Here is a 284,776-nt window from a genome sequence, read left to right on the forward strand (position 1 = left end):
GGCTGCAGTGCCGTGGGGCCACTGGGGGCCAGAGGGGCAGGAAACACCGCTGCCCTGCTGCTGCTGGATGGGAGCGCATAGAAACAGCCTCCAAATCCACTGTGCTGAGCTGCAGGGCTCAGCCCAAAGCACTTTGCTACCAGGGCTCCAAGCTGGGCACAGCGGGAGGGCCCCCACAGCGCCCGCTGGTTTGGTGCAGCGTGGCCGCATTTCGTTTTGGGGAGCAGAAACAAGGCATGAGCTCGGCACGCACGCTGTCCGGCAGGGTGCTGACGGCACCGCAGCTCCAGCTGCACCGTTACAGCAAAACCAGTCCCTTGGTGCCGGTCCCTTGGTGCCAGCTCACATTCACCAGGAGCAGCCAGCACCTCCACCCTGCCGGAGCCCACCGAGGGCACGCTCAGCTCACGTTCGGGTCAGGCTGGTGCATTTGCCCACGGGGCACTCACAAGCCCCTCTGCCACCCGTCCCTGGCCAGCCCCAGCACGGGCAGGTCACCGCCGGGAGGGACGACTGCGGCAAGAAGCCGCCGTGGAGCCACGTGCTCCTTCCCAGCAGCAATTCGGAGTCGGCTGTTCCAGCAGCACCACCTTTTCACTTTCCAGTTCAGCAGGCTCCTGTCTCGGCCCTGCTGCGCCCCGCTGCAGCCGCTTCCACCGCGGGTGGCGGAAACGCGCGGCCACCCCTGGGGTGCCCGGGGCTGCTGCTGCTCTGCGGGGGGTGATGGCAAAACCCCTGGGACGTGCCCTGGGGCTTCTCCACGGCCCTCTGCCAGCACGGGAGAGTGCAAGCAGCCAGACACGGTGCCAGGCTCATGGTGCCACCGTGCTCCGGGTGCCACCAGGCTCTGGGTGCCACCGTGCTCCGGGTGCCACCACGCTTGGGGTGCCACCATGCTCCAGGTGCCACCAGTCTCTTGGTGCCACCACGCTGGGGGTGCCACAGCCCGTGCTGCCCTCGCCCACCCCACGGGCAGCAGCCCCTCCCTCCCGCTGCCCCCCCGGGGTGCTGTCCCTGCGGCGAAGATGCTCGGGGCGGGGGAACCGGGGGGGGGCGCGGAGAGCCGGGGGTGGGCACGGCGATACCGGGGACGCGGGGACCGGGGCACGGAGGCGGCCCCGTCCCGTCGGGGGGCGGGCGGAGGCGCGGCGGGGGCGGGGGCGGCGGGGCCGGGCCGGGCAGCGGCGGCCCGCGGCGGAGCTGCCTCTCGCCATGGGCGGTGGGTGCCGGCCCCGGGCGCCCCCGGCCGGGCTGCGGCTTCTGCTCGCCCCCGCGCTGCTGCTCTGCGCCGCCGGAGCGCCGCGGCCGCCGACACCGGCACCGGTACGGGGCGGAGGGGGGGGAGCCCGATGCGGGACCGGGCGGGGCGGGGGGGCCGGGGGATGCGGGGGGACCCGGGGGGACCCGGCTGGGAGGGGGGAGCGGGGCCGGGATCCTGCAGGGGCCGGGGCCCCGGAGGGATGTTGGGGGGCGGGGGGGAGCGGGGCTGGGGGCGCTGCCCCCGGGAGGGGCACGGGGGGAGAGCTCGGGACCCCCCCGGATCCCCTCGGTGCTCCAGGCGCTGGCCGTGTCCGGGGGGGCCACGCGTGGGGTCCCGGGGCAGGATCGTGCCCACGTCCCGCTGGTGCCCGGCCCCGCGGGATCGGGACACGGGGGGGGGGAAGGAGCCGGGTCCCAGGGGTCTCCCCCGCCTCTGCTGTGCCCCCCGGGGCCACCGGCAGGGGCTGGAGTAGCCCCCGCGTGTCCGCGGCCGTGGGAGTCCCCAGGGCTGCAGCCCCTGGCTGCAGTGTGACGGCTCCAGTGCCCCCCGAGGCATCGCCGCGGCTGCTCGGGGGGCTCGGGGGCGTCAATGGCACCGCTGCTCGCGGCGTCGTGATCCACCTCCCTCCATGTGCTCCCCCGGAGCAGCTTCCTCCAGGTCCCCAGGGGGACACTGCCTCCGGTCCCTCTCCCGGGAGAGGATTTTCCTCCCTTCCATGGAGAAAAGCCCACCCCGGGTCCAGCTCAGGGAACTTCTTGGGTTTTGCAGCTCCCCGCTCAGCCAGCACAGGAACGTGGTTGGCATCCCTTGGCGGGGCTCCGGCTGTGTTTGGTGCTAGCGGTGTCGATGGTGGCCCCATCTCCATGGGCCGGGGCTGGGGGGGGCAGCAGGACATGGGTGCAGCAACCCAAAGGGAGCTGGCTGGGGCTGAGCGGGGCAGAGGGGGCTGCTGGAACAGGGCATGGCTTCCTTCCCCCTGCCCCTCACCCCCTCCCCGCAGCCATCCTGCTGGGACTTATCGGCATTGAGGCGGCTGTTCCTGCCCAGAAACAATGCCCCTAAGGTGGAGACTTCCCTCTTTCGGCAGCGTGTGCGTCCGAAACGGGAACATGAGCTGGGGGTTACGGCACTTCGAGGCATGGGAGCAAGTGCTGCGGGAGGAGGAACAGCACTCAGACCGACACGGGGCTGTGGCACCTCGCTGCGGGTCCCGTCGGAAGGGCTGAGCACGCTGGGTGCCACAGGATGGGCCCCAGGGAGCGGCTGGGGACACGCAGCCTGCAGCGGCTGGGACAGGCACACGCCGGGCTGGTGCAGCCATGGCCAGCCCCGGAGCTGCCGGCTGCAGGACGGGGCCAAAGCAGAGCTCACCAGGTGGGGAGAGAACCCGTAGCCGGGATGTACGCAAAAGGATGCTTCTCCTCCAAGCTTTAATTAGCAAGGGAGATACCTGATGGAGAAATTTGGGGAACTGTGCCGTGCCCCGAGGTGCTGCCAGCAGAGCAGATGGGCTGCGGGAGGCATGCAGCCGGAGGACCATGGCCTTAATCTTGTGCTCAGATCTGCTCTAGAAGACAGAATAACAGGATGCTGGGCTTTGCCTGCAGCCTCCTGCCCACTTGATGGTTGCTGCTCTGAGCACTTCTCAGCCCCTCGCAGGCTCCACCTTGCCTCAGAGCTCTGATGTTTGCTCCCCATAGAGGTTTTCCCAGGCTGTGAGCTGAGCCAGGCTGGTCCCGTGGTGTTTCTCCATTTGCACCCATGGATATTGCCCTTGGGATCTTGACTGCTGCCGTGCCCTCAGGGCTGTGCTTTTGTTCAAGAGCAAACATTCCATCAAAATAACCCCGCGGCCCCTCCAGCTGCTCCTCATCGGGGTCCCACGCCGTTCACTGCTGCTGCAGGGCCCCTGGATGTCACCACTGTGCCTGGGGTCCCACCACGGGGAGGGAGGTTGGGCTCGGACCCCGCGGGTGCCTTCGGCAGAGCCGATTTTGATTTGTGCCCATTTCCGCCACCTGCGGTCGGGTTTCCTGCCCCGTCCGCGGCGGCGCTCGTGGGGCTTCGGCTCCGCTGCATGGAGGGGACGACAGAGCACAGGCACAGAGAGGGGCCGCTGCTGTGGCATGGCCATGTGCCCCCCCCAGCGCCGGTGCCACTGCTGGAAGCAGCCCCCAGCGCCTGGCCGCAGGTGCGGGGAGGAGGAGCCGCCAGCCCCATGTGCGGCGCAGCTGTGGCCCTGGCAGGTTGCTGTCGCTGGCGGTGCGGCCAGAAGTGGTTGCAGATGACAATCTGGCTCCGTCGCGCGGGCTGGGAGCAGCTCATGGAAAACCCGAGGAAACCATCCCCAGTCAGAAAAACAAGCGTGTGAGCCGTTTGTTGTCTTCGCAGCCCGCAGCCACGGAGCCGTGCGCAAGACGGGAATGTCCCACCGGGCAAGCCCGGCTCCAGCCCGCACATGATTCACCCCACGTCGCTTTGGCTGCGGTTCGCAGAGCGGATGTCGTCCCCAAAATCTGGCATTTTTCAGCGGTGATCGCACGTGTTCACCGGCTCAGCCGTCACGGAGGGGGCCGCGATCCAGCGCGGGGGCCGGGAGCAGCTTTCCCCACACCTGGAGCCGTCCCGGCCGGATTCCTGCCTGGGGTGGAGAGAGGCCGGGAGCGCCACGGGGGGCGGCTGTCACGGGCTGGGACACGCCGCGTCCCCTCGCGCCCTTGTGGCTGGGACATGCCGCTCCCGCCCCACCTCCGGGCCCCCACGGCGCTGACACCGCTGTGACCCCGGCAGGAGGCAGCTGCCTGCGGGGCCCTGGCACGGAGCAGCCACCCGGCCCCACGGCCGTGGCACCCGCGGTGTTCCCGTGTCCCCCCGAGCTGGCCGGGGCAGGGAGCGGGGCCACTCCTGCAGAGGTTTGTGGTGGAGCCAAGCGCAGAGCTACTGGCGCGGGAACTGCTCGAGGGATGCTCTGGCTGCGCTGCAGCACGGTAAAAGTTTCCATGCTACAAAAAGCTGCAGGCGGGTGGTCTGAAGTTAATTTGTCCGAGATAAATAAGGACCTGCCCGCTGCCTCCCGTCTGGATGTGTAACGGAGGCTGGATACATGAAAAGAGCTGAGATGAAAGGGAGCCCGAAGGAAGGGCTGGGAGCTGAACTCTGCGAGCCGCCCCCCGTAGCGTGAGGGATTCGGGATCCCAGGGCTGAGAGCAGTCGTGAGAGCTGCTGGCCCCAGGCAGCCCCCCCCCGTCCTGGCCCCGAGCTGCCTGGGAAACTGGGAGACTTTGCAAAATTAGCTTGATTTTTCAAAGATGTTAATTTCTAGCTTCAATTTCCTATGGAAAATGTGCTGCGCGTTGTGCCTGCCCACCCCCCCGGCGTTAGAGCCTGGCTCCGGCCTCCAGCAGAACTTGGAGCCGACTGGGCAGAGCCCCGCAGCGCTGAGGATGCTGCGGCCACCCGCCGGTCACAGCTCCCGGAGCCTTCTGCTGGTGGCACCGGGGCAGAGCGCTGCGCCTGGGTGCCGCGGCTGTCCCCGCATGTCCCCACCACCCCTGTGCTCCATCCCTCCATCACACGCAGGGACTGTTTTATCCCACTGGGCTCTGTCTCCGGCAGCGAAATGTGGTTTTGCTCCTCTCCAGCTTTGTCGTCCCCCGTTTGGGGCAGGGAAAGCAGCAGATACCGGGGTGCCAGCGCCGCTGGAGCCACGTCCGTCCAAGCCCCGACCTCCTCCCACGCCGACGCCGCGCAGGGCGGCCGGAGAAGGTCCTGGCGGGGGGGCAGCGGCTCCAGGCCGCCCACGCGTCTGCAGGAGCCGGCCCCAGCTGCGGTGCCCGGGTGACACCGGGGGGGCACTGGCAGCTGCTGGGACCCCGGTGGATGCAGGCAGGGCAGGATGGGGCCCTTATCTGGCGGCTGCAGCTGGGGCGCGCGGGCAAGGAGGTGGCTGCGGAGGAAGCGGCAGGGCCAGGGCTGGAGCCGGGAGGAAGAAGCCCAGCGGTCAGCCCCTTCCACCCGTCCGTGGGGCCGGGCAAAGCAGCCGCTTGCCAAAGCAAACTCCAGCCCAGACAATTGCCATTAACAATGCTGACATTGTGTTTGTAGGGGTTTGCCAGCTCCTGGGCTCTCGGGGCACAGGAACCCCATGTGTGATGCTCTGGCAGCACCTTTCTGCCTTTATTTCTCAGCTGCGTTCGGGCAGCGGTGGCACCGTGGATGGCCGGTGACCTCTCGTCTCTCTCCCCGCAGTGAACCCGTGTTGCTATTACCCCTGCCAGCACCAAGGGGTGTGCGTGCGGGTTGGCCTGGAAGGCTACGAGTGTGACTGCACGCGGACAGGGTACTTCGGGGCTAACTGCACCTCGCGTAAGTCCCCCTCCCGGACTGTGTTAGCAGGGCGAACGCTGCAGCAGCCGGTACTGAGCGGTGCCCGGTTTGTCTCCCCCAGCCGAACTGTGGACGCGCCTCCACAACCTGCTGAAGCCCAGTCCCGCCTTCTACCACTTCGTCCTGACTCACTTCAGGTGGTTTTGGGACATCGTCAACAGCACTTCATTCAGGGACACGCTGATGAGGCTCGTGCTCACAGTGCGGGGGGCGATTCCCGGGAGGGGTTGGGACGGGTCCCCCGGGGCCGAGCAGGACTCCAGCACGCACCGCACGGGGGGGCAGTGGAGCTGCTGAGCATCTCCTGGTGGCACCAGTTTGGGGCCACCTCCCCACGAGCCGGCCCCAGGTACTTAGCACAGGGGCCCAGGGCTGTGGGGCCGCAGGCTGAGCCCCGCACGTACCGGGCTGGGAGCCAGCTGAGACACATGCTGCTCTCAGCACGTTGCGCTCCCCTTCCAGGGCTCTCAAATAGACAGGGAGCAGCTGGTGGAAATATGGAGCTGGCCCTTGTTACTTCTGTCCCTACATTTATCACTTTGCTTAAATATTTAGGTTCCAGCTCTTAGAGCTGTAGAACACATTCGCAAGCTCCGGCTGTTTTTCCCCATTTCTGCATGTTTTCATCTAATTCATCAGCAGGAATCCACTTAGTGCAGCATTACAACCCCCCTGCTCCTGCAGAGAACTGCAGCCCCTAAAAGGCCGGGTGTGTGGGGGGCACAGCAACAGCAGGATGCGGCCGGACTCTCTGCCCATCACCTCCTGGTTCCTGGGATGCCAGCGGGGTCTGGGTGCCGCCCCACGGCACTGACTGCTCTCTCCTTCCAGTTCGTGCCAATCTCATCCCCAGCCCCCCCACCTTTAACTCCAACTACGGCTACATCAGCTGGGAGGCCTACGCCAACGTCAGCTACTACACCCTCCTCCTCCGCCGTGCCGGATGACTGCCCCACGCCCATGGGACCAAAGGTACGTGCCCAGCACAGGACCGGCACCACGAGGCGATGAACACGTTGGGTTTGCAGAGCAGCACCGGGTCCGTACCTGGTGCAGCACCACCGCATCCCAGTGCCCGTGCCTTGCTGCGGGCTGGGCCCGCACGGCACCGCTGGCACCCGCCGGGGCACCGGCGTCACCCCCTCCTCCGCAGGGAAGCGGCAGCTCCCCGACGCCCAGTTCCTGGCGGAGAGGTTCCTGCTGCGGCACAAGTTTGAAGCCGATCCCCGGGGCACCAACCTGATGTTTGCCTTCTTCGCCCAGCATTTCACCCACCAGTTCTTCAAGACGTCCGGGAAGATGGGGCGCGGCTTCACCAAGGCGCTGGGGCACGGGGTGAGGGCTCGATGCAAGGGCGGCCGGCGCGAGCGAGGGGGGCTGGGGGTGGCACGGCTGGGCTGGCGCTCCCGTCACACCACCCGCTGTCTCGCGGTGGACCTGGGGCACTTGTACGGGGACAACCTGCAGCGGCAGCACCAGCTGCGGCTCTTCAGGGATGGGAAGCTCAAATTCCAGGTACCACGTGGCACGATGTGCCAAAACGCATCTCAGCCCTGGGCTCCAATGTTGTTTGAAGCCCACGTCCCTCTGGCAGCTGCCAGGACAGGGTGGTTTTCTCCCCTCCTCCCTTTCTGCCACCCCGTTCTTGTCTCCCTGAGGTGGTGGATGGAGAGGTTACCCCCCTCGGTCACCGAAGCGCCGGTCCACATGGTGTACCCGCCTGCCATCCCCAAGGAAAGCAGCTGGCGATGGGTCAGGAGGTGTTCGGGCTCCTGCCGGGGCTCTGCATGTACGCCACGCTCTGGCTGCGTGAGCACAACCGCGTCTGTGACATCCTGAAGCGGCACCCCACCTGGAGTGACGAGCAGCTCTTCCAGACGGCTCGGCTCATCCTCATCGGTGAGGGCTGGCGGCACTGTGGATCCTCGCGTCCCACCTCCCACGGTGACCTGGTGTTGTCGGGCTCTGCGGGAGCCAGCCTGGCTTTAAAGGCTGGAGGAGTTCCTCTGGCAGCCTTCTGGGGATCGTTGGCTTTAGTCCATCAGAAAAATTATTTTTGAGCAGTTTAGCCATCATTTTGTACTATTCCATTTTAATGTTCTGGGTTTTGGATGGAGGTGACTTTGTGTGAACTTACAGTAGACTTATGAAAGACCCACGATGCCACCACACTGTCTTTAAGCTCCAGATCGAGGTCAGCTTTCTATGAAACCATTTCGTTTTTGGCAAGCTGACCTTTCCCGGTGAAAAGATAAAGGACAGAAATTCCCAGCCAACAACAAGCCCAATGTCAGGCAGGTCCGGGCGGCAGAGGGTGCAGGGACGCAGGGACAGTCTGCTGCGGGGAGCCTTGCACAGCACATGAGTAACCGGGGCTGCCCCGAGCCATGGGGAAGCCAGGGCTCATCCGGGCCGGCTGGGGCTGGGGCTGCTCCTGCTGCCAGCTGACACCTCCTCCTCTCGCCTCCTGCCCAGGGGAGACCATCAAGATCGTCATTGAAGACTACGTCCACACCTCAGCGGTACTTCCTGAGCCTCAAGTTTGACCCCGAGCTGCTGTTCGGGAGGCAGTTCCAGTACCGGAATCGCATCGCGGTGGAGTTCAACCAGCTCTATCACTGGCACGGGCTGATGCCGGACTCCTTCGTCATCCAGGGGGAAGAGTACAGCTACGAGCAGTTTCTCTACAACACCTCCATGCTCCTGGACTATGGCGTGGAGGCCCTGGTGGAGTCCTTTTCCAAGCAGGCTGCGGGGATGGTAAGGTCCTGCTCTCCCCTCTCTGCAGCACGTCCCATGGGGGGCTGCGGGACCCCGGGCCCAAGGCATCGTCAGAGCACAGCCACAGCCCACCCATAACAAATGTCCGGTTGTGTGCAGCATTCGCAGCCTGTTCCCAAGGGCAGCACGTGGTGTGTGCGTTGAGAGCCCACCCCCCCTGAGCAGTGTAGCGAGGTTGGGTCTTGGCAGCCCCATTTGCTTGATCCTGGGACACTGGAATAGCATCAGGGTGACGCTGGCACCCTGCTGGGTGCAGCCAGGCTCCTCTGTGCCCCAGGCCGGCCGTGCAGCAGCCTGGGCACAGGAACAGCTCGTCTCACGCTGTTCTTTGCTGCCATCACATGGATGTTTTCTTCCAAGTGATTACATCAACGCTTCTGACTTGGGCAAAGCGACAAGGCTGACACGCAGCCCTGCTGCTCTTGGGTGTGCAGGCTCCCTCTGCGACCCCAGACCCTGCGATCCCTTCCCTCCTCCCCAGCCGGTGGGACGCTGCCATCCAGGCCTTCCTCCTGCAGGAGACAGGCTCCAGCCCGAGCTGTGCCACCACCAGTCTTTGGCACTGCCCCTGGCTCCCCCTCGCCCTGCTGCGGCCGCGCGCCGTGCCCAGGATGTGGGCACCTGGGAGCGTGGCAGGGCCGGAGGCTGGGCTGTGCCTCCGTGGAGGCCGGTGCCTCCCCGTGCCTCAGGTGAGCGTGCCCCTCCTTGTCTTCTCGCCCTCCAGATCGGCGGGGGGCAAACCATCAACGCCAACGTCCTGAAAGTGGCCGTCGGGGTCATCAAGGAGTCGCGGCAGCTGAGGCTGCAGCCCTTCAATGAGTATCGGAAGAGGTTTGGCATGAAGCCCTACACGTCCTTCCAGGAGCTAACAGGTATGAGCACCGTGCTGCCACCGGGGCTCTCCGGGCTTGGCTGCAGCAGCACGGAGGCTTTGCTGTCCTGAGCCGAGCTTGGGACCTGCTGGGCTCCTCCCCATCCCAGCCTCGCCTGGAGGTGAGCGGGGGCAGTGTGGTGCCTGCAGGTCTCCCTCCTACCACCCCCGTGCCGCATCGCAAGGCCGGACCCTTGCTGATACGTCTGGTGTTCACCTGGTGCAGGAGAGGAGGAGAAGGCGGCAGAGCTGGAGGAGCTCTATGGAGACATCGACGCGCTGGAGTTTTATCCGGGCTTGCTGCTTGAGAAACCCCAACCCAACGGCATTTTCGGAGAAAGCATGGTAGAGATCGGAGCTCCGTTTTCCCTGAAGGGGCTTCTCGGAAACCCCATCTGCTCCCCAGAGTACTGGAAACCCAGTACCTTTGGCGGAGCAACTGGCTTTGAGATAGTCAAGACAGCATCCCTGGAGAAGCTCGTGTGCCTCAATGTGAAGAGGTGCCCGTACGTGGCGTTCCAGGTGCCGGACGCTGTGGCAGGAGGCATGGCCAGCAGCAGCCGGGGCGGTGGGCCATCTACGGAACTCTAGCACCTCCACGGCCTGCGCAGGTAGGGTCTGTCCTCACACAGGTGCTGGGGAACAAGCCCCCCGCTCAGTGCTGAGTGTCCCCTTCGTCCCTGCAGGCAGCGGCAGGGCTGGGGTCCCCTGCCCACTCCGTGCCCAGCAGGAGCAGGACCGACGATCGTCTGCCCCGGGCAGGCTCCAGCTCAGCCCCACGCTGGCGGGGAGAGGCTGGTGCCCCCTCTGGGAAGAGCTCGAGAGCCCAGGGAGAAGAGCTGCCGTCGCCCGTGCTCAGCAGACCTCATCCTCTTCCCAGCCCCTGCCTTGTGCTAAGCCACGTTTGGGGCTCTCCAGGGACCCCCAGCGCCCTGGGGTGCTCCCAGCTCCTCTGCTCCTGCTCACCCTCAGCTCCCGCTGCTTCCCAGCACCAGCAGCCCTCTTCTGCAGGGGCATCCCCACTCGGACGGAGAGGGGCACGAAGCACAGGGAGCCCTCCCAGCCTTGTCTTCCACACATGGCAGCGAGGGAGGGATGGGGATGATGTGCTGCAGACGTCCGTCTGTCCTTCCTTCCTTTCTGGCCCAGCTCGGGCTGCGCTCTCACCTGGCTCTCCTGCAGCCTGCTCAGCACTGGCTCGGCCCAGCCCAGCCCAGCAGCCTCATTTGCCTGGCCTGGGACAAACAAAGTCCCAGTCACGCCGGTTGCAGCGGTGTGGCCGTGCCAGCTGCCCAGCCCCAGGTCTCGGTGGGACTCCCAGGCCCCTGTGCCCCAGCACTGCGCTGGCCCCGTCACGCACGGCTGGCCTGGGCTGGCCGGAGCCACGACAACGGCTGCTCCGAACATGCCACCTCTGTGCCAATCACCCGTTAAGGCTCTTGCACTCTATGCTCATTACACTGCCCTGCATTAATAGCTCAGTAAATGACGTCCCCCAAGGCACACAGAACCTGCTTGTCCCGCTCCACAGCTCGCAGATGTAAGCCATCGCCAACAGCGTGATGCGATCGCTGGAGGCCAGGGTCGCTGGCCTTGGTCCCAGTCAGATCCCAGAAAATGGACCTCTCGAATAAACAATATTAAAAGCCACTCTCATTTCCTCCAGCAAGTTTTCAAGCTCTCACTCGGCAGAGCCAGGCCAAGGCAGGGTGCCTGGGGCCAGCAGGAGCTGGGAGAGCAGACGTCTCAGCGGCGCTGGTGGAAGGTGAGTGCTCAGCCGGGCTGTCGATGCGGGCCATGCTCACCACAGCGTGCCCGTGTCACTGCCAACTGCGTGAGAAGAAACAAGCGGAGCTTCCCGGCTCCCTGTGCCTCGGCAGAGGCTGTGCTACAGCCTCCATGAAGGTTTTGGCCCCGCTGCTTCCCACCAGCCACCACTGCCCCACAAACCTGCGCTTTGCTGCTGGTAATGCAGAGCTTAAGCCCAGCACCGGGTATTTGTATCATGTGAAATCCACCCCTGAGGGCACAAGCAGCCACAGCTGCAGGTGAGGTGCAGGCTGCAGCTCCCTGCTGTGCTGCTGGAGCAGCTGGAGGGGCCCCGGCCCTGTGCTTCTGCTCTGTCCTGGTGAGCCCCTGCAATGGGGCTTGAGACAGCGGCACGCGGCCAATTCACCGGTGAAACCTCGCGGTACCGTCTGCTAGGTGGGACAGTGCTCCTGCTCTTGGGTGAGAAAACTTCCACAAAAAAAAAACAAAAACAAAACAAACAAACAAACAAAAAACAACAGAGAAGCTGTCCCACCATGTCCCTCAATCTAGAGGTCCTAGTCCCCTGCAGACCCCTGCTCTGCCACACTGCACACGCTGCTGCTGAGGAAGGCATCGGCATGCAGGACATGCCTAGGCACCAAAACGCCTGGGCACCAACGCGCCCAGCTCCCAGCAGCAGCTCGCTGCGTGCCGGTGACACTCACACACAGTGTGGTGGCTTTGTGCTCCGGGGGCTGCCAGCCCACCAGAGGGTCCCAGCCCTCGCTCAGGTGGCAATGCAGCACTCAAAACCAGAGCAAGCAGCACCCAGGACGGCTGCTGGCATCTCCCCCTAGGGGAACGCACCCCGCGAGCCACGCACCGTGTTCCCACGACACCTCCAAAGCACGCATGCGACTGCCCTCGCCGTGCAGAGCTCCAGCCTCGGAGCATCCTTCAGCATCTGGTTAGCAGCACAAGCTCGGCTCGTTTCAGTTAGACCACAAACATCCTGCTCTTGTTTGTAGCTATCGCAGCCTGCCAGCACGGCTTTGCTACCAGCTGATAAGCGCGCTGTGGCCCGGCAGGCACACAAGGATTGCTGCGTAGGTGTTCCCTGCCACCACGGAGGAACATCCTGCCAGAATAGTGCAGCTGAGGCAGCCCTGCCAAGCCTGACATAGCACAAACGACAGCAGCTTGCGGCTCTGGAATGCAGTGTTTAGCCTAGAGCATCCCAGCATCGCCCGGGGGGCTGCCCCACGCACCCAGGATCCAGCGTGGAGCCGGGGGCTGCTGGACACCCTGCTCCGACGGACTCCTTGTTCTGCTGCTCCCTGCTCTGCCTGCTCCTGGCCAGCCCAGAAGATGCCCTTAAACAAGCACCGTTTTTTAAACAAGCACCTTGGGGGAGCACAGCTGCAGCTCGCCCCGCGGGCCGATCTGGACAGGAGACCGCTGCTGCTGCGTACGTGCGGTGCGTGAAACGGCGGCGCGCACATCTGCCCGTGTTTGTGTGACCTTTGGAGCAGTGATTCACCGAGCACGACGACGACCGGAGTGGACGGTAGGAGGAGCTCAGCTGCCCGCAGCGCTGCTGCATGCAAAGGGGGCCGCAAGGTGCGAGCCGCGCACAGCCATCACCTGGGTGGGATCGGGGGCATCCAGCAGCGTTTTCACCCTCATCCGATGAGTTCTTCAGCCAGGCTGGGGCACTTCACCAGGCACCAGAGCAGGAATGTCTGCTTGGATTTTTCAAGAAAGGCACATTTTGAATGCTTTTTGTAAGATGTAAATCAGTGAGCATGTATCACTTTTTAGGTATGTTAAGATACTTATCCGTAACTTTATACTGAAGACAAAAAAGAATCAGCTATTTTTATAAAATCAGACTGATTTTCTTCAGTCTTGTCCTTCATTGTCGGGCACCCAGGTGAGCGCATGACCCAACATCTGAGTTAAGCTCCTTGGGGTGACAACCTGATCATCTGGCTCCGATAAAACACCAACGAACCTTACAGTACTAATTCACTTTTTGGTGTCCCTGCAAATAAACCCCCAGCGCTCCAAAAGGGATGCAATGTAGCTGCATGACCAGAAGAGACAGATGGAGACAAGCAAACGGACAGCCCGTCAGGGGAGCTGTGGTTTTTCACTCCACGGGTACACACAGGACTAAGCAGAGCTACACCAACAGGCAGGAAAAGCCAAAATCACCTTGGCCGTATCTGCATGTTTGTCCTAGGCTTGAGAAGCAACAGATAGAAAACGCGACGTAGAAAGGACAGACTGCAAACAGAGCACATAACAGCTCAGAAGGAAGAGTCTTGTTCACCGAATCCTCGCCATGCATTAACTTACTGTCATATTTCAGATACGCAGACTAGTGCAAATATCACAAACATTTAAAGGTAGTAAGTACCAACCTTGTTTTCCAGCACCAGTTGTTTTCTTTTCTAGCTCTCTTGCCCCACTGAAATAACGGATTTAAGAAAGCTTGCTTCCATTCGATGCTGATAGAATTGCATCCCAAAATGTTAAAACCTGAGCAGTGCCCGCACAAGCTCTGCCACGGCACGAGAAAGGCAACCAACCTCGGTCGCTTTGCAGTAACACCCCAGCCTCCCTCAACTTTTCACATTTATAGCTCAGACCGGTTTCATCAGATGCACTAATAAAAGGAACAGAATTGCTGGTGGCAGTAGCTGGGGCAGGGAACAACTGGCAGAGCTCAAGGGACATCACTCTCAGGCTGGTACCTGCCCAGCTTCGTAGCCCCGGGCTCTGCATTGCCCACCAGCCCTCCGGAAAGGCGCAGGGTCAGCAGTTCTCAGCTAGCAGGGAGAGCTGGGCAGATGAACTCTTTCCCAGCTTCTGCTGGTCCCTAGCAGCACGCAGAGGACTTTTGGCCCAGTCAAGATAAGGTGCATTGCTAGAGACAAAACATTCGAGTGTATAACCCAATTCAGACAACCCACGTCAGACACCGCAGCCAGCTTCTCTCTGCCACCTCCTGCACCAGAGCCATTCGTGGTACCAAAAACGCCATACACATTTCTGCCAGGAGCAATGTTTTGTGCTAGGGAAGTTGCTGTGCCAGAAAAGATAGATGAATATCTTTGACAAAATTAAAAAACATCCTTTATTCAAAACCAAACCATTTAGCAACGCATCAAAATAAATGGAGTTCTGATGGTGACAGAATGCAATAGTTTTGGGGGAAGGAGAGGCACCTGCACCAAACCAAAAACCTGACACTCCCAATGCCAAACTGGATGTTTCAGAACTGTTTTATTGTATGTAGGTGTTGGTACAATTTCATTTTAATTTCAGTCCTCTAAAGCATATAATACATAAACACATTCCGGTTTTAATCTGGTCAGGGCCTTATCTAAAAAATTAGATAAATAAAGAAGACTCCAACGTTTCAACTATAACATTTACAGACAGGAGTTGTAGTTTTGGGTTCTACTGAATGGACAGGACAGACACTAACAAACCAATAGCTAACCTATCCTAAAATTCATTTCACTTTGCCACGTTGCTTAGTGTGCATGAAGGATGCTGGGTTTTGGGCACACAATTACTGCTTGGTAGATTTGGGAGGACTTCGCTTCAAGAACGGGCAAAAGCACCAGCAGCAGTACCCAGCCCTGCCCGCAACGCTTCTCAGCAGCTCCAGCAGCCAACCTCTGACTCCTCCTCAGGTTTGTGTTGTCTGTGCTGCTGCTGAGAAGCAGCATCGTAACACATCTCTCTATCCCTCTCTCCCTTATGCTTATTGTATTCTCCAAGATTAGTGATTAATTGAATTCAGACTTCTTTCCCACACCTTTTTTTTTTTTTTCCCTTTTGCTATTGGCACCATAAAGCATCTGTCAAATAGCTGAGCACTGCAGATTAATAACCGAGTCCCCTTGCTGCAGGCCATCTGACACAGAGCAGCAGGAGAGGTTTTGATCCTATTACAGCTTTACTGACATAGGGATTAAAAAACAAAAACAAACAAAAAACACTTTGTACAAATAAAACTTCAACGCACCTCAAGCAGTCAGCTCTGCCCCCTCCAAATCATTTTATTATGATGCTAATATGCACCCTGTCTGTGCTACAGACTTCACTGAACCTCCTCCTAAATATAAATTACAGCTACTTCGGCTTTTTTCTTACATGTGCTGATACCCACACTCAATGATTTAATTTCATGTAACTTTCATGTTTTTTTTTCCGCAATTCTAAAAAGAAAAGACTCCCTTACCACATTTTAAAATTTGGGTTTCTGCCAGTTTCCTTAAAACAGCTACAATTTGTGCCAATTCAGTAATTTTAATTACAAATTACATATCTTCCTGCTCATAGTACTTTTAAAAATATAGTTCAAATAGATAGAATTGCCAACACTTATTTTTCTGTACTAAGATCTAGTCTTACTATGAACCAAGAGCTTACACAGACATATGCATTTCTTCCTGCTTTTCCGAAGTGCCTTACTTGCAAATTAAACTAAACAACAACAAAAATAAAAAAAAAAAAAAAAAAAAAAAAAAAAAACAAATTTAATCATTAAACATGGCATTACATTGGGTCATATATTCAGGTAACGATAGTCTACTTTCCTCACAATTAAAAATAACAAGCAAAATAAGGAACGCATGAGAAAGCAGAAGTGTTGTAACATCCAATTAAGTATGCAGAAGACACGTAATTCAGTAACAACTAAGTACAGAGTGCACACATTCAACATGCTCATTTGTACTAAGTACATTGTTTGAGTAACTCAGCCATAACCTGGCCAGGAAAGCCTTTGCGTTGCTCTGGAGGTTTTCATGCTTGCACTCACTCTAAATTGCTAATGGCTTCTAATGCTACTCAGGTTATCTCACAGCTACGTAGCGCTAGACTTGCTGGAGTCAGGGTGAACCGTAACGTACTAGAAACCCTGAAAATTACTTCCCCATATTACCTCTATATATGAAGTAAGTAGAGCACAAACAAAACAAACACTTTAATAAAATGTAACCACTAACAAATGGTAATGACAAAGCGCAATATACAGCTCTTGCATTCAGGAGCAATAATGCTCATGAAAAGACAAACGGGCTCAGCCAGTGCTGCACGGCTTTCACTCTGTGTCCAGAAGTAGGAGCCACCCTGTGTTCTGGGGGAGAGGAGAACTTTAAGAACAACATCACTGGGCAGCTGAAAGAGCTGTGATGTTTTTAGAGAGACCTTTCTTGTTTGTAACAAAAGACATGTGAAGAAATTACAGTCTCCACAAAGGTTTCAACCCCACCCCAAAAGATTTTGTCTGTTAGTGAACTCCACTGACGCGCTGTACGGAAAGCCATGCTCCTGAAGAGCTGCCGTCAGAGGAAGAACAGGACAGTGGCCATGGTTTTGATCCAGCCAAACCCTCTGTGCAGGAATGAGTCCCTGAGCTTCAGACAAGGGAATCAGCTGTGCTACTGAACGCCTATTTAGAGACCTGGTCTACCGGCTCAAGGGTGATTTCCCACATAGCCTTCCAGTCATCTGTCAGGTCCAGGGGTTATTAATATTCAAAATGCAGCTGAAGACCCAGCTTAAGCAGATAATATGAAGACAGACAGAAATGAACATCGGCAGTGATTTAACAATTTTAGAGATGTTCGAAATTCTGAGGCTATTCAAGTCCTAATTCTGCATTTTCCCAACAAAATTCTCCTTGATGCTATTCAGCACATACTTTGGAGCTCTTTATAAAAGGTCTCTTTCTCTTAAGAGGCAGAGCTTATTTTCTGCAGAAGTAACTACTATGAACTAATGGTAGGTATTTTAGAACCCAAGAATACATTAAGAGCTGTAACAGAAGGAAGATTTTCTCATTTAAGTCTTGGGTAAGGTCAAAGAAAGAAGAACCCTCTCCATCTGAAAAGTAATTTTCAGGATCAAGTCAGGAGCTGTTGTTATTTGCAATTGAGAAAAGAACAAAAATTTGATGCCAATTGTTAGAACAATGGTACTTCCAAGAAGGGTACTACAAATGGAAGATGGGACCTTGCACTGTTAATTTGCTGGCAGCAGTTCAACTCCAGGCTAATAAAAGATTTGAGCACTTAAAAACACGTTTGTCTTAGTGACTAGGTGCCCACTTTCTGATTGAATTGGTATTCACATATGCTGTATGTGAACTGGTATTCACATATGCTGTATGTCTCTCTGTAAGGAGACTGATTATAAACAACTGATCCAAGAACAAAATGTTTACAAAATCTAAGTGATTTGGAAAACAGAGATGACAATAGAATACATAATTTCCTAAATTTACTGAATTGTGTTAGAAATTCAGGTTTAGTAAAATACATTTGAACTGCATAAAAGCAAGACTGTTTTAGTGTGTACTTTACTGAATTAATTTAAGAAAATGTTAGGAATTCCTCGTATTATTTTAAACAAAATTTTAACAAGCAAAAGTCAAAGTGCATGGAGGGGAAGAATAATATACCCACACTAAGAAAGGAAGAAACCAGCCCCTAGCACAACAACATCCCACTGTACAACTACACCTACTGGCCCGTCGGTGTGTGTGGTTCAGTCTATTTCCAGATCACTGTCTTCACTGTAACATGCAGATGGATTATGTATAGAAGTCAGGAGCACTAGGTCTTTTCTGGAAGCAGACCACATTCCTGCAAAAAAGCCTCCAGGTCTACAGCAAAAAAATCTTCTCCAAGCTGGTCAGTGATTCGCACAAAATTGCCAATGAGCTCACCCGCCTTATAGATCAGCAAAGCCGGCAGAGCATTATTAGTAAAGCGGGTGCTGGCACCAATGAGCGAACTCTTTACTCTGCAAAATTTAACTGTTGGATACTCAGCAGCCAGGCAGATCATACAGCCATTCAGGGATTCACTGCCAGGGATATCATCTTCATAAATATGGATCATGATCAGTGTGCTTTTATGCTCTTTATCAACTGTGTCCAAAAATGCCTCTCCACTGGTAATCTCAAAAACCTTTTTAAATTGCTGCCCACTGTACAACTGCTGCCTCATCTCCTCCATCCGCTGCTTCCTGTATCGCTGTAAGAATTCCTCATCATCTTCATCGTTGTGAATCATGTTATATTCTTGTAATGTCATCTAAAAAATACATAGAAAGATAGAAGACAAAAATAAAAGGTCTACATCACTATGTGGGTCACTTACATAATTGATTTAAATCAAGAGGATTAATGTGGGTCGCTCATCTTTAATAATACCGAAGTGCAACCCACGAAGGCTCAAGCACCCTCTGTATTACGCTCCATTTTGATCTAATTAGAAACTGCATCCAGTGGGAACTGTGATTTCAGCCTTGGGTATTCCAGTTTCCACAGGCTGCACTAATAACACAAGTGGCTGCTCCATGCTCCCACTTTAATTCAGGTTAATGGCAGCTATGTGCTTTCACCAAGCTATGAGCACTGCTTTGGGTACTGTGCCTGACCTCAGTCTACGCTGTCAAACAGCTTCTTTCTCATCAGCTTTTTCAATTAGTTTTTCAGTAAACAACTTTTGCCAAAACAAATGCACTATCTTGTCTCTAGAACTGAAACTAACAAGATTTTATGCATTTTGTCTGTTCACCTGCTCTGTTAAACAAACCTACTGACCAGATAAGGATTCCTATCTGCTTCACGTACACAAACAATGAAACAAAAAATGTCAAACATTTAAATGGCATTTTAATTCCTTCGAGCCATGTTACCTTTCCATTGATTTTTTCCTGGAGCTCTTTCTGCTTCTGCTTATCAGCCTCTTCGTCTAAGTGAGATCTACAAGTCATAGATAACTTCTTTATGAGTCGTTCCATTTCTCTGCGCTGCTCCTGTCTCTGTTCTGTCTCCAGTTGTTTAAATCTTCGCCAGTCATTAATGACTCCTTTCGGACCTGAAATTAAATATGATGGCATTTACTACAAAATTACAAACATCATTCCGTAATGTGTAATACGATTACATCTCTCATTTAAAAGTACAGTAATACCATCCAAGTCAGCAGTAAAATAGTGGGCCTGTCATAAACTTTTTATACACTGTGCAAAATGCCGTAATGAAATGAAATAAAAGTAACTTACCATTTACATGTCCTTGAGTGTGTACCTGGGTGGTGGGTTTTCTTTTTTTTTTTTGGGTACATCTAGGAAGACTAAAGCTTATCTAACTAGGCTACTCTCATAATTGTCCCAAGGGTTATTTCAAAGATTAATATCTGGGCTCTTGAAATAGAATCACCAGCCCTCAAGAATTCAACTACTGTGTGACTTTTCATAAGAACAAAAACAATGTGATGGGAAATTATAATTAAGTTTGCCGATATTCCTGTACAGACGTACATTCTGTGATGTACAATAGTGTTAATTCTCACAGACTTCACCTTGCAATGTGCTACCACGCTGCTGGGGCCCTGTGGAAAGAAGTACTTTTTCAGGTCCTCTCTAAATATGCCAGTTTAGTACCATAATTCTTCCATTCTTCCTTCTCAGGTGATGGATAGGAACACACATAAGAAAGTTTTTTATTGTTCTTAGAAAACACACTGTGAAATACAGAGGGCCAATATATCACAAGAATGTAAAAATACCCTCTGGATCCCACCAATTGTCTGCAAAAATCAGTACTGTGCCTCTGACAGTGGCAGTACACAATGCTGCTTTAGGAGAGCCTGGCCACTTTCTGTTCCTCGCATACTTGTTCAGCACCTACATCTGTTACATCAGGACTGCTAGTGGTTAACAACTGCTGGCTTACAGGAAAGAAATTTATGGATTATCAGCCAAATTGTACAAATCTCTTTAGTCTGCAGAGACTAACTGTCCTAGATATAAAGCCAAAGCCTCTCAAAGGGGAAGGCAAATGCTAAAATAAAGAACCAGCTATTAACTAAGGTCGGACTATAACCAGGAAATGATCAATCTCTGACTCAAGTATACAGGAAAATAGAACTTTCATTACCGAAAAAAAACAAACACACAAAACTTCCAATAAGCAAAGTATTCACAAAACAGTTAGCTTGATATAACAATACCTGTGTTGACTGCGCTTCCATCGCTGCTAAGCTCTATTTCCCCAACACTTTCAGGAATGGAGCTCTCCCCTTCTTTATCTTCTTTCTCACTGTCTTCATCCTCACCCTCGCTACTGCTGTAATAATACTGGAGCTTCTCGCCAAGTAGCTTATCATCCAAAGTAGTCATTTTGTTCTAAAAAATAAATTAACAAAACAGACATTTCTCTTACTCAAACGTGCAGCACAAGAAACCCCTTGAAATGTGTAACAATAGTACTCTACTTTTTCAGAGCAGTTTTTTAGCCATGTAAGAAGGTAACAGCCCACTATCACAGTCTACAGAGCAGTCAGTCACAAGTTAATTCTTGGTCACAATTTCAAACGTATCTAAGTTAAAAACCTTTACGAACAAAGCTTTACTTTGAGGCTCACTACTAAAAAAAATGCTGTTATAAAAGCTGTTTCTGCACTACAGTGTACTTTAGTATATAACTAAATATTTTTACCCACGGAGAATGAATTTTCTAACCGTGATGTGGGAGTCTTATAAGCCCCAATCAGACAGCTCCATTAGGTTGATCCCCAGTTATTTACACTTCAATTTCCAATATTATGTGAATTATCTTAACAATGATTCCTCTGAGCTGAGAAATGTTCTATATAATTAATCAAATTCAAACGTTCTGACCTTTATTCCTTTCCAGTCTTTCAGGAACAAACTTCTAACAAAACCTGGAGGAGGAAATTTCAGATTGTATCAGTTCAAGTTGTTGAAGACAAACTCATGAAAACTTCTGCAGGCAGCCCATGCATTTAAACACCATAACGCATGCAAGGAAAAACGTTTAGAGGAAATACAACCGCTTTTTCTGTTAAAATAAACCCGTTACTGGAACAGGGAGCACATAGTTGCTAAGTACCGACACAAACCACGCAAACGCTCGGTGCTGACGGCTCCGACCTCGGATTTGAGCTGCAGGCTGCGGATCACGGCACCAACGGCGAGGTCTCCGCGGCTGCCATGGTCCCGCCGGTGCCGGCTCCTGTTGGCAGGGTCAGGGCCGGTGAGGCAACGGCCGCTACCTCGGAACCCTCCTGCCCCCCTCAGCGCCCCTCCACCGCAGCGCTGCTCGGCGGGGACCCGCCTGACGGGCCCGCTCCGTGGGGGCTGCGGGATTACCGCCGGGATTACCGGGGTGCCCGGATTACCGGGAGGCGGCCGCTGTCCCCGCCCCGCCCGGCGCCGCGCTCGTCCCCAGCAGCGATGCCGGGAGCGCCGCCCCGCCACCAGCGCCCAGCAGCCCGGGCCGGCCGCTGCCCCGCCTCCCGTCCCCACCCGGTCCCGGTCCCGGTCCCGGTCCCGGTCCCGGTCCCGGTCCCGGTCCCGGTCCGGCCCCGCCGTCCCCTCACCGCCAGCCGAGGCCGCTCCAGTGCGCGCGAGGCAGGCCGGGAAGGAGGCGGAGCAGGGGAAGCCACCACCTCTCCCCCCCCCGCAGGCCCAATGGACCTGCCCGGGCGCCACCACCCCGCGGGCAGGGACTGGGCCCGCCCGGGCGCTACCACCCGCGCGGCGGGGGGAGCCGGGCCCGCACCACCTCCTTTCCCCCCCCCCCTCCGCCCTTCCCCGGGTTGAGGCACGGAGGCGGTGAAGGTGGACAAATAATTTTTATTTGTGCATGCAAATACATGTCAATACTGCAAACTTCTTCCATCGATTCTCTCAAACACTGAAAACCATGATGCTCTACTCTGTGACCAGCCAAAGCTAAAACCTCTTCACTTCAGTGCTACAGCAAACACGCACAGAGCGCCCCGCCGGGCCCTGCCCTACTTCTAACACAAAGGGAAACAGTACAAGTCGGGAATAAAACCGAAATAAACGGAATAGAATTTACTCCCCCATATAACCCCATTTCATTTTACAGATTTTAAATTATAGTTTTAAATAGAAGCTGAGAATGCGCCATAAAAATGAGCATTAAATCCATCGTAGCGATGGTGCCTGCTTTATACATGATGGGTGTACACCATCTTTTATTTCATTTACATTTCAATCGAACAATAGATTTGCAAAGAAAATGTCTAATACAGACGTAAAAATATTCACACTAGAGCTTCACAATCGGTTGTACAATTGACAAACAGGCCTCTTTTCCCAAACTTTCCAGCTAAGCAAATTTATAAAATGTAATCAATGCAACAAGAAAAAAATTTCCTTAAAACTTCCAGGGAAAAGAATACGCAGTAAACAGTATAAATGCGGACAGCAGATGCTGCAAGCTAACCACAATACTTCTGAGTGGCTGTACAGTGGGTATGTGCAGTACAAATAAAAGCCACGTGTGTTGTATCACAACTACCGTATAATGTACTTGTTTGCCCAGCTAAGAAAATGCATGCATTTCCATGCCTTGGATTAACTGAGATCTACTCTGGATAAATTGATGGGCTATGTGCAAATGACCCTGGCTTTTGGCAGTAGTGAATGCAGGCTCTGTTTTATTTCAGCTTTTACAGCAACCTCTTGACTGATTAAAAGCTTCCACAAACCTACTCCTCAAATAACGGGGTGTAGCGCTACGGTTCGATACAGGGAATTTGGAATATTCACATTTGTTTTTATCCCATCATTGCCACTTCTTTTCCCTCGTTGTGCTCCCTTGCAAGCAAAGAGATACAGTGACGACTACTGCCAATTTTAGCTGTTCATTTATACTGGAAAATTGGGTCATTTAAAAAGCACATTTGTGTTCTGCTTGCAGAAGAGGTCCCTCAATTAGAGGGAATTTCCTAACAAAAGGGATTAAGCTACAACATAAAGAATGGACTTTTACATACTATAAGTCAATCGTTTCTCATTTTGTTACACTCTCAAATTCAGCATCTTCCTTTAGTAAGTCTAATAATAATGAAAAATCTGTTCACAAATATGATCAAGGAGCTGCTGGCATACAGTGTTTATGTACAGCAACAGTTACAACTTGACAACTTGTGCTTTAAGAAAGCAAACAAAAAACATGTTTGGAACTATTCTGAGTTTAGATAGTTATTTTTAAGTGTTCTTTCCTCAGCTGTTTATGACCACTGTGTATTATTTTGTACCTCATCCAGCCTAGTACACTATTATACAAGAACAGCATTCAGCTCTTGAGTACAGGATAAATTAAAATCTCAATCATGTTATCAAAGCACTAAAACCTCCCAAATTAGACTTATACAATGAGCAATGAAGAGCTTATTTAACATAATCAGCTGTATACAATCTTTCTTTTTTGAAATCAAGTGTCAAACTTTAGCGTCCCTGTACTAGACTACCAAGAACCAACGCCAGTTTGCTTTGCAAAGAGTCTAACCTTTCCTTTGAAGGGTCTAGTATACATTCTACAATGCAAAATCTGCATAAACACTAAGATTCATTTCTTGTCACCTGTTTACAGGAACAAAGTATCAGTAGCAGGGCGATCACTCTGCTATAATTATATGTTAAGAATGTACAGATAACTACTTTTCACACAAGCATTCTCCCAGCACAAGCATTAGTCTCTATTAAGACCTATGTGGGAAATGAGGCAAAACAAGGAATGAATCCAGGTAGTGAGGCAACACAATTAACTTAGATACTAATAACTCCTGTATCTCTTGCATGTGAAATCCCTGCTGTACTCCTAGCAGGGGTGGGGAAAAACAAACAAAACCAAAAATAATAAAAAATGCTTGTCCAAGCAAAGCAAAAGAGCCAATCTCTTTTCCCCAATCTGCTATGGGCCTTTTTTCTTTTTTTTTTTTTTTTTTTTTTTTTTTCTGACAGCAAAGGCCAAAACCTAAATGGGAATCACTGCTATTAATGCACGAAGATTAGTCACTATATCTCAGTGTCAGAAAATAAGCCCTTCCGTAGCCCAAAGGCACCTGATTTGCAACTAGACAAATGAATACATACTTGTTTATATAGGGTCAAGGGATGAAACTCCACCAAAGAAGAAAGCCAGAACTAGGTTCCCACCTGTAGCTTCTACTTGTCAGGGCACTGGAGGGCATAGTTTCATGGCAAAAATCACATAGTCAGTGTTAAAACTGCAAGACAAAAGCTGACATGCTATTTAAACCCCCAAGTAATTTTTTGCCTTTCATTCTCTATATTAAAAATTTGAGAAAATAACTAGCCTCAGTTAAGAACCAACTTTCCATATGAAGTGTACGGTCATCCTAGAGAAATACTATTATCATGGGACCTCCTGCTGCAGACAAGAGTATATAGATACATTTGTTCTTAAATATGCCAATATGGTTGGCAGGAATATGTTAGGCTTATGTAACTTCACTGGACAAACAGGCAAATGTGTGTAAGCAGCTTATCCCAATCCCCCTCCAGCAGAGCACAACCAAGTTTTTAAAATTGCAATTTTAAAATTAAAAAGTTAAGGTAAATACACAATCAATTTATGTAGTATATATTCACCCTCAGATCATGCTGAAGATGTTCTGTGGAGTTCTGGTGCACAGAGGGCTCTTTCCCTGAGGGCAAATAAGGACTTCTCAAACCTTTATATTTTCTCTATTTTTGTAACAAAATAGCAATTTAAAATTTAAAAATCTTTTAAAAAAATTACATCACCTTCAACATGGAAGATCTCACTGTTTAAATATCCATGAAAGAGACATACTTGTTTGCATATCTGTTTTGGAATTACATTGTACAGCAAATAATAGTATCTCAGAAGCATTTCAAAAGTAATATAAATTCATATTTACAGAATGGTCTTGGTATAAAATATACAACAATCATATTTGTGTCTAACATTCTAAGTTAAATTTAACATCAATAGGAAATAAGTTAAGGTGACAAAGGTGGTCTGGTTCTTGTATCCATTCACTTTGAGTTGCAAGTGAAACAAAGCATCAATCTAATCCTAGCTATGAGGTGGCACTGGCTATAGGAAGGTACAGCAACAGCCAGAGGACACTAGAAGACTACTTGACTGTTTTTCTACATACATTCCTTAACATTTGAGTATTAAATAGATGTGTAAGATCTTCCATACTGACACCAGAATATCAAAACTAACCCTTGGATTTTCAGGTATATTTACAACATAATTATTTCATGGACAGGTTCGTTAGGAGAGATATCAAACACCAATATTTACTTAGTCTAATCAGTAACCCTCAGGGAAATGCCAACCCCCACCCCCCAGAAACGTGCACAAAACAGTTATCAAAATCTTACCCGACCACATAGCTGTGATTTTGTAAAATAACAACTCAGACGACCAGTAACATGATCCTCTTTAAGCATTTTGCTAGCAGGAAAAGCCCTTACATGCAGTACACCTGGTGAAAGATCAGCTTGGCTTAAAATATTCCAGTACAATTTTCAGAGTAAACAACTTCACAGAAGTTAATAAAACATAAAAAAAAAAAGTAAAACTTGTCACAAAGAAAAGTAAGAGGACAAACAAGATAGTAATTATCAGGAGGGAGAGTCCTGCTTTCTTTTCCGAAAAAAAGTCAATTTTTAAGCTTCTTAAAAAAAATATGCCCAGGGCTCTAGTTTGTGTGTATTTATGAAAAACTCTTTTCAGCTGACATGTCTAACATGATTCTCAGTCACATCTTAACAGGGCATAAATTCATACACTGTTCCGTACTCTGAAGGTCAGATAATGCTATATTATTGTATTTTCAAGGTCTTTGAAAATAAGTTGCCACTGAATAAGCAAAAATTAAACCTGAATACAAAATAATGATTAACAACATTAAACAAAAGGTAATAACTGCCTTAAATTCCCAATATTTAGTTTAAATTAAAAACAAAACAGTACAAAAACAGCAATACCATCTTGTTAGTCAGTGCAAACACTACATACAGGGTTTTCAAAGGAAAGCCAAGAGCACCTGATACTTTTTGCCAAGTCATCTGGATTCTATAATCTGCAAGTTGAGAACTATTAATAAAAAAAAATGCTGTTACATTAGTGCATAACCTCTCAAAATGGTTGAAAATTGTTTCATGTATAACTTGGGGAGATCAATACCTAGTACATTAGCTGGAGGACTTAGGCACTTGGTTTACTTCTGGTGACTTTACTTGGACAAGTAGCCTGTGTATGTGTATCTACAGTACTAAAGCAGAAATTAGGTGGGGGGATGGAAACAAAAAGCTGCAGCAAAGCACTGCACCACAGACCTGCAAACAACGCAGCAGTGCAAAGCTAATGGTGTGTTAACCCTGTAAAAAGTCTCAAGTCCAAATCCCCACCTCTCAGTCTTCAAACAGGAAACAATACTCCATGCAAAGTTCCACAACTAAGGAAAAAGCAGCTGCAACAAGACACAAGTTCTTCTCTCATGAAACAAAATAGAGACGAATAAGTTAGTCTTCCTTTCACTAGATGTATCATTGTAGGATCCTGCTAGTTTAAATAACTGAGTTGTTAGTTTTCTACAGAAGCCATTTTAAACAAGAATGGCTCAGATACCGCACCGGATTGCTACAAACTCATAAAAAGCTGCTTTAAGCTTAAGTAAAACAATGTCCAAATTCCATTCATTTGTGGAAAGTGAACGCCTTACCCTAGTAAAGTAAGTTTTTTTTCTTCAGAATGCTAATGCGAGAGGGGCTTGAAGTATCAAAGAGTCCACAGGAAATGCATGACCCCAATATTATTTTTTTTAAAAAAAATATACATTATATAATATATATTATATATATAAAAAGCTAGTGTAAATGCTTCCATGGTGTGGTCACAAGCTGGAAAGATGAATGCCTTTCAGCTGTTAACCATCCTGCCATTTGCAACAGGCTTTAAAAAGTCATTTTTATCCTCAGACATAATGTGAGCAGTTTTCAAAATGAGGCTGCCAACACTGACTGATGTGCTGATGGGCAGGCAGCTTGCATTGCTAACAGATGTTGTGATCGGCTGACTGAAGCAAGAAGTTACGGGCAGGATTGTTTTCTGCTCCTCCCTGAGGAGAAAAATAAGTTACAAATATTAAACAAGTACATGCACAAGTATCCGGAACTGAATTTCTGTGCATTAAATAAATACTGACAAACTCAATTTTAGCAACAGGAATAACATCTTACTAGGGAAGGGTACGCTCAAGATGTTAAATGCAGTCTGCCTCATTTTCAAGGGCTGCATTATACATTAAAAACTAAAGAACATGTAAACCTAAAATAGTGTACTTTAAAAACTACCTCTCTATGGAGATTTGTGCAAACAGTCTGAAACTTAACCTTTTGAAATTTTTCAAAACTTCTGGCAACTATAAAAATACTTCTGCATTTTTTGCTTACTGAACATGTGAAAGGTATTTTTAACAGCTGTGACACGTTTCAGCATATATGATAACAACAATGCATACAAACAATGGTACCATCCTGTGACTTTCACATTTGTGACCTAACTTGATTTCTTAACAGGTTCTTCTCACTTCACCATGTATACACAATGCAGATGTCTACCCCAAGTCTGAGAAGGTATGTAGTTCATCCTTAAACAACCATACTTCATCTACTTTGATGCTGCTGTTTGTCTAATACTGGCAGACACTGCTGTTTTGTCTAACACTCACAGAATCACAAGGTCTTCACCTAAACTTTGTCTCTTCTGTTCCATAGATTCTTTCTGGTGCTGCTTTAGTGGATGCCCGTTCTCTACAGTTGTTCCATTGAGCAGCTGATCATCTTGAGAACTAATACCTAGCTGTATATCCAGAATCTCCTACAGGAGAAAAGGAGAAATGTCCATCAACACTGTTGCTAACAACTTTGAATTCTCCTATTATGTTCCACTACATTAAGCTGCTGGAAACTGGAGTGTCTTCATGTGACTTTTGATTCTTATTTCAGACTATTGGTACGTCTATCACATTTTAATATAGAAGCGCTCTTGTTTCATTTTTGCCTATCACTTCATCAGATATCTTTAACATAGCTTTTTTATCCTGTTTGTTTTTTATAGAAGTAATGTGATATAAACTGTGAATTCCTAAGAGGACTGAAATTCAAACAGAACTTTTTCAAGAAGCTCCCTAGCTGCAGGTATGACCTCCTCATCAGGCATTTCAGGAGTGCTTTGACCATCTCCATCATTTTCCAGCTATAAAGCTGACATAAGAGGCAGATTACAGAAGAGATCATAAAATCATATCTAGATTACATGCTGATCACTTGTTTGAAATTACAGCTAATCCCAGCAGTCTAGGCACCACATTCTGTTTATTAGAATTCACAAGGGACACACAATTGTTTGTCCTTACACAATTATTTTTGTAAGAAGGAAGGAAAATAGCTTCCAAATTCTTCAGTCCTTTTCAAACAAACAGCATCAAAAAGGAAAAAAAAATTAAAGATGAAAAAAAATAAAATGTGATCTTAAAAAATTAAAGATCACATTTAAATGTGATCTTCAATGTAAAACGTTCTTAAATTATAGCTTCAATGCTGGAAAGGAAGTGGAAAGGAATAGATTCCCCGCATGACTAATGCTATCAAAAGGTAAAGAGTAAAAAGCTGAAAGCTACCACAGAAAACAGTGAGCTGGCTTTTAACTTGGGTATTATTAACAGCCACGTATCTGAATGAGAAGTATGAGATCCCTAGTGTTAAAGTAAGACAAATGCTTGATATCAGTACAAAGAGTAAGACAAAAGGCTTTGCTATCAACATAATCTACTAGTGTACAAAAAATTGTTAATTTTTTTTTGAATAATTAATGAAAGGACCCAGCGACCTTTTTAGACACAGATTGTTAACTTACTTCTATTTGTTCACCCTGCCCATCGGGTTCATCTGTATCTAGGGCTGACAGCTCCAATTCAATGTCTCGATCTGGCTTTGCATCTGCACAGTCTTCAGTATAATCAGTCTAGAAAAGAATAAAATACTTTCTGTAAATATCAAGTTGGCTTTTCACTTGCTTCACACAACACTCAAATACTAAAGTGAAAACAGAAGGTGCATTTTTAGGACACAACATTTCTATGATACAAAAGAGCTAGTTAAACACAAAACTTCAGGTATAGGCAAGACAGAACACACAGCATAATCTGTTCACAAGGCACTGATATAGACAATGAATACCGAGTTGAAATTTCTGTAGTCCATTGACAGAAGTTTTAGATTTTTAACATGCACAAGTAGAACAAAGAGAAAGGATCACATGAAAATCAGTGGACACATTCTTCCCACTTTGTAAGTGGATGACTGGAGCAACAGCACAGCAGGTGTACCTACTTGATCTTGGGAAATAACTGGGTGTAATAACAATAGCAACTTAACTTGTACAGAACGAATTATAAATGTTTGGGAGCATTAGATTTGAGAGAGGGTGTTCATGTGTGCGTATGTACATATATACACAAAAAAAACACAAAGATTTGTTTAATCCCAATTACCCCTTGCTTTACCTCACCATTCCTCAAATCAATTTCCTTGCTTAAAAGATTTAAGGTAAGGCGACTGCCTTCATCTAGAGAATTCCACTTCTGCTGCATGGCTAGTGCATTCGCCTCTCTCTGAAGTAATAAGGAGTTACTTTTGGCCTACGAAAAGAAACATACCAGTTACCTACAAGTACAATTAGAACATGTTGTCAAACAGCAATATAAAATCAGCTTACAAAAAGAACAGCTCTCACTCCAGATGGATAATTGTGTGTTCCTTTGATGTCCTACATCTATTTTGCTCTGCATCTGCTGACATTTACCAAGTCCACTACTTTATCCCAAAAATGGTCTTATTGATGTCAATGGAACAGCTCATACTAGCTGTCCTTATGCACCCCAGGAAGCGTCGTGGTACTCATGTCTAGGAAACTCACTGATTATCTTGCTAATTGCACTGTTTTCTGTAGGTTATACCAAGAATAAATTGGTAAAAATAATTTTTTTTTAAAGCACATGGTATATCTGATCTTACCTGCTGTAATTCAATACTTAATAAATCTCCAGTGCTGGAATGCTTTCTGTGACCAGACAGATCTGTAACTATGAATCTGTCCCTTTAAGAGAAAGAAGGTAAAACTGGAAATTAAAAGCAAGTTTTCTAAATCAAAGGACACAAAAAAAAAAAACAGTATAAATCTCAGGTTTTTGGACAAACTACATGACTAAGGTAACAAGCTCTTCATCTTCATGGCAAGGGAGGAAAGGGGTATATTAACAGTACCCCAAAGCATCATATGAAGCAAACATCCTTATTGGTAAGAAGCGGCAAGAAAACTTGAATTAGTCAAGATCAGATTTGGACGTAGATTTTGGATAGCTTGGCAGTACCTGACTAATTCTTTGATTAGGTGTCTCAAGAGTAACACTGCTAGTAATCTTGTATTATTACCTGTATTTAGTATTAAAGACTACACAAGTTTTAACTTAGTTTTTCAAAGGCTTTATGATGGATAGAAAAAATCTGTTGCTTTAAAAATTAAGAGGGTCTATTAGTAATTATTTTTTTAAATTACATTCAGGGATATTAAACATTAGCCAGCTATAGAAAACACTTTTAACTGAGTATACCAAGGACAAGTCCATACCGTTCTGCGTAACGTGCTGATGAAGTGGAATCTGAGCCATACGAACTCCATCTCGAGTCAACAGCATTGACATAAGGGACATAATCTATAACAATTTAAAATATGTTTGCATTACCTTATCTTTATCTTTATATATATATATATCTATATATGTTCTTAAAAAGTAGGACATACAGGTATTTTAGTTCTTTACATCTTCATTGCTGTAATAAATATAAACAAGAAGAAATGCTCGTGATATATGCTATGTTGTCAATAGGAAGCCTGTACTTGTACCTGATACACTGATGGGCTTAGTTGCACTTCCTTGGGAAGCAGTGGCCTGAATAGGATCTGTTGTGTGATAACCTGTACGGGATGACCTGGAGATTGCACCCCACTTGGAAATGATCGGTCCATCGCTAAATGGGATTATAGGATCTTCTTCCTTTGCCCTTCTCTGAGTTTCAAATAAATGCACTCTCCTTTTAACATCCCCGCTGTCCAAATCCTATATATTTAAGGAACAGAAAGAGATACACAGACTTGTTTGAGGTCATTCATATGACTCGGTTGGCGAATGACTTTCTGACTACTGTTGCTGAATACAGTGATGAAAAACAGTTCCACTAGAGAGCCAAGATGGACCACGATGATTTCACTATTGCCTTTTAACAGCAAACTGACCATCAGAAAGCTATTGCCAGCATTAGAAGTATATTTTTTTCCAAGCTAGTATTTCCAGGCAGAAAATGTTCCACTATTGTTTTAAGTTCCTTCAGTACCATTCCCTGTACTAGGAGGAAGTATTAAAAAGACTTGAGAAATTATGATATTTGGTTCTATGTCCTACATAGGACATAAAGGTAACCTGCTATACTGTATAACAGAAATGCTCTAAAAAGCGCAAGCTCTTCTCTAAAAAGCATAAGCTCTCAGCCCTCCAAAAGTAAGCTGTGTGCCATGATTCATACTACATTTCTTTTTTTGTTTCCTGAAGTACTTCATTTTTTTCCCCCACTCATGGAAGTCAGATGATAAAAGTTGATAAAAGAGACAGGATTGAAAAGTCAAAATTTTTATCCCATCACTCTGATAATTAGAGAATGCATTTAAAAAAAATCAGTGAATCCTATCAATTTAGAGACCTTCTACTCAAAACATGTTGAATACAAATTTGATTTATAGAGATGTGTTATTAACATGGTTGTTTCAGATGTCTGAGAATTTTATTCCTGGCACTACATCCTGTCATAAACTCCTACATAAACACGTAGTTTGTTTACAAAACTGGGAAGAGGTACTCCAAACAATTTCAAATGGGCCAAGCTACTTCAAACTAAAATACTAAGAATAGAAGCTATCAATAAAAGAAAAAAAAGGCTTGTTTAATCAAACAGAAGACACTTCAGCATGTAAGTATCATTACACTAATGAGATAACATGCAGAAAACCCCTACCATTAACACGGCATTTGAATTGGCAATCACATCCTTGGGCTCTGAGTCGATAGCATTTATACAAGAGCCAATAGTGCCACAAGACCACGGTGAATAGTGAGAGAGATGGTCTTCCTCAAATTTAGTTCCACTCAAATCACTGACACTCTCTGAGAACTACAGAAAAGGGAATAAATAAGTAATAAATAAGAAAAACAGGGAATTCAGTCTTAAAATAAGAAAAGACATTTACTGCTATTTAATCATATTATCTCAAAAGTCAACCAAGGAGGTATATCCATGTTCAAGACTTGACTCAGGGACAGCATAACCCATTCAACAATCAAATTTTAAACCAGTGCAGCTGACAGCTGTCCAAGAAGGGTAGGCTTTCCCAGTACAAGTAACTGTCTGACCTGCCAAGATAAGAGGCTGAAATCAGTGTCACTATATTAGTAGCGGGTTTCTTCATGTGATTACCTACAGTAAGTTAATTCAGAGGAAGCCATGCATTTTTCTTTACTGTAGAAGCCAGTGGCAGATAGAAGTACGACTCAGAACACTCCAACCTGGATGAAGACCTAAATCCTGATATACCTTGAATACACCCATGAAGGACTTCAGTTATATCTACCTTACAAGACCTATTCTGAATAATTACAGTACAACGCCTCAAGTGTGAACAGTGAAACCAGTAATCTACAGCAAAGAGTGCTTGGTACAGTGGTTCTCAAAGAATTTCTTGGACGCATTTATGTTACATGTATAGAAAACAGCGAATGATTTTTATTTATTTTTTACCCCCCACACTCAAAGCACACAATTACTATTTGGTAGATTTCCATTCTTGCTTACAGAACTGTATCGCATAGGTACACAATATTCTACCAGTGTCTTTTGTCACTTTTAAAGGGTATATTTTCTCTGGGATTTGACAAGCATTTTTGCAGGTTGATTCAGTCTACTTGTCATGCCATAATGCCAATTTGGAATATGTTAAGGAAGGTCCTTAGTGGAAAACAACCATTGTTTCCTATGTGTGGAGAACAAAAAAAAAAAACAAACTCTGTGAAGTTTACAAAGCAAGTTCAATATAGTTATATTTCCTTTAATGAAAGGAAATTGAATTGACTTCTTCACTTTTTGAAGTTTTTCAGCAATCATGTTTAGCAGCAGCTTAATAACAAATTGAATGTATTCATTATTAGATACTACTCTCCTCTTGCTAAAAGAAGAAATTCATTTTCTGAACAACAGATGGCAGATGGAAAATCTTTACTAGAAATATTAAATGGCATCTTACAGAAACAAGAAGGGAAAATAAAGAAGTTCTTTGGCTTCCCACCTCTGTGCTGAAGTCTACACTGAAGAGAGGAGAAGGTGGTGTTGGAGAAGGTGTTGCCATATGAAGGGCTGACGACACAAGAGGAGTTTTCGGTGTGTGGTATTGTGCCCATTGCTCTGGCTTCCGTCTTAATTGCTCATCATAACCAGTCTTCAAGTGACCACAAGGCTCCTAGCAATAATAAAGATAGTTCTGTTCATTCTGCCATACTCTAACCGAAAGGTAAATACTTGCAGTAGACACACTTGGACAATGTATTCCCTTGGGACTGTAACTTTCCAGCAATATCACTAGAAGAATCCTGCAAGGATCTGGAGGAAACCCAAGTCCATGTACGGTAAATCAAATCTTAAAATATGTAATGAATTCAATCAATATGTAATGAATTCAATCAACTTGTACAGGAATTCCAGAGGCAGAATGGCTCTGGTCCTAATCCAGATTATAGTAATCTATTTCACAGGTTCATTTTATTCTGTTTATAAAACAGAACAAAAACTTTGTCCAGGTCTAATTTCTTATCTCTGTAACCTCAACTAAACAGAGGAGGCCTATGCTAATTATTTACCAACTCTTCAGTAATGACCTTTAGAATAAAGCCTTAATCCCTCCCTTTCTGGCTCTCACTTACCCTTGGTAAAGGCACAGTCCTCTGTTCATTTGGGGGTTGACAAGCCACAGAGTAATACCCATCCAAAGAGTTGTATCTCTCACGTAATGATGTCTGATAGACAGATGAGTGCATCACATCCATGGGAGGTAAAGAATTGCTCCTAATCATATCATCTCGTGGATACATCTGTGGGCGCCAGATGCGCCTGCTGTCATAAACTGGAGCATACATTCCAGAAGGGACAGGAGGAACTGGTCCATACGGCTGCGGAGGAGGAGGTTGGTAAGGAGAATTCAGTCGATCTCGAGGGGGAAATGTACTGTAATGATCGGCATATGGCACGGAAGCAGGTGGGAGGGAGGATTCTGGAACATTATTGGACCTCACAAAGCGAGGAACACAGGGAGCCACGCCAGCTGGTACTGTTGGAGGTGGTGGATAATATCCTTGAAAATTGGAAAAAGGTATATTTAATGTGACCACAAATGACCCATAATTTTACACCTTCTAAAACTGCAAATAGCATTAAGCAAAGCATTACACCTTTAGAGAATGAAGCGTCACATTTCTACAAACTCACTACTGACCCTATCATCTCTTTAGTGGAATATAATTTCATGTATGACAACCACATTTGCAGATGCAGTGCTGACCCTTTACTAACATGACCCACTCTGGAAAACCTACTTTCTCTGCCATTGCTCCCAGATATTATGGTTTAACTATCTATGTAACTAAAAAGTCAGCATTTTAAACACTTATTTATATACACAGTTAAAACAGCACCTCTAAAATAAAAGCTATACTGCTAAAAATAAATAATTTCAAAGGTTTCCAAGTAACCATTTCACACTTGGTTTACTCCTTTTCATTGGAGAGAGTTGTCTGAACACCTCTAACATTTGTTCTGATAGCTTGTGAATGACCCGATGCTAGAACAAAGTCTTAATAAACATGCATATGGCAACCTAAAAAGATTACTGAAACCTTTCAAAAACATCTGAGCAAATACAAAGAGGTAAGAGCGTCATAGTACATGAAAACACTGTTCTTCCCCATGACTCTGAATGACTAAAGCAGGAAAAAAAATCACTCCTAATAATACATGTAATCCCGCAGGGTATTTCTCTTGTTTATTAAACACTACTAGAAGCAAGCTATGCCTCTGGGTCTGAATCCCGGCTATAGATATCCTCCATGGATAAGGCACAAGGTGAGTGAGCCTAACTAAACCTGTTTAAATGCTAATAAGGAAAAAGTAGATGAGAGACCTTGAGGTTCAAGTTCTGGATTATCAAGGTACAAGTTGCATAATATACAGCACTCAAAAACAAGAATCACCAATACTGGAAGCAGACTACAGGTCCCTCCCATATTCAGCAGGGGAACAGTATTCTACTAAATGAAGATTCAGCTGATATGAAATTCACAAAACTGAAAGAAATCCACTAAAATGAAACCACAGTTATTTCTTAGCACACAACACGCAGGCTTATCTAGATGAGAATTCAGACCTACCGTCTCAGTGTGCATCTCACTCACCTGTCTGGGGGTACTGTGGAACTTCATACGACAACTGAGTCCTGGGATCTTGGAAATATTGAACGTTATCAGAATGTGGAGGGTAGACAGGTACTCTGGGAACAAACTGGCTGGATTTTGGAGGCACAGAGTTCACTTCTGTTCCAATATTGGGAGGACCAGCTGAGGTAGCTGCTGCCTGGCTTACAGGAGTCTTGGGTGGAGAACCAATTTTACTGAAAAAGGATTACCAAGGAATTGTTAAGCAGACCTTTACTTATTTCAGTTAATCATCTCTCTGTGTACACACTCCTATGGATAGTGAAAAGTTGGTTAAAGTCATTTCCTCTGGAATTTTAATCTAACACCCCAAACTGATGGTATTATCAAATCTCACTCTCTCATAAGAGAACTCAAAAGCATATATAGATGGTTCTGGTATATACTCATAAGCTTACGTACTACTTCTAAGCGTATTCTGGTAAAGACAAAGGCTTTGAAAAATTTAGAGGCTCAGTGTTTCATAGAGCAGTACCTAAGCATTTTTAAGGAAAAACCCAAAACCTGGAAGGTTTCCAGGGTTATAAAGGGATTTATTATAAAGGGATTTTTCTTGATTTAAGGAAAAAAAAACCACAAACTATTGCATGAATTCTTCTTGGTTCCAAGAAATAGCAGATTTTGAGTACCAGTTTTTTCGTTTTGTTTTTATGTAATAGCCCAATACTAAGTTATATACCAGTTGAGAACAACAGAATAAAAGATATAGGGAGAAATTTGCAAATTTGTATTACATAGAACTATTCAACAGCTAAAACAACTGATGCTGGCTCTGACAGCTTGAATCCAAATTATGTATGATGTCTGCACTGCAGTACAAGATCTTGCACAACTCTGCTGCCAGTGAGCACCACCAAAAACAGGAAGCCAGGACCAGAATTGTACCTATTATTTCTGATCACAAGCTTTCTTGCCTTGATAATCTAAAGACAAAATATTGTGTTTAGTTATTTTTATGAAAAAAATGTTACCAACTTTTCAGGTAGTGATTCTGTAGGGGATCCCGAAACATTCTGGCCATTGGCTCCAGTCTTCCCTCCCTTCTTGGTGTTCTCCAAAGCTCTCAAGGAGGTGTCTGCACAGCGAGGGATCAACTGGGGAACACCACTTTCTAGATTAGCTATTCCATTACTACTCGGCACCATCTTCCCTGTTGCTTCGGGGCTTCCTATGACAGAAATTACATTTCCTGTAGTGGTCGAGACAGTGCTATTTACGCCGACTTTATTTAGAAGGGGGAACGTTCTCACTGTTGCACTGATTTTTTTGTTCCTCAGGCGGTATCTACGAACAAACATATGCAAACACAGAAAAGACAGATGATTAAAGAAATGCTTATTGTGCAGTTTAATTTATTTGTGAAACTGACTAAAGAGAGGGATTGAGATAAACATTATAACCAAAATTTACAGGAGTTTACACTGGCATTTATTTTCAACAGTTCGGCCGAATCTGCAAGTAGAACATCAGCATTTTCCTTGTAACCAAAGACCACCTCCTCTTAGAAGATTCACTTCTGCAGTTCTCTGGAAGTGGATTTGCATGAGAACAGCTTCAAAAATGCATATGTTACATATTACCTAAATAACTCAATTTACTACTTAATTAAAATAAAATTAACATTCTCTCCCCTGTGGACAGTATAACCAATCCCTGACAGACTGAACCTACACTGTTTCATATAATAAAATTTTAATTTATATATATATATGTATATATAAAATGCAATTAGTTTCCAGGCATTGCTTTACTGCACCTTCAACTTCACATTGAAGTTGTCACTTCAAGAGATTCATGAACCCATTCAGAATGAATAAATGCATAGAAGAAACCATTTTCAAAGTTCTAAGGAAACTGCTTGTATTTAAATTGGGGAAAAAAAGAGTCTCCTATACTCACTTTTCAAGCTCTTCCTGAGAATGAGCAAAAGTACAGTTGGTTCCTCTTGGACATCCCCCTTGCTGTCGAAGGTCTCGGCACATACTTGTTTTATATTTGCTATTTGGTTGTGGCTTAAGAAACACAAATAAAAGACATTCCGCTTATACTCGAATAAACAGACAAAAATAGCATAAAAATACACACATTTAAGAAGTTTTAAAATTTTTCAGTGAGCTCTCCTGTATTCCATATTCAGAAATGCTAAGTTTTCAAAACCTGAATGCAGCAGATAACAGTACCACTGATTATTCCACAGAAAATGCCATAAATATTTCAAGTTAACCTTATTTTTTTCAAAGTTGCATCTTTCAAGAAGTGTAGATTAAGACATACCACACAATGGTCAAATATAGTTACCTGTGGAGTTTCATGTCCTTTTCTACTGTAATTCTGAATGAAATCCACTAATCCATGTACCACAGTCTTTACAGCCACCATTGCATTTTCCAGCTGCTCCCATGTTGGAGATGCTGCATCTAAAATTATTAAAAAGCAGGCTTGTCGCTCTGTCAATAATTCTAAGTGTATCATAAATGAGACAACTCTACCAAAACACTAAAGTACGATAGAATTCAGAGAATCCTGAAGAAGATTTTATGATACGCTACATTAATTAATAGGAATTTTGAAACTAGGAATGGAGGTTATCTTATATAATTTACTTTGCTAGATATGAAGAATGTGAAGAGATCTTAAAATAGGATTCATTTGCATACCTGGATTTGGATCTATGTTTGCCAGGAGCTCCAAATGAGGCCTGAGCCTGTTTAAGTTTGCAGGATCACCCGTGCGCTGCAAGACAATTGTCAATTCTTGTACACTCTTCGCAAAAGACTCTGGAGATTGGAGCTGAAAACAAAGTAAGGATTAGTGTGTTGCATCATACACCTGTGAACTACTAATTTTAAGAAAATTTTCATTAAATTGGTTCCTAAATGCAATAAGTAGTGTCTTCAGATAGTACATAGCAAATATCAGTGGAGAGAAATTTTATTTCTCAACTCAGAATCTGCCCTATGAAGCTTCATCATAAGACACAAAAAAACACTGTACTAGAAAACAAAATGTCTTTATATGAAGAATACACTATAGTGAGGAAAAGCCTTCGTTCTAGTTTTAACCAGTATTTGATATAACCAAAGACAAAAAAGTAACTGAAGCAGTTCTCGAATTTTTAGCATAACATTTAACAGTCAAATATAATACTACAAAGATACTAAAACCATCCTTTGACAAACCTTGTCGATAATGGATTGCATGTGTGATTTATGTGCCAAGTCACCATAAAGAAGGGAAGACCATTGTTCTGGTGATATTCGAAGTCCTGCTTCCATGGCAATGTGAACAATTTGGGCATCGTGCTCTCTCCGCAAAGCCTCGTAACTCCGAAACTCTTCTTTAAGTTGCATCAGAGAAGAATCTTCGTCCCTTTTAGTGACCTAATAAACAGTGATGTGTAAACACTCCTCCTTTAACAAAAAAATCTCTAAGACTATCAGAAAAAGAGCTACCCAGCACAAAACACGGAAGTATATTACTGCTGGATATTTACCTTATACTTTTTTTTTTTCCATTTGATTATCTGCTTAGCAGGGCACACAGGCAAAACAGCCAGCTTTTCAAGATTTTACAGGATCACTAGTAAAAAAAACTGTGATATCAACTCCACTACTTCCAACTTAGTAGCCAATCAGATTAGCTTAAGTCACAGAACACACAAATCAGTTATCTGATATGGTAATGTATTTAGTAGTTCTACCAGTAGCTGGTGCTGGCCAGCATTAGAAGATGACTTAAATAAACAAGAAAGACTCTAGAATTGACTTAAATGATACAAGGGAAGAAAAAATTTAAGATAGTGGCATTTAAGGAGTAGAATATTTACCTGAGAGGCCACTATAAGTATTAAGACAGTTGTCATAAAAGGCGGCAACAGATTTCATGATGTTTGTTTAGTGACATTAAGTATTAGATATTATGATAACCGTGATTCAAAAACAAACAAAAAATAAACAAAGCCAAAAGTGACAATATTTTACTTCTTCCTGAAGCAGGCTGGGAGTGTCATGGTTCATGCCTCTGCATTTAGGAGAGAATTTCCAGAGGAAGAACAGCAATTAGGAATGAGAGTGGTAATTCCAGAATTGATCCCAGCTAATTCCACATGTGACTCTTTGTTCCTTTAGCAGAGAACTTCAATTCTTAAACTACTTCATGTCAGTTTTATGCTATATATTCTACACTATTCAGATGTGTAGAAACTGAATTTATGTAACATTTTACAGATGAAAGATTAATCACAGGAAGGGTTCTTTGGAATTGCACTAGTTCACAGTAACAAACTTCAAATATTTTGAAGTTAATTGAGGTATTTTACCTTAAAGCATGATGCTCTATACAGTAGCTGCACAACGTGACCAATGCTTGTTTTAGAGGCCTGAGGAAATCTTGGTTCTAGCCTTTGCACAACAAAAAGTACCAGAACTTTCCTTGAGAGCGCAGAGCCATCTTCCAATGCCAGTAATACAAGTTTCAGTGCTTCTTCTTGCATAGCTTTAACACAAAAATATAAGATAGGAATAGAAATATGTTGCCAGAAAACAGTAAGGCTATCATATATTAACACCCTAAGTAGGAACATATGAATTATCTTGAACATAATTCGTTATTACTTTATTTCACTAATCATAAAAAAAGCTTTGTACACATTTTAAGAAATTTAGGAGTATTTAGAACCATTCTAAACACAGCAAATTTAAAGAGCTAAGACTGATTTTCAGTAATAAAAGCATAATTGGTGCACCTTTTATACTTTTCTCTACTGTGTAGTCTTGCAGCCTTTGTCATTTTGGACATCTCAACAACGCTACACCATAAAGCTGTATAGAATATGAGAATGGCACAGCAATGCTATCATCAATTATCAGAATCATGAGAGGATTACTTCCAGTTTAAACACAACCTCCTTCTCATCTCCGTGCTTACTTTTGCAGCATACTTTAAGAATTTGCTGTTTGTATTGAAGATAGAAACACCATCATCATAAAATTTAAAAATAAAGTATGCTGCAATTAAAGTTAGGCTGAATGTACTTACAGCTACTGGATGAACAAGACAACATTTGCAGTTTTCTATCAAATTCTGATTACAGGCAGCATTACAACTAATCTATGTTAGTTACACTGCATTACAGACTGTGCTGAAAGCATGTTTATTTACTCTTCTTTGCCGGGAGTTTTGAAATAATTCCTCACCATTTCAAAGAACAGTCAATAAGGCAGAAAAAAAACCAAACCTTTCAAGAAAGCAGATTCTCGTACTTGTAGTACTTTTTTTCCCCCTTTCTTCTTAGCTTAAAGTTGAAAACCAGAAGTAATTGCACTTTCAGCTGCACCGAAGAAACTTCCAAGGAATGTTTTTGCGTTAAGAAAGGGTACAGCTGAACATACGCTGTTGCAGATTCTGCAATTACCTTACCTGGCCCTAGAAACTGACATCCCCGTGCCCTGACAGCAGCCCAAAGGTTGGCAGAAAGCTGCTGAGGATTTTGGTGCTGCAAGATCAGTTCTGTAACAGTTCTCTCTCCCAGTGATCGAGCTGCCCTCATAGCTCGAACCCGACCCTCTTCCTCTACCAGTTGACAATTCACTAGTGTCACAAGCTTCCTTTGCATTGGACGGCTCAGTGCACTCTGATTCAAGCTAGCAACACCTACAAGGAAGGAAAGAAAAGGTAAACTACTGCTTTTTACCAGGCAAATTAATCTAAACAAGGCAAACAAATGTCTAATAGTATATGTATGTCTCTAGGACTTGAATGTAATCACAGGTATCTTCCTTTCTCTTGGGCAATTCTGGGTAACTCATTATCAAAAAGAATTTTAATTAGAGTCTTAAAATTGACGTCAAACCCCTCCTTTGAGGAAAGTTCTGCTTTAATACAAAGTTAGTACATGGAAATATTATTAAATAAGAGTATTTTGTAAACTTGAAATTAAGAACCAAGTGTCACAGGTGTGAATAAGCTTTTAAAGACATAGGGGAAATTTTATTATGAAAATGAGATAATTATCCCACTGAAGCCTAAAATCAGTGCTGAAAACATAATGCTGTTAAAAGTAAGCCAATCTGCTGCATCAAGATTCTGCTGTTCAGGAGAAACTCACCTTTTCCTCCACTTAATGGCTTTAAGTAGAGTGCCAAATCCTCAACACATTTCTTTGCTACTTCATAATGTTTGTTCTCTCCTACATTACTCAACTTTACAGTCTGATGATCAGGTACCTACGAAAACGCAAGGGAGAGGGTAGAAAAAATTATATATATCCATCTGACAAGCCTATGATGGTACCAACATCACTACCATTAATTACATAACACTGCAGATGTACGATGCTTTTTAGAGAAGACAGGACCCACCCGTGTTGTCTGGAATGTAATAAGGAATAACAGAAAGGACTAAAGACAAATATCATGGTAATGAAAGATTACTTTTGTTAGTACTTAACACATGAAGAACAAAGGTAGGATAAAAAAAAAAACAATAACCAAGGCCTCATGAGAATGTAGTTAACAGATAAATGAAGAACACAAGATTTGTGAGATGATCAGTGTAAAAGACCAGCATGATTTACTACAGACAGGGAAGTTATAATACAATTGGCAAGAATACAGTATGAAAAAGTCAAAAACAAAGTTAAAAAAATAATTTAAGCACAAAGGCACATAGACATACAAATAGCTTTGAAGTCTTCAAAGAGAACTAGCAAACTTAACTGGTGGAAAAACTCAAAGTGGATTAACAAGGTCAGACTATGAAAATAGAAGGAACATTAGTCACAATACAGTCAATTGTTTGAAAGACGTAGCAAGAAGTTAGGACACCAGGAAAACAAACGTTCTAAGATCAAGGCAGTGACTAGACACAAATTTAGAAACAAAAAAAAAAGAAAGGAACAGATGAATTTGAGAAACAAGAACACTGACATATAGTGTTATTACCAATAGTTGTGTCTAGGCATGTGATAAGGCATTAAAAAGCAAAGTAAAAAAGCGTCCTTACTGCATCACCTAGGTGTTATAACCAGCGTAAAATGAAAAAGCACATGAATCAGCATAAGGTGAACAGACTTATTTAGTCCCCATAAAGCACAGTACTGATTATATAATCGCTGTTTTGCCACTGCTACGAGACAGCACAGGGAACATTCCTGGCCTGATTAGCCAGTATCTGAAAATGCAACTGAAAAGCCATCATGCATATTTAAAAAAATTACACACACATTTCTGGAACTTGGTTGAACAGCTAGCTACTTCGAACATGTGACATGTAGAAATGAGACTCCTTGCAAGAAAATTTAGAATGAACGAGTGCAGTCTGCAGGCTTGCTTTTCTAGTGACAGATAATTGTTTATACCCTAATAGGCATTTTTCTCCAGTCACAGTTCAAGAGCCTTTTTACACCAGAAATCAGCTTACAACTAGAATAAGTTTTCGTTTCCTGAGAAACGGATGGTTCTGAAAATGGTGTGGTTCCTTTTAGGGTACACATGGACTTTAACATACCACAAAGTCAAAGCCTTGCCATTTCTCAGCCTAAAATGAGGGGAAAATATCAGCACATGTACTGCACGTAAATGCTAATAACATGGAGTGGCAAAACAAAAAGCTGCTTAAATCATACCTGGGCTCCAACTAACTGGAGGAGTGCAAAGTTTACAGGAAGCACATCGATGTCTGTATTGATGGCAGTCTGGTCGAAAGGACATGCCTTGCGATGAAGCTTGTTCAGGCAGGTCTTACAGACAGTGTGAGAGCAACCTAAGCTGATGGGTTTGTGCACATTCTCATCAAACTCGTTGTAGCAGATTGGGCAGGACAGAAATTCTGTCCACTGAGCTGCCTGCACAGGCATTGTGGAAGCTGGACACTTGTTTAGCAGGCTAGCAGACCATTATTTCACTGTACTACGTTTTGGCAGCTGTAAGTGAATAACAGATTATTTAAAACATGCCTTCTGATAATTTAGAATAATTTTTAATAAAAATACAATTTCAATATTTTACAGAATAAAACTGAATCCTTATGTCAAAAAAACAACTTTATTTTAATAACTCTACGAAAAAAGGCTCATGAACTGAATCAATGCAGACTACCAGAAATTAAATTTAAACATATTCACAATAAACGGCATTAAAGTTCTTCTCATGGGATTATATACACCGTTAGCGGAGGAAAAGGAAGACATTTATTGGCTCAGAAAGTGTGTAAGCATGAATAAATCCCATCTGAACTCAAATTTTCAAAACGCTAAAAACATTCCCTGATTATAGAATGGGCCTGGGGAGACGGCACAAAAAATGAGGGAGTATAAAACGTTACGTGTTTTCATCTGAAGTAGAGCAATCCCTTCCTTCTGAAGTTCTTATTCGGATTTAATCAGACACCAAACTAAATACTGCCTTTTACTTTTTTAAAGCAGCATTTTCTGTTTCTCTAAGGCATTTCTGTTGAGGATAAGAAGATACTAAAAGAGCAAGAGATTAGTTTTATGATTCTCTTACGCCATTTCCCCTTTTTTCCTGAGAACCCCTCCGAAGGGCTCTTCTGCCAGGTAAGACTTAGGTAACACTGAACTGCCGATATCGGTGTTCAGTGTCGCTTTTCACATCTCCACCTGACAACAACGCGACTCCACTTCAGTAAGCTTGAAAGTAAACACCCGATATACTGAAAATCCAGGCATTTTGGACAACACTTATGATAAAGCAAGCAACAACTTCAGTTGGCTTGTTATTAAGTCCTTCGTCTCAAAAATCAGCACTGTACTCTGTCTAGCAGTATCATGCAATTTTTTTACGTAAGCATATTCCAGAGAAAAAACAGACTTAGAGAAATTGTTCTGAAAGATACACAATTTTATATAACTTAAGTTCTACGGAAAAGATAACAGGCCTAAGAAGTTCATCGAAACCGCTCACACTGAAGCTTTCGGCACGAAGATTTACATTCACAGCTTCATCTATGAGCTGAGCAGCCCCACCCTTCCCTGCAATGTGCCGCGATGTTGACTTTCCATGCAACCCAGAGACCAGTTAGTTCACTCCAAGGCAATGAACAAGCCTACCCTAGCAGCTTGTTAGAAATGCAAATACACAAATGTTTTAATTACACGTTTAGAATTCTATTTTTCTTTTCCAATGATGGAAAAAGGGAAGCTGAGCTCTCCCCTCTGCATTTGAATTCAGTGACTTGTCACTGCGATCCCATTGTTGGCTGTGCTACAGTTTAATTAATGCTAAAGTATCGGACCATTGAAATAATTACCAGAACACCAAATAGACTTGATGTGTGGATGTATTTTATGTTAATTATGACCATCTGTTTAGAAATCCTATTTAGTACTACGAACATTCAGTGGCCTTTAAGTAACAGGATACTTGTACAGGATGTCCTTATCTCAGCGAGCTTTTCAATATTATGCAGAGATTTTCCCTCCCTAAATGAATTCCCATAGTAAACGTAAAACAAAAACTGAAAGTTGAACCTGTCCCTCCAAAGCCAGACTGCTGAGACAATGCTTGCAGCATCAGCCAGAATACTCACATCCACTGGACAAAATAGATTTTCATCCAGCTTCTACAAAAGCACAGTCAAAGCTCTTGCAGAGGTGAAAAAGGCACTCATCTTTAATCCGCCACTGCTACACATGTCTTTTAACCAAGGAAATGCAGAAGACAAGTAAATAATTGCAAAAACAAACAATGAGCCAACATGCCTGGAAAGATTTTTAATTCCTCCGTAAAGAATCCCACCATTTCCTCCAGCTTCCCGACCAAAACAGCAGGACGAGATGCACAGATTCGCAGTGCAACGCCTTGCAGTAAACACTGTCCTTAAATCTTTTTGCCAGCGTTACCAGAAGCATCAAGGTACTAACGCAACGTTACTGCTGACCTAGAACAATTCTCAGTGGCTTTCCAGGCAGCTGACTGCACAGCACAGGTAACAGCACGGCCTAGGCTACGTGGGGAAGTGTGCTGCCACCGTGACTCACAGAGGGAAAAGTTGAAGGAAAGGCCAGTACGCACGCAGCTCCACTGCTAACATGCTGTTGGGCACTGACAACCTCCTAATAAACAGTCTCTATTTCCACACCACTCATTAACTAACTCGAATGCAGGAATCCCGTCTCCGACACAGTAGCCACATTCAGTTTCCACAGATACTTCAGAGCCTTGCACAAACAGCCACCTCTCTATTTACAAGCTTCTACAATATAGCTGTTTGTTTTCCAGGCCAGCACACAGCTGAAACAAAACAGATTCTTTAAGAGAGCACCACTGATTTTTGAAGATCTGTCTCTGAGTATTTAATCATCATAAATGACAGATTCTTCTAAGCATGTGTTGACCTTCATATTTCTTGACAGGAAAAAGTCTAATTAAATCAGCCAACAGCTGGGGAAAGCTCTGAACTCTGAAAACTTCGAGCAGCCATAGACAGAGGAAGTCTCCATACTCTATTAAACATGCCAGATATCCTGCCATTCTTGCACTCCAGTGTGTTAAGAAAACAATCTCACATCTACTAATTATCATGTTGACTTCTACAAAAAGCATAAGCCACATGTTTAATTGACTCTTGCTCCTTGTCAAAAACAACGCATTTCAGGGATGTTCTCTTGAAGAACAAATTGCTCCAGTGCTCTACATTGAACAAAGACAAGGAAGGAAACACAATAAAGAAGGTGAATGAGAAATCAGTGGCATTGTTTTGTTTTAAAAAACTGAAAATATACACTGTAGAATTCACCTCGGTTTATCTATTCATTCTGTTAGATACACTATGTCAGCACACAACACCAGGCTTCTCTTCCCTGTCAAAGTTGAAGCACCCTGCAAAAAAGAAATGTCTGATACAGAAACTGGCCAAATATACAAGTAAAGATTTTGAAAAGAAATGGTAATTTTTACTTAAAATATATTTACATACTATCACTCCAATTAATGTTATACTATTACTATTAAGAGCAATCTCAGATGACAAATTGAAAAACACAAGTGCCTAAGTTCAAAGTTACATAATAAATAAAAACTATTACAGTTGAGTCATTTTGTTTGTAACACAATAACATCTTCCCATTGCAGTAAAGGTTGCAACGGAGCATAATAACAATCAGGAGAAAGTCAGTGATTAATCATTATTTTAGACAGGATGCTTGATGGAATTGAAAGCAGGGATGGGGGGAGCAGGTGCGAAGCCCCAAAGCTTTTCTCAAGCAGCGGTACAACTTTCAAATAATAGAAGTTCTAAGACTCGGATGTTATTTTACATTAACTTTTACCTACCTAATCCTAATCCCATGACACTCTTTGCAGCTAATCAAAGCCATCGTACCGACTCAACAACCTCTCGATACGGCCCCATAAGCAGCATGTAGGCCTGGCTTCCTAGGGAAGCCAAGCTTAGGTGACCGTACTTCTGTCAGCATCTTCCCCTCCCAAAGGAGCCTTGGGACCCCTGGGCAGTTTTCACATAAACACGACAGGGATGCTTCACATCTGAAATGCATTCACATTTCATAAAAGTCAATATCCAGAGACCGGTCCAAGTCCACACACATCTCAGGACAGGCGACGGCACCACGCGCAGCAGCTCTCTGCCTGCTCTTACTTGCCTGGCCTGCCAGCCAGAACCCAGCCCTTACCACCCCACGTTGCCCGCTACGGCGCAGGACCATTTGGAAGGCAGGGCTGGGACAACTCTGCGGGAATTCCAACGTTTGCCCTGTCGCAGAGCCACTGGCGACCTCTGGCTTTGTGAAGGCAGGGCGGATCTGCGGAGAACAGCGACAAACGCCTGGCGCTGAGAACAGGACTCAAACCGTGAGGACAGCGAGGCACCGCGCTGAGCAGCACGCTCTGGGCTAGCTAATTAGAAACTCCGATGCCAGCGCTTTATCTGGGAGTCTATCCATATCCAGGGCTGGGAGCCCTCACACCAGGAGCCATTCACGTCTCCACGGCAGATGTTAACGACCTCAGGAGGAGAAAGGGACACGCTTCAGGTAGCGGTGCTGGTGCCTTACATTTTAATTCACTGACTATGTTTCTCACCCACACAGAGATACAAACCCAATTCCTTTTAAATGCTTTTAACCCACATTTCCACCTTCCAAAAAAGCAGCCAAACACACGCCTCGAGACAGAGCAATTTCAGCCCCTCCACCTGAAGCTGTTCTTCACACCAAAGGACTCAAAGACAACTGCAGCCTAGGCTGCAGCTTCCCAAGCAGATGACTTGGATTTTCCTTCATTTTAAAGATTTTTTGTGCATTTTGACCAGCCAGCCATTGCACCAGATCGAAGTGTGGTTCTTTGAGCAAGGAAGAAAAGAGTCAGCGCCTCCTCCCCAGCTAGATGCCTCAACTCCTGGGCAGCGTGGTGAGCACACATCTCGTTCTACGACTGCTTTCCTTTCTTCAAACTCAACACGAGGCCGAGGTGCTCCCCAGCAAGGCCGCACACCGCCAGGGCAGGGCATTTACCAAAGCACAGGCTGTGCGAGTACCAGCCCTTGTAAGGGGAAGGTCGAAGGCTTGAACTCAGTTCCCCACAGCCCAGGCAAACGCCTCGGAAAGAAAAAAGAGCAGCAGCCTGGGAGCTGCCGGGCTTCTGACCAGCAGCCTGGGAGCACCACGTGAGGTCTGCCCTGGCCTGCCACTTCGGGTCCCCTGTGGGACACCCGCAACGGACGGTGCCGAAAGCAGATCTTGTGTGAGAATGGACAGGGCTGAATGGTGGAAAGTCTTCTCTACAGATGAAGGAAAATCTTAAAAAACTTATGGCGGCTCATTATATGGAGCTTTCGCAAACAAAGGCGGTACAGCCCACTGTGGATTTAATCCCAAATCTTAGACATAAATTGATTTTTAATCTCTAAATTAAATAGTCTTTGATATTGACTTGCTCTTAATGTTGACTGCAGAGATCATGGTATTTTTTTTTATTTTTATTTTTTTTAAAGATCTCCATTTTAACGTTCCATTTATGCAGATTGCTCACACTGCAAGGAGGCAACTTTTTCAAGCCTTCCTTCCCAAGTTAGGCAGTTCTGAAAGCATCCTGCTGGGGTCAAAAAATTAGAGTGCCCACATGATTAAGTTATTGGTATTATTCTCTGCAAAGGCTAGAATCTTTTGTTCGTTTCTCTTCAGCAGCCATCATCTACAGATCTACAAAACTAGCTTCATTAAAGGCTTAGAAAAGGGCTACCCTCGTAATAGCTTTGCACCATTCAGCAGTGGTGACTTGAAATTAAAATAAACCCTCTTGGCAGAGCAGACTTGCTTATTTCTACGTTCCATAATATCTGTCACAGGTAAATCTCTTCATATCACACCAGATTCTATATGAAGTAAAGTCTTTAACGACCATTGGAGATGGTATTTCAATCCCTTTTTTCCACTGAACATTAATGGTACTGGGAATATTACAGCCTAGCTTCAACTCCAGAAAAGTTATCATCAAGAGAAAACCTGGTGACATCTCTGAACCTGTAACTTCACCTAGACTACGTTTAGCTAAAATGCCCACCAGATGCTTCACTAGCCAGCTTAAGAAATTAAAACAGATTGCCTCGCCCTTCCTAAACACGTGGCTGAAGAATAATTCACAACAAACAGCAGCACAATTCACCAACAGAAACGTCGGTTCGCTGATACTCAGTGGTGGCCAAAGTTCACTCAGTTCCGATGTAAATCTCCCCACCCTGCTCAGCACTGGAATCAGCGTATCCCCACCGAGCCAACACCTGCTCGTTCCTGTTCAAGTGCTGCCAGCAGAAGTCCTGCTACTGGATTTTAAGTTTCCTACATACTTATGTAATGCCACCGTGGGGTTTTTGTGCTCTGTAGGTGTCACTGAGAGGAGAGCTTGCCTTTGCCACAAGCTTGATATGAATTCAGCTCCTGTAACAGTATCGCCTTTTCAGAACTAGCCGAAGGGCAAATAAAAAATTTTCTTTGCCACCAAAATTGGGTGAACTTGCACCAAACGCAGATTAAGGGAATCTGTTTCTAAGCAGATCCACATTGATGCAATTACTCCAGTAAGAGATACGCTGACGGATTCCTTATTCTTCACGAGTAATTTCAGAGAATGAGGACTCTCACATGTGGCTTAGTTCCTCAGATCTTTCAAATCCTTGGGGTGTTTGTTTTTTTAAACACCATCTCCATTGCAATGCTTCAACTATAAATTTACAAAAGAGAGGTTCCATGGTCTAACGTTTTTCAATTATAATTTTAATGAAATACTAATTCCTTTCTGAGACATTAGCAAAAAACAGAGGGTTTCCATAAGGGGCAGAAAGCCTTTTTAAATTTGTACAGAATGGTTTAATATTCCCATGGATATAAATTTTATTCCTTTCATCACGTCCAGCCAGTAAAGAGAGCCCACTTCTATTCATCCCACTAAGGGGATTACATTTTTTTGGGAGAAGCTTTGGTATCATACACCTGCCAAAATAAATGCTACTAGCTATTACCCTCCGGACACCGTAAATATTGTAAACCAGCAAAACCTTAAATAAAAGAAGATGAATATTCAATGCCATGACTTAAGTTCAGGATATCCCAAGAACTGTCGGTAAAATTGTTAGAATTTAATATTTATGAGAGAAATGGCCGTGACCTCAAACAAGACAGCAACGTGATTTAATAAGAAACCTTTTCTTGGGGAAAGCTTTGCCCACACTGCAGATATAAGAAAGAGTTCATTAAAAACGTACGCAGCCCTTGGGAAAGTGCTTAATTACAGAAATTGAGAATTTGGTGCTTCACGGGATAATACCTGTGCTAGCAATACACGCTTTAATTTCTAGAAATTCCACAGATGTTTAACACAGAGCAAAGGGCAAATAACAGCATTTTGATTCGGGAGATTTAAATTGTACGTTCTCACTGAAAATGAAAATTCTGCCACTACTACAAGCTCACACCCTTGTGAATCGGAGGCTTCTTTTAAACGTTCTTTTCAGCACTGTGACACGGCTGTGACGGGCACGAAGAGCAACTACAAGAGCTGCAATCAGAGCCACCTTTCCCCACAAAAACCCTCAGCGGGCGTTTAACAACAGCGAGGGGACGGAGGCCGATGCCGGAGCCCTGTCAGCGGGGCCGTGCCGTTACCTCACGGCAAGCAGGGGCCGGCCCCCCGAGCTGGCTGCCAGCCCCCGGCCCCCCCGGGGCCAGCCCCGCCGCTCCTGCCCGCGGTTATTTATTTATTTATTTATTTAAGGCTCCCGAATGGCGACGCGGGGCCGGGGCCTGCCTCCCACCGCGGCTCCTCCACCATTACCCGCAGCAAGGCGCCGCGGGGGCGGCTCCCGCTCCCCCCGGCACCTGAGGGCTCCGCGGGCCGCGCCGGGGCCGTTGCGGGCGGGCTCCGCCTCGCCCCGCTCCCCGAGGCCGCCGCCCGCGGGCCCGGCCCCAGCACCTGCCCCGGGCCCGGCCCCGCTCCGCAGCCGCCCCCAAATGGCCGCCGCCGCCTCACGGGGGGGGGGTGGGGGGCGGCCGTTGGGGCCCGGATTCCGCAGCGACGGGAACCGGGAAGGGGGGGGGGGGGGGGGGGGGGTGCGGGCGGGGCCCCGCCGGGTCACCGCGTCCCCCCCCCCCAGCCGCCGCCCCGGCCCGGCCCGGCCCGGCCCAGCCTAGGCGAAGCGGCCCCGCTCCTACCTGCGAGGCGCGGGCGGCGGCGGGGCCGGGAGCTGGGGGCCGGGCCGGCCTCTCAGACGCCATGGGGCGGGCAGCGCGGCGCGGCCCGGCGGAGGCAGCGGCGGGGGCCCCGGCGGCGCCGCCTCATCGCGCTGACAGCCGGGAGCGCCCCGCCCCCGCTCCGCCCCTCTCGCGAGAGCGCCGCGGCCCCACGTGACCGCGGAGGGGCGGGGGGGGCGGCACCACAGAGCGGCCGCCGGCAGCGCCTCCCGGCGGCGCGTCGCGAAATGGCGGCGCCGCTCCTCAGCGCCGTGTGCGCGGCTTCTGCGGCGCTGTGACGGGGACTGGCGGTTACAGGTACGGAGAGGGGCGGGAAAGGCCCTCCGTGTGAAGGCGGGCAGAAAATGTTTCCCTCACGACGCTCCCGGGACGCTGCAGGCACCTCACGGAACCTCCCTGGCCCCACACAACTGCCCCTCACGATCACACACAGCAGAGCAGCGGGGCAAAATCCTCACAGTCCTGCTCCCCGCAAAGGTGCGCCTCAAAAGTCGGCCTCTGTTTTCCCTTTGACGCAGGGAAATACCCTTCACACGCCTCTAAGAACACTTCGTCATTCCTTGTATTTTGTTGGTCTGATTACCAATGATAATCGTACGTCTGTCAAAAGTGAGTATACACAGCACAAATTTAAGCACAGTTGAACCAAATCTGTCCCATAACTGCACATTTATTGAACGGTAATGGCAGACCAGCATAAAAGGTTGGGGTGTGGGGGAGAAATAAACTTTTTCCTTGTTTTATGACCTCTCTCAAGGATGAAGAAGTTTATTTAAAATAAGATTGTAGACACAAAGGAAAAGCTACATACAAACCTGTACATATACCCAAGTTAATACCTGTAAATACAGGAAGGGTGAGTGCACAGTATTAGCATGCTTTTCAAGGTCAGGCTCGTAATTTTGATGCAGTTAAGAACCAGAAATTAATGGCATTCTGTGAAAAACAAGCAAACTCAATATTAATCACAAGGTCAAAAAGGCTGACAGTGACAGTCTAATGAATGCAAACAAAAGACATTGCTCAGAAATGCTTTTTTTCCCCAAAATGTGAGGCAGTTGCACCGTAAACAAGATGGCTTCCAAATCTCAGCATGACAATTACTGTAGATAAAAATCACCAAAATAAAACCAACGATCACCTTTTAACGTTAAGTAAGAACACGGATTTTGAAGGCGAGGCCTCATGCTCAAAGTACTTGATAAAATAGGTGACTTTAATCCAGTTACACAGCCACTTACCTTGGGTGCATCTTTTTTGTCTCTACTCATACAGACACCCAGGTAGGCAGACTTAGCATGCGTGTGACTTGACTTTCCAACGGATCAATACAATCGAATCACTCACAAGAAAACTTAAACAAGTTAAACTTTTTGTGAATTTTTGAAGGAATACCGCACTGGTGACTCACTCAGCTTCAGAACACAGTACTTGCCCATTTTGACTCCATGATATTGGAGGAACGCATACACACACATAAGGCCTACTATGAACTGGGACTTGCAAATATTACAGTCCAACTAATACGTACTTTAAGTGGTGAATAATGTCAAATTAAGAGATTAAAAAACACCTTGTGAAGCAAGTTCTTAAAATCTCCTCAATTAAAGTTTCTAATACATGATGACAATGCTAACGCTGGCATAGCTGATTGTTCCCATTACAGGTAGTACCAGGAAACTGCACCCAACCCCTCACATAACTGATAACTAAAACCCCAAACAACAACTGGTACAGTCACAGTAAAGTAAGTTAAACTTGTTAATCGACATGAAAAATTGTTGTTTTTTATTTTCAAAACAGCCAAGCTATGGAGCACAAGTGTCACACTTCTGGACTCATCAAGAACTTCACAGCAGCACTTCCGAAATTTGAAGGAAAGTGTACCCTCGTGATACAGACAAGATTAAGAACTACTGCTTTTTGCTAATTGGAGAGAATCTAATGTAAGTACCATTATCTTGTAATAGAAACTGAATTGACTCTTTATTCATATCACATTAAATGAAAGAAACATATACCAGTCAAAGACAGGTACTGGATAAAGATTCTGCATTACAGAGCTTTCAATACTTACAATGAAACTGAAATGACCTTTGACAAAGTACAAACACAGCTATCCAAACACACGCAGTTACTGTTTTACTGTATCACAGAACCAGAGTATATAAGACTTCTATGTCTATGTTGTTCAAGATATAAAAGAATTGTTTTTCAAAATGAACATAGCAAATGTTGTTATGTAACAGCATACAGTTTAAGTTTTCACATTAGTATATGTATCTAAGATCTGTAAAAGAAAAAAAGACAAATGTTGTAACACAGCAGATAGGACTAACTTAGTAAGTCAAATACAGGCACTAAACACTGGTATGACAGAAAAAATCATCAACCAAAAGTTTAGAACAATTCAGAACTCATTCATAAAACTGAATGCATGTCAGTCTAATGAGACTATCCAGTTTAAAAAAAAAATGAACTGCAAGGCAATACTTTTTTTCCCTATTTTACCAATTCCCTATTTGCAAAAGGCAACTTGAAAGCTTCCTTGATTTTGTTTGTTGTGTGTTCTTTCTTAAATATCACAGATTTGAGTATGAGAATGTACCTTTCTTCTGGTGAAAGATCCAGCAAAGTTTGGTCAAGTTAAGGAGATGATTTCACCATAAGCGACACATGAACAGGGTGGGAGCGACTGACTTGCTGAATAAGTACAAACATCTCCTTCCCTTAGCCATTATAGATCAGGAGCGCCACAGCTCAGGCTTCAGCTTATTGCAATGTCAGTAAGAGTTTGAAAATCGGCAGTGCCCACCCATGAAACAAGGGAGCACAAAACATGATTAGCTGCATAAAAATTAGATACTTCAGGGACACTAGAGGCATGAAACATTTTCCCCTATTTTATGGTTTACTTTCAAACAGTAAACGCATTTTGAACACTTACAGCGATAGCAGCCTCAATGCAACAGGCAAGATCGCTGTTCTCAGGACCTGTCTTTGCTCACCAGTCACATATGTGTCCTTCTCTCCATTATGTGGGAATCTGTTAAACATCTGGAGTTTCACTAGGTGGGAGCATTTGGTGTAACCCAGCTCCACAGCCATCCATCTATTCATCATAGTCTATTTTAATTTTTGTAATAGCACTCAGGTTTGTTTTTTTCGCTGCTGCTCCTCCCGTGAACAGACGTTAAGTGTTTTTAAGAGCAGACTTGTGTTTGAAGTCCATGTCACAACAATGGCACTTGTAGGGTCTGTCACCGCTGTGTATATTCAAGTGGTCCTGGAGGGTACTTTTGGCAGTAAACGTCTTCAAGCACACCATGCACTGGAAGGGGCGGATACCCATGTGCCCCCGGATGTGTCTGTTGAGATTCTTTTTTTGTGTAAACGTTTTACCACACTGCAAACACAAGAAGAGCTTGTGCATTTTTAGATGCCTAAGATAGTTCTCAAGATGCAGAAATCCCCTCGGACACTTTGGACATTGGTGCCGCCATGAATTACTGGAATCATCCAGACTTTGAAACCCATTCATCAGACTCGAAGTCCCTTCTGGGTTGTCATTGACAAAAGCCTGGAAGTGATTTCCTGACGTTTCGGTATTTCTGCTCTCAACCGTAGAATTTATCAAGGAGTGCTGAGTTTCTGGAAAGTATAAGTTTGTTTTAGAGGAGGTGCAAGGCTGAGGAAAGTGATCGTTTTCTACGCTAGGGACACTCACAGAGTCCATCCTGAAGATACAAATTTCGTCATCCTTATATCCTATTTCAACCGTTGATATTTCTGGGGTTTTTGTTTCCTTTCTTTCCGAGTCCAAGCTCTGTGCTGCAGGCTGCGAGACATCCCCATTTTCCTCTTTAATGGAGAATTCTAAATTAGCCGGGCTATCTTCTGAAACCTCGATTATTTCGCAATCTTTATCCAAAACATCGTCCCTACGTCTCAGCTCCGTGTCTGAAGAATGGCACCTCTCCGCAGCCTGGCTGCCGTTCTCCATGGAAGCGTCGATTTCCAAGTACTTCGACAGCGCCTCGGTGCACTTCTCCACGATGTGAACCATCTGGAGATAGCTGGCGGCGGTGAGGTACTTGAGGAGCTCCTTCTTCTTGACCTCCAGCGCGCCGGTGTAGCAGGAGAGCAGCAGCTTCCTGCCCACCTCGGCGCTCTGCAGGATGGTGATGCGCACCTGCCGCGACTGGTTGAGCAGGAACTGGTCGCGCATGAAGGTGGAGCAGGCGGCGAAGATCACCTTGTGGCCCTGGAACTCGGTGTCGTTGATGTAGATGGAGACGTCGCAGAAGAGGTTCTGCTGCCGCAGGAGGTTCATCTTCTGCAGCACCGCGTCGCCCTGCTGCTCGAACTGGAAGTGCAGCACCTCCGAGTCCGCAGCCATGGCGGCGCTCCCGGGGGGCCGCCGGCACCGGGGCCGCCTCTCTCCGACGGGACCGGGTCGGGCACGACCGGGCCGGGCTGAGCCGAGGCCTCGCAGCCCCACGGAACCGGCCGCCCCCCTCCGGCCGCGCCGCCCCGCTCCCCGCCCGCTCCCCGCCGCTCCCGGTGCTCCCGCGCGCGCCCGCCCGCCCGCCCGCCGGAACCGCCTCCCCCGGCCCCGCCCCGTCCGCCCGCCCTTTCCGGTACCGGTACCGGCGCCGGAAGCGTCCCCGCCCCGCCCCTCCCCTCCCCGGCGGACAAACGAGAGGCGGCGGAGGCAGAGTTAGCAGCACGTTTATTGCGGGACTTGGCACTGCTACGGCGGCGGCCGCGGGGCGCAGCGCCCGGTAGAGGTAGCGAGGCAGCGGCCCCCTCCCGCGGCCCCGGCCCGCCTGCTTTGGTAACGCCGCTGGGGACGAGCCTCCTGCCCGGTCCCTGAAGAGGTAGCTGATGCTCGGTCCGGCGGGGGCAGTCCCACAGCACGGCGTCGCTCGGCCTCCTCCGCCCTCGCCGAGTGACGAGCGCCGGCCGTTTTCCTCCTTTCTCCTCTCTGCGTAAGCGAGGCTTAACGCGACCTTAGATCCATTCACGGCTCGGTCCGCATCAAGTTTTGATTCTCCCTCCTCGCCTTCGCTCCTCCCAACGACTCCAGAACCAAAACCGGCCCCGCACCATTTTAAAGTTACTTCAACAGGAGTTCAGCGGCAGCTTTCCAAGTTTTGCCAAAAAGCTGGGGAAGAGAGACTGATGCTTCGATTATATCAGTTAGTAACTTGCAAAACACGTCCTCAGAACGAAAAATGACAGAAAGACTCATCCCTGATCTCTACAGGAGGCCGTGCAGCTGCCCCACGTTCAGCGGGGACGCGTGCTGCACGAGCTACCACCCCTCAGCAGGGCGGTGAGCCTCAGCCTCTGGTAAATCTAAGAGTTCTAAGAATTCTCTTCTATATCAAATAAATAAAATGCCAACATAAAAAATCCTATTATATTCGAGGAGTTATTAAAATATTTTTGTAATAGACCAGTTATTTTTAGGATATGCAGGAAGTTGTACAGCACATTAAGTTGTGAGACTATCCACTTACCAGCAAATAGTATTCTACACATTAACACACAGATTATAACTGCCATAGTCCTTGTCTGAATACGCAGCATCAGCAGCAACAACCACTGGATCTAGTCTTTCACTAACTGGAACATTGCAATGAAGACAACATTTTACATACATGGACAATTAAGTTCATTGTATTCTATAATCACACTGCCTCTGTATATTCCATTTATAATAATTTTCACTCCATTTTAATCTAATTCAGGGAAGAGGCAATAGCCAGATTTTGCTTTTCTAATACCTCTTCTGTACTCTTCACTCATCTGTTCCATATAGGGGCAAACCTTACATGAACTCTTACCATTGGCACATTTCACATTGTGCCATCAGCATGTTGCCTTCTTAATCTCTAGCGCTTCTGGAGCTACATCGCTGTCTCCTGAATAAATCTTTTGGTCTGCACCCTTTTGTGAGGCCAAAAGCACAGACATTTGTAAGAAGACACCTTTCATCCAACGGATCTGTCTTGCTTTCATTGAAGAAGCAGTCTTCTGCATTTCTGCTTTTTCCCATTTATTTCTGCCATGGTCTCACCAAATGACACAAGCAGCCTTTCAAATGAACAGCCAGCAGTCTCAGCCTTCTTAGAAGCTGGTATCGCCACAGCACAGGGTGGATGGAAAACCTGGATGTCCTGATCAAATCATTTTTTGTTTCTTAGGATAACCCCTTGTCTCTTCAAATCAACTTCAGGTCGCCCATGGCTACTTCCACAAGCTATGTCCTCCATGCAGTAGCATTACAGCTCAGTAACTCCATGAAGAAACTTCCCAGACAAAGTTCTCAATACTGTCCATTTTGCTGCCACTTTTCTTCTAGCATCTGCAGTTCTATTCCTTTCTCTGGCAGAAGACCATTTTCTTTATCGTATCCGTATCCATATATTGTTAGATACGTCACTAAATCCTTACAGTATGTTCACCTGGCCCTGCAAGTTCTTATTCTCCATTTCTATCTTCTTTTTGACATTAGAGCTGTAACTTATTTCCACGTAGTAGATAACGTTATAAAAATGTTACAACACCACAGAAGATTCTTCCTGAAGTCAGAATACAAGGGTCAGATGCGACTGTCACGGCCTGTTTTAGCTCAAAGTGATTCTGAAAGCAGGTTACTGAAAAGGAAAAACAGCTTTTCTTCCCATGCCTACCCATTTTCTGCCCCTGGAACCTGAACAATAATTCTTAAAAGTCTCAAATAGTTATATTTTAGGCCTAAACATATTTGCTACAACTTGAAAGACGTAATGCCCTGACTCCATTTCCATTGCTTACTTCATAGCTGTCCATGTAATAATAGTTAATGTAACAGTCAAGTACAGTAGTTTAAAAACTCAATTGCAAAAACTGATTCACAGAATCACCTTGCTTTGCTACTCGAAGGTATGTGGATTTCTGAAAACGTTCTGCAAGATAAACACTTTCTACTGTCCATCAGTGTAATGTCTGCACAAAGAAATCCTGGTTTCTACATACACGTATCTGAAGACCAAGACCAACTTTTGATAATTACGTACAAAACATTTTTTGCTCTAACATACCTTTGGTCATACCTGTTTAGCATTTTTAACCATACAGTAGCAGCCTCCCCCCACCCCTACCCCTCATTCAGACACACAGACAGTACTACTTTTAGGTAGGAAGCATCATCTCAGCCTCATGGCAAACCTTGAGGAAAAGAGCTGCATTGGAAGAAATACTTATTCCAAATACAAACAGCAGTTCTCCACCAAGGATCTGCCACTTGATTATTAGTCTATGCTACACTTCAACAGAATGAGTGCTTTTCTACTGGGAATGGTGTCCTTCAGATGAGAAATTAGTTTCTTTCAGCCCAATTGGGATGTGGATAATTCCACGGCACTTTTGAGAAGTAATACAGTATCATCCTAGAATCCCAATTAATATGCCATTCCCGCTACATTTGATGTTTAAGGCGGTATACAAGAGGTATTGCTGAGTACAGTCAATAGCTGATACACTAAACTACGGAAATTGTGCTACCTATACCTCATCGTAGGCTCTGTAAAACACTAATGGTCATGAACTATGTAGGTCACTTAAAAAAAAAAGTGTTCTTTGAGTATCCAAGAAATCAAAAAACTTCATGTTAATGTTCCTGTGGCAGGTACTTTTCTTTTTTTTTCTTTTTTTCTTTTTTTTAATTTAACTGACATGTGGCCCTTACTAGTTATTGAGGAGAGATATACAAGAACTAAGGAAAAAAAAAGGAAAAGCACAGAGTTACTATACATTGCAGCTTTTAAAAAACAGAGTATTTTCACAGTGTCAAAAAGCAGTATTTCTCCATTCCAACTTTGCTCTAAAACCAATTAGGAAAGTAGCAACTGTTGTGGTTATTTGAAGCAAAATTTATGGAAGATAGATAATAACTTCTAGTTCTGAAGTGCTTAGCTGGTCTCAGTACGTACAACGGTAAGTGCCCTTTAACGACCCTCGGTATGACGGCTTGTGAAATAGTCATACCAGCACTCCAGGTGCCGCGCTCACAGATTCCAGAGCTGCAACTTACTTCAAACAGTTCTATGCAACCATCAACTAACCCTGCCAAATCATTCAGGGTTTTACCTTTTCAAAACGCATGCCAACATTAAAAACCCTGAGAGCTTTTAAGATAGTGTTGATTGGCAGTAGTAGTTTCTTGAAATAGTGTAGGAAGGGCAAAAAAGTGACGCAAAAATACTTCATTTCAACTGTAGGGGTCTAGGGGTAAGATTGGTGAAAGATAATTTTAAGAGGTAAGTTTAAAACAAATTAGCACTATGTGGAGTGCTTTTTCAGTGATCCAGTGCTTTAAAAAATAATAACTGGGTTATCTCACAGACTTGTCCTCTTTGCTCTTTCCTCCATCTGCCCAGACACAGAGAAGCCTCTGACTGTACAGCAGATGGCTTACTTGCAGCCCACAGCAACAGTCTTTCAAAAGGTGTTAGTCTTGAGTCTCCTGATCAGAGAGAAATGAAACAATTAACCTCTTAATCCACAGTAGAGACACAGACAGAAACCTGAAGGAAGATTGTTATTCACAGAAGATATCAAGTAAGACTAAGAACGATGGCTGAAGACCTGCCAGTTTCTGCAATCCAACCCTCCATCCATCCATCTATCCATAGCCTTTCAGAGCAAACCACTAGTTTAGGTAAGAGCCCAAGCCAACTGTTTGCTCCTCTCAGTCATGATCCCCACAAAGGGCTGCTTTTAATTGCTTAATTGACGCAGGTGCTATCATTTCTTAAACTGAGCACAGCCTGAGGCAGCTTCCCTGCATCCAGTACCTGGCTTGCGTCAGCTTGCTGACAGACCTTACTGTCTGTAGCAGCGCTACATGTGAATGAATCGAAGTCCACTGTTATGTCTTGAACGTTTCTTTCATTGGCATTGTCAAAGCTATTTTTACCATGTAGCTGTTTAAGATGTTTCCTCAGAACGGGTTTATGCGCAAAAACCATGTCACAGTAGTTACATTTATGGGGCTTGTCCCCACTGTGCAGGTTGAGATGGTCCTGTAAGGAACATTTCTGAGAGAAGGTTTTCCCACAGATCTTACATTGGAACGGTTTGATGCCTGCATGCACCCTCATGTGCCGGTGGAGATTGCCTTTCTGAGTGAATGTCTTGCCACAGAGTAGACACATGAATAGTTTATGCATCTTTAAGTGATTAGCATAGTTTTCCAGATGCCGAAATACTCTCGTGCACTTTGGGCACTGATGGTGCCACTGGAGGCCTTTGTCTATACCTCGGTTGTTAGGCCCAAACATATCTTTAGAGGCCAGAATGATGTTATCGCTGCCGGCATACGAAAGGGCATAGTTGTGGAGGTGGTTTTGCTCTATCTCACTTGCTCTGTTTTCAACAGTGGAGTTGATTAGAAAGTGTTGAGGCTCTGAGGAATGCAAAGCAGTTTGTTCAGAAGAAATAAACTGGTTCTGATCCTTCTTGTTCCTAACTTCCGTTACCTCCCCAATGGACTCCACCTTGATGATCTGAATATCACTGTCCTCCATGTCCATACTGTCTTCTGAGGGCTGAATACAAGGTGAATCTTGCTGCAGAGAGTCTTCGTCTTCTGGATGTTCCTTCAGCTCAGAGGAGTCACTTTGCTGTTCACATTCCTTGCTCTCCAATGGCTGCTTCGGTTTGATGAACTTCCAGAGCGCCTGTGTGCAGCGTTCCACAATGTGGCTCATCTGCAGAAAGCTTGCAGCAGTTAAGTAGTTGACCAGTTCCATTTCGGGAAACTCCAGAATGCCACTGTAACAGGATAAAAGCAACTGCCTCCCCACTTCTGAACTTTGCAGTATAGAGATTTTTACATCTCTGGAGTCGTTTAATAAGAACTGATCTCTTAAAAAGGGAGAGCCAGCAGCAAATACAATTTTATGCCCATGAACTTCAACATCATCTATATGGACCACAACATCACAAAATTTGTTTTCTTCCCTCAGCTTGTTCATTTTCTGTAACATTGAATCTCCATAATTGTCAAACTTGAAGTGAAGAATGTCTGATCTTTCTGACATTTTGGCACACCTAAAGAAAAGCAGCAAGGAAAAAAAAACAAGTGAGAACTTTTTTAGTTTCTAGATTGCAAGTCAGAAGGTTCTAAAGTAAAGCGTGCTCAATGAGACATCATGTTTTGCCCTAGGTAAACAGTCAAGCATGTTAGACTTTAAAACTGAAAAAAAAATATCAGGTTTGCACGTTGCCTTGCAGTTATATTTTTTTTTTAATTTGATGCAGTCTGAATACGAAGTAGAAGTGATGACAGAAATCCTCTTGAGGCAGTATCTTAAAGAGTTAAGATGTTTTCCACACTCCTCGTATGGAATTTAAACGGAAACTCTGGAAGTATTTTTAGCAGCCTTAACTCTTTTTAAGTTTTGCTTCCACATTGCAACTCTTCAGAGATTTTGTCTTTACCAAATACAACAATGTTCCTTGAGCTTCTTTAGCTTGATTTACTTTTGCGCTAAGTAGCTTTCATAACACATTAATTCAAGGTGAGATAGAACCTGGAACCTGCCAGACAGAGAATTCCCTCTTAACTGTCTATCTACTACCTACTACTCCTAAGAGTTACAGTTCCTCTAAGACACTTCATGATTTTCAGGAGTATTGATATAGGATAAATTGTCTCACTGGAAGTAACTAACTCTGGCTAACCTGTCTTTTGGCAGAAAGGACTACACAAGCTTTTCAGTATCCGCAGCACTGGGTTGAAGTGACTGTTTTACATTGCCTTGGAAGTTTTTTTGAGGATTTTTTTTGGGGGGGGAGGACAGGGGGGTAAGTCTGATGTTTTTTAAGATTTAAGAAAAATTCTGCTGTATGACCCCTCATTATATAAATCACACCTTCTAGCCTCCCTGTTTTGAATACCTGGGGAATGTAGGAAGTCTTGTTCCTTGTCTTCTTCTTTGAAAGATCACTCCTCTAGGAAGTTTGTTCTTCTCTGATAGTATTTGGGAATGAAGAACAGTAATCTTCCATAAGACAAGTATCAATATTTTGTCTTTCAACAGTTCTCTTAAGAACCTATAAGGCTACACTGATTCTTGATGAAATTGTTAAATAATCCTGCCAGAGAACTGGGATTGCAGGAAGTGAAGAAATCACAGGAGACTAAACGATGCAAGGTTTGGTGAGATAAAATAACAAAACAAAGCAAAACTTACACCTCACCACTATTATGAACACCACATAAAGCTTGACAAGAAGCTTTGAAGTTTATAGATAAAAGCAGATGCTGCTCTCTTGGGGCATGAAATATTAGGTCAATGAACACAACAGGAAATGGAGTCATGCCTAGTGTAAATGAACGAATGAACAAGACGGGGTACCAAGAACATTTTTAGCAGTATTTGGTGACACTGTTGTCAGAGTTGTTTCAGTTTCCTGACCAGATATCATTCGGAGCCTTACTACGCGAATGCATCAAGTATATCTTCCAGTGCGTGACATACGAAAACCACAAAAGGATTTCAAGAGTTTTCAGAAACAAGGCACCGAGCGCTCAGAAACAGCGGCAGCACCGTTTGTAGCACAATTCTGTTAGATCTACAGAAGGTAAAGCCACAAGCCTCCTGGTCACCCTGTGGCCAGCGCTGCCTGCCTCATCTGCTTTGCAGGGCAAAAAGGCTGCAGCAAGCGTTTTCGGTGAATTTCAAGAAATACCAAACGACTTGTTTTCATTATTCTGTAGGAAGCAACGGAGTCTACAAGTGAGCCGGCCTCGGGTTATGCGGGACAAAGCAGTGGAAGCGCCGTTAAAGCACGGTGCCGTCACGCTGCTGGAGCACGGCCCTGCCAGCCCCTTCCCCCCGGTGCCCCCCCGGCGAGGGCCCGCTGCCCGCTCGGGGAGCCGCGCCCCGGGGAGCCGCGGCCGGGCCCGGACACGCGCAGATCCCGGGGCCCGGGGAACCGACGGCACAGCCCGACCCGGCCCGGGCCGAGCCGCAGGAGCTCGCCGGGGCAGCGGCCGGAGGGAAGGGGCCGGGGCCGGGGCCGGGGCCGGTACCTGGAGCGTCGGGCCGCGTCCCCCCGCTGGCACCCGCTGCCGCCGCCCCCGCCGCGGCCTCCGGCTACGGACCTAGAGAGGGGAGGAGGAGGAGAGCCGCCGTCAGCCGCCGCCCGCGGCCGGCACCGCGCCGCCCCAGCGCCGGGCCCGGCCGCGACCCCCGGGCGGCCCCGCGCCCCCCCGCGCTCCCGGCCGGGCCCGGCCGCCCGCGGGACGGCGGCGGGAGGGGAGGCGGCGGCGGCGGCGGGGCCGGGGGGGGCGGCGGCGGCGGGGGCGGCGGCCGCGCCCCGCTCCGGGCCCCCGCTCGGGGCCGCCCCCCGCGCGCCGCGCGCCCGCCGGGCCCGGGGCCGGGCCCCAGCGCTGCCCCCAGCGCCGCCCCCGCGGCTGCACCTACAGCTGCCGCCTGCCCCCGCCGCCGCGCCGCGGGCCCGCATTGTTCGGCCGCCGGAAGCGGCCCCGCGCCCCGCGCCCCCCGCACCCGGAAGCGCCTCGCGGGGCGCCCGCCCCTCGGCCCGGTCACGTGGGGCGCGGCAGCGGCGGCCCAGGCCCGGCACCGGGAGGCGGCGGCGGCGGCGGCGGCCGGGGTAGGTGGGGGCCGCGCCCCGCGCCCGCTCCGCCGGGCCGCCCCCTCCTCTCCCTCCCCATTCTCCCCCCTCCGGTACCGGCGCGCCCCCTCCCGCCCCTCCCCGCCGGGCCCCAGCCCCAGCCCCGCCGTGCGCGGGGCAGGGCCCGGGAGCCGCCCGGCAGCGGGTGGCGGCGGGGCCGTGCCCGGGGCTCCGGGGGTCCCCGCCCCGCTCCCGGAGCCGCCCCGACCTCGGCGTGCCCCGAGCCCCGCGTCCCGCTCCCGCCGCGCCGAGCGCCCCGGGGCCGCCTCCGGGGGGGGCGCGGTGGGGCCGGTGGGGCCGTTCGGCCTCCGCAGCGCCGAGCTCGGTGCGCGGGCCGCAATCTCGGAGCCTCGCTCGGGCTTCCCCGTGCTGGCCGCGGGTCCGTGCTCGGTTCGGCCCCCGCGGGTAAATCCCGGCCGCTCGGGTCCGCCCGGGGCGGAGGGGAGGGGAGGGGAGGGGTCACCGGCCGCACCGTGCGCGGCCACCCCGAAACGCGGGCTGCTGGCAACGGAGCGAAAACCGGGGCGGTGGAAGTAAAATCTGTGGTTGTCCCTCACCCGGCTTTGCCCGGTCAGTCGTTTGGGGAGAGGAGAGGGAGCTGAAGCACCGAGACGCCTGGGAGCAGCGAAGCAGCGCCTTTCTTCTGAAATAGGCGTTGGAGATCGGGTGCTGCTTGGCTGCGTTGGTGTGCAGGTAGAGCTCCATCGGCGCCCCCAAATCCACCCAGCTCACGGGGCTTTATTAAACCCGGCTGGGATTTGTAGCTGCTTTGTTAAAAAATGCAGAGCTGCACGGACTTCCCCGTTGCTGGTTAAATTACAGAAACACTTATTTTTTTTAAAGGTCTCTACCGAACGTTAAAAGGTCAAGGACTTGAGCAAACTTCGTTTTGTGTACACAGTAAATAAATTAACAAATTGAGCTTGGCGTAGGGCTTTCCTTTCGCTTTCCACATCCAAGCGCAGGCAGCTTCTGGCAGCACCTAACTCCTGTTCCAGCTCTTTCACAGAGTGTTTTTAAAGCGCTGTGTCTGCCCGGTCAGCATAACGCTGCGTTTCTCTTTGAATCCTGGCGAGAGGGGAACCATGGAAGTATGCGGAGTGTGATCTTCAGAGCGTGCCCGGCACCGGCTGCGCTGCCTCTCGCTCTGCCCCAGCCACCAGGCCGTCCGTGTGTCCCGCGTGTGCAGCCCCGCGCAGGCAGCCCCTGGATGTGCCCGATGCTGGCGAAGCGTCGGCCGCAGGGTGTGGATGTTGGGGTTAATTCATCCCAGCCACGTTCTTGTGACGGGCGAGCTGAGGCAGCGTCAGCATTTCTGTCACCAGCCACGGCTTCCCAGGGCCTGCAGCGTGTTCCTGGGGTTGCGAATTGGCCTGTAACAAGAGCCTGAAATGACAGTTTTCTCCTCTGAGCAAATAGTTCAAAGGAAGAGTAAAAGCAAAATGATTTTGGCACCAACTTTGAATCTGCTAAGGATTGTTAACAAAGGTTGCGTTAGCTTAACTCTTGTGTTTGTCCGATTCCTGGCTCTGCGTAAAATGCGGAGTGATTCCGCCAGCTTCCCCGCGATGGGTGTGCTCTGCTCTCGAGGAGTGGCGGTGACATCGGAGGCAGCGTTATCTGCAGATAAAAACCTCTTTCCGCCTGTCTCTTGAGGTTAGCGGGAACATCTGTGGCTGTCAGAGTCTTTTAAAATGAGCAGAAAGTTTAGTATTGCAGTTGCTATTTTGCTAATTAATTGCTCTCTTCAGTTATCCTAAATCTTGATTTTTCACACGCAGTGTTCCCCTGACTCTCTTGCTTCACTTGGAGCGCAAAAATACTTCTCGGTGCTTTTGAGAATGATTTGCCCGGGGAAGGAAAGGCTGTAGCTGTCTCCTTGAAAGAGCGGTGGGTAAAGATCAAACGTACGGTTATGCAGACTAATCATATGATACGTGAGAAGAAAAAGGTTGCTAGTGATTGATCTTCCTTGTATGATTTTTTTCCAGAGCTGCAGTAAAATCCAGGCTCTGTGCATATGCTCAAGAAAAGTCGAACCGCAGCTCCTTTCCCATGTCTGTCAGTGTGACACCAGTTTTGTTCTGAAAATTTCTTAGGCTGCTCAGACAGAAACATCTGGATGACTGCCTGCAGTGACAGCGTCGTGCTGTAGCATTTTCCACACTTTTTCACTCACTGTATTTATAAAGATAATAATTATGGCCTATTTGAATTGAGCGGGAGAAAAAATCACAGCTGTCAAAGGCTGTAAGGAGCTAGAAATCCTAAAGGATGCAGGCTTATTTGTCGTAAACCAGCTTTGGGGTGTGTACCTTAAAGCTTCTGAACTCTACAACAAATTCCACGTTTCACTCGCACGGAGTTGCTGCTGCTGCAAACTAGGAAAGTGAAGGCCGAGAAATAGAACCAGAAAAGACGTTATTTTTCAGTGAATGAATTTGTACTGAGTCAGTCACCTCAGTTTCTTGGCTGTAAGCTACCTCTTTTTTCGTGTTTTTTAATGTTACACTTACTGGGTTTTTATTTGTAGGGGGTAGAGGGTATAGGTTTGTTCTGCATGAGGAGATTTTTAGCTTTGTTGTTTCAGGCAGCTTCTTGAGTTAAAATCTTCTTCAGTAATTTAATTAACGTTACTGTATCATTCTTCTGTACCTGGTGCATTCATCAGCTGTGCTCTAACCGTGGGATTGCTAAAGGAGCTGCTGCTGACGGATAAAAGCCGAGAGGTTCGGAATGGGGAAAAAAAAATCACCTTTTGTCTCTAGCTTGCACACCCTTCTCACGCTTCTTCTCTCTCCTGCCCTGAACCGCCTCCCCAAATTGTTCTGCATTGTGTTCGCCTCTAAACTCGGTGCGGAGCGTGCTGTTGCCGTAAAGGTAACTGCTGCTCTGAGCAGCCAGGGAAGCTCACAGCTCCGGCATTGATTTTGCTGCTCTCCTGCCTTTCGGTGTGGCTCTGGACTTCCTAAATACTGGAAAACTGGCACTCCGTGGAGTGAAACCAGCTGCAGTTACGAGTGCTCGGCTCTCACGGTGGCGTTCAGGCCTCCGTGTCTCACAGCAATGTAAGATGGAAGGTTTTATCTTTTATATCCCGTTGGCTTGAAGCTCTTTTAAGTTCATTCCTAAGCACTTGCGAGGAGAATTTTGATCTCAAGTTGCAGGCCAGGTGGCAAATACTTGGGAAGAGGGTAGGAAAGTAAAGGATAAATGTCTTATAAATCTGCTGAACTACTGTTGAAATTTCATAGGTTTGTCTCCCCCTTGCTTGAGATCTTACACGGTGCAGGGCATCTTTGCTGTCCGTTTGCACGTTATCTTAAACAGTGAGAGTAAGGTGGGTTGCCTCAGCTGGTTGGTTGCTTTGGTGGCAAACGAGACTGCTGCTTAAAAGAGAGTTTGGTTCTTGGACGCGCGTTGTGTAACGAGAGCAAGCGCAGAGTGAGGGTGAGTTGTCCTGAGAACCAGAGTTTTAAGCAAAGCTGAAGGCAGTGGCCCAAGAGCCGGCCGTGGTGCCTGTCTCAGTTCGCAGCCGTTTCCAATGGTCTCTCACCTGGGGAGGGGCCGGGATACCCCTTTAATTAACGGGTGAGCAAAGAAGTTAATAAAAATTTGCCTCTTGGTATGCGTTTTACCCAGACATTCTGACTCCCACGGAGGTGTAAAGACACCTTCGGGCAAATACATTGCTGAGGTGTAGGTTTGTGTCCGGGCCTAAGCTGTGCTGAACTTGAAAGCTCCTGTTTTACTCGTTACTCGTTAAACTGCCAGCAGAGAAAGCTTCGGTTCGTCACGAGCTGCAGATAGCACTAATGAGCGCTGTCACTGTCCTTTGCTCTTCTTTTGATTCCAGAGGAGCCATAAGCCTGCTGCACGTAATTGCTCTGCTGCTGGTCTTTGATGCGCGCCCCAGTGTACCGGCGTGCTTTAATGAGCTCGTGGGCTTTGGGGTGTGGGTGCTGCCACCGTCGGTTTCCTGATTCGGGTAAAACAGTCCGTGCGGAAATCTGCCCGAAACAAAGTGCTATCAAGCACCAGGAGAAATAAAGTGCATGCAAAGCAAAGTACGGGATTATGCACGTTTGGGTTAACTTGAGGCAACGTTGTAGTATTTTTGGTATTTTAAGGCAGTGCTTTTGCAACTCCTCTGTTTGGGTGTCAATCTGATGAACCTCTGCTGCTGATTCCAGAGCGGTTGGGTAATCGAGCCTCGCCTGCTGGTACGTCGCTACGGGACAGAAGCTTCGTCCAGCAACCTACTACGTTCTCCCCTTTCCTGTGCTTTCTTATCTTGTGTAATCTCAGTAAGACTTTTGCTCAACGTGAGGTTGGCGAAGTTGGGCTAATCAGGACCTTCTGCTGTTGCAATTCTGCGTTGTGAAACCGCTGCGGGGCTTAGGCTAAGCCAGCTGTGCTCCAGGACCACGGGTGCTGTCTGTTTCCACCACACTACCACAAAAAGGAGTACACAAAAGCACAGCATAATTTTTCCTTAATTGAGGTTAATGCTGGTGAAAGGTGACAGATTGAAGGACTTTGGAAGTAGGTGAAATTAAGGCTTCAAGACAGGCACGCTGTGCCAAAATAAATTGCTGAATTGATCCTTGCCTGGGTGATCTTCAGCGCTGCTTGTGATCAAAGCCAGCTCTTCTACTCGTGCGTCTTAGTGTGGCAGACGAGTTTGCTCTGTTTGAATGAAAGCAGTAAAGCTGGGGTCATATTAAGTGTTTTAAGCTTATTTTTATTCTGTGTTTCAATACATTTGATTTTACCATCAGATAATCTGTGTATTATGTAGATGGTGCGGTAAGGAGCTTCTTGAGAACTGTTTTGATACTAACATTTTAAACAATACCAACTTAAAAATGAGAACTATGCCCTACCTTTAAGGTAGCTGCACGTAATATCAGAGACACACACAGTGCGTAAAACTTTTCAAACTGTCTATGTTTCTCAGCCAGTAACTTTCATGGAAAGCCAGCGCATCTTAAAATGTTTTTGAAAGGGATATGTGAACATCGTGCAATTGAAAAGGCAAGACAGTAATCACAGGTATGTTGTTACTCACAAACAACCCACATCCATTATTCATCTTACGCACTGCTTCAGATGTCCAGCCGAACGTTTTCAGGACCACGAAGTGACTCGATTGGGAAAGTAATCAGGTTAAAAATAACCCAGGGGAAAAAAAATGTTGTTGTCGTCCTGGCAGATTTTCAAGTCCTGTTGGTAGCTGTGGAGAAGGGTATTGACAGAAATAAAAGCAGGCTTTGCTATTTTCAGATGCATTGTTCTTGGTTCAGAGAGGAATGTGATGAGCCGTGCTTGTGGCTAGGCCAGGTGCCTTTGTTGTTTGGCTGCTCAGCTGGGAGCCAGGTTGGGACAGCGCTCCCCGAGTGGAAGGCCGAGCTTGAGGTTGAAAAGGCCTCTGGGTTTGGTCGTGCTCGGGAGTAAGCAAAGACCCAAGCCATCACGATAAGGGTGTAATTGGGTTTCTGGGAAATTTAATCAGCCGTTTTTATCACGGCAGTCTGTTTTGAGTCATGGATTCTGAGAACTGTGCTGTAGAGTTCAAGGTGTGCAGCTGAACTTCACCTTTTGTTCCTTTCTTCAGCTGCCTCTCAGTGCCAGTTCCAGCTTTTAAAATTCTCTTTTGGCTCTGATTCTCAGTACTGATCCAGCCTACGCTGTTCTTCCTGCTTCTTGGAATCTTTTATTGTTCCTTCCAGTACAGAAGATTCAGCACAGATTCACAGCATACCGTTCGGCCCAAGGTTCTAGAGCAGCCTCAGTGCAAAATGTCACGAGTTGGATCTAACTCTCTTTTCGGGGAGGGGTGTTGAATGTGACTGTATGTGCAGCGTGCTCCAGTAGCTACAGAAATACTTTGCAGGAAGATAGATGAAGGCAGACAAATTCTCTGAAGAAAGTAAATGGACTGAATAGTTCCGGCCCTAAGACAAGTCCTTTGTGAGCAGGTGTAGCAGGTGCTCCGAGGGCCTGGTTTGTGCTGTGTATAGAGTGGTGTCTGACACAATCATGAAATGCTGCAGAAAGGTTTATTAACGTCCCAGCTGTGAGCTGTGGAAACCAGTGATCTAATAGCAGTGTGCTTCTTAGCAAAATCAAAGCAGGACAATGAGTGTGCGCTGGCAGGAGAGTTGTAACGTGGTTATGCTGTCAGATGTGTTGCTTTTCTTTTCATTTTTTTAACTAGTCAGCAGGTTTCTGTAAAGAAACATTTGAGCATTTTAGCATGAAGTTTTATATAAGTATTTTTATGATTTTTGTTTTTCAGGAGTTTATAAAATATTTAATCTCATTCATGAGTCGAACTTCCTTTTTAAGTCATGGATGACAAGGCTTCTGTTGGAAAAATCAGTGTCTCATCAGACTCGGTATCCACTCTTAACAGTGAAGATTTTGTCTTGGTTTCCAGGCAAGGGGATGAAACACCATCTACAAATAATGGTAGTGATGATGAAAAAACAGGACTGAAGGTAAGAATCAGTAACCTGAGTTTGTTCTCTATTCTTCTAAACCTAACTAACCATAGAAGAGCTTAAAGAGGGACTTCTTTATTGTGGAAAACTTGACAGAAAGGAGAACTTATTCAAGAATTGATTTTGCCAGTAGTTTCTGCTTTACTTTTGCTGATGTGAAAGGTGATAATTAGGTTTTGAGTAAGAGCTTTCTCCATCACTACCTGTGGGTTTTTTTTTCCCACTTCGCTTAATCCTTCATGAAGTGCTTAGGATGAAAGAGACTGTCAAGAGCTTGGAACTGTGATTTCCTCACAGATTTCAGGTAGAAAGCAATATTAACATACACTTGATTTGAACGTATCTGTTAATTCAAAGTATATATTATAAAGTTTTCCCCAATGTGAAATGTTCTCTTTAAGAAACGTAGAAGTGTAGTTATAACTAACAACTTGGCATGAAACTGAGAATACAAACCTACGTGGGTAGGCTTGTGTGAACTGGAAGGGTATTGACATCTTCTCGCTTTTAAAAGTGCTGTTCTGGAAAGAGACCCTTGTTACTCTTTTTCCTTTTTTTGTCTACTTAAAGAAAATCTTTCATTCCAGTGTGTATTTGACCAGCCCTTAAGCAAAGTGACGCTAGTAAGGTGGTCGCTCAGAATTCTGTCTTTTTAACCTGTTCAAAACCAGAGGTTTCCTAGAGCGAGTCAAGTTGGTGTGTTCTTTGTGGGAGACGGAAAGACATTCCAGCACTGCAAGAAACTGAAACCTACGGTCACATCTATGTCTTCAAAATAATGTCTTCAAAGATGATAAGAAATTGCGTTCTGCTGGTAGACTGTATATTCCTCTTTTCGTTAGCAGTAGTTGGAACAGAGACTTTACTGAACATTTCTTGATGTCTGTGCTCATCTTGCTTTTACCTCCAATGGCCTTATTTGCTTTTTGTGCATTGATTTGAGCCCCACACAAGATGGGCCACTATAGGGTCTGTTTTCTTTAACATAAGACTTCCAGCTGAATCTGTGAGTTAAGTCTCAAGATCTTTTATTTAGTCTGGCAAAAATGTTCACTTATATTTTATTGCAGTTGCAGAAGATCATAGAAGGATAGTCTACAAAAGTTTGAAATTTTCTTGAACAATCAGCCTGATGTTCTGTAAAACCTGCTGGAAGACTGTAACCTCATGCTTATCTTTCTAGACTGTGCATGTACCAGCAGCTATAAGTACTTAAGAGTTCAGAATAGTCTCCACAGTGCTTCTTACCTCGAGAATGCTTATGTGGTAGTTGTGTGTGTTTCAGCTCCCGAAGTCAAAACGCATCATTTGAGACTCCAGGAGACAGACACGGTCTACCAGAGTTTTCATTTCATCTTGTTATTCCCAAAGAAGGTTTGGAAACATGAAATGCCTTAGTCTGCAACACTCCTTGCTCCACGAGGGAGCTGTTTGTATTGTTGGTCTAATGACTGCCTTGTTGTGGCTGTCCCGTTGTGTTAGTTTGACAGGACGTATCTTGTTTAGTACAATCAAAGACATTAAAGAGACTTGTATGTGAAACCATCTTCATTAAAGCACATGGATATTTGTGAAGAATATCCTTAATCAATTTCAGACTGACTCCTGAAACTTACTACTAAAATTTTCTTCATGTTTACTTTCAAAGCAGTTACAGAATGCTGGCTGCAGGCACGCTGTTCCTCTTGATGAGGAAAGGCCATTACCATTGCTGCCTCTGCTGATCAACAGCCGAGCAGGAAAGTTACGCTGTTCCCTGGCTTGGCACTGAATGTCACAGAGCTTCACAGGTCTTAAAGATAAGCTTCTTTATGAATTTGGTGCCAAGACTGAGCACAATCCCTGAACAGAGTGATTCACCTTGAGCCTTTCCATATTCCGCCGTTTGAGTGCGTGCTGTTTTGTTAGTGGCTGCAGTTGGCGTGGTTAGTGGAAACGTTACACCTGAGATAAGCAGGCAGTGCGCAGTGTAAGTTCTCTCATGCAGGAATTTTCCTGTTAACCTCATTTCTTCTGGTTAAGGTTGTAAAAACAATTACCATCAGAAATGGAAGGTCTTTTAGCTGGCCTTAAGGACATAAATTGTCTTCTGGTACTGTTCTACAAGAAAAGAGATACTGCCCGGAAAGCACGTTCTTGATATCTTTTTGGTTCTAGTTTGCTGATAACTATTCAGTAGACACTTTTACTGTATTATTGAACTGTTTGTGAATAGATAAATGGAGTTTTGAAGGTTGTCAGGTAAGTTAAAAGTACTGACGCAGTGATAGGTAAAAGTATTTCAGTGGTATATGGAAAATTAATGTGACTACAAAACAAGCATGAGGTTATGCATTTCATAGGGACAAACAGGGAGAAGAGTTCTTCAAGGAGAAGCAATTGCTTTGGTATGTAGAATAAGTTAAATTGTAGATGTCAAAACCCATTTGCCATGATGAGCCCACCAAGAAAAGCAGAAAATAAGTTGAGGTTTGTATTTGAGCTTTTGTCTTTTTTCTGCTGCTTTAGAAGAGCAGTTTGAGGATCCTAAAACATTTGCTAAATGCAGTCTGACGATGGTGCTAGAAGTTTAGGCTTGTGTTGGCTGAATGCAGTAGGCTGTCAGATTTGTAGATCAAATCTGAGCCTTTCATTGTGCATTCTTTGCTAAGCTATCGCTTTAAGTAATAGTGCTGTGGACTGAACTAATGCACAGTTTTATTCTTGGTCTTTCTCAAGTCCAGGCAGATAAATATTTCTTTTGAATAGTCATGTTTTTCTTCAGTTGGTCATAATTTGTACTTTTTCTTTGCCTTTTTTATACAGAGAAACATGATTCAACAATTACAGAACAGGCTTGTCACTGATATGTTTCCAGAAATATCATTTGCTAGCTGTCTCTGCTTTCCAGTATTATTTCTGTGTCTGCTTTTGCTTGCTGCGAGTGGGACTGAACTGGATTTACAAAAGCCTTGCTTCTGGAGCCCACTAACTCCTCGAGTTCTCTGACAGCAGAGGCCAGCAGCACACGAGTAAGGAGAAGGGAATAAACTACACTTCTAATAGATCCTTTGTGTTGTTGTGAAGGAAGTTTTGAAGGAGGCTGCATACTATTTAAAAGTTAAGTCAAACTAGTTTTCAGTGCTGTGAGAAATGGAGGAAACGCTGTCTAGGCTAAATGGTTTCTTTCTTCCGTCTCAAGCGGACCTACGTGAAGGCGTTTGTTAGATCCACTTGGTTTCTTCTCCCCTTCTGCCCTTGGTTCTGCTGCACTCTGTCCTGCCGCATCTTACCAGTTTTGGGGTTGCAGCAGAGCTTCAGACGGGTTTACACCTAACGTTCGTTTTCCCCGCGAGGTGGTGGTTGTTACGGCTGCGTAAGAGGCTCTGCTTCACTCGAAGTCGGCCGTACTTTGGATGTTAGGTCTCCTTTGGGCAGCTCCTTTGTTGCAACTGGCTGCTAAGCTGTGAGAACAGAAGGCCTCCAGTCCAGAAGTGTCACTGATGTTGCTTTTAGAGTTGTTTTTGGAAAGTAGTGCCTGGCTTGAGAAGGAGGGCTTTCTTGGAGGCATTTTGAGTTACTTTTTAAATGAGGATTTGGAGTTTTTAGAATATTTGCTAGATAGAGTCTCCTCAGTGGGCTGTGCTACTCTCTGCTGATGCGGTGGGCTTCACATGTATGTTGTTGTATTATTTTTGTCTACTTATCTATGTTTTTGTTAGAACAGTTAAATCTAGACTTACCTTGGATCTTAAAATATATGGAAGCAGGCAGTGATTTTGCTTGTCTTTACATAGCTTAAATATTAAATTGGATCCAAGCAGTGCCTCGGAGTCGAGTTTTGTTGCTTGTTGGTTACTTTGCATTTTAGGTAAATCTCCCCTAGCCCTTTCTTCTTTTTCCTGTGCCTGTTTACTGTCACAATGTAAGCAACCTGGACTCACGTTTTACCTGTCCCTGCTGCTTTCATGAACTTTTTAGATCATGTTTTATAGAGCAGTATCGAGGTATAGTTTTTTAATACAATTTGTTGTACCAAATACAGTAGGTCAGCATTCAGAGTTCTCTGTCTTGTAAGCCTGATGGAATGGAACGTTTTTCACCTGCGTTTTATGTTAAGGCCATTACAATATTTAATTCTCTTTGGATATAAATTCCCCACCATCCCTCCCCAAACTGTAGTCTGTTTAATCCTTGTGAACAAAAGCATGTGAGGAGCAGGTTTGTGCCAGAATTTTGAATTCCTGTTCCTTAGAATACCTGTCCTGTAAAATAGAAGTTACAGGCATTAATGGGGCTGGTGGAACTCTCTAATTGATTCGTTAGATTTTGTTGCAAGCCATATAAACAGGGTGCAGTAAACCAACATGTAGCATCTTCCATCATCGTCATCATCTTTCTGAGGAAAGCCTGCACAAACCTGAATAATGAACTTGGTACTTACAGAGATTATGTCTTTGACCACATGCTTGCGCAAGACTTTTTCATTGCTTCTGTGAGGAATCACAGAAAAGAATACTGACATTAGTGGGGGGGAATGTGAATCTGTATTTGTTACTAGCTACAGGTTACAGGTGCTTCTGTGTGTTTACAGCCGAGGAAAGCAGTTACTCTGTTCTACTCCTGGCAGGTGATCCCAGATAGCACGTCAATACGTTTTAATCCGTACTAGAAAGTTAGTTTCTGTTTGAGCATCAGCTTCAGGAGGATAAATGTTCATTTTTTTTAAAAGTGTTTATTTACTTATTTATTTATTGTTAAAATATGAGAACCTTGTCCATTGTTTCAGATACTTTCAAGATAATTTATTTTTCTATGATGAAATGCGAGTTTTGAGGCAGATGGAGTTTGCTTTAATACTGAGATTGTGTTATGGGTATATGGGTAGACGTCTGTTTGCCCTGCATTCTTCCTCCTGCTTTTAACCATTTCCTTTTTTTTTTTTTTTACTATCTTATATTAAAGAGAAAAGAAAGAATGCAAATTTTCTTTAATAAGGTTTGTCTTGCAGTCTTTTTAGGTAGTTGCACAATTTGGATTTTATTAGCTTGCACGTAGTGCCCTAAGTCAATAAGCTTAGGGAAACGTAAGGACATAGAAATGCGTATCTGCTCGTAGGGTGAGTTATGGTGCCAACAACAATAACCAGCAGCCAGCAGCTGAAGTGTTGGAATCAGGTGCGTTGCTCTGGATCCCATCTGGTAAAATACTTCCAGTAAACTCCATTTCCATGCTTGATTTCTAAACCGTGTAAAGCATCACTCACTTCCTATTAGTTGCAGAGGAATGGGCAAAGCATTTCCTTAGATCCAGTATCTGAGAGCTTCCTGAAATTAGAGGTTTACTGGGTGGGTGACAGAGCACTGGAACAGGCTGCCCAGGGATGTTGTGGAGTCTCCTTCTCTGGAGATACTCAAAACCCACCTGGATGCCATCCTGCACAACGTGCTCTGGGTGATCCTGCTCAGCAGGGGGGGTTGGACCAGATGATCTTCAGAGGTCCCTTCCAACCTTGGCCATTCTGTGATTCTGTGAAACTGCAGGAACGCAGTAACGCAGGGTCCTACTGCTGTGACTGGTGTCCTGCATTTATGTGACTTCGGTACGCAAGCTCTTAAAGAGCTCCTGTTCATTGAGACAGAAGTGTTTGCATCCTTCCAGTTGGATCGCTTGCTACAGTGCGTGCTTCTGACCAAGACTGCTTCTGGAAGACTGCTCAGAGCACAGGTCTCCGTGTCAGGTTGGAAGGGACCTCAGGAGGTCTCAGGTCCTGTTCAAAGCAGCATGCAGTGTGGTGTCAGACCAGGTTAGGTTGTCATGGCTGTCACCCAGTCAGGTCTTGAAAACTTCCAAGGATGGAGACTGCACAGCCTCTCTGGGTGACACGATTCGATGGGTTACTGTCCTCATGGTGAAGGAATGTTTCCTGCTATCCAGGTGGAACATCTTGCTGCTTATGCCACTTTCTCTCCTTCTCCTGCTGTGCAGCACTGTGAAGAGCCTGGTTCTCTCATCCCTTGCAGCTATGGAAGGCTGCTGTTGGGGACTCCCAAAGCCTTTTCTCCTTCAGGCTGAGCAAACCCAGCTCCCTCAGCCTCTCCTCGTAGAGCAAGTGCTCCCTGTCCAACCTGGTGGCCCTCTCTGGGATCTGCTGCAGCTCACGGGTATCTTTCTTGCACTGGGGAATCCAAAACTGGATGTGGCCTTCTAGACGTGGTCTTAGGAGAGCTGAGCAGAGGAGAGAGCCACATCCCTGTGTCTGCTGCCTATGCTGCTGTTAGTATAGCCCACTGTTGCTACAGCCTATGCTGATCTTCCATAAGGGACAGAACCTCGTATATCTGGAGCCTCTTTGGTCTTTTTGCACAAAGATTGAACATCTCTGCCCAGATGTGACTAGAGAACAATACAGTTGGATTGTCTTTGTCAACAGGAGGTAGTGCAGGAATTCCAGTTCTCTTTCTCTCTTCAGTGAACATGAATAGTTCCCTGCATATTGCCTACAAACTAAAAGAAAACAAAAACAAACCAACAAAAAAACCACAACACACCAACCAACCAAAAAAACCGAACAAAAACAGTAGCACTTAATATCTTCATCCTCTTTCTAGCTTAGGACCTAATTTTGCACCACCTGGGCTGCTGCACTCTTTCCTGTTGACTTCAGTGAGTGCAGGGTCAGGCTGCAGATGTGTGCTAGGAAATAAACCTACACTGCTCCTCAGCATGGTGGCATCATCCTGTTCCAGATTCTTCTCTTCCTGTGAAACCTTGCTATCTTCCCCATGAACCACGTTGCATATTAACTATATTTGGTCCTTCCTGGTACTATTCTGAGAATTGTAATAGACCAGTGAACTGTGGACTTCTCTAAGTTTCCTCTGCCATAAGCTAGTCTTCGTAGTACTAGAAAATTCCTGCTTTGAGCTCCCTTTGTTAGTTTGTTAAAGTGAGGGGGATAGAATCAGAACTGGTGAACATTTTCTCATTGCAATTTGTGTTTACGGTTGTAACTAGATGAAATTTGTTAACTGCTGTTTTGGTTGGTGGAGGCAGCCATATGAACGGCCACGTACCCAAAAGGTGGTTGTTGGTTTTTGTTTTTTTTTTTTTTCTTTTTCATTTGAACAGTCTTTTTTCTTGTGTGTGTGTCCCAACTCTGTTTGTGCTCTTAGATTGTGGGGAATGGAAGCGAACAGCAGCTGCAGAGGGAACTTGAGGACGTGCTGATGGATCCACCCATAGAAGATCAGTCAAGTGACCGGGACCATGGAGAAGAAATTAGGACTGATGGCGATGGGGAAGAACCCGTTGTCCTTGAAGCTTCAGCATCTTCTACCATTAACCCAGTGTCGGTGGCAGGACTCCAGAAACCAGAAATGAGTTTGCCGGTGAAACCATCCCAGGGAGGTTAGAAAAAAATGGGGAATGCCTGGTGGTATCTTCTGAACTAGCTTTATCTGGGGAAAGGAAGGAGGATTTAGGTACAGGTGTGTCCGTCTACCTTTCCCCATTTCTCCCACTATAATCACCACTATAGTGCAGGTTATGTGATGCAAGAGTTACCATATGCTGAAACATTGTCTCTTCTGAAAACACTTGCTGTACTGGCCTTGTGCAAAAATACTATGGTTATTTGTCTGGCTGTATAAAATACTAATTTGTTTAGTTTGTCTATGCATCTTATTGCTGTAGTGAAAATTGGTGCACTCATATTGAAAAGGTGTCTGAGTGAACTGATTATAGAGTTTGGGTAGCAATGTTAGCAATCAGTGACTTCCTTTCAGGCAGGTTTTGCTGTAGTATTTTGGCCTGACCTGACTTTTTATAATATGTTTCTTAGTCATTTTTTGCATGCAGTTAGTCAATCTCTGATAATTTACTGCTGTAAACCTAGTCTTGCTTCTTATGTTCAACTTTGTGTCTTACCCTAGACTGTGAGGATTTGAGCCCTTTTACACCTGTGACTGATGAGGACAGTGTGGTGTTTAGCAAGCTCACCTACTTAGGCTGTGCCTCTGTGAATGCTCCTCGGAGTGAAGTGGAAGCCCTCAGAATGATGTGCATCTTACGAAGCCAGTGCCAGATTTCTTTAGATGTGACTCTGTCAGTGCCTAATGTCTCTGAAGGAACAGTGAGGTACAAAGCTAATTCAAGCGTACTCTGACTTTGTGCATTTAATATTACTTTCTTTTAGCAAAAGAAACAATTTACCAATTTATCCGTGAGGAGTCATGAGCAACTTAGTATTTCTTTCAGTGGAAAAAGTGGATTTTAAAGAGATCTGTGGAAAGTGATGCTTTGATTTTGTTTCCTGAAGACATTTTTTTGCCCAAGAATCAGTATGGAATACTGTGATGATCCAGAGTGTCCCAAAAGCTACAGTGGGAGTGGTTATTGATGAACACTTTGGAAATAGCCTGAGAAGTATTTGGTTTGTAGGGCTGGAATATTGCTGGTACATTAGGCTTAACAGGGATGAGGCTGTCCACTGCTGTATATTAGTTATTTTATTCATGATGTACATTCTCCAGTAGCTATGAAATTGTTGAGGCTTGCAAGTTATTGGCTGGCTGAGCTAATTCTTCTAAAGGTGCAGGTTCTCTCTCTCTCTCTCTCTCTCTCTCCCTGCCCCCCAGACTTCTAGATTCTCAGACAAACACAGAAAGCGCAAATTATCCAATCTCTCTCTCTCTTTTAACAGACTTTTAGATCCTCAGACAAACACAGAAATCGCAAATTATCCAATCTATAAAATCCTTTTCTGTGTACGAGGGCATGATGGAACCCCTGAAAGTGATTGCTTTGCTTTCACTGAAAGCCACTACAATGCAGAACTCTTTAGGATTCATGTCTTCCGATGTGAAATCCAAGAGGCTGTAAGTTGAATCTTTTTGTCAAATAATTATTATGTAAACGTAAAAGTTGTTACTGAGATAGAGCAGAATTATGTCAGGCACTTCAGAAGTAATTCAATTCATGACTTTTTGTTTCTTTTATACCCCAAGTTAAGATAATTTTAGAAATCTTGGATATGAAATGAGAACACGTTTAATGGTTTATTCTTTAAAAAAAGTGTGGAAAAACAGTTAGATGCTAAAGCTGCCAGCATCTTTATTTCTCATTGTGTTATATAGTGAAAATTCAGGTAGGTTTTCAGCTGCTACATTCTGTACACCTGTATCTTTCTGAACTTTCTTCGGTGCTGTCTAAATGCAGGTGAGCCGAATACTGTACAGCTTTGCCACTGCCTTCCGTCGTTCCGCCAAACAAACTCCACTCTCAGCCATCGCCACCCCACAGACTCCAGACAGTGATATTTTCACCTTCTCTGTGTCACTGGAAATCAAGGAAGACGATGGCAAAGGTTATTTCAGGTATAGATTCTTCATTCATTTGAACCTGTTGCTACCTGCAAAGTGCTGTTTCTATTTTGTGTTCTTCTTTTGTCTTTAAAACCTTTTCTGTGCAATGTGTTTTAAGTTGCGTTCAGCTGAGTAGTCCAAGCCGAAATCATAGAATCATAGAATCATTCAGGTTGGAAAAGACCTCTAAGATCATCTAGTCCAACATTTGATCTTCCAGTGCTGCTCAGTAAAGGTAAATGTCTTGAATGACATGGCCTGTGTAGACGTGCTGTTATTTTTTATCCTAGGAAGAACCCAGCTTTCCTTATTTCCCCCTCACGTTTGCAATTTTTAGTTACATCATGCATTTTTAAGCTTAGGAAGGCCAAATTGGTCATCCTTATCCATTTCCCTGTGATTTCCTAGGGCTGATCTGCATATTAGTTATTGAAAGCAGAAAAGAAGGCAGAAATTAAATTTATTATAAAAAATCACCAATATTGATTCTCCTTAGTTTTGCTGTGATCCATGTATTTGAAATACTCACTTGTTTTGATCTGTAAAGTAGTGCTTCCTTGTCTGTATCAAAAAAGCTTTACGAACAAACGTTGCTTCTGTTTCTGAATGTTTTTGTTTTTTGATCTAGTTCTCAAAATACCATAAATCTTTTCCCAGGTAGGTTTGTTTGTTTCCTGATCCAGGTGCTATGGCAAGTGGTATAGGGTGAGGGTGTTAGAGCAGCTTTTCACATTGTTTTAGTTAGTGCCATTTTCGTGTGAAGTCTGCTAATGGATAACCTTGGTTTCTAAAAAGACTTTTTAATTTTTTTGCTACAAGTTTTTTTTCTGCTTTGCTTATACACAGTGCCCTTAGATGTTTTATGTAATCATTTATAGTGTTCTGTAATTGCTGAAGTGTCTTTATTACAGTACAACATGTCTGCCAAATACTCTGACTTGTTGAGAACATTGGCTCCTAGCCACAGCTTCAGCAATGTTTCTCCTCTTGGATTTGCATCCAGCTCATGCTTTATTTATTAAATAAATAAATAATTCACGTCTAATAATCCAATATTTATTCAGCACCTTCCATTGTAGACAATCCAAAAGACTGCTCATGTGCTAGTAACAGAAAAATGGTTTAGCTCAGAGCCTGAGTATGAAAGATACTGATGGTTCTTGGGCTTGGGCGCAGCAGCAGCAGCCGCCAGGGTGCGTGGCTGCAGCACACAGCGGTACTCTAGGTGATGTTCAGGCTCGCTGGCCTGGTACCAGTAACAGCGTAGTCACAGCTGTGCAGGTGGTGTAAGCCGTCCCTAGGATTTGGCACTTGCAGTGGTTTTCAGAAACCATGTTGCCAAGAGCTGCTTGAGTCATAGCCAGCTCAGGTATGCCAGCATGGACTGCACTGAACCTCAGCCTTTGCTGTGGAGAGATGCCTAAAGATCTCTTCAGCCACAACAATTCTGTTGCTTTAGGGGTGGAACAGGGCATTTGTTTAGAAGCTATGTACCTGTTCTACAGAAAATAAAGAGAAGTGACTTTTTGTCCTACCCACATTGGGTGTACTGTAAAGGTTTTAATTCAAGCTAGCTTTAGCTTTAATTCAGCTAGCTTTAGCTGTTTGACACTAATCCTTGTATGACCCTTCAAGTGCAGACCCATACTCGTGTGGAAAGTAAGAGAACTCTTTCACATAACTGGTCTGCTATCAGAGATGAGCCTGTCCTGGTTCATTTACCATCATTGCTCACCATGGGTCAATAGTAGTGGTGCATTTCTGTCGTACTGGGAACGTGAGCTCAGACTGCATGTAAGTGGCCGTAACTGGCTGTAAGTGTAAATCCACTGTCCTGCTCCAAGAATAAACTCCAGAGTACTCCAGTTAAAGGTAGTCTGCTGTTCCCTGGGTAAGCACCTGCTGTCAGAAAATAAACCCAAATTCTTTTGGAGTTGTTAAACTACGGGCGATACTGCATATCCCATTTTGCGGCTCTCAGGGGTCACAATGCTTAGCTTGAGAAGTCTGAACTAAAATAAAGAATATTTTTATGTCCAAGGGAAAAGTGAGCATGTGGGTGACTTGAAAGAAAGTCCAAACCCAACAGTCTCAATCTGTTGAGCGTTTACTGTGACTGTGCTGCTCAGTAGGGAATACAGATGCTAAGGTTTTACCATCAGTATTGGGACGGAAATATAATTCTAGGTTTGCCCACCACAGTGCACTATCACTGCTTTTGGTAGCATTTAGGAGAAGGTGATCTCTCTTGAAAAAGAGTACAAAAAATGGCCTAAAGATCATAACGTTCTCCTGACTTGTTGACTTATCAAGTGCCCCAGTGCTCACCTCCCTTGTGAAAGAAAGTGATGTGCTGCCGCTTGTAAGCAATTACTTAACAGATGATAATCCCATGTTATATGGGGAATCAATATTTGGAAACTTTTTTTAAATGTTGCTGGAGGTCTCACAAGAATAAGCCAAGCAATATAAAAAAATACAATTTTTATTTTGAAAGTGTCCTTGGTTTCACCTAATTGTGATAAAATACCAACACCTATTATGTGGCTATTGCTTCCAAGTAACTGTCAGCAGTGTGCAGGGAAGAAAGGTCTTAAGTGCTTTAGTGTAAGAAGCTGGCTTCACCGAGTGTGTGATGCTGTTTTTAATGCATAAAAGGAATACAGTTGAATGATGCTCTGAGAATTTTATTTTTTTTTTTCCTTTTCTGGTAAATAACAGCGCAGTTCCCAAAGACAAGGACAGGCAATGCTTTAAACTCCGCCAAGGAATTGATAAGAAGATAGTGATTTACGTCCAACAGACAACTAATAAGGAACTTGCTATTGAGAGGTAATTTTATTGATTTAAAGAAATATATCTTTAATTGATGTTTTGTGCTCTTTCTTCTGAGGCAGCAGCTTACTGCCTGTTCCATGAATACTCTGTTTATGTAATTTAATTCAACACCTCTGTGTTGAGCAGGATTGTGCAGATTTCATTGGTTTGTTCAGCACGTGTGTGGCAGGGCGCAATGCAGGTGCGGTGGAATCTGCATGGATCTGATTGTTGAGTCAGTGTCATATCTACTCTAGCCCATTCAAAAACTTTGTATAAAAATGTACTATTTCCATTTTAAATGGTCAATATGTCTAAAATGCAGAGGCTGTAATCAGTGACTGAATTATTTAAAGTATTTTGCTTTCCTTTTTTCTCAGTTGCATCTGAGAATATCTTGGTACGTACACTTTGAATCTGCTGCAGTGTGGAATTCTAGAACATGAAGCACCTGTGTAGGGAATGGAGAGTTCAGACTTCAAATCTTTTGCTGCTTGGAAATAAACTAGCAATTTTTGATTACTGCCAGAGTTTTGCGCTGCTCACAATACAGAGAAAAGATGCATCTTCTGCCAGACTCTACAGTCTGACACAAAATGTAGGAACTTCAGAAAGTGTGGTAAACCAGAGTGTGAAGTGGAATATCTCTGTGGGCCAAAGGTCTTTCCAAATTAAACCCGTAGAAGACAGGTCCATGCACTTCATGTAGAATTTCCTGATTCTTGTCTGTTAGAAGGTTAAATTGTATGCAAATATGTATCAAACCAGGACAAAACAACAACAAAAATAAAATAAGGGAAGAGAAATGGTGGCAGTGTTGCCCTACCTACAGGATAGGGATCATTAGCAGAGTCTGTTTGACAAACAGTTATCTTTGTTTGGAGGCAACTGCAGGCAGGATACAATCACACTGTAAATATGTTCATGAAATCTTTCTTGACATTTTCAATATTGGCTTAACATTGTTTTGGTGTACATGCTTGATACTACTCTCAAATGTCAAGAGTTGTTGACATTTGTTACTGCATTCATGGGCTGCTTGTGGTATATGACAGAATATTCAGATAAGGAATGCTAATGGTTTGTTTATAAGTAGTAATTTTTGCAGGTTAATTTTTTGTCTGGTTTTGCAGATGTTTTGGCCTCCTCCTGAGCCGTGGGAAAGATGTTCGGAGTGGTGACATGCACCTTTTAGATTTGGTAAGGATCTCTTATTAACAAAATTCTATAACTTTTATTACAATTGCTTGTGATCTCAGGATAGACAGAAAAGATTGAGCTTCTTAGGCAGACTTGTTGTTTTGGGTTGATGCTGTAGTGTATGCTCTTGAGTGTAGCCCTGTGAAACTGGGATGAATCACTACTGCTACAGAGTTATATGACATGACATAATGTTGGTCAAGGGAGTTGCCCAATTCTGCAGTCAGCCATGACTGTTCTTGTTTAGGGGCCTGGAATAAGAAACATGCAAGCATCCCCGTCTATGGCGGGGGGGGATTTAGATGATCTTTAAGGTCCCTTCCAACTGAGCCATTCCATGATACATTTTATTTTGGAAGTACTAAGTATTGAAGAGTTGTGCCTTGAACTTATAAAGTTTTACAGCATACTTACTGCTGTAAAAATCAAGGCCTAAGACCTTCACGTATAACTCTGAGAATTAGTGGGTGCTTTGTTATTACAACTCACTTTTTCATGTATAAAATGTTAGAAATTGTCTGACTTCACAAGTGTGTTGTAAAAACAAACTTGGTTAGTGTTTATGAAGTACATACTTGTTGCAGTAGTGACTACCCAAAATGATCCCATACTTAATGAGTAACTTTACTTTTTACCAGGCTTTGAGTTGCTCAGAAAATAAGGTTGATAGGAAGACAGATACACTGAACACTAAGGATAAAATACTGACTCGGTTCCTAATAGTTGAGCAACATGTTTTGTTTGCTGAATGAAGCTGGATCTCAAGATGTTTTAGAGTAAAATTTACTTTTTTATAAAATAGCTATTTAGGATAAAATAAAACACAGTTAGTTTATTAAAACATGATAGCGAAGCAGAGGGATGTTGATGTGAAACATCTGCCAAGTTTACAAGTTCAGTAGCTTGTAGGACAGTGTTCTGGTTTATTTTGTTCTTTTAAAAGCAATGAACTACATTCCTTAAGTGTGTGATTAAAGCTTTATGTGTTTAAATGCTTTGCCAGTCAGGCAGCTGTCATTCAGAGACTCATGATGCAAAATGAGGCCAGAATAACTGGATTGCCTTGGATTTTCCAGAAAAAAATTAAAAAGAAGTTTGAAAAGCTTTTATTTGTTTTTGATTTTTTTCCCCAAACAACAGCAGCAACAGGGGAAAAATAAAAAAAGAAAGAGCAAAACTGTGAAACTTGGGGAACTGGTGTACTTGCACCTACAGCTTGGTGAGCTTAAAGTTGCTGTCAAATAGCCACCTCCAAAATGAGCTATTGATCTTCAGGTGTCACTAGACAGATGTTCGTACTACATACACACAAAACAGTTATCAGTAGTTGGCCTTTTTGTGTCATCCGCAAAGGAGCAAAGACTCGATGGGAACTCTGCTCTTACCTTCAGAGATGATCTCTGTTACAGGACTACGTAAAATGGACTACACGTGCTTGCCCTTCTCTAGCTAGTGCAGGAGCTGTTTTATGCAGCTGAGACTCTTGTAATGTAGAGGTTGTTGTAACTTAAATAAAGTTGCATAAAATTCCTTGTTTACAGGAGTCCATGGGTAAAAGTTCTGATGGGAAATCATACGTGATCACTGGGAGCTGGAATCAAAAATCTCCACACTTCCAGTTTGTAAATGAAGAAACACCAAAAGGTATGAACCTTGCCAGATGTTATTCCTAGTTAGGGCAGATGACTTATCTAGGGAGCATTGGCTCAATTCTCCTTTCTTTTAAGATGAATCCTGCAAAAAAAACCTTTCTTCATAGTGTGTAATATACTCTCAGAAGCAAAATAGAAGGCTAGAAGAAAAGTCCTGTGTTTAGCAATAATCCCTTGTAAGAACAACTGTACCCCAAGAAGAGATCTGAAACAGATCTGTCATTGTTGTTAAGATGTCAGTTGACTGATCATCTTTTTAATCCTGTCACAGGTAGGTACCGATGGTTGGGGAAGTTCTTGGGAATTGACTGAGCAGAGTCATAAAAGTCAGCTGATTGGTACAGCTGGGTACAGTCTGCTGCTCGATGAGATGCCATCCTACCTAAAGGACATCATTTATTATTTAGCACCGGAAGAGATCTCATAAGTCTCTGGGTCCAGTTGCCTCCTTTTGGAGCATCATATTATATAGCCAATGTACTAAATCGCGCAGCTGAAGTGGTCTTAAACACTGTTTAGTACAGTGGGACTTAAGTAACTTATTTTCAAAAACAGGTAAAATGTAATTAGGCTAGGTGGCAAGAAATCTGCGCTGTGGCATTAATATACAAATCAAAACCTTGATACCCACAAACTTCCGATACATTTCAGTGGGATTTGAAAACCGAAAATATTTGTTCTCTTTAACGAGATCATTTTCTTGGCTTGAAGACTTAAGTATGCTTACTCCCTAGTGAGTAGTGTGCAGTCACTGTATTTTCCTGTTCCATCTTCTTTGAAACTTCTGGGTTTTGAAGATGTTAATCTACGCAAAAAAATAGAATTCTGAAAAAAAAGTTTACTCTGTACTTTCATGTTACTAGGAAAGAGATTACAGAGTACTTTGTTTGAAATATTTCTCTTAATACTAATGCTTTGGTTCTTCTCTCTAGATAAAGTACTTTTCATGACTACAGCTGTGGATTTGGTGATAACTGAGGTTCAGGAACCTGTTCGATTCATTCTGGAGACTAAAGTCAGAGTTTGCTCACCTAACGAGAGATTGTTTTGGCCCTTCAGCAAACGTAGCTCGACTGAAAATTTTTTCCTGAAATTGAAACAGGTAACGCTTTGAAAAACAATAATAATAATCTACAGTTAATCTGGGATTTTGCTGGGTTGATTTTCAAGGTTAATTGTGGTGCAGTCGATTATATTGTTTGGGAACTTGAGAGGTAAACTTACGGTGTAATGCTGAATAAATGCAAATGCATTAAAGATAAAGAATTGTATTTACTGGTGCCTGTTAGCAGATCAAAATTTCACTACGGTTGTTTCTCCCTGGGATTGGTAAAACCCTTACTAATATGATGTTTATATTTCAGCATTTTTCTCCTGAAATAGAGATGTAATAAATGGTCTAATAATAAAATGGTCTTCGTTTTTTAGAAAAACTAAAATCATCACACTAATTGTTGCTGGTTATCTAAACTTCCCCTAAAGAGCTGGGTGTCTTCATTTCAAAGCAAATTTTGACAGCTTTGATGAGGCTGTGCATGGGCTTATGGATTTTCCAGCCAAACCTCGAAAATAAAAGGAACAGAGGATTTATCTGCAGTTCAAGGCTGTGCCAAGAGTTGGTTGCGTTTGGGTTACATAGGGCAAACATGTAAAATAAAGGATTAAGGGGGGAAAAAAAGCTTTTAACATAATCCTGGTGACATACTATCTGATATGATGCTAAAATTATTTTATCATACAAACTAAACTTTTCTTTTTATGAGCAAACATCCACCTGAAATTAGGGGGGAAAAAGACATATGTGAAAGTCTCTTTTCCCACTTGTACGTGATTGAGAGCAGAGATTTCACACATACCCCAAGTTTCCCCTGGGGGGAAAAAAAAATCTGAGCAACCACAAAAAATCCCTAGAACTTGTTAAAAATTTTTACTGTTTCTTCCAACTTTTTTTTTAACCGTATCTACTAAAAAGGAAAGGATATTTCTGTCTATAATATTCATAATAACAATACAAGGCAATAACTTAGTCTCAAAATAAGTCTGGAAAGTTGAAGGTCCACATTACTAAAGAGATGATGTACTTGAAGTTCTCCTGCTTTAGAAATCACTGGTCTGAACTGAAAGTCCTGTTTAAAGGAATTGAAAGATAGAAGCAAACATCTGTGTGGGTGTATGTACTCTCTCAAAGTTTAATAATTCTGAGTGAATCTCAAAAAAGCAAGGTTGGAGTCCATCTGATTTCTTGATAAGTATTCTTTTTTTTAAAGATGTTTTGAATGAAATAAGATGCTTTTGTGAGCTTTTTTTTGTGTCTATGTGTGCACTTGTCATACAGTGCTAGCACATAGTGGCATTATTTCTTGGTAGTAACAAAGATGAGGTTTGCTAAGGATTCGTTTTTTGTGTATGTCCTATCTTTTATGTAAAATATGAATAAATATTTTGGAAACTTTCCTTCAAAATTTCCTTCAAAACGTAAGGTGGAAAAAATCTTTGTGATTGAGATAAGTCTTTTTACTTGGAACTTTTGTGAGGTGTAGCATGGAGATGTTGAGCTGATAAGGCTGCTGAACTATAAATATTTTACTACCTCCAGCAGACGCCTTCTCGGATTGGTAGTTTAAAGGAAGTTTATCTTACTTAGCTAATTCTGTATCTTTTGTCTCACCAAATTCACAGGCATTGTGACTTATCTTAGCTAATTCTCTTTTTTCCACAGGCACTGTCAGGCTGTCCAACTTCCAGTGTTTACTAATGGAAGATTATCAAAATTCATAGTGGAAGCAACAAATATAGAATGTACTGCCTGATAAGCCTGGAAGGGAAACCTGTTTCTATGGAGTCATGATTAGCCTATTAAAATACAGCTGTGTAGAATTGGCTTATCTTACTTTGGCAGTGTTTCTTTATTCGGAAATGGTGAAAGCAGAGGGATTTTATTTTCTCAGAGTACATTTAGTGATTTAGTCCTGTTTAGTTTTGATGCGTTTCTCTTCATTTTAAGTACTACAAGGGATAAAATTGAGCACAGGGAGCTTAATGATTATAAATCTTATCTTCCTCTTTTCTTCTCCTTTCCTTTTCTATTTTCTGTTTTATTACTTTATGACAAAAAAAATAAAATTCTTGGACTGCATCAAAAATTTGAAACAATTTCACAGAGAAAGACCTTCCTTTTGAAAGAAAGGAAGGTGTGAAACATTGAAAATTAAGGATGAAACAGGTCCGTGTAATAAACCTGGGGACCCACCAGTTTGTGTGCCTGTGTTGTCCACAGCAATACATATGCACAGATAGCTGACTTGGAGGCATTGCTAAGGACATCGTCACGTTGGGAAACTAAATGTGAACAATTCTTATTAGAATTCTCCCTTTGCTCCTGCCAGTATCCCCAGAAAGTTAGAAAAGAGAAATTAGACTGCATTTGAAAGGTATGAAAGTATGCTTAGGGTTTGTTACACAGCATTAGGGATGGGAACATTTACAGGCTGGCATGATATATTGAGGGTGCTGCAAGGATTGAATATTTTTCACTGCAGAATGTGATGAAAATTGTTTCTTTCTCAGCTCTCCTATTCTAAAAAGAGGAGGTAGAGCCTTATGAAGTAATATGGAGATTTGTATACCTTTTCTTGGTAAAAGGAAACTTCTTTTTTCCTAGATAAAGCAAAAGGACAGAAAGAATAACTCCGACACACTGTATGAAGTTGTGTGTCTAGAAAGTGAATCAGAGAGGGAGAGAAGAAAAACTACAGCAAGCCCTTCTCTTCGCCTGCCCGAGTCTGGGTCGCAGGGCTCGATGATTCCTTCTCCTCCAGAGGATGATGAAGAGGAAGGTAAGAAGTGGATTGCGTACTTTGTATACTTCTAAAGAAAGGGTAGCTTTTAAGTAATAGCTATGAAACTTGTTGAATACTTTCCAGTCAGACTCTGTCCTGCTGATAGTTTGTTGTTGTTGTTTTGTTTGTTTGTTTGTTTTTCTTGTTTAAATCTTGCTTTAATGCTGTGAGTATTCAGTAACCAGTACCCCTGCATTCCTGGATCGGCCTCTCCCCTGTCTGCCACTTCTGTGCTCTATCTGTGCTTTGCTCAGCACAGGCCTCACGAAGCCTCGTGTGTGATATATTTGGAACAATGTGAAAAGAAGCTGCTAAAAATTTGGGATTATCATGTAGCTTCTGCCCCTCCCTGAGCAGCTGTGAAAAGATTTGAGAGTGAAAATGAGAAGCTGATATTTAGAAATGTAAGCAAGCAGCATTTTTAGTGGAGAGAAAAATACAGACCTCTGTAATACATAAAACTCTATCAGGAGGTGCCTAGTCAGAACCTTAATGCATTTTCAATATATCTTTCTGGCTTCTTTATTTATTTTTTTATTCTCTTAAGCCAAAATATGGACTAGTTCTGAGTATATAAACATCTGGCTTTACAGCTTTGAGCTGAAATGCAGATGACTTTCTGCTTTTTTGCTTTTTCTGCTGACCTTCTGTGTGACCTTAGGTGAATTGTTTCACTTCTGTGCTTTACCTTCCCTTTATTAAAAAAAAAAAAAAAAAAAAAAAAAGGTTTGAAATTTAACTCCTTTTGCAAAGTATTATTCATAAGGATTCTCCAACCACTATGTGTTACCACAGTGGCATTCTTTTCAAGACCAGGAACATAGATATTTTGTTTGCAGAAGACAAAAGTTGCAGCATTGCAAGAGTTTGCTGACAATTTCAGGTGTCAGCTGAGTTACAGTCTTTTTTACTAAATCTATGCTATTTCCTCAATAATTCAAAACCAATATTGACTACTCTATTGATGAAATGTAGTTTTTGTGTGTGATACCTGCTATTAGCATTTTAAAATATCTGGGAGTACATCAGTTTAATATTGGTTTCAAAAAGAATTACTGCAATTATGCAAATCTGTGCACCCCCAACCCCCAATTGAAAATGTTTGGTTCAAAAAGCTGTTTACTTTAAGTCAGGGATGTTATCAAAAAGTACCAGGTTTCAAAGTAAAACTACAAAACAGTTAAAACAGCTTGTGGACTGTCATGGATCTGCAACAACAGGGCTGAGCCTGCAGCTGGTCAGTGGAACCATATTGCTTTTATTGTCTTTTTAGCTTTTTTATTATTTTAGTTTGTGTTTTTTGTTTGTTTTTTGTTTTTTATATATACAGAAAGTTGTGCTCTTTGAGAATTTTTGTAATCGTCCAAAAGTCTGGGATAGAATAATAGAAGTACTTGTATGGGAGAGGACCTGTGGAGGTCTCTAGTCCTGCCTCAGTGTGAATCCAGCTAGTTAGGTTGTTTAGGGCTGTCCTGTTGTATTTTGACAGCCTCCAATGATGGAGTTTCCACAGCCTCTCTGGGTCCTTGTGTCCAGGTGTTTGGACACCCTTGTGGTAATTTTTTACCTTATGTTTTAACCAGAATTTCACGTTAAAGCTTGTCTTCTGTGTTTTATCACATCTGTGCTCCTTTGAAAAGACTTCTGGCTTTTCTGGGTTGAGTGCACAAGCAGTGCATCCACAAACGAGGAATTCTTAGGAGAGCAATATTTGTATCTGCAGAGGTAGCATTACGGTTCTTGGTCTCATAGCATCTCCTTTATTCTGCTGGCAGACAACGATGAACCTCTCTTGAGTGGTTCTGGAGATGTTTCCAAAGAGTGTGCAGAAAAAATTCTTGAGACGTGGGGAGAGCTGCTGTCCAAATGGTAAGTTGCAAAATTGCATTCTGAAAATTAAAATTGTGAATATTCTCAGCCTGTTTGCTCCTTCTGCCTGGATTTTTTCGTATTTCCAGAAGCCGGTTAAGATTAGTATGGATTTAGTCCTCTTTTATCCCCAGAACACTCCATATTCTCCGGCTTTGTGTTTTCTGATTTCTTCAGAGTGTTTCAAGTATTTTCATTTTTGAGTGCATGTTTAAATACAGTACAGAAATTCACTTATGCTGCTTCTGTAGCTTCTTTGATCTCTTAAAATAAGTGTGTTACTTATATGTAAGCTTGACTAGAACTCTATGGAAGAAGAATCTAAACTAATAATATAAAGAAAATGCAGCTCTTTTGTCTTTATTTTGCATAGATCACTTCCATTCCTGTCTGTAATTCTGATGTAGTTCACAGCCATTTTTTCTGCAGCTGTCATATCTTAGTAACTGCAGCTTAAGAGTACAGGAGATTTGTACTTGGACAGAAGATGCTTTTCCTCCCTTCTCTGAAGTGAGATGGCTCCAGAGCCTGCCAAGAAGGAAGTATATGAGTTCTTCTATTTTTTCCTCCAAAATGCCAATTTACAAGGAGCACGTTTCTCAACAGTCAAGTTGCTAATGCAACACCTGCCTTCCCTTCGTGAAGGATCTTTTAGTCACCTTGAAGTAGCCTGAGCGGTTTTAAGAAAGTGATGCTAATTACTGAATTTTTTTTTTTTTTTTTTGGCAAAACAGGACAACAAGCACAACATTGGATTGAGCTCCAATGTGCTACCTTTCAGCTCTTGCTTTAGTTGTTGCCTTCTGCTTCCTAATGTTATTGAAGAGCAGGACAAGGAGTGTACAGCAACCAAAGGTCTTAACAGAGTATTAGATCTAAGGAGTAGGAGAGCAGAGATTAAATGAAGTCATGCACTTTATATGAGGGAAAATGACCTGGCTAAGAGGTCATATCAGCCTTTAATTTAAGGTTATCACAACGTGGTAATATTTCTTATTTTTGCTATTGCTTAGTGCTTATTTAAATAAGTGCTTTTGCTACCATTTGGTTTTGCACTACTGTGTTGCACTAATTTGATAGGAAAGGGCACGTCTGATGTGGACACCTTTGTAAGAAGGGGAAGGCTGTGCTAAAAAGATACATGATCCCTTTTTCTTCCCTTTCCTAGACTTGTAGGAACATTGTTAACAGATGAGCTCTATGCATCTGCTGCTATGGGAAAGTTTCTTTCAACTTGCATTTTCTGTAATTCTTCCAAGGGCTGAAAGATAATTAAGCCACCTGACTCCCATTGAAAATGTTTTGGCAGCTTTAAGAGGATATGAAGTGCTTCTTTGCTAATGCTGGCAACAACAGCTTTAATATGTGTTAAAGGGCTTTCCTTCTTAACCAACAATAAGCATTTGGAAGTAATGATCCTTGAGCTTTTAACATAAGAGGATTGAAAATCATAAAAATCAGAGTTCAGGTAGTTTCATGCTAGGTTTTTAAAATCCTATCATTAGATTTGTATAACAATTAAATGTGTTGGTATTTTGTGATTTCTTAATATCTGGCTTGTTTTATAACTGGTGAGTCAGTTTTTTTTATCTCAAAATAGTTTGGAAAAATCTAGTAGTGTGTGATCACAGCCTTATAGCTCATGGCTGTATTCATTAGAGCTACTGTTGTACTTATTTTGGTCTAAGATTAAGGTAAATCTTTCATTTAATAGGCCTTTGCAAACTGTTCTGTGATTTGAGTATTTTGTATAGTGAGTATTTGATATAAATATTCATATAAATAGGAAATATAAGTATGTAAATATAAATGTATATAAATATGAGTGTAACTATTATAGAAATATTATCTTGATTATAGTTGGTTTTGTTTAGAGAAAATAAAGTGAAGGTGGACTTTATGGTACGAGCTGATTTAAGTGTCCAGGATGGCTGGGCTCCAGGTTATTGTGTGGGAACACTGTAGACAGGAGGAAGGCAACAAGGATTCCCAGCACATGTAAAATTATCATCCACGTATGTTAGACTGTTAATAAAGATTGTTAAGCACGAGTTTATTAATAGAATGCAGTCAATGTTGACAAGTTCAGTTTTTGCCTGGCTTGTCTATCAGTCCTCTTAATCATTTTACAAAGCAGTTTTCTTTCAGTAACTGTAGAAAAAAGTATGATTTCTTTGATTTAAGGACTGTTTTTTGGGATTTTAATGTTTGAGCCACAAATGGACTGTTCAGCTTCACTTTCTGCATAAATTAAGTTTAGTTTTTACAACTTGCAGTGCTGTAATTTATGGGCTGTCAACCAGTTTCACTCAAAAAAAAAAATGTTTAGATGGGACTAGCTTGTGTAACAGTGAAAGCTGTTCAAATGTATGGATACAGTTAGAAAGCCCTGCAAGACTTTTTGATAGCTCTGCTACCAAAACAGGTTAGCTGGTCACACTCGGGCATAGAAGGACCAGAGCGCAGTACGTGCTTCTGCAAGCTCTTTCTGTTGTTTGTGTAGTTTGAGCTTGGGATTCACACAATGTGGTACTGTCCTCCAGTTGTAGTTTTTGCTGTGGACTTCTGTTTTCTTGAGTGTTTTATAGTTTATGCTTATATTGTATTTAAATTTAATAGGAATCAAGGAAAGAGTTTGCAGAGTGCTTCTCTAAATCTTTTTTTTAATAACTTTTCACTCTTCAGAAGAATTTCACTTACTCTTGACAATATGTTGAATATCTTGAGCTTCCTGTCATTTGTCATGTTAGGTGTTGCACATCAGTTGTTGTTCATGTACTCATTTATACGTACTTGGATAATAGTAACAAAGGTTTCCTTTACACCCAGGCACCTCAATCTGAGCGTCAGGCCAAAGACATTGTCAGCGCTGGTGAGAAGTGGTGTCCCTGAGGCCCTGAGAGGAGAAGTGTGGCAGCTGCTGGCAGGGTGTCATAACAACGATCACCTGGTGGAGAAGTACCGAATTCTCATCACAAAGGTAGAGTGCTATTTTATTTTCCATCTTCCTCCCCACCCCCATAAGTTAATGAATGGAAATACAGAGAATTCCAAGTATGTAACGTCTTGTTTAAAGGCTCATGAGTATATCTGAATATGTGTGAACTAGTGAGGATAATTCAATTCTCCTCCCAACAGCAACAAAAATAACAAGAAAAATTAGTTGTTACAATATTTGTAGAGCGCTTTCATTTCATAGTTTTGCTTCTGTTACACTTGGATTGGTTCTGAATTAGTTTGTCAGAAATTAATATTCTATTAATTGCATTCGTAATTGACAGATTCAGGAAGCTCATTTCCTTTGCTTGTTTGGATTTCCTGAAAGAAGGCTGAATTTTGTTCCGTTGTCTTAATGTTTATGTTAAAAATCCAGTGCTAGTTGAAATTGCAGGGTGGTTTTTTGTTTGTTTGGTTTGGTTTTTGTGTGTTTTTTGTTGTTTTTTTTTTAGATAGAAAAAGCAGAGCACTTTGGACATTTTGCATTAGCAGCAGTTTTTTAACTTATCTTGAATGCTGACCTCAATAATATAGGAAAAGAAAAAAAAACAGATACAGACATCATTCAGTGTTTCTCAGAGTTCTAGAGTAACAAGTGTGTCACAAAATGAAATCTCTCTTCCCTACCAATACGCTGATTTGGATTTGATCATTATCTTTATAGATAAGCTGTATTTTACTACTTTCATCAAATGTTCATGTCTAGAAGGACTATATTAGACATTGTTAATGATGCAGGCTTAGTATTAAAATAACAAACTAATTGTTCACCAGCTAAAAAAGCAAAACAACTGAATCAGTCTCTGTATATTTATGTTCTGATGGCACAGATTCATGGGGAGCAATTAAAGATCTTATTCTGAGGGTGAGAGGGCTTCTGAATTTAAACTTGGTTTCTGCTGGCATCCTGTAGGAAGGATCCTACATGATTCAAATGAATCACGTTAGATTAGCTAAAAATGTTCTGCCATAAATACTCACACACGCTTACTGAACGTAGGAGAAACTTGATGTGAATTCCTTAATATTGGTACCTGCACAGTAGAACTGTAACTGGTATCTGTGGTACGTAAATCATACAAATATTACGGAGGTTGAGTGCTCTTGCAAGGAGCATACCAGAGTTATTCTTGCTGTGTTGTTTTAATTGCCTATTGAGTAGGTGACCATGTCACTTGTTCCTGTTTCAATATTTTGGTATCAGAATGGAAAATGTGATCTCTGTAGCACAGTTGATGGCACGTACTGGTGCTATCTTTGTGATCTAAAAAGGAATTGTGTAACGATTTTTAAATCTGTGAAACCTTTCCACTCACATTTAGCAGACACAAAGGAAATAACCTGGATCTAATGTGTTGGAAGCATCTCTAGAGTCCAAGTGCAAGGGAGAGCAAAAGAACTGATCAGCAAAAGAACTGGCTATACTTGCAGTGGTCGTTCAGCATATAAACTAATTAAGGAATTAAAAAAAACGAGCACTGAATGTCTATTTTCAGACTCTGCTGCAGTCATATGATTTCTGTCGTATACTGTCGAGGACATGAGTTCAGGACCTGGGAAGATGATGCTTGCAGACCCATCGTATATAGTACACGCCAACAGTGTAATAATGCTGAATAGCATCTTGGCCTTATTTTTTTTGTTTTCATGCCTTTCATAGCTTATTTGATAATTTTGGAGTTCCGATGTGACTGGTTATTCTTACAGCTCTGAAAATAACAGCTCAGTTGTAGTCAAAATGCACCAATGCACAAGAAAGAATGTCCAAAAAAGAAAGTCATGAGTCATGTGAAGGCAAGGGTCTTTCTAATCTATTGTGTTGCTGGCCTCATAATGCTCCGTCATGTTTTGCATGTCACTAACGCTAATCCTGCTCGGGCAGGAGTGCCCTTATTTCTGTTAATGTCCACTGAAAATGTTCTATATGGAAATAACTGCTGTGGCGCAGAGTTGAAGCGTGACTTGATGCAAAACCTTTGCTCTTCAGTGCAGGCAGGAGGTGCAGTAAGCCAGTCTGAGCACTCCTAATCCCGTGCCCCTGCTCTCTTAATGTTGACCTCTATTTCTGTAGCTGCATTTGATTTCTGCCATGCTTTTCACGACCCCATGTGGCAGAATGGTCCCAAATTAATAAGGATCTGTGTTGACAGCTGCTTCAAAAGCTTCTGGCCTCTTTCAGTGATTTTTTTTTTCCTTTTTCTTGTGAGCAGGGTGTTGGATGCAGGCTCCCCAGTATTTCTTTTGATGTTTGATGCTTTCCAATGGAATTCTGGCCTCTGGTGCTTGGAGAACTGTTTTTAGCTTTCTTTTTGCAAATTAATTGCTGCAAGAATAATTTCTTGTTTACTACTGAAGTGTGACTACTGAATGATGAAAAGAGAAGTGTCTTGCGATGGGTTTCACCAGTGAAGGCTGTATCTAGTTCTCTTCTTGAATCTGACTTGTGCATAAAAGCCAGCATTGAAACCGGGCCTCAAGGTGCAGTGCTGCGTTCTAGTCGTGGTGACAACGTTTATTAATTATTTGTTCCACGTTTCTTTGATATGCACTAGTTGGGTTTGTACTCTATGCTTTTGTTATTGCAGAAGTGTTGCACCATTGTGGTATTTCAAATTACTTTTGAGAATTTGCACACCATCTGTGTGCAATAACAAAGCTTTTAGCAACTCCAGATTGCCATGCTCGTGATGGGGAGTGTGGATGAAAGCCAGCCCAATGAATTAAGGTCATGTCCCTACTGGGGACAGAAAGGAAACTCTAGGTAAAACGATCTAGACAATCCTTTGAGAGGCATCTGTTCCTGATAGGACTTTGGCAGTCCTGGTTATGGCTGTTAATCTTTAGGCTTTCAGCCATTGAACAGTAGGAGGGGAGAGATGGGGACTTGCTCCAGGTGTTACCGGGTACCTGAAGGAAAAATGCTTCGTGTTTTTGACAGTCATAGATGGATGGGGAGTGGTGCTGAATGGAAGACTTGTAAAGCTACCAGACAAGTTAAAAAAATAAATAAATCGTGATACAAAGCAAAATAGACATCACCTACTTTTCAGACAATGTTTTTAAAGAGGATTAATACAGCTACTGAATCTCTCAGATCAGTGGAAGTCTTTTAGTGGATAAGTACTCCATAATACCAAAATTTTAAAAACCTGACATTTACAATATTGAGGAGAAACTAAAAGCTTTTGGATATAGGTCTGTGTGGGAGGAAATAAGGTTGAAAGATTAAAATAATAATAATAAAAAAAAAGAAACAATGAACTGTTGAACCAGATAAATACACTACATTAAGAAAAATCCAACATGAGAGGGACATCTGGTGGCACAAATTTAAATAATAATAATAATAAAACAGTGGCAGAATGAGTATCCTGGGATGTTACCCTGCAATAACATTTCTGATAGAAAATCTAGGCCTAGTTAGAGATGAGTTTGTTCCAGTTTTTCTTAGAGCAGGACTCTCGCTATTCCCTTTCTCATCTTCCCCCTATTTTGTCTCCATGAGCAGAGGGTTATAGTACATGGAAGTTCTACCAAACGCACCCTGAGTCTTGGAGCAAATGATACGAATTTTTAAGGAAGAAATAGGTTGATGTGTCACTACCATTATTTGACTGAATTTGTTGTTTTATCAGTGGCATAAAATATAACAGTACTTTAGCTGTGGGTGACTAACATTTATTTTCCACGTGTATCACAGTCAGGTTTCCATGTGTTCATTTAAATTCAGAAGTATCCATTGAGTTTTCAGGAGTACAGAGAGCCACAACTGTGTGTGATCCGTCGAAATTAAACTTAATGTACATCTGTGAATCGCGGCTTAATAGAAGTATGACAGTCGTGGTGTTGGTGTGCCTGAACTTGTAGCTCGCTTTGATTAGTTTTGATCACGTGGTGATAAAAGTTTAATTATCTTTTAGAAGCAGTAGGTCTCCCAGGAGCTCTCGTTGTAACGTCATGGAGCAGTTGGCTTGGACTCTGGGCAGAGCTGTCACTGTTGAAGAACCAACAGGCTGTCAATTAAAGGGAAAAAACTCTGACATAGAAATACCTGTCAGCTATAAAGGAGTTAAGCTTGGACTTAATAAAATAGTAATAAAAATAAAACAGTGAAGACTCTTTGATTTGGTGGGACATCTTTTGTTTTGAAATTTGAGCAAGCAGATGTTGTTTTGGGCAGTCTCAGGATTTCCAATACCACCTTACTTTTATATCTGAGATATATTTAAGGTTCAATGTGTGCTGTTTTACTAAGGATGTTTATAATGTGCCTATTCATGCCTAAGGATCCAGAAATACTATGTGAATCAATTGGTATGTAAATCATTCCCTGCTTTGGAAAGATAGGAGATCATTTCTCCAGCAGTAATTCAATCAGAGCTTGTTTTTTGTACAACCACAATACACTTGCCTAAATTTAATTCAAAGTTTATGTTTCCTAGCTACAGTTCTAGTACTTAACTTTCCATGAGTAGAAATGCCATAAATTATAAGAGAAATGAAGGACAACAGTGAAGTGATCTTTGGGGGTTGGGGGGTGGAATAAGGTGCAAAAGTGAGATTTTGGTTTTCAGAGTTTTGCAGGAGACTGCCTGTAGATTTGCCAAGTCATGGTGTTGTCCAACCAATGTTTTTGACCAGTACAAATACATTGTAGAATGGTTTTTCTGCCTACAGGTCAACTGAAATCCCAAGCGCAGCAGTGTGATTGCCCTGAGACTCATCCCTTTGGCTAATTCCTTTCCCGTTAGAAATCCCACAGTGCAACAAACACTTGGCTTGCGTTAACCAAAACCTTGGGCTTGTTGGTACCGATGGAATTTGGTGTGTGGACTTGTACTGGCACACAACAGCTGCGTGCTTGCGTTTTTGGTGAAAGGACTTCAGTTGTCAAAGAGCCTCGTTCCAGTCCCTTACTGGCTGATGGGTTCAAAGCCCAGTTCCCGTAGGGACGGCCTGCCCGCATCGTGGCTGTGGCGCGGTCGGTCCGGTGTTGCAAAGTGAGCTTCGGCATCTTGCGGGGATGTGTTTTCCAGCACGCTGAGCGAGCAGAAGGCTCTTGGGTGTTTTCCTCTGGTTTTGCAGACAAGGTGCCCGTATCCTGTTGTGACACCTATGCCTGCGTGCGCAGAAGAGGTTTCTCTGCTTACATGTGCGTGACGCGTTAGCCTGTGGTGCGAATTCACGTGTAAGTGCTGTTGTGAATCCCTTGCACGCTTGCCCACGGGAATGCCCTCAGGTTTTCCAGTTTGTGTAGCTGCTTTGGGCACCGTCAGCGGTCGGTTTGGGATTTCTCGGGCACCGCCAGCGGTCGGACAGCCGGGCGTGCGGCTGTGAGGGTGCAGGAGCCCACCCGAGCTGGTGAGACGCACCGCCGGGCTCTCGTGTCCTCGCATTCAGGTGTCTCCTGAGCAACGCGGACCGCGGCAGGCAGGAAGACCCAGGGTGGGTTTCCTTTCTCCCCCCGAATGAGCGTTTGTTCCCCGGGGAAGAGCCTCAACGGAGCCCTGGGCGCTCGTTTCACGCCCGGGCTCGGGCTGCTCGCACCCGGCACGCAGCGAGGGGGGGGCGCGGAGCAGGGCAGGTGTCCGTCCGTCCGTCCGTCTGTCCGTCCATCCATCCATCCATTCATCAATCCGTCCGTCCGTCCGTCCATCCGTCTGTCTGCCCATCCACCCGTCCGCCCGTCTCGCAGCCGCGGGGGCGCGCAGGGCGAGGCTGCTCCGTGCGGGGGGGGGCCGGGGGGTTCCCGGGGGGGGGCTGCCGGGTCCCCGGCGGCGGCGCCGCGCCCTCGGCGCGCTCCTGGCCGCCGCCCTCCCCTTCCTGCCGCCCTCCCCTCCCCTCCTCTCCCTCCCTCCCGTCCCCTCCCCTCCCTCCCTCCCGGCTCCGCAGTGCCGGGCCCGAGCTCCGCCGCCGCGCTCGGCCGGGGCCGCGCCGGGGCTGGGTGGCGGCGCCAGGTGAGGGGCGGGGGGCGGCGGCGGAGGGGGGGGGGAGCGGTGTTGGGGGAGGGGGCCGGGGCGGCGGGCGGCGGCGGGGGGAGCCGGGAACAAAGCGGCGGGCAAGATGGAGCCAGGAGGGAGAGGGGCCGGGACCCCCGCCCCGCCGCGCATCCCGGGAACGGGAGCACCGGGGGCACCGGGGGGGGGCTGGGGCGGGCGGCGGGGAGCGCCCCGGGGGGGGCCGGGGGAGCAGGGCGGGGATGATGCTGTAAAACGCTTTCCCCTTCTCTTCTGTCAGCTGCGGGAGGAGTCCCGCCCGGGCCCGGGGAACGTCCCTCCTGCTACCCCCCGGCCCCGCAGCCCCCCCCTCCCCCCCCGGGGCCGGCAGAACCCCCCCGGTGCGGCTGCACGAAGTTGCTGCCATGCCCGCCGCCAGGTCCCGGTGCGCCGGCAGCGGCGGGGAGCCGGCTTCCGAGGGGGATTGTGCTGCAGACAATGCGCGGCGGCATCTGGAGCAGCCCCGGGGACTGGAGCTCCGCTTTTGACATTGCTGCACACACGGCACCAGCCGCAATGACAGCGGCTGCCTGGAGTGGCTGCAGGCAGCAGGCAGGAGCATGAAGTGAGGAGACCACTGCAGTGCTCAAGATGAACTCCTCCTTGGTTGGCAACCAGAGTGGCCGGCCCTTCTGCCTCCTGGCCATTAGCTATCTGGAGACCATCAATTTTTGCCTCCTGGAAGTGGTCGTTATCGTGTTCCTCATGGTGCTGATTATTTCGGGCAACATCATTGTGATATTTGTCTTTCACTGTGCACCTCTGCTGAACCACCACACCACCAGTTACTTCATACAGACCATGGCATATGCTGACCTCCTGGTGGGCGTGAGCTGTCTGGTGCCTTCTTTGTCTCTGCTGCACTATCCCATTGTTTTAAGTGAGTCCTTGGTTTGCCAAATCTTTGGTTACGTTGTGTCGGTGCTGAAGAGCGTCTCCATGGCCTCTTTGGCATGCATTAGTATTGACAGATACATCGCCATCACAAAGCCGCTGACCTACAACACGCTGGTTACTCCGTGGAGACTGCGGATCTGCATCCTGATAATCTGGCTGTACTCCTGCCTCGTCTTCTTACCCTCCTTCCACTGGGGAAAGCCTGGATATCACGGGGATGTGTTTCAGTGGTGTGCCAATTCCTGGAACACCGATCCTTATTTCACTCTCTTCATCGTGGTGATGCTCTACGCCCCGGCTGCTTTCACCGTCTGCTTCACGTACTTCAACATCTTCCGCATCTGCCAGCAGCACACCAAGGAGATCAACGAGAGGCGAGTGCGCTTCAGCTCTCAGGACGGGGAGACTGGGGAGGCCCAGCCCTGCCCGGACAAGCGCTATGCCATGGTTCTTTTCCGTATCACCAGTGTCTTCTACATTCTCTGGCTGCCCTACATCATCTATTTTCTGCTGGAGAGCTCCAATGTCTATAGTAACCGCGTTGCGTCCTTCTTGACCACTTGGCTTGCCATTAGCAACAGTTTCTGCAACTGTGTCATTTACAGTCTCTCCAACAGTGTCTTTCAGAAGGGGCTTAAGCGTCTCTCGGGGGCTATTTGTGCCTCTTGTGCTAGACAGAGGGTAGCTAAGGACTCCTCTACCTCTAGGAGCAAAAGATCTTCCAATGGATGTCATGTCTAAGACACCTATCAGCTTGACTGGGAAGTGCAGGGACAACTCTGTAAATTGCAAAAAATTGAATATGATTTTAAGATGTCCAGATTTGCAAAAAGGTTTCTGAGAAATGCTGCTGACATAGAAGAATCAGGAGCACATATCATTGTGATTTCACTTTTAAAAATTTATTGCTGTGGAGGCGGCCGTGGAGTTTCACCTCCATGTTCATTTTTAAGAATAAAGCTGTATCTTGACAGTTACCTCTCCAGCTGGTGTGACTGAATGGAGTGGGTGTCTGAGAGCTTCAGCAAAATGTAGTCTTTCTTACAGCTCTACTAGGTTCTTTGGAGATTCGTGCTTCACATGTAAATGATAGATCTGAAGTGGAAATGTCACGGTATATGGTGTATTACAGGGATTTTTTAATATATGCCAAAGTATATCGACACAATTTTCCAGCGTCGTAAGAGAAGGGGCCAAACAATTTGTTTTTCAGTGCTACCTAGACAGGATTTCTAGAACAGTAATGAACAATGTGAACATTTCAGCATGAACTTAAAGTCTTACTGAGCCATGGGTGCAGCAACCTGGTCTGGGCAGTCGTACGCGTAGGGGGAGCGATCCGGCTTCTGTGCCCCTTCCTCTGGTAGGCTGCCTGCGTGCGATCAGCGTGGCGTCTGCATTCTCCTATTTGTTGTGAAGTAGGAAGAAAAACTTGGATCAGACCAAATCTAGCAGTTAAATAAAATGTGTTTTGATAAGCTAAGAGAAAATACTTGTCGTTTTATGATAGCAGAGTTGTGGCAGTCACTCGAGGATGATGCCAACATGTGAAAATTATTCTCAAAACAGTGGAGAAATGCCACATTTTTGTGTGGAAATTTTCTCAAGAACAACTTTAAAAATAACATCCCCCCCCCTTTTTTTTTTTTAATCTAAATTCTTCTGATATTTTACATACTAGAACTTAAGGGGAAAGGAAAGAAAACAATTGTCTTCTAAACAGCTAAGGGAACTATGTTGTAAATTTAACTGTAGTATTTGAGTTATTCATAAGTGCACAGAGCTAAATCAGAGACATTTTTCTTTAGGCTGCAGGGGATTAAAGATGGTTCGAATATAGCAGGAGCTAAATCCTGTTGGCAAACGCATATTTAACTGGTCAAACAATGTACGGTATCTGAGAAACAGTCTCATTGACCACGACTTTTTCCAAGCTAGTTTAGGTGAGGTGTTTCTGAGTATTGTAATGCTGTTAGAATGCAGTGCGGCCCTCAATTGATGGGTTTTTCTAAAGAATATCTCTGTCTCTTTACTGATGCCATTTTGGAATAGGAAAGTATTTGTGAACCACGTTTTTCTGTAATAATGGATTACATCTGCATCACCTTTTGTAGCTCCAGCTCTGCGGCCCGGGGGGTCCCCGGCAGGCACAGCTCTGCTCTGCAGCTGGTGCTGCGCCCGCCCGCGGTCACCGCGTTGTGCTCCCGCACTGTGCTCGACTGCTGTGACCGGGGGGAATTCTTGGAGCTCTTGTATTAGAGTTGCTGTTGGTGGACGCTGTTAGCCATACAGAGAAAGGAAAAAAAAATAGGGGAAAAAAAAAAAAGGAAAATAAATTTCAGAGGAATATTTTAGAAGCAGGGTAATTCTTTTGGCCGAAGGGAAGACTCTGTGTATTTGTTAATTGGTTTCAGCTCTACTGTTGTCATTGACTGAGATGATCTGTTTTAAAGTGGTCTACCCTGCCCCTCCCGCAAGCATCTACATACCCTGCTCTGATGTGCTGCGTACGCCGGCCCCTGGTCTTCCATGCTGTGCCTGGAGGAGGGCACCAGGGCACTCCCGGCATGCCTGGTCCTGCTCAGCAGCAAGCGCTGATGCACGAGTCCCCCACAAGCACGGCACGTGTCCCGCTCCTGGGGAGACCCCGGCTGCTGCTGCTGAGTTTGGGTTGAGAGCTGCTGCTACAAACTGTGTCTAAGTCACGTTGTGGTCGGCATTCAGAGTATTTCATCCATCGCCCAAACCTCTCCAAATAAGCTTCCTCCTTCGTTCATCTGAAATCTTAGGGATGAAGGCTGCTTAAATCCTGATGCCTTCACGATGTTACTTGTGCTCTTCTGTATTAAGACAGCGTCTAGAGCGAGGGCGTTCGCCGTGGCCTTCCTGCAGACGTAGCAGAGGTGGTTCTTGCAGTTCTTGCAGTCTGACTTCTGGTTAGAGGCACCTGAATATGCCAGACAGCCGTGGGGGAGCAGAGCATAACGGTGTAGTGAGTCACTTGTAAACGGTGTAATAAGCTCGCGGCACACCAGCTGGCTAATTGTTCCTAGTGTTTTGTAGGTATTACGGCATGGGGGGGGCAATGTAAGCACTTGAGTCACCAATATCAAAGCATTTCCGTGTGGCATCTTTTGGAACAGCATCTCAGGTAAACTCCTCAGTAGCTTTTCTCTGACTCTTCACCTGAGCTAACGTTTCCACGTCTTTGAAGTGATGCAATCTCGCATTAAAATAACATTTGATTAAATTTAATAGAAGAAACTAATCTGCTAGGGCCTAAAACCGTAAAAATGGCAGTTCCAGGTTTAAGTGGGAGCTGGACTACAAATATCGTGGCTTTTATTTCAGTTTTTGTGGCATGAGTAAAAGATTTATGTAGGAGTATTGTATGTTACTTTTTGAGAAAGTTGGGAAGTTTAAAATAAATCAAGGGCTCTAAACGATGGCATGGAGATTTAACTTGAGTTGAAGCAGTTGCTACTTCAGCTGTAAGCCTAGAGCTGTAGTCAGTGCAGTGGTTGTTACGGATGTAGATGCATTTTTGCAGCTGTTGTTGCTTTTCAGCTAAAGTTCTAGTCAATATTCCTAACAGCTAGGCTTTTCTCAGTTGCCGTACTCATCTCAAAGTCTTCATCGGCTCAGGTGTTTTCCATAAGAGGTGAAAATCAGAACCTGAAGTCTGAGAGATGAAGGGCAGAGCTGCAGCCAGCTGATGTGGTCAGGTTCCGTCCGGTATGCCCAGAGGCACTTCTGAATGTTGCCTCAGTAGCCTCGTTCGTTTAGTTTCAGATATTTCTAATTTTGTCTGTGTTAATTTATCTTTTTTTTTTTTTTTTAATTTCCCCTGTCAATTAATTTAAGGTTGGTTGAGTTCAGTAGGTGATTAGATGTTTTAAATATTCATAACATTTGAGCCTGTTGTCTTCAGTGAAACTGCACGGGGGTGGATCTAGCTCACTGTGCCAGCTGTGGAAGAAATAATTGTGAAACATATTACCTTGTTTGCTCGGCATTCCATTCAACATCCTTTGCCATGGACTTAACGTGAGGCACTGTAGTCCTTTTCATCACAGTATGTGCTATGAATTGTTAGGCAGCTAACTTTCCAGTCGGATCGCTTTCATCGTTGTACATATGAAGCTAATCCTTTCTTGGCTCTATTTGTATCCGAGTGTGCCTAGTGATTTAGAAATTGGTATCAAGAGCATTGCATATATGAATGCCACAATAAAGAGAACATAGAAATCAAATTCCGTCTTCATAAAAATGGCATGTTGTAGTATAGTTAAACAAACTAATCTTGAAATTCCATCTCAGAGTCGACATTTATTTCTTATTAGGGTTATCTGCCTTACTTTCAAATTAAGCTGCTAGAAGGTTCAATTTACAGGATGGAATTCAGTGGCATTTTTTTAGTATAATGGGAAAGGATTTCTATATGCACAACTTCTCAGTGTGATTAATTTGCTTCATCTAGTACTCTTGATTAAAAAAAAAAAGTTTACTGGGTGCTGAGGCAGTGATGATATTGTCATTTTCCAGATAGGCTGGGTGAAGATCTGTGAAGTATTAATTTTATAATCTTGAATCAGGTGACAATATTTTTTTATTTGTGTGAAGCAAAAGTTTTGTTGCTGTCTGCCATTAGTTTTTAATATTAAATATTACTGGTTTCTACAGTCATTATTTGCTGTTAGGGATTTTTTACTTGTTTTTTTTTAAGCTGCTTATTAATCAGAAATTTGTTTCTCCTAGTTGCAATTCTGACGTAGCTCAGTGTCTGAGTGCCACAATTTTGAATATTTGTCATAAATCTACAGGAAGAAAGTGGTATAAAGTACTGAGGCACAGAGAATCTCAGGAGTAGTGCAAGGTTGCATGAAGGGTCTTTCATAGAGCAAAGACTTGAATGAGAATTCCCAAATTTTAGTTTTGCCCTGCATCTCTGTGGCAGCACCCCTTTCCCCTTCACATAAAGCTTTTACCTGTAAGAAGCTTGTCTGTTCTGAAAAAGACACTTCCAAAGCATATATATAAGGTCAGGTGGAAATATTCAGTGTGCGAAATTGATGAGTAGTTTTTTGTATTTGTTTTGTGGCATCACCAGCTACTCGATGCTAACAGCAGTATTGAATCTTCCTGAGCCAGGAAGCCTGGAAGTTTTCAGTCTGCTCTTATTCCACATCAGATTTTGAAGTTGATTAAGCTTCTACTCCTAATTCAGGTTGGTGCTTTAGGAAGTATTTTTCTTAGGAACTAATACTTGAGCATAGGAGCCTGCCTTTAGACATTACAAACAAAATGCCCAATTAAAATTTTTCTAGTGACTTTATTCATCTGTTGTAGGTAATTGTAATTCTCTATGAGGAGGCGGAGATTTTGGAAGTTTTATCTTGTTGTTCTAACACATCTTTAGTTCTGGGTACTTGAAGCACCTGCTAAACTTTGGCTGACCTGTTCCTTATTTTCATGTTATTTCCCTTACTGCCTTGGCATTGCAGGGTTACCACTTGGAAAGACATTTTCTGCAGATAAGCAAAGGCAGATGATTTGATACTAAAATTATATCAGTAAAATGCTTTTGGAAGAGGAAAAGTCTTCTAAATTAAAATCTAGTATGTGTAAAAACAGGTGCCGTTATATTTAGAGAAAGAAACTGAAAGCTGTTGGAAACAAACAAAAGAAGCCTGCAGGCCAGCAGTGTGTCTGCGCTGGTGGTATGATGTAAGTTGTGTTAGAACAATGGAGTATTTAACCTGGGTGTATCCCTTATGGCACACGTGTTAAAGATGGAGGTTACCCTTCTTGCTGGGCCGTGCTCCAGGGGCAGCTCGTGTAAGCCTTGGGTTCCCCGCGCCCGCAGCGCTCGGATCCCGTCCATACCAGTGCCAGGCCTGGGTTGCTCCAGCCATGGTCGGGGAGAAGGGGGCAGCTGAGGCAGGCCCATGCCGTGCTGGGTGACCGACGTGTTCTCCCCAGAGAGAAGGGGCCGATTTAGTTGGGTGGGCTTAGCCAGCTTCCCAGTTCCTTCCTGTGACACAGGGTTTTCTAGGTATGTGAGATGTCGGTTACACAGACAGCTATACTCATGGTTCTCTGCTCGTTATTGACTTCTGTTGCCTTCCAGTTTTTATCCCCATTCCCGTGCACAGCCTGTGCCTGCTCTCTGTGCAGGTAGTGGCTGTCGCAAGGAAATGTTTGCAGATCTCACCCGTAGAACATCTGCTTCTCTTGGGCTTTGGCACTCAGTGAAAATGTTACCCTAAGTCTTCTGTTCTCACGTCCTGCCCCAAGTTATTTGTTTACAACCTGTGGTGGGCTTGGGCAATCTGTCCGGTCAGAACGGATCCTCCACCTCGTGAATCTGCCCTTACTGGCATTGAGAAACCAAGTTGGCACTCGTCTTTGTTTTGGCCTGGGAACGTGAGGGGCGGCCTGGTGCCATGGAGCTGGGGGCGGCCTGGTGCCATGGAGCTGGTGGTGGCATGGGGCTGCTCCCTGGGCGCGGGGCTGTACGCAGGGGCTGTGTGTGCCGCGAGGATTGAAGAAATGCTGGGGGGCTGTGCGTTGGGTTAGGTTATATTTAGAATGGGGTTTTCGACAGAGGGGCGGGTTTGGAGGGCGGCCTGCGCTCCTCGTTGGGCTGCTTTCTCTGTGTGAACGTGTAAGACGAGGACAGTAGCTTTGGAATTCAAAGCCTAGGCTTCTCAGGTGTTGCTGGGGGTCCTTCGGTTAAAAGGTTACACAAATTCAAGCAGCCCCTCCTAAAGATGAACTCGGACAAGTCTTGCTGTGCATATGTGGGTCATCCTCAGGCGTCCTGAGGGTCGCGTGCTACAGGCAGCCAAAGGCGTGGCAAAACAAGTCGGCGCTTTTTGTCCAAATTGCGGGAAACAAAAGTTCTTTCAGGATTTCAACTGTAAATGAATCCTTGAAAATCAATAATTAGATTAGTAAAGGATGATGTTTTAATATGCTGGCAGGAATATAGAGGGATTTGTCAGGGGAAGCAAAAACAGACTTTGCACTAAAGTGGCTTAGGTATTGTTTATAGTGTTAGTGATATTTGTGTGCGTGAAAACTTTGGACAATTTTAATATAATGTAAGGCTTTGAGCTTTAGCTGACTAAAGTTGCTTGTTTTATGAAGTTACATTAGTACAACACTGTGAAGTATTTTTAAATATTAGCATTACTGGGTATTAAAAGTATTTCATAAAAACATTTTTTTAAAACATTTTCTGTAGATGCTGTCAAAGGAGTTGATGTTTAGTGTACAAAGAAATAAAACCCTGAGGGCTGTAAGGTACATGTGTGGTTCTGATCACCTCAGTTTTTGAGGGATTAGGGATTTCTTGGGATAAATTTTTGTTGTTAAAACCTACTAAAAATAATGGTGCAGTTAATCCTTTCAGCAACAGGAAGCAGCATTACCTCCAGCCATGCTTTTGAACTGTCTGAAAGGATTTGCCATCGCATTTATTGTCTTCATAGACTGATGTCTTTAGCAATGCTGTACAGCACAGTGTTTTGCAAGTTGCTATGCTGATAAATTTCTCTCCATGTGTAACCTTTGAAATCAAGTTTCTATTGTAATTCTAGCATGTAAACACTAGGTTCAATTTTGTATTCCTCTAATGAATGCAACAGGATGGAAATGAGTTTGCAATTGCTAATGATGAGCTTTCTTACTGTTCTTAATACTCGTGGGTATGTCTTTTACTTCAGGGAGTTCAAAATTGTATTAGTACCTTTTTTAATTGTTTTTTTTTTTTTTTTTTCCACATGCTGTTTACAATTAACCTGCAAGCATGGGAGGCTATGCATGCATGTGCTTCTAGGTTGCTTTGCTGAACAAAATGCAGTGGAGCGATCTTACTTTACGGATGCTCTCTTGTCCTTACATTCCACCTGTGTCTGCTCCTTCACAGTCACTGGGACAGCAGAAGCCACCGGTCAGATAATTTCAGTGTTCTGCAGGATGGGGCATCTGCCTGAGGGCTGTCACGAGGAGTTTTTCTGGGGGAGACGATCCAGCTCTGTACATGAGTAGTGTTACAACTGGTACTTTTCTTTTGAGCGTCGGTGAAAAGGCCAGGAATAGACAAAATCACACCTAAGAGTGTGTATGTGTGTTTGTAAGAAATTTGTGCACCTTTTTAATGCTGGAATTTTTTTATTTTTATTTTTTTATTAAAAGATGAGAAAGAGGTGTGAGTGTGAAACCCCTGCTATGAAAAACTACAGGGAAAAGAAGTCCACCAAAGCAGATTAGAAAAGCAAACAGGTGAATTTGAGGCAGTCCAACCCTTAAGACTCGGTGATGCTGTGTGTAGTTGTGACACAGGGAGGAATATTAAGGTGTCAGCCTAGGCACCTTAATGTCCCTGGTTTCTGCCTGATTTGTTCTGTTTTGTACCCTGCAGGGGAAGGGGGAGGTAGTGAAGATGGGCATTTTGATATTCACGGCAGCTGAGGAACGGTTATTGTTGTGAGTCCAAAAATGTGTATTTTGTGCCAACTCAGAATTGTTGTTAAAATAGAGGGGTGAGAGGTACTTCTGCCCAATTATTTTAATAGACATTTCTGTAGCTGATTTTTCAGCTAAGGCTAATATAGGAAAAACTATAATTAAGCCAAAAATTACAGATGTTACTGATTTAAAATAACCTACGTATTTTTAAAAATTAAATGGAACTGCATTAAAGCGAAGTATGTACATACCTGATCCTCAATCTTTGCATAATTATTTCCAAGAGATAATTTTGCTATGAGCTGTTAAAACTCAAAGAAATGTATTATTCCCTTTGAGCTGACCTGTACTCTAGCTGTGTCATACATCTCTTGGTTTGTTTCCTTTTTGCTGTAGATGTACATACATAGATATGTATGTATCTCAAAGTAAGTGGTTTAACGTGGCAGTAATTGTACAGTCACACAGTTTAGGGCTTTGTAAAATATGTAATTTTAAGAATGTCAGTGTGGTTCTTAGCGAATTTTATAAACACTTTTCTGAATCTGTTATCAGCACTTCCCATCCTAAGAAAAACTGCACATATTTCAGTGATTGTTCCACTGGTTACATTTTTGTCTGCCATTTGTTTTGGATTGATGTAATCTTGATACTACTAAAATTTCAAGGGCTGTTGACGCATTTCACATAGCCTGGGATTGCCTGTTCTCCAAATGTATGGATCGTGCATCAACAGTACTACGTAGCCTTACTGTTTTGCCTAAAAGCCTAGCTAATTTATTTAACATTCTCTCTTTAAAGAGAGCTCATCGGAAGGGGTAGCATATTTTAGGATGCTCCTTCTCTTTAAAGGGAAACCTGGAATTGAATAGCAGTACTCGTTGATCAGTGATATTATTGTAGCCAAAGGATGCATGGGTGGATTAATAGGAAGTTTTTGCTTCAAGTTTCTTGATGAAATGTAGTGTTCTACAGAGCTGTGTGAAGAGTGTAGTTTTTTATTCGGAAATGCACTTGTACACTTTATTTGAAAGGTCTGAATGGATCATAAATACATTTAAGAAATAAATGATATGTCACATGTTTTCATGTCTTGTCTCCGATGACTTTTATGTAACCGGGCTGATAAAGGTGTGCTCGTTTTGGAGTGGGTGGCTTTTCCCTCTTATCTTTACTGCTCCAAATATTCTGCTTTTTACGTAACTGCCAAGAGCAGGAAAACCTTCCATCATATATTTTGTGTTTATGCTTTATCCATACATGATGCAGGGCACTGTAGGCAGGCTTCTCTCTATAATTTTCCTGTGGGAAACTTGAGCCCTAAAAGGAAATGAACACAGCTAAAGGGCTGGCTATCACAAGGGATTCACTTTTATTTTTAGAATTGCACTATATTGCCATATTTGGACTGAAAGTATGCTGTATCAGTGCACTATTGTATCAAATTGCAGCTGTTTGCCCATTCCGAATTTCTCTAAATTATTCAATTTTTGTTTTCCACAAATACTACTGTTTATTTGGGAGCGTTCTCGGTGAGTGCTGACTCCAGGTAACACACGTGTTCTGGGGGCAGCATTTCTTACGGGAAGCTAACCAGCGTGTTGCTTTGAAAGTGGGTTCTGTGGGGCTTCCTCAAGGTCTCGGTAGCAGGTGTAATTCTTCTTCCTAAAACCTCACAGCGCTTTGGTCCAGGACACGCAGGAGATGCACTCGCTGTAAATGTTCCCTATCAAAAGTAATGGTGGGAATGCCGTTAACCTCGTTAACCTGCAGAATGAATTTGGTGACGTGGTGTCCTACGAACATCCAAAATAGCCATTGAAAGACCTTTTAATGTTGCAGGATGTATTGGAAATGCACAGATCTCCGAATAACGTACCCATAGCACGTAACACTGCCCGTGTTGCTGTCCATGCAAGTTTGACAGCTTCGTTTTCCCCCACTCGTTAGAGCTGCTGGAAGCTGTCAGCTGCCGTGCTGCTTCCTTCAATGTCTTGTGTGTGCCTTGCATCGAAATGCCTTGCAACACCGTGCCGCGTGCTGATCAGCCCCTGGCCGAAGCATCTGAAATGTGACCGACAGATGGAATCTTTAGGCCTTTCTTTTCACAGTCATCTCTGCCTGTATGACAAAAGCTCGGCAAAGTCAGTGCGACCTCCTGAGAAGCAATTGCAGTGTGAAAATTTACTCCATGGTGCCAAGAGTGAGAATTGAGCAGAGTTTGGGTTTTGTTTTCTTATGGGAATGGTGTTTGAATTCAGGTTTATGCCAAGGAAATTCTTAATTTCCTTCATTTTTGTATTTTATGTGGCATTTCACAGAATCACGGAATGGTTGAGGTTGGAAGGGACCCCAGGAGGTCATCTGGTCCATCCCCACGCTCAGGCATGGACACGTAGAGCAGCTTGCCCAGGACATGTCCAGACGGCTTTTTCCTTGGACTGTTTTCTTTAATTCTTTTTGATTTCTTTAGTTCTCTTAACTTTTTTAACGGTTTAATTTTGGTAAGCTTTAAATGTTTAGAATTTTAATCATTTATTGGGCGGATGTGTCACCCCAGTGAACAAACTGTATTTTGAATTTTTTGGGAGATGGTCTTAAGTTTTCGACCGTACCATTTTTCCACTTTTATGTCATTTTTGAAGTCAGCCTGTGTCTCAGTAAGGGCTCTGTTTTATGTCCACACCTGATTTCTCCAGGTGTGACAGGAGGAGTTGATCCTCGAGTGGCGAGCCATTTTCAGCAGGCAACTACCTCTACTGAAATGGTTTATTTCATTTTTTTTTCATCACAGCTCTTGTCCCTTCAGCAATTCTTTGCTGCTGCTGCTTTGTCTTTTCAGTTTTATGTACGGGATTAGGAAAAATAAATCTGACCTGCTGAAAACTGCAAGTATTTCATCCCTGTGAAGAGGTCCTACTGACTCCAGCTCTTCGAGATTAAGCGTCTTAAGCTACTGAAAAAGCCTTCCAATGCAACAGTCTCACTCTGAAGATGTTGATCGAGATTGTAACTGCATGATGCAATTTGGGATACTCCATCAACTGGAGAGGAATTTTTTAGTATAACCCCACTAATATTTTAAAGTGCATGAAAGGGGGAGGAAGGCTGTGTGCGGAGCATCCATATTTCCCTGCTTTCCTTCAGAGCAGTGAACTGTTGTGAGAATTTTAATCTTTACTGCGCTTGCCTCAGTTCTCATGGCTGTTTTCCATTCTGTTTTCTTTATTACTTTCTTTTTCTTCCTGTCATTCTTAGCTTTCTATTTTTCAATCCCAGTTTGTGAAGGGTGTGGGTTCAGAAGGGTTTCCTTCAGTTCCCAGTCCCCTGAAAGCATGAGAAATTGCCCATTGAGCCAATTCTCACAGCAAGGTATAAAAATAGGAGTAAAGAAAAGGTTACACAATGCTTGGAGTGCAGCAGTTTGTACTAATGGAGAGATTTCAAAGCCATGGTTTGAAAAACATTTTTAAAACCTTATCGTTTCCGTTAATTTTTCTCTCACCAAGCTCTGTTTGAGCTGCAGGAACTAGCTTTCCAGATTACTTGAGGAATTGTACTGAAATACAGGAGTCAAGTGCTCAACAAGTCACGCAAAGTCAGAGGGACCACTAATTGCTCTCTTTAGTCAAAATGAGTGATTTGTTTGAGAAGCCTGTCCTAAGAGTTTCCAACCAGATGCTTTTGCTTCTGCTATTAAATAAGTGAATTAAAAGGCAGGTGGATTTAAGGTTATTTTCTGTCATCTGTGCCCTTGCAGCAGACCACAGGTAACTCCCAGGAAATCCACTTGTTTGGTGCCACAGACTGCTATTAGCAGTGGACACTATCTGCACTCTTGCAAAGAAGGGTACTTCACCGTAATTCAGCCTTGCAAACTTTTAAGAAACTGGAAGTTATCACAAAGACATTATTCACGTGCTTTAAAATTCTTGGTTTATTTCTGAGCATTTGTTTTCTCTTCTTGTGAAACTAGCTGAAGCTGACAGCCAGCCATCATCTTAACGTCTTTGTTGACTTAAAAGGATTTTTAATGCGTGTGTGTGTATATGTATGAAATTTCTTTGGTATTGGCTTTTGTTTGCTTCTGATTTCCTTGTAATGAAATGGACCTCTTTGGCATATTAATTATTACCAAATTGAAATGCTGTACAGTACTTTTGATATAATTTCCAAAACAATCCAATAACTTGATTCTAATAGCAGTGTAATGCTTTCCTAATGAAATGTCTGTAGCCACAGAGAGGAGCATTAAACTTGGATAAAATGTGAAGAGAAAATCAAGTTCAGAGCTGTAATTTTGTTCCTGTTTGCAACAATGAAAAAAAGATCAACTAAAATCTGTATTCACACTGATTAATTCACGCACTCTGAAGTTATTTTACTTCTGAACTTTCTTCCCTTTGTCGAACAAACCCACAAGTGATTTGGCTGTAGTAAACCAACCAACAACGAACACCCACCTCTTTCAGTGTGGTTCCGCAGGGCATCGTGGATGTTTGTAGCCACAGCCTGGCGCGCTGCTCTGTGATAGCCTCAGGTGTGAAGCTGACCGGGGTTTTGTTTGAGTGTTCAGTCAGTCGGCAGTGCCATCTAGTAAGGGAGCCTTGATCCTTCCCGTAGCAATGGTTGCTGGTTTATTGTTGTGGCATCTTTTCAGACGGTTACTCACTGCCGAGATCCCCCTACCAAGGAGCTCTCGCTCCATGCCTAGAAAAAGCCCTCTTTTTGGCAGTAGAAAGAGGGACCAGTTAAAGGCAAAAAGAAATATCTAAAGATAAACAGAGGGCTTTGTTTCTGTTTTATTTCCAGCATAATGGCCTCTTCTTCTGATTTGTTGGCGGTCACAGACTTGCTGTGGGGTACTCCCTGCCATCATCCACGTCCCTGAGCCACATCCTGCAGTGCTGGTGCCAGCGCTGGTCTGAGGGCTCTCGCCAGTTACTGGCCTCCAGCTGGACCTTGCACCGCTGCTCACAGCTATTGGAGCCCAGCAGTCCAGGCAATTTTCCACCCACTTTCTGCTCCAATTACCTAGCCTACGTCTCACTAATTTGATTTTAAGGAGAAAGTGGGAGATTGTGTCAAAGGCCTCGCAATCTGCTGGCCTCTCCTTGTCCGCAGCTCCAGTCACCTCACCAGTTAGTGCTGGGAGGTTGGTTAGGAGTGGTTTGCCATTGTTATATCCACGTTGCTGCTCCCAGTCACCTTCCTGAGCTTTGTGAATTTAGAAGTAGCTTCTGAGAGGTGTGTGGTGCTGTTGCACCATGTGTTAAGCTCTGGATGGATGGTTAGTGTCTTCCTTGGGGTCATACTCAGTTTTCTTTTCTTGTTTTGCCTAATTTTTTGGGGAGGATGGAGAGTGGTTTCTCTAGCTAAAACATTTAAGAGAATGAATGAAAGAACTTAGGACGGCAGCGTGCAGCTGCTTACAATTGGTAGTTACCCTCTGCAGTTGTAAGAAAAATGAGATGTGACTAGGCAGCATTTGTGTTCAGGAGACTGCGAGGGAAGGCTGCTGTCTGCACTGCAAAGTCCTGGAATGCTTTTCTGTGTGTGCTTTTTCTGCCACTCACTGACTGTTCCCAGATGTGCTTAGGTAACCAAATCTATCAAGATTGTGATCTGGAGCTGCCAGCCTGCAGGCAGGCTGTTCTGGCTGAGTAGACTGTATTTTGTTAAATTTAGAACAGTGCACAGAACACAATGCCAGTCTCCTAACTCTCAGTCCTAGCATATTGTAATTTAGTCTCTTTTGATGTGTTTTCATTTACGTTACCTGAATTTTTATTTTTGTCTAATAGGAATCTCCACAAGACAGTGCTATCACCCGAGACATCAATCGAACATTCCCTGCTCATGATTATTTTAAAGATACCGGGGGAGATGGTCAGGACTCCCTGTATAAAATATGCAAGGTATTCTTTAAATTCTTCTTCACTTATTTTGGTAACTTATGTTTAAAATCATTAACAGATGTAACTCTGTTACTTGAGAAGAATATGTAGGGTAATATAGTTAACTGTATCATGGAGACAGACTGGTGCTAGGCTCAGGTTGGTCCTTCATTGTAGATGTTTATCTGGTTATAGTGACATTCAGGTAGGAGGTCTAAAGTAGTAAGCCCTCTGGATTCCTGAATGCTAATTTGTTTTGTACAGAAACTTCTTGTCAGCCTGGATCAGGCTGGACGAATTATATGCTGTTCTAGAGATGATGACTAATTCCATAGTGATCAAGAACAGCTTGTCACTCTAGCATGCTCCCTGGTTGTCAACATTGTCTAAATGATTCCGGCAAAGTTGGGTACACATGCAGGAAATCATGCTGATGTTGCCTCTTGAATTTGATTTTGATTGACATTAATGTATTTTACATTAATGTATACTAGCAAGTGTGAATGCAACATCTACATGAAATAAATGAAAGATGTTGAATTTCTTCTGTTCAGCTTTCTCTGCATTCTTTAACGAATATTTTTGGATCTAAAATGGAGACAGTGAACATTTGCAAATTAATTCAAGACATCAGTTTATAATTTCACAAAGTGTGTTCCTGAGCTTTGTTCCTGCTGAGTGGTGTGAAGTTTGTGTGGCCAGGTGACTGTTTTTCAAAAGGAGATATAAAAACTACAGTGAGTGAGTGAGCTTCGATTTAGAAATCCTCATGTTTTTCCCTATATCCACATTGAAAGTTGTGTAGTTTTTTCATTCAAATGAAGTACAAAAACACAAGCCATACTGTGTTGAATTTGGAGCAGGCTGTCCCCATTAGGAGGAATGCAGAGACAGGGACACAACAGATCCTTAGGTAAAGGTTAAAATGCAGTGAGAGAAAGAAAGAAAGTTGGGAGACCCCATCCCCATAGCAGCAGGCAGGCTGCTCATCACAGTGCAGTTGGTTAGAGATGGTGAAAGGAACCTGTAGGTGTGTTCGTGACTGGCCTCCCCAACCAACACTACTACAGGTAGTTATTCTAAGAGAAATATATGAGTGATTTGAGTGCATCAAACACAGGCAAAATGCAGCCATGAAGAAAGAATAAGACATCTTAGAGTTTTTATCAGAACAGGGCAAATGTGGATAACCGCCTTTCTATAGATCACACCTCCGCATTGAAAAAACCTGCTGAAATCCAAACAGGGGGTGAAACTTTTCCAAAATATGACCAATGGACCTGTAGGATGTCATCTGAGATACACTAGTCTAGCAACGTGCAAAGATGTTGGGGAAAAATACACAGTGGTCTTTAAGACTGGAGATAGCTATGTTATAAAGCCACAGGCATGCACTGGAGTTGTTTATTAAAAGGCAGAAATTAGCAGCACAAGTGGGCAGCTTGTTGTTTGCGTCTCAACCAGAATGTTTTAAGATTCCAGCACCCTTTCTTTTGTGTTTCTTGTGTTTCTCCATCTTCCACATCTGATCTCCTAACACCCCTGTAGCAGCTGGTCAGAGGTAAAAGCACTCGGATAAATACCTGGAGAGGCTGCAGTAGTCCTGGTGCATCGCTGTAATCAGCCACTGCCACTGCATGCCACGGTTGGATTCTTCACACGGGTTATCCCCTCGTTTCGCTGGCACCAGAACACCTCATGAAAATTTCATGGAGCTGTGTTTAACATAGCATTTTGTTCTCATTGTGCTTTTAGGTTAAGACAGATATGCTGTAAAATTTGATTCCTTTTTTAGGCCTATTCTGTCTATGATGAGGAGATTGGCTACTGTCAAGGCCAATCGTTTCTTGCTGCTGTGCTGCTTCTACATGTAAGTGGTGGTTTTTTTCCAGTTTGTCTTAAGCTTAAGAATAAATATTGCTCCACATGTCTGGGACAGACATTGGTAACTTCTGAACTAGCGGGATTGCAGACTGCTTATCCACTTAAATGTTGGTCAATAATAATGTGATTTTAGACTGAGAAGAGTAAATTGTTTAAAACTTACTGGGATATTCGTAACAAATTCTGCCTTTATTTGGACTACTGCATTGTAGGCCTTTGTGCTTCTTGGTTTTAGAGGTTATTGAAGGATAAAACAGTTTTTATATTTGTTTTGTTAATATACTCAAGAATACTTTTTTTTAACTTAATCGTTGTTGGTAAAAGTGACCTCGGCAGAGTAATATCCTTTAATTGCTTGCGTGTTCAGAAGCCAAAAGATTTATGGTTACCGTAAATCAGAAGCAAAAGTTTTAGATTCACTCATGCTTGGGAAATATGAGAGGATTAGAAATCTGTACAAATTATTTATAGACCGTTCTTTTTTAAAGGAAGGTCTGCTTTTTATCAGTGTGTGTATTGCAGCCATGGGCAGTTGAAACTGACCAGTTCCTAAGCCCAGCAGAGCTCTGAGATTTCTTTTCCCAAGCTGATTTTTAGTGCCTGTTGCTACCAGTGAGAACTGAGCATGAAGCCTTCTCTGCAGTTTTCAGTGGAAGAGGAAGTCTGATCTTCGGCATAGTGTTTTCCACAACGTTATGAAGTCAGTGGAGGATGTCAAAGATACTGTAAACTCCATTCTTTTCAAACGTTAGGCAAATGACTAAGCAGAGCAACCTTTTAGTTCTTTGTGACTGTAATCTGAAACATTTGCTTGATGACCAATTAATCCTTTACTACTGTCCTGAAACAGATCAAGAAGGATGATACTTTCTGATAGGAAAATTGAACCCTTTTACTGAAACATATGTGCCTTCTTTTTTCTTTTTCATTGTCTTATGTCCATTTTTTGAATATCCATTGCATTAGAGAGAGTGGCCGTCAAGAGTGGACCATGAGTTATTCTAGAATTCTTTCTTAATGATAATTATTGCCTGTGGGAATGGAATATGCATTAAAAAAAGTTAAATTTGAAATAAGTTTTTTTTATTTGATTCTCTTTGAAATCAGTCTTTGGAGTATGGCTGCTAGGGAAAATAAATATTAAGACAGTGTTGCAGAAAAGGAGCCCTTCACTACCAGTTTGGCATGTCTCAGCAAAGTTTTCATTTTTAACAGACTCCATCTGCAGATTAATAATAGAATACTTGAGATGGATGTTCTGGCCTTTACAGGAACAAGTGATCGACCTGAAGTCAGACTTTACTATTACTGAATTTTGATATTTGGGGGAAATGTCTAAACACTGACAAGCCATGATGAGTGTTTCTTCAGCTTTTGGCAGGAAAGGGATATTGAACATTCCCAAACCAATGCTGAGTTGTGATAAATAGAGCTTTTGGTAGCAGTTACTGGTCTCTTGTATTCATGGAATCTGAAAAATAAACATCAAATATAGTAATGTTATTTTAAAAGGTAAATATATAGTTAAAAATAAGGGAAAGATCCAGTTAAACATCATCTAATATTGCTTTTTTCTTAGTTACATAGGTGACAGAGTTAGGCTGTTTAAAATCCGTAGGATTCTGACATGATTTGGCAAAAATATGGCAAGAAGCTTCTTTGGTCTCGATGTCTGAAAGATGTGTTTTTAGTTGGGCATTGGGAGGTGGTTTATTCCACAGAATAAGAATGAAGTGCAGTTTCCAATGCTAGGCCTCATTTTGTGTGTTAATACTCTTGTTTACTTTTAAACTGGTTTGGGCCAGATTAAATAGTAGTAATAATTTGGCCTTTCTGTAAGAGGGAGGAGAAACAGCAAGGGCAGATGGACCCAATATGAAAGATTTAAATGCTCTCTGATAAATACGCTTTCCTCTCACAGATGCCTGAAGAGCAAGCTTTCAGTGTTCTGGTCAAAATCATGTTTGATTACGGACTCAGGGAACTTTTCAAACAAAACTTCGAAGATTTGCACTGCAAGTTTTACCAGCTGGAGCGCCTCATGCAGGTAGGTGCTCAAACTTGTGTGAACTGAATGGATCAGAGCCTGCAACTCAAACTGTTAGCAAAATCAGCAATTTGTTTTACCCATGAATGCTGTTTGTAACCTCTTAGTAAGGATGAAGAGTGAGGATTACCCATACTGGAGGTTTTCTGAGACTAGAGAGTGCTGACCCGAGACAGTCGGATAGCACTGGCCGCATGCAGTAAGTCTGAAGGGAGAGGTGTGTGAGCAGCTGGAGTGGCTCTCATACAGACTGTCCTGCCAGTGACTTCTGAGCTCACTGCGGACACGCCGCAGAGTGGCTTTGCAGGGTCAGCACATCTCCTGTCTGGGTTTCTTGCTAGGGTGAGAGCTTGGAGACTGGGCTCGTTGTGCATGTAATACAGTGGCCTTTTGAGCATCTGCACTGGGACGTGCCTTCAGCATCCTTGCAAGGTTCTTTAACATGTCAGACAGCTGGCTTGTCAGGCACGAGTGGATACAGAAGCCTGCCTATCTGCACTGATTGTCACTGTAAAGGCTCTAACCAACTTCTGTTACTTTGGGATTTTATCTAATGCTCCAAAATAGCGTAAATTAACTTTTTTTTTTGGTAATATTATTCTTAGGAATACATTCCTGATCTCTACAACCACTTTCTGGACATTAGCCTTGAAGCACACATGTATGCTTCCCAGTGGTTCCTTACATTGTTCACTGCAAAATTCCCTCTCTACATGGTCTTCCATATTATTGACTTACTCTTATGTGAGGTAGGTGTTATAATTGGAGATTTGTACTACTAGTAACTTTTGACAGTTTTTTACTATCTTGGTTCATGTCCTCGTTACTATCTGTTCTTTCAGAGCTAGGCAAGTGATATTTATTTTTATGTAGAAGTGTTACATTTTTGCATTGAAAAAGAGATCTCAGCATTTTAAAGGTATGAACTGGGAACATATGTGATTATAAAATTGCATTTCATGGAATACTGTTTAATCTGTATGTGTAATTCCATACAGTGCTCATGGGATGGAAATTAATTTACGAATATGTGGATGAAAGATTCCAAATTTCTTTGGTTGTTAAATTGTATTATACATGATAGTGTTTTTTGTAGAACACTGTTGAAAGAAGGCCATTGCATATAAAATTGCTCAGCTAACTTCTGTGCTGGTAATCTCAAGCATGGAGCTCTTTTTCCAGGAGACTTGAAGTCTCTTTATACTTCCCAGCATATAAGGAGGAAAGCAAATTCTTTACTTTGAGATTTTGTACATAATCATGTTTAAAACAGTATATTTCCTGGTATGTTGGTAAGTAGTGTAGTTTCAGTTGGAGCTTATTAAAATATATGAACAATTCACATTTTGTACTGAAGCATCCCTGAGTTAACTAATGATTTACTTTTTTACTTGCTGATTAACATTATTCATGCATTCTTCACCAGATCTGCAGTTGCTGCTGTGAAGTGGCACAGTTTGTCTGCATTTCCTACACGGAAGGGTTTCAGCATTCATAAACCTCCTGGTCAATGTTTCTACCCTTTCGCTGTTATCTGTCTGCTGCTTGATTTGTCCATGTGCCAATGAAATAGAAAATAACAGATGGTATCTAGAAAATCAGTTTTATTTGTTTAGAAACACATTTTAAATTAATAAATAGTAAATGTGTTCCTAGTGAAGGGTTTTTTTTGTCATTTAAAAATAATAGTGAAAAAATAATTCATTGGGGAAGTGAAAGACAATCTTGAAACAATATCAGCAATGTGTCTTGATTTTTGAAGGTACCACTTAAGTTGCATGCTACTGTTGACTTTTCATAATTAATTGGGCAATTTAAATAAAGCACTTCTAACCTTTGCCACTACTTTTTAGATGATGTAGGACTCTGTCCTGAAGTGAGTCACTTTCTTTGTCATTAAAAGAATTATTCCAACTTTTGAATACCAGAAATTGATATATTCATGCATATATTGCTGCATTTGACTCCAGTGTTTTCTGAAGTTGCTATATGAAAATTAAGTGACCTTGAGCTGACCAACTAGTCATTAAAAAATAAAGTACAGTGCTTTATCATTCTGGAGTTTCGAACTACTAAGGAGATAGTAAAACCTGTGTTGAAAGATTGGTTTGCTATCACATAATGGCAATCCAGTAAAAATACCTTCCTCATTTTTTGCAAAGTCATTCTCTGGGCCTTTGATTTAACGTAGTACCTGTAGTTACTTACAAGTGTAAACTTGTATCCTGGTTCTCAACTTCACAAAAACTAGACAAACAACAAAACCCACCAAATAATTTAATAACTAGGATTGTAAATACTGATAAATGAATTTACTTTGTCATTATTTTTCTCTTTAGGGAATAAGTGTTATTTTTAATGTTGCGCTGGGATTATTAAAAGTGAGTATCCAGTTTTTAAAGTGTTTTATACTTCATCATGCACATTATCAAAATTTAAGATGCTTATTAAAAACTATTTAATAATAATAATTATTATAATATATATTTTTAAAGCTAACAACTTCCTGTATTACATATGCTGTTGTCTGGCTGCTGAGTGCAGCAGAGTGCTTTTGGGGGATGGGGTGGCAGGGAAATAGAAGGTTGCAGAAATAGGCACAAGAAGTTTTTAGAAGGTTAAAAAGTAAATATGTTCTTGGGAGCTTTACAAAATTGTTGTTGCGTTGTCTCTGGGAATTCAGTATTTGTTCAAAATCTGCTTTGCAACTACTGGGTCTTCTTTCCTTGTCTCTAGACTACCAAGGATGATCTGTTACTGACTGACTTTGAAGGGGCTTTAAAATTCTTCCGTGTACAGCTGCCCAAGAGATACCGTTCAGAGGAAAATGCAAAAAAGCTGATGGAATTAGCCTGTAATATGAAGGTAAAGATGTGGTGATAGCAACTGTGACCATGTCTTGAATGGGTACAGTTTCAGTCTCCATATGTAACTTTACAATTTGTTTGTCCAAATGAAAATAATTGCAGATTCTTTGCAATGAAATACAGTAAAGCCCTGAGATTTTCAGTGATATAGGCCCACTTGGAGAAATAAGAGAGACTGGCTTTCAGAGAGCAATATTTAGTGCTGCTAAAATCAGACTTAAAAAACAAACAAAAAAAACAACACAACAACAACAAAAACACCACTAATGGCACTAAAATAAAATACTGACATAGCTGCAGTTCTCTGAAATTCCCATCTAGTAGTAGGCACAAAATGGGTAGTATCTTTAACTGAGAAGAAGGGGTGAGGTTTTATTTAAAACAGAGTATATAATGCACAAACAAAATGTTATCTTTCAGAGTGTGGCTATTTTTAATTGGGCACACGTGATACTGTAATAAAATATTGAGAATGATTAGCTTTCTGACTTAAAGAACAGAAATCGTGTTTCATAGTAAAATATGTCATTTCTGATCCTTATAGGAGCCTTCTTTTGAACAGAATAGAAACTAGAGTTCAGTATGTACTATAGACTGGAGAGATGTTGTCCCAGAAATTTTCTCTCTATAAATGAATTAATCTCAGTAGTTCCTGTTTTCTAAGATAATTTATTCAGAGATCTCTGTGGGCTTCCTTGTGTGTTTGAATTGCTGAGGTACGCAGTGGAGTTTTTTTGTTTGATGTTTTTTGTTACGTTTCAGTTGCCCATTAAGCCCTATTTATTAAGTATAACTACATGAAATAAAAGTTCTAGCCTTTGACATTAAGACTTTAGTTACATACATCAAGTATTGCATTATCTTGTAGCTGAAAGTCAATTGCTTTTATAATCAATAAATATTCTAACTAAAGCTTTATATTGGCATTTTGGAATAGGCCCTTAAAATGGAACTTCAGAATGAAGTTACTGTAAGAAATGTATCGTTTCCTCTTTATAGATGGGATGATTGAGTTCTAAAATGGAACTTTGGTAATTTATTTTGTATATTTTAAGGAAGCTGTGATTCTTTCTTTATAGTTTCACATAGATTAACTTTTGGTCAAGTATACTGGTATGATTCAATTTTTTTATTTTTATATTTCTTAAAATTCACTGGAGGAATTCTTTTTGTAGCATCAGTTTATAAGTACACATCTTCCCTAGTATGTTAACATTCAAGACATCCTGTAGTAGTAGCAATATTCTCCACAGAATTCAAGCATGTCTTCCATGACACTAGTGTAGAAATTAGCAAATAATCAAGAAGTAAGCAAGCTGTTTCAGCTCATCCAATCATTTGATGTTAGCCACAGATTAGACATTGCATATACGTCTGGTTAAGATCACGTGTAATGGGTGCATTTGCTTTTCATATTTCCAAATAACTTGTTCCTCTTCCCACCCTGCCAAATTTCCCTTCGTTCTCAGTGCTGTGTGAAGTAGTTAAGGCAAACAGTCAAGGTTGTACACTGCTTTCTTGAGTGCTTCATGTTTTCAGGGGATTAAATGGAAAGTTACGGAGAAAGTGCAGGCTGTACTACTCTGTGCAGGCTCTGCACAGATGCTGCACACTTCTGTATCTCATCCATGTTTGTTGCCTCTGGTTGGAGTGCTGCACGTAATCGCCTTCTTTGACCTAAAATACAAGTCCTTTGCTGTCAGTAGAAATCGTCAGCTCTGTGTCTGGAAGTGTTTTTGAGCAGAAAAGGGTCTGATGTCAAAATAAATCATTTATAGGAAGGGAGAAGTAGCTTGGCAAAGGCATTGTGATTGCAACAGCATTCTGCTGAAAAGGAGGTCAGTAAATGATGAGCTTGAGACAACACTAATTTCTTAAAGTCACTCCTCAGTGGTGCAGTCAAATGTTAACAGAGTTACTGCTGCCTTCTGTGCCCCTGGAGAACCGGTGGGACTCCAGCATTCATTTCTGCCTTCCATCACCACGCACACCCAAAGGCCTTGCTGACTCCTGGAGCGCGGCTTCCTCTAGGGCTCCAGAGTCAAGAACTGGTGACAACAGCAAATGTTCTCCTGATCACCTCATTATTAGTATCTAGAGGCAAAACTGGTTTAATGCACTCAGAAAAGGAGAGGATGAAATTATGGTGGTGGGACTTCCTTCTCTTCCTCTTGCGCAGCTGGATGCCTCACTTTCAAGAGCTAACTTTTACACAGCTTGAGGTTTGGTGTATGAAACCCAACAATTCAGGCAGTGTTTCAGCAGAGCAGTGAAATAATCTCCTGAAGTCACTGGCTGTATTGTCAGTAGGGTTAATACTCTCAGTATTTGTCTGGGCTGCTTAGTAAGAATACCTTCTGCACTTGTGATGTGGCTGACTGACTCCACTTAAATGGGTTGGCTTCTCCAAAAAATTGTCACCTGAAATACATTCAGTGAAATGTTTCTGTGCAACTCTCACTAGGGGGAGCCTACCTACCAGTTTTCTACAGCTCATTTCGAGTAAGTGTTAGTGATAAAAACCACAGATAAGAGAAATGAAAGCGTGCTTTCCATTGTCTGCCATTTATGCATGGAAAGTTCGTTCAATATGTTTCTCAGACAAAACCTGTTTTTAAGAGGAAAACGTATCCATAGCTGTTCAATTTTCCTGGTTTACTAAGATAACAATAAAGGCTCAGCAGCTTTTCTTACTAGCAATTTAATTTAGATGGGTGCTGCCTTGCATGTGAAATGCTTGCAGCAGTGTAAGCATAGCCTGTATCGCTAAACCATGGTGGTGTACGGCGCACCTGGCTGCGGACCCCTGGAAATAGGCTGGTCACGATCTGTTGTAGATCTCATGTTCTCTGTCCCTGTAGGACTTGGACAATGTGCACAAAATACTGAATTTAACACCACCTTTCTCTCCCTTCTCACGGAAAGGGAAACTGGGACCCTGAGGGAGTCACTTGCTTAGTGTTGTGCAGTCTGTCAGAGATGAGAACAGAATTCCTGTCTTCCGAATCCCAGAGCAGCAGGGGACAGAGCGTATATGCTTCTGAGGTGTTGCTGCTTGCCTAAAACACGTAGACAACTTTAGGACTGGATTATTTTCTACTGGGCTTGAGCAACAGTAGCAGAAAAGTCAGCCGAGCATGCACTTGCCCTTTCAGCATTTGCAGCCTCATGCAAAGTAAAGCAAACATTTCTGCATGATGATGAATGTTACAGCTGAAAAAGCAGCTGAAGAAACCTCGCCACCATGCTAAGTCAGAAATTAAACACACAGGCCTCAAAGCAAACTGTTTTGCTAAGCCACTGTAGTATTAGGAGCATCAAATAGCTGTACAGTACCAAGGAAAATCCGGGTAGGATGCTCTAATGGATCCCTTTCAAAAACTTTTCTGTTTCACAAAAGGATAAGAGAAAGGAATACTTCTGTGATTATATTGAGTGGAATAGAATTTTTGACTATGTCTAATGGTTTGACACTCAAAATTTGAGTGAACATATTAGCTGTGTTTTGTAGAAGGTAGGAGTTGCCCAAAGCTTGTACCATAACCCTTTGTGAATTGTGTGTTCTTTTATTGATGTTCTGGACAGGAACTAATGGGCTGCTTTAATTTAGATTAGCCAGAAGAAGCTGAAGAAATATGAAAAGGAATATCATACCATGAGAGAGCAGCAAGCTCAGCAGGAGGATCCTATAGAAAGATTTGAGGTAATGCCTACCTACTGCCATCTGTTTTAACACAGAATACCTGCAGGAAGTTCCTACTTTGGCTTTTTCTCCTTTAAGCTGTTTTCTTTGTTTTGTGACCAGTTTTTGATGTAGCAGGAAAATAGACTACATGAACATCAAGTACACTTCTTTGTATTGGCAGTGTTAATTGTGGCAGGGTTCTTGTGAGCCCAGCTTCTCAGTGGAAAAAGGAATAGTGTGAATTTTTATTTGGGCTTATAGAACTGTTTCACTAGAGCCAGGTTTTGGCACTTATATAATGTGCTGATTGTGCCAAATATCAGGAACAGAAAGAAAACTCCTAGTTGATTATAACTCTATTTTCCATTGATTATAATCTTTGCCTTTACTCCTCTTCCTGATTTTAAATGATGTATGTTGTGGTAAGTATATAATTTTATAAATATTTGTTTTGCAAAAAAAATAGGAATATATTTTATATATAATTTTGTATGCGTATACATAACACACCAACACACATACATACATACATTTATATATTTTAAGCTGAAAAGTTGTATATAAACTTTAACATCTGTCTGTGTGCTGGAAATTGTAGCAGGAGAATATAGAGTGGCCTTCCCAGGACCATCCTCTCTCACCTTTTTCTAGCACGCAAATTTTATTTTCAGCCAAGAAAATCAGTTTTTGTAGGAACCTCCTTGCAAGATATCGATGGCAGAAAGACACCCCTATCATTGCATTCTTCAAAACCAGTTCTCCGGGAAAACAAGTAATAGATGAGCAGTGTTATTTATATATGGTTTCTTTTCAAGGCTAACGTTTAATTTATATTAACAATACGGCTATCTGCTTTTGTCCTCAATGAATTTAATGCAGGTAGAGTTCTCTTTCAATACTTCAGATATAAGGTAGCTTTTGTGTTCAGGCACTATAGGCATTGTGTTTTATAGACAAATACCTGGTAAGACTTTTTTCTTGACTTTTTTTTTTTTTTTCCCCATAGCGCGAAAACCGTCGTCTGCAAGAAGCAAACATGAGGCTTGAGCAAGAAAATGATGATCTTGCACATGAATTGGTGACCAGCAAGATTGCTCTGCGAAAAGATTTAGACAATGTAAGACTTTTTTTATGCTCTGTAGTGGAGACAAAGTACTGGGCTAATTCCTAGTTACTCCTCTCGCTGAAGGTGTCACAGAATGTTTTCACACTTTGTAGATTTGCATTTTCTGTTCACAGGACTGATAAATCCCTTATTCTTTGTGCCTTACGGGACATATCTTCACTCATGTCTTGCCTTCCGGCTTAGGGATTGCCTTTATGTTTATTTCTGAGACTACTGGGCTACTTGTAGTCCTGTCAGGTCCACAGCCTGAGCAGGTGCAGTTTTTCACATTACATAGTGGGGCGGGGCATGTTTACAGGGTATCTGATACGCTGCAGAATGTGATGGTATTGATTTGGGTGGGATAGGATTCTTTCCTCCTCCATGTTCCTACTGCAGAACAGTGATACATAGACCTGTGTCAGATATCCACAAGAAACAGGACCGCTGACTGAAATACTGATTGCTCTGAAAAGCATTCAGTGTAATTTGAGGAAGAAGACAGGTTCTAAACCTGTACTTGAGTAATTACTTTCTGCTATACGTATATTGAAAGAAAGTATACCAGGAGCCAAGTCTTTGAATTGTTATAAAAAATGATAGCATGTGTTCTGTTTTCCCTCAACTGATATTTTAATGTGTATGATCTCACAGGAGATGGGCTTTTCTAAAGTAGCTAATAAACTTGAAAGTCTGAGTCTGTCTGGCTCTTAGATACCTCAGGCAACTCTGAAAAAGCTACTGTGGTTTGGGTTTGGCTTGTTGAAATCTGCCCATGTTGAACTCACTGCCAGTGGTTGTTTCCCATATCAGTAGAGCTCTCAGGAGGAAGCTTCAGGTTTGCTTTGTTGTAGGTTTTGTTTTTTTTAAGCTTGCTCTCCCATTCCCTTCTTTACATAGTCATATCTGGGAGAGTTTATTAGGTTATGCTTTTTTACAAGACATGCAGAGGCAGAAAGATACTGGCATTTGTAGTGCACGTAGTAGGCTAGAACACGTTTGGTCTATCTGGTTAGAGACATGAAGAGAAGAGTTCAAGTACTTGGTGTTTGGCATTTTTGTTCTGTACTGAGATAAGTACATTTCAGAAATCTCAAAGGAAAATAACTTTCAAAAATCTTATAGTGCAGGAGTTGACAGGCTTTAAAGCGTTTCAGCTTACCTGCTGCAGAGAACATTAAGGTTTCCCACAGTCTCCTGGAAACTTGCTGTTGAAAAATATTCATAGTAAATGTTGATGCTAATGGATGAATGTTGCTCTTAATGAGGTTTGTTTTGTGACTTTCAGGTTTATTACATCTACTGCTCTATAATGTTAAAATGTGGAAATCATAGAAGTATGTTCCATACAGGGTTTTCACAAAGCATTGCTATGTCCGCTTCCTATTACCTATGCTTTTTTACTTCATTAAAGATAGCTCATAGAAGGCTACGCAGACTCCCCAGTAGTTGCACTCAGAGGGTGTACTGTAGCAAATAAAATGTACTGAAGAAGCTTTTTGTATCTGTTTTTAGCTGTTGTTTGTGGCTGCTTCAGTACATGTAACCCAGTTACGCTTTTATATTGATTCGTTGAAATGGAGAGCTAAGAGAGGAACAAAATTAAGCAAAATCTTTGAGATACCCCAGTAGATATGTAACAGTGATGCCTTCAAAGGTGGTAAACGATTGGTAGCATTCAGGTTATCCCCCAGGAGGAGATAGGTAGGTTTGATCCTACTTTAGGACCCTGATTAATTCTTCTAATTGGAACCTGAAATGGTAAGTTTCATTGTACTAGCCTGATGTCCTGAAAGAAAAGTACCAGTTTAATATACCTTTTCTAATACCTTCATGGTGTGTCTGAAATCTTGCAGCCTAAAAGATCAAAGCAAAGCATTTGGGAATATGAGAATTTCCTTAATAACCTTTGCACTAGAGCAGAAAATAGGCTTCATTTTTTTTGCTGTTGCTAGACTCTCACCATCCCAGTTTTCTTTAATTTTAAAACAGCCTTAAAAACCGTGTATAATGAAAGGATATTCTCTTTGACTTTGCCATCTGTTTTAAAGGATCAGCAGGACTTTAAGGGACTAAAATTCACTTTCTGACTTTCTTCCTTTGAAGGGAAATGGTACAGCTACTCTCTGAACATTTTATATATCAGTTGAGTTATTGATCTATTTTTATGTAGAATTCGTACACCTGTTGGGAAGTACTGAGCTGCCGTGTATAAGACCGGAAAAAGATGTCTTACTTTGCAGAGGTAGTTTTGAGTGGCTTATGAAGAGCACAAGATTTTTCAGCTATACATCTAAATATAAAAAAAGGTTAAAAAATAAAAAATGTATGCTTTCTGGTGGGACATCTCTTTTCTTAGAGGAGTCTGACATTTATTTTGGCAGCTAAATTTTTTCATGCATTTTCTAGGTGACATAAAGGTGGTATCAAATCCATTGGTAGGCATCAGAGAGGTGTGTTTTTAATGTTATAGAGACATTTTTCATGAATTCTGTTTGCATTACAAGTTTGGATGCTTGCAAATTGGACTTATGTCTAAGCTGATTATAGTTGTTTATTGATCTTGCACATTGTGAGCTGTTTTGTACCTTTCATTGTCTTCAAAATGTATTGGTCAGCTTCCGGTTTGGATGAGAAAACAAAGCTTAATTCTGTAATTGTATTTCTTTGGAGCAAGCCCTACTCCAGTTTTGCTAAAAATAATCACTGAATTCAAGAGAGACTTTAGGGGTGATGGAGTATAGTGGTGTACTCTGTTAATTTTAATTTATTGCTGCTTTGCCATTGCAGATGGTACTTTTTCAGAAAAATAATTACAATTAAATGTTTATTTATTTATAATAAAAATAATACCACAATAATCCAGCTATTGTTATTAGTAACAATGAACAGACTTTTATTAATAAGAATTAAAAGACTGTTTTCTTGGTTGTGTCCTTCTGGAGCCTCTGCCCATGGCTGCCTCACAGCATCAGCACAGCAAGAAAGCCTCTCTTTAGTGCTGTAAACTTCTCTGTGTTTCAGGCGGAGGAGAAGGCAGATGCTCTGAATAAGGAACTGCTAATGACCAAGCAGAAGTTGATTGATGCAGAAGAAGAAAAGAGGCGCCTAGAAGAAGAATCAGCTCAGGTTAGGGGCATTTCTGTCATTTTCACATTTCTGTGCAGTACAGAGAGAGGGGGAAAAAAAAGTGACAAGCGTGGGAAGAGCGTAATGTTCGAAGTCATGTTTGTGCCTCTTCTGTAGTATAAAGGACGTCAGCAAAGCAGAATTCGTTGCTTTCCTGTCAGGTGCTTCATAGAGTTGTGAATTTTTAACTTGAAATTGCGAAGGCGCAGACTGTGTCAGAGATTGCTGCACAGAGAGGCAGCACAGGACTTCACCTGTCAGTACATTTAATACTTTCTTCTCAAAACTAGTCATTTTTCGAGCAATGAGAGCCACCAAAGTCCAGCTTTTCCCTGTTTCCATGTAGGTGAGATAGACCCTTGTTCCCTGTAGAATACTGCCCTGTGCGAAAAGTATTGAGATTAAGGAGGAGGAGGAAATACCAACCATTTATTTTTTCAGGTTGTACAGATATTACAAACCTTTTACCTTTTTTCCTACAGCTGAAGGAAATGTGTCGTAGGGAACTAGATAAAGCAGAGTCAGAGATCAAAAAGAACAGCTCTATTATTGGTGACTACAAACAGGTAAGAACAACTTAATGATTATGTGTTTTGCAATCTAATCCCAAGACTTTCTCAGGTACTTTAGGAGACTTCTCCACCATGCATTTGAGGAGACATTTTAGCTATTTTAAGCAGGAAACTTGCTCTTGCTTTATGTTTATTTTGCTGATATAGTGATAGCCCATTCTGTTTACCCCTGACACAGTTATTTGTAGATCACCAGTCACCACAGCCTCGATGACAGCCTAACATTGTTCAAGTTGGCTGTCATATATCAAAGTTGTAGCTTATTCTAAAAGCTCTCCAATCTTCACTTCTTCAATCTGATGGTAATTGCAGTTAAGAAGAAAATAAGATGTCTTTTTTTCTTTTCAAAGATTTTGCTTTAGAATTCAAGCACCTGATCATCAGGTATCAAGGGAGCGAATCCGTGCATCTTTTTATTTTTTTAGACTTTTTTTGGTACTATTTTGGTGTCTTGGCTGGTGCCTTCTGTCCCAAAGACAATAAGAAGAGCCATGCTTTTCATAATCTTTTTGGATTCCTTTAGCAAGGCCAAACAAAAGGCCAATAACTGATGTTGAAGCTGCACCTTTTCCTATAGGCATAGGAGAATATGTATAGAATGAGACAGTTTAATGTAGTATCCCAATTTTCCGATTTTTCTCAGAGCCCTCAAACAATCCATATTAACATTCTTGTAGCACTTATCTGTGCTTTAGCATTCATCTTGGAGAAAATGTACATTTATAAATGGTCTGGTAACATAATTTTGCTTTCAGATTTGTTCCCAGCTGAGTGAGCGACTGGAAAAGCAACAGACAGCAAATAAAGCTGAAATTGAGAAAATACGGGTAAGAGACCAGATAGAACCACAGTCTGCCTTGTTTAAGTCTTTTAGCCAAATCATAACAGAAAGAATATAATTTGTCATTACTAAAATGATGGTTGAAAGAGCATTCATTGTTAACTTACAGTTTTGGAATTAAGATTATGAGGGGGAGATCTTGGAGGAGAGATGGATAGCTGTCATCTTTTTCCAATGTCGTATTGGTTACATTTTCATGCTGGGCAGTAATAAATGTTAATTGTTCTGAGGGGTCTTTTTTATTTATTTATTTTTTATTGGAGGAGATTGCTCTGGCTGTCTTTTACAGAGCCCACTATCTTAGCCAGTTTTACCAAAAATACAGCAGTGTTTGTTTGTACAGCCCACAGATCTGGGCATGGCTGGAACCTACTTGGCTGTGCTCCCTGGTAGTTAAGAGTTTGCAGGCCATTAGTGGTCCCTCTCACATTGTGCTGCTCTGCCAGAGCAGAGGCAGGAAAAGGCTGTGATAATACCATCAGTGCTTCAGTACAAGCATTCACAATCAGGTATTTACTTTAGCAAAAAGTGGATGACTGTGAACATTGCCGAGAGTTCTTCAATAAAGAAGGCCGTGTGAAGGTTGCTAGTTCAGCCAAGGATGGTTCAGATGAGGACACAGATGAGGAGAAGGAAACGCTGAAAAACCAGCTGAGGGAGATGGAGCTTGAGCTGGCCCAGACCAAATTGCAGCTTGTGGAAGCAGAATGTAAAATACAGGTAATATTTTGGGGGTTTTATTCTGTAGTGTATATGGTGTGTCTGCATTCCTAGAAAAGAGTGTTTGTTGTAGAGGGGTTGGAACAGATCCTCTTGGTTGAAACTGTAACCTGCTGTTTCCTGTATGGCTTATTTAACCAAATATTGTCTGAAACTTGGTGTATGCAGATAAAATAACTGAAATCGCATGAACTGTATTTACCAGCTACCACAACTTCCAGACATTTGCCTGGCTGCAGTGCAGTACTTACTGACTGACCTTCTGCAACTTCCTGGAAGAAATCCAGGTTCTGACAAACTACTGAACCATGTGTTTCTTTATCTCACAATGTTAAATGAAGAACTAATGTGACAAATGTTAGACATATTTCTTAAAACATGAATGAAAAGCACTACAGGTATTTGAGGTACTAGTGTAAAATATGACAATGTTGTTCTTCTAGCCTAAAACTGGTATGTTAGTGCTTTTCACAGAAACTTAAAACTTAGTCTGTAGAATGTCCACTTTTTGTGGGAACACCTCCTTCTCAGATAGAAAGAATTAATGGATTTACATGTACTAAAGAAAGCTGAGTGTTTCACTGTGGGCAACAACAAAGGCTTGTTTTGCTTTTCAAAGCTTTTTTTTTATCTGCTTGTTATATTACTTTTAATTTATGTAAGACTTGTTCAGCTTCTACAGTAGCCAAGAGATTGTAGATGTCCTACAGCCTTCTAAGTTTAACTCCTATAACTTTGTGTTGTGAATGCATGCCAAATTAAAGAAATTACTCTTCTGTTTGCAGGATTTGGAACACCATTTGGGTCTGGCATTGAATGAAGTACAAGCTGCAAAGAAAACATGGTTCAACAGAACAATAAGCTCTATAAAAACAGTGACTGGAGTCCAAGGAAAAGAGACTTGTTGAAAAGCAGTTCGGTCAAACACACCTTCTTAACACCTTTTGTTGCCTTCCTTGGCCAGATGTTTAATTCTGTGACATGAGAGGACCAGAATGTAAATACAATAGAAACACAGCATGTCAGGATTTCAATAGGTCAGTGATAAAAAGGATGGAAACACAAAAATGGCTTTATTGCTAGACACGGGATCTTCATACTACTGATATTTAACAGGTGATGTAGCTAGATTGAAGCTCTTCAGAGAAACACTCCATTCTGCGGTCTGGCTGGAGGCTTTTCACAGACTAGGTACGAGAACTTACCAAACCCTAATCGTTAAGTTTACATATGATAGGTTTTTTTACAGTTATAACCTTTTTTAATATTTTATTTGAAAGGAAAAGTGTCACTAACAAAGTTTAAAAAAAAAAAAAGGAAAAAAAAAGAAAAAAAGATAACTTTAACAAGAACTACATCAGTGCCAGAAAGCAGTCCCCAGAGGTAGGATATGGAGAGTAGGAGGTGACATGTTTTGCTTTATGAATGGGGATGATGATTTCAGCATTCCTGTCGGAGCAACCCCACTTTGTTTTAGTTGGATGCAGCATCCATCTCTCTGTGTTTGGCATTTCTTTCTCTTACTAATCAATTCTATGCAACTCTCGGCTTTTTTTTTTTTTTTTGGCATGGACTGCCAAACAAATTCACAACCTGAGGTTGGGAGCCTTGTCTAAGTGCTAGACAAGAATAATCAGAATTCTTGGCAAATTTCCGTTTCACTTCTGTGTCATATTCTTTGATCCACATATCAACAGCGTTAAAATCCCCAACACCAGAACTGCTAATAAGTACTAATTATGTGGATGGTCTGACAATTAAGTCTTTTTGTTTGTTTTTTTTGTCCGTTTTTTTGTTTTTTTTTTTGTTGTTTTGTTGTTGTTGATGTTTTGTTTTGTTTTTAACTGGCTGTAGCAGGCCTTCTGTGAAGCTCTGAGAAAGCTTCCAGGACTTAGTTTTGCACATAGGTATGAATGGGACAAAGAAATAATAAACTGAGATATATATGAGGCAAAAATCACTGCGTGAGTGTAGCTGCGAGCATCTATAGCTGTCCAACTGGCTTCCCTGTTAACATGTTCAGAGGTTGTGTAGGTCATTTTCCACGCTCGATGCAGTTGCACTAATAGGTGCTAAACGTGCTTGGATTTTTTATTCTTTGGATTGTCTTGAGTTCTCACCAGAAAGCTGTAGAATGGAGTTTGCACCTTGTATTTTTTTTAATTTATAATGGTTTGTGTTATGCTGAAGTATCTATTGCATCAGTGGATAAATTTTGTGTGCAGTGTGAGTATAAGCTGGTAACAATAAGAGGCACTGGTTTGTATATAAAGATATTTGGTTTATTTTGTATTTCTACCTTTTTCTTGTTTACTGTACTAATGCTAGCTAATGTACTCTGTAACTACAGAATAGAACATGCTATGTCCAAGCTTTTTTCCTTAACTGCATACATTATCTCTATTGTTTAATACCAAAACAAAACAAAACCTGTAACTCCATCAATATTAGATGCGTGGACATTGTGGTAGCATAGTTGCAGTGTGTATACTTTATGAATTGAAATATAAACTAGTAAAATTGTATAACTACTTTGTCGTTTCATTTCATTTTAACAGGAAATTCATTAAATATTCTGCAATATGAAACCAATTTTCTTCTTAAAATAGAAGCATTAGGATCTGCAAGCTTCTGTAAGACCAAAGCTATATTCATGCTGCAAAGGGCTTTGCTAAAAAAGACTGCATGTTCTTCATGTTGCCAACACTGCTTTATATAATAAAATCTAGGTTTTGCTTAGAAAAAAGAAACTGCAAAAATGACCTTGTGCAGCTTGAGGCTTGTGACTCAGTATTTCTCAAATATGTCCAATTTAGAACACTTTTTTCCATGACCCTCCAAATTCTGCTTGGATCTGCAAAAATAAATGTAGCCTAGCTCTGCTTATCATAAGGAACATAAATTCTGTGGGGTCAAGTGTTGTTCACGTCATCTTCACTAGGATCTTCTAGTCATAGCTGAATGTAGGGTTTAGCAGTGCAACTGGATGAATGCACTAATTGGGTCACAGTGCAGATCAGGCTCCCCTAACTGCATGTGTTCTGCAGAGATAACAAGGAGTAAAAATGTATTTTTGTCACCAAAATGACTAAAGGTGACTCTGAAAGCAGCCCTACTCTGGGAAGCTGTTATCACGCTGTCATTTTTCTAACCATACTTTGCTGTAAGAGAATGGTATTATAAGGCTGCGTGTAGTCTTTGCTGCTTTGTCTTTCGCAGACTGGTATCCCTTGGCAATTTCAGCTCTGCAGTTTCTCAGTAATTACACCTTTTCGAGAAAGTTTGAAGGCAAATAGGTGAAAGATGGGGAAGAAGAAACAACCAAAGACCAAAGCAATGCATCCATTTGCCTTTCCCAAGGGGAATGGGAAATAATATAGCTTCCTTTCCTCCAAAAATTAGGTACTTAAAGGAGGGGAAAAGTTGCTTTATTCCACTAAGTAAACATAACCTAAAAACTGCATGCAGCATATATTCCTTTTAGTATGGCCATGGAACATGGATTTTTGATGCTCAGAAATAAATGTTACCAGTATATTTCACATCTGACTCCATCTAAAATATTCACAACTAACTAAGAATATTGGATCCTCCATTGAGAGGCATATCGTCAGAATCTTAGTTACATGTGAAATACAAGGAAACAGGTCATTTTGAAGATGAGGAAGATGAATTTACAGATATTTGAAACTATGTATAAGCAAGGTTAAAAAAAACCAACATTGTGTCAAAGGTGCTATAAGCAAGGGTATTTGCAGACATGTCAGCAAAGAGGAATGAATGTACTAGCATTTTTGGCATTAATAAGATGTTTAGTTATCTCCTGGTAGTTAATTATCTTTCTGTTCACATATGCCTCTCAGCTGGCTTTGTGCACAAAACTCAAAATAAGTGCCACTTCTTTTTTTAAGAGTTTGGTGTGGCCCAGGCTCCAGTTTTGCATGTTTTGTGCTGTGTCATTGCATTCCCAGGGTTCTGTAGCATTGGTAGCTCCAGTGTTACAATCTCCTTTCTGTTGCAGATCTACTTCTTGGCTGTGCAGGGTCTTCAGATGGAAGTGAATATTCTAGATCTATCAAAAACTTTACCTTTAAGTGTTGCTGGTAAGCCTTCTTGAAATTTATATAACCATCTCCTTGACTTTTTTTAGCTGCCCTTCTTATCCATGGCAGTGATATAAAGTTCCTGTTATCAAGAGGAGGATTTCACTCCATCTGTTCAACAGCTTGGCTCGTGTTCATCCAACCTAACTTTAGACTCTTCACGGAGGTGCCTCACTTAAGAGCTTAATCGGCCTGGGTTGCTCGGCAGTCCCTGGGCACGCCGGCCCACGTGCTGCGCTGTGACTGAGCAAGGAGGCTAATGGCAACCAGCTGCATGAAGGCCCTTCTTAAATCAAAAAATAATAATGAAAATAGGGCATTGTGTACACAGCAAGAATAGCTTTCTAGTTTAGATCCCCCCCCTTTTTTTTTCTTATTGTGCGTTATCTTTCCTAACACTAACACTATCCCTAAGGGCAATCAAAGACTGTACAAAAACCTTTAGAGTTTTACTGGAATTTACAACTATGTGTCCAAAAGGACTTTGAGGAATGAGGATTTGATTTTGCTGCATTTTCTGCATGCTAATGAAATAAAACAAAGTGTAATCCCATACTGAAGGACTGTTCTGAGGATAATGTGGGCACACAGCTGAAGTCCAGTCACAAAGATGGTGGGAAAGCATGGACTGGGTATGACTATGTTTTAAGAAAGCGTCTTTAATATTTGTAGTGTTTAAAGTCAAGTGTTCTCCTGCAATGGTGTCAGGTCTTGCTGAACACGAGCTAAGTGGAACCGAGCTCGCTTTGGAGCCTCACACATGGCTGACGTTTTACAACAGCCTGGCGGAGGGGCTGTGAGGAGCCGTGAGCGCCCCGGGCCGCCGCCCTCTCAGGGGCGCTCTCGGCTCCCGCCTGAGGAGGGGGGCGTGTCCCGCGGGTGGCAGAGCGGCCTCTGATAGGTCGTGCGATGATTGGCGGCAGGAACAGCCTATGGGAGACAGCGGCTCGCGGGGCAGGTGCTAGGGCGTCGCCCACGGGGCTCTCGCTTCGGCGCCATCTTGTGTACAGCGGGCCTCGGGGTGAGTGGGGCGCTGTAGGGCAGGGCTGGGGGTGATAGCACCAAAGAGGAAAAGCGTACTGAAGTTGACAGGGCATTAATGGCTGTTGTGGAAAAGACATATATATATATACATACATGCTCATATTTTCTAACTTACATGGCATTTATATTGCCTTGTCCTCGTGCTTGTCCTCTGCAGACGATGCTGTAGGTGCCCTGGGTTGAGGAAGGGGATGGGTCTTCGTGTGGTGCAGGATCGGCACCTGCTATTGCGGGGGGTTGTTTTTATGCCATTTTGTCATGGTTCCAGTCAGGTTTGTTCTTCTCTGGCGCCAACTTTGTTGAGAGGTGAATTGAGGCCTCCTAATGTGATAAGCTTTGAACTAGGACGTGAGAACTAACAAGATGCTGTGTGCTCGAACCGTTTGGTCCGTGATGTGATGAGCGGTGCCTTGTGCTGTGCTGCCCACGATGAGAACCCAGGGAAGTCGCTAACTGCTGTGCAAGTTGAGGTGGATCCTGGTTTCCTCCTCCCTTCATGGGCTCCGCTGAGTGTCAGCTGTGTTCTGAGGCTGGATGTAGAGAAAGTTGGAATAAGAAAAAACTCTACCTCTGTAAATCTTAGAATCACTGAGACAATGTTTGTATGGGTGTGTAAAAGGAAGCTATTTCTATGCAGAAGCTAATTTTGTACAGAAAAAAAATCTATAGTCTATGTATTCTCACATCTAATGCATACAAATGCATTTCTATAGGGTACAAACTGCTGTAAATAGAACTTCTCTCATTTCTAATCCTGAGGTAATGGGAGGCGAATATGATTTATCAGATCTTCTTCTGAGAACTGCAGAAGCGGTTTGTTAAACAATTCTTTGAAATTATTTTTGTTTTTAATTGAGTAATTATATTACGAGACTTGGCCCAAATTGGCATAGATGAAATTATTGCAGATGATACTGTAAAAATTCTGGACCCTGCAAGACTTCGAAAGAGCAGTGTTAAATAACAAGATTCTTAACAGAAATAATCTTTGTTAAATGATCTTTTAATGCTTAATTAAAAGTTTGCCATACTTGCAGGGAGCTAAAATCTATTTCAATAAAATTCAGCAATTAGGCAATTCAAGCAATGAACTATAAAGGACAGGATCTGTCAGGATGCCAAACAGCATCCAGCCAGAGATGCAGATTTCAAGATAATATTTATCTTGGTGCTGTCTTGTCCTTAGTACGTGTATTATTCAGCCTGCTTGGCATGTCATATTAATTCTAGATATCAGAGAAGAGTTAAAGAAAGAAAACTATGGCCTGATGGTTATTTGTTATGGAATCAGTTCCTTAGTCTGCAGCAGGAGAGAGAGTTTTAATGCGTGCTTAGGCTTTTCTCAAAGGCTCAAATCGTTAGGTCTGGAATTTTCCAAGGAATTTGAGGATAGTAGGTGCTCAGCATTAACAAAAGCCTCTGTGTGAACCCTCATTTCCTTTGAGCAAATCCAAAATGTACAATCTGTGAGATAACCTGAGGTAGTTACAAGACTAGGACATTCCATGTTAGTCTCCTGTGAGTTTCTGTTCTGAAAGCTGTGTTGTTATATCCCTGTATGTAAAAGATCTGCTGGGATGGAGTGTGATTAAATTTAAGTATGTATGAAGTAAATCTGTGAGATGTATTTGTAGTACATCTTGGACTTGGCTTAGAGTATGGATAAGTCTTTCAGCTGCTCTCTTGCTTTAATAGTACTGCTTGAGATATGAGGCAGAGCATGCTAGAGCAAAAGTTTATCACGTTATGGTGAAAAAACAGAATATGATAAAAAAAAATTAGCTTAATTAAAATGTTAAGACAAAAGTATTTTTTAATCAGCTTTAGTGATGAGTTAGTTAGTGTGATGTGGCCTAAGCTGTTTGCTCTACCGTGATCTTGCCGTATGGGCCTTCCATGTGCAGGTTAACTCTGTACGTGGCTGTCTCCAGAGGTGGTAACTCCTTAGAGTATAGCCTGTTTTATAGAAACGAGCACACTGTTTTTGTTCCAAGGTTGCAGAGTTTCTCCTTATCAACAGCTCATATGACAAATGTCTTGATTTTTGGCAAGGTTCTGTAGTGCTTCAGGTAGAATCACAGCCGCTGCGGACTCTCAGATGCCAGAAGGTGCAGAAGTGATGAGATTTGCAGCCTGCCAGATAGGAAGCAGAAACCCTCATGCAGAGTGCGCAGTTAGTGTAAAACCATGAATACATCAAAGTTGTGTGTTTAAACTCCCTGCTGTGAGCATCTGTTAATGCACAGAGTTGTCTGTGATCAGGGTAAGGGGGAGCCTCAGAGCCACGCTGATAAATGAACTTTGGGAGGTGACACTGGAATGATTCCTGATGAGGTTTTCTGATCTATTGTGTGGTCAGTTTATCCCACGTAGGGAAAAGAAAACTCTGCAGATTTCACTCAGCTTCTGTGCATGAGAAAAGGTAGTAAAATACTTGCTGAGATGAGGCTGAGAGCTGTGTTGCTATCAGCTTTCACAGTGTGAAAGTTTTTTATCAGTTCTTTTAGAATACTGTAGAAAACCATTGTGGTTTTGGCACAGTTCTTGGCTGACAAGAAAAGAGGGAAGTGACTTAATGTCTTCTGTGCCCTGAAGGCTTGTGCTAGTTTAAAGAAGTGGTTTTATGGTAATTTAATAACAATGTGCCAGATCAAATGGATAGGAAGAGGAGGAGAATGAAGGCTGTTACAGAGTAGTGTGCGTCTGAGCTCTCCACCTGCCCAGGACGTAGTAGGGCTGCTGCATAATCCCACTGAGAATCACTTGTGGAACAAGATCTCGTCTAGCAGGGAGCGGAAGGGACGGTGTTCCTAAGAGGTGATGGCTGTGCATCTCCTTAAAGTGCTTTTTGCATGGTATGGTGAAAACCCCAGCATGCCAGAGGGGCTATGGAAGCCCGTGCCAGACTTCTGTGAATTATGAATGAGATGACTGCTGCTAGCACAGACATGAACAGCAAACTGTAGAGCTCCTGGGTGCCGTCAGTCTCAGCAGTACAGTAACAGACTGCATTTAGAGTCAGGTAGCTGCTCAGCAGCCCGCTCTGAGCTCATTTGAATGTCTTTAGATGTTGCAGGTTCTGCTGGTTCACATGGTTAGGGCAGAGTGAGAAGGCCACTGGTAAGTAGCATAACTGGAAAGCTCTAAATCTTGTCCAAGTCTTCATTCATTTGTTCCCAGGGAGATCGGTGTAACATGTTTGAATTTAATTTATTCATCATCTTTCACTTGAACACTGCTTCGTTTTCCTAGTCTGAGTGTGCGCTAGTCTGGCCCGTTCTGTTGTTCTGTAAGTTTTGCGGGGAGGATGTTGTCTTTTCCTTCAGCTGTTTAATTTGTACTTTGCTCCAGTAATGAAACAAGGCGGTCATAGTCCCAGACAGCCCTGAGTAATCCTTATGCCCTTTGTGAACATAGCAAGCAAGGTGAGAGAATAAATAGAGCGTAAAATATCTTGAGATAGCTGCTCGGACATGCAGCCCAGCCTTGGTGGACCAGTTCCATTGGGCTTCTGTTGGGTGTTGTAAACAGATGCCTCCTTTAAGGAGCTCAGCTGTATGCAGAGAAAAATGAGAGAACGAGAGATTGGTATAAGGGCAAAGAAGTTGTGATGCTCAGCTTTCTGTACAGCTAGAGCCATGAGGGACAGGTTTTATTTATTTATTTTATTTTATTTTTTTACATTGTGGTATCACTGGCATGGTTTATTGATTTCTGTGCCTTCCGTCTCCAGGTACAAAGCTGTTGTGTAGGAGCAATCACTCCTCAGCCAGGCACAGCGCAGGCAGGGCTCTGCTTTCGCTCTTCCTGAGATAAATTGACCTGAATGAGACCTGGCAGGTGGAGCTGAGGCTTGCAGACTGGCTCCTGGCTTTCTCTGAAGCACCTTTCCTCTCAGACCACACAGAAACAGAGCCCTCCAAGTCACTTTGGACCAGGCTACTTGTCTGGGGTTTTAAACCTTTCATCCTAACCAGCATAAGAAAGGTTTTTTGAATAACTGTATTAACAGTAGATGTGACAGACAGTAGATGGAGAAAGCTCTCTTCATACTTCCTCCGGTCACTGGGACTTGTCTCACCTTTGTCTTTCAGATTTGTTTATTCATTGCCGAAACTGAGGCACCCACAGATCTCTGCAGTCCCCAGGCTGCAGGCACAGGAAGCTGTATATCTTCAGCATTTAACAGCATCTTACATTAAAACCGGGATAACTGACCTGCATTTTGCAACTCGTAGCCCTGTCCCCAGGCTTCCTTTGTGCTGCATGCAGTGATTCTGCTACGCCAAGCCCTGCAGTGTCACAATGTAGGAGTCTGAAACTGCTTTGCAGGGCAACGTCATTTGATTTACTTGAGCTGTAGTTTGTCTTCTGCTGTAACCAGAATTGCCCAGTTTAAAAAAAATCCTTTTTGAATAACTTATAATGAGCAGGGGGCTGAGTCTGTTCTTCCTGCAAGCAGGACATCCCATCTTTGGTGTGTGTCAGCACCTAAGGAAGGGGCAGTAGAGGGAAGTGTGAGTTGCGCTAGGGTGTGTGACCCTTTTTGGGGATCCAAAGGCCTCTTTAGGTTTTTGCTCTGTGTTCGTATCTGGAGCAATAAAGGGCCTTTTTGTACTGCTGTGACAGGAGCGCACGCAGGCTTTTTGTACCTTTACAGATCTGCTGGGACATATAACCCAAAGCGGGGATGAATCCAGGGCCCTGAAAATGTTAGCAGCTCCAGTTTATTTCAGTGGAGTGTACTAAGGACTGGGCTGAAAAAAGGGAAAGATAGTTTACAGCTTGGTAAGAGGGAAAGAGCTCTTTCTAGCTGACTTGCTGGAACTCAATCTGCAGCAGAGGACCAAAGTCAGCATTAAGTGGTGAGCAATTAAGCGAGGTGACATTTCTCTTCTCACAGCAGGGGTGCTGTTCAGAAAGAATTGGTGCTAGCTTGGCAGAGGGGACAGGCATGGTGAAGAAATTACAGTTGTGACTTATTGACAGCTAGCCCTGTGAGGATGGGTGGTACTTGAGTAAGCCTCAAATTCTGGTCGGGAGTTGTGCAGCGGTGAGGGAGATTGCGCGGCACTGGGGAGAGCAGGGGCTCGGTGGTGGGCCTGATGCAGAGTGCAGAAGTTGTATGGAGGATGACGTTTCGAGCGCTACATTGGCATCCAGTGGGTAGCTCCATGGTCGGGCTTCTTGCGTGCTCCCTGTGCAACAATACGGGTTGCTCCCATGCTTACGTCTGCAGTGAGTGACACGTGGGGGCTGTAACCAAGCTGCCTGTCTCTGCTGGCAGGGAGGCGTGGCTCAGACTGCTGGCTTTGGAAGTTTTCAGAGACCTGAATGCCGAACCAAGAGCCTTCTGATTTTTGTCAAGGAAACCTGGCAGCATGAGTTGTGTTCTAGCAGGTTTGTGGAAGGTATCTGTGAGCCTGGGGAAGATAGACATCCTTGTTTGAGGCACTGTCAAGATCTCTACTTCCACTCTGCATTAACTGCTTTTCCTTACCATTTTCCAGTTCTCTTGAAACAGACCAGCATTAGAGGAGACCACTGTGAGGGATGGCTGCTGTACACAGGCTGTAAGCGTGCTTTTGAGTAAATAGGAGCCTTCAGCATCCCCACTGCCTGGGACAAAAATTTGCAGCTGGGACCTGTTCTGTATTCATGAGGAAAGGGAACTGATGCCTGGATAAATCAAACTGCATCAATAAATTAAGAGGCAGTAGGACACAGAATGTGCGTTATTTGTTGTTGTGTGTTTATTGCACAGTGAGACTAGAGCTGGTTCTCTGAATTTTGGGGCAGGTTTAGAGATGCATCAGGCCACGTGGAAGCGACAAGCTGGGTTGCTAGTTACATGGACATCAGTCAATAAATCATTTATTCAGTTTTGTCTGTATCAAATACAGTGTTTCAAGGTGATGCTGATTGCAGCAAGAGAAACCGGGCTTCCTGCTCATTAAGTGGCTGGTTCTTGCCGCATGGTCCCTTCGGTGCTGTGCCCGCAAGGGACGGGGCTGGTGCAGTCCAGCGACTGTGGGCTGCTGAAGAGTTCCCTGCCTGCCTTCAGCCACAGCTTGGTGGCACTGGGTGCTGGCGTGGTAAAGACATTGCGTTATCCTGAGAGAAAGCAGACAGACTTGGGTGCTCGTTTGTGGTTCCTTTTGGTTGTTTGGTGGGGAGTAGGTGGAGCAGTACTGTGTGCATGGGGCCACGACGAGCAGCCTTCTGTTCTAAGCAAGGCTCTGTGCAGCCGCCTCGGCAGATTCAGGTTAGCTACAGCAGGACAGAAAACATCAGTTGGTGACCTCAGGCAGTTTCACAGGGAGGAAAGATGGCGTGCTAGCCTCCCTTATTGATCTGGAACCAAATCGTACTGCTCCTCCCGTGTGCCACTCTCCTGTCTACCCCTTGTTTCATTCCTCTGAAGCCACAGCTATCCGCCAGCTCCTGGAGCGGGCCCAGTGCATTTCTTTAGCTGGCACTGAACAGCACTTGTCAGGCTACGGCTGAAGAGCTGTCGGCCTTCCTGGCACCTCTGCGATGCTAATCCTTAGGTAGCTTTCTGAATGACCTCTCAATAAGCCAGCCGGCACTAAGCATGTACAGAGGCACGGTATGATGCCAATACATAGGGTAAAGCGGGCCTCTGTTTCAGCCAAGTGTTAATGGTGTTTTCTTAACTAAGGCCGGTTCTTTATGGCTTTTACTTGCTAAATATTTGATGCAGCTCTGCATTTTAAAAGGAAACATGGTTTAGTCAGTTTTGGCACAGGGGTCCCTCAACAGCTCGTGTGCACAACTGACTGGTTTGCCTCACAACAGCAGACTCAGGTGGCTGCCCGCTGTGTTGTTGAGAACAGGAGTCACACACCGAGTCTTACTCCCATTGCCATACATGCTAAGCCGTGGGTTTCCACAATTCTCATGTTTGAGAGCGCTCTCAACTATAGTCAGCTCACAGTGGTTTTAAAACCTTCCTCGAGGTTGAGCTCCTCTGAATTTGATTAATGAGCTCTGCACTTAGACTTGAAAAGCTGAATTACAGACCATAAAAAGACTTTGAAGGAAAGGTTAAGGCCATCTGATAAAACGCCTTCTCTATGTTGGTTTCTAGACTAAAAGCGTGTTCTCTAACTGCAGGCACCTGGACATACGCATGTTCAGTAAATCCTGCCGTGGGATGCAGCCTCAAGCAAACAGGCACACAGTTCTCCCACTGTCCTCAGCTGGGCCTTCAGTGGCCCTGCACAGGGAAGTGCCTTGGGTTTGCTCCAGACCTCAGAGGGCAAACCAGGACCACAGGAATTGAATGTTCTAGGAAATGCAGTGAAGGGAGGGGAACGAGAATAGAAGTTTGAGAAAGAACTTCACTGGGTTTTCATTTGTACAATTTATATTTTAAGAAAATAAGCATCCCATTTTACCAATTAACTACATGCTAGAAAATTAATGTTTTTATTCTGCAGTACAACTTGCTTTCCTGGCTAGTCTCATTGCAGCCTTTCCTGAGCTTTTCTGTTACTGCTTCCACTGGCTAACACCAAGCAGTATTTTTGTGCAGCAGCCCTTCACAACGTCAGTGCGTGTCAGACATTAGTCCTGCATACTTTATTCACCTTTGTGAAGGAAGGCATTCCGCTCAGTACAGACGGTGTAAATGTGCTTTACGTTTCCATCTCTAAGACACAGCTTTGCTAACAGTTGCCTCTGATAAGTCCGTAGCCCTGGAAGCCTGTCTTAGCCTCCTGCCTAAAGCAGAACAGACTTCTGTGGTTTGGCTCCCCAGGCTTCAAAAAATCCTTAAAGCCAGTTTCCTCACTGAAGACAAAAATAATAATTAAAAAAAGAGTCATAAGGACATAATTCCCGTTTACAGAGATAAGCCTTTATTGTGTGCTATTGGAAGCAAATGGGACATGGTTATGGTTTTATATACAGAGAAGTCCGTAGCATTGGGTTACAATCAGTGGCAAATGAATTAAGATTACAGTGCAAATATCGGTGTTGTGTACAGTTCAGAACAGTGGCTGGCATATAAACCACAACACAGAAGCCAAATGAAGCCAAGTGTACTGGGTACAGCATCACATGAGGAAGCAACTTCATGTCCAAAGAGCATTCCAGTTACTTTACATTTGCAGGCTTTTTTAGCTAGTGAGTACATACAGCTCACTTTATTAAAAATATTTAAGATGCCTCCTGATTTGTAAAGTATTCTGTAATTAGACCACAAGGATCTCTTGTACTTCATTTGGAAATTTATTTCTGAGTAACTTCTTTTGAGAGGGAGATTTATTAGGAAGGAAGATGGAATTGTCCACCATATTACTTATTTATGGAATTTGGTGATAGGATTTAAGGTTTAGATAGTTCAAAGGCCATATTTTGTATTATTCAATATCATACATAATATTAGTGTAAAAATAAACGCTCTGTACTCTATGGATAATTAAGTCCATCTGGTGGCTGCAGGTCAGACCTCTCTATTGGTGAAAGAGATTTATAAAAATAGTCCTTTTCTTTAATGTTTACTATGCTGACCCACAAAGGAAAAGTGAAATTCATTCAAGTCTAGAAACAGAAATACAGTACAAGTGATTTATAGAATTGCATTCCTTCCCTCTGCAAACTTGCTGAGCATGAAACGCTGCCCCAAAGCACTGCCTCAGTCTTTTTCTTGTCTTGTAGGAGTAACTGTCATCAGAAAAGAAGCATTGCACTGCATTGCCAGATTTCCTGTCTGCCTTGCAGTATGCATACTCTTAGCAGTGATCTGCCGCCAGATGACCCTTTGTTTAAAAAAATTCTTCAGATGGATTGGTGGTGGTAGTTTGGGTTACACAAGGGGGATATTTTAGCCCAAATTAGCAGTAATTGTTTGAACTGATTAGACGGACGGTGAACAGTGGATGGAAGCTCAACCATTTGGAAAAAAAGGCTTGTAAGATGAGTTGGACTTGGAAGACACCAACCTTTCCTCAAAGTCGCCAGCTTCACATCTCCTTCCCATAGATGTCCTCATTAAAGGGCAGGAGTTTTGGCGGTACAGGTTTCATGCTCAACTTTGTCACTAAGACCTGGGTGGGACTTGAGAAAGCATACAGCCCACCGGGGGTTGCGCTGCTGTGTTACTGCAGCGCTTCTGATGGGTGCCCCCACAGCAGTGCTGCTCTGAGAAGTGCAAGTGTCCCAGAACGCCTGGGCCAGCTGGAGGACAGGTGACATTCTGCAGTGGAAGCAGTAGTTAAGCACCAGTTGTTGGCCCCTGCAGAGGCTTGAGAGGAGAACAGAATTGCTTTGCGGAGAGCTCATCGACCTAAAAAGCTTAGTCAGTTTGATCAATAAATACTGCTCTAGGGTTAGGATCAGAAATAAGACACTGCTCTGTGGAACTGGAAGACGGCGTCAACTTCCTTTCTTTTCTGGCCAAAAGGAGACTATCTGTAAAACACTCATCCTTAAGGGCCTTTGTGTTACCTGGTTTGTAACTCACTAAGCACGTATGGATGTACCTGTCTCTTTTTTTCAGGGAAGAATAGGTATATGACTGGACAAAGCTTCAAGGCTTTTTTCTGGTTTTTGTTTTTGATTTTTTGGATTTTTTTGTGTAGTTTTTTTAAAAACAAACAAACATCTGTTTGGTGTTGTGTTGTCCCTGAAGGCATATTTACCCACTCTTAAATTATGCAGCATTGCCCAGAGAATGGCTCTGTATAGTAGAATATGCTCTCAGCAGTACAGCCTCCATTTTCGTCCAGTACATTTCCATGCAATACATGTTATTGGAAAACTACACTTGTCTTTATCCTGTTACTTTGAGCAGGGAAGCAGGGATACTAGTTTGAAAACACAGGAAATAATCTGTGTGGTACAGTTGTTTCATTATTAAATTCATATCACTGCTAAATTTCCAAAAGCTGACTACTGTTCTTCAGCGCACAGCTATTCTGCTTTGAGTAGTATCACTTTGCAACTGCTTATAAACAGCCCTTTGTGGAAATAATGAAGGAATAATACTTGTTTCTACACTAAACACATTTTACTTTGTTACAGGATGATCTTGCAGAACTATAACTTATACTGGGAGTGCAGGAATACACACATTTCCATATGCATAGATCATTAAATTGTAACAGTGCCAGTAGTAAAGCAAACCTGCCAAGATGTTCTGTTCCTCTTAATTAAGCTTGATTTATATGTGCCTGTTGACTGAAGATGCAAGTTGGTGTCCACTGCTGAGATGACACGGTACCCTGAGTAACTTTGTGTTGATTATGCTTATAGAAGCTTGTGCTTTTCTAAGAACATAGAAATGAGCACAAAGAAAATAAATAAGTACGTCAGATTGTTTCCATGGAACACTGTTAATCAACTTACTTGCAGCAGCTTCGAAGCACAAAGCTGAAACTTACCTTCCGCTCTACTGCCTTAGAAAAAGATCTGTGCTATAATTAACTCCCTTGTAGCTTAAAAAATAGAGGCAGCTAGAATGTCAAAATAAGCTTTTCTGGTAAGATGAACTGATCTTGTCATAACTAGTTATGCCAGTATTAGTGACCTGCAGTATGTACATTACAACATGTAGTAGTGGGAGCAGTATCAGCTTTCCCTTGTTACCGTGCTGCTCTTTTCAAAGCAGGTTGTCTAGAGTACTGTGGTCATCGTATCAATAAGTTACTAGTATTCCTTTAGAGAAAACTACTACTAGTATTCCTTTCCCTGCCAAAATTCATTTGCATGCTTTATATACTGCATGGAGGAGTCTCCCTGTTGCGGATAGCGCTGCATCAGCAAATACAATTTTAAACTACAAGAGGGTAGCTTTAGATTAGATATAAAGAAGGGGCTTGGAGTATCCTGGTCTGGTGGGAGGTGTCCCTGCCCACGGCAGGGGGTTGGAATTAGATGATATTTAAGGTCCCTTCCAACTCAAACTGTTCTGTGATTCATTGGATTGCTCCTATTCCTCCTCTTTCCAACCTGTACCTGTTTATTGAAGCAGGAAAAAAGTATAATCTGCTCTAGCAGATTTTTAGCTTGTAATATGGGTAGCTTAAATCTCTTACCTAATTTCTTACAAGCTATTGGAAAAACAATACCTCTTCCTCATTGCTCTTAGTGTACTAAGGCTGCTGATTTACCACAATAGACAAACCTCCTATTTTTTCCAGAGACTGTATTTATGGCCTTGGAAAAGGCAGTGGAACTTTCCCTGCAACTTCCTTGTCTGCTTAACCTAAGACTGGAGAAGAGCACTCTACCTTCATTGTTTTCTTCTCTCTCTCTCTCTCTTTTGCCTCAGTCCATTCTACCAGGACCAGGTGCATTCAGCAAGCAAATGTGTGTTCAAGTAGAAGCTGTGCTACACCTTGCAAACTGCAAAGCAGCATAAGGCACCTGGAGCTTCTAGATTCAGGTAAGAGGGAGGAATGAGGCTTAAGTCCCCATGCTGTTTTGGACTTAAACATTAACTGCAAATCTGACTCATTCCAAGCCCCCTGTACCAGTGGATAAAGGATAATCGACTACATTCTATTAATACCCTTCTAAACTACATTCAGTTAATACCTTCTAGTGCAATTTGTTCTAGTAAAGATAAGAGTCCATAGGTTTTCACAAACACACACTTCTGGCCAGTTTGATGTTTACTTACACAGCATAGAAGAGATTGTACCTTTATCTCATTGCCACAAACCTTTGAAGTTGGAAATTGGATACATTCAGTCTCAATTTGTAGTTAAAAATTTTATATACTCTTTAAATTCTTCAGGTTTTGTTTATCAGTGGATTATTAATTAAACATGCAGGAGAGCTCACACTGAGAAGGCTTGTCCTTGCTACAGTTTCTGTAGCCTAGCTTGATGACTTCTCTTAAAATACACTTACCCACTAAACTACCTGTGGTACAGTATAGATAACATTAGATTGTACAGAGTTAAGGCACCAAATACAAGTTAAAACAACATACAACATAAGAAATTTGATTTAGAACTGCACATCTCCACTTAGCACTTTAGATCACTCAACTCCTCTTAAGTGTCAAGGTAAGCATTTAGTCTGAATGTTTTCACATAGCCACAGGAATTGGAGAAAAAAATACTGAATTTAAATCTTAATATAAGATGAACTTTTTTTTATTAAAAAGCTCACAGAACTTCTTTTAATAAGGTATTGCACTGCCTACACAGTATTAGACAGGTCTAGCAGAAAGAGCATCTTCTCTCCTAGAAAACACCAGACTAGAGGAACAGGTCTGTATGTATCCCACTCATGCTGTTTTATTATCTTGAGCATCAGCTGCACGTAAGTAACTGAATCACTCCTGTTTCTGTGAGTACAATGGGAAACAGGAAGATGTTTTGGGGCACTAAAGAACCTGCACACAGATAGGTATGGAATTAGATGAGAGAAGTTAAGCTAAGGAGACATAACTTCAGGGGTTAATTAATAAAGCAGCTTTGTGGTGTGAATTCTCTTAATGTCAAACACTTAATTACCAGCTTAAGTGGTTAATGTTCAAAAGAAAATAGAGGTGAAAACTGCTGCCACAACCTGTAAGTGTGGGACTCCAGTGCTGAGTTTCTTCAGTGAATTGCTCTAAAATGACTGTGACAGAATTTCCACTTTACAGTAGGGCTCAGTTTCACAGCAAACCAGATCTGCTAAAACAGAAGGCTGGAACCAATGAACTGTTAGACAAGCTGTCTATATTCTAAGGATAGCAGCTGCAACTATGATATACCTTTGCATCTCTTTAAACAAGTCAGCAAAGTATCTAATTTTTCCGTAGTTTTTTCCAGCAGGACGCTTGAGAGGGTCTGTGTCCTGAAAATTCAAGCTCAGTTACTGGTTCTTAAGACAGTACAACTGTACTTAACAGAACTTCTCTGTAAGGCCAGCAGAGACCTCATTTTCATTCTTTTGTTGCCAGAGGAGAGGCCCCAGTGTGATTCATGACTGAGAACAGCAGTCTGAACTTTATATTTGTGTATCTCATCATGTATCCAAAAGAGTCTGCCCTGGCAGAGTTCTTGTGCTGTTTCCCAGAGCCTCAGGAAGTAGGAGCCTTTTTTTGTAAGCTGCTTATGTGACTTGGAACTCATTTGAAGGTGGAAGACATATTTTTCCCTTTATTTATTAGCAAGCAACTGACTACAGAGAATTTATCTAAAGGCACTAAGTTCTAATACAGAATGATTGTATTGTATTGCCTACAGAGCAAAGGATGCAGAGGGAAACTTGGAATTTTGTCTAAGACTGAAATACTATAATGTTGTGCTAGCTCTTAATTTACACAGTTCTGGTGAGATGTTTGGGAATCTCATCACTAGACTGTGATGACCCATGGACTCTTGTAGTACAGATGGAGAATTAAAAATGAAGCAAGGGACCCGTGTGCTTCTACACTTTCTGTCAGAGATCAGTGACTGAAAACACAGGGACTGTCAGACTCGTTCTCCAAGGACATTGCTGGATTGGATCAAGGATAGTACATTGAAGCTGCTCACATTTATTGCTATCTTGGCATTTTAGAATTGCCAGGAGATTGATGTCCCGTAGTTGAACAGCCAACAAACGAGATTTTTTTCCTGGAACACCTGAAAAGTCTTCATGCCACTCCTCCTTCATTTTCTACTTCCTATTAATGCAAGAAACTTGTGGTCAGGGAAATTTCTCTTAGTAGTCCAATGAAAGGAAAAAGGCACAAATAATCTTAGAATTAAGACAAACATTAAATCTATTTTTTTCTGCCAGAAGGCAAGTATTCTTAAAGAAGGAGTACTAGTGCCCTTTCAAGTGATCAGAGATACCAGAATACTTCTCACAGATGTTTGCACATGAGTAAAAATAGTCCATTGGCACATTAATAAGTTTCTAGGAAAACTTGTTCCCTAAAGCTTTTCATTGGCTGATTAGAAATTCTCAACAATCTAGAAACAGCTACATAAAGATTCTGTAACTTTAGAGACTTGGTTATTTACTGGGACGCTAGAGAAGATCAGAAAAGGCAGCGGGAAGCACTCACAGAAACTAAGGTATGCTGCTCCAGTGAAACTTAGGGCAGCAGGGTTTACAGCACATTAACTGGGAGCCACGACAATTGCTGAATCATCTAATTAACTCACATTGGCTGCATGACAGCAAATTAGACAGATTAGGAACCACCTACCCAGGCACTAAATTGCCTTTGTGAGGGCTGGATTGTGTACTGTGTCCAACAGAAACTGCTTGGGCAACAGAGGCCGTGTGTTACACAGTCCCTTCATGGGTATAGGCTGGCCTCCATCCGTATGGCTCAATGCCCAGGAATAAGGTCACCATGTTCCAGCTCCAGAATGCACACTTAAAGAAGACAGCAAGCACTGGCAGAGAGAGGATACGATGGCAGGAAGCATCATGTGCCATGCTTTCAGCTCGCCAAGTCCTTTCACAGTCATTCAACCCTGGTGCTTTAACATAAAGGCTTTCAAGCAAAGGATGGTGATGGAATTATGTCTCAAAAGGTTTAGGCAGATTTTTCTATGGTGTTTGTATCATGTACAATTGAGACACTAGCTCAAGATAACACTTTTCTTCCAAAGCGATCTGGTTGCCTTAAACCCGTCTGTAGACAGAACATGCCTGTAGAAATTTCATGTGGCTGGCAAAGTAGGATTTAAGTTCCCTTGTTAAATATGTTATTTCTTCAAAAGTCACAGTTTCCTATCCGGGAAAATGACAACCATTCCAGCTGCCACTCAACCATCAGGAAGAAAAATGCTGAGGTATGGTTAGCAGTATACTGTACTTAGAGGTTTCCATCTGTGAAGACTGCTGTCCTGCACGGCCACTTCAGATACCAATCTGACAACTCAACAGGCTGCTTATACATTTCTCCCTCACATGGTTCCAGAAAATCCAATCTGTTAGAAAGGGAAATCCACTGTGTGTGATTGTGGATTTGTATGCCAGAACAGCTAAAAGCAAATAAACGCTATTGGAACAATGGAACAGCCTGTGTTTTAATCTCGCAATTCTGTAAATAGCCTCACTTCCCTCCATGTCAACCAGCCAGGCCACCCAAGCTCACATTTATTCGTCCAAAGTCAATGTTAATGCCATTCATCTCCAGTCCAGGTAACCCACTAAGCAGGTCAGTTTTTCATTGTAAAGCTCTGGTTTCTTTTAATCCTTTAAGTGCCAGACATCATCTCCCAAAATATATACTGGCATCTGGTTAGCTAAAACTAGAGTTAAGGTGGGAAGTGAATAGATACAGACTTTCCCGAGTGTCCTATTTATATGTAGTAGTTGAAAGGAACTTTTTCAGAATTCTTTTCCATGAACCAGAAATTCCAACTGTAAAATATTTTTGCTTCACATAAATGGTACTGCAGAATTGGCAAAGATAGCAGCAGCTACACAAAGCACATGGAACCAGGTTTCCACATTGACTGCTGCATATATCCAGAAAGACAAAGCTCGGTAGCCATCAAATAGCAGACCTCAATCTCACAGAAGAGGCACTTCAGACCATTCTCTTAGTGAGGTGGATTTTAAAAGGAAACCTGCAAGTGTTATAGGCAAAAGAAAGCAGTTTCTAATTCTGCCTTAAAACAGTGGCTGTTGCAACATTGATCAAGTAGATGTTATCCAACTCACTCATCAAATAATAGCCTGGTATTTTGGTTTGGTTAAAACCTACTGGTTAGAATGCAGTCCGTAACAGTTCTCTCAAATGCCAATGTATTAGGCACTTGTGGAACCTACATGAAAGATGTTTCAGAACATGTGAATGTTTTGCTCAAGTACCACCGTGAATGAGACAGTCCTAGGAAGTCTTAGCACCCACAGTAGAGTCTTGTCACTGATTCCACATGGCTTCAAAACCAGGATTTAGGAGTTTTAAGTACAACATGTACTTCATGTCAGGAAATGGTGTCCATCCTACTGCGAAGGCGTGCAGCAAAGTCAAGGGGACAATTTTTGGCCATAAGTGTTTGCCTACTGAGCAAAAATATACCAAAGAAATTTAGTATCTTTTCATTGAAAAAGAGGAGGAGAAGATCCAAGAAAGTGAAAATGTCAAAAAAGCAGAAGGGCAGAATGCTTACGATTGTAAGAGTTAAGAGGGTAATGACAGAAAAATATGGAAATACACAGTCAAAACAGTGCTGATGAAAACCAATACAAATGGATTAAGCTGCCAAATCCAGGCCACAAAGAGAGAGATCAAAGAAGTCAACAAGACATTTTATTAATCAGTCCTTGAACTGGACAGATAAGCTGCTTGTCAGACTGTCATCAGTTAAACCTACAAAAGGAATACTCAAGAGAAGTTCATTATAATGTGCCTTAACGTTGCCGTGAAGCATATAAAACACTGTCTTTCAGAGGAAACAGAGCAGCCTGCTGCTCCACTATCAGGATTGCTTTGCCTTACAGGCTGAACAAATAATTGAATATTAAGTGAGCTTCAGACCAAACCCTATATTTATACCTCGAAGATAACAGCAGATGAAAATCTGCACCACCAAACAGAAAGGTCATTCTGATGGCTCATCAATTGCACCTGCAAATGTAATCAAACAGTTATGTGCTTTAGTGGGCAAGTCACTGGTAAAGTTCCTGAACTTAATTTCTCCAGGTGCAGATACATAGGCCACTTGCAAGATCGGGTTTCCTCCAACATTACTAAACCCAACAATATTTGACAGCTATTTTTCTACATCAACCTATGTATTTTATCCAGACATATCCTGAGTTATGGAGAACCTACACATGCAGTTATTTACTGAATTTGATATTTTCAGTATTGAAAAAGAAATATAGTTTATTTTTGCTGTTATATTTTGATGCAAAACAACAAGCTTTAGGCTTGATTTACTACATATTTCATACCAAGTATTTTTCTGTTTTACATCAGTATAAACTGTGATCAGTCAGGGTTTTTTAATGCTTTCATGTCTGAATTGAGACCCTAAAATGCTAATACATCATCAATCCCACCCTTTTCCTTTTTTTTTTTTTTCTTTTTTAATATAAAAGAGTTGTTTCCAGCAACTTCAAGTACTGCAGGTACTGCAGTTGTGCAGTACTGTGCTATGCAATCTTGCATAATGTAAGGTTATATAAATGCAAATTAAAAAACCAAGTATTTTAAAACTACACATATCATGTGCACCATATAAGTCATAATCCAAAATCATTTTACACCAAGTAAAATATCATCTAAAACATTTACTACAGAACTGAAAATAATTATTTACGGATGCCCCTATCTTAATTTCTAGCTTTAGAAAACTACAGCCAAACAATTTATTCATGCAGAGTTAAATCTTTTCCTGCCTGCCTTCCTCTCCTCCCACTGCACCCACAAGAGGAAAGCAAACCTGGCTGCTTCATGAATTAATTTGGCCTAATGTAATTTGATCTCTGCAGATTTAAACTCTAACATCATCAAAGTCTTTCATTCTCAGTTTGGAGTTCAGCTTTACTAGTTTAGGGAAATAATTTCTCTCTTGTTAGTTAGATAATACCACAAATTACACTTCACATTTTTATTTCACATAACGGTAACCATGGTATGGCTTTCAGTGCGGGCCATGGCCAGGCTTTAGTACCTACCTAAATGTTTTCCACAAGTATGCAAGGAATGCGGTGCCTGATACATAGCAGTATCAAAACAGCTTTTTAGGCTATGCTAGAGAAAGATATTTGAAGAACAGTCTGTTGATAAAACCAAACTATTTCTTAAAAGTGTTAAGAAATATATATATATTTTTAACTGAAACTGGAATATTTGAAGTGGCCTTGAAAAACATGAAGTTGGAATCCAAAACTGCATATTACTTGTTTGAATGTTTAGAGTTACACAAAACATAATAAAAATCTGCCATATACAAGATTGTCACAGGTATGTGAGATTTTTAGAAAAAATCAATAAAAATATTCTTTAAGCTTAAAATAAAATTTCTTACCTTTTACATCACGATCTCAGCTTACAGTCATTACATTTCTGCTTATTTTATACAAGTGCATATGGCTATGGAGGTCCGGAGAGAATGAGAATAAAGTGGTATTAACCTGCTGAAAATTGCTTAAAAGTCTTAACTGCAACATACAGATGTTCCAATACCATTTAAATAAACAAAGACATTTACCTTTCAGTTATTGCTGATTACTGATTCACAATCTCAGAATATCAACATACAAGTTTAAGAGAAAAAAAAAACAAACACACTAGTAAATTTAGAGAAGCGAGGATTTTGAATTGAAGATTTACCAAATAGTACAATTTCCTATCATTTGGTGATGATTTTAAGAGACACAGAAGAACTATTTCAAAGTCAAATTCAGGCCTACCCTTTTTGTGCCTCATATTAACGATGTGGTAAAGAAAGAGAGAGAGAGAGAAAGAATAACATTTAGTTATATTTTGGAGAAAAATAGACTATTTTTTCTTCCAGCTTTTTGCTACATTTCATGTCTGCTGACATGTACAATGGTACAAAGCACTACTGCTTCAAGAGTGACCATTGCAACTGTTCGTAGCAGTTTTTATAGGAAACATGCAAATACAGTCATAGTATTAAAATTCTGAAATACTTCAATAGTGAAAGTAAATGTGGGTTCACTGCTTAAAGCAAGCACCCTGCGAGGTTTAAAGTCTTGTTTTGTTGCCCCCCCCTTCCCTTCTAGTGTAAAGAAATAACCAGAAGTATATACACATCTATTGCTATGTACCCAAAGAAAGGACTGTGGCTTGAAGTAAGTATTGCTTTTCATTAAATGGAACAAAGTTCAAAAAGTGAGAAACACTTTTGAGAGAAAAAAGAAAAAAAAAAAAAACCTCAGATTCCATGTCTGAAGTTGAGAAACCTCAAAACGAGCCACTTTTGTTCTTGCTTTTAAGACATGTACAAAATGCCATTTGGAGCCACACAACCTGATGGTTCTAGAAGTCAGAGAAGAAATCTTGAGGGCCCAAGTGAATAATAAAAGGTGCGATGCTGAGAGGCTGGCAATAGGGACTGTCAATGAAAAAACCACCTACAGTGGGAAAAGAGCAGAGAAGCAAAAATTTCATGTTAATTTCAGAGAATGGCTGAAGCTAAAGCTCCATTTAAATTTCTCTGCTCTTTCAGCTGCAAGTGGAATTTTCATTGTAAAATGGGCACTTCTAATTCTTTGAAGGTATTGAAATATCTAACACTTCCAAGGTTACCACTTTCTAAACAAAGAACTGACAGCTCATTCATATTTTCAGTAAAGCAGAGAAATGTAAAATATGCAGCAAGGGGGCAAGTTTACAATGTGGTTAGTAACTCCCAACAAATGACAAAAAAAAAAAAAGACTTCTATCAATCATCTGAAATGACTGCCATCATGTTGGAAAAGAGCATAGCGCCCTCCTTGTTTTTGAAATAAGGAACAAGTTATTTGGCATACAAATGTTTATTGTATAGAATTGGTTCAGACAATATTTTGTTAGAAATTTTACAAATCCAGGGATTAAAGAAAAAAGAAAACAGTTGCCAATCAGGGGAACTCCAAAAGAGGGGTGGGAGGGGGTGGAACGTGTGCAGAGGAAAGATTCCTTTAATGAATATTTTATTAACAAAAACGGGCTCTTATCAGCCATGCTTTTTCTGCTCCGTGATGGCTTCCTTTCATCCATAGGCCAGCAAAATGTATTGGTGATTTACGAGCACCGCTCAATTTGATTACATCCCCAAGACCCTGCTCTTTATTTCAGCACTGTCGCATGGATGAGAACAGCAGGCTCACCGCTACTTGTCAGTAGAGCTGCATTTTTTATTAAAGTACCACCAACACCAAACAAAAGCGAGAGCTATGTCAGAAGGAAAACCATGTAAGATATGAACACAGTTCTAAGCATAAATATTAGTTTAACAGGTGCAGTTAATTCCAAGAAGAGCAGCTTGTTAAATAAGCTGCCCCTTATTATGCTGTTCTAATATTTCTTTCCCTGTAATGGGTGATGAAAGGGAGGAGGAACTTTACATGGCTTTAAGCACTGTTCTTACACCCCCTTCATAAATATAGCTCCCCCCTGCCTCGACAGCAAAATCTGTTGGAGAACAGAGTGTATAAAGGCAGTCTTGAAAAGAGCATGAACTAAAGCAAACCTCCTGAAAAGCAACTTGAAAGAGTAGAGAAATACAACCAGCAACGCTACTTATTTTGTGGGGGTGATACCTTAATAAAGACTACTTGAATCCCTCAGTAGAGCCCACAGCAGTTTTTCTGCAGAAGTCTAAAACACATGGAGCCAGCACGGAGCTGGGGCCTGTCCTGGAATTTGACAGGTGCACCCACTCCTTATCTGAAAGGAAATTCTTTTGGTTCGAGCACCAACTCTTAAGAAAAGTACTGGCCTATGGCTGAAGTGTGTCACTTTCCACAGCAGCACTCAACAAGAACTGGGACAATTAAATAGCAAGTTTTCATGGGGACCTTGTTGCTGCTTTAGATTCTTGTAAACGTAAGGGGAAAAAGGAGAACCCTTTGTTTTAATACAAGATTGACAACTAAAATGCTTTCTGCAAAAATGGTGAATGGAAAATCAAGGGTGGGCAGACAATCTTAAAAGTGAAGAAGGCCACAAGAACAAGTGCAATTTTTTATTTTTATTTTTTTTGGTGAAAAACAAAAGAAAGGAAAACAAGCAGCTTTTGAGCTCTAAAGAACAAGATTGTAACATTATTGACGTCCTTTCTCTGGGCAATACGGACTTAACTGTGTATCCCTGTAATTATATGAGCTCTTCTGTGGGAACTTCCTTTGTTTAATATGTATTTCACAGAATGTAACCTAATACAAAGAGACAGTCTAGGATTAATTCCCTTTGTTTTGTTTGTTTTTTCAGTATTCTGTGTACAAATGAAAAGCCTTCTTTGATGATTAAGACTCAAGTCACTGAGAGTTACAGGATGCTGATTTTAAAGATTCTGAGGAAACTCACATACTGATGCTTAGCTCTATAAAATAAAACAATATTTAACCCATATTTTACTAAGTTTATTACACACCATAATATTTACAAAGTTATATTTTAACTGAAGTTTCTATTTTTTTATTTTTATTTTTATAATTTTTTAAAGAACTATGCCCTGCATTAAATAACCCTACAACAAGTACAGGTCACTAACTGAATCTGTGTGACTGCATTAGGAAACAGGCAGTACTCTTGTGTTACAACAAAACAGTTTATTTGTGATCAGTGTTTTATATTCTATACATCCTTCACAAATTTAATTTTACATAATCGGATACTTCATTTAAAACGTAAGATTTAAGCTTCTAGTTCTTCCCTATAACAGAAGGCTGGTATAAGTTATTTGAAAATGAGGTAACATTTCACAGAACATTTTTTTCAAGTTTTAGAGAACTAAATTTGCATTTGTTAAAATCAAAAAGTAGGAAAAAGATGTTTCTTTACAAATGAGTTTGCTCAAGTATGTGTTCAAAGAAAACAGGATAAAAAGGCTTTTTTTCTTCTAACATTCTGCACTGTACTGTGTTGTTCAATCAATAGGAATTAGCTTCTGCCATTTGCTAAAAGAATGAGTAGTGGGGAACAGGATAAGTTGGGAATTTCATAACTGGTAACAGAACCATTCTCTTGGGTAAACCTACAGAGAGAAAAAAGGGAGAGGACTCCAAATAAGTTCAGTGATCCAAGAAAGTCAGATATGAGCTTACAGTAGTGTTCTCATTAACCTTTTCCAAATCAGTCAATGTGACTTTAGGGTACAGGGCCCCATAAACAGTAACACTTCAACACTTTGTACTATTTCAGACAGATGGTTAGCTTAAAGTTTGCTTTTATTTTTGTCCCAGTGTTTGTTAAAATTAAAGCAAGCAGTAGTCTCAAAAATAGAGTGTGTTTTGTTAAAAAGAGATTGGACTTGAAGCTATTTCATAATCTTTATGATAATTAATCTCTACTACCTTGTTCTGTGTTCGTATGTCACAGGCCAGTAACAATTGCAGATACTCTTGACAGGAACTGCTATGCATAAAAGAAAATTCATAGGGAAACTGTCCAGCAGTTTTGATAAGCATCCACATAGATCAGCCAAATAATCCAGCACCTACAGTAAATTTTGTATCTGCTGCTTTATTTTGCTTTTGCTATCCTGTATTGAAGTGGCAAATCTAGAAAGATTAATATTTGCCTGATTTCATGGTTATTACAGAGTTCTTGTGGCCTCACAAGCTTCTGCACAATTAAATGCTTTTTTTTTTTAATAATTCTTTCCTATTTAAATTCTAGTATTTATCCTATGTGTCCATTTAGAAATCACAAAGCAGCAACAGCAGGTATTCCAGAGCACCAGATGATCAAAGTGAAGTTTCCCAACATGCAACAGCTTACAAAGGCAAAGAGACATGTTTACCTTACAGCCAAAAAGCATTATCCCAGTACTTTGCATCACAATCATAAGACATTAAAAACAGAAACTCTTTATGTGAAAAATGGGGGCATTCAATTCCACAGTGTTTTGAAGTCAGTGATATGTCACATATACACAGTTAATTGATTAAAATCTAGCTCCCAAAATACGCATCATGAGAAAAAAAACCACAAAGTAGAAGGAGTGAAGGAAGGCAAAAAAAGCTGTAAGTAAAACTCATGCTGCAGGAGCACTGATAACAGTTGTACCGTCTTCTTCAGCCACAAAAGGATTCATGTTACGTCACTGCAAGTCCCTGGCTTGTAAAAATACGCATATGCATATACCACTGATCTTGGTTATAGCCAGTCACTACAGCTTGGAAAGAACTAAAGAGGTTTTTTAAAAATCCATGCCATGAAGTAAGCCATAAACTAAACTTCCTTTGATTTTTCCTTGAAAAACAAATAGCTATTCCTTCTATTTTCAGTAATACAACACAGAAGACAATGCAGAGCACACTCAGTAGGAAAGCACAGCTGTCAGCTGCCATTTTGTCAAAGCACTTGGCCGGTCAACAGGGCAGGATTTGCAGAACTAGTGAGGTTTGCTTATATTTTGAAGGGAGAATTCCCACTGTTAAGTGCAGCCCATTGGCCCATTGTACTTCCCCTCTCCACTGCAGGAGTACAGAATAGGGCCGGCTGGTCTTAGTCAAGCAAAGGGAATGTTTTCAATAAAGCGGCAGCATTCTGTTGTTTATAGCTCATACCTCTAAAAGAAAGTAATGAAATAAACATTTGAAAATATTTCTAACTTTTATAATGCTATCAGGGGAGTTGGTATTGCCCAAGCTATAAAAGCTATACAAATTAGAGAGGAATAAGTATTACAAATACTACAAAAGCTAGAAAATGAGTAGGAAATTGCAATCTCAGTTTCCCATATGAAAAAACTGCAGGCCTTGAAATGTACTTATTGTCATTTGAGTAGCAGGATTTCCCTCCAGCCCTGTGACAGGAGAGGACGGTGGGATGGGTTCTGGTAGGCGCAGGTGTGTTTTTTTTTTTTGTGTGTGCCAGGACGTATCACTGACTCCAAACTGCTTTGCTCCCATTGCCACATAAACCTCATTCAAAGTAACCAAAAGGGCCGGTTAGAGGTAAATACACTTTGTTAGTCTAGCATAAAAAAAAAAGCAGGTGGGTAGGGAGAAGCTGAGGTAAGAAAAACCTTTCCATCATTGCTGATTTTTAGTTTATTTTACAGTCTTAACAAAACCAATGCTTTGCCAGCCTAATTTCACTATGCTTCTTAGTAAAATCATCGTGGCAAATTACCGTATCCTAGCTTCCTTGCAGTCTAATCACCAGCGATATAAACTACACAAAATCATTCTGCTTGTCCCAAGCAGCAGTGGTTTAGCCTGCAGCAGGGGGAGCGGGGTGGGGCGGGGATGGGATTGTACGCACGTAGACTTTTACTGTATCAGAGATTATTTCACAGAGTTGACAGCACTAGGGGAGCTTGGTCCACAAGCCAATTAAACTTGTAGACAAACATTGCCAATTATTTGTAAAGCCATTTAGATAAATATTGCTCAGAGCTGCTGACATAGGCCCTTAGGTAGTCTTTGAATGGAGCACAGATTGGCTGTAAAAAGTAAGAAAACTACTTCAGTTCAGTTTCAGTATGAAAGGGAACAGGCAATTAGAAGAAGCGGTCCTTCCACAGATCAGGCAAAGCATAGGCAAAAAACTACTCCAACCAAAAAAGAACCACAAGGTTATGGCAAGGTGTTGTCATCATGGTTTAAGAGCTTTAATCTCTAGTTTCTCCTGCAAACCCTAAACCAACTTGGACTGCCACATTTGGACTGGCACAATGGTTTCTGTATAATTTCTACTTTGTTAATTACTGGGCTATACATACCGTAAGCTGGCGCAGCTGTACTATACCCATATGGTGCTCCATAGCCTGCAATATAAACAGATGGGGAATGGGTTTTCATTTCCTGTGATACCTGAAGACAATTGGTATTCGCTCACCAATACACAGGGACCCTTTCTGGTACACAAAGAAGGACCACGGAAAAACCAAACTCACATTAATGCATGTGAAAACTGCTGAAACACTAAAATCCTTCTACACAGTGTCTTAACAAACAAGCTACCCAGTGACTTCCTTAAACCTCAGCTCTCGAGTCTGTAATGTCGGAGCACGGAGTTGGCATGATCCAGTCACACATCCCATATTTGCTTATACTACCCCTGAAGTACAAATACAGTCTGATGCAGAGAACAGTCATCTTCCTCAACTTGCATTATAAAGAGGGGAATGCTAGGTGCCTGTGGCAGATACCACGTCATCAATAATCTGTGTAGGCCAAGACCAATAAAAGCTTAACAACTGCAATGACTTGGAAATTAAACCTGTTTCTGGAGTAATTCCATGCTGGCAAGGAGAATGCCCTTGACAGGTTAAAATGTCTCATAAATGACTCCTCAGGCAGCAAGACAGTTCCAAAAACAATGTTAACAGCTATTAAAAATGAATTACTGGTTTTTAGTATTTATAATTACATCAACATACAGGAACAATGAAGACATCATGCTGTTGACTGTGCCAGAAAGCAGGTCTACCAAACAACAGGGCTATGCTATTAGCATGTGTGAATGGATGAAGGGTATAATTAGAGCTCCTGCTATAATCTAAAAACTTGAGTATGAGTATACATACTACTTTTGGAAGCTATTGGGTTTGCTTTGACTAAGGGATCTCCAAGCATCTCATTCTTAAAAATTTGTGATTCATATTCAAAGTCAAAACAACGTCTAGACTCCCTTCACGTTACTTGCAAGCCTCAGATATGATGCAGAGTCACAAAAAAAAACAACGCGCTTTGGAAAGTGAGGAGAAAGTTAACATTTCATTAAAAGTTTCTTGTCTGGGGATTGTAACAGCTTACACTCTGTACGTCTTTCATATCTGCTTGCAACCTACTGGTTAATAAAAATCATCACTATTTTGGACCAGCCACTAATAGTCGAGCACCTCAGCTCTTCAAGCTCAAATAGTTTTGCCTCTGATGGTTGCAGGTCTGCCCTGAGGAGTCAGCAGTGAAATAACCTGATTAGTAACTCACCTGCTGTGTACAGAAAGTACCACGTATGTGAACCACAAGGCCCTTGGATTTCAAAAGATCCTTTGCTACTCAGAACAATACAGCACGGATGATGAATTAACAGAGTATGAACACAAATTCTTTTACTTTTGTTTTTTTAGGCCAGCACAGAAGCTACTGATAGATATTGTGCTCGCATGCCCAATTCATGTGGAAAGTTTCTGGGATCACAGTGACTGCCAGTTCTATCCCTGCAAGGGCTTCTTGGGCAAGCCAATCCTACTGCTACAGGACACGTGACCCAAGAGACACCTGACCTAGGAAGAAAGTTTGGGAAATTGTTTGGCAGTCAACTACAAAGATAGATAATAGAATGATAAAGCCAGGAAAGCCATTATGGGGATAACTGTGTACTCGTGCCCTGTGTACATGGAGTTTTAAGTTGCAGACTTATAAAGGATAGGTACTGCCAGTTTTTCAGCTCTTTGATTTATTAAAACGCCCATGAATTCTCTCTTCTGCTTCATCTCAGATGACTGAAGCTGAAGAGGTCACTTACATAGTTGACTGACAAATGGAATAGAGCACACCGGTAGTCAGAATTAAAGTATTAACTGTTATTGCCATGCCTTACCTGGTGTTATGTATCCAGTAGCAGCAGCTGCCCCAACAAATGCCCCTCGTGTTAAAGCACCTCTTCCTCTACCTCGAACAGCCTGGACTGCTGCCGAAACAGCTGTATTGACAACCCCTTTAGTCTGCTCAGAGTAATAAAAACAATAGCAATTCAGAAGGTTGAAGTGTTGCTGGAAATACAAGGCCATCTGCATTAAATCACCACCTTTCCAAAATCTCTTTAAGAATGCTTGCTGCACAAGCCTTATTTAACGTAGAGTACAAAATAGAGAAGTAACATTTAAAAAAATAAGACTGACAGAAACCAAGTGAGTCCCTTCTGGGAGGAAAAGCTCTCTGTTCTCACCGACTGCATAGCACTCTGAATCCAAGAACATGGTCACTTCACTCTGTCCTGGCAGTTGGCATAGTCAGGCCATGTTTTATTTACTTCAGTTTTGGTTGCGTGGGCATGATCAAACATGAGTAGTTTCTGCCCTGTTCTCTGACGTGCCTCGCCGCTGTCTTTCCCACATCCTTACAAACTGCCTCTCCCTGATCTACAACGTGGTCTTTGCTTTTCTCCTACCACTCTGAATCCACAAATCTTCATCAGGGCCAGGACTTCACCACAAAAACAAAACCACCTCATGACAATGCTGGATTACTTCAGACCAGCTTCTTTTAGAACGCCACCTTCCTTTTCCATTGTGAAGAGTGAAAGAACTCAGAGCACAGCAAGGAGCTGCAGACGCTGGTGTTGCTCAGTGCATCAGAGCAGAGCTTTGCTGTACTACATACCCTCCGGCTACCTTCTGGAAACACAGTAAAATCAAGCATATCTAGATATTTCAAAGACAAGTTTGGCCATAAACACACAGAGAAAAAAAAAGTTAAAAAAAAAGATTTAGTAAGTGCCAGAATCAGAAGTCATTCTCATATTTTAGCTGCCTGTGGAACATTGTCCTGTGAGGTACCATTTCTTCTGATCTACTAGACTTTCAACACAGTAATGGAAACTGAAATACTCCTAATTGAAAGTCTTAGTGAATTGAGGAGGACTTAATAATTACAGACAAAAATAGAGTTGACTTTTAATTTTTGTAAGTGTATTTTGGGATACATTCTGCTACTGTGAAATAAGAAAATCCTAATTCTAACACATTTGCACAAAAGAGATCCAAATGGTAACCCTCAAGGTTTTTTTTCTTTTTTTCTGATAACAGTCCTCTGGAGGAAGAACACTGTTGATAGTTTCTGCTCTGTTCAACCTTAAACTTAATAGACTTAAGAAATCATTGTGGCTATTAAACCTAATGGACAAGACCAAGCTTTTTATTACAGAAGCGTCCTGACTAAATAAAATGTCTCATTTGAAAAGTCTGGTGCAAAAATCTCAACTTACTCCAGAACATAGAGTTAATGCCTTTGCCAAGCTATAAATGATTTATTCTTTAAGTCTATGTATCTTAGATGATGGAGGAGCACAGTATGGCTCTGGCCTTATACGCAAGAGACTTCCATGTCATCAGTGAACCGCTGACCTCGTATTTCCTCTGGCTAATCACCACCTCTCTTTGTGCCTCGTTTTCTACTCTGTGTCCTCTAGGTTAAACCCCTTAATAATAGTAGGAAAATATTTTGTAGTAGCACTAGCACAATACAGTCCCAGCTATCATACTATATGGCTATACTACAACAATTACTATATAAGAATAAAAATAGAAACCTTACAGAGTGTGCACAAGACAAGAAACTGAAATTACTTGCTTTCTCTAGAAAGTCACGTCATAAAACCACACAAGAGCTGTGATAACAGAGTAGTCCAAAAAGCAAGTAACAATTCTTACCTGAGGAAGAATCTTCTTCTTCTTGTTGTTTGCTGCATTAGGCCCAGAAAACAGTTTCTCAAGTGCAGCTAATGCAGCGCTTGCTTTTGCTACTTTCTTATTTGGACCTGCACCTCTGAACTTCTGGCCATCTACTTCTACCTGAAAATTAAGATATGAATTTATGTCTAGTATTTTATCTTTGGGAGTACCATGCTGCACCTACTGGTCAGTGATGAGAGAGCCTCAGTAGTTAAAAAACAAAAAAACACTATTCCGTGTTTTATACGACAAATTTCTTTCTTCTGCTTCAAGAACATGAAGCTGATGAAGTGTATGCATGTGATCACATGAACCATTACATGACTGATAATAGGAACCTGGAAACTACAAGTACAATTAAAAGAGGACCAGTGTATCTATTTGATACTGAATTTAACCAGTATGCCTGAACTTCACAGAATCACAGAATGGCCGAGGCTGGAAGGGACCACTGAAGATCGTCTGATCCAACCCGCCTGCCGAGCAGGATCACCCAGAGCACGTTGCGCAGGATGGCATCCAAGTGGATTTTGACTATCTCCAGAGAAGGAAACTCCACAATCTCTCTGGGCAGCCTGTTCCAGTGCTCTGTCACCCTCACAGTGAAGGCTTCTCAACAAATAAACGATACTGCTGGGAAACAGGGCGTTTCAGTCAAATTTTGAGGCCCCCTCATCTTTATCAGTGCCTCAAACAACACCACCTTTGCTTACACTATATATACACTATTTAACTGGAGCACTCACTACCTCATAACTCTTTCCAAGTTAACTGCTACTTCAGAGATAGCACAAGTAGATGAAGAAGACGCACAAGTTTAGCTTCTGTCACAGTCATTCCAAATACCCCCCTAAGACTCCAACAGGAGATTCAAATTTTGGGGTTACCAAGCATATTTGCAAAATTTGCTGATCAGGTTTTTTTGTTTGTCAGGCTGTAGATCATCTACTTTTCTCCTACTTGTGACAAGACTTAATGTGGTTTGGGGCTGTCAGAATCCAGTTTTCTCATTTTTATTTTCCTACAGCATAAAAGACATTCCCTTCCCCAGTCTAATCATCACAGCTATAATAACAGATACAAAAGCCTGAAAAACATCACTACAGCTGTGCGCTGCAAAAAGCAAAACACAAAAAATCTAAAATCATAGCAGCAAGAACCCCAAAGACTGAAGCATTGTTACCAAAACCACCTACCAACTCTACAAGCTTGTTTTGCTCACCTCCATCACAAAGCGCTTGTCATGGCTTCCACCCGTCTCGGAGATGAGCTCATACTTCAGACCTCTTCTTTTTTCATTAAGCTCCATCACTGGGTTTTTGCCACTTGCTGTCAGTATGGGACCCTGAGTTCTTACCTAGAGACACATTTATGGTGTTGCTTTAGAGCCTTTATGTCTTCAAATGGCAAACATCTACAGCAGTATAGCTTACAGCATCAAATGGCCAGCCCCTTAGAGAAGGCCAGCGTTATCACCGTGTCAAGCCTCCGCAACAGCTTGTTGTTCCTAGTACGTGCGCCTCACTAGACACTCCAGTAACAGACCTTTATCACAGATAACGCTGCCTTGGCTTCAGTATAACATGCTGTGCTAGAATACCAGACAAAGTCTCTTCTCTAGAGAATGGCAGGGGGACAAAAATACCATAAAAGAAGTTATACCCTGTGTTTCTGTCCAGAAGTGAGCCTGGTCTTCATGGCCTGGTCTGGTGTCTACCCATCATCGAACATCTCACCAGCTGTGCTTGGAATTTCAACCCTGAGGTTTCCAAAGCTGAAGCCATGGTGTCAAGTTCCTTGATATCAAATGCTGATAAAGGGGAGACTGGCCTTCTCAACCTTGTGCACATCTCTGCTCCTCGATCTAATTACATCCTGGCACTACTGAGCTCTGACTGCAGAGCTCTCCACCCAGGTCACACGTTACAACAAATATATCTGCAACTGTTTGGGAAGCAAGGAAGGTAGAGCTAAGATCCAAGTGCACCAGCACATTGGCCTGCATTGTAGTGCATTCAGCTACAGATATTAACGGCAAGTCATTAATGAAGAAAGATGGATTAAGAATGCCAAATGTTCAAAAGCAATTTCTTATTTTGGATAAGGATCAGGAGTCCAGTACCAGGACGGGTCCTTTGAAAGTAAATCATCTCACGAGCATAAGCATGGAAACACAAAGTCAATGCAGCTTAGGAAATACCTTTGTCTTCTTAAAAGATTACCACTTCTGTGATGAAGTACTGTAAACGTTTATTGTAATGGAAAACTAACAGGTCAGTTTGTTGAGTATAAAATACCTCCACACACCTTTTTCCCTGGAAATATGTCATTGGACTAAAAACATATGTAAACTGAGTCATCAGTAAATATGCACTGTCTGGAAAGAAAGTGACCTTCAGCTGAAGAAATTAATGTTTCAATATATTGACAAATACTTGAACTGAATGATTACTGGTTTCATAGTATAACCCCGCCCCCCCCATTGTCTGAGAAAAGCATTACGACTAAAAATAAAGCAGAGATCTACAGTGGTTTATCTGTACAGCCTCGAGAGCTTGCCACAGAACAATCAGGCAGACAAATACATAAATAAAAGCTGTTACTCTGTTTTTACACAGAATAATTCTCTAAAATCCCTTATTTCAATTATGGAGATTGGTCAAGGAAATCAGAAAGAGAAGGGCAAAGGAGAAGATATCCAAGCACCTCTTCAAAATCTCCTGCTTTCTCAATTGTGAAAAGAAATACCAGAAATACTTTAAGAAAACATGCAAATAATGTACTACAGACCCATCCTAGCATGATTTCTGGGGACGTTCTGCCAAGACTGCTAAAGTTACTGGAATTTAGTCCTTTGAGGAATACCATATTTCTTACAACTTCAGTGAGGAAACAAGCACTGCATACTTCTTTGTAGCAACCGACTTCAGTCAGCTACAAGTGCTGAAGTTAACATAAATGATCCAATTTCAATGTAATCTTCAATGTGGCTTTTTCTAGGGCATTCAATATGCATAGAGGTATTAGGTTTTACATTTCTTAACATCGCTTGATGAATTGTTTTATTTTCATTGGTCTTCATGTGTATCCGTAAAATACTGTCTACAGAACTATACCTGTTTGACAAACCTATTACAAGAGAGAAAATACCAAAATTGCATTACCAAAGCCCAAAGGTAACAAACAAAAGATTATGCTGTCCCACTCCTAGGACCGGACCGTATGTGAGAAAAGTAGAAGAGACAACACCTGTCGAAGAGTTTATGGTCTTAAGAGCATAATATGGCTACTTCACCTTAAATTTTAGGAAAGGAGGCATAAAGATCAAGTTATTTGTGCACAGTGACAAAGCCTATGGAAGGTCTGAGACTCAGTTTCTCATCTGCTGCCATAAAGAAAACATCATCCTTTTCCAAGACAGGAAACGAAACAAAAACCCCACACCTCTCCATCACTTGTACTTTTCTATGCAATATTCACCTCTAGGGTAGTGGAGGTGTCAGATGTAGAATTTCCAGTATTATTGCTTGAGATTGAAGACACTGTTTCATTTTTGCCTTCAGTATCTGATTTTTCATCAGAACTCACACACTCGACATCTGCATCAAAACCAGTTGGATACCCCATTGCTTGTAAAACCTACAACAAAACCACATGAAATGAACTGTAAAATAGGTTAACGCTACCGAAATAAATATAAACAAATAGAGGGCTAATCACAACACAAAAGAATGGCCACCACACACTTAATAAAGGCAGATTGCTTAGAAAATGCATTTTCTCCTGTGTTGAAATGGAGAAAAGCACAGCAGCAATGGGGGAAATAGTCCTAGGTTTCCAAAAGTGGAATCAACACAAACAGAAATGTTTGTCTCAAAGACTGCAATTACTCATGAACATCATTCATCTCGATAATTCCATGCAAAATAATAGTGTAAAATTAAAAAGTTCATCCCCTCCATGGTACTGCTTAACAGTATGATAAGGAGATTGTTTTGCATACTTTTTCCTCTCTCTCTGTGTATATAGACAGATGAACAGACTGACTGCAGGGCAAACAGGACAAACAGTCTCATGAGAATCAAAGCACTACACTTCTAGAAGATGGCACTTCTGGAGCTTCCTAGAAAAGTGCAGTGGCAGCTGGTCATGCAAAGTGTATCCCTGGAGCTACAGGGCTGACATCACCTTCCTTGCTTGCATCTTTCAGAACACGGGAGGGTAGATGCTTCCAAAGTGAGTGTACAGGGAACAAACTCGGGTATCCTGAGCCGAGCTGTGAGATGAGGGAGGGTCCAGCTGGCAAAGCAACAAACCACTCCATCTGCAGTAAGTTTTAGTGGAGCATGTCACAACTTCCTAGTTGTTGCTTCCAGCAGCTGTATGCCAAATGAAATTTTACTCTCCGATTAAGGTACTAATCAGTTCCTTCAAAAACATCCTCTGCTAGCAACATCAGCCTCTCCTTTAACCAGTTACCTAACCTAGCTGGACAGAGGTACCAGACACAGCCCCAGGGAATCTGAAACCAACCTGAAGCTCCCTTGAAAACACAGTCCCAAGAAGAAAGCCTGCAAAAATCACTGTTCAAACACTGAACTGAGAACTACAGATGCCATCCCAGACTCAGCTCCCATACAATTGCTGTGTATTTAGGTGAATTTTCAAGGCTTCTATGTTTTAAAAAAATCAGATCTGGAAACTGAAATGGTTACACTAAGCTCTCTTGTAAGTCTGGGAAAAAAGGCCCCAGATTTGCTCAGGGAAAAAAAAAAATGTATCTACACACCATCCATTTGCCCTTGGCTTGAATTAGGGATGTTTTGAAATTCAACCCAGGATTTGTGTATGTGTAGACTGAGAGAACAGAGCTGGGTGTGTACCAGTGCAGATACGGCAGATACAGAGAGGTTCAATGGCAGAGAAGTTGCAGCTTTTCAGGGCAAGTTTTGTTAAAAAAATAAAAAAATCTCTCTCTATATATAGATTTTTTTTTTCTCCTCCAAACAACTGCAGGGAGTGAGGTAAAATAAAAGTATGAGGAAGAAGGTCTGGAAGGACACACATGCAGAGAGCTGCTTTTCCTGAGGAACAACACATTCCCTCAGATACTTCTGGACACTTTGAACTTGAAAGCACAAGGGACAATGGGATTTTCAAAACTGAAATCAAAAGAGAGCAGAAAGTTGCCAGATGAAGCTTCTAAAAAGGCAATTCTCCTTAAAAACACAAAACGAAGCACAGAATGACAGATGCACTTGCTCCTATCATAAGTGCAGTTCTATTAGAAGAGGTTCTCTTTCACATGAAAAATCTGTAGGAAACTTTCCTTTCTTCCCAGAAACCCAGCAGGCTCGGTCTGCTTTAGCAGTCTGAACTGTCCTCTTGCCATACAACAAGGGTGTTCATGTTGGGCATTCCAGTCTATTACTGCTTAACAGACAAAAGCTCTGCCATGTACAGCACCTACAAGAAGCAACAGTAGGTTGACTAGCGACTGCATGAGATTAGTCTTACTGAAAAACTGACTGGAGACCAATCATTTACGTACAGCATTCATCCCAGTGCACAAAAGATACTCTTCAAACACTGAAGACAGGAAACAACTCCATGTTTCAAGGAGTTTCACAACCCAGGAATGGACAGGCACAGAGAAGGAAGGGGAGAAAGAGGGAGCCACCAGCATGCTGTTTTCTAGCCAACAGGAGGAAGGAGGAGAACAGAACGAAACCAGCACGTACACCCCCCCAGTCCAGAACTTAAACACTGTGTTCAATCCCCTGGCACATGAGCTGACCTGCAGAGCCCTGGGACATTCTTCCTTCACATTTCCACATTGTCCCTCTCCACTAGTCTAAAAATATTGGTGCCCTTTGAACCTCTGAACCTCTGTTTCAAGTACACAGGTAGCATCTCAGCTTCATCCATTTTTAAAATTCAGTTTTAAAATTTTATTCATTATTGAGTTTTACTAGTATTACTAGTTCTAACCATATTTCACGCTCTATGTTCCAAGATCTGGGGTTAGCAGAGTATTTTAGGCTGCCTTACCTTCACTGCCACATGGAGCTTGGCTGTTTTCTTAGAAGGTCCTGATGCTTCATATGTCGTACCATCGACATCTACAGACATTGTGAAGACTGGGGCATGGACTGGACCAGACTGTGACAGCAGCTTATACTGAAGCCCTGGCCTGATTTGGTTCAGCCTCATCAGAGCATTCATGAGATCTATTGCTTTACTATCTAGTACTAGTACAAGATAGTGGGGAAGGAGGGGGAGAAGGGGGGAAAAAAAGGGTGAGGGGAGATGAACAAAACAAGATGAACAGAAAAATGAAACAGTTTGCATTTAAGAGTTTTCTGTCTGTATAAAGGAGCAAAACAACCCCTCAGCCTCTCAAAGATTGAGGATAATCATGACACTGTTAAGTCTGTAATAAGCCATTCCACTTTTGGGTAACTATAATTACCCATCTTTTAATATCGTTAGTACAATTCTTTTGCAGCTACCTGTATTTTTCCTGGTTGCTATAAGAGTAACAAGTTTCATAGGTAGTGAAGAACCAGACATAGAATTGGCACCAATGCAGCACAATCAAAACAGCCTCTGGAATTGACGGGATCCCAGAAATGCTGAGACTTTTAGTCTGTTCATTTTCAGCGTCATTGTTTTGTAGATTAAGCATTTTATTTTTCTTGAGAAGGGAAGAGTGCAAAAAAGGCGTATCTTCACACAGCAAAATCACTGCAGTATTTGGTGGAAAATACTGGTAGAGGACAGTAATCAATAATATACCTCAGTTGCTTGGGCAACTTAAATTTTCATATGACCTGACAAGCAATCCTATTTAGAGTGCAAATCATTCAGTTAGTAAAACATGTCAGGGGAAATTCAGATGCCCAGTAAGAAATGTATATTCTCAATGTGGGACAAGAGAGGCGCCATTTCTTGTTCCAAAGACTTCCACACATGCTATGCCACACCAACAGCGAGAAGCTTTTAAGCCAGCTCCCACTGTACAATGGTCCTTTGAAAAGAGAATGGAGAAGCGTTGCACTTACTTTTCCTCAGATTACGCTTCATCTTTTTATTTGGATCTTTCTCATCCCCAACACCATCTTCAAATGGTCTCTTGAGAGCAGATGAACCTGTACCTAGAGTATAAATTTCCTTGTAATATGAATAAACTATTAGAAAAACAAAATTCCACAGCAGGAATCTGATTAGTCCCATACTGTTCTTTCCACATTTATTACTATGAAAAGAACTCAACCTTCAGTCAAAGCTTTCTTACTGTTACATGTAAACCATTAATAGCTTATTACTCATTGCACCAGGCCATGCAAGATGTCTGTTTCCAATAGTATGTGTATTTGTTTGCTTTATATTTAGTCTATGGCAAGAACTGTAATAATTTTGTTTTTCCAAAAAAGAAATACATGGAAAGTTTTTTGTTAGATGTATACTATTTTTTAGGAAAAACGTGAGTAATTCTCATTATGGACATTCATTATATGCTTTTTGACCAGTCTGAAGTCTCTCCTTCCCCAGCACAAGAATCGTAAATATTAACTTTACTCTTCAGACCCCAAAAGGATTTGTGCTTTAGAAAAAGTCATCAGCTATTCCCTAACTGCTTCTCTGTTGGTACTTCTGGAGAACAGAACATTCAGATTTTCTCCTAACAATAAAATACGTATATTAAAAAAAACAAACCAAGCCACCAAAAAAGAATCCAAACAGCAAACCAACCAACCAAAACAAAACAAGCCAAACAACTAAAACAAACCAACCAACCAACAACAGCAAAAAAAACAAACAACAAACCAAGTAAAAAAAAAAACAAAACAAAACATTTGACAAAGAAAAATCTTCACTGTACATTCATAGCATGGAACTCAGGAATTTCACTTGTTCTATATTAATCCCTAGTTTACTTCCAAATTAGTGATTTTTAGAGCATACAATACCTACCTTCTTTGTCAGTTACTGACCAGGAATATTTCTGAAATGACTTATTTGATGGGAGGGGATCCATTTCCAATACCTTATAGATCTGACCAAAGGCTGATAATCTGAGGGCATGCTATAAAATGACAGTAGAAATACAAGTTACATCACAATGCTATTTTATCTGAGTTGTCTAAGTTTGCAGACACAAAGTCATTTCTTCCGTGAAAATGTAAATTTCTAGAAATTTAAAACACATCAATATCTGTAATATAAAGTGCAGGCCACATTGACAGGGAGCCTACCCAAGGACTCTGTGCCGTAAGCGCTTGAAGTAGGATGCAAATGGTGCACACACATTAGGCTGCCTTGTGTAAGGACTGTATTTCATCTGTATTTAACTCTTGCACTCATAAAAATTTCATCTTTCCAGTGCAGGGCACTGTAAGAACCACCAGGACCACCATTAAAATAAGCCATCGTACCAGAGAATAAATTGAATTAATTAGCTGAAATCTCGAGTATTATAGCACCTAGCTCCTCAGCGTGAGTTTTCTACCTGGGCACTGTGCGTAATGGCTTCTTTTTGCTGAACTGTCATATACGACAAAGCATCTGTTGGCTCCCGTTCACAGGGGTCATGCAGACCTGGGCCTCCTGGGAACGAAAAAGGCAAAATAGATTATTGAGAGTAAACACAAAGCAACGTGAAAAAAGGGAGTAATGAATATTCTAACAGGTAGCCTTCATCTTCAGCAGAGTGGGAAGAGCACCTTTCCCAATAAGGGATTCAAATATTATCCAAAGCAAGCTAACCCATGAAGCAAGAGGCCACAGAACTTATCAGTGTGAACACCGCACGTGTACAACAATGTGAATTAAAAGCAGGAGGTTTAAAAAGAAATAATAATAATAATAATGTTTTGGGTAGATATACTGATTTCAGTAAATCTAAATGAAGTAGCTAGTCGTTAGGTCCAGATTTGTTTGCAACCCCTTAATAAGATAGAGGTTAATTTATAAACAAACCTAACATTCCCCATGAACTCCTAACTGTGTTGGAAGTACTTCATTCAGTTTGACCATGCAACTTCCTTTTATCTTTCAGTTTTAAATAATAAGCCATATTCATTCAGTTGCATTGCAGGTGGGATGCGGGTGTTTTTCATCTAATCATACAGCAGCATACTTTTAAATCGGTCTGGGCTGCCCGATCAACATTCTGTATTCCTGAGGTTAATCTGGCCCCTTACCAGGAAGCAGAATTCCAGATGCCAAACACTCCATCACTCGTCGTAATGCTTCCCCAGCGCCCAAAGGTCTATTACAAGTACCTATAGATTTTTCACATATAAGCTCGAGTGGCTAGAAGACATTAAATTATGATTAGTATGGACACAAGGGTAACTATAACTGCAGTTAAATATGGAGAGGTAGAGGGGAAGAATATTCACATCAGCTTACTTCAACTTTAATCCACTACAGGTCTAACTGACAGAGACTGCCATCTCAGAGGACAGTTCATGGCATGTATATTTGTTCCCTGCTCTGAGTCACCTTTTAGGAAACCAACTGCTCTCCATTAACTGCACTGGAAGTCTAAAAGGAGAACCTTCTACAGCCAAATCATGTGAATATTCTCCTCCTGTCAAAAGGATATCAGTTCTACATGAGAGAAAACGCTGCCTCTGCTGACCTCCGAAGTATTCCTCTCTGGACACACAGAGCATTTTGCCTTCCCCAGACCTGCTAACACGAAGTGGCTGCTCTGATAGGACCAGCTCTGTCATGGTAGCAGGAGACTTGAAAAACTGAGGTTGGAAGCAACAAATGGGATTCTACTGATAATCCATGAGGACATGCAAGGCCCCACAATGTCACGCCTCTTCCCATGCTATCAGTACATCTTACAGACTGAATAAGACTCATTCTCTTTCCTTCTGGTAAGCACTTCTCTACACAGCTAGCAGTTAGTGGGGAGCGGGGAGAAAAGAGGGGGGAGGCAGGTTAAAGGGAGGAGTGTCATACAATGCACTGCTTCCCCCACTCCAAACACCGCTACAATCCGTAGAAAATTTAAGATCTGACCAGGCTGCCTTCAGCTCTTTCTGTACTTACCCATCCTTTCAGTGGTGCCCATGTGGGGACTCTGTTGCACAAATCCCGTAGAATACGAAGCACAATTACACATGATTTTAGTCCATTTGCCCTGGCCTAAAACAAACAAAAGGGTTCCAATATACCTGCAAAGACCTGGCCTTCAATTTTGCCTTTTTTTTTTTTAAAAAAAAAAAAAAGAGCACAGAGTCCTGTGATAGATTTTTTTTTACAATAACTATTTAATACTTAATCAGCTTCATGCAAAAGAACAGTTATATTAAGTAAAATATTTCAACTTATAGAGAGACAAAGAAAAGGAAGCAAAATATCAAGATTGCTCTTGTAGCCTCATGACAACTCTAGACCAGTTGGCTGTCTACCTGTCATGCCTGCCCCTTACACAGTACAACACTGAATTGGAAATCTAGACCTTTGCTCTACTAGGGACTAATCAGAAGTTAAAGAGGCATTAAAATTAAATATCTGAAATTAAACCTCATAAGGCTACAGTAACAACAAGGTAAGAACAAATAGCCAACCTGAAACCATTTGGCGTGCCGCAGAGACGCCAAGGCCTCCAGGCATTTCTGCCTGTCCAATAAGTCCGGAGGATCTTTCATCGCAACATTATCTACTGGTAAAAATGGGATAAAAAGAGACAGATACAATTTGACCAAGGGGTTTCTGTCACAATACAAAAAGAGTGGCAGCATCTCAATGAGGTAATAAGACTCCCAGAATTTAAGTGCACTGTTACTTAATTTAAACAAGCCATTAAAGATAGTAAATGTGCACGTGTGCAACAGAAGCAAAGGCATTCACTCCTCATACAATAATAGTAATAATAAAGATGGCCACTGCTACAGACAATCTGGGATCTTATTAAAAATGTAGAACATTTCAGGGCAGAAAATAGCTTTATAGCACTTCTTTCATCGTTATTTTTCTTTCACTTCTTTGTGACTTCCAAGTGCAAAAAGTGACGCAGAATTTCAGAGACATGCTTCTTTTGACAAGGGGAATATTTTCTTGAGGGACATAGAACATAAAGAAAAATTATAATAGGTAGAAACACTTTGAAGTTATTCCCATGCAATTGCTGAGAATTCAAAAAAAATGAATACATTTGAAATATTTTTTCTTGAATAGTATTAGTCAATATAATTCAGTGAAAGAAATATATAAATGCTGAAAAAATTTAATCTTTCATATAGTCAGAACATATGAAAGAATTTTGTTAACTACCAGATTATTAATATATTGAGATGTAGTCTCCACTTATATAAAGCTTCTCTTCCCAACAGCAAGCAAAATTGACAGATGAAATTCAAAGAAGGGTTTTAGAGACAAGACATCTTCTGTGGAGCTTTACACTCCCCACCCTTCCCTTTTTTTTTTTTTTTATCCAGCACGCAACAAACTGCTTTTAGCAGTCACAAGCAATTCTGTAATGAGGGATATTATACAACAGTCCTTTCTTCACTGATTTTTATTTATTTTTTTCTTAAAATGTGTGATTAGCACTCAGATTCACTGGAAGCTATGTACAAATGACAGATTTTGCATATCAGAGTTCAGGTTACAGGGATGTTAGATTTTAGCCGACATGAGAAGAACATAGTGGAAGAGCTAAATGAATCCAAGGCTCAACTAAAACCATGAATGTGTTATTTTTCTATGAATACACAATTATTCTTAATTTCAAAATAATTTGGAAAAAACTATCTTTTCATTATTCACAATGGACAACTCTGCAGGTTTCCAGAGAGATCCTTGAATGCCTCACTGAAATGCAGCATCCAGTCCAAAATCTATGCCAGATAAGCAAAATCCAGTACCCAGAAAGACATTTAAAATATCAGGTTGGTAGGAGAAAAAAGTAAAATCAGTTTGTATGTATAATTTATTAGTAACATCTCAATATACCTTTACGTAGATTAATTTGGGTGGTATTGACTGTAAATGTAATTGCATCTTTAATGTTCAGTTACTCCATCTCCTATGCCGTTCACCAGGAAGGTTACTCTGGTAAAAGCACATTGTGTTACGATGGATAAAAGAACCCAAAGCAAAAAAAGAAGTGTAAAACTGAACAGAGGCAGGTATCTTGTCCGATAGGTCATGGCTGCATTCTGTACCTGCTGGCTGTGCTGTCAGCAGAATGAAGACTTAAAGTGCTATAAGCTTATTTTCTGACCCCGATGAACTTCACAGCAGATATTTGCATTGTTTCTTATTGCCCTCACCAACATTATTGTGATACTGAGATTAATCACTCATCTTGCCTGTTATCCAAATAAAAGCTGCAAAGTCTCAAGGCGCTTGATTTCTGTGAGCACAAAAGGTCACCTTGAAACAAAATTTGCTTCCAAGTTTGCTTCGCAGTTTCATTTATTTTCAGGAGTAATGTTTTGTGGCACACAATTATTAAATGTACCTCTATGTAGTTGCATAAAAAACCTTTATTTTGGACAATATAAACATCTGCTTAAAGCTCACGTATTGTATAAAACAGCTACTGTCAATGAATGATCAGAATCTTATTTTAAAACGTTAGAACTAGCAAAGATGACTGATTGCAAAATCATTGATTTTTGGCAATGAACTGTATTTTCACATACCTAGGGACTTTTAAATAGTATTCTACAAGGCTGTTAAAGCGTGTTGCAGCTGTTGACCAAGTAAATTAATTTTGCCTTTAAACTGCAAGGCCATAAACAGAATGTTATCAGTCATTCCGGTGAATTAAAGGCCTTTTCTGTTCTCATAAGAATTGTTTTCAGCAGACTGAAATCTTACTTCTCCAGCAGGATCAAGGCTATTTCCAAAGGTCTAAATTACAAGTAACTTGGAGAATTTTGTCAATTGCAACTTCCGTACTAGTGTTGTGAACAACTTTTGCAGATGTTGCAGTCAGCCAGCTTTTGATGCAAGATTCTATTAAACAGAAAGATGAAGAGAACAGGCAGTGAAGAGGGTGAGCGGCTTGCAGCAGACTCCCTTTCGACATCCTCAGTAGAATGGCATGTTTCTTCATGCTCTGCCAGTCAGGAAAGTGAGACCCAATCAAAATTTTTAAATGTGATTGCAAAGCTTTCCTTTTTCTCTTGTGGTTTTAACAAGGGCAAAGATACAAAGAGTTTAATAAACAGCTCATAATAAAGCCCTGATGTTAGCTCACACTCTGCAGCTTAGAACCAATCCTTCAGTAGTTCTCTCCCCACTTGCTGTATTTACTCTCTTCATACGGTGGCTGCCAACTTCATTCCTTTACAGCCAGCCACACAAGGAGTGCTGCCTTCTCCACAGAGGCAAGGTACATCAGTGGCTTGTTGCCCCTTCAGAGGGGCTTGGCACCTTTGGAGCATTGCTGGCTGCCAGCAAAGGCAGGCTGTTTATGCAGTAGTTGCTCAGTTCTAGAGCAAGGCTGATTTCAGCACCACTTCAGTGACTGAACTTCATTATTATTATTATTATTATTATTATTATTATGTAAGCTTGTTTTACTGTATTGCTCAGTAACAAGAATTGATTTGCATGGTACAACATTCTGGCCTGGAAAGCCCAATTCGTGTTTGATGCTGTGACTAAAAATTTAGTTTATTAAGTTTAAAATTTAAACTGATGCAAAATGCAGGAATTTTAGATGCTTGACTTCTTAACATGACAAAGCAGAGCTTTACGGATAGCCATTTGTGAGAAACACTGAAATGAACACGCACGCACGCACACAGGTCTGCTATTTATTTTTGCTAACAAGCAGCAAAAACAAATAGGGCAAACACCACAGTTTAAACATGAACACTTTTCCAAAAGAGGTGGGGACTGAAGAGAAATCCAGGAACGTTTTTCGATACATTCTGACATCAGGGCATGAAGGTACACACAGCATTCCTACAGAACAGATGGGAGCACTGGTAACGAGGTCATTGCGCCTAACCTTGCTGATTTGGTTAGAGGACAGATTAGTGACCAACACCGAACGGCTGGAAACCTTGGTCAGTTTCACGCAGCCTCTGCTCACTGGGAGCTGCTGCAGGGGCCCACAGGCTCTAGGGCAAACCCGCAGCAGCACCTGGACCCAAAGGGCCTATCTTACACAGAAGATGAACGGCAAGCTGACCAGCATTCAGAGCTCCTTCATGCAAAAGGACGTACGGAATAAGCTCAAGGCCGTTTTTAGAACTGCACAGAAGCTGTGTTATATTTGGTTGGCATTTTTTTGGGAGCATGGGAAAAAATATGGCAGTACTTTCTTTGGAAATTTTTCCAAAAAAAAAGTATTTTCACCTGGTGGTGTCTCTGAGTATTTTCCATTGATAGATACAAAACTTTTTTGGTCTGAACCTAAGTGAAAGTGACTTAAAAACAGTTGCAAATATTATGAAAAAAAGTATTTTTTAACTCTTTAAAACCTGCATTTAGTGACATCTGCATAATGTTTCACACACCTTTGATAAAGGGATATAATAAATTTCTATTGCACTTGTGATAAATCAACATCAAAGCACCTGGACTTTAAAACAAGATCCAATTACCCTACAAATACTTAACAGCTTTACAGAAATGATAGTGCAATGCTGCTCTAACAAAGGCAGTGAAACCATTTTAAGTTTAAAAAATAGTACAATATTTTGAAAAATATTTGAAGACACTGAAAACAAAATAGGACACGTACACTTTAAATATAAGAAAGCATAAAAATTCAAATCCTCATTCATTTTAGGATGAAATCAGGAGTCCTGAGAGTTTACTGCCACAATGCTATCATTTTTTTGGCAAGAAAATACTTGGATGGAAGCCTTTGTGCAAAACTATTCCCTTATGGGAATCCTACAAATCTTTTATCATTAAAATTTGTTCTGCACTTTGTACTCCTCCTTACAAACATCCGTCAGCTGCAGTAACAACAGGCCTGACCTCAACATCTTACAGAAAGTTGAAGAACAACTGAAGTAATGTGCAATTTATTTTAATGGTCTTGCAAAAGAGCATGGTTACTAATTTGAGAATAAGACATTGCAATTTGGAAATCTTTGCCATTCATCTGTTTTGTAAGATTTTTCTGCATCCAACTGCTGCCAGAGGGCTCTGTTTCCTTTCAAGGTTATCCTTCTTGCCCTCGCCTCAAACAAAAGTGAAGAGAAACTGACCAACATTTCCCATTGTATCGGTAGTTCATGTGGGAGGGGGGGAGAAGCAAAGGGCTTGTGGCAAGTCTAGAATGGGAAGAGAGCGACAGGGAGTTCCCTAGCCCACGCGGGCCCAGCTGCCTCAGTTGTCATGACAGAGAGTGGCCAGTTGGTCAAAGGTCTGACATCGTCCAGTGGCAAAGTTTCTAGGGATAGGTTTGGGAAGCGGAAGCAGAAATTACTGACAAGATTTTAAAAATAAAACAAAATAAGGCTACATTTGCTCTTCTCTATTTCTCTCGGTTTGTTTCCAGCCTCATTGATACTACCCATCCTTACCAAGGGGCTGAGGACTAGATTGGAAGTCAGGCAGTTAGGGGGAAGGAATAGAAAGAAACTAAGTTATAGTTTTCTAAATCTATTTGGCACTAGGGGCATGAGGTACAATACTCAACTCAGAAGCAAAAGTACTGCATTATAGCACCCTAACTTCATTGACAAGGAAACTCAAAGCTAGAACCATACACATGTATCAGCAATTGATAAGAATTGAGGGCCAGGAGGATATACTTGTGAGCTTTGCAGGAGAGTTATTTTATGCAAAAAGAGAAACAATTTTACAAGTTTGTCAAGATACTAGAACCAATCCCACTTGACTGACTGAATTTAAAAACGAGACTGTGCAGCGCTGGGGTGCTCCAGAATTAACCACTAAGTCTGAAAGAAAGAACTAAGATATGGTTGTGTGTCAAAGTTAACACTGTAGCAATGCTGCTTGCAAATGAAAACCATTGGATACTTACAGGACAATTAAGTGACTGCTATCTTTTTAAGGCACAAATAATGTAACCTATTGTGGCAAAAGCCAGTCTAGTTAGTATAGAATACACAATTAAAAACCTACTTCCTCATTAACCCTGTGCTGCACAGTCAGGGCATTTTGATAGAACAGTCTTAGAAACACGTTAAAATGCTCCATGTACCTCCTTCCTTCTTCTCTGCTTCATCTCGAATGAGAGGGGATGTAAGTATCACCTTCAAGGTTAGCTTGGGCTCCTTTGTGTTACGAATAATAATAGCTGCCTCATTTACATGCTCCTCCACGAGATACTTCTCTTCTGTAAGTTTCTGAAAGTCACCAAGAAAGATTTCAAGAATCTCCTAATCAACTGAAAAACTGCAGAATCTCTTTATGTGCATACACCTCCTGAACTAATGAGAAGCCTACAAACATTGCAATAGCAAATATGGCCCTGCCTCCTTCATTAAAAACAAACTGAAAAACCCCAGGAACGTGATTTTTAAAAAAGCTAAGAAAATTCTACAACAAATTTAATGACAATGCTAAGTAGTCCCACTACAAAGGCACTACTATCACTTTTTTTTTTTAATTAAAAGAAAATATAGAAGCTGACTTTTGTAGCTGCTAGTATGTGAAATACCACCAGCAACTTCTGTTCTTAGAAGTAGAGACCTCTGGTAATGCTGCCTCTGAACGTAAAAGCTCTCGTATGCAGAATGACCGACACAGCCGTGCCAGCCAGTGCGAACAGACAGCAGACTGCAGTGCAAGAGCCGCGGTGGCTCACCTAGCCTATTTCTTACCACGTCTAAGCCAGTCTTCGATGCCCCAGCAGAAGGGATTTCACCACTTTGTCAAACAGTGTATTCTGATTCTTATCTGCCCGCATATATAGATGGCCTATTTTGCAACATAACTACCCCTCGCTATACTTCCAATTATTTTTTTGATTACACTTTAAATTACCTTTAGTAGCCATGCATGGTACTGACTCCCTGTCCCTTTAAAAATAGCCATTATTGTATTTTTGAAACTTACACCTGCATTCCAAACACGATCATTTTAATCTTTCTTCAGTGTTTTTCTAGGTGGTCATTCTCAGTCTTCTCTTTAGATTTTCTCCTACTTGACCATCCATCTTTCTCGATCCCTTTCCACACAGCACTTGAAACTGAACGCAAGACTCCACTGTCACCCACCTCATTAATACCAGCCCCAGACGAGATTCCTGAGAATGCCTGGAAAACCTAGCGTTCCTCTCTTGACAAGAAGTCAGTAAGTGTGTTTTTAAAATTGATTTGCTCTCAAACATTTTATTTCTTGCTTAGATTTCTTTTGTAGATAGTAACGTAAGTTGCCTAATAATGTGTTCCACTAGCATGCATCAGAATTCTCTCAACTGATCTGTGTCTGAAAGGTATTTCAGTGCCCTTTGGGTCTTCTCTCAACCTTCAAAAGTACAGAGATAACCAAAGATGAATCCTAAAGTCAGCTCCCTGTATTTGTACGTTTAAGCAAGATTACGATGTTAGAACATATTTAACTTGTGTTCTAACTACTATTTTTCTTGTCGTGACCTGCACTCCAACTCCTTTATTTTGGGATGAAATTCTTTAAGCATGCTCACAGTTAGCTTTCAAAGAAAAATAAAGCAGAAGTTGTTAATGTCTCTGTACATCATGTGCTGGTTTTGCCCACTAATGAACCTACACCTTCCTCATCTCTCTAATGTGTTTGCAGAACCTCTCCTTATTGCCATAATAGTTGTAGCTTGTTTCACTAGATTCCTCTTACCCCAACTGTTCTGTAATCCTTTCTGTCAGCTTGCTTCCCCATAAGACCTTACCTGCTGTCCCCAGAGTTTATTGGGGTCTGTATGTCTTTTAGATATGGCTGTTCCGCTGTTCTTGCCTTTTTTTTTTTTTTTTTTTAAAAACGCACATATGTCAACTTTTCTTACCATTTTCAACCCTTCTCAACTCACATCTCAATATAAACAGTAAAGTTTACTCTCTACTATTCAATATATTCCTATCATTTTCAGCTATGGATAGGGCTACATCTGCAGGCACGGTATTATCTCATTAAAACAAGCCCTTTGTGTGAACAAATGAACAGTGAAAACAAACAACTGTCAAGAATGGCAGATCACGTTGTCTGTGTGGAAATAAACACGAGGCAGAAAAGCAGATCAGGAGAGAAACCAATCCCCTTTGGACCTGGTTTGCAGAAAGGCACCTGCAGTGGAGTATTTTGGGGCATGGTTTCTCATGAAGAGGGCACGTCTCAATCTGGAAGCCGGACTTGTTACTCAAGCTCAGAACTCTGTCAAAAAGGTATTAACCCTGGCTGCTTTAGAGAGACCAACATTAGCTGTAAGTGATGCCTATTGGATGCCAACTTTAGAATGAAATAGCTGTAGATAAAAAAGAATTATGAGCTCATGATTAACATAAGCTAAAATGAGTGATCACCTAAATTGTCTTGTTCTCACTTCAGAAGTAGAGAGGCACTTACTTTGGAAAAGCCTAAGCAAAGCAAAGCAAAGCTGCTGTAATGTAGAACTTAAAGTTCAGGCAGGGGGACAGGGGACAACAACGTAGACCAACTCACATGCTTGAGCAGGGAAGATTTCTGGGACTGCAATTTAGCTCACATTAGTGGATTGGAGCAGAGAACAAAAATCAGCTTGGTTAGTTACCAAATAGAAAGGTTAGCTGCCAGCACAGGAAAATGGACATCACAAATTAGGATTAGGCAGCATCAGGAGTAAGATGTTAAGTTTTGTGAATAGCTACTTCATAACACCACATTAAAGACGTTACACACCTTAGATGTCCTAGATTAAAAGGATATTCTTTAATCTATATCATTTGCCTCTTTTGCTGGAAGAAAATCCAGCCTTTACCCAAATACACCTTGCAGTGCTGTCAGTCATTATTACAGGACTACCCTAAGTTAACTCACCTGAATTTGAGCTGGGAGATTGTCTTTGACTATACATAACAATGTCTTTGTGGGTTTTTCTTTGCACATGAGAACCAGCTCCAAATCCATATCATCTTTTATCAGCAAGCCCTTTGCAACCAAGCCAATTCTCATAACACCACACAAGGTCCGACCACTTTGATCCCTGGAAACGAAATAATTCTGAGTAATTAAAATGGTATTTTCACACATTCAAAATACTTGCATTATGCTATCACAGTGAAGAGACGAATGGATTGGACGGATTACAGCGCTGAAGTGGCATACCACTGATCAGAAAATGAAAAGCATACAGTGCTTTTATACAAGTAGCTCCTATGGAAAAAAAGAACAAAACTGAAACACTGATTTGCAATTCACATGAATGCAGAAGTTGCCTAGCTTAAGACACAAAACACACAAAAAAAAAACACCAAAATTAACTATCTGCAGATCCACCAAAAGAGTACAATAATTAAACCAACAAAGTTTTCCTGTTAGCAAAAGTGATCTGAGTTGTCTTTTAGCAATGCTTCAACTTCAAACATGGCCACATACCATTTCAATGCTTCTTTTAGTTGATCCATAAACTCAAACTTTTATCTTAACTATAAAACCAACTTCTGAAGTTTTAGCACATAGTACAAACTGATGTTTCAGGAAAGCTTCTAATTCTAGAAAGACTTCCAGGCCCAATTCCTTCAACAAGTCTCACCACCAAAACCTACAGGAATAGACGTCTGAACTCTCGGTTCTACTCCCCACTAACGTTCAGGGGAACATTTACAGATAGCAGCAAACAACTTTCAAAGCAACATAAGAACATTTTAGTTCTGAGTATCAAGAAGAAAAATGCAACAAAAACCAATTCAGTAGGCTAAAAAAAAAACACATAAAACTTGCATAAAAACAGCAAGGAAAAAATGCAAAAAAAGCACCTTTGACAGTTCAAAACCAGGTATTGCCATATGATGCATCTTAAACACTGTGGCACCAACTAGTGGCACATTCCTGTTATAAAAACCACAGAAAGTATTTAATCAGTGAAAGTGGTAAACCACTGCTGCCAGAAAGACAGCACCCCTGTTCCTGTCATTCTTACCATCCAAAAGGATCGACTGGATAAAAACAAAACCAAACAAAACAATCCCATTGTGATCAATGATCATCAAATCGATCCTAAGAAATCCTAAGCTTCATTCAGAAGTATCTTCATCTAAACATTTTACTAACTTTGCCTGTGCATTTTAAATAGAAATGCAGCAATGGATGCTTACACAACAGAGGGGAAAAAAAAAAAAAGAAGGACTTGGAAAACCAAGTGGTAATCCCACTCTTCTTGGAACAGCCAGAAGCAAACAAGCAAATACTGTTACAAAACCAAACAGCCTCTCAACTTCCAGCATGGAACTCTGCTTCTTTACCAGTACTTGGATGCAAATAAGTGTGAAAACGTAGAATTCCTTCAGATATAGTTTCTAACTGCCATAAAGATGTTTTACATTGTGGGGAAATGTACTATTTTAGCCCCTCTTAGCTTGTAAAGAGATTAGTAAAACAATCTGTCCCAAAGCAAATGCATAAATACACAAACTTTTATTAATCTAATACTACATGGATAGTTACTCCAGATTTGTAACAGAGCCCAAGCACAAAACATCCTGCACACACAGGTGTGAAAGCAAGGCTAACCAGTTGTCTCAAAAGCACTTAATGCAGGTCCTCAATTTTTTTTGAACTTTTTTTTTTTTGAAGAAGAATCCATTCTGTGCCTATGTTATCCTCACCAGAAGACATGTAGAAATGCTGCCAGTAATGCTAGGAAATCACCCACAAAACATCCAGTACACTGCATGGCAAGAGAGACTGTTCTTCAGCAGGAGACCGAACCTTTCTCAAGAAGATGACAGAACCTAATTGTCCATCTGGGGAGAAACAGCCTATCGGTCTACTGCAATTATTCTCCAGTAGCAATACAATCCCTCTGTCTTAAACCAATTTACACGTTAATTTATGTAAAAATATTCATGAATTTAAGTGTTTTGCTATTTCTATTTGAATAGATTTCACACCAAAAAAGTGATATAACACAGCTCGGCCTAACACAAAAATGCCAGTGTTCATGAGTGTGTCTGTTAAATATTTATTAGGGGAAACAGAAAACCACAGAATCAAAATGAAGGACCGTTTGTACATTTACTTTTTCAAGGCTATCGTATGATGGTCTTCATGCTGCTGACCATTTCTTATGTAGATCAGTGTATCCTGAGTAGGTGGTGCTCCATTTAAGCTTCATGCAGAGCAAGCACTTTCTTTCAATGGTTCCCAAGCCCATAACTTTGTACTAGAGATAATCAAAGACAAGCCTGAACATTAAGAAAGAAACCTGTGGAAAAATGCTACTATACTTGAAGAATTTTCTGTAGAATCCACAATGCCGTTCAAAACAGCAAAATATCAAGTCATGGATGCTTTCTGCTTCTGCCACCCCTCTAGAATTTTCCTCAGTTAATGCAGTAGCACGTTTCTTGTTTCCAAACTGAAGTATGTTCACGTAGTGAGGTGTACCAGAGCTTTATATTGCATTTCCTGAATGCTACTCTGAAAATCTGAGGCCTGGCAAGAAGTAGGAACCCCAATATTATAAAGCAGGAAGCAATATTTCACTTATGAATTTTCAGACATACATCATTATGAATTTAGAAATAACTGATAAATACAGCAGTGATCAGCGTCTTTCACTTTAAGCCAGTAAACTGTATTTTCAATTTGCGAACTGCTACAGTCTTCCCGATTCAGTTGGCTCTTCCTCCATTATCTGCACTGAATTGTATCCTACTCCAGAAGCACCCAGCATAGAGCATCTGCATTTCCATTTCCTACTGCTAGTGTAAGCTATACCTCCTCCTGCCCCCAAATGTGAACAACTTAATTTTTGGTGTCCTGGTAAATAATACATATTTTAAAAAGGCCTCGATAAAATTTTCACTACCATAAAAGCTGTCAGATAACATAACTAATAAAAATGGATAAAGAATACACTTTATTTATCAGTTTAAGAACACAATGTAAGTGGGCAAAGCCCATGCAGCAGCAGACATTCTTAATGCTGCACACACCATAGGAAAGGAAATTGGAAGAGTCCTTGACTACACCTTTGGTGCAGGTTACGTTACAGAGGTAACCAGAGTAAGTTCAGTGGAGAAGAACTGTCTAACAGGAAGAGAACTGGAAATCAGATTTTTCAGGTCATGACAACTTTGCTGTTAGTCTCACAGAATCAGAGAGCCAAAGAACACCTTGGGTTGGAAGAGACCTTAAAGATCACCTAGATGATCTAGTCCAATATCTGGGACTGCCCCGGCCCAAGTGCAGCACCCTGCACTTGGACTTGCTGAACCTCATTGGGTTCACGTGGGCCAATTCTCCAGGTTGTGCAGGTAGCCGCCTAGCGCTTCGCTTCCTCATCCACAAACCTGAGAGAACACTGACAGGAGCTGCAGAGCACATGACAGATTAGCCAGGAAGTGTTGAAGAACTGGAAGCACCCAAGTTAAGAAGTCATACATCAAGAAACCTAAAATAAGGAGCCATTTGTTCCAGCTTCTTCCTCAACTACCAGAGTTACGCTACAACAACAAAACTAGGCACCGGGTCAGGGAGTTGACTCAGAAATAGAGCAAACAGATATTTCACTCAGGAGAGCACTACATAACAGAAGATAATGGATCCTTAGAAAAGTTAGTTTGCTGGATAAACAGTGAGAGCTTACCAAAAAAAAAAAATCTTTTATTTCTTAAACTGAAGGAGTCCCTAAGCTACATGGCTGTGGATTTGCACTCGTGTGTGACAGGGACATATATTCACTTATAATTGCTGAGAAATTTGTCTGCTAAAATGCAACTGGACCGTATCACATTAAAATAAATAATGAAATAGAAAGCAATTGCTGCGTACATTGGACTTATTACTATTCCCTGCACTCATCCTGTGTGCTCCCACCTCAAAAAGTGCAAATATATCCACTTCCTTCTATGAATACTCGTATGCAACAGAATCAAGGAACACTACAACGCTTATTAAGAAGGAAAGGAACCCATTCAAAGCCGTACAGTAACACATTATGAGGTTCAACTCACTCACTTGGCATTGCTTTCTGCAGCTTCCTCCTTTGCTTCCACGTCACCCTCACATTTTGCAGACTTGTTCTTTTCATCCAACCAGTCAGAGACATGTTTAAGGGCACATTCTACTGTTGATACCATGTTCTGGACAGCTTCAAGTTCTTCTGGAGATGGATAAATGGTTGAATGTTTCACCATAACATGGCGGTCATCGTTAGCAAAAGATCGGATAGATCTCTGTTACAAAGTGGGAAAGGGGGGGGAAAAGAACAAAGTTACTGGGTTATCAACAGAAGGACATCGCCTGAACGGGAATCCTCTCTGACAGATGCAGGCAAGTGTTTTTTGATGATCATGGATTATAATCTTGCAGGAATGATCTCTTATCAGAGAGAAAAAGACCAAACACTAATGCAGAATCAGCATTAAACTGGTGAAACATATAAGGCCTTCGGTAGGTTTCATGGCACCTAGATTAGATGCCTAAAAACAACTCTTCTAGAATCACTTTGTTGGCTACTCCACCAGGCACATCTGGAGCACAGTTCATGTTTACCCCACTCTAGGATGAAATGAATTGTGCTTCAGAAGTACGTTCTTCTCCTGCCTATCCCCCTTTTCTTTGAAGAAGAGGGCATAGGCTAGCTGTGTAAGGCTAGGGTGCTGAAGCGGGGGCCAGAAAAACCTGAGTTTCATTCCCAGCTTTGCAACAGCCAGTCTAGGGTCCTGGGCACTCCCTTTGCTTTCAAGTGTCTCTGACTTCCCTCCTCCTAGGGATTACTAGCTTGTTAATTTAGATTAGGTTTTCAAAGCCAGTGAGAAAAGACATAGGCCCTGATCTTGCTCAAAGCAAGATCTTCATTATCCTGGAGATACAGGCTGAGTAACAGAACTGGGAGAAACACCCTGCCCGGGAATACTTGCAGGAACTCAGAAGATCCTGAACTTCAGTGATCTTTGCTGACTTGTCTCAAGCTTCAGTGGCTTGATAGCTCAAAGCAAAGAGAAAAGCCAGGGCCTTGATTCCAAAAGGTAATCACATTTCAAAGTAGGGAAATTCAGAACTTAAGTAGCTCAGGGTGAAAGCAGATGGGGCAATGCTTGTGTAGAGGAGGGCAGACAAGGAGAACATGGAGAAGACTCCTGCTTACAGAAGGCATCGATGCTCTCCAAATACAACTTTGCATGTTCCGGATAGGCTGAATGCAGCTGTCTCTCCTCAGTTTATGCTAGAGACAATGGCAACCCCTTTGGAACAAAGCAATGAAAAAGCCATTCCCGTATGGTTTTGTTGCTGCTGCACATGAAGTCACAGGCACTACCTAGTACTGAGAGAGGCTTAGCAAACTGCACTGGGGTTTACAAAGGCATGAATGAAAATTAGGACAGAGAGAAACTGGTAAGAAATGATGTAAAAATAATTTATTAAAAATTTGAAAGAATAGAAGGGGATTAGACTGCTAATTAAAGAGTTTACAGTGAGACTGCAGTACCTGAGTGACAGCGCTGAGAGAGGTAAACAGAACTGATGGGGTGACTTGTGCCAGGACGTTATGGTTTGCCACACACTTATCCAAGTGAGACTTATCTGATCTAAACAGTGACTTGGACCAGCTGCTCTCCCAGCACAGACCTCCAGCAAGACAATCTTTAAACATTCTCTACAGGCACATGCCAGTCAATGCTGAAAGGCTCCCAGAATTTGCAATCATGAGCTAAAAGCCCTCTTCCTCGTACACATTAAATACCTCAAAAAGCTTTCAGTTTTACCTCCACTTCATGAGTTTAACAGCACATACCCTGTAACAGCACATACCCTGTAACAGCACATACCCTGTAACAGCACACGCTCTTGGGGCCTGTGAAGGATCTGAAAGGCCTCTGGGTTGAATCCTTGTTAAGGAACTGGTCAAGGCTTCCTGGCTCATCACATCCATAGGTCCCTCAAAGGCCTATGTCACAATTTGCTCCCTAACTTCTGTGCTCCTACCCAAACAGACAATTCAGATAGTAAAACCTCATCAGACAGGGGTCTGGTGTCATCCCCAGTACTTTCACAGGTTGCAAAATGTTGCCAGGAGGCCCCTCCTGAGGCCTATCTGCAGCCTGGATACACAAAGAAGCTGCATTTCACTTCAGCAGTGAAAACTGACAAGCTGGAGATCCTAATTCACCCCCCCCTCCCCCCACATCTCTTATCTCATGAAATATCCATCAGAAAAACAGTCAGAGAGCAACAAATGAGTAACTCAGATTAGAAGACATTTGTGTTCTTTTCTAATAGACAGCAACTGGCAAGATCAATTCTTCATTACAATTTAAGCCAAAAATAATAGCAAAACAAGACTTTTTAAAACACAATGTATTGACAACTCTGCTGTGTCACGTGTTCTTCCTCTCTGTGCTCTGTAACAGGTAAAATCCTGTCTCGGGTCTTCTACATTGCTGTTTTTGTTTGTTTTGCTTTTAAATATAAACACACATCCTGGCTATCATCCACAGTCAGCTACAAAAATGTTAGAGAGCTGTATTTAAAGTTTATTGCATTTACTCTCATTTTGTTTCTCAGCAGTACCGCTGCCCTTTTGTGAACATGACTTTAGAACCTTATCATCACAATCCTTGATCACAATCCACCATCTCAGACAATCCCAATTTGCAATTAATACCGGGTGGACAGGAACGACCCCTCACTCAGTCAGATACACTTGGTGTGTACTGTTTACACACATCTCATCTACACTATTAACAAAGCGTGCACAAAACTACTTGCAATCAGCTTTTCATGCACACACACACAAATATGAATAATCAACACTCGCTTTTGTGAGGGAGGGTGGAAGGGGAAGAGCAGCGTTCAGTTACGCAGTCTGCAAGTTCAAGGTCATTCGTGCTGTCTGCTACAGCTTGCCAACGCTGGTTTTATTAGAAAACCTTATGAGCATCCCCTTCATTCATATTTAATAATTCATGTAATGCAGGCTCACAAGACAACTCTCTGGTTTAAAAAGGCTGACAAAATATCAAACCTCATTTGCTTTGCTCAAAGCATGCAGTACCATCTCTAATTTAGTGCAAGGTCAGAATATCCCTTCACTCTTGTTTTACCAGGCCCCATGCAAGACTGTCAGCAGAGAATATTACTAATGCAGCCCTATAAAGATGACAGATACCTACCATGGTTTGTTAGTGTTTCAGTTTTTCTCTTCCTTTCTCCTTTTCCCTCCTCCTCGGTGTCTTTGCTAAGCGCTGTTTTGCCTGACAGAACCTCTTCATAAGCCTCTCAGTCCCTTGACAGCTCAAGAGTTCATAAAGCCAAGATGCTCCGAGAGTCACTTTCTGTAATTCACCTGGAAAAAAACCCAACACACGAAACACAAACACACACAATAAAACTTGAAACCAGAAGAAACAACATGGTAATTCCAGTAAGTGCTCAATGCAGAACATGATATTAAACCGCTGAATAAAGCGAGCTGAATTCATGGTGGGGAAGGACTCGCTGAACTGTTTATCTCAGAACAATAGCAGACGTTACAGAAAGCAACTTTCTCTGAGGTGCCCACACGTATGTGACCACTGTCCCATGCCAGTTAGAGCTCCTCTCAGCACGGTGTGTCAGCCACCTGGCAATCCCAGTTTCTGATATGAGGAAGACTGGAAATCCAAAGTCTCAAATATGTTCCGTATGAAAGCAACTTGAAAAGACTTCTATTTTTATACTATATTTAATTATCAAAAAGTAATTATCAGCTGAAATTCCCTGTGCAGCCTTTGATCCTGAGTGCGTCAGATGCTGTACGACATGAACTAAGACTCCAGGTAGCAATAACTGTACGCTGTTATTAAAAAAGACTAAGTGCATTACAACAAACGGAAGGCATACCAATTGTGACAATGTTCAGCTGAAATCATTCACACTGCTTTTTCTGCCCTTGTACATCTTTTTGCAGCACACAACAGCTAAAAGATCCTGTAAGAGCAGCCCTCTTGTACTAATGTAGAACGACCGAGCAGTTGGTGTGAAAGAGAGGAAAGGCTAAGCTCACTGCACAGCACAACATGCAAGTCCTTGCAGAAAACTCCTGTTTTCCTTTCATTGCACATATTGTTGCATCAGCTTTTCAGCAACATCTTGAAGTAACTGGAAGCCCTGTCAGTAAATTCCTGCAGACTGACACACACATACTCAAATATTCTACTTTTCTCCTATATGTCAGTCCTGCTTCTCTAGTTAGAGATTAAAGGCAAGTTTGGCAACAACACAGGGATAGGTGAGATGACTCGAAAGTTGAGTAGATGTTTAAACCTCAGGGGTGTAACAGGAAATAATTAAAATACTGTATCTGATAGAGACTTAAGCATTCCAAGGGAAAGGCAAAGGCAACCACAAATGCTTTTTTACTATTTTCTCCATCAAGAAGAAATGCAGTGGGTTTACAGGACCAATAGCTTTGATAGTAAGTGCCTAATAATTATTTATTTGTATATTATACCACAGGGTTTAGGATGCAAATTTGAGTTAAAAAAAAAAAAAAAAGCAGCCAGACAAGAACACTATGCCGAGGCCTGTCTGCTTCAGCAGCTAAAGACTGCCAGGGAAGAAACCCCAAGAGAGTTACATGCACTCATACTAAAAATGCTTGGGAAAAGCAAGCTAATAAAAACCCTGAAGGATCTAATTTCTTCTCACAAAGGCTATATATCCTACCAAGTTATGTTAACACTCAACCAAATCGCTTCCTAGAAGCGATCAAGGAAGATGTTCTTTAATGGGACCGGATTCCTACCTTAAGAGACCCTGAAAGCCAAGCAGGGTCAGCTGGGAGCACAAACAAGGCAGGATTACTGCTCTGGCACTATTCGGGCTATGAGCTACTCATGGGCACTTCCAAACTCACTAGCTTTGCACCATCTCTAGAACTGACCAGACTCTGTGAGGTCTTCTTGCTTAGCTTTTCTATAATAGTAGTAGTAATAATGAATAATATTTTTTTGAGTCAGCAGATGGCAAGCTAGAGAGACTTTTACCAGACGTGTTTCCAGATCATCTATTTCGAATTAGGTGGGATTTAGTTTGAAGAGAGAACCACCTTCACACACCCGTTCTTCCATGCGACTCATACATTTCACATTTTCAGTTTGCTGTCTTTTCTAGTAACTGTAACTTGGCAATGCCAGGCAGAGAGAAGGGCACTGGAATGTGTTGCTGACTTTAGCATATGCCCAGCACGACGTCTCTAGACTCCAAGCAACACCCCAGCCTGGACTCCCTCCTAAGACTACTGCAAGCTGTTGCTTATCAGCTTATGCAGTGTATTGAAAGCAGATGGACAAGGATAGCTGGCTGAGCAAATTCTGGTGCTTCAGTACGTTGCTGAGCAGCCTGTTGTCTAGAGGGCAAGTCTACAGGCTCTCTCACAAGCTCTGAAAACTGCCATACCTCAGAGCGCAATTCTGCATATATCGAGAGCTTTTTGGTGTTCTTTGAAAATCTGAAACAGGCTGAAAAGGAATGTTTCACAGCTGTGATGGGGATTAATCTTCTACTAGAAAGACGAAACAAAACTACCACCATCTCCCAATACTCCGCCTTAAATGGGCCGTGGCCGTCTTGTCTTTAAGAGGGGTTCAAGTTTCAGTGACAAGCAATAGAGTTGGATGAAGACATTTATGACCTCCATTCTACCTACCCTTTTTCTCAGCAGTGAATGGCTGAGGTCTGGGCATACACAGCTGAAATAAAAAGGGACTTACATCTCCACTGGTGCCCATCATTATAACAACTCAACTAAAAAAAAATCCCAAAAGCTGAGTTGAAGCTGACATACATGAAAGTCACATTAATGACTTGCAAGTCACTGACATCCTCAGAATATTTCACAGAAACACACAAAGGAATGAAAACCTAATTTGATCCAGACTTTAGGGATTTTTTTTTTTTTAAATAAAGGACTAAACAGGAAGTTTACTACAAAAACGCAGACGCAATTTACAGAACAAAGTACGTTTGACAACACGCAGAATTAAATTAAGAAAAACTAAAAATCAAATCTGCTCCAACCATATGGACCAAGGCAGCAGAACATGGCTCAGCACTGAACACGGCTCAGCACTGAACACATCAGAAAGCATTATGTGGAGTGAGCAGCAATCCCATAAATCCAACAGCCCCATTTTACTTGCAGGTTATAGCAGGATACGTGTCCCCGCATCCTCAGGGAGCAGCGGCTGAGGCCCAGACTAACGGCACAATAGTGTAACGCACGGTTGTCCGATGCGAGGGCTGCCACCTACACTTGTGAAAAACTTCTAGACAAAGCTCCTAGCACTAATGAGACCTTGGTGATCTCGAGAAAGTCACTTTACCTGTAGACCACGTTGACCTAAAGCACAAAACAGAGTAAACACTCTCTGTCTCCTGGTCTGGAGGAGCCGAGCAGAGTCTGCAGGGTGGTTTTAAGCCACTGGGGATCTGACACATTAGACATGTTACTAAAACACCATGACAGTCTCTCAGTGTTTCCATTAAACATCCCATCCTGCACAGAGGAAGTTTATGCGTTGGCACAAGACAAACAAGGGAAAGAATTTCAGAGGAGGCCTTTGCATAGGGCACATTCCTGCATCTGGCACTTGTGCTCCCAGGAGGAGGCGTTTAAACATCCAGGAGTACCATACGTGCTTGCCTACCTTCGAGTGCAGGCAAGCGAAAAGCAGAAGCAGGTACCTGCCCTCCGTAAGGGCTGACCAGTAAATCCTGAGCCTGGAAATTTAGAAGGCCCGGCGTGAGGTAGCAGTCAGCTGAAGCAAAACCACGCCCCCAGCCTACCCTCTTACCAATGGCTACTCCTGGAAACTACAGTTTACAGCCCACGCCACCCCGAGATCGCTCCACATTTGTGTCAGCAGTGCAGCAAGGGCAGCGCAGGGTGCTCATAACGAACAGGTGGGCATCCAGCACAGACTGGGGCGCATCACACAAGGCAATGGATCAGAACTGAGATTTATACAGAACAGGCGAGAAAAGGTGCAAGCTATCTTTTTTGTTACTTTTTCAAGTTGGAATAAGAGGCTTGCAACTTGAAATTGCAGGTTGATTTTAACTTCTGCTTTGCATTCAGCAGACAGGTAGGTTTTCATCACACTGCACATGGTGCTGCTGAAAATATGCTGTGTTTTTCTGCAGTAAATTTTTTTGCTGGCATTCTGCCAAGAGTCTTTCTGGCAGCATCTCCCGCAGTTGGAAACTGTGTATCTGGGTCAGAAAAGACAAGTCGCTTTTCAGAATGGCTCAATACATTTGGCAGAGATGCTGATATTATAATTGAACTCTTTCAGCAACTCTTTTTGTGATGTACCCAGACACCAAACAAAACAAGATCTGCAAAGTTGATTAGTGTCAAAATAACAGACAGAGAAATAGCAAAATAGTTTTCCCTCCTGTTAAAAGTATCAACAAACCAAGAGATACAGATAAAAACCACAATTCACAGGGACTGAGTGGAGTGTGGGGCAGAAAAATCTGCAGAGTATGAGCAGCCTTCTACGTGTGCAGATGTTTGCTATTTTAAATCCCGACGCCCTGCATGCTGCACAGCATTGCTTTCTTCTTTCTTCACCACCGAAGAGAAACCCTTGCCACTCACCGCCATATAAGCAGCCCATGAAGGAACACAATCGTACCACTAGGAACCATAGCTAATAAGACTCAGATTGCTTCCACCAACATGCTCAGCATCCAGCTTCACCTGCAGACCGTACAGCCAGATGAGTTTTATTATTTTCCAAGTAATACAATTCCTGGCAAAGCTGCATCTGGTTTAGCCTTCAGAAGGCTGGAATTTTCCAGCCAAATAAATAATTACAAAGCAACACTACAGCTAAGAGCTGGAGAGGTACTTCCCATGGCAAACCCGTACACTGCACACAACACACACGGAGTCTAGCATTACTCCTGCTTGCTCAGTTCTTGTGCCAGTTTGAGAAAAGGCTCCTGCGCTCCGAAGTTCTCAGGAGCAGCCAGGCAGGCACACGCTTGGTAAACAGGCGTGAAGTGATAGCACCAGAACAGAGGGAACCACCCAAGCCACCTTCCCGGCGCTATAGCTCACAGTGCAAGGACAGCAGCGTTCAGACAAGACTGGGGAGGAAGCTACTGGAAGAGCTCCTAGAGAGGATTTGGCTGTACCGAGGACAGAGATGGGGACGGAACTTGGGGACCTTCAATTGCAATGATGCAAACAAGTATGCATAACTGCAAACAGGTGAACACACAGATTCCTCCAGGTAGTAGAGCAAAAAAAGACGGAAAAAAAAAACACCAGCCAAAATAAATCACTCCAGTAAAGAAATTCAAGTTGAAGAATTAAAACCAACCAATCAGTTCATTAGATTAATTAAGGTGAAAGGAAACAGGGCTGTGCAGAGCATACCTCACATTTTTAGCTTGTGGAGAAGTTGAACAAAAAGGATGGTCTAAGGGGAAAACATCACAACCCTAACAGGAAGGCTAAAAAGGAACAGGGAAGCACGGTGTAAGTGCACAATCCCTGGAAGAAAGAAAACACTGTTCTGGAGAACCACACCAGGCAACCTCAGAAAGGAACGCACATTAGTAGGAATAACTGCAGATATCAAATTATGATGTAACAAAAGAAAAAAATAGTTTGGGGGCAGAACCTAAGTAATTTTCTTTTAGGATTCAAGCTACTCTTCACTACTGAGGACATGAAAATATCCTACCAAGCTCACTCAGTGGTCTTCAGATCAGCATATCAGTTACAGCCCTCAAGGTGGAACTCCTCTCTGTCCAGATTTTATACAGCCTCCTGTTCCCTGGCACCTGCACAATACCAAGCACGCCACTCACAGCTAGTGTTACAAAGGCTCTCTGGTGAAGTGATTTTGAAGATCCCTTCATGTCTTGCTATTATTGCCCAGATACAAGACTGAGACAGACCAATTTCAAAAAGAAACAAAAAAACAAAACTTAAAAACCAGCTGTTGGCACTTAAATAACAAAGTGGCAATGTACTTCCTGCTCAACCGGTCAGAAACATCCAAAACAGAATGCCTGTAAAACTGAGTCCTATACAAACCAAAATATCTTAAAAGGAGAACTTCTTGGCAGCATCTTTAAAAAAATTGCTATTAGATAGTACATGAATAATTAATAGTGAATTATTCATCTTGAGACTAGACAGAAACCACTACTAGACTCTCCATGTCTGAAATGTTAAACTGATTTCTGACTTCCAGCAGGCATTCCTGCTCTTCTGGCTAAACTGAATGCTGGAAACCAGAAGCTACTTTGAAGTACTCACCTGTTAGCGAAGCAGTCAGAATTTGACATCAACATTCAAAATCAGAGAATTCCATAAAACAGGCTACATTCAGTTACAGTTGAAGAATTAACTAAATTAATAAAAAGAATTACATTATGCTGAAATGAAACCATCTGCAATGTCAGTTTTCCCAGAGAGAGATTTGGCTTAAGCGAAGTTCTGGATCTATGCCCGAAGTTACATCACGTTCCCCAAAACAGAATCGCAGCTCTACCTCCTCAACCACACAGCGCAGCTTAGTGCCATGCCGGGCTTCTTACTGCCCAAGCCTTGCCCTGCACTTGGATCCCAGCACCAGAGCTTTACAGACCTTCAAACCCCTAGCCACTTTCCATCCCCGTATTTCTGTCCACGGCCTTACTTTTGAGGCTTTTTGCTCCAGAACCATAGCGGGAAGCAGCCACAACACTGAAGAGAAGAAGAACTGGGACACTCCTTCCCTAGCATCCTCCAGCTTAACTCAAAAAGCTGCAGTGCCCCAGTTTCTTTCCTGTTGTGATTCATACCCCAAAGACTGCGGGTTGACCTACGCTGCAGCCTGCCAACCAGCAGCATTTGACACGCAACCGGGATGGGGAAAAGACCAAGGGGTCACTCTTCCACCCAGGAGAATGAGTCCTCCACAGAACAGCGAGGCCAAAGCAGCACACACACGGAGCAGCACGTGCTGCAGCCTGCACGCTGGAAATCACGGCATGTGATTTACATCCTGGAAATAAAATAGGGAGGCAGACAGACAAACAGGAGAACTAGATCACCTTGGTGGTTTTCACTTCTCATCAAGTGAAGGAGGGAAAATTGCATGAGGCTGTAACTTCTTACCTCACCCAAGAACAGCCTTTCGGGTGACATGCTAGATCTCAGCAATGATTCTATTCCTGTATAATTTTATATTCAGAAAAGTCCTATTTTGTACTTAATCAAAAACACTCTTTATGCTTCAAACTAAAATCAGAGCAGACTTTTTTTTATTCTAGGCACATCAGATAGGATAAAATAGCTTATTCTAAATGACTAACGATCTTATCTGTTAATATTCGTAAAGGCGTTAAAAAAAAAAATCATGCAAGCTCACAAATGGGCTATACATAAAACGTATCTAGTATCTCACACAGTTACTCCTAGCACAAGAAAGCAACATAACCCCCCGAGGAAATATCTATTCAATTTGAATTCCTAGAAGATAGTCTCTGCAGGTATCATTTAACATACAGGCTTACTGCCACGAAGTATTGTTAGACACTTCCTGGGCTCTCCAAAAGGTTGGCGTTTTGTGACCACTCACCAACGTAGAAGAAAGCATTTCAGACATTCCTACATAAGAGATGCAGACCTTTTTCCTTTGAGCTACCTGCTAGTTCCTCCATCAGCAGGTTAGACCAGAGAAGAACCATGGAAAAATTTCTGCTTGCACGCTCTGAAGCGCCATGTCCTACCTCCTGTGTCTTGTCTGCATTAGCAATTCCCTTTCAACAGAAGCACAGCCACAGCAGCATGTTCACAAGTTCACCAACACATACAGATTGCTTACAATACACGATCTGCCTCTCCCTTTAGTATGACAGCAAGAGCTCCCCAACAGCTCCTGCATCAGCTTTCCATCTGCATCCAATCCAAAATGTTCTGCTGAACAAGAGCAACGACACAAAGAGCTGAGGTACGGGTCAGCTGCAGCTGGCATTGCGAACAGACAAACACCCAGCGTGGCAGTAAGACTGCTGTGGTGCTTTGTCGGGAAGCGTTGTCAAAGTTACGGGCTGCTCCCTCAAGCCAGGTCCTGCCCCAAACCCACAGAAACTCTCAAGCACTAATGCTGCTCATTACAAGTTTCTTACTGTAGAAGATGCACAGATCTGTGAGTTTTCAAAAAATCTGTTCTTATTTCAATAAAGAGCGTTCAGTTAAAACTGCCTGTAAAACCATTCAGCAGCAGAACACGTTTGCTGTACTAGCAGGGAGCCCTGCTCCCTGTCTCAAGCTAATACATAACTCAGTGATTTGCAAGATGAAGGAGAAAAGTAACATGACTTTTTTTACAGCAAAAATCTGTGCTGTAGATAATACATATTTAGTAATTCTGTTTTACAAATAAGAATGTAAATACTGTATTTTAGACAGCACTGACATCTGGATTTTTCCAATGCTAACAAAAAGTTTTAATTTCAAAGGATTAAGAAGTTTTTAAGAATAAATGCTGTTCTGATTAGAATCCCAGCAACTCGTAATAGCAAAATTTAACCAACAGCTTTTCCTCTAGAATTTCTTCCTTGAGGTCCCCAGTGACAGCGCATGAGGAAGCTGGCACTTTCAATATTGAAATTCACGCTGGATACCATGCACATTAGCCAGTTTAAACATTCATGACTCTCCACTTAAATGCATTTTCTAGTATGTCAGTCTTGCTGCCTCGGTGACTTTTTTTAAAAAAAAGAGAAAGGATTTACAAGAATTTGGAAGAGAAGACTCCTAGCTAGTCTCTGTTAGCGTTGTGCGAAGAGCTCGTGCTCTCCGCCAGTCCACATCTGCCATCAGGCTTGACCACGACCAAACAATGCTCCAGTCCTGGTATTTTCAGCCTGTTCCTCTGTTACCGTGCATTGTCTCACTATTCTTGCCTTAGATCGTTATTTCCAGGGAAGCCTGAAGCTCAGTGGCACAATATGTAATGCCACAGACACATTTAAAACAAAAACTGTGATTACCACTGTAGGCCGCTTAGGAACCAAAGCCTCCTCTTTGGAAACTCCCTCACAATGCTGCAGCTCCACTGCAGACAGTCCGAGCTGCCCAGAGGAGCAGGACCGAGCGCTGCAGAGTACCCTGGCTGCCATCTCCTTTCAGCCTCAGAATGGAATTATTTACTTCAAAGGCACAATAAACCTATCAAAAGATAGGAATTAGTTTATTTAGGCATGAAAGCTAGCAACAATACCCATGATGAAGATAAAAACCAACGCCACATCCACATTAGATGGCAGAGAAGAACTGTCAGCCTGACCTTAGCAACTTAAGGATACCCTTTACTTCTTACTACAAAGAACTGTTCAAGAAGTCCAAGCATGGCTAAGAGGAAGAAAAAAATAAATGTATTTGGAGATTTACAAATTAATATTTCCTTGGAAGGTCATTCAAGTCTTAAAAATGTTTTATACTGGCCTAATCCAGCAGATCTACCCTGCATGTGAATGCTGTCAGATCTGCCAACCCCAGTCGCAAAGCTCATCTGTTACTCTTCTCTCCAGTTAGCACAACACAGTACAGCTATGCAAAAAAAAGAAAAAAAAAGATGACTTTTGCAGAGACCAGTGATGGCAATACTCATGATGGCTAGGTTGCAAAATTAAATATCTTTTTGTGTGAATAAGTTGTATCTGTCAATCTTACCCTTAAGAACTTCACGAGATGAGCACTGAATTCCACAATTGCTTATTTTTAACCGGATATCAAAAATTTTAAAAGTTAAATATATGTAAGCATCTGTAGCACTATATTCTCTAATGTCTTTGGAAAACACAACTAAGTAATCCATCTTGAACTTGAGAAGTTACATTCAATCTCTTTCTTGTCTTTCGAATTTCAAATAAAATCTGAAACAAGGAGCGATAAGCACAAATCCAGCAACCACACCTGGTTGTTGTTACAAAAACACGGATACAGCTTTGTTGCTTTGGTGTTTCCCTTAAGTTTCACATAGTGGTATGACTTCATTTAATCTCTCTTCATAGGTAACAATGTCATCCCCAGTACCGCTTTACTCAGAGCAGCAGGAACACTCCTGGTTCTTTGTTCATTACCAGAAGGCTCCCCCATCTTCACCATTCCCCGCTGTTTTCCTTAGGCCCTGTAATCACCAACCTACCTTGCTCTCTCTCTCAACATTAAGCAACACCTCTGAACATCAAACTATAAGGCTATGACCAGCACCAGTGGCTTGGAGGCAATTTGCTTGTCACAAGCCAAAGGACCCAGCCTTTTGGGGGGTCTGTGGAGGTTAGGAAGATGACATCCAGGTTAGGAAACAGAAGTGTGTGAGAGCAAGCTGTTGCAACTCCCATGTAAAACAGGGTGCATGCCTGTTTCTCTCTGAGGGAAGCAAATAGACTGTGCAATCGATAGCAGCACTCAAAATGCTCTCAACTTTACAGGAAGATCGATTTACAACAACAACAAAAATCTCACTTTCTCTCCAAAGCCCCCGCTATACACTATAGTTGCTAGAAGTAACACTTGAAATTGTTATCAAGGGAAAGACTGGAGAAAAACAATCTAAGTTTGTTTATTTTGGGTCATTAACTATTTTGTGTCTAGCCACTTCAGCTTCCCCTGATAACAGGGAACCTGCTGTTCCCAAAAGCAACAGTGAAGGTGCTTTGGTTTTTTTTTTTAATTTTATTTTTTTCAAAGAATGTGTACTTGGGAAGCCACAACACGTCAGGGTAGGAGCGCACAAATCAAGACGCACAGGACAGGATCAAAACCCAAATAGAAAAACAGCTACTTTATAAATCAATGGAATTTCTCCTAAGCTGGGCAATAGGATACAAAACCTTTCAGCCATCAGTCAGAAGTTATGACAGAGCTGTATTACAGTCCTAATGTTTTTCTTACCTGCTTAGCCATCTGTCTAAGTCTGTGCCATGTCCCTACACCATCATTATTACAGGATACCACAGCAAAGAGAAAAAGAACCAGAGGGACACAAACACTGAACTCTAATCTTCAGAGCACAATCTCCTTAGTTTTTACAGTCGAGAACTATAGTTCTGGTGGTAAAAAATAAAAAAATCAGATCCTAATGTTCTCAATATAACTTCTTCTACCTATGCAGAAATCAGCACAAGAAAAGAAAGGTTAGTCCCTGGAATTCAGTGGACAAATGTTACCAGACAGTTTCCTGCTTTACCAAGACAAAATCTGCAAGTTAAATTTAGAATGATGATTTCTGCAGGCACTCAGATGTTTCTGCTCTAAATTTTCTAGAAATTGCAAATTAGAAGTTGGCAGACTTTAAACTGACCCAGCATGTGTCTGCTGTAATCCAAATCATATTCTGTTCTATTACTCTGCAAAACTGTTAGGAAAAAATCATGCCTTTCAACACATGGTTTCAGACAAGTGACAGAGACATTCCATTTATCCCTGTGCTGAGAACAAAACTTAAGTATAGTGTTTTTTCTTCTTGGAAAAACACCATGAAAATTACAGCTAGTAGAGGAATCAAAGTTAGCTCCATGGCACTGTAAGCATAGTTGCTCAATAGGACTACTTATATAACTAGGTTCATTTAAAGTGCTCAGGGTAATTTTTCCCCATGTACCATGGGGCTAATATATCACACTTCTAGACTCTGGCCTCATTCTTAAATCCCATGAGCAGACACTGACCAAAGCAGGCAGGTGTCACCAGGCTGCTCTGTGGAAGCGACCGGCAGGTTTCCTACAGCCCCTGTGAGTCCCTAGCGCTCTCCTACTGTTCAAGAGATTAAGTTTTTTTTGCAGCACCATGAACAAATTGAATGAAACAGCTCGGAGGTTACAAACGAAAGAAACATGGGTCATTACTTCTCCATCTACTGGTAAACAGACAGTACTACCCAGTGCTCCACCACTAACCTGTGGGAGATAGCAATCTTCAGCTTAACCTAGCAGCAGGGACTGAAGCATAATAACCTCTTCCATTTTGATTGCAGTAGGAAGCTCCAATGTGCTTTTTTCGTTAGAGAGCAAAACACTCCTCGAACGTAGCTGTGCACACAAGAATTTCACAGCAATTCCTAGCCATTACTTCTCCAGCCCCGGTAACAGGTACACGTTTGATGCTGTTTGCATTTAGAAGAGACCCCATCCCCAAAGACTGAAGTGACTTTCCCAATGCCATTGTAAATCTATGGCAGGACTTGGAAACTAAATTAGTTTTTCACTTACCATACACACTAAGCTCTGGAGTATGCCACAGCCCCCACCCCACCAGCTTTCCACCCCTTACTCAGGCTTCTTTAGTTCAATTTGCACAGACGCTGCGCTGCTGGCTGCCCTCACTCGCAGGAGCGGAGCCATCCTTTGCAGGCCAGCTTGGCAAAGAGTCACAGCTAAATGCTTGACAACAATTACCTGCAGATTCATGGCATCCAAATTAGCAATTCAGTATCTGAATATGGAGTGATTAATCTCAGGAACCGAATTCGGAACATGTCCTATTTTCAGGCATCAGATTTTTTGAGCACTCCACTCTTTGGAAAGTCAGGCTGACATGGACTCAGTGACCCCCCATCTTTTTCAGAAGAGGACAATAGAGTCCCTCTTTTGTTAGACAGCAAGAGGCACACAGTCTGTTCTCGGGAAGAACAGAAGCCAGCAAAATGAGGACATTTCAGGACACCAGCAAGGGCCCTGAGCCGTTCAGCAAGGTGAGGGGAAGCTCTGCAGCCCCACTCCATCCAGCAACCCCGTCCTCAGCATCACGCATTGCACTCTGGACACCAAGTTCCAGCACAGTGTTTAGGTTTTGAAGGAAATTAATTTCAGGCACACTCAACAATTTGAATCCAAGTCAGTATTGACATGAGACACAAACCACATAAAAACTCCTTGTCATTCAAGGACCGGTGTCCTGCTTTCCCCCAGATTTTGTGCTCAGAAGACGTCCTCTGATAACTGCAAACACACAGGGCAGGAGGAGCCCTGCCCCCAGTTCTGGGGCATTTAGCTCATAAATGTTGAGATAAAATCTTACAAATGCTGCTTCTTGTAAGCATGGACACACGTTGAAGGCTTCACTGCACAGGCCTCCCAGGAATAACTTCAAAGGCAGCAGTAAGAACCTACCAGCACATCATGTTCACATCTCACGGCTGTTACCAACTTCTAACACAGAAACTCTGCCAGAGACAAAAGGCAAAACTTTTTAAAAGTTGTGCACTATTGGCACCTTAAAGGCTCTCCAAATTCCTCTCCTAGCACCACTGCTGGGAGGAGGAGGAAAAGAAGCAACTGCTGCTTTTGTTGGGACGCGCCTGTGTCTGTCACCTGGCAAATGTTAGGTTTCACACTATCACCACGATTTTGCTTTAAAATAATAAAAAAGGAAACCAAAGATGCAGGTATAAGTAGATGTTTACAGACAACTGCAAAAGGCGGTTGGCTTTGCCACCTGGCATTTTTAAAGCTCCATGTGGCACAGGGTACAGAAGATAGGGGAGCTCATTTCTCTCTCAGAACAACAAAACCAGCCTTCACACTAGATGCTGGCTGCCCCTCTATACGGTCCCAACCCCATCAACCTGACAGCACCTCTCTTACAAATTAAAGAAGAAAGCTGAAACTCCAGGATGACTGGGAGAGCAGATGTCAGCACTTCACTTCCCCCTCCTGTGCCCACATCACACACCTCAAACATCTCTTCAGAATCACGATCCCTACACGAAGCCCAACTCTGCCAAAGCACCACTTTTCATCGCTGTTTGTTATGTGACTCTACCCTCCTTCTAAAAACATCTCTTAGGCGTCTAAGAAACAAACAAAAGGAAAGCAAACACAGCCAGCAGTTACCGCTTCCCTCGGGCTCCACGCACTCTGCACATGTGGTTCTCTGGGCAATTTTCTCTCCCGGCCGGCAAGCAGCACAGCGAGCGCTGTCAGAGCTCCCCGCTCTTCTCCCCCCGCACGAGGCTCTGCAGCCACCCTGTTTCGTCGCTCCTGTGCTGAATACCTGCAAGCTGTTCTTGTGCTGCAGTGCTGAACAGCCACCGTCCCTTTACAGCATCCAGGCTGACAGCTTTCTGATCTGTTCCAACATTTTGAAGTATGAAGGAAACTTAGGGCTATATTTTGTGCATGCACATTATCCAATTATTATCCAATCTACCAATACAAATGCTAAACACACACAAAGTCCTTTCAGGAAATATTCCAAACTTTGCAAACACAAGAGGAGCACAAGTAGAAACAGAACAAGAAAAAGGAAAGAGAGGAGAAGTACAGCAAATCCCTGTACTCCTCAGCTCTCAGCCAAAACTGAATCTTCTCTGTACCGAGCATGAGACCTGCTACTGTACTGTGCGAAGGGGGTGAAGAGCCCTCATTCAGACACAGAGCACCTGCTAAAGCTGGCAGTGAAATCAGTCAACTCCCGCAAATCAGCAGCACCCAGTGCAAACAGAAAGCCAGTCTGTATTTTTCTGGCACAAGACTATGGCGAGTTGCACGTACAGATCAAACATTTACAAGCAAAAGAAAAGAACTTAGCCAAGGGGGTTACATTAAAATAAAGATTACAGATCTCAGCGTGAAAGCAAACAGTAAGCGTACCACTGAGTCCGTCCCAAGCCCAGATGAGCTCTCCTCAGGCAGCTCCTCCACAGAAGAACTGCAAGGAGGCAGGGGCTGAGCCAACTTCAGCAACTGCAGAAGCACCAGCGTGATATTCAAACACTGCAGTAACAGTAAAAGCATCAGGAGCAAATGGATACTCAAAATATTGAAGGAACTTCTGGCAGCTTCATCTGGACTCTACCTACCTACAGGCAAATCACTGATCCAAATCAGCTTAATTCAACTCTCTACTTGCCTGTTTCTCTTCTACCTTAACGTTCTTTCAGCATGCTCGCTTCCTCCAAAATTTCATGGAACTCAACAGAGCCTTCATAGAAAGTTTTGCAGACATGGTGCTGCAAGAATGACTGACATCCTGTAAGGAAAAGACCGATGGCACCTTCCTACAGTGCTGCTGCAACTTCTCACCAAGGGTGGAATGCTGTTATGACAATGACACTATGCTTATGTTGCTTTACTAAAAGCACACTTGGAAACATCTCAACGGAAACCAAAACAGAGGTATGTTACTTTTCAACTACACAGAAAAAGCAGATTTATTTGTAACATGCAGTTTATTCCAACACTAATGTGGAATCTCTATTAAGTAGCCTGAAACACTGCACTTACGCACTTGGGAAGTTTTTCAGCTAAGAACTGTAGTTTACCGAATGATGTTTAAGGCAGGCCGTATCTCATCTCCCTTTTAAGAATCTTCTTCATTAAAGTCAAAGTTCCTCAAAGTTGTAGCTTTATCAGCAGTCCTGTTCAAACCCTCTTTGTAAGAGTTTTTTTTTCTCCCCTCAACTCTGCAGTCCTATTTTGTTTCTTACAGAAACTTGACATGAAGCTCAGGCTCCCGACCCATAGCAAGAAATTAAACAACACAGCTTTGCTCATTTGTTTTTGGAAGTGTCAGGAAGTCTCCAGTTTCAGGTTCTTCAGTGTTCTGGCTGGGGAGAAACAATATACGTCAAGCTTCAGAAGCATTCAGTTCTCAATCACTATCTGCAAAGTTAATCAGAGACCTGCCAAAGACACACTTGGTAAACTGCTCTTGTTACTGGTCTATTACACAAGGCCACATCCACAAAAACAGACTTTTGGTCAAGAGCTCACCACTTATATGACTCCCATCCACTCGGAATAAACCATATCCTATATCCCATGGGCTAACACAGAAAAATGACAAAATACCCCCAAAAGATAAAGCAGATGGTAGGGAAACAACCAACCCACAAAATATTACAGTCTCATTCCCACAATACTGTTAGGAGAAAAGAAACATAAGGAAGAAAATAGTTTATTTCTATTTTTGTGCCTTTTCTGATGATTGTTTCAAACAGTACCATCACTATTTAGATGGTGACAGTTGTTTTTTTCTAAAACGTGTAGTACTGTGAAATCTAAAAAGGAAAATTATCATATTGATAAGTTGTTACAGCATAAGCATGCAAAGAAGTGCTCTGAATCCAACTGGTTCCTTAGCAGGAGTTTTGACAGGAATAGAGTCCAGTTCCAGCCAACCACCTTTTAACACAAAGCAGTGTAAAAATGATTTATTTGGAAGTTACAACAGCCTCAGGTTTCACGTAATTTGCTAGGACTGAAAATTCAACCAAACTTTTTAAATTGTCAAAAATACTGCAGTTACAGGAGGTTCTTATTCGCCTTCAAGGTGGGAGTCATGATTCTTTTCTCTTACACAAATTTAGACAACTGTGTTCTCTTTTCAGCCTCCTGGCCATCTGTGGAGATGGGGAGGTGTGTGCAGATGTGGGCTCCGAGCAGAACAAGCGACTTGTCTGAGCTCATATTTTTGGCAGCCGCCAATTTCACCCTCACCCACCAGAAGCGGAGAAGTTATCAGCCTTGTCTCCAACCCCCATTCCCAGTGTTTGCCTTTCTTTCTGGCTTTTCTAGAACACTTGTCACCATATTTACCCAAGTACATATATTAGTGGTTTCAAACTAACAGTTTTTGTGACAGAGGGAAACATTTCAGGTCTTTAAAGGGGAACCTGAGACATGAAGAAATGAAATCATGTGGTAAATCCACAGCAGAACCTGAAAAGGAGCCAAATGGTCCCATAATCAATACTTTCAGTTTAATCACCAGACTTCTTCACCAGATCAGTGCTGCTCTGTGCCGGGTTCTGAAGAGTTTATTCACCATTTTTTTGTTTTGTTTTGTTTTTTATCAGTGTCCAGCTGGAGAAAGAACACTCGCAATTCTCCTGGGCTTGAGTGTTCTGCACCCAACACAACAGCCCCTGTTCCATACATAACAAGTGGTACATCTACAGCAATGCAGCTACCCATCTTTAAGGTCATCCAAATGGCATAGCTGATCACTTTGAAGGAACAAATTAAGTCTCTATAGGATTAAATACTTGGACAGCATGACTGGGTAACCAAAGAAGCCCTAATGTATTTGTTAAGTCCAATTATCAAGACATCAAATCGAGAGATCATGAAGCTTTAGGACATTAAATAGCTGCTCCGAAAGAGATGACAATCACTCTGAGGATCTGACCTGAGAAATGGGTTCCTCTACAAAGCAGGTGGTGAGGAGAAATCAGTTGTTGGGCACTTCTGTTTTCCTCTCATCATGTGTTAACCTAAACTAGCTATCAGCATAAAGGGAGTAAGAGTAGGATTGGAAGTGGAAGAGGAGCAGATAGCCAAATTCTCTAAGCCTGTACCACGAGCATTTACCAAGCAGCTCCAGCACATATCCAAGATTACATCCGAGATCTCATTCCTGAGTTCAGCAATGTCACAAATCTTTCTGAGGCAACTAAGATGAGCTCAAGCTCCTTCACTTAGAATCTAGCCATTAGCTTAGGTAGGACTTCAGGCTAGCTTGCTTAAAGAAAAGCAAAAACCAAGGAAACTCCAGTTCTCACGGCACCTATTGCTCGGGAAAGGGACTGCAGAAGCCTAGAACTGAGGCTGAGTGTGGTCTTGTACTACCTAGCACCAAGCTCCCTGCAGACACGCTGTACACACCTACAAACCCCCTCCTATTCCAGAGTCCTTTCCATTTATTTCCATTCAAAATCACCACATTACACATACACAAATTAAGCCAAGTTGATAGAGAAAGCAGCAAAGTACTGAGCCTGGGGAGGGTCAGAGAGCAAACCACAGTACCCCAAAGCCAGAGAGACAGCAAGGTTTCCATACGCAAAGACCTGCCCCTCCAACAGCACAGAAGTATCAAAGGCGGCAATAAATGACTAACTTCCCTTATTTTCATACTGCAGATTCTGTGTCTTCACCCAGGTTCAGCACCAGGTACATGCCTGTGGGAACAACGCACGGCTTCTGCCCAGCACAGCTGGCACAGCCAGTGCCCTAGGCCAGCACGGCACTACGGTGCAGTGTGGCACCACAGCGTGCTGCCCTCTGCCCAGCTCTGGGCCAGGCCTAGGACCGGGTCATCAACAACATAAACAGCTGGCCCTTAAGCTCAGCTCCAAATTGATTAAATGTTAACACACATTAGTCAGCACTTTCAGATCAACTGATAACACATTATTTGTTTCTAGGGTTAGGAAAAACATCCACAACCCAATTCTATTCATCTTATCTCCGTAAGGTTGCCCGGTGGGACCCTTTATCACCACGCCACATACTAGAACAGAAACACAGACCCAGCAGCGCTCTGGACAGCTGAATCTCCTACCACAGAGAAATTAAATGCTTTTTTTCTTTTTAGTACAAGCTGTAATTTGTTTTTTGAAATGGACTTGTACAGCCTTAACTGTAGGCCTCCATCCAATGTCCAGGTGATGCGTTTAGTACAACCATTCGGGGTCTTGCTAAGCAGGCTGTAAGAAGACCAGCCATTCAATTTAAATGCCTTCTTTAGTGCTGCACATACTAGCTAGCAATTTTAAAAGCTTCACCTATTTCAACAACAGCAACTAAATTCAGTGGGGTGCAGCATGCTGGCTTCTTTGCTTGCTCAATTTTATGTACGCTTTTGAAAGACGAGAACATTCAAGAGATAGCATGTTTATTGGAAGGGTTAAATAGGTAGAGAGGTAACGAAGTTTTGGCTGCTACCTCATAACAAAAGCCAGTGCCCTGCAACAAATAGCAAAATTTTTCATGCCTCCTCAAAGATTAACTCTGTGATTTTACAAAATCCACAGCTAAAGATCCTCCCCCTATATATGTATATTTCAGTTTCATAGTATTGTTGCCACTAGGATAAAGCACTCTGCAGTGAAATCTCACTAGACAAGATGAGCAGTGTTGCGTGCCCATGAAAATCCTGCTCCCAGGCCTCAAGTCTGTGACTGCTTTGCCAAGGCTCATTTGTAGAAACAGGCAGCCCTTGTTCCCAAACCAGCTCCGCACAGCACCCGTGTCTGCGCTTCACACTCACCTGGAGCCCATTTTTGCTTTTCCAGGAAGACAGACACTGCCAGCTGAGAGCTATGATTAGGGGAAGACTCTGGTTAAGGTTATAATCATCTGAATTAATGCAATAGCTTGGGAGAAACATTTCCCCATGTAACACCATACCTGTGGCTCAGAGAACACTAAAAACACCTCCGGGCCTGACACTTAAAACACTATGCTAACGCTCCGCTTTGCTGTATTACAAGTCAAACAAGAAACGCCTTTAGTGAAAGTGTCTCCCCTCCCAGGAATCAGAGGAAGGAGAGAAGTAAAGGCCTCCCAAACCAACTTGTGCTTCTCTGCTTCTATTACGGGACACGAACGCCTGAGAGGCAGTGGCAGCTCCTCACCACTGAGTTCATTTAAGTCAAACGTCACGGTCAGCTTCAGTCACTGCTTCGCTTCTCGAAGCACTAACTACATCAGGAAATTCAAGGTCTAAAACCTTAATGGATTTTGTTTTCTAAGATTTCGCCAGGTTCTGTGACATCTCTTGACCACCCACTAGTGAGAGTGGTGTTCCCAATCAGCTATTCAAGCATTTAATTTTTCAATAAAGTCAATTTAAAGTAAATGCACAATAAGAATGTGAAGCAGCAAAATTTAATTTACTGTGATAGCCAGACATGCCCCAATTTTATTTTATTTTTAAGCATACAATTAAGAGTAATTCAATTCCCCTATGCAGATATTAAATGGAAGAGGAGCATTGCTGTAAAAAGAGCTTAGTACTATTGGTACACAAACCTTACGACAGATAAATTAGAGCCTAGTAAAACAGCATATAATTTACATTTTGTTATGTCAATCACAAGTAGCATCTTGAGGCTCTTAAGCAGTATGCCAAGCCACAACATAAGAGCACTGCTTTAATTCAACCCGTGCAGCAGGATCACTTAAGTTTCCCCAAACCGAGAGATCTGCTAAACTGAGGTAGCAACTGGATTCCCTAAGATTATTCCTCTTGTAGGCACCTGTAGTTTGCCAGCACGTTAAGAAAACACTTTACTACAAAAGAGAAAAATTTTGCTTAGCTATGGAAAAATTCAATTAAGTAAAACAATGAGGGCATGGGTTTTAATAATCCATGGTCTTTACTACTTGAGAAACCAATCAGCAAATGTGCAGATGGCCCAGTAACAGAGCAGCCTGCTCGGCTGCATGGAAAATCCACGCGCAGGATTAGGCTCAATTCTTGCTTTTAGCTGGCAGAGCAGGAGGGAGGGAGCAGCCCAGTACCATGCTTTACATACCTTTCAGTAGCAGCAGAACAAACCACATACTCTGAATTTTTTGTAACATTTCTCCTATACCCAGCATCTTGTCTACATTCCTATACTGCATAAGAAATTAATGGAAAGGTCAGTATATGCATTGCAACGCAGAAGTATGAATACAAGGCAACAGACCAACATGGAGCGGGGTCCAAATCCTCCTTCATTCCGTGATGTTTAAAGTTAAAGGACCAGAAACGTAAGGTAACGTAGCTACAAAATAAAGTCCAAAAATACAAAGTGCAAGAAGTCTAACTCACTCACATCACTTGTAACAACTCTTATGCGTGCTTTTTCTTAAAGGGACATCAATTTAAAGGTTTTTGAAAAAGCTAAATAGAAACACTGTCTGTGAGTTGACACAGTGCATGCGCCACTATCTGTGTTTTCTGTCATCATTGCACAGTGAAAGACTCGCACATAAGAAGGAAAAACTATACAACTGCCAAGAAATGCAAAAGGACAACTGAAAAAATATTGTCTCTTGTCTTGTAGTTTGTATTAATCATTGCTTTTAATAAAAATAGAAGCAAATATTTTCAGGTAGGGCAGCACAGGCTTCTCTATCCTTAAATATCAAGTGCTAAGTTTCTATTTGCCAAGCGCACACTGCAAGTACAACATACGCAGTAAAACTATGATTCCTATAGAAATGTTTGAGATTTGCATTTTTCTGCCATTTAAATCCGTAACTGTAATTTTCACGTTGCTTTAAGCAGGATTTTTCCCTTTAATTTCATGGCTGCTGCATATACAGCAGTAAAATCACCTTCACTTGCCAATATTACTCAGTTTACAGCAAATCCAGGACACTGCCTCAGCCAAGTGCTCCTCATGCATATGTTGTCAGAACAGAAAAGCCTCCTCTCCCTGACCTCGATACAAAATAAGTTACAGAAATCAAAATGCTGTGCTCAAGTCCTCTGTTGGCATGGCTACTTTTATCTTAAACCCTAACCCACCAACAGCTGCCAGCTGGCCTGTACGGCACAGACGGGACCCCAGCCTGCGCACCTTCCGAGCGTCTCCCGCGATGACTGGCACCTCTCGGGGATGCTTCCCCTCCGTGGCTCCAGGTACTCGCCCTCATCCAGCCCAAGCTATAGAAATCCTCAAACTGCCTGCGCTTTCTTGCAGCTCCGTATTTATACTCACCCCTAGAAGCGGCCAGTGTGCTTACACACATCACCACAGCCAAGGACAAGACCCTGAAAACTTTTCTTTATGTTCTAACAGGTCCGTCAGCGAGCACGCTCACGGTGGCGTTTTACACACACGCAAGCTTGTTAACCAGCCAGGGCATTTCCCTCTCCCTTCTTTCCAGCCATGGATGTGCTCTTCAAAGAGCGCTATTTACATGCCAAGTTACAAAGTTCAGCTGCTTCCAAAGCAACGTGGAAAAAGTGCAGCTTTTATGATTCTACAGCGAGGCTTTTTCACAAGACGAAGCAGTCTGGACTAGTTCCCCCCCTCCCCTTTTTCCTTTTCTTCCCCCCCCCACCTCCCCCAACAGGATTCACTTTTTAGATGAGAGTTCAAAAAAAACGCCTGCCCAGCCACAGACCTTTGAGGAACAGAGTGGCTTCGAAAGAAAAGAGCTCTGCAACCTTAAGCATCACTGCTACCGAATGAACACCCATGGGAAAGACTCTGCTCACAAGCTGGAAACCAGTTCCCGAACTCTGCATATGCACCCGAGTTTCAGTTCTCCACTAATGTTTACGGAAGGCATGCCTTTTGCCCTCTGCTCTCACACTGCTCCTCTCTTCCCAATGGCTTTCTATACGATTGCTTAGCTAGCTCAAGACTCTGTTGTAGGGATCTGCACACGTGCAGCCCATCTTGTGTTACACCTTTCCATTTGCCTACCATTTCTTCTCACTTGCAATTGGTTTTACACCAGCAGCCACCAGAAGCAACTGGAATTCCATCTTCTAGGGCAAGCCACAAGGCTGGATTCAGCAGCCTTCCTACCAGTCACCAGCTGGGGCTCACCCAAACACACGGGTGTTTCTAGGTAGAAGCTTCCTCCGGTTCCAAGAAATTCAGTCCTAGATTCCTACCTTCCATTTAGCCCGTGAACCCTTGGGAGCAAGACCTGGTGCTTCCTCAGCATCCTCTTTGGGAGGAGACGACAATATTGTCGATAGTTCAATAACAGCGATCGGTGTGGGCGAACAGCCCTTTCATAAAACAGGACTAAGAAACTTTGCCAGAACAAAAGATTCTACGAGGAATGTGAAAACAGCACTAGACTTGTGCTATCAACGACAAGATAATGAGAAACAGAAAACAGAAAATATTAAAACCTGACCATTAGCGATCCATACCCACTCTTTTCCCTATTCCTCCCTTCATTCTACGCCAACGTGAAGCTAAGGAAAATGATTGGAAAGTTCCAGAGAGACAAAATGACACACGCCAAGAACTTCCAGAGTCCAACTTCCTAAAAATGACCAGGAATGTAGTACAAGTCACAGCCAGCCCATTTGCTGACATGGCCTTCTACTTCTTCTTCTTCTCCAGGCTGGCAGGAAATAACCTCAACCCATCTTTTACACACTTTTGATGGTCCATCTAAGAGGCGAACTATTCACATTCTTGGAGAACACTTCTGCTTTGAGAGGCTGCAAGCAACCAGCATGCACTTCAAGGAAAACACCAATACAACCTCTACAGACACGCCTTACTCCTTCCCTCCCTCTCATATTTTCAAGGCCTCCCGCTGCTCCCCCAGCACAGGCAGCACTTTTCCATCTTCTCTCCCTTGCTGCAAACACTAGGCCCTCTGTGCCTCCTCAGTTGCTTCCTTTGGGTCTCCAAAAAAAAGGTTATCACATCTTGAAAACCAAAATACAGTAAGACCAAAGTTTTCAGTCCTTCCTTCCCTGTTCTTTCCAAGAACGGAAAATTATTCTGCACGAGTGAAGGAAATGAGGTTAGCTTTCTGCCTTTACCCGGTTTCAGACGCTCGCTAGGACACACAGCTGTGTAAGCACAGCTATTTTGATTTACGTTACAGTCGTGCAAGCACTTTTTAGAACTAGAGATCTGAAACACCTTACATCACGTTACGACCACCTGACAACGGCGTCCACTTCAGTCTCTCCTCGCTTTAACCACGCTCAGAAATTTTAAGTCTTCCGTAAGAAGTATCCTCAGCCTCGTAAGGAAAATGAAAGGTCTGTAGGACACCGCCACGCAAATTCAGACCCATCCCAACTCCACCATTTTACCAGCTCTTCCAATGCACTGTTCTGTGCATGGGCTCTTTGGAGCAGGGGCTCTTTGGAGCAGGACGTTTTCCCCGTCCTTTCTGGGATCGCACAGCACCGTTTTCAGGGCCGTGGGATCAACAAGGAGCCCTTTGGCCGGACAGTGGGCACTTCTGTTCCCATACAAAACTCGCATTTGGCTCCCCTCGGCACCCTTCCAGCGGCACCCCGGCCGCCCCTCGGAACTTCTCCCCTCCACACCAACCAGCGGCTCCACAACCCACAACACCCAGTGCAGGGCGAAGCCAGGAAAGGGGGAAAAAAAGCAACAAAACCCAAACCCCCAAAGCGGGGCAGAGCGGGGCAGGGCGCGGGCGGCACCTCCCGCACCCCGGAGGGCTGCGGCGCTGGGGGGGGACCCCGGCCCCGGGGACACAGCGGGGAGGGGGGGGGGGGGGGGGCCGAGGCCGGGCTCCCTCAGCCGGGCGGAGCGGAACGGGGCCGCCCCCCCCTCACCTCCCCGCACCTGGCCGCCCCCCCCCGGCCCCCCCCCGCCCTCTCGGTGCCCGTTGGCCCCGCGCCGCCCTCAGGCCGGCCTCCCCCAGCCCCCCACTCCGGGCTAACGGCCCCTCATAGCGCGCTGCCGCCCCCCCTCCCTCCCCTCACATCACCCCCCCCCCGCCCCACCGGTCCTAACGGTCCTAACGGCCCCAACGGCTCCCCCGTCCCTAACGGCCCCGCCGCCCCCGTCCTGCCCTTGCCTCCTGCCCGCAGTGCCCGGTGCAGTGGGCGGAGCGGTGCCCGGCGCCCGCCTCCCCACAGGGTAGCGGGGAGCCCCCCCCCGCCCCGCTCCCGGCCCCCCGTCCGCCCCCCCTCCCGCTCCCCCCCGCCCTCACCCCGCCGGCCGCCGGCCCCGCCGCAGCCCCCGGCCCGGCCCGGCCCCGTCCGGCTCCTCCGGCTCCGCAGCGGCGAGCGGGGCTCGGGCACGTGACAGCGCCCCGCGCCCCCATAGGCTGCGGCTGCCGGGCAACGTGAGCCCGCCCCCTGCCTGCACCTGAGAGGGAGCCTTACGCCGCCGGCGTAGAGGGATGCCGGGCCGCCGCGCAGAGTGCGTAGCGGAGCCCCGCCGGGCCGCCTCCTCCTCCCCTCCCCTCCCGCGGCGGCCCGGCGCAGCCTCACGGGGCTGACGTAAAGGTGCTCGGCCCGGCCCTGCCGGCTCCCTACCTGCGGCCGCTGCCCCTCACGTGTCCCGCGTCAGCCCCAGCCGCCGCCCGCGGGGAGCGCTCCCGGCGCCTCAGGGAGCTCCCGCGGTCGTGCGAGGCGGGAGCGGCCGAGCCCGCACCTCGGCACGCCACTTGCGTAAAGCCCCTCAAAGAGGTCAGTGTTCCTTACGGATTCTCCGTAACGCCGCCGAGGCGGGCGCTGCACCTGAGAGGCTTCCCGTTGCGCAAATGGCGTAGCCGACGGCGTAGGTGCTGGCGTGCCGGGCGCAGGGTACGCAAGCGGCGCGGCGGGGCCCGGCGGAGGCGGCCGCAGGTGTGCGCGGTGAGCCCCGGCCCCGGCGCCTCAGAGCGCCTCTGTGGGGGCTGCCCCCGGGGCCGTGCCCGTCCTGTACCCGCCCGGCCGCTCGGCTCTGACAGGGCCCGGTCCGGGGGTGAGGTGTGAGGTGAGGCCCCGGCGCTTCCCTTCGTGGTTGTAAGCCCTGGTGGACAGCACGACAGGAGGGAGCGGTGGCCTAAGCTGGGCTGAGAAGCAGGGTCACCAAGGGGGTTGTTCGCCACACGGATCCCTCAGTGGGTGTCAGAGGCCGTTAAAATCAAGACTTCTGTGGGTGAGCCTGGGCAGGTTGGGCACCACAAGCAATACAGCGTTCAGTAATCTACATCTTTCTCCTCTAGAAATCAAGACAAAGGCACACGTTCCTGGTTCGAGTTAGATTTCAGCTGCCCTGTGATAATTCTTCCAACCCCAGGCACCTGACAGTTCTAGAGCTCCATCTGCCACGGGCACTAATACGAAGTCAAAGAGAGAGTTCAAGTAATGCGCTTCAAACGCTTCAGAGCAGCGCTAGCATGCCGAAACCTTTAGGTATGAGGAGGGAAGGTTGGGTGTGGAATTTTTGCTTGTTTGTTGGTATGTGTTTCAAAGAACCTCAGTGCTTCTGCTTCAACATTCAAATTGCCAAAATCATTACACTTGAGTGCCTCAAATGAGGATATTTGACCCATAATTTGTGCAAAAATATTATTTTTTCCCCTCAAGACTGGGCACTCCAGGATCAATGTAAGAGATGAATGTTTCCAGAACTGTTTGCGCGAGTGCTTCAAAATTTCTGCAAGTATTTAAGTTTAAGTGCCTTTCAGGCTCAGCTTTGAACATATTAGTTCATGGCGATCGTACTATGTAATATAATTTCTCACACTTTTCAAAACCAATTTTGCATAGGCTGGAAGGATGAAAGGCAATTGACTGGGGAGTGCCATGCCAAACTAATCAACGTGCAACACGCTGTGCTAAAGCAGCCTGTGAGGGAACTTTGGTAAAAGGCAGTAGTTTTAGGAATTCTGCAGTGCTGAAGATAAGCAGTAACGTTCATTCCAAAGAGCAGTTTGCAGTGGAAGTAGAAAACACACGTGCATGAATAACTTTACATGTAGTGGGAGGCCTAGCTTGTTCAAACTGAACTGCTGATAGTTTGTAGGCTTCTTTGCAAGGCTGTGGTGTCAAGGGGATGCCAGAACATTATCTGGTATTCTTGAATTTTCCCAGCATCCCCTAAACAACTGAGGGAATCACAAAGGCTGTAGAGACACAGAGACAAAAAATTAGGTGAAGCACTTTCCCAGAGGTAACACGCCCAAGTCACGTAGTCTGGGTTAGTATTCCAAGCTTTGTTCTCACTACAGAAGACTGTCCTCTAACTGGGAACATGGTTGTGAGCAGAAGCAAATCCAAAGGGTGACACTATCTTTGAAAATACAAAGTATATGTCATTAGTATGTAACATGGATTTTTTTTCTGGAAGGACACTGATGATTTAGATGATTCCTGCAAGCCTGAACTTTCTAGGAAAAGTGAGTATGGAAAGGAAACTCACAATCTGTTTCTGAGTACTGCACAGCGATTTCTTCTTTCACCTCAATGGTCAGGCTAGCTGAGGATGGTCTGACTTGAAGTGCTGTGTAGATTTTGTACTGTGACAAGTATATAATGGAATATAACCAGTTATACAGAACAACATACAGATCTGAGGTGTTAATGCAGAGCACACGGAGTAAGTGACTGAACTTTTCTATTTATGTCCCTGAGACATTTAATATAGAATTAGCTTGTAAAAATATCCATGCCAAGACTGATTTTACAGCTTGCAGATCTCATATGTGGTTATGTTGCATTCTGTATATCTGATAAAGGCATATTATTACCAGTATTAAATAAAAAATAGGGGTTGGTATATATGACCAACCGTGCTCATGGGGACCGAAACCAACCAAACAAAAGACAGAAAAACAGAGGAACTCATTGCAAGGCGGTGTTGATAGTTACTGGTTTTAAGCTTGGAATGAACCAGGCACTGAGATCCTGTGAGGCAGCCCCATGGGACGGTGTATTTGGATGATCTAGCATCAGCTACAAATGCTACATTGAAGACTAAATGGCTATTAGCTATAGTAAAGGGAAAAATCCTATGTGAGCAGGGATGAAATGTAACCTATCAATTTTCAAGTGTCTGGTATTGTTTACAGACAAATGGGCATGTTCACATAGTATGCCTGAGGGAAGAGGCATTCTCTTGTTATAACACAGAAAAGAAATCTCTCTTTGAGACTTGCCATTGTCCAGTGACCCAGTTCTTTTCAGGTTTCAAATTCTGCCTTTAGACATATGTACCAAAGTTAATGGGATTTGTGCAAAAGTATCTGAGGACAGACTTTGAATTGGAAAAAAAAAAACTGTTTGAGGCATATATTTTAGAAATCTTCATGAAAAAAACCTATATATGTGAAATTAGTTTTTTAAGTTTCTAAGAACTAAAAAATAACAACAAAAAGAATTTGAAAATGAACTTGTATGACTTTACATTTTTTTAATCTATAAAGCCAAATAATTTCATGTGCTTAACTTTAATTTCAGTGGGAGTAATGACATTTAATGTGACCGTTTGCATGCTTTGAAGTTTGGCAGTGTTTGAATACTTTCCACACAGGAGACTTGGATTTAGAAGGGTGATAAGTTAAGATGATGATTTGCAAATGCAAAGTATTTTGAAGAAAATCTTGAAGTTTGACAAAGCAACTCATCTTTAATGATAAGAATGAAGTCAGAAACAATTCCATATAATGTAAAACAACGTCTAGAGCAATTGTTACATCTTGTGTATTTGGTTGTAAGGAGAAAAGTAACAAAGGGAAGTAGAATGCCAAAGGATACAGGAAACAAAGTGGAAAGTCATGATGTCATCTGGCTTCTACAGGAAAAAAAAAAGAGCAGAAGGTGAAGGTTAAAGGGTTATAATTTAAGCAGCATAAAGTAGATGGAGAGTGGATTGAAGCTGTAGTCTTGAAAGGTAAACATGTAAAAAAAGTCCCTATCTTTGTAGGGCAACTGTGCAGATATTAAAACCAATATTTGTGCAAATCTGCGCTAAAATCAAAAGCTCAATACCTGTGTAGTCAGTTTGTGGGAGTGGTCTGGAGTGCGGGAAGGGAAAAATCAACATCTCAGAAGAAGGGAGAGAATCGAACAGATGACTTTTGGGGTAGAGGGTACTTAAAAATCTCAAATCTGTGCTGCAAAACAAATGACGGTACGTGTGAATCTGGCAGTTCTTTGTGTACCTAAGTCATTACTAGGAGTTTGACAGGTTACTCGCTAGTATCTTGTGCAATCCTGAACGATAGTTGTTTGACTTTGGACTGGAAGCAAAGGAGATAAAATTGTACTGGAGGAAAATTAGACACTGAGGGGAGAAATCATACAGTGAAATGTGCCACAGTGCTCTTCAGGTCCCAGAGCAGGCTCTGTGGGGTAACATTTCAGAGATCTTTTTAGCGATAGGGATGAGGACCAGCCTGAAAAGCAAGCAGAACTGGAACCAAGTAAGTGGGAAACACTTTCAGGTTATGACTAATGCAATTATTAGAGACTACTGCATGCACTGAGGTGGATTTAGCTTCAAATAAGAACAGAAGCTATGCCATGTGTGATTGATTCCAGGTTGGGTTACAATTTAGAAGTGCAATTAGTGAGTCATTTGCTATTTTGTATCAATTATTAAAAACAACAAAGGTCTAGGTTAAAAAAAAAAAAGTGCATATTCCAGTCTGTGCTACTCTACCTGTTAATCTTCCGACTCCACGTTTTTGTTTGATGTCTTAGCTATGCAGAGTGTTGTGCTGCAGTGTTCCTCCTCCTATTAGCAAGTGAATTTCTGTGCGCTGTACCAGCACTCGGCATGTCAGTCCCTTTGGTCTGGCCCCATCACTGCATTCCTTACTCCTTTGTTTGGCTAGAACCAGCCCAGGTGAAGTTGTCTGTAGTGAACCTGCACATCAGCAGCTTCCTGAACCGTTTGGAACCAAAAGTGCTTTAATCTTGTCTTTATAGATGCTGTTTAGGATGCAGCACGGTGTAGCTAGTCTTGGGCATCCCGACATCTATCTGGTTCGGTGGGCTGTGCTGCCTTCAGTCCCCTTGTGTCCTCACCGCCCCCTGGCAGCTGCTGAACGTGTAATTCCAACTTTTCCACTGGTGGTCATGACAAAACGCAGAGCAGTGAACAGCTGGCTTTAAAACTGAGTGTGCATATGCAGACATGTTTTCTGCTGAGGTTATTTTGTTGTGGCAGGTATTCCAGGAGTGTTTCTTGAGAAATTAAGACTATGTAGTTAACTTAATACTTTTCTTGAAATACCTGTAGTGTCCCCGAAGAGGGGAAAGAGAACTCTTTGGAAGGACTGTTGCAATATTGCTTATCACTTGCATATGTGGTCACGTGTGAACATAGGTAAAAAAAAAAAAGAAGTAATTTTAATTCTTGTCTCAAAGTGTTTCTGCAAGTTGGTAGAACTTAGCAAATTCTGGCTGATGGTATGATGTCAGCCCCTACTGAGAGGCAAGCGAGAAGCAGCAGTAGTTACTGGTGTTTGACATCACTCATACAACAACTGTGGACCTTGAGGGGAAAACAGAGGGCAGGCCACGGGAGGAGTGGCCAAGCTCACAAGTGTCCTCCAAGCGGTGTCTCCTGCTGCCACTTCCAGAGCCACAGCGCCACACCACACAGGAGCGTTGATCTGAGCAGCAGAGCATGCCTTATGTAGTAGGAAGTGCTGGAAACAAACAGTATTGCCATCCTTAAATGAGCATTTAATTGAAATTTCTGATAAAGGTGAGGCCCTAAGTGGTCATCTGAAGTCTCCTGATCCTTAACATCTCTGTGTTGGGAAATGGGGTGTTAATATATGATCTGACTTCTAACATTTGTCTTTTATCGTGAAAGGAAGTGCTTTCACCTGTCATGTGTGCAGATAAATATTTTCATGTACATGTGGAGGAAAATTTGTGTCTTTCTAGAGAAAAGGTTATACAGTTGTCAGGGTAATGACCTTCAGGGAAGAATGTGATTGGACAAGAGGAAGGAAGACAGGAGTTTAGTGCAGGTCCCTAGTTTGATATATTGCATTATTTTTGTTTTTGTTTTCCTTTATCTTTGAAGTTTAGGACAGAAAACCTGCCATCATCCCAAAGTAGCAACGACTTGGGTGGCCTTTTTATCACTAAGTCAGAGTAACCGGGCAGGACTGTGCCTCCCCTGTAAAGAGACCCTGTCACATAAGAGGTTTTCCAGGTCAAGATTAAAAGCAAAATATCTATCATCACATGAGCCTTTCTACTACGCCCATATTTTTCTAAATGCTTGTGGCTTATCTTTAATGTTTGTATTGCTATCAAAAATAAACCCTGCTTCCATCTCCGCGGGTGTTGTATGTAACGTCAACAGTGAATAGGCTTTTTCATTCTTAAATGCTAATTTTCTTTCCGTTTTCAATCTGTTTCTGGTACAAAAGGTTTTTGTTTTCAGTGCTGCTTTTTTTTTTCTCCTTTGTTTTGTGACTGCAAGTTTTCTTCTCCCCATATCTGTTTTTGTCTATAGCAGTCTGTATTTTTTGATGAAAGCAATAGCTGAGTGTCCATCAATGACCCTGAAGCATAGAGCTGGAGTCAGAGTTGTGTGAGTGCAGCTGGCAATACAGTCATAATAAAAAACAAAGCAGAAGAAAAAAGCTTTTTCCAAGATTCATTTTCATCAACAGAAAGTGGAGAATTCTTAGGAATAAGAGTAGTCAGACAAAAATAAAAAGCTTTGAACCACGCTCAGAAGTCTGCTCTAAAAGTCTTGCTGTAATGAGAACTGCGGTTATAATGCAGTAGTTTTACAACATCATTAAAAAATTTGTGAGACTACAACAAGAATTCAATAGCATTTGGAAAATGTTCACAGGCTGTACCCTTGGCATAAAATCCTGGCCTTGTTGAAGCTGGTGTGAGTATTTCCTGAATGCAGTGCTATCCAAATCCAGGAGCTCAGCATGGGGACAGAGCAGTTTCTGATGTTTATTCATCTTTGAGTAGTGGAACTTCCGGAGCAAACAGGTGTGGTCCTGTACACCAAAACCTAGATCTGACAAATGAGTACCGATATATATATATATATATACACACATATATATATATGTATCTCCCTCTATCCAGAATCACAGGAGAAGACATACTTTGTAATGTTTTACCTTTTTCATGGTATTGTAATGTGTTCTTTGTGTTGTATAAACTAGAAGCAGCCTGTCAATATTTGAGAATATTTACCTGGAATGCTGCTGCTTAACTACCTGGTATTGTCATATAAAATGATAAACGGAGAGAGATCTGCAACAGATACGGGTCATCTTCCAGACATTAGGTGTGTACCTCAAAATTTCGTAAACTTTGACTGATATGCCAAGATGTTGTCTAGACGTAGAGTATGCAGTAGCTGGAGCTTTCAGTAAGCCTTTACTAGCGAACGAGTTGTGTGTGCTGCTGGAGCAGCAGAAAGATTTGTGTGTCTGCGTCATATGAGTTATGTAGGTTGAAATGCTGACAGTCAATTTTGAAGTGTATCAGATTTCCCCGTTAAGGGAAAGTTGAGCCCAGTCTGTAAAGATGATCCTCGGGGCAGCCCAAAGCGTTTGGTAGAGCAGATACCCCCATGACGATCACACAGCAGGAAAGAAGCTCCCAGGGTTTACCTGCCCAAATGCAAGCCTGAAGTGGTCAGGTTAAGTCATTAGTCTCAGCAGACTAATCAGCTGTAATTTAGAGTCTTCCAACCAGATATGGGAAGGAAACTTTTTCTTCTCCTAAGCCATTTTGAGGAAGTGGGAGCCTGTACAGATGTGGAAGGTGGAGTTACTGTGTAAGGATGTGGAAATAAGTGAATGAAATGTTTAAAAATGTAGAAGACCAATTTCCCTGCTGAGGCTGAAGAAACTGCAGGTTGGAGGCCTCCTTGAGGGAAGACAGTAAAGGATTTTAAAGTCAGACAAGCCGTCTCTGTAAGGGGGTAAGGCAGTGGGGCAGGTACCTCCTCTAGGGATGACAGGGTAATGTGCTGGAGTAGGGTAGGTGCTGTAAAATAGATCAAACCTGAGACATCAAAGCAGCTATGCTGCTGTATTTTCACTAGAGTGTATTTTACATTCATTTTCTCATTGTTAGTGCAGCACATCTGTGAGTGTAGAAGTGCCTCATGCTGCGTGTTGTCTTTGCTCCATGGCTCAGATTTGCCCCGAGGAGCTGGGGGTGCCCCGTCCCGGGCAGGGCTCACGGCCAGGCTGGATGGGGCTGGGGGCGGCCTGGGCTGGCGGGAGGTGGAACCAGATGGGCTTTAAAGGTCCCTTCCAACCCAACCCATTCTGTGATTAGAAGATTCCAAGTCCTCAATTTCAGATTGTCTTCCAATAGAGTGGGAGGATGAAGGCTTTTGTTATATCTTGTTTCTTTTTTTTCTCCAATTAACGTACCAAGTAGCTTTGATGTAGGTATGTGTCGTTATCCTGTTTTTTTCCTATTCTGGATACTGTTTAGCAGTTCTGCCTCTTACGCTTCGGTGTGCAGCCTTCCTATCATCTAACTCAACAAATGAATGTGAAAATCGTATTGTACACAGATGTTCATGAGCTATGACTTTTTATTCATCACACTTGCTATTTGATAACCTAAATGATTTTAGCTCTTCTGATTACTTATTTAAGGGCTATTGATCTCTCAGGTTCCTTCTGAGGGGCTGCACAGAACAGTGGATCACACAAATTGCGTGATAGTTGCCTGCAAATTAAGGCAAGCTGACAGACTGCTGTAACATTGTAGTAACAAGACAAGTGGCTTATTGCAAGCTAAGTTCTATGTGAAATATTTATGTACTGATTTAAATACTAAAGAGCTGGAGTTCATGTAATACTGGGAATACAGCTATAGGACAGTCCACAGTTGAATCTTCTTAGCAATTTCAATCATGCTTAGATGTTACTGATAATGTTACTCTTCCTTTGCTAATAAAACCCAGGAAAACTTTTCTGAGGTTCAGTAAAGGTTTCTTTTAATTTCTTTTTGCATATTCACAATTAATCTTTACAGGCTAACTTCTCACAAGTTTGCTAAGTGATTAAGTGAGATGTGTGAAAAGCAGAAAATACTTTTAAAGGATAATTTCCTATGGGGCACTAACAAACACTCATAGCTTGAAACCAGCATGGTGTTATTTGTTGTAGATATTTAGTGTAACAAGGATTCGCTGTATGTAAAATTACACCATTTTTAAATTACTGGAAAATTGTAAACGGGGAAGACAAAGGAAAGAGGAGATTTTCCTGTATCCTTTCCGTCCTCCATTTTGCATCCTGCAGTTAGTAACCAGCCTGAGTATCAGCACTCCCACTGGATAACAATCTTCCAGGTTTGTGCTGCTTTTACCCTGAAGCATAGCTGTTCTTCCCAAGGGACAGGCAGAATGCAGTCAATGCTGCTTCTCTATTCTGTACTCACTAATTGATCTCTGGCTTGGTGACTTCCAGCAAGGTCACAGAATTGGCAGCTAAAAAAACCAACGTCCTGTGGAAAATTTAAAGGGAAAGAGTAGAAGTACATAACACGGGCTGTTTTTTTAAATATATATATATATTATAAATATTTATTTATAAATATAATCGAAGATCCTACAAATAAATATAATCCTGCAGTAGTCTAAAACTTGGAAAGAACCAGTACCAGCAGTTTGCCCGTTGTGACCTGTTTCTTCGGTTTGTGAGTGATGCCCTCCCCTGAAAGCTGTCCTGTTCTCTCTGTAACTCTGCTTCTGTCTCCATTCTAACAGGGCATCAGCAGTCTAAGTATAGTTCAAATCCTGTAAAGGTAGAATGATTTCTAAACAAGTACAGTTTGATCTTCTCCAGTTTTCTGTGCAGAAGGCTTGTCATCATGCTGGTCTTCAGAGGCACCCAGGTGTGCTTTCTGCAAAAGGGCTTGAAATCATAGACTGCTTCCTCAGGAATAACTCTGATTCATTCAGGCATTTTATTGTTTGAATGGTGATAGAAATTTGGTTAAAAAACAAAATACCTGAACTGTCAGTCTCCAAATGCCAGCCTTTATGGCTCATTTAGATGCTGTACAAGTAGTGCTCACTGTCTTTGTCACTGTTACAGTAATGCCCTTTTTATACTGCTCTGAACGCTGGCGGCTGTGCTCAGCAGGTAGCAGTACAATGAGCATGGCCCGTGTACCAGGGCCACATATGGTCTGTTATGCTGTTGAGCCATTCTAAGGAGATTTACATGCTTTTTTTAAAGCTGCATAGCATGCTGCATGTGTCTGGTCTAGCAAAAACATGGGAGAAATGCAAATCAAAAGATGCATTAGTGAAACATCAGTGCTTAAGTACATGAAAGGCAGAAGAATCCACAAGGTTTGAGGAAGGGAAATAGTCCAAACTGCTCTGTGAGCCTGGAATACTCAGGGCAGAATGAAAGTGTGCTGTGTTATAAGGGATCTTATGAGGGGTGTAGCAGAGACTGGAAAAGCTCTTTGGTTGAGTGGGAGATAGGTGTTTCTGGAGAGAGGTGTTGACGTATGGGTTGGAAAACTCAATTCTAAGTAGGGCTAGGTATAATACAGGGACACCAGTTATGCCAACTCCCCACCTATGCTGAAAGAAGAGGCAAATGGAGATTTCACCATTTTGACAGCTGTGACTTAGATTTGGAAGATACTAATGTAATGGATGTAAAAATAATATTCCAAGTGACATCGTTTTGAATTAATGGAAGTTTGGTAGATAGCATGTTTGATCCCTGCAGTAACTACTCCTGTTGTGAATTTGCAAATTATGCAGAATAGTTGGTTTCTCTCTTATGTGTACACAGTTAGTCTGCTCTGAATTTTAACTCATATTTATTTGTTAATGGAAAGCTAACACATCTTCAGTAGCAGCAATAATTATTCTAGAGCCTGAAAGTTACCAGTATCAAAACATCTTGATGTTTTCATGCTCCCTTTCTCAGCGATCATTTAGTGTGTCAGAAGAGGCCCCGAATATTTGGATTAATGCATACTTTGTAAATAGAGCACTCCTATTTGATGAAGTGCAGCTGGTATACACAGAGCCAGCTTGGCTAACCTGGTAAGTCAGCTAGATGAAGTTTAATTAAAGTTTTATGAAATGGTTTATACTGAGATGATCTTTAATTATGTCAGTGTTTCTAGATCAGAGTTTGTTTGTGTGGACTAAACAAACAGTAACAGCTATGGTTAGGTGAAGTTATCATTATTCAGGAGGCTGAGTTATTTATTTCTGAGGTTAAATGCCTGTGGTTTATAAACTCTGTCCTGAACTTCAGCTTGTACAATCTGTACAAAGATTCCTGTCAGAAGAAAAAAAAAACAGTTGACAAAAGTGACTTGGCCTTAAAGAGCCTTTTTCTTAATCCTACTCCACTAAATACTGTCCAGTTGGAAGCGTTCTGGCTTGCAGCATGTCAGCAGGGATGTTCTGGAACCGTGTGTGTAACTGTCTCTGACTGCCATTGGAATTATTGTGGAGTGGAAGACTGGGGTAGAGAGGAGTAAAGGGAGCAGAAAGTCCTGTGGCCAAGGTTAGGCATAAACTCAGCTCGGTGGTCAGCTTGGTCCGTCTGTAAAGTCCTGCAGACGTGAAGTTGGCTGTTACCCTTCACTTATAGATCAGGTGGATAGTTATTGCTGTGTGCATTTGTGAGTTTCACAGTGTTGTGATGGTTTCAAAAAGATTCTGAAACAAAAAGGGGAAAACACAGATGCAGAAAGGGAAATGTCATGTAAATTCAGGTAGGTCCCTTGGCCCGCTCCCTTCCTCCCGTGTTGGGCAAAGCCACTGAAGTCATGGGGTTGCTCCTCTCAGGGGAAAGAAGGTTGTGGCCGTAGAATCAAAAACTTTTCCAGCATGTGTATAATAAAATATGCAGCTTCCTCGGAAGTGGAATGATAAGCTAGGTCTCGTGAAGCAGGCAGCAGCGTCTGGCTGGAGAATATTGTTTATTCACGCTGTGCAAGAAGTCACAGTTAGGAACACACACCGTGCTTACAGTTGCTCTCAGTAAAGTAGTAATTGAATTATCTGCTAAAGACTTAAAGATTAGACACGATGTTTTTGGAGGAGGGTGCGGAACAAGCTTAATTTCATAACTGCAGGAAATCCATTTTCTGTTCATTGTGACTCGCAGCAAACAGTTTGGTGGTTCAGAACTTCTTATGCTCTTTCTTTTACAAAGATAGCTGCTGCTGTTTGATGTTTTCACTCATGTGAGACGTGCTGCCACAGAGAGGAGGCAGAAAATGGATGCGTTAAATTATCACGAACCCCCGAGCTAATACGGTTTATTCTACTACAACTCGAAGTGATAAATTGAATAAATGTTTGTTTGAATCTTTAATTTGTCTATAAATATGGATAGTAATTAATGCGGCGGCAAGAAATTAGCTTGAGAGTCACCTTGAGCAGAGAATAAGCATGCACGATGCGTTCTTGGGAACCAGGAACGTGATGATGGTATCTAACCTCTGCCACCAAGTGGCTGCTGGCTATCACTGCCCAGCATTGGCCCCAGCCAGAGGAGGTCTGGCAGCAGGGCTGCGCTGCTCAGCCTGCCGGCACTGCCATGGTTTCAAGGGAAGAAGGTCATCGAGCTAAGGAGAATACAAAAGCAGATTCTTTAAGCAAAAGTAGACCTGAAGTTTCAGAATTTTTTCTCAGCACAAAACAAAGACCAGCCTGCATGTCTGACTCCGTGTCTGAAGCTGACAGCTGCTGTTTTCTGCTTCAAACTTGTTTTGGGGGAGCAGTGTTTGGTATTTTGCCCAGCGCAAGGTACAGGCCTAATCTAGAGAGGCAGCAGGGTGGGGAGAATGCTTCTGGCTGATGTCTGACTGTTGAAATGGACGAGGAGAGATCAACCTGTAAAACTGTCTCTGAGGGTTAATCATTTATCTACTACCGCTTCTGTAAACAGTCTTAATTTACGTAAATCTTACAACTATATGTTTAAAATGAAAAATAGAAGAAATGGAAAGAAGGGGATGGGATTAAGGATAGAACAGAGATGGGAGTCCTTATGCTAAATGGATCATTTGTGTATGTATACGGTCCTTACAGATTCATTCTAGGCAGAACTTGATACAGTGATTAATGTAGGTGTTATCACCACTGTGTGTGTAATGCTAACATGAAAACACTGGGAAAGAAAAAAAGACTTTTGTTTCCATGTGACAGTAGAACTAGATTATATGAACGTTATGAGAGCTGATTCATTTCTGTCCTTCACAGAAAATGGCAGAGATGTAAATATTGAATTAGAATAGCAAGAGCAGTCATGCTTTTCAACAGAATAGTAAAACTACTGATTAGATCAAGTACCAAAATAATCTGAACGGTTCTGGGGTTTGGCATACGCTGTAAAACCACTGTCTGATGTGAAAAGCATGATGTATATTCTGTATTTAAACAGTTTGCATCTACAGTAGAGAGGCTGTTAGCATGGTGAACAGGTTAGGCCTTGCAGGCTTATAGGTGTAAAGTGCTTACATGTTATGTTATTCTTGAACAGAATTTGGGCTAAATAAGAGTACAGCGGGATATAGGAGGAGGTTTTTGCTCACCAGCAATGTAAGTGTTTTCTTCTGAGAGGGCTGCAGTCAATTTCTTGCAGCGAGAACAGGTATGTAGACTGTCCCTGGGAATGGCAGCACCCCGGTCAGCCAGAGCAAACCCGTAGTAGGGCACGTTCCTGTCTTACCGTGGGTGAGGAGGCATTGCTGCACAGGGATGTTTTTTTCCACCAGAATTCCTGTGTGCCCTCTGTTCAATACATAATTCAGATGCAGTGCATAATTAAAGGACTGTAAGGCAACACTTACTCGTGTGTATTTAAATTACTTGGTAAGACAGTGATGGTGCTTGCCGTGTCTGTGCTTTGCTTTGCCTTTTCCTGTCGAATGTTGAAGAAGTGGGGACCATCCAAAGTATAGCATTTTCAAAGCTAGGAAAAAGCCCTAACTTTTTTTCCACTTGGAGTGTAAAGATCTTGCAGAAACGGTAAAGAACTCTGTACTGAACCACTTAGACTAGCACCCCTCCTAGGAACAGCATCTAGGTAGTAGAAGAGTGTGTAACATCTGTTGTCTCATAGCGGTCTGCAATGAAGAGTGGCTTACATACAAGATGAAGAGGAACGAAGAGTCCTGCCTCTTGAACTTCCTCACTTCCTTTCTGTTCTGGTTCTCTTCCCTTTGGAGCAGAGGTTTGTGACTGGCTCCCGTTACAGGACTCAGTGGGCTGGGCTGGGAACAGGGCACTTTAAGGAAAGCATTTTTAGGTGCCCTGGGCCTTTCTGTTTCAAACATTGGACAAGTAACATTTTCTATATTTAATCACCATCAAGCAAAGTGATTGGATACAGACTATTTTGAGTGACTAATGTCTCTGCTTTCACAACCCACTCAGACACCTATGAACAGAAAAAAGCCTTGTTTCTTTGAACAATTCAGTATTGCCAAATATTTTGGTTTGTTTTGGCTGCTGGGACTGGGGGTCGACTAGCGTTGGGAAGATCTGTTCAGAGAACATTCTGTTTAAACAAACAAACAAAAAACTGTTCAGACACTTGATGAAGATGTGGCAAAAGCTGCTTCTCTCTGCTCCGAGCACCAGAAGATTAGGCTGTAACTATGAAGAAAACATCAGTTATGTTGAGCAGGAGGTAAAATCAATACCTGAAACATAATTCAAAAGCAGAATTGAAAAATTAATGTCCTTTTATACTGCATGGCAGAAGTGTTCTTTAGTTGAACAAGTGACCATTTACAGTGGCGTTAGCAAAGGACATCCTGCAAACAGACTAAATTGTAGCATCTTGTCATGTTTTTCATAGATAAACCAGTGTGTCCCTCAAAATTTGTAATGCTCAGTTAAAACTTGTGTCTGTATTTTGTGGTGGAGATCCATAGTCTTTATAGTCCACATGGTTATCATTAAGGCTTTTCCATTATGTGTTGATAACATCAGTTATTTAGTTCCTTCCACTTAGAGGAGGTTTTCACTTCCGTGCTTTCCATGTTGTTGGTTTTTTTGGCTGGCTGGCCGTTGGCCCGGCCTGCCCTTTGCTGTGCCATGCCGTGCTGTGCCGTGCTGTGCCGTGCCCCGCTTTCTGGAGTGGTGAACCAGTCCATCCCGGGGCATCTTTCCTCCGAGGTTAAGGACTTCGGCTTATCCTATTGCTTGTCCCGACCTGGGGGAGCTGAGCCATTTTCCTGACAGATCACTGCAAGCAAGACTTCACAGCATGATAATCTCCAGCAGTGGGACTCTCACTTTTTTCTTTTTTTTTTTTCCTTTCCTTTTTCACACTTTGCTTATGACACCTCCATCTGTTTGCTGTACTGTGCTTGTATAATTACTGTGAAAAAAATAAATGCAACCATGTCTTTTCTTCTCTTTAGAGACAGAACAGATGAGATTAAAAGTTCCCACAAAGTTTACATTATTTGGTAGTTTTAATGCATTGAACAAGGCTTATTCAGGCCTTGCTCTGTCTCTCAGTTATTTTTACAACCTTTGGCAGTCTAATGTTTGTCATGATCTACTGAGATGTGGAAGGATTGAGCTTCCTGGCAGCGTAGTCTCTGTGGGCCTGAACCAAAGCCTGCTGTAATTGCAAGGGATCTTTAATTACTTCTCTGGCCTTTGAGTCAGATGGTAAGTGTAGAAGGCTCTTCAGTAACTAGCAGGCTTTTTCTGGTACTTGGACTTCTACCCCTTGTCCTGTGAACACCTCAACATTTCTTTGTTACTTTTCTTTTAATCTTCCTGTTTTAATATCTCTGCCGTTATGTTCCACAAGCTAAAGCTGCACAAACTTTTTGATGTGATTTCTGTGCACTCCAGCCCTTGCCCTTGCCCTCCACAGAAATTCAATCTCCTCTGGGCTCTGTGCTGAATGTCAGTCCAAGAAATCCTGTCTGTTCTTGGCATCTGGGGGGGCTCTCTTCCAGGTGGTGAAGTTACAGGTTTGTGCACCCTCTGGACAGAACTGGCTGGGGATACACATGCATGCACACACACATGCACGCACGCACAAAATACGTTCTGTATGTGGAGTCCCGAACCTGCTTGTGACTGGTTTCCTTTTTCCTTCATCCCCACTTCTTTCTTTCCTTTTTGCCCTCACTACTGGGAGATGAAATTGTGGTCTTTATGCTGATACTGCGTTAGGGAACTAGGGAAGAGGAATGCCATACTTCTATGATTAATCTCTAATGACAGGCGGTTGGGCATGTCTAAGTACTTTTTTCCTGTTTTTCTTCTACAAATAGTAACTGCTCTTCAGGCAGGGAGGCCACTAACGCGCAGCCTTTTATTGGGATGAAGATCCGCTTCTCTGCTCCCTTGCATTTTTTCGTGGATTGATACTTGCGTGTTAGATACCAACATGGCACAATGCAATAGAAGGCTGGGACTGGAGAAATGTGTGGCCTAACAGGGAAGTCTGAACCTTCCAGTAGGTTGCCATGCTTTGGGCCCTACCTCTGCTTTGAGAATGGTTGTCCTGTAGAGAAACAAGCTGGGCAGCACCAAAAAAGTGCACAAGCTAAGTGTTTCTCTTCTATTAGAAGGTTATTCTTCTCTTAAATGTTTGTTTTACTTTTATTTATTTATTTATTTATTTATTTTGCTTGTTCATTTTAAATAAGATGCCTTGTAGATGAAAGGTACAATACGCAGAAATTGTGAGACCAAAGAACATACCGAACAAGCCCTTTCTATATCCATGGGTTTGTACTGCCTCTCCCGCTGTCTCAGTTCTTCAGCAGCAGGAACTAATCCCAGTGATTCTGCGTTGATGGAGAATTTTGAGCACGTGTTTTATTTTTCAAAGAGGCTTCTGCATTTTAAAGCATGAGAGCTGAGCTGTGGAATGTTTTACTTCTCGTGTAGTTGTATGTAATTGTTCCTGAGCCGCCTTTTACTGAAGCAATTCACATCGGCTTAAGCACTTTCAATGGCTGAGTTAATATTCTCGAGCATGTTACCAACATCTGTTCGGGGAGATACTGCACCTGCAGTTAGGCCTGCAGAGCCAAGAGGGAGCACTCCCGTGGAGCTGTGAAGGCGAGCGGCCGGGCAGCAGCACTCACCTCCTGACCGCGTGGAAGTAGGACCACCGCAGCGCGCCCCCTCATGTACTCATCAAACAGGTTTGTGTGACCTGAACGAAGGTTCTGTGGTGAGGGATGGGCATCGCTGTTATGTTTAGCACAGGGTAGTCCACCCCCCACCCCTCCTCAACACTTTAATTTGAAAAAAACCCTGTAAGCTTTTATTGTTGTCATTGCTCTTGTACCTTATTAATTGTGGTTCTCCATGCCAGTATACACAACGGCTGTCCTCTGGTGTGCTCAGCACCTATGCATTGGTACAGTTTTCAGGAAATGATGTATTTTTTCCATATAATGGTGATGTAGCAGGCCAGGAAGCAGAGGTGTCATTAAGGAGTGCGTCAGTATATCTTTTTGCATAAATTATTACCTGATTGCTTATGCTATAGCTGCCGATCTCATAGGCTAGTCATGAAGCAAGGAGTTCTGGAAAGGCGCTGTGCCAGGAAAGGAGATGCCGTGATTTCTGGAAGGAGTGCATTGCTATTGCTCTGCTGCAGATCAGCATAATTCAGAGCATTCTATGAAAAGTACAATGGTGAGAGGAGACACAATAACAGCTGCATCAAATATTGATAAAGTAGGATTATTAATTAGAGCAGGGGTGCAGGATTAAAATGTCCCTCGAGTTTCATTCCCCATTTGATATGAGAGCGTGGTTTTGCGGTCGGAGAGTGGGAAGCTCAGGACAACTGGAATCTTTTCTCATCTCTTCAAAGTGTTTGCTTAATGTCCTTAGTGGTTCAGTGGATATATAATGCTATTGACCGGAGTTCTTACAATTATGATATGCTCCTATGGTGGCACTGCTGAGAGTCAGCTTTACAGTGATCTTTCTGTTAGTGCAGCTTAGTTTGATGTATCGTTAATAGAAATGGAAAACACCTCTGAATAAGCTGGTAATCTGCAGTCCTGGCACCCTGGAGTCTCACCCTTCTTCAGAGAGCTCTGTTCTGTGAGATGGAGAAAACAAACTGGATCAGTACCGTGGAGCAGTGAGCTTACACTGTCGGATGGTTTGGCCCTCTGGTGCAGAGCGGAGGACAGCATTTCCTTTCTGACAGTGTGCATAATGCTGAGCTAAATAGATATCAAAGCTAGGAGAATGAATTAAGTTTTCCAGTTATATAGCCCTTGTTTAAAAAACAGAGCTTTCAAATGTCTTGCACTTGAAAAAGAAACTGTAGGTTAGAAATTAGATTTCCTTTTAGAACAAAGTCCTGATCTGCATTACTAATAACAGAGGAGGTTATTAAAATAGAAAGAATTTCCCTTTGATTTTCTTTTGAACAGCATCTGTATTCTCTGCATAACTGGTTCTTCTTTTTTTTTTTTTTTCTCCCCACACAGTTCTGCTCCACCAGGACAGTGCAGTGAGGATTATATTTCATCTTTAGGTTGTTCCTGGTTCTAACATACCTCGAAGAAATGTTTTAAACCTGTTATAGTCTCACAGTTCTGTCAATTCATTCTTTGATTCTCATGTACTAAGTGTGCATTCTTGGCACACTTCAATGCGTGTCTGGGCAGTAGCATTTTAAATACCCTGTGTGCCCCAGAGATTTGACAGATAAAACCATCCAATCTTAAAGCAGCTTTTTTTTCTTTCTTTTTCCCTTGAGTGTTTCTCTTGCTCTCTCTAGAGCTATTAGATGTTCTAACTATGCACTTCGGAAGATCAATATGTTTTTGGTATTCACGGGCATTATCATTCTGAGACTGTACAACTAGGATGTACTCGTCCTATTAACATCTGCTCAAAATTCCCAACATCCCACCGCAGCTAATAGAGAATGACCACTTTGTCCTTGGTCAGGCTCTGTGGGCTGGACACCTGACATCTGGCTGGTTGTCACTGACAGGACAGATTCCATTTCACTCTTTAGTTTGTTTTGACTTTCTTTTTTTGCTCTCAGAAGCTCAGTTTCAGCTGAAGATGGATAAATGAGCGAGGAAGCATTACATCTATTGCTGCTGTGGCAATTCCTGTGTGTCGTTGCCCAGTAAGTTCTTCTGGTTCCCAAACCGTAGGTACTTGTTCTGACCCAACAGGGAGATTCTGTCAGCCCATGAGGATGTGCTGATAATTGAAGTACCAATTCTGCAAAGCAGTAGAAAAAGGAGACCAAGTCCTCTGCTGGGCAGAATCAGCTAATCAGCTAATTTAATGGAGGGGAGGGTTATGAGCTTTAAAGTCATAGAAAGGGGAGGAACCTTGGTTTTGACTTCAGTGGTAACTCCAAGGGACCTGTGATGGTGGGAATACAAAGTGTCAGCTTTATGGTTTTAACAGAAATTTATAGTAGGGTTAAGTGACTGAGGGGAAATAAACAAGGAAATTGGAGTTAAGTATGTAGCAGTTTTGAAGTACCTAATAGCCAGGAGTGGATTCATAATTTTAAATTAATGTTTATAGGAGGTAGCCTCTTACTGAATGAGAAGAAACTGTTCCAAGGTAGAGAAACAATGTGTTGACATTCCTAGCTTTCTCCTGTGCATTTTGGTCATTCACTTATTCCTGAAAGTTGGTTGCATTCACAAGTAAGCGTGCATTCTTGAAGGCTACTTTGGGTTAAGTCTGGCTGACAAAGGAAAGCTCAAGGTAATCATTACCTCGTTCAAGATTTCAGGGAAATAGCTGTATTCCCCGGGTTATAAGAGGAAATGTAACAGCCCTGACAGTTGACAGTATTGCAGGTTGTCTTTTTACCTTTCTAAGCCAAATGAAATCTCAGAAATCTCAGAAATACCAGGTGCTCTGTAGTGATTAATCCCCATGTTACATTGTCTGGTCTGAATCAAAGAAAATTCAGAAGCAAAGGGAGTGTGTTTTAACAAGCTTTGCAAAGGGAGGTGGAACCAGAACTGAAGAAATTTTCATTTAATCTCTTGTACTCCAAGTGACAGCGATTTCGTCTTTTTCTCTGAGGAGATTTTATCCTTACTTCTCAGATTCCATTTTCTCCAGAGTGGTTGCCCTACTGACCTTCCAGAAGTGAGACTAGCAGAAATAAGCAAGGTCATTTGGTTCAGAGTCATGCATTAAAAAAGACTTAGGATCAAATGGAGTTTACATCTTCAACCAAAGGCTTTTTCTGGAAAGCATTGATGGGCCCTCACCAAACATCAGTGACTCACTGAATGTACAAAGCTAAAGATCCAGAGATTGATCCAAACACCATGCAGTGAAATGAAATTTCGGTAACCGTTCTGCTATTACGGGAAGCTCAGCCATATAAACTTTGGCTTGCCTTCTGGTTGCAGATACAGGAAAGGAAATTTTTCTGAAGTCAAGTCCTTTAATAGAAAGAGGAGGGGCTAAGGCTGAATTGGAAGCAGAAAGATACATCGTTTGCCCAAACAGTAGAGCCAGGCTGGTACGTTCAGCCGCTCCCAAAGCGAATGAGAATTAAATTGTCATGTTTGTGACTTCTGTCTCATAAGGCATTCAGGCATAATAAATGATGCTGGCAAACTGGCCTTGGCATGGAAATCTTTCAAAATACAAGATGCTAATTCTTGCTGTGATAAATATAGGGGTGACTTAGTTGCAGTGGAGTTTCTCAGGGATAAAATGGATAGTGTTCCAATAAGCTGTCAATTATCATGTTTCTTTCCAGAGATATGTATCATTGGTGAATGGCAAGGCTGAACTGGCATCAGACATCTGATTTAAAGTGTTAGAATTCTTTCCATGTTTCTTGCCGTAGTTCTTGGGAAGATTCTAGATCCATCCTCTTGAATATTTTATATACAACCTCGGAAGAAGCCTTGCATGTCTCCTGTCAAACAGAGGCGTCTTGCTGCTTGTTCTTGCTCTTACTGAAACAATCATACTCCTTATGTAGCTCCCGTTGTGCTTTAACAAGGATTTACCAGGGCTCTGTTCCTATGGTTGTGTTCAGAAGTACGTTGGAAGAGTTTTAAATGGTTCCCAGTGTGTCTGCTTTCATCTGCTGAGGTCACTTTCTACTGGAAGTTTTTGAGTGCTCATATGTAGATGGACTGTTCTGCTTCAGACTCTGCTGCTGCTTCCACTTCCCACGCCTGAAGCCTTTGACAGTGCAGTCACAGATCTGATGGCTCTTGGATTCCAGTTGGTGCATGAGCAACAGAGTCCCTCGACTTGAAACATTCCGTTTAATAAAACACATGGTCAGACACCCAGAACTGCAGCATTCCCTCGGATTTGGTGTGTTGTCAGCACAGCTGGTGCAATGCACAGCCTCACTTAGCTACCACGCCTCCTCTCGCCCAGTGCAGCAAGAAAGCAGTAATGAGTTCGTGCAGTGCAGTGTGCTGGGTCCTTAAAGGTTGGTTTACATCACGGTTGTATTTCTTAATTATAAATCAGGATTATAGATTGTGTTTTAGTTCAGCATGCTATTGAAGCTTCATTTTCCTTTTGTACAGTCCACGAAGTAGTTTTTGTTTCAGACATACTGATGGACTCCTGTGCACATCCAGCACACCAGTTACCAGAGCCAAGGATTCAAACACCTTTGAGCAGATCAAGGTCACCTTTTAGCAGAGCCTCGGCAGGGACTTGGTTTGCCTCTTGTTGTAAGGCATGGAGTAGGAAATGGGCACAAACCATGCTCCCTAAGAGAAGTGGAACAAACTGGAGCTTCTCTTGGGATAGAGAAGTGCTGAAGTCCTAAAAGCTTCAGCCTGCCTGTATCTCTGGTCCAGTTAGGCAACTAGTAGAAAATAAAGATATTTTCAGAAAAGGATTTGAGGGATTAAATGGGGGATTGGCTCTCGCCCCTTATTGTTTTGATCTGACATCAGTGCTGCCAAGTTGGTCATCATCAAAACATTTCTATAGCAGAAGGGAACAGTCAGGAGTGCAAGCTTATATCCTTATTAAGTTAATTTTGCTGACTTAGATACATTTTTTTTTCCTTAAATAGAGATGTATGTGCACAGAGGAGGTCTGGAAGCATCGTTGCCACTGTGATGACAAGATAATTCTTCAGGTTCTAATTACAAAATAAATTAGTGTTATTGATACTGGGATGCAGCACCATTAGAGGATCATGAAAACACACTTGAATGCTGTCATGTTAACAGTTGTGTAAAGCTCTGTATTTGTCATTCTTAAAATTTGTTAAGCAATTTGACAAATGGATGGTGATGGAAATCACAGGGTATGGCATCTCAGCAAAATGAAATGTCTCTGCCCACATGCCAGTGCATGCTGCAGTAATCCTTGGAAGACTTCCAGACCCTCTTATCCAAGTGATAGTGGATGCAGCAACTGTTGCACACCCCGTATAGGTAAGGCCATTATTCTGGGACGTCTCAGAAGAAGAAACAATTGACTCAAATGGGAGCTCCAGTTAATGAACTGTTCTTAAAATAGAAGGTAACTTAGGAGATGTTTGCTGCTCTGTCTCGCTGTGGCTCAGTCAGTGGTTATAATGATATTGATAGCCTAGAAAGTCATGAGTGTGCAGGCCTGAGATACTGAGAGAGCTGGGCAACATCCCCAGCTTGTGAGTGGAAAAATGGCTCTTGGTAGTTGTCCCTTGTCTTCATGGTGACAGACATGTCTCTTTAGTTACCTGGATTAGAGTAGGAGGTAGTGAGAATATTGAATGGAGTGTTTATTGAGATGCAAATGTGCAAAAGAGAGCCCCACATCTTTGTCGTCCTGGAGAAAATTACTCACTCCTCAACATTTGGCACATGTGTGGTCTGCATCCGTTCTGCTCCTTGCTACCGACTGTGGTAAGAATGCACATTTTGTGGAGTCCCAATTACAGAGCATAATGTGTGCATGAAGGCTGCGAGAGATCACAGAGATTGCATCTGGAAGGAAAATGAGGCAGTGCTTGCTGATTTATGCAGCTTTCAGAGGTGTAATTTCCGTGGCACACTTGTCAAATACAGTGCAACAGGCCTTTGAGGCCAGGCTGCCTCAGAGCACACTACCTCTGCATGCTCACACGGTGCAGCTAGATGCAGTTGTTTTTCAGGTCCAGCTGGGAGCTTTCCCAAAGTTCCCTTTTTTCCACCCCCTGCTTCGACCTGCACAAAGTGCTAAATTTTGCATTAAAAGGTTCCTTTCCCCCAGACTCTGCTGCAGGGATTACTTACTCACTCCTTTCCTTTGGCTCTGATTGCAGGTTGCGCTGCTTCTGGCTGAGCCTTTAACTCTTCCCCTGGAGCCTGCTGAGCCCCCTAGGGAGCACTGGGACTCCAGGGTTGCCAGCAATGCAGACAGTTGCAACAAACTGCTGATTTAGAAGGGTGCCTCCCCAAGCTGGTTTTTGGCTGGCAGATCAGAACACTGCCCAGCACTGCCCTCTCGTGGCCCGAAAGGCTCTCTCTGGGCAGTGCTAGTCGTGATAAAAAAAAAAAAAAAAAAGAGACATTTCATTTACAAACATGTTGGATCATTTTGACAAAAACAGCAGCAAAAAGTCCTGGTAATACTCAACTTCAAAACCCTCTTGGATCCAGGCAACATATTGGACACATGCTTCTTCCAGCTCTAGCACTTTACTTACAGAATATCTTGCCTGAGAGCCGTCTCAGTCAGTTAGCTGCTGCCTCTTAGCTGCTCAGTGTTCTCATCTCCCCATCTGCCAAGAGAGGCCTCCTGGAAGGGGTTCACCTCCACTGATGCAGCTGTAAGCAGTGGAAGAGGATCAAAGGGGCTTCAACTTGACCTGTAGCACTCCAGCAGAGTCTCACATAGATCAAAGGAGACGTGCATGGCTAGAGCCTGACTTCTGTAACTTCTCGTGGAGATAACTTGGCAGAAGCTTGGCTCCGTCTTTACGATGGCCGAGGCTGCATGTAATGTGAATGGCCTCGCGCGCTGGAGAGGAAGCTATAAAGTATTATGTGTGTACTAGATATCCTTGTTCCAGTTCTTCCAATTTGTTCTTTTCTGAAATGAAACATGTAATGGGGATCTCTGCACAGGCGGCTGATATCGCAAGGCAGAGGAGGTGATTCCAGGCTTCAGGAAGTCTGCTTCCATTTTGTCCCCTCAAACCCTAACCTCAGACCTTCCGTAGCCTGCAGACAAATGGGAGTCTTCCCAGAACTGGGTGGTAATACTGATTAGAAGAACTTATGCTTAAGATGTCACTTCTCTTAAGAAGACCTGGTGTTGTCCCAGTTTCTCAGTTAAAGCAGGATTTCAGAGGCTTTCTTCCTTGTCTGTGCTGTATGACTGACAGGAGTCCTTTGTGTGTTTGAGCCAGGTCTCTGGTGCATCGCAGGACTGAGAGTCTGTTGCCACAGGATGGCGCCTGCTGGCCAGGCTTTCAGGGCTGCACGTATGGGAGGAGGCAGACCACACACGTACGTGTAATTGTGTGCTATATTCAGTCTTAATTCACACAGATATTTCCGATGAAATTCCCATGTTTGTTCTGCCTTTGTTTTACAGGCCTGCTCCTCTGCCTTAACACTGCAATTTTATCTGAAATCAATTATTGTGTGCCAGGAAAGGGAGACCGGGTCAGAAACTCTGACCATATTTCTATATTTCCATATGTCTTGAGAGTGTAAATTTTGTGTGATTGTTCCCAATTTTTAGTAGCAACTTCGAGGTTTTGATTTGCAGACAAAACTTGGCTCGTCTGGCGTGTGGGTGTTGCAGTGGGTCGCAGAGCGGTCGGTGTGCTGCTTGGCACGGTCCTGGTGGCTGTGGCTGGTGGCACTGGGTTGACAGCGCTGGTGGTGCAGGAATTTCTTTTCAACTCCTGTTCTCACATAGTGGCCTTTGCTTGAATTCATGCAGTGCAGAAGGGACATCTAGTGGCCAAATGGAAAAGTAGTGACATGGATTTTAAGGGTAATTGTTATTTGCAAGAAAGAGCAATTTTTGAGAGATTGGGCCCCAGAGAACCCTCAAGCATTACATCACCAAACTGTCTTCGAACTCTTCTGTTTGCAGAATTGGCCTGTGGGTCTGTAGGCTTGAAATTCCAGAACTTTAAGTCTTTTTGAATATATCTGGCACTTTTCAGCTGTGATTGAGAGCAGAAGAGTGTACCAAAGCAGTGATTTTTCCAACGATTGTTTTGAATGGAACTGGAAATTTGTTTAACTAGCTTAACTTCCCTTGTACCAGGCCTGCAGTCACTGAGGGTTGTGCCTAATAACACTCGGAGGAAGCTGATGAAAAAAAATCAGAAGATTTTGGTCCCGTTAGATTGCATCGCTCAGTTCAGAAAAGTAGAATATTTGTTTGATGGTGAGGTTCCAGAACTGCAGGGAGGGAAGGTGAGGCTCTGCAGTGAGTACCCTATGTGCATAGACAGGAGGCGTGAATGACCCTATTCTTACCAGCTTCTGTCTGTGGTACTGACTGTCACCTCACACGTGTAATCTCTAGTATCCAGTCTGTAATGTTAGCACTATTTAAACCCAGTGTGAGGAAAAATAGTGCAACCATGCCACCATGCATAGTTCTTTGAGTGGAAAGCGCAGACTGTTTTGTTCAGGTACTTTGCTGTGCGATTCATTGTGAACTGTTTGTAGAAAAATGTGTAGGATTGTTTTCTGAAAAGTGTGCAAAAAAGGAGGTAACATAGAAAACAGAAAGGTTCTGCAGGGTACCCCAGACCTTCTCTCTCCCTTTTCCCCTAATCCAGCTCGCCTGCTGCTGCCCCATTTTCCTGGCATGCATTTCCGGCTTGCAAAGTTTCCTGCCTGCTTGCTGAGAATAGAAGCCTTGCTGTTACGCTGTCCTTAAGTCTCTCGTAATGAGTGTTACACAGACGAAAGCAGCTGTGTCCTTTGGCTCTAATTTTAATACTATGTTAAAGAGCAGATTATACCGACGTTGGGCTGCAGCAGCGCAGAGGTAGCACAAACCACGGCCACTATGGGGAAGGCTTTAGCAAGGATGACTAAGGACTTGGAGCTTATTCTTTAGATAACAAATCCACCCAATTGTGCTCTTTCTTTGGAAATGTAGTCAAGCCTAACAAATCAGGGCCTTAACAGAGTTGCGTTAAAGTCCTTTAATTGGACTAAGCTGGTTAATACCTGCATTGGTTTCTGTATGCCCCAGGGCCCAGCACAGAAGTGGTCTGCCATTTATGCTGGCAAAATCCCATACAATTGCAAGCATGAATGTTGAAAAATTAAATTCTAATATCCTCATAGGTAGACGCCGGATTAAGGTATTTTACTTAGGATAATGAAACAGATGTCTTGACCTATGCAGGCTTTGGTAGCTTGGGCTAAATGAGCCTTAAGTCCCAGCAGACCTCTTAGATGTACTACCAGTTAACATTGTCTGAAATGTACTGAGACACACCAGGAATGTTCCTCTCAGGCTTTTTTATTTGTTCAGCCTCTGCTAAACCGTTTTGCTCTTTGAGTCTAGCTAGCAGGTACCAGGTCTTCAGGAGCCAGCGGCTCTGTCAGGGGTGTGAGGTGCCACAGACCCCAAAGCAGCAGCTGCACGTGAGACCTTAGCCTCTGGGGGAAGGCCTCTACTTTGTTCTGTGTGGGAGGTCACTACACTGCCTCTGTTGTATGAACAGTGCACGGCCTGCAGGTAGACACACGAACCAGAAATTACTGTGGGTAGTTGTGAGGGATTGCAGTGTTCAGCTTAGAGAAGGTGTTTGGTGGAGGAAGAGCTGTGTTCCTTGCAATGTAGCCATGCAGTGGGTTCGCACGTATTGCTTTGACAAGGCAAGTTGTTGGCAGCATCATTCACACAGGTGAGGCAAAAAATTCTGAGCAGAAAGATTCTGCACGTCAGCGCTTGGTTACATCCCCTGGCAGCAAAATGAGAATCTAAGGAGGGAGAAATGATTGCCAGATGGCTGCCGTAGCTGGCAAGAAAACCGATGCTGAGGCTGGTCTTGAGAAAACAGAGTGGAGACACCAGAGCTGGCAGTGGGGGCAGGGTGGTCCAGATAAGGTTGATAACACATGATGCATCATCTGTGGAGTGTTCTGAGGCAGGATAGTGAGGCGAAGCATTTGTTACCAAATTGTGGTGTTCCGCTGGTGAAAATGCCCACCGAATGTGTTGTTGTTCTGCCTTCTGTGCTGAAGGTAGAAACAAGGTGGTAAGCAGCCATTTCCCGGCACGTGGCCCGTCAGCCTGGCCAATGTAAATTACTCGGTGCAGGATTTCTGTTGCTTTCATCAGATTCTTGGGGGGGGTTGCCTTTATTTTTTTCCTGCCATAAAAGATTTCACAGTGGACAAACATGGGAGTAATGGCAAAAGCACGAGGCAGTCTCACAGCTTTGTCTGAACCCCTGCTGTAGTTTCGCATACACCTTTGTGCACTGCAAACGTCACATGAGACCCTGCCAGAGACTTACCCCTAGTTTTACCTTTACTTTTAGTTTTAGCTTTAGAATATATGGAGCACTGACTCCAGCTTGGAAGCGTGTTTATTTTGTTCCACATTATCCTGCATTTTCAAGTTAAAATTGGTGAAGGTTTGCATGAATCTGAGCTTGCTCTGGGGGTTGTTGAATTCTTTACCTCAATAGTTTGCAGCTGGGACCTATTTGTGGTATTGGTAACCTGTATTTAATAGTAGGATACCTGTGGGAAAGAGCCCATGTTTTAGTACGGAACTTGTCCAAAACAGGAACTATTTTTTCATCAATTTCTGCACTTGCTTTCCAAGTCTGGCACAGATATTGTTAAGAGTTTGGAAAGGAAGAGAACCGATGAAGCACTGCAATAGATTTGCAGCGTAGGTCTGTCTGCACCAACTCCTCGCTGTCTTTCATGTTGCTTTTTTAAGCTAGGAGCTCGTACGGCATCTTACCTGCCTTCTATTTTTAGTTGTCACTGGAGGGGTGAGGCAGTGTACGTAATTCTCACTAGGGTTAATTTAATCCAATTGTGATGTGGATTTGAGGTACTTAGGAGGTCACAACTGAGCATGAGCTCTGTCTGTTTCCAGGTACTCCCCCCAAAAAATGGACACTGACATTTTTTTCCGCTTGTAAAACTCTAAGCACATGCATGTAAATGTGGGGACGTGATCTGGTGCTTGTGTTACACGGATGTGTCCGTTGGTCTCTGTGACCGGGAAAAGAGGGTTCGTGTACGTCTCGTGGGTTTGTGTGTTTCGTGGGTCCACAGATCTCATGAGGCAGCAGTAAGGACCAATGCCTCTGCTCTTTGGAATTAGTGGTGAGCTTTTTGTGTCTTTCGGCTTCTCTTCTCTTTGGACAAGTCATCCTCTTCTGGAAGGTCCTTGTTGATCCTCACCTGGAACAGTGGATGGTGACTGATGCAGCACCCGCACCCCAGCCGTGACCCCAGCGCTGGGCTCCTGTCCCAGCCGTGGAGATCCGAGGTTCGTTTTCTTCCTCAAGTCGGGGGAGCTCAGGAAAGCCAAAAGCCGAGGAAGCACACGGGGTCCTGTTCCTTCCCGCCTCGAGCAGTGCACGTCCCCGTCACTCCCCCCGCAGTGCCGGGGTGCCCCGCAGCCGCAGTGCCGTGGGGCCGGCAGCTGGGCCCCCGCAGTTCGCTCCAGGCGATCCAGGCAGCGTTTTCCCTGTGCTCCGGGAACGCGAGCGAAGCGGTGCGGGGCGCACGGGGACTCTGTCCACGGCGTTAGTGCTAGTCCCCGGTCCGACGGCATGGAGGGGGTGCCTCTCCTGGAGACAGTGCCGCCAAGCCCGTGATGTAGGGAGAGCTGCTCCTCACTGACGTGCAGCTGCCGGTTCTCCTGGAGGCTTTTGGAGCAGCCGCTCTTAGACTTGTCATGGAATTAAAGGAAACTACATCCAGGGTGTGCAGTGCTGCTCTCCTGCTGCCACTTTTCCTCTTGTTTTGGGGTAAGTTTTTGTCTTCTGTGCCTGATTCTTACCCAGATAGTATGCGGTAACTTTAGATCAGGTCTGTGATCTGCCCTTGTATTGCAAACGTAACTGAACAAAATGCTACTGTCATGGTTAGATTTGGAGCCTGAAAACTTCTTGTCAGGAAGATAAAAGACATTTAATTCTAGATAAGTTTTTCCCTCTATTTATTTCTTGTCTCCTTTTGTCCTTCCCCCTGTGCACTTGTGAGTGCATTTATTCACTAGAGCTAAAAGCGTGTGCACTTTCGTGTAAGGAAGTACTCAGCTATTGTACTTACCGCTTGCTCCGCTGAAAAGTTCTAAATTTCACAGCTGTGCCCATACAGAAGAAACACAGCTTTATTTCCATTCTGTATCCTTCAGAAATAAGTCAAGGCAAAAGAGGAGTGTATCTAGGGGAGTATAGAAGTACATTCAAGTGTCAGGTATCTCTGGTGCAAAATGTGGAGGAAGAAGACAGTGCATGAGTATTCTCTCTTAGAGATTTTGAAGAAAGTAGATCCGTCCTGAAAGTGCAAGAAGGGATGAGGTAACAGAAGAGGTAATGAGGTGATGAGGTAACAACATTGCTGCTTCTTGTTGTTGTTGTTTGGTTGCTTGCTTTTTTTAGTATTTTTTTCCACAATGAAAACTTACTTTCTAGCCACAGAACATACTTGAGCATACTGGGGTTCTGCAGCTTCACAGGAATGTGTCTTTGGGCTTCAGAAGTCACCCGTGTATACAATTTCTTATGGTCCCTAAAAAATATATTTGTTTCTTCTGGAATGGGTGCCTGGAGATCTGCTGGGCCTAGACATCTGTTTTAGTCATCTAGGGATTATAAGGTCATGTCAGGAACATGTCCAACCTTTTACTGGAAAATATGATTGGGGTTGAACAGGCCTCCTTATGCTCTTCTCAGCGCCGCCAGGCCAATGTATGTATATAAAAGTCCTGTTTGGTTGCCACTCAGATAGAACAGCAGTGAACAAGGATGTGAAAAAGTAAAGATAAAACTACACTCAAAGTGCCTTCTCTCTGCTCATACCTGCTGGATGCTGCATTTGGGTGTTTCTCACACTAGTGGGTGATGTTTATGGCCTTTTTCAGCTTTCTTTTCATTCCCCAACAGTTTTTTTTTTTTTTTTTTCCTCTGAAGCCTCCCTAAATTGACTTTTCTCTGATCACCTCCAACTATGAATATGAAGTCAAACTCTGTTGTTTCTGGGTTCTTTTTTTTTCCTCCTACCAGCTTCTTTGTGTGGTGCATTGGCTCCAAGTGCCTGGAATTCCTCTGGCCACAGGGAAGCAGCAGGACTGTCTTTTGTATCTAGTAACCATAGCTACTGGTTTGAAGTGGGAGGCAGTCATGGAGCCTTTGTGCTGTGCAGGGGGAAGGAAGGCCCGTTGCACAGACGCGGTACGTGGCTGCCAGAGTAGGCGTGGGCTGGGGGTTGGTGCTGTTTGACTGCTGCACCGATAGCTTTCCTCTTTTGGGTGAAGCTCTTCTCTGGAACAGTATTTTACTGAGAATGTCTTTTTCTTTTGGATGGTGGATGACATCTCAATATAGCCAGTAAAACTCAAGGCAAGCCCCGGTTTCCACAGTCTTTACACCTGCTCCTATTTTGCAAGGGGAGTTCAGCCAGGTTTTACCTGTACCGACTGGTGGTATTTATGTGGCACCTGTGGAGCTCTTAAGGCCATAAGGAAATGCCTTTTCTTGCCCTTGTGAGGCATAGGGCTACTTTTGTTATTTCTAATTGGCTGAGTCAAAATACCATCGAGGCACAGTGTAGCTAAGTTATTTGCTTAGAATTTGTTGAGAAAATGCTGGTTATCCAGATGGCCAGTTGCAAACTGTAACTGCAAGACCACCCGGCTCCCAGATCCACGCTATCTCCAGTTGTTTAACATAAACTCTGGAGGGAGAGTGGGGTAGCCTCTGCATGTGACTGCAGTTTTAGTGCTGCTTGCTGTGTAATGGACAGAAGAGCTCTCAGCTTAAGTTGTGTTCGAAAGTAGATTCTGGAGAACAGAACCAAGTGTCTGCTCATTTCTGTTTCCACAACTCTAGGCAACAACGAGCACAGTAACTCACATACCTTTGGCTTGTAAAATGCTTTGGATGCCTATTGAGAGAGAACACGTGCAGGCAAAACTTTTTTCTGGCAGTTTGCTGTTTGCTCTAATGTGAGCTCTTGAGATTAGCTGGGACATCCAGCCAGTTTAAATCTTACCCTCTTCTAAACATGGAAACAAAGAAATGCAATCCTTTCAACTCTGTTGATTGTCAGTAAATTTAAATTAGAATTGGAAATTAAAGCTTATGACTCATTTTATTTAACTGACCACGCAGGAAACCCCCGTCTCAGTATTTGATCTGTGGAAATGGCTGAGAGATCAGAGAAGTGCAAGCCATGAAGGTCAGCTTGGAGGAGTGTTTATTGAGGGGAAATACGGGGATGTTGTAAGAACAGAAGATCAAAGAGTTACTGTTGCAATATATGCAACACTATCAAAACCATTTATTTATAGCTTGTATCTTTCTCTAGGTTCTAGAGGAAAGATAGTGGGAGGTACATCTTCATAGATGTGTTAAACATTGAACAGGTCATGAGAAAGATCTAGCTGGCTGTTTGTTAAGAGTAAGTTTAATTCCCTGAAGCGGTGCTTCTAATTAATGCTGTGAATGCCTCTGGCCATTATATTGGCACTGCTCTGACCTGTGGATTGCTGCCCACCATGTGGCACCTTTCAGCAATCCACTGGATAAGCTAGGTGGGAAAGAGCCAGGAATAAGCAGTCTGCTTCTTTGAGGGAGTAATGTTATGCTTATTTCACAAGGGGAAGCTGAGCCACATCTCCTTATGCCTGTCTTCATGGTTGTCTAGTGATCTAGACCTCTATAAATTCTTCGCCAGTAGTTTCTGTTCATAGTCTGTATGCATATCTGGCATGGAAAAACTTCTGCCACACCAAAAACTAGCATGCAAGTGTTGTGGTTTGGAACCTGGTGGTCTTCAGTAACACAGAAAAGCAACCCAAGAAGTAGGCTGGCAAGTGAGAAGCACGCAGTATCCATCTAAAACTTTGGATAGGAAAACCCTGAGTCTGAACTGATCCATATAAAGGCCATGAACAGTGAATCTCTTTTAAAAATGACTCCTCTGAAAGATGCTGCAGGCATTGGTAGGATCTCTAGCACCTTCCTGGGCCGTTTATTCAGTATTGCCTCAGAGGTCACCTGCTGGTTGCCAGCACTGCTTTGTGATTATCTGATCTTTTTTTGAGATTTTTTTTGTCATAGTGCCATGTCTTGCTTCACAAAACTTACCAGATCTGATGAACTGGTAGCCTCAGATGATGACTATGTTTAGATGCAGCCAGCAGATATATCAGCGCGTGTTTTTCCGCGTTCTGCTGTGCCAAGAACAACGTGGGGCTTCAAAGGCCCTAGGATGCAAAAAGTGTCCCCGAAGAGGTGCGGTGTGCTCCCGGGGCAGGTAAACTGAAGGCTCTTCCTACGGAAGGATTTGGTTTTGTTTGGTCACTGCTTTTCCCAGCAGATAGGCTCGCCCTCTGCAGTTAGCAAGTGTGGGGGGAGGGAGGGAGGGAGGGCAAGCAGCAGCAAAGCCCCTTCTCAGCCTGCCCGGGCCTCGTTGTGCTGTGTGGGACCCGGGAGCAGGCGGTGGTGTGCGCCCTGTCACTAATCCTGTACACTGACCAGGACAGGGAAAGATCAGCAGAGGTCAGCAGGGATTTACTAATATAAGCACATGCCTTCCTGTTGCCAAGGAAACCGAACTCTTTCCATTCCTTTAGTGGGTGACACAACTGCTAACTAAGCTCTCGGATACCTGAGGTGGAGGGCTCCTCTCTCTACCTTCCGCCTCGCTGCCTTTCCCCAACAGGAAACGTGCCAGGGTGGTCAGCGGGAGTCCTGCTGGAGTCGCATCGGGGTGGGCTCCTGAGCCTTCACCCCTCAGGCTCTTTGTGGGTTCCTCTAGCTCAGCCGTTGCGGTGCAGTTAGGGACTGCTGTTGGGAAGCCTGCTTTTCTCTCCTCTTGGTTGTAATTTGTCTTTTTTCGAGTTGTTGCAGTGAGCGGGTGGTTGAAATCCACCTGAAGGAAGTCCTTTTCTCCACAAGTCTCCTGAACCTTTTCATGAATGATGGCAACCAGAGGGGGCAAGGTGTAAAACAGCATGAAGGCCAAGGAATTCAACAGGGCAAATCCATGCACAAACATATGTAATGCTTAATGTACGGATCGTAACTTTGGAAACATAAAGTAAGACTTGTAAGCATGAAGTAGTCTTTTCCCAAAGTATATCATTAAAATAACAGAGGAGAATATGCCTAAATCAGAGATGCAAGTTGCATAATGGAAAGCAGAAGTGCTAATTTAGGAGATGAAGTGTGTAAACTCTTTTCTCCTCCCTGTGGGAGCCCTGCTCCTTGAGGAGCTGACTGTATGTTCCTGGTGTGGGACTTGTGCAAGGCTGTTGGTGCCGCGTGGAGCCTGGTTCCCTGCCAGAAGCCTTGCAGCTTCCGCATGGCATTTCGCATCCCTGTGGCCCTTCTGGGAGAGGGAAGCTGAGGGGGATGACAGAAGTTAGAGCCATGCAGGCAAGATTCTCATACTTTTGTCTCAAAAAGCCCCACTTCAGATTGACCCAAAGGTAGGACAGACAATTCCTTCTATCATTAGTGCTCCCATAATTAGTCCAGGTAAAGTACCCAATCTGACATTGCCCGGGGCTCCAGAGCCTACCTACTCCTGCTGGGCATTGTCTGCTTCTGGAGGTGATTCAGGCATCTGGGAATGCTCAAAGCCACGCCTGGCAGGTGTAGAAGTGGGCAAGTTTCACATCCTGGAACTAGTGAAAATGTGTTTGATAGTGTTGGTGTGAGTCCAGAAACAGGAACAAAATGCACCCTTTTCTGTGATCATCTCTCCTTGTGATAGGCAGTTGTAATACTTGCATTATGTGCAGAAATAAAACATGTCATAGCGAGTAGAAAAATCTAACTTTTTAGTTCTGTAATACCTCTGATGTAGAGCATTAAAGGCTTTGAATAATTTAATCTTAGAGGAGACTTGTGAGAATGTATAATAGTATCTCTTGTATAAACTGGACAATCTGATAAGGAAAATGGAATTGGCCTGCCTAAGCTCACATCAAGTTTTTGCCAGGCCAGGTAATAATTTTCTGGCCTCCTGACTCTCAAGGCATTTGTGTCTATGATTATGAGCATTAGTAAGAGAGATGATAGTCAGGAGAGGGTGACTAAAAGAAGATGTACTCGGTGCAGTGCACATGTGTGCAGAGGTGTTCAGGGAGGTACCGCTGACTGCTTATAATTTTCTAGTGTGTGTTGAGATAATATTGTGCCATTTGAATGAAGCATTAAATATAATTAAAAACCAAACAAACATTAGTCACATGTCAATGCTGTCCTTCAGTGTGAAGAAGACAAGATGATCTCTGGGCTGATAACCTAACACATGCCACTTTCCTGCTGGAATTTTAAGTGACTGCTAAGAGCACCTTGAAGGTAGTTATCAGCCAGGCATGATATCGTTGTCAGTGAGTACGTGCTAGAGTGACAGTTAAGGGGTGCCTTCAGCTGGTAGTGCTAACAAAATACCAGAATGGAGGGGAATCTGTGAAAGAAGTCACTTCACTGCAACTTATGGGCTTTAAAAACAAGATTGCCCTGCATCTCAATAATTTCTGATTTCTTATTTTATAGATAAAAAGGTGGCTGTTGCAACTGCCCTTTGACAAGAATATTTAATAAAGATATAAAGTATAAAACTATTAAAGCCAATTATTAAAGCCCAGAAAAGCAGCTCATTTGCCTTAAAGTGATACAGAAGGTCACAAACCCCCCTCTTTTAGGGAAAACCTTTGTTAGCTTCTTTTAAAGTGCAAAACCAGACCTATCCTGACAGAGCTCAAGGAATGCTTTATATCTGACTCTATAGCCTTTGAAGTTCCTCTTAATCCACCCCTAAATGCCTGGAACATATTCTTCAAAGAAACTGTGTCTTCTCCAGTTTCATTCCAGCATAGGGCTGCAGGATGGCATGACTGCAGTATAGTGGTTGTTGTTTTTCTACTTAAAAACATCACTGATTTGTAATGTTCTTGTGAAAGGTAAAGGAGAAATCCTGATCTAGCAACATAAACTTTTGTGGAAAGCTATAAACTCCAGTAATTCAGTGACTTCTTTTGACCTTATTTTCACAATTTTCATAAAACAGCATGGTCTGAATTGTCTGTTTTTATAGTCATTATATGGATGTGGTGTAGCAGGAAACGCTAATTTATTTGTTATGCTTTATTAGCATTTATTGCATATTCATATGCAATTCACATTCACATAGTAATTTATGCCAAAATTTAGAGGAATTACTGTATGCCCTTGGGCTGATAGATGAAAATATCAAAAACCGAGCTAAAAAAATCATGTGTGTTCTCAGTCTAGGTGGCAGCCTCCATCCTTGATACCCGCTCAGGACACTGGATTCCTGCAGACTGTGTGTAGCTCTCCGGTGATGCCACAAGTGCTCCACTCACTTCTCACTGCTGAAGTCCCCCTTTGTGAGATGGCTTTGTAATAAGATCTGCCGAGAAGTAATGTCTCCTCTGTGACAAATTATTTAGCCAAAACTTTAGCATTGCCACTGGATGGATGTTAGGGCTGTGCTGTATTTACACGGGGTCATGTTTTATCCAGGGGGAATATTGTAGTAGTAGTGTGGCTGCCTGCCTGGGCATCCCTGCCAGAGGCCAGCTGCTTAGCTCCACTGGGCATTTCAGGCTTTGAGGGAGAGATGGAAATAGAAATGTGTCTTCCTTCTTGTTTTGAGAACTTTGCTGTCTCTGGTAATTACCCGTCTCCTTGCCTAGCACCAGGGTGTTAAGGGAAGAGGTTAATTGACGCACACAGGTAGTGTTTGTCTTTTGATGTGGAAAGGTGCCAGTGCTGTGCTTGAAGCATCTCCAGTCAGAGTTCTCACAGGGGCTAAAGTGGAGTGGAAAGGAGCCTTTACTAATTACCTGTTTGATATTAAATTCCAACAGGTGCCACGGTTCTTTAATGACCACTGCTGTGTTCAGCCCGAGCTGAGACTAGTTAGGAAGATCAAGTAGTGAAGAGGGTTTTTACTTTCAACTTGGCTCAGCACCCAGTGCGTCCAGCTGCCTTTTCTGCCTGAGGCCATGAATGTTTTAAATTTACAATTAGAAGATTAAATCCAGAAAGCAGAATTTGTTTTTTTGCTAGCCATGGAGACCCCTGACAGATGGAATCAGAAGCTTTGGACCAATGCGACAACATGCACTGTTCATTAATTACTAATCCAAAAAGGGCAACATTTTTCTGCAGAATAAGGTCCTGCTGAAGTCACCACTCTTTGACATAACTCAGGTAACATTTGGTCACCAGTAGCTAAAGCTAATCCAGTAACAGTGCAGGAAATGAAGTTTCTCTCTGCAATCCTGTAAGTAGCTGATGTGGAGATACAGCTGGTTATGAGTACACATAACAAGTTAGCTGCTGCTGCTGTTCACAGCCATAGTGACCTCAGAGGAGGCTGGGATTCTCCCTCTCTACTGCCTTTTTTTGGTAAGCCAAGAGGGCCTTTTGACTTTTTAATGAAACTTCATGTTTGCTTGACTTGGTGTCTCTTCGGCCCCGTTGTATCTCCAAGTGTGGGGACGTGCAGTTCTCACCCAAGTTTTGTGCCATGGACAGGCATTAGCAGCTAGCACAGGTGATTGAGCACTGCTGTCGTACAATGAACCAAATCAGAGGGGGTACCGAGAGGTGTGTGTATTGTGAAAGGGCTTTGGAGAAGACAGGAAATGTCAGATTTGACATTTATTTGCAAGAAACGTGTAGCCAGTCTGCTTATAATGGAAACAGAAAAGTGCACGTAGTCCTTGACGAGACTGCAGCCAGCCTACGCCAGCAGTGCTTGGGTAACTGTGGAAACGTTAATTTCTGTGCTGCAAATCGGAGAAATCGTCCTGAGCACACAGTGGGCTTGGGCTCTTTTTTTGTCACAGGCTGTGCTCCTGGCCTCTGGAAGGCGCGGGCTGGGCCTGGCTCCTCATTAAGCGTACAAAGGCTCGGATCTCCTGCCTAGGAAAGCTTTTGGGAATGGTTTCCTGGGCTCCCACTCTAATTGCTACAGGGATTCCAGGCAGATTCCGTCATCCTTGTTTTCTGCCTGACTGGGAATCTGAGAATAAAAGGGTTCACGGCAGAATAATGAGCCTGCTGGACAGTGCACGCTCAGCAGCAATCCCTGGCATCACATGGGAGAGGAAGGGGAGGGTGGGCGACAGGGATGATGCTGGGAAGGAGGGGAAGGGGCCGTCTAAATCCCTGAACACCCTCCCTCCCCCATCGACACTGCCTCTTAAAAGAAGACTTAGAAACACTGCAGTCTTTCGGTGGGAGGAATTAGGGGGAGGTCAGGGTAGGGGCAGGCTTTTGTAAACCAAAGTCTCCTCTGAATCCCTTTCAGGCCCTAAAGCCGGATGCCTCCACCTTCGCGCACAAAGGGACTGGGGAGCTGATGGGGCCGGAGCTGACAGAAAGCCACTGACACAGATTAACTGCTGGGTGTGTAGGAGGTGCACCAGGGCAAGGCAAATGTAACCAAAAATGGGCTGGGGTAGTGATAGCATGAACGAGAGAATGACTAAGGTCAGCCCAGAAGGGGTGCGGTGGTGGTGGTGTGTGATCCCGGCACGTCCTTAGCGTGGAGCACAGCGCGCTGGAACTTCTCGCGGCTGGCAGAAACGTGGCGAGGGCCGGGGGCAGTGAGCTGCGGTGCTGAGAGCTGTGCGGGCCCGGCCAGTGTTTCAGTAACTGGCCATGCTCTGCCGGTGGCCCCGGCCCTTTGAGTAAGTGGCTGTGCTCTGCTGGTGGCTGGGAACCATCCTGGGGCCAGGTCCCTGTCACAGGCTGCCCACGGTTACACACGACGCAGCAAAACAGGCAGAGAGCTGTGTGCGATGGCATGCGAGGAGAAGGCTAAGTGCTAGTGGTCCTTGACTCTCAACGTGAGGCAAAGGCAGGAGTGCCTCACCAGAAGCAGTAGCCACTTCTCAGACAACATTTGCTGTTTCCTGAGCTTTACCTCTGCTTTGTGGCCATTGTTTTGCAGACATTTCCAAAACACCTGCTGTATAGTTGTTTGCAGAGTTACTTCCATGTCAGATGCTTTGTAACAGCTATGTGGGAACCAGCCTGGGGTGTCTGCCCCTCAGCTTCTCTCCTGTGTATCCTGGAATGGGAACCAAAGCAGAAGAGAGAGCCTGATACCAGAAAGCTGCAGTGGGATGGGAAGCTAATGACTGCTGTCTTTGTGAGGGGAGACTGTTTGCATTGCCTCTCTCCCTTTATGCTATTTTTATTTTTCTTTTGCAAGTATATAATTGTGTCATCAAATCCAGGGCATGTATCCTAATTCCAATACCAAGGCAGTTAGCTCTTGTTCTCTGGGCTGTTTTTCCCTTTGACCAGTCAGATTATTTCACAAAGTGAATTTAAAATTTCATTTGGAAAAGAAATGAGGATTCCTCCTATTCTTCTGCCATTCTCCCTTGACAAATACACACATTGAACATTTTTTGTTGTTTTCTCTATCATGTGCCTGTGTAATCTTGTTTATGTGAATTAAATTTGCAGATATTAATAGTTAGGGCCATCAGCATGAACCTCATCGATCTCTGCTCTTCTCCTAACACCTAAAGATTTCGTGCTGTGTAAGGTTGTAGGTTGGCAACCTCTGAGATGCACATGGTGATCGGCAGAAGAGCTTTCTTCTGTAGGGCTACTTAATGCTGACTAAAACAATGTCCGTTTTCTCAACAGGAACTTCATCCTCTGAAACTGATAGCAGCTGTTCATCATCCCCGTGTGAAAATGGTGGGAGCTGTAAGGATCTGGAAGTGGGTTATCAGTGCACCTGTCCCACACAGCCTGTAGCCTACACGGGCACAAACTGTGAAATTCTCTATGACGCGTGCATCAAACATGATTGCCCTGCCCATAGTGTTTGCAACAGGACCGAAGGACTCCTGGAATATGAGTGCATCTGTATGCCTGGCTTTACAGGTAGTGATTGTAACATTAACATTAACGAGTGTGAGAGCAACCCCTGTAAAGATCCTCATTTTGAATGCGTAGATAGTATAAATGGATACACCTGTAAATGCCAAACGGGACTGGATGGAGAAGGCTGCCAAACAGAAAGCTCTGTGTGCTCTAGCCACCCCTGCCTAAATAATGGGACGTGTGTTGAGGGTCCTGGGGACTATGCCTGCATCTGCCAACCTGGCTTCACTGGGGCCCACTGCAAAGACAACATTGATGAGTGCGCCTCCAACCCGTGCCAGAACGGAGCCATCTGCCGAGACAGGGTGAATGAGTATAGCTGTTTCTGTGTGCCTGGGTTCCAAGGATACAACTGTGAAATAGACATCAACGAGTGTGCGTCCCGGCCCTGTAAAAACAATGGCACCTGCCTGAATGAGATGGATCACTATTTGTGCAAGTGCATCCCCGGCTACACAGGTACCTTTCATGCTCGTGTACTGGCCTGGTGGTTGGGTTACGTCTTGCTGCTCATGTAGTTCCACAGCGTGCCTGGTCGTGTGAGGAGCTGTCCTGAGAAGCTGTTGTTCTACAGCTGAGTCTCTGTTGCACAAGTCAGATTTTTTGAGCATTTTGTACCGTGTGCGAATGATGGCATAGTGCTTGTTTTCATGGCTTCCAGGCAACAGCTGAGGTTTTGATTTCCAGGGTCGGTGTGGGTGTTGAGAGACATGGATCTAAGAGGGAAGGTGGGGGCACTGTCTGAGCCAGGAGTGCTAGATACCAAGTAGATGTGATTAGCCTCAGTAGGAAATTACAGGAGATGTACACGGAAAGAGATTTAGTATCAGGAAGAATATGCTTAGTGTTATAACTAAGTCCTAACAGGTATAGCTGAGTCTGACTTGTAGTTCTTTGTCCTGTCCTGCAGGACTTGTCTGAGGGGAGTACTCTTTTTTGGAAGAGAGTGGCTTTTAGTTGGAGATTTCTTTTCTAGTTCTTTGATGGCTGGAGAATGTTTTTGGCATGTGGCATAAGTATCCCTTTTATGTGCATCTGTGCTAATGGTGACTCAGAGAGTAATCTCCACCTGCAAGTTATCTGTGAGGGAGGCAGCGGGGGGGTTCTCCTTTCTCTAGCCTTGCTTATCGGAGAGGAATGCGGCTGTACTGCACCCCTGGCTGCCTGGTACCACTTAGCACGTGAACTTTCTCAGCCTTCCTCACTGTCACAGACTGAAGTGATTCAAGAGTTAGGTTGCTGTGAAGGAATGCTGCTGATTACCAGTGGAATGAAGAGAAGTTACAACGTCAGGAATGCGGTTAGTGATGCTGAGTCACTCTCTGATAAAAATGAACAGAGCCAAGGGAGGAAAAAAGCAGAATTCTGTAGGCCTTACAATTACCATTGATTTTGAGTATTAAATGTGATTCTCTTTGCAAATCAGCTTTTTTGAACCTTTTCCTGAATCTTCAAATAAGGATTGCGGGATTCCCCTGCCAGGGAAGTGATAAAATAATCCAGGTAGCTGGAGGAGTTTGTTGTACTCTGAGTTACTCTGATGTTGCATATGAGCCTGTGATCTAGTACTTTGTCCTGAACTCAGAGGTTCTAGCACCACTGGCTGCCAAGGCAGGTTGTTTCCTGGTGTTCTCAGCCGGAATTTGGGTGAAGGAAGTTTTGTATGGGCATTGACAGGTTTGAAACTGCAGCTTAGGGGGCCCACATTCCTGAGGATTAGGATGGCCTTGTCCATGTTTTTAGCCTTTACCAAGCAGGAGAGATTAGATGGATTGGCAGGTGCCACTGCAATGACTAATGTTTGGAGGTGATGTCAGGCCATAGACAGCCTAAAGTGGTTGAATACAGCAGGGCAAGGTTGTTGCAGAGAGGTTTGCATGACTTACTCTGTCAGTGAAAGCTGGCACCAAAATTTTTGGACCAAAAATGCCTGACTTACTACTCTTGACTAGTAACATTGGAGCTAATGCCTAATTTTTAGTAACGTTTCATAATATGATGGCTTACTATTATCTAGTATCACTGTAATTAGCATTTTGCATTGCTTTAATGCTTTTTTCCTAGGTATCTCAAAGCATGTTACAATTATTTAAACAAATGGAACAATGTTTTGGAGAAGCAGGTAGAGATCACTTTTCCCATTCCCAAAATGCATCTGCCTCTGATGTAGAACACTGGATCTGGTTAATAGCAGTTCAACACAAGTGAAGAGTACCATGTCTAAAACTGTAAGAGTTATATTATATATAAAAATTTAAATAACGCTAACTAGCAGTGTGATCTTCTTTTCTCATCCTTGTCCTCCCTCCCCCAAAAGGATCCCCAGCCAAAACAGCTGTCCTTAAATTTTTAAGGAGTGCATGCAAGTAAGATCAAGATTTTATGGCTTATTCAGAAAACGGATGTCATTTGTGAAGTGCTGGCTGATTGACTACTTCAACGAATCTGAATGAAAGAAACAAAACCTTTGTAAATTCTGGAAACTATTCTTAGTTTTGTTGTAAGACTGAAATCCAAAAGCCTGAACAAAATAATTTTGTTTCCAAGTAAAAATTAAAGGTCCTTAATTTGTAAGAATTACATACTGTTCATAAGCTCCCAATGTTCTTATGGCAAAATTAGAGAAGATCATTATGCTAACCAGTTAGAGTTGATAACCTTAGGATTGATGGCTTTTGTGATTCCAGCTCAGAAGTGGAGGCAGCACAGATATGCTTACCTGGGTTTTTAACACAGTTATTTCTCCCTTTTGTAACCAAGGTATAAACTGTGATGCTGAAATAGATGAATGTGCTTCATACCCTTGCCAGAATGGGGCCTCGTGCATAGATCACATCGGGTTCTACACCTGCACCTGTGCACCCGGTTACCGAGGAATCCAGTGTGAGGTGGACATCAACGAGTGTGAGAGCCAGCCGTGCCAGCACAACGGGACGTGCCACGACTTCATTAACAGGTGAGAAATCAGTGTTTGGACAGTTGGATACCAGTACTGATCTAAAGTTCTGCTTAGTGGAACCTGTCAAATTAGAGTAGAAATCCATCAGAAGAATTGGATTTAGTCCTTCCTACATCCCAGTGGTCCCAGTGGCAATGGTTGAGAGTGATTAATAGCAGTATGTGAGAGGACCCCTACCAGTAGCAAAACTCCTAGGATGCTCAAAGAAAGGTAGAAGATGGCTCCTGTTATTGCTTCCAGCTGACATACCAGATGCAAAGGGAAGTAATTTGCAGATCTTGATCAGCAAAGGCAGCTGCTGAGAACATACCTGTGTGTGTGAATCTGCCTTTCCACAGACGTTGTGAGCTCAGAGACTGCTGGGTTGGTCTGCTCTCTCATTAGCATGGCCTGTTTGTGTGGATGGAAGTGTCTTTTTCTTCTGCCCCAGAAGTGGGTTTGAGGATGAACTCCAGCTTCATTTGCTCTTTTCTCACACGGGACTCAGCAGTGAAATTAAGAGCCTCCTGCATTGCTCTGTTTTCTTGCCCCACAGTTACCATTGTGACTGCAGTGACACAGGCTTTGAAGGGGACCACTGTGAGTTGGATATCCTGGAGTGTGCCTCTGAGCCCTGTCTGAACAATGCCACATGTGTTGAAGGAATCAAGAACTACAGCTGTGCCTGTTGGCCAGGTAGGTTAGAAATCTATTTTCTTATGCCAGCATGTAGGCACGTTGCAATGGAGAGGGCATGCTAAATTGTCCTGTTGAAGAAGTAAGGAATGAACAATTGTACTGCATGGTCCAGCGTGATTTTTTTTGATTATTCAAAACAGTGAGGCTGCCACCGTTTGCCTTTACAGTTCATTCCAGGATCTAATTGATCCCTTTGTTGGGAAAGGCACACTGATTCTCAACCATAAAATTTCCCTTCTCCTCTTTTCTGCATTTTCCCATCATGTTTTTTTTTTTTTTTTTTAATAGTTAATAGTTCCCTGCAAATTGGTTATCTGGCTCTTGCCTTTGACATACTGGAGAAACTGGAGGACTCTGAGACTCCCTACTTGATGAGCTGCAGCGTCTTTTGGCTTTTATTCTCACTTTCAAGGCAGCCACAATATTTGGGTGACTAGTTCTAGTGAAATGGTACGTGATGTTTACACTGTCTTCCTGGCAGGTTACACAGGACGGCACTGTGAAGAGGACGTGGATGAGTGTGCAACAGATCCCTGTTACAACGGAGGTGTATGCCTTGAACGATCCAACCAGTCCTATTATGGAACACGACCTGACTTCCCCAGTGATTTCAGCTATAGCCAAGCAGCTGGTTTCCTCTGTTGGTGCCAACCAGGCTTTGCAGGTGAGCTATGCAGTAAATGTTGCAACCTCACTGCACCTGTGGTTTGAGTAGATAGAAATGATGTTCAACTGAAATACTACCCACCATTTCCCTGGTTTATAAATATCTATAAAACATGGATTTAAGAGCTGTGGAAATTCCCTGGAAATAGGAGCTAACAATAATAGTTCATTCTTTTTTAAAGAAAAAAATGAGTATGGTCCACAATTGTGCAGAGGGGAATGGTTCAGAAGTCCTGATCCTGCCCCGCTCCCTTGCATGACACTGGCAAATCACTCAGCCTTTCCTTACTTCATTTTTCATAATTGTTTCAATGATGGTATCTATTTGCCAGAGTGTTCTGCAGAGACACACTATAGTTCAAGGAATTCTTCTGCCTTTTTAGATGACAAAAAGAGCTGCAAAACGTTAGGAATGCAGTTGTCATTCATATCGTCTCCTTCACTGATGCATGCATGCACTCAAGATGGCTGTTTGTATTTTCACTTCAAAGGGGAGACCTGCTTTATGAACATTGATGAGTGCGAGTCGCAGCCTTGTCAGAATGGAGGGCACTGCGTGGACCTTGTTGACGGCTTTCTTTGCCGTTGCCTACCAGGTTATTCAGGTAATGCTGGCAAAGGCAGGTGGCTGGAATCAGGTCAGTCTGTTTAATGCTGAGTTGCTGTATTACTGCCTGGCTGCAGGACTGGATTCCAGTCTTGGGTAGCCCAGGATGCTAAGCAGGACTGAGATAAATTGTGGGGGGCTCAGTAGTTGTGCAGAGGGAATTCTGCAGTTCAGCACTCAAATGTCAAGAGAGAACTATGTGATTTTGGTCAAGCAAGTAGATTAGACTATGGACTAGATTTTGAGAGAGAAGATCAGCTATGTAGAAGAGTCTAAGACTCTTAGACTCTTACATCTAGCAGGCCTGTATCCCGGACTGAAAGTTCAGCAGGAGAACTATTTTTTGTATATACACACGATGAATGTGAACAAAAACCACTTTCAAATAAAAACTATAAATGAAAAAAAAAAGGCATTTAAAACTCTGGATGTCACAAGCTACTGATTATAGCAGGTTGGATCCACCGGCACATAAAACATCTGTAAAACATATCTATTCCCTATCCATTCCCTAACACCCCTGGATAATAAGAGCCAGGGATTTGGGGCTGAAGGCAGTAATTTGCAATGTTAGGAGGTCAAAAGGTCTTTGTGATGCCAGCAAATGAAGCCTTCTCTGTTTACAAGGGAGTGGGGAGTCTGGATTCGTACACAAATGCCCTGCCTGACCCTAATGGGTCTCAATTTTCTAGCTGAGAAACTAGGGGATAGTGAGTACTGCACATCAGCTTTGTTGGGAAGGTGCACTGCTGACTAATACTAAACCTCACCTCAGTTTAGAATAGTTGTTCTTAATCTTCTTCATCTTCAGATTCTATATATACTCTCTGTTTTGAACAATTTAACACCAAAATAGTTTATAAGGTAGAAGGTGGCCCCTAGCATGATCTATTTGTGCATTGTTGAGGTGGATGTAACCTTTCCGTGGTGTTCCTAGGCTGCCATCTGGTGGGGAAAAAAGAAAACCTTCCAACCTGAATAAAGGAGAAGTTTTTAACTTCTTGGAACAGCAGGTAGCAGCATTCCATAGTCTTAGGTCTTTATTACATGGGAGTTTCCTGTTTTTCCTTCTCTGGTCATAATGGTTGAGCTGTGTAGAAGTCTGTCCAGTTGTTTCCTGGGAAGACCCATTACACAGGTATTTCACTCTCAGAATCTCAAGTCCACTCCTAGTTATCGCATTCTGTTACTGTCTGAATTCTTTGTATGGTTTTGTGGTGTATTTGGTTTGCTTTGGATTCCTGAGGTAGGCTAGACCAAGAAAAAAAATGCTTTTTTAGGTGAGGCTTTTGAAAATAGGCTTTTACCTAAACTCTGCATTGCTACTTCTTGGGTAGTTACAGTGCTGCACTCATGAACTGAGATCTTGTGTGCTGGCTTAACGTTCATCCTACTTGTCAAAATTCCCTCTCACGTACATGCCCTATTCCCTTTTCTTCCTTCAGTGCCCCAGTACCCCTCACAGTGTTCAGAATTTCATTTTGCTTTGCCAGACTGATCTGTTTAATCCTTTCCAATTCTTAGCATGCTCATAGGCGGAAAAGCTGACAGGAACAGGATGGTGGGCAAAGGAGTGCTGGAGTTCATTCTGGTGCATCAAATTTGGGTTCATTAGTACTTGAAGGGGATTAGAAGCAGGTTGCTCTTCTGGATATTGCTTTTGGTGAAGGACTTTGTTTCAGCTGAGGTAGTTCTGACACGTTAACACAGTGAAAGGCTGGGAGCAGTCTCTGTGAGATCAGCGAGTGCATGTGGAGGAGTGAAGCTGACAGGGAAATAATAGCAATTAATCTCCCCTCCTTTGTCAATTAATCTCAGTACAGTCATGCTGGGTAAACAGCTTATTACTTCATATTAGGATCACAGAACAACTTTGTGAAGCTTCCCATAACGTTTCTGCTCCAAACACATTTCTGTGGCAGCTTAGATCTGCCATGAACTTGGGTTTAAGCTGCCTCCACTGATTAAAGTGAACTTGCTACTCTGAGGAATGCTTTCTTGGGGCAGCAGGAGGTTCTTTTCTGTATTTTTTTCTTCAGTCTGAAGAATTTGGGGGGTGTTGGGATAACAATGCAAGTCAGGAGAAATTCATTCTTTGCAAATTAACTGCCTCAGTGCTGTCTTAGGCTACAGCATTGGAGGGAGATGAGAAAGTTCTTTCTCTGAAATGTGGTTGTCACAGAAGCAGCGCCTCGTTCTTGGGAGAAGTACGTAATAGGTCCTGAAGAGTTGGTCCAGTGCCTTAGTTTGTGCTTTAGTAGAGGATGTGCCCTGAGAGGATGTAAGAAGTGTGAATTAAAAGATTTCATGGGTATTAAATGAAGTGAGAAGGAGAAAGATTCTTGCATAGTCTTGGAAATTATGACAGTTGTGGTCAAGAGAAAAAGCATGCTAGGAAAAGTCAATCTTTTAGGAAAAAAGACAAAATTAGTTATTTACATGTAGGAATAATTTCAGTCCATCATGTATATTGTAGACAATAGTTTAGGCCAGGACAAAAAGGAAGACCGGTGCCTCTGTTTGGAAAGAGAACTGACTTTTAACCTGCAACATGTTACCACTTAGGTAGAATTTGGCTATTTCTTTAAAACATTTCAATTGCTTGAGCACAAGGAACATGTGTGAAAATTGGAAATTTCTATCTATCAATCGCATCCATTTTCTGTCATTTTTCTGTTATGAACCCTCTGAAATATTTAGCGTTATCTTGACCTTCCTCAAGAATTTTTACAAATGATTAGGTACAAAATAATTCTCTGAATTTAAACTGCGTGACTTAATCTTGTAACTCGCACGATTGCCAGTGTGTAGGAATGGGGAATTAAAACATCTAGAAAACGAATCACCTGATCCTTTCATTTCTTTAGAATCTTTCAGTTTCAAAGAACATTATAAGTTGGCTTGGAAGACGTCTTATTTAAGTATTTTATCTTCCATATCTTTGTACTCTTTAGAATTTTCATGACAGTGGATTTTCCCATCCTCATGATATGTCTCTAACAGAACCCTAGTCTGTTATATATCCTTAACCTGACCCTGGGAAAAGAAGCAGTTGCAGGTTGTAATTAGCAATATTAATGTAATGAATTTAGAAAGATGTAGTGACAAGTAGGGGATCAGAATCTGTGCTGCCTTGTGCTACATGGATGAGTTCAATATCTGCATTTCCAATCAGCAGTGTACAGAGGCTGTGTATGTGTGTATGTAAGTGTATACCTGTGGGTGTACAGAAATCAAAACGTGGATCTTCCTAAAGAGATGTAATGTTCTCCAGTCTTCACACTGTTATACTTCATTGTTGCAGTAGACAGTTGAATAAGCACACTCTTGTTTTCCCTTGAACAGGAACAGAAGGGTCATCCTAGCTGTTATAAATAGCATTTAAAATTGGTGCTGGGATAGGACGATGCATACATACAACCCAGATAGGGCTATCTGGGAAGTTTTAACTCCAAACAAATACTTGCCATATCCCTCCCACTTAAAATATATATGAAATTGACTGGTATGTTTGGACTGAGCTCACTCAGAAGAAAGTAAACAAACAGCCAGAGTTCTTGGAATGCTTTCTTTTAATACCTCAAAGTCATACTGCTAATACTCTGATTTCTGGGAGTTTGTGTTTGCTTGGATCTGAAATTGATACTAACAGAGTCCTGAAGTTTGGGGAGAAGCTCCCAGATAACATTTCTTCGCAGAAATAACAACCTTCTCCAGGTTCCTCACAATGTGAAAGTGCAGTTTATCTTCTAGGAACCTTACAGTATCAGAGTAGCCACTTTTTTTTTTTTTTCCAAAACTGGATCCACAGAGGAAAAAATGAAATTGCAACATCTGATTTTATAAGGTTGCTAATGGAGATAGCGAGCTTTGATTCTGCAGTCCCATGGTTGAGCTGGTGCACTCAGCATAGAGCAGGGAATTTCCTTCCATTCAGTTCAATTTGAGAGAAACAGATCGTGGTAGTTAAACCTTGAGACTTGTCTTTGTGACTGTACAGTGGAAATGTTTGTGCGCACAAATGCACGGAAAGGGGCAGATGGAGGGAGAAAACTGCACGAAGTGCTGGTCCCCTGGTCCCAGCGCTGAAAGCACCGCAGGGCAGGGGCTGCACGCTGCCTTCGGAACTCCCCGTATCCATGTGGTTTGGGGATGGAAACCCAGCTTTTGGTCTTATCCTGCAAAAAGAAAAATCCGTACTCTGGCCTTGATGACGGAACTTGGCAGATTCACCTGAGGGGTGGCGAGGGCAGGAGATTGTCTCCTGACTCTCTGCTGCTGGCGCTAATGCCGCGGGCACTGCAGGGTATTAGCGTCATGCAGCGCGCACCCCCTGCCATACGCATTCTTCGTGTCAGCACTGACAGAGGCCAGCTGGGGAGGGTTAGAGCAGGGCTGGATTAGATCTCGCTGCGGCGCAGGTCTCTGCTATATTGGCCGGTTCCATCTCCAATCCCTTTTTGTCTGACTGGCATCGGGGAGCGCTTACACATGTTCTGCCGTTCCAGTGCAGCCTTTTTGCCATCCCCCACCCCTGTTCACCCCAACTTTTCTTCCTTTACTGTCACAAATGTCCACAAGGAGCCGGCCATGAAATCTGTGCTGATTGGCGTGATCCTGAAGGGAGTTTTTCTGCTAGCAGGTAATGAGCTCTGTACAGTAATTGCAATGTGTCCTGAATGCTTGCGTGCCTGCCCAGGGCAGGGGGCTGGTCGTGCGCGTCGTGGTAGCTGGAGGCGTGCGAAGGACTGAATTCACCAGGAAGGCAGAATGTTTTTATTTTGAAGAGACCTAAAGTTTTGTTTTGGAAACTTTAAGGCCAGCAATTTCCTTGTTGCCTCAAGATAAACGCAGAGCAGCCAGCATGCTCCATAGGCATCTGTGCTGTGATTCTGACTTGTTCGGAAAGCTGGGTGCCTGCAGCAGTCAAACTGGGAGTTGTTCTGAGGCACGGGTCCTTGCTTTCTGCTCAGGTGTCCTTTGTAAACACACCGGTGTCTCCTGCTCGTTCTCTGAAACATTACATCTGCTTTGCAGAGAATTGTTTTGCAATTTCCCTTTTTCTTTTAATGATTTTTAAACTCCTCTATTGAGAAGTAGTTTTTGTTTTAACTCAGGGGACAAACCCTCTGCTGCCCTGTGCACTTCTCCATCTCCTCCCCCACTGTCTCCTTGAGCAGTAGTGCACGGTGGGAGAGAGGTCAAATCAGCGAGTTGCCATGGAAATGGCAGTAATTGTGCAAATATAATTGTGGCCGGGTCTGTTTGGTGCTGCTAATTCTCTCTCTCCTCCCACCTCTCCCTTCCTCCCCCCCATTTTTCTTTTGGTCATAATACAAACCCTAATTAGGATGCACCAGGGAAAGGTTGCTAGGAATTCAGTTGTCTTACGGGGAGAGGGCACGCCAGCGTTGGCCGGGAAGCCCTGCTGAACTCGCATGTTTCAAGAGCTGGGCCCGTGAATAGTCCTCATCCTTCAGGTTTTTTGGCATGTGACAGATAAATTAGAATCTTTCTGTTTATGTGAGTTTTTCTTTTAATTTGTGTATCTGTTGAAGTATATGACTCTTACAGTATGCTCAACGAATCTTTGCTTACTAATAGCAACCAGTAAATCCTTACCTTCAGTCAGAGAGTGCTGAACATACGGATATGCAGAACGCAGCTACGGAACAAGAGTGTTCTTACCACATCAGTAACACTTCAGAATTTAGAGAATAGATTTCCACTTGAAAATAATGCAGACTGTTAAAGCTTACCAACTTGTGAGTGTATGTTTCTGACCCAGCCCCTGTGGTTACTGGGACTGTTAGTTTGAATGCTGCTAAACTAGCTGGAATGTTTGAAAATAATTGTCTCCAGATAGTAGCCTTTTAACTAACACTTGTCTCATTTTTCAGATAACGAATTCCACTAATTTGCATTTTTTAGTCTTTATAAGAAACTCATTACACATTTTAAAATCTAATGATGTAATGAATCACATTTGATAGTTCAAATAATGCTGCCAGAGTAAGAGCAATAGTAAACATTTGAGCTAAGAAATTTAAAGGGTACATAGAAGACTTGGTAAGAGTAAATTGTTTTTAATATATACCTAGAAAAAGATGTCTAAGCTTTCCTTAGAGAAGCAAATTAGTTTTAAACTTCCTTTTTCAAAATCTTGTTTTTTTCTGAAGTAGGGAAAGTTCCTTTACTTTGCTGGAATCCCCCTCTTCATTTACACTTGGTACTCTGCAGCCAAACCCAAAACTACAGACCCCTCTGCTGAGATGAAACTAGCATCTAGGAAGCAATACATAACAGAAGTCTCCTGTCTTACTGTGGTGTAACTGAAGAATTTGACAAACTGGAGATCTTCAAACAAATTTGACAAAAATTATTGGTGATAATAGAGGAGACGAGAGAGCAAGAAAGCTGGCTGACAAAGGGTTTGATCATCACAAGGTGTATAACAAGTCAGCAGCACTGGGAAGCAGCACTGGGCTAACTGCTAAGCAAGGGCTCACAGCGGCTTCCAGAAAAATCTGTTGTTAGCCAGATTTGTAGAACTCTGGTGCAGTCTTCTCTGTTACCTGTTTGTTTTAAAAACTGCTTCAGACTCAAGGCTGATACTGCACCAGCTTCTAGGAGAGCCAGAATATGTTGTTGTTTTAGAGGCCTTTTCCTTCTCCTGCCTTAGTGCTCTGAAGGCTGGCTGTTTGCTGGCAGAAACAGCGGCAGCAATAAAGACAATGCTTGTTTTTAGTTTCTCTAGGAAAAGCTGCCCTTCTCTCCGCTGCTGAGCGTTTCCTTTGCCTGCTCGTGAGCCGTGAGGTTAGACAGCAGTGTGTAAAGACCTGAAGTGCCAGCTCGTTCTTTTCACCCATTTCCAACAAATAATCGAGAAATCAAACCAGCTGCGTCCCATAGGAAAGCTTGGTGTTTAATTAGCCACCAGCCCGGGGTTGTGCACTCCCCATGGGGACTAATTTGCCACCTGGTGTGAAGCGCTCACCCACAGGTGTCAGCTGGGAGCCTGGGAAGCAGCGCAGGCAGGTGTCCTGCTGCTGCTCCATGGGCAGAGCATGGCCAGAGGAGACGCGGTTGGGCTGGGAGAGGGGCAGGGGGTACTGGGCCGCTCTCCTGCTGCCAGCTGGCGCCTGTCTGCCCGCCTGGCCTTCTCAGAAAGGCAAAAATTCGTGGCATCTCTGCTTTTGTTACTCGGTCTAATGCTATTCTCTTTGCCCTGGTAAACATTAACAGCTCTGATCTCAAATGGGCGGCGTGTCAACCACTCGGGGCTGTGCTGAACCTAACTGTCTCTCCGGTACATTTGACAGCCTCTCCCCGTAAGTCCGACCGCAAATCTGCCTCTTGCAGCTTGGAGAGTCCTTCAATCCACTGATAAGTCAGAAAACCCACTCCACGTAGTTCTACTGCTCTGTTGTTTTTTCTGAATTCCAGCTGAGTTCTTCCCCTCTTCTCCCACCCTGGGATTCTCCAGGCCTAGAGACATCCTGTGTGTTGTAGTTATTCCAACACATTTCCTTCAGTGCAGCCATAACTTTGTGCCAGGATCTCGGTTCTTCTCTTGCTTCTTCCTTGAATGTCTCAGTTTCCTCAACAGTTTTCTCGCCAGTTAAGATCACACCCCAGGGTCTGTGTGCTGAGCACTAATTGCTGAGGAAAAAAGGCTGTGCTGAGGTGTTATTAACAACTGAATCCGTCCATCACCTGAGCTCCTCTTCAAGGCAGACATTACTGGCCAAATTCCATGCTTTTGTACAGTCACTACGCACAGTAGTTCTCTTAGTTTAGGAAGAGAGGTGCAGCCATGTCCTAGAGGAATCTGAGGTAATGTTGCTGACAGAACAGTTCTCGCACAGCTGGAAGAGCAGAATTACCAGAGCCTCCCATTTCTGTTTCAATGCTTCACAGAGCATGATACGTGTTACGGCCTTACACTGATAGAAAAGAACACTTTGGAGCTGGAAGCTGGTGTTGAGTCTTCACCTATCTGCGCAGATAGCAGTGCCAACAGCAGCCAAACGCTCGCTCTGAAAGGAGTAAGTTGGTCAGGTGGCAGGGTTGCAGGGGTTTGTGCAGGACTGTCATTACTGGGGTGTGAGGTGGTTCCCAACATCAGCATGCAGATTCAAGAAGTTTCGTATCTTTTAAAATTTCTTTTATCACATTTCATCAAGTCCAGCTCCAGTACTTCTAATGCACCATCTCCCCTCATTTCGTTTTCCCTCAGGCAACTCTCTAATCTCTTTGACATGCTCATTCTGGCTAGTGGCTTTTCTTTACAAATGTCTTTTGTGTTTTGATTCCCCTCCTTTGTGCGTGAATTCCTTCTTTTTTTTTCTGCTGTCCTCATTCTGCTTGCTGGGTAGATTCTGTATGTAATACTATTAGATCAGGATAATCCATGCTTGGCTTATCTGTGTGACTGTCTCTGAAGATTAGTGAAAACCGATGTTATGGGCCAGATAAACAGTGAACTGGTTCAGGAGGGCTCTTCTGTCAGTCTGGAGATGCTCAGGAAAATGACAGCTGATTTTCGTTAACCAGATTTGAGTGTAATGGCTTGTAATTTACTTGAGCCCGTTGGGATCCATGTGCCTTGAGGAGACACACTAACTGCACTGCAGTACTTGTTACCCAGTTCACTTCTGCAGGACTGGACAAAACTGAAATCAGCTTCAGTGCAAGTATGACAAAGTGCCTGTGGAGCATGTCTTGTTTGTTGTTTGGTAATGATCTGAGTTTTGTGAATGTTTTACCACCGGAGGGTTGTCTGCAATTGTTTTCCAAAGTACGGAATTTGAATTTTCTTAACTGAGGCTTTCCAATAACTTCCATGGCTGGTGATCCAGTTTGATGCTGTCTGCAACAATGGTGCCCAGAACATGCTCCAGTCAGATCTATAGACTTAACGTGAGTCTAAATGTACCAAATCTATGTATGAAAGACACACAATCCTTGTCTGTGCTGTCTTGTCCCTTTAATACCCTCTGCTTGCTCTCCATGCATGCTGATCAGCTGTGGTGTCTGAGATTGTCTGGGAGAGGGCAGTGGGGCTGTTGGATGACGCAGGCTGACTGGCCGAAGCTCTGCAGACAGCACCCTCTTTGCAGCACCTGGAAGGACACCACAGAATTCTCTCTGTTTCTTGTACGTTAGTGGTAGGCCACTCTGGTGAGCGCAGGGGCTTCTCGCTGGCAGCCCTAGGGCTTCTCTGGTTTCCTGAAGAGAACAGCTTAGGGACTGGCAGTGCTGGGGAGGGCGGTCTGTGCCTCACTGGCTTGCTCAGGGGAAGGGAGTCACAATCCCCTGCAGTGAGATCCCGTTTCTAAATCTCTTTCGCAGGTGTGGAATGTGCTGTTAACATCAATGAGTGTGAGGAGGGTCCCTGCAAGAATGGAGCTGTCTGTGAGGATGGCATTGCTGACTATACCTGCCACTGTGCCCCTAGCCAGGATGGCATTGTATGGGGAGGGAAGAACTGCTCTGTCAAGCTCACTGGGTGCCAGACGCATGACTGCCAAAATGAGGCCTTGTGCATCCCCACCTACCAAGCTGAGAGCCACGGCCACCTGTGCCAGTGCCAGCCTGGTTTCTTTGATGCCACATGCTCAACACCAACAACATTTTCCTTTGCTTCCAGAGGGTATCTCCTCATTGAGCTGCCCGTGAACAATCAGAGCAGGAGGGAGATAGCAGATCAGCTTGCCAGTGTGTCCCTCCGGTTCCGAACCACGTTGCCCAGCGCCATCCTTTTTTACCGAGGCCATGAAGCTGAATACTTGTTCCTGGAGCTCTTTGATGGCATTCTGCATGCAGGACTGAAGAGGGAGGATGTTGGGTACCTGCTGCTCCTGGAGGGGCTGAGAGTTGATGATGGCCATTGGTATAAAGTTGAAGTTGTTTTGCAGAGCACTTTGCAGCTAAAGCTCTGGCATGACTCTTGTGAAGCAGGTGTCTGCCTGCAGAGCGCTTCTGTCCCTCACGGCACGGCTTCCATCCCGCACGCCTTCCTCAGCGTGTATATCGGAGGTGCTGGGGATCCAATGGCCAGCAACACACAGAGCCAGCAGGGCTTTGTTGGCTGCCTGCAAGACGTGCAGGTGGATGCTGAAGCTGTGCTGCCGGTGGATCTCCCGGTGAACGAGTCGTCCCCAGTGAGGCTGGGCTGTGACCGGACGGAGTGGTGCCTCTCCAGGCCCTGCTCTCACGGAGGGCTGTGCGTGGACCTTTGGGCAACGTTCAGGTGTGACTGCTCCAGGCCATATGGAGGCCCTGCGTGCTCCTACGGTAAGTGCCACGGGATTTACATCTGCCAGCTCATCTGTCAATTGGGGCTTCAAAGATACTAGATAAGCATTGATGTTAGCTCCAGAAGCAGTATTTTCTACTTGACCAGAGAGAAGAATAAAGCAAATGTCTCTGTAAATAAAATTCTCATTGATCCCTTGTCTGTCACTTGCTCCTGCAGGAAAGACTGTCAGGTTTGTGGTGCAGACACGATTCCTTGTTGAGGCTCTGACTTCATCTTTGTATCAGATCTAAGTGATTGTAGGAGGGCAGGGAAGTTGTTGAACTACAAAAAGCTGAGCTTGATTTTTATTTTAGGGTTAATTGGAATGTATTGCTTTATAAATAAAATAGGGTTAAAGGAAGCTCTGTGACAATTTGCAGTTAAAACCACACCCATTTGCACTGTTGTGTTCCTGCAAGGCTTATATTAATATTGCCCATTTTTGTTTAATTCCTGAGCCTAAATATAGCAAGTCCAAAGTTGTTCTGCTGTTACCAAATTTACAAGTTTCAAAAGCAACTTGGTGGTTTAGAAGTCCTTGACTAAATCTGCTGGGTGGCAAGGTCTCTGCTAGATCTGCTTCTCCCCCTTCTGCTACTTGTGTGTTCTAAGCTCTTCCCCTCCAGAGAAAGCAAGGACACTTTCGCCTACATCCTAATTTTAGACCTGTGTGGGGAAGAAGCAAAATTACCCTGATACATGTTGAAAATCTTGGGAAGAAAGGTCTTGTCCCATTCACAGAGGTTACAGTGCCCTGTGCCAGCTGCATTCCCCTTGTCATGGAGCTGATGCACACTTCTTTTTCTCTTCCAGAGCGCCCAGCAGCAACATTTGGCCTGGAGAATTCTACTAGCTTTGCCTCTTTCATCCTTTCTGATAGCCTTGGTGCTGACTTCAACATCTCCTTTTTCATTCGTAGTTTGAAACCTAATGGTTTGCTGTTGCAAATCAGCAATGAAACAGACCCTTGCCTCACTATATACTTGAAGAATGGCAAGGTAAAGATAGAGATGTTATCTACAGATACTGTGACATTCCCAGAAAATGTAATTGATGGGAGAAGACATTTGGTAGCTCTGTCTTTCCAGGGAGGAGTTGTTGGTGCCCACCAATCAGACACATACATGGAGCTGGGACACCTTGTAGGAACACCTCTTTTAGCTGGCTATGAAGTGTATATCGGTGGGCATCCTAACCCAGACAGCGCTAACGCGTGGGGAGGCTACTTTAAAGGCTGTTTGCAAGACATCCAGCTGAACAACCACAAAATAGAGTTTTTTCAGGTTGAGAACTACAGTCTCCCACAGGAACAAAATGTGAATCTGGTAAATGGATGCATCTCTGATAACACCTGCAAGGTAAGAAGTCTCTTGTTTCTCTCTACATGTGTGCAGTAGTTTATTATAGGTCTGTGATTATAAAATTGTTTGACCGCTGCTTTTACCAGCAAAATGAGTTTTTTTTTAAGTATTGAAGGAAATAGTACATGGTCCCAGACACACTTGTTTCACTCTATATCCTACACACAATTTAAGCACCAAGTTTTCTCTAGTTCCCTTTACAGTCTCCTCTTTTATGGGCTGCCCAGGGAAGTGGTTGAGTCACCAACCCTGGAGGTCTTTAAAAGACGTTTAGATGTAGAGCTTAGCGATATGGTTTAGTGGAGGACTTGTTAGTGTTAGGTCAGAGGTTGGACTAGGTGATCTTGGAGGTCTCTTCCAATCTTCCAACCTAGATGATTCTGTGATTCGCCCAGGAATTCATTGCTTCAGCACCAACAGCTCAAGGAACTGTCCTCGTGGTGCCCTTAGAGGAAGCTGCCTCTCCTTTATGCCACCATATTTAAATGTAGGGGAGCTACGCTACCTAATGGTTGTCCTTCCTGCTCGTGGTGCTATGAAGTGTTGTCACTTCTCTGGCATTAGGTGTGTCCTGCCAGTGACAGAACACTGTGGGGCTCTCAGGAGCTTTACAGCTGCTTTCACTTGTTTCACACCTTTCCTCTTGTGTCTGGTGGTTTTGTTTTCATTCCTTCTGTGAAATGTTGGTTACTTTAGTTGGCTATAATTAGGCACTGTTTGCACAGTGTGTTGCTGTAGGGGTGTTAGGTATTATAATAGTGCTGTAGTGTGTTTTGATGTCATGAGATGTCAAATACTTTGACTAAATGAGGCTGAACCTGCAGGGATTGGTGCCTTTTCTATTTGTTTCTAATAGTTTAGAATTGCCTTTAGCTTATGATGGCTTTTCTCAATTTTATGTATTTAATCAGCAATTACCTGACTTCATTAGGCTTCTTAGTAGATAGATTACCATTATTTCCATGCTGTCTGATTTTTATTTTTTTTTTCCTTTTTTGCTCAGGCAGAAAAGGAAAACTTACTAGCAGAAAGGGGAAGCAGAACAGGACATCTGTACTCTTAGACCTCGCTCTCACGATGTAACTCCTGTCTCTCTATCCTTTTTTCATATGATAACTTTTCAAATTTGAGAGCTGCAGACTTCTCTGGTGTGAAACTATGGGAAAAACTCCCTCATACGTCCTGTAATATTACTGATTTGGGCAGCTGTTTGCTTTGATTTGAACACACACAGACTAAAAGAACCAAAAAACTCATCTGAAGAATAGCAGACTCTGGTAGATAATTCATATCAGAGGCCATAACAACAAGAATAGTAGCAAGCAAGGGCATGTTTCCTTCTCTCAAATAACTAGATACAAACCGTCAGTAGTAACGTTGTACTGCCTGGTGTGATATGTGTGAAACCCCTCTTTGACAGAGCGATGAGGACTGGTGCCCAAACCCTGACTGCTGCGCGTGTGTGCACCTGAATCTGTAGATTTTGCAACAGCTTGAAGTTCAGCATGTGCAGACCAGTAGCAGTGGGTGAGATGTTCTCTGAAGCACAAGTTCCTTGCAGATGTCCTGTCAGCTGTCCTTTTCCAAACTGATGGAGTTCTGTCTAGAGAGTTTCTGTCAATCAGCAGTGGCTATAGGGAGAGGCATGGTCTCAGGAACTGCTTGCATAAGGACCCTTGTACTTCCTTTCCTACCACTATTTTAATTATCCTTATTTCTGATTCAAACACTGCTTGTAGTAATCTCTGTTGTCACGTTTCTTTCTACCAAGTTCTCATAGATCTGAACATGAATTGCACTGCTCCTGCATTGCACTATTTTGTTTTTCAGTCCGAGCCATGTCAGAATGGTGGCAGATGCATCGTCACTTGGAATGATTTCCATTGTAGCTGTCCAGCAAATTTCACTGGGAAATATTGTGAAGAGAGAGTCTGGTGTGAAAGTGACCCATGTCCTGAAGCTACTACATGTATAGACGTTCTAGCAGGATATGTGTGTAAGTACTGTTTTCCTGTGTATGTGTTAGTAAAGTCTGTGTGTGTGTGTTAGTAAAGTGTCTACAGTCAGTATTTCTCGTTCATACTATTGCAATAAACACAAACACGTGCTGCAACAACAGTGCTGCAATTAGCAAGCTGGGAATGATGCCCAAGTAGGCACTCTCACAGGCAGCATGCATTTTATGGATTTACCACCACTTTGTGCTACAGCAAAGATTGTACTCAAAGGTGTTTTCTGTCTGACAGAATGACAGTTCTGTATGACTTTATCAGGGAGGAGCCAGTTCACTGTTACGCCTGCCTTATTATCACTGCAATGCCATCTTGTTTTCCATAATGTTCCTCCCTTTCAAGAGTCTCAGTTGTTTGACCAAGTAAGATGCAATTAAGTATTGCAAATGTGTCTGTTTTCATCTAAGACAGAACCATGACTAATAAAGAAAGCTAGTTAGCTAATGGTTCCCTGCTGGGGAGGGAATGTTGTTGGAGGCTACAAAATGTCCTGAACTCGGTGTTGGTGTGTTCCCTGCTCTGCCGCTTCTCAGCAGCCTCTGATGTATTCCTTTCCTGACTTACACTCTAGTTTTTCTATACTAGCATAAGGAGGATAGTTGTATTTTTGTGCTGTGCTATGACAGTAATGAGTAAAAATCGGTACACAAGAGCTGGATATTATTATTAGAAGTGTAAGTGTAAACAGGAAGAGCTTTAATGATGCCAGCCGCTAGGCCTGTAATCCTACTCACACTAAGCTTACATGATTCTTAAGGGAGGGAACCCGCCAAGAGTTTGCCATTGGTCTGTCTCAAATATTACACCTACTGTCTTTCAAATCCCTGATGCTCTACCCCTTTATTTATAGGTCTGGCTAATGCAACATTTAATAGTGACAGTGCCATTGAATTTACCACCAACACATCAGTGACCAGAACGCTGAGCAGCCTCCACGTGGATTTCAGAACCAGGGACAAAGATGCTGTTTTGCTTCGGGCTGTGGAAGAAGTGGATTCCCTCCAGATAGCCATTAAGAACTCCTCCCTCCTTGTTGACATCAGGAGTGGGAACAGTATTGAAGGTGTCAGCTTCCTGAGTAAGAAGTCTGTCACGGATGGTGCCTGGCACACAATCTTTGTGTCTATGGAAGAGCCGTCTGCACTTTCGTCCAGATGGGTGTTTCACTTGGATGGGTCTGTTAACATGACTCTGCAGGGAAATGCTGGGAACTTGGACTTCTTAAAGAACAATGCACTGATTGTTCTAGGTGAAAACTTCACTGGCTGCCTTGGACAAGTGAAGATAGGGGGGATCCACCTGCCGTTCACTGCCCACCTCTCGTACCCTCAACCAGAACAGTTTCAGCAGTCCAGCAGAAGGACCGTCCAGCTGGGCTGCACGGGGGCTGATGTTTGTGCGTCCAGCCCGTGCCTCAACGCCGGCACCTGCCAGGACTTGTTCAACTCCTTCAGCTGTGCCTGCAGTGCTGGCTGGGGCGGGCTGCTCTGCGAGTCTAACATTGACGACTGCCAGCCAAACCCTTGTGTTCACGGCAATTGTGTTGATGCAGTAGCAGATTTTCAGTGTGACTGCTTCCGGGGATACATCGGGAAGAAGTGTGACATCAATGTGGATGACTGTGTGCGGCACCAGTGCCAAAATGGAGCCACCTGCATTGATGGGGTTTATGGCTACTCCTGCAAGTGCCTGCCACAGTTTTCAGGACCTCGCTGCGAGTAGGTGCTTTGTTTGGTTTGAAGGGGGATAGAGGAGCCCCCAGATAAATTGGACTTTTGCTTTGGAACACTCCAGGAAAGATTTTCACTGGGGGTATCTGGTAGATATAGCACCTAAATTCTGCTGTTAATTTGAAGGTGCTGTCCAGGTCCAAATCCTCACAGAAAGGTTCCTGGCCACAGGATAAGGAGCCTTCTTTCTTATGCGGGTCATCCTCATGTTACATTTCAGAGCTGTTTAAAGTGCAAGTACTATAGCCCGTCGCCACATCCATCTTGCATTCCTATAAAAATCCATCTTCTCTAGGATTTGACACCCATCTGACATGTTGTTGTACTGATTTAACAAAACCAACCCACTTCCATGCTTATGAACTGAAAGGAACCTCATGGCCCCCAGAGGATGGAAGCAGGTTGTGTTCTAAAGTTTCACGTGTACTGAATGCCCTAGAGTGCTAGAAATGGTCCTACATAGGATGGGTTTCTGGGCAGTGTGGAAGAGAGAGACAATCTAATCTGTCCTGAAAATGGTACATAAGGTTTATATTTATAGCACTTGTATTTGTTTGGAAAAACTCCAGCATACGTTAGTCGCAAAGGTATGTCTCATATTGGTAAAGGAAGCAGGAACCAACATATTTTTTAGACTTCCGTATACTTGTGCCTGTTCAAATTGAACACTGAGATAGATGCTTACATGGTTGAACTTCAGTTTTCAAATCTACCCAGGTTGAACTTCCTGTTGTTTTACTTTGTTTCTGGTGCAGATAATTACCTAGTGCATGCATTATTCTTTTTGTGCCCTAGCTGCGCTACAGTTTGGTATTCCAATTTGGTATTCCTGTCTCTGCATATATTTTTCTCAGCAAGAATAGGAAACTATGTGAGAAGAGTCCTAGCACTGATAGTGCTTGTGCATATTCTGCTAGCAGCACAAACTTGTTTCTGGGCACGTTTAAAATTATATGCTGATATTATGGATTATTTCTGACACTTCCCCCTTCTCAACTTGTGTCAAAGTCCCTCCTACAAAAAGCAGTGGCTATGCTTATGACCCTCATCAGCACAGTCTCCACTGTATCAGGGTATATTTTTACCTTCCCCCAGAGTGACTGCTTTAAAAGCTGCCTTTTGTTTTTCCCAGATGGCCATTCCCACCTGAGCAGTGTGGTAAGAACTTCACTTGTCTGAATGGTGGCAAGTGCATCACTGAGACCTGGGGAGCCAACTGCAGTTGCAAGCCTGGTTTCACTGGAAGGAAGTACGTGCTATTTTTCTGCAAAGGAGCTTGTGCTCTGATTCTTACATCCATGGGATAGCTGAACAGGTTCAAATGTTTCATCCTCTTATATATCCTTTTGCCATTCAAACAACTGCTCCAAAATTGTAAACCAGGTGTTATTTTTAGAAGAGGTGGGCTTGGTATGATACTGCTCACATGACCAATTTTCACAGTATGGAGTGCTTCAAGTATTTCTTTTGCCTCACGAGGATTCATTAACTGTACTAGAGAACCTTATTGGGTTCAATCATTCAGAAATGACAAAAGAAGGATTGGTGCAAAAGGGTAAAACTTCCATGTTGCTGGACCCTGCAGAAAGCACGTGAAAAAGATGCAACAGGAGCTTTTCAAACAAATGAGGCTTTTGTAGGCTGTATGATCTTGTGTTCTATGTCACAAAAACATATATGAGAAATTTCATTTAATTCTAATACACTTTTCTTTTCCAGTTGTCAAATCAATATAAATGAGTGTGATCCAAATCCTTGCCAGAACGGAGGTACGTGTCAAGACTCTGAGAACAAATACGAGTGTTTGTGCAGTGCCAGCTACACTGGAGAGCGCTGTGACATTAACGTAAGCACTTCCTCATCTTTGCTTTTGGAAGCTCCTGTCTGTTCTTCCAAACTTTGAGTTGTGAGAAGCAGCAGAAGTAGGCTCAGCAGAATCCTTGGGTAGTAGGACATTAGTGGTACTGCCTGTATATTGTATGTGTCTTGGCTAAAGCGCACTGGTAAGCACAGCTGGCACCAAAAAAACATGAAGTGTGAAATAATTTTTTGGCAATGCTGTTGTATGTTAGTCTTCAGTATACAAGTAACTGCAGCAAATACTTCTCAGAATCTGCATGTTCTGCCAGATGGTTTCCAGGGCTGTCTCTTGGACTTCCCTTAGATTTTTACCTTGGACAATAATCAAACTACTGCAGTTGGACCTACAAAAAGGAGATATTACTTACCTGCCTTATGTTCGTAGCGGTGGTACAAAAAGAAAACTAGAGATTTTAGTTACATCATTTTTAAAATAAGAACAAAGAAGACAAATTTGATTCAAAGCCAGTAATGACTGGCAGCAAATTTGAGTCTTGTGGATTTTTAAGGCTGTTTTCACTTTCACAGTGTAAATAAGGAGGTAAGAATAGACAAAAAATATGAAGGGGTGGGGAGGACCAGTTAACACTGAATGAAAACTTCTCTAGTTAAATAGGAAGTTGTTGGGTAATATAAAGTGCACAAATTGCAGGAAAACCAGAAATGGCTGAGCCAGCTGAGTTACTGGGTTACAAGGTGTGACAGAGGTGTGTAATGTACCAAATAAAGGGACAGTGTCTCAAAAGTGAGATATTCGGTTGTTAAAGGGTTAAAAATACTTTTTTATACTGAATACTTTTTAAATACTTTTTTAATATGAACGGAATACTTTCCATTCACCACCTTGCACAGCCTCCCAGTTTCCTAGAGAATGGAGTTTGAGCTGGCATTTTATCTTGCATGAGTGTCTCTCTCTCTCCTAAGATCATCTGGGTAGAAATAGATGTATTTGAGATAGGAAGTCAGGTGAAATCAAGCTAAGTGTGATTCAAGTCTAAGTGAAAATGTAGAATGCTTCTTTCTGCTGAGTCTGCTTCTGACCAGATGGGCAGCCTTTGTGATGCTTTACTTTTTTTCCATAAGGGAAGCATTGTTGTCTGAGCCCGGAATCCTTCCTGCATGGAAGCTGTTAAATCATACGCTTACTTTTTCTCTGTAAAGATGTTGCATGGACAGGTGGCTTGTGTGGTAACCTGGGAATGCACTAACCCATACTGCATGGAACAGACTGCGCACCAAGGTGGGGTCTGCTGCTGTTGCTGTTACTAAGGCTCGTATAGTGCATGTGCCATGAGGTCGCTCCTGACACTTCCAGTTTACGTGCATAGATTCCTTCAGGTACCTCCGCTTCTTCTGTTCAAAGACACTTCTTGTAGATTCCTTCTGTTCATTCTCACCGTCTGCATTACTTTTTGCAGAACAGTCTTTCCTTTCCCTCTTAATAGGACAGTGCCTGTGGTGGGGGGGCAGGGAGAAGGACACGCTGCGGCTGACAGGTGTTTGCTGTTAACGGTGGCTGTAGAAGCAGAGGGGTCAGCTGTGTTCTCGCTCTTCCTCCCTTCCACCAACAGTAGCAAGTAAGGAGCATGCAACAGGCAGTAGGAGCAGACTTCTAAAACCTCCTGTAGCACTGGTACTGTGTGACTAATCTGCATGCTTGTGCAAAACGAGAACTAACCAGTAGCACGTGGCTTGAGTTTTGGCAGTCTCAGAGAATTGACTTCAGTTTCAGTCACTGGAAATGGCAGAAGGACTTCCAGGTAGTCTGGGGATATTCCTTCTGTGTATTGCTGTGTGACGTGGGCAGAGACTGTATGGCATCCAAAAGCTGTAAATAATTGAGCTTGAATTCTTTTGCTTTTATCTGTTAGATGGCAGATGCTATTTTTAACAGTAAGAAATATTTCCCATTTTTAGGCTTATTGTAATTTTAAAGGTTTCTTTAATGATAAAAATTCCACATTTTTTTTTCATTCTTTATTGTTGTGCTCCATACTATTCTTAATTCTATCAGCAGCTGAAGAATGTTCATTTGACTACATTTCTCTGCTCTGTATTTGGGCCTTTTGTCTTCTCCGTCTCCCATCCACGTACCGACTTTAACATCATCCCCTTCCTGCTGCATGTTGTTTTCAACGTCTTTCTGCTGAAGAATATCATTGATGAATGTCACTCGTTTTGAATTAGAAGAAAATTTCAGAAGTTGTTACTAGCTGTTCTTTGTATAAAAAGTGGTTCATTTAAAAAAAAAAAAAAAAAAGACGTTTTGCTGAGAGATTAAACAAGCATTCTCTGTGCAGGTGCCCTCAAACCCTGTGCTTGTCCTTTTCCATTCAGGTACACATCTGCTTTTTTTCCCCTCTTTTTTTTACATCCTCCACTTTGACTATGTTGGGCTCTTCAACTTAAGTTATTGTAACCACTGGAGTTTCATTGTTTCTCCATTAATTTCTTTTACAGAAAGGGACTCCAGGTGCTTTCTTCCCCTCCCCACTAATTGAAGTAGCTGTCCCTGTAGCCTGTGGCTCTTTACTGCTCCTCAGTATTGGTCTCATATTCATGATTCTCACTGCAAGGAAGAGGCGCCAGTCAGAGGGAACCTACAGCCCAAGTCAGCAAGAAGTGGCAGGAGCTCGGCTGGAGATGGACAGTGTCCTAAAGGTGCCACCTGAAGAGCGGTTAATATAGGCACTACCCTGACAAGCAGATGTACCTGCGAGGTCTGCTTTGACCACGATCTTTTTCCAGCACTTGCAGCAGCAGATCCACTCTTATCTCGGTTTCCTTAAGGCATGGTAATGAAGACCTGGATTTAGAAATACAAGGCGGACTGTATATGCAATAGCTGTTCTAGCTGGTTTCATTTAATTGAGTCAGTTGTACACCACTGGCTCATAGTGAGCCTCTTTACTCCCTTCTGTCCTGCCCCATGGGCTGGCCCCATACTTCTACCCCAGTAGGAGCTATTGAAGTGCACCAGCTTTGAAGTTCCTCTGGCTCCATTCCACTTTTCATGCAGCAATGGCACGTTTAAATCTGCTCTAAAAGGCAGGGTTAAATTGGGCAGTAACTTACAGACAAAGGTCTCTATGTAGTTTTAAGGAGAGTTGGATGGAGGATATTTACAGTTGCTTTATATACTCTGCTCTTTTTTTTTGTTGACAGCTTGAACACACTCAAAGGCATATGAGGTTTTCAAATCTTCAACAGCAACAGCAGCTGTGACCTCCTGCCCTGTGATGGACACTGTTTCAGGGAGTTGTCATTAATTACTGAAATCATTGTACAAATCAATGTTTTATGAAGTAATCTGTTAGACATTCCCATGGATACCAACAAGAAAGGTGCAGTCAGAACGACATGGGTTTGTGGACCAGTGCTGAAGCTAGCTGCAGTCTCTGGTGCCAAGTACTGAACTTGTACCTTGCATGGGGGGGTGAGCAGGAAAGCTTCTGCATTGCCTGGACTCGTGTGATACAGCAGGGACTACAGCACCTAACGAGGGAAATTGGGTGGGGGAACTCAGGGCGAGCATTGCTGTCATCACTCTGACAGTACCCATGCAGTTTAGTGAGGCAGCGGGGATGGGGAGGAGGGATGTGAAATGCCGTGCTGTCCATGTGGAAGCTCTCAGTAACACCCTGTTCTACCGCAGCAGCCAGTGTGGGCGCACCTTAGTAACTCCTCCGTTGTGGGAGCAGTTGGGGCTGCAGGGGCTGCCCTTCTCCTTGCAGTTGGTGCAGCCACGGTGATTGCCATGAAGAGGAGGAGAGCAACTCAGGGAAGATACAGTCCAAGCCGGCAGGAAAAAGATGGGGCTCGAGTGGAAATGTGGAACGTAATCAAGCTGCCACCAACTGAGAGACTGATATAACGAGTGGGGTCACAGGTGCTGTGTTGTCCTTTCACTGTCATGGAACTGTTACAGCATTTTGGTCTTAGGCCAACTTGTTTTGTTTTTTTTTTTGTTTTGTTTTTTTTGTAGGACAGGTCTGTACTGCTTTAAGCTACTTACAGGACACAGGCAAGTGCTTGCTGTTAACTTGGCAGTAAGATTCAACTGCTTAAATGAACTTGGTAATTTTATGTTATTCCAGTTCATCCATAAAAGCTTTGTATAAAATTGGTCTGCAAGCAAGAGCAGTAAAGTCTGGGGAGAAAAGAAAAAAAAGCCCTGGAGGTAGTGGTGAAAGCAAGGAAGCAAGCAGTGGCTATGGCACAGCAGAGGTAAGGTGTGTAGACCCCTAACAGAATATAGTGCCACAGGTCCCTAGTGAGCTGGTAGAGGCAGCTGTATGCTGCCAGCCTTACCGATTGCATCCATCCGTCATTTCTGCAGTAACTGTCACTGTTGGCAGTCAGGGTCACAGCACCATGCAGCTAAGTGAGGAAGGTCTAAGGGTGGGGAACAACTCACTGTATTAAGAAATTACACTTCTTTCAAAAACAGTGTGCCCCTGCCACGTCTGCAATGCAAAGGCGGGTGACTGATGGAAGGTAACATCTAGAGCCGCTGCTGTCTTTCCACAAGAGGACCGCAGTGAAGTACCAGTATGCTATAGTGCACTTCTACTAAAGCTTTTTTCCTAAGACTAGACTAAACCATAGGAATATATTAAGTGCCTTTCTAAGACTGCCTGACCAGTTACAGTATTAACGTTCTTGAAAGTAGGATGCTTACATGTAAAAAAACCTGATCACTTGCTTTGATCAGACTACAATGTTGATGTTAGCAGACTGGGTGGTTTGTTTTTTTTCCTCCTCAGTCTGTTCCTAGGTCTAGTATCTGCCATCCACACAGAGCAGACTGTAGTGACTCAGGCATTGACATTAAAAAGCACGACCACACAATAGTCCTTAGTAAGAGCTTTAACATTTGAATATCAAGTGATACCTGTGTGAGAAGGGGGGGGTGAAGGACATTTTTCAAGACTTGTAGCCTTCTGGACAGCCAGGTTTGGGCTTGATGATACAGAAGAGTGGAATTTAATTAATATACTGAACTTTAACATGAAACTGGTTTGCTGTTGTAGTGAGACACAGCATTCATTTTCCACTTTGCTCCGAAAGGGATATTTATTATTTTGGCTTTACTGCTCCTTTATTACTGTTTTAGCTGATGAATGTGCAAGTTTGTCTTTAACGTAATGTGTCAAAGCCTGTGGAAAAAAACTGCAGCAGAGCAGGCCAAATAATGCTTAAAATCAGTAGCATTTCAAAATAATTACTACAAATATCTGTGAGAAATATTTAGAAAATAGTATCTGCTTTTTAATCTCCAAAATACTATTAATAAGCAGGGTGTAAATATGCACACTGTAGCTAATTGCCACTGGAAGCCAATGCTATACTGTTTTATGCTTTTTTTGCTCTTGGATTTTTTTTTAAACTGTAGTTGTAAACTCTTTTTTTGTAATTCTAAGCAAAGGGAAGAGATGAAACTACTGATCAGGGCTGTCCAATTAAGAACAGGTCTTCTGCATGTGTGCAGCTGTGGATGTAAGGTGAAGAATGAAATAGTTGGAGAAACAGAACACAAGAAATCATTAGGAGGTGAGGCAATTAATGTTTTGTCTTTAAAGTCACTTTTCTCTAATATTTAGAAGTTAAAAGAGTAAGTGGTGATCCCACCCTGGCTGTGGCTTGAGAAGGAATTGGACATAGTACTGATAGGTTAGCTCACGTCTGTATTTCAGGTCAGGGAGCTTGCTATCACTTTTATTTATTAGCAGTAACACTGCTGTTACTTTTAACATGGATGATTTGCTCTGTGTATTTTCCAGATACTATTTAGGAAGGTCTAACATACTTTTAGAATAGAGACAGCTATACTGCCCACTAACCTCGCTACAGGGAAACAAGTTAAACTGCACACCTTAAGAAAATGGTGAGTATAATTTTGCCCAGCAGCATCTGGGGAACAGGACTAAAGCAATGAAGCAGGCAGGGCTTTTCTGGCAGAGCAGGTCTGAAGGGGAGGACCCCACATGCAGAGCTGGTTACTGTGTCTCTAGGGAAACAAAAATTCACCCTTGGTCTGAGACTACCCCGTCTTAAGGGTGGTGTTTGGGGTTATCTCCTGGTGAGAAAGGACTCGGACCCCACACGAGCATCAGTGAGCTGGTCCAGAAGCCACGGGCAGAGTGCCCTGTGTCCTACCAGAGCGCAACTGCATCTAAGCCTTTACTTAAATGCGAAGGTAGGTGTGTTTTTCTTTATCCCATAATGACATACAATACAGTAAAGCCACAGCAAGCTTAGAATATGCTTTAGGTTTCCCAAATCTCAGGCCTGATTAAACTTTAGGTCATTGCTGGGAGAGGTGTGTACTTTGACTTTTGAGCTCTGCTCCATTTTTTCTTAGATTAAAAAATGTAGAAAAATGAAGGCAGCAACAGGATCTAAGTATTATCAATCAATATTACTCTAGCCTGTGTTATTTTGAGAAGAAAAACAGAATTGTTTTGGAAGAGCTGAATATTACTAAGCTACTGAACTATCCTGAAAGGCAACAAGTAGCTACAATACCCACAATAGTAAAGACACCTAAAAACCCAGCAAACTGCAAGCAGTGAATCTGTCTGCATCCCCTGCTGTTCCTGGGTAGTCAGCAGGAAGACTGCTGCTCAGTCGCTTTACGGGATTAGGAGAGCAGACATTTGTACTTCAAGCACCCAAAGCCAGTACTAGTAAAAGTGTTAAAATATTTTTGTCAGTGTCTTGAGCATTTCTGCAAAAATAATTTATGAAAGTAAGTTTTTTCAATAATGAACCTAACTTTCTTTTGATATTTAATTTTTAAATATATTTTTTCACAAAACTGGATTTGCTGTAGTTAATGGTCACAGTCCTGATCTTTTGTAATTGTAAATTTTATAATTTGTAAAAAAAAAAAAAAAAAAAAAAAATAGAATGTCCCTCAAAAGAAATTTACAATAAAAATTGGATAAAAATAGACTTAGCTACCCTGACCTGTGATTGCTTTCTCTCTTCACCTGTACTGAAGCACATGCTACTACGCGTTATTACACACATACTACATGTACTTACTTGCTAAGGAAAGCTAGCAGTGATACTATTAACCCTTGGATTTATGAGCAAAGACGCACAATCAGACTGCATTTAGAGCTGTGACATACCTAAGAGTCGTAGATCTCTGGCCTGAGTCAGGACAGATATCTGCAGCAGCAAAAATCCTATTCTGGAGAAAAGGGGGGCAGCAATTTCCAGGAGAAGGGAGAAAGCCAGAGGGGACGAACACTCCTGTCTGCACCACCCTATCTAACCCAGCATGTCTGGAGAGAACCAGGACTGAGTATCAAAGGAAAGTCTCATTTAAGCTTTTAGAAGACCATTTCCTACATCAAAAGCCTACACAGATATCTCCCCTCCAGTGGTCTGAAGATCTCTTCTGCAATCCCCAGCTGTACAACATGAGGCAGAAGCTGGGGCTGGGACCAGCTGGACTCCTTACCTTATAAGTGTGTGGTGGCAGTGCTGCACCCGCTGCAGGGCAAGCTGCGAGCCCTTTCCTGGCAGGAGAGCGTTACACGGACGGAGCTCGGGGAGCAGCCTGTTGAACTGCAGCACAGAAAGTGTTTTTCTTTTCCTTTAGGGAGTAATTCAAAGTAATAGTAGTTATAACGTGTAGCCTTCACTATAATAGATAAAATGTAGGTCTGATTGACAGCTTCCAATTCCAATGTTTAACATGTTTCCAACCCAATAAAGTGAAAATATAA

General features: G+C 43.1%; 9 protein-coding genes, 2 long non-coding RNA genes and 1 other non-coding gene across 43 annotated transcripts; 6 read left to right on the top strand and 6 right to left on the bottom strand.

Moving 5' to 3' along the window:
• Positions 1 to 1,212: 1,212 nt before the first annotated feature.
• On the top strand, positions 1,213 to 10,945 carry PTGS1 (prostaglandin-endoperoxide synthase 1). Its single transcript, XM_040531285.1, is given in 15 exon segments — positions 1,213 to 1,298; positions 1,767 to 1,786; positions 5,510 to 5,626; positions 5,709 to 5,846; positions 6,476 to 6,578; positions 6,580 to 6,625; positions 6,806 to 6,981; positions 7,078 to 7,179; positions 7,321 to 7,379; positions 7,382 to 7,546; positions 8,123 to 8,169; positions 8,171 to 8,407; positions 9,153 to 9,300; positions 9,526 to 9,910; positions 9,986 to 10,945. Coding segments are annotated over 14 exon segments (1,809 nt in total). The 3' UTR covers positions 9,891 to 9,910; positions 9,986 to 10,945.
• Positions 10,946 to 14,175: 3,230 nt separating this feature from the next.
• PDCL (phosducin like) lies at positions 14,176 to 21,510 on the bottom strand. Of its 2 annotated transcripts, XM_040531284.1 has the most exons (6): positions 21,491 to 21,510; positions 21,042 to 21,123; positions 20,769 to 20,812; positions 20,099 to 20,273; positions 18,780 to 18,961; positions 14,176 to 18,172 (listed from the first exon to the last, which is right to left on the bottom strand). In XM_040531284.1, exons 4-6 carry the CDS (start codon positions 20,265 to 20,267, stop codon positions 17,690 to 17,692), a joined length of 834 nt encoding a protein of 277 aa, XP_040387218.1. In that variant the 5' UTR covers positions 20,268 to 20,273; positions 20,769 to 20,812; positions 21,042 to 21,123; positions 21,491 to 21,510; the 3' UTR covers positions 14,176 to 17,689. The 2 variants fall into 2 exon arrangements, with proteins under 2 accessions (XP_040387218.1, XP_040387217.1); XM_040531283.1 differs by lacking the exon at positions 21,491 to 21,510 and having other exon boundaries at positions 21,001 to 21,101.
• Positions 20,193 to 51,416, bottom strand: RC3H2 (ring finger and CCCH-type domains 2). 6 transcript variants are annotated; one of them, XM_040531279.1, is made up of 23 exons: positions 51,261 to 51,385; positions 43,203 to 43,499; positions 41,685 to 41,802; positions 40,997 to 41,230; positions 39,897 to 40,072; positions 38,758 to 38,958; positions 38,236 to 38,368; positions 37,877 to 37,995; positions 37,478 to 37,590; positions 36,554 to 36,862; positions 35,540 to 35,754; positions 34,016 to 34,443; positions 33,385 to 33,555; positions 32,061 to 32,216; positions 30,898 to 31,111; positions 30,622 to 30,706; positions 30,009 to 30,090; positions 29,498 to 29,632; positions 28,849 to 28,956; positions 27,662 to 27,810; positions 21,491 to 27,049; positions 21,001 to 21,123; positions 20,193 to 20,273 (listed from the first exon to the last, which is right to left on the bottom strand). In XM_040531279.1, the coding sequence occupies exons 2-21, from the start codon at positions 43,431 to 43,433 to the stop codon at positions 26,851 to 26,853; spliced, it is 3,576 nt and encodes a 1,191-aa protein (XP_040387213.1). In that variant the 5' UTR covers positions 43,434 to 43,499; positions 51,261 to 51,385; the 3' UTR covers positions 20,193 to 20,273; positions 21,001 to 21,123; positions 21,491 to 26,850. The 6 variants fall into 6 exon arrangements, with proteins under 6 accessions (XP_040387213.1, XP_040387211.1, XP_040387216.1 ...); XM_040531277.1 differs by lacking the exon at positions 20,193 to 20,273 and adding an exon at positions 20,769 to 20,812 and having other exon boundaries at positions 51,261 to 51,416; XM_040531282.1 differs by lacking the exon at positions 20,193 to 20,273 and adding an exon at positions 20,769 to 20,812 and having other exon boundaries at positions 27,681 to 27,810.
• On the bottom strand, positions 38,457 to 38,572 carry LOC121057633. The gene has a single exon (XR_005813869.1). It is a non-coding gene; the product is annotated as a small nucleolar RNA SNORD90 (small nucleolar RNA).
• Positions 51,417 to 51,468: 52 nt separating the features above from the next.
• Positions 51,469 to 134,859, top strand: RABGAP1 (RAB GTPase activating protein 1). Of its 4 annotated transcripts, XM_040531289.1 has the most exons (27): positions 51,469 to 51,596; positions 53,103 to 53,245; positions 70,297 to 70,498; positions 77,656 to 77,890; positions 78,415 to 78,619; positions 79,185 to 79,359; positions 79,700 to 79,857; positions 82,567 to 82,677; positions 83,796 to 83,862; positions 85,404 to 85,506; positions 86,447 to 86,616; positions 89,176 to 89,350; positions 91,129 to 91,222; positions 94,052 to 94,202; positions 115,392 to 115,505; positions 117,280 to 117,354; positions 119,290 to 119,415; positions 120,021 to 120,164; positions 121,755 to 121,796; positions 122,152 to 122,280; positions 125,893 to 125,985; positions 126,974 to 127,084; positions 130,097 to 130,201; positions 130,684 to 130,767; positions 131,529 to 131,600; positions 132,137 to 132,334; positions 133,120 to 134,859. In XM_040531289.1, exons 3-27 carry the CDS (start codon positions 70,349 to 70,351, stop codon positions 133,240 to 133,242), a joined length of 3,210 nt encoding a protein of 1,069 aa, XP_040387223.1. In that variant the 5' UTR covers positions 51,469 to 51,596; positions 53,103 to 53,245; positions 70,297 to 70,348; the 3' UTR covers positions 133,243 to 134,859. The 4 variants fall into 4 exon arrangements, with proteins under 4 accessions (XP_040387223.1, XP_040387220.1, XP_040387222.1 ...); XM_040531286.1 differs by lacking the exons at positions 51,469 to 51,596; positions 53,103 to 53,245 and adding an exon at positions 63,881 to 63,974; XM_040531288.1 differs by lacking the exons at positions 51,469 to 51,596; positions 53,103 to 53,245 and adding an exon at positions 64,364 to 64,688.
• Positions 53,061 to 55,726, bottom strand: ZBTB6 (zinc finger and BTB domain containing 6). Its single transcript, XM_040531295.1, has one exon. It carries the CDS (start codon positions 55,696 to 55,698, stop codon positions 54,493 to 54,495), a length of 1,206 nt encoding a protein of 401 aa, XP_040387229.1. The 5' UTR covers positions 55,699 to 55,726; the 3' UTR covers positions 53,061 to 54,492.
• On the bottom strand, positions 56,015 to 63,858 carry ZBTB26 (zinc finger and BTB domain containing 26). Of its 4 annotated transcripts, XM_040531292.1 has the most exons (3): positions 63,391 to 63,459; positions 62,253 to 62,325; positions 56,015 to 61,403 (listed from the first exon to the last, which is right to left on the bottom strand). In XM_040531292.1, the coding sequence occupies exon 3, from the start codon at positions 61,391 to 61,393 to the stop codon at positions 60,077 to 60,079; it is 1,317 nt and encodes a 438-aa protein (XP_040387226.1). In that variant the 5' UTR covers positions 61,394 to 61,403; positions 62,253 to 62,325; positions 63,391 to 63,459; the 3' UTR covers positions 56,015 to 60,076. The 4 variants fall into 4 exon arrangements, with proteins under 4 accessions (XP_040387226.1, XP_040387228.1, XP_040387227.1 ...); XM_040531294.1 differs by lacking the exons at positions 62,253 to 62,325; positions 63,391 to 63,459 and adding an exon at positions 63,785 to 63,858; XM_040531293.1 differs by lacking the exon at positions 62,253 to 62,325 and having other exon boundaries at positions 63,391 to 63,473.
• On the top strand, positions 100,678 to 109,036 carry GPR21 (G protein-coupled receptor 21). The gene has a single exon (XM_040531297.1). It carries the CDS (start codon positions 100,807 to 100,809, stop codon positions 101,851 to 101,853), a length of 1,047 nt encoding a protein of 348 aa, XP_040387231.1. The 5' UTR covers positions 100,678 to 100,806; the 3' UTR covers positions 101,854 to 109,036.
• A 6,301-nt stretch (positions 134,860 to 141,160) lies between the features above and the next one.
• LOC121057330 lies at positions 141,161 to 144,514 on the top strand. Its single transcript, XR_005813754.1, has 3 exons — positions 141,161 to 141,958; positions 142,769 to 142,881; positions 143,006 to 144,514. It is a non-coding gene; the product is annotated as an uncharacterized LOC121057330 (long non-coding RNA).
• A 2,588-nt stretch (positions 144,515 to 147,102) lies between these two features.
• Positions 147,103 to 216,653, bottom strand: LOC121057335 (spermatid perinuclear RNA binding protein). 14 transcript variants are annotated; one of them, XR_005813759.1, is made up of 20 exons: positions 216,523 to 216,653; positions 191,747 to 191,919; positions 188,589 to 188,806; positions 184,446 to 184,611; positions 181,660 to 181,804; positions 176,084 to 176,178; positions 175,563 to 175,658; positions 174,698 to 174,809; positions 174,004 to 174,101; positions 173,469 to 173,580; positions 172,556 to 172,648; positions 171,543 to 171,742; positions 168,972 to 169,130; positions 166,714 to 166,848; positions 165,471 to 165,611; positions 163,640 to 163,763; positions 161,814 to 161,858; positions 155,439 to 155,503; positions 153,959 to 154,030; positions 147,103 to 150,137 (listed from the first exon to the last, which is right to left on the bottom strand). XR_005813759.1 is itself a non-coding variant. In XM_040531324.1 (19 exons), the coding sequence occupies exons 2-18, from the start codon at positions 191,747 to 191,749 to the stop codon at positions 155,481 to 155,483; spliced, it is 1,965 nt and encodes a 654-aa protein (XP_040387258.1). In that variant the 5' UTR covers positions 191,750 to 191,919; positions 216,523 to 216,653; the 3' UTR covers positions 150,276 to 154,030; positions 155,439 to 155,480. The 14 variants fall into 14 exon arrangements, 10 of the variants coding, with proteins under 10 accessions (XP_040387258.1, XP_040387257.1, XP_040387260.1 ...); XR_005813757.1 differs by lacking the exon at positions 147,103 to 150,137 and adding an exon at positions 150,276 to 151,117; XR_005813758.1 differs by having other exon boundaries at positions 153,959 to 155,503.
• LOC121057342 lies at positions 148,822 to 184,435 on the top strand. The gene is made up of 3 exons (XR_005813764.1): positions 148,822 to 148,894; positions 174,930 to 175,387; positions 182,641 to 184,435. It is a non-coding gene; the product is annotated as an uncharacterized LOC121057342 (long non-coding RNA).
• Positions 216,616 to 281,205, top strand: CRB2 (crumbs cell polarity complex component 2). Of its 7 annotated transcripts, XM_040531301.1 has the most exons (15): positions 244,542 to 244,706; positions 254,616 to 255,317; positions 257,619 to 257,814; positions 258,353 to 258,492; positions 258,977 to 259,159; positions 259,653 to 259,766; positions 269,123 to 270,067; positions 270,885 to 271,429; positions 273,263 to 273,428; positions 274,295 to 275,162; positions 276,307 to 276,423; positions 276,894 to 277,020; positions 280,690 to 280,923; positions 281,020 to 281,024; positions 281,132 to 281,205. In XM_040531301.1, the coding sequence occupies exons 1-13, from the start codon at positions 244,634 to 244,636 to the stop codon at positions 280,906 to 280,908; spliced, it is 4,395 nt and encodes a 1,464-aa protein (XP_040387235.1). In that variant the 5' UTR covers positions 244,542 to 244,633; the 3' UTR covers positions 280,909 to 280,923; positions 281,020 to 281,024; positions 281,132 to 281,205. The 7 variants fall into 7 exon arrangements, with proteins under 7 accessions (XP_040387237.1, XP_040387236.1, XP_040387232.1 ...); XM_040531303.1 differs by lacking the exons at positions 244,542 to 244,706; positions 280,690 to 280,923; positions 281,020 to 281,024; positions 281,132 to 281,205 and adding exons at positions 216,616 to 216,624; positions 217,029 to 217,218; positions 279,495 to 279,722; XM_040531302.1 differs by lacking the exons at positions 244,542 to 244,706; positions 281,020 to 281,024; positions 281,132 to 281,205 and adding exons at positions 216,699 to 216,796; positions 217,029 to 217,218 and having other exon boundaries at positions 279,495 to 280,911.
• Positions 281,206 to 284,776: the final 3,571 nt, after the last annotated feature.

The sequence above is a fragment of the Cygnus olor genome, chromosome 19 (assembly GCF_009769625.2).
Source record: "Cygnus olor isolate bCygOlo1 chromosome 19, bCygOlo1.pri.v2, whole genome shotgun sequence".
In the NCBI taxonomy this organism is placed as follows: Eukaryota; Metazoa; Chordata; class Aves; order Anseriformes; family Anatidae; genus Cygnus; species Cygnus olor.

Coding starts and splice junctions, on each gene's coding strand:
- PDCL (XM_040531284.1), bottom strand. CDS start 20,267: ATGACTACTTTGGATGATAAGCTACTTGGCGAGAAGCTCCAGTATTAT. Junction 18,962..20,098: donor TGGAAGCGCAGTCAACACAG/GTATTGTTATAT, acceptor ATTTAATTTCAG/GTCCGAAAGGAGTCATTAAT. Junction 18,173..18,779: donor AGGAAAAAATCAATGGAAAG/GTAACATGGCTC, acceptor TGTATTTTTTAG/ATGACATTACAAGAATATAA.
- RC3H2 (XM_040531279.1), bottom strand. CDS start 43,433: ATGCCTGTGCAGGCAGCTCAGTGGACAGAATTTCTGTCCTGCCCAATC. Junction 41,803..43,202: donor TCCAGTTAGTTGGAGCCCAG/GTATGATTTAAG, acceptor GCGTTTTCGTAG/GTACCTGATCATCAGACTGT. Junction 34,444..35,539: donor TCCACAGTACCCCCAGACAG/GTGAGTGAGATG, acceptor CCAATTTTCAAG/GATATTATCCACCACCTCCA.
- ZBTB6 (XM_040531295.1), bottom strand. CDS start 55,698: ATGGCTGCGGACTCGGAGGTGCTGCACTTCCAGTTCGAGCAGCAGGGC.
- ZBTB26 (XM_040531294.1), bottom strand. CDS start 61,393: ATGTCAGAAAGATCAGACATTCTTCACTTCAAGTTTGACAATTATGGA.
- RABGAP1 (XM_040531289.1), top strand. CDS start 70,349: ATGGATGACAAGGCTTCTGTTGGAAAAATCAGTGTCTCATCAGACTCG. Junction 70,499..77,655: donor ATGAAAAAACAGGACTGAAG/GTAAGAATCAGT, acceptor TTGTGCTCTTAG/ATTGTGGGGAATGGAAGCGA. Junction 125,986..126,973: donor ATCCTATAGAAAGATTTGAG/GTAATGCCTACC, acceptor TTTTCCCCATAG/CGCGAAAACCGTCGTCTGCA.
- GPR21 (XM_040531297.1), top strand. CDS start 100,807: ATGAACTCCTCCTTGGTTGGCAACCAGAGTGGCCGGCCCTTCTGCCTC.
- LOC121057335 (XM_040531316.1), bottom strand. Junction 174,102..174,697: donor ATCTGGAATTCTGCTTCCTG/GTAAGGGGCCAG, acceptor TTTCGTTCCCAG/GAGGCCCAGGTCTGCATGAC. Junction 161,859..163,639: donor TACTGGATACATAACACCAG/GTAAGGCATGGC, acceptor TTTATATTGCAG/GCTATGGAGCACCATATGGG.
- CRB2 (XM_040531298.1), top strand. CDS start 244,634: ATGGAATTAAAGGAAACTACATCCAGGGTGTGCAGTGCTGCTCTCCTG. Junction 255,318..257,618: donor GTGCATCCCCGGCTACACAG/GTACCTTTCATG, acceptor TTTGTAACCAAG/GTATAAACTGTGATGCTGAA. Junction 277,021..279,494: donor GAGAGCGCTGTGACATTAAC/GTAAGCACTTCC, acceptor TTTCTTTTACAG/AAAGGGACTCCAGGTGCTTT.